At 38.4% G+C, this 247,805-nt stretch overlaps 1 protein-coding gene across 4 annotated transcripts; it reads right to left on the bottom strand.

The window, feature by feature from the left end:
• Nucleotides 1-11,059: 11,059 nt before the first annotated feature.
• PTPRO (protein tyrosine phosphatase receptor type O) lies at nucleotides 11,060-240,539 on the bottom strand. 4 transcript variants are annotated; one of them, XM_067695777.1, is made up of 28 exons: nucleotides 240,002-240,132; nucleotides 166,994-167,163; nucleotides 121,545-121,818; nucleotides 107,334-107,492; nucleotides 105,224-105,376; nucleotides 103,148-103,591; nucleotides 101,000-101,161; nucleotides 96,751-96,947; nucleotides 84,739-84,859; nucleotides 84,210-84,403; nucleotides 83,153-83,264; nucleotides 79,507-79,658; nucleotides 78,219-78,339; nucleotides 60,914-61,053; nucleotides 58,275-58,407; nucleotides 56,216-56,336; nucleotides 51,546-51,614; nucleotides 48,845-48,928; nucleotides 43,486-43,521; nucleotides 40,236-40,317; nucleotides 30,045-30,135; nucleotides 27,875-27,951; nucleotides 26,913-27,047; nucleotides 26,561-26,683; nucleotides 21,722-21,876; nucleotides 19,463-19,598; nucleotides 13,432-13,552; nucleotides 11,060-12,377 (listed from the first exon to the last, which is right to left on the bottom strand). In XM_067695777.1, exons 3-27 carry the CDS (start codon nucleotides 121,744-121,746, stop codon nucleotides 13,448-13,450), a joined length of 3,504 nt encoding a protein of 1,167 aa, XP_067551878.1. In that variant the 5' UTR covers nucleotides 121,747-121,818; nucleotides 166,994-167,163; nucleotides 240,002-240,132; the 3' UTR covers nucleotides 11,060-12,377; nucleotides 13,432-13,447. The 4 variants fall into 4 exon arrangements, with proteins under 4 accessions (XP_067551878.1, XP_067551875.1, XP_067551879.1 ...); XM_067695774.1 differs by lacking the exon at nucleotides 166,994-167,163 and having other exon boundaries at nucleotides 240,002-240,538; XM_067695778.1 differs by lacking the exons at nucleotides 166,994-167,163; nucleotides 240,002-240,132 and adding an exon at nucleotides 139,811-140,202.
• Nucleotides 240,540-247,805: the final 7,266 nt, after the last annotated feature.

Below are 247,805 nucleotides of genomic sequence, written 5' to 3'. Positions count from 1 at the left end.
ACCTTTAAATATTATTGTCGTTTGTTTGGGGTTGCTATTAAATTACTTGGTAAGAGTTTGATCTTGCCTTTAAGCTTTGTTTGGTGAAACCAGAGCAATATTTACATTATAACTAACTTTATCTCACTGTTGTAGCAAAACCCTTCTGGTTCCTCAACCTATTGTTCCATGAATTATGTTTTCCACTGTAGCAGGTGGTAATAAGGACTATTCCTGGTTCTGCATGAGCTCTGAGAACTGTTCCTCTAACGCTTTCAGGTGGTTCTTTCCTCAGGCTTGAGCAGTTTTCTCATAGGCATGCAATGATCCATCCTCAGCTTAGGACTCTATGGGGACCCTATGCATATCTCCAGAGCTCTCTCTTCATGCAGCTTTCTCCTCTCTATTACTCTGTGCTGTAATTTTAGCTCCCTTGCCCTTGCCACACTTTAAGCTTTGTCTCCTCAACTCAAGGGGTCTGCTGAACTCCACATGGGTTCTCCCTCCCTGCACTGAAGCTTGAAAGCAATCCCTAGGCAGAAAGCTGGAACAGTTGTAGGGTTTTCTGCATTTTTTTCATCTTTCATTGACCAGTGTTCAATATCTTGAAAACTGTTCACATATGTGTGTGAATACATATGTGTGTGAAGCACATATTATTTCAGGCTGGAGGGTAAATCCAGTCCCTCTGACTCCATCTTGGCTCAGACTTGGAGTCACCTTGCTTTTCAAAGTATATATATATTTTTTACTGTATATAGAAATCTAGGTTACTACTTTTTATTCTAGAGCTTTAAAAATGTCATTCCATTGATTTTTGGCTTATATTGTTCCTGAAGATAAGTCAGTCATCATTCTTACTTTTTCCTCTGGCTGCTTTTAAAATTCTTTTCTGTATCTTTCATCTTCAGCAGGTTGATTATAAAATTGATGAAGGTGGTTTTCTTGGTGTTTATTCTATGTGGGGGTCAGCGAGTTTCTGGATTTTTAAGTCAGTGTTTTCCTATTATTAGAAGCGCTTTTTCCTTACAATATTTTTTTCTGCTTTTTTTTTTTCTTTTCTTCTCTTCAGACTTCTATTACATGTATGTTAGGTCAGGTATCTTACTATACCCCAAAGATCCCTGATTCTCTGTTAATATTTTAAAAATCCATCTCTTCCCTATTCTTCAGATTAGAAATTTATGTCAATATGTATTCAGCTTCACCAACTCTTTTTTTCCCCACTGTGATCTGTCTTCTAGTATGTGTTGGGTCAATCCAGTGAATTTTCTTTTCAGTTATTGTATTTTGTCAGTTCTAGAATTTACACTTAGTTCTTTTATATAGCTTCCATTTCTCTGCTGAGACTTTCTGTCTGCTCACTCACTAGAAGAATATTTCCCTTTAATTCTTTGAGCAACTTTCCTTTTTTCCCATAACAAAGAAAGGCTGCTTTATAATCTACCTGCTAAACCCAACATTTGGGCCATCTCAGGCTCAGTTTCTATTGATTGCTTTTTTCTCCCCCACTATGGGTCCTATTTTCCTATTTCTTTGCATGTGTAGTAGTTTTTTATTATATATACTTGACACTGTAAATGACATGTTTTAGATATTTTAGAATATGTTATCTTCCTTGGAAGAATGTTTATTCTTATTCCGGCAATCAGCTGTATATTGGCTGATCACTTTGAGCTTGTATAGCTTTGGTTTTATGCTTTGCTAGGATGAATTATGGCAAGTTCAGTGTGTTTTACAAGATCTTCTAACTTGATGGGACTCTATCTACAAACTATCTCTTCTCTGAAAATCTTGTCAGGACTTGATTTCAGGCTTTGCCTGTAGCTATCAAGAGTAGTTTTCAGGGCTTCCCTGGTGGCGCAGTGGTTGAGAGTCCACCTGCCAATGCAGGGGACACGGGTTCGTGCCCCGGTCCAGGAAGATCCCACATGCCACGGAGCGGCTGGGCCTGTGAGCCATGGCCGCTGAGCCTGCGCGTCCAGAGCCTGTGCTCCGCAAAGGGAGAGGCCACAACAGTGAGAGGCCCATGTACCACAAAAAAAAAAAAAAAGTTTTCACAGTGGAGTCCTTAATTCTAAGGCATGCCCTTTTTGGGGGGATGAATTCACAGGATATTTTACATCTCAGCTGGATACCCAAGGAGTTAAACAGCTCTCTTCACTTTTCCTGGGCTGAACCTCTGACGTCTCCCAGCGCAGCGACCTTTCTCAACCTTGCAGTGGCCACTCTGGTAAGCATTGGGTGATGTTGCCTTGTGTGAACTGGGTGGGTTCACTTACAGATTTCTGCAGCCATTCTCTGCACAAATGCTTCCACTCTGGTTCCCCTTTTCAGAATTTCCAGCTGCTTCCAGTGCCCTGAACTCTGATCTATGCCTCCTCAGCTCATCAGGGCTAACTTATTCCTTTTGGATCTTAGTGGCTGCACTGCCTTTGGGGAATTGTCCTCAAATCAAGAGCTAGTAAGTTTCCTTATCCCAGGGATTGTAGGCTTGTACTGCTTGTAAAAGATAACTAGTAGGGCTTCCCTGGTGGCGCAGTGGTTGAGAGTCCGCCTGCCGATGCAGGGGACACGGGTTCGTGCCCCGGTCCGGGAAGATCCCACGTGCCACGGAGGGGCTGGGCCCGTGGGCCATGGCCGCTGAGCCTGCGCGTCCGGAGCCTGTGCTCCGCAATGGGAGAGGCCACAGCAGTTAGAGGCCCGCGTACCGCAAAAAAAAAAAAAAAAAAAAAAAAAAAGATAACCAGTAAATTGTATCTCTTTCCCTCCCCTGCCCTTAAGAGGCACTGGGTCATGGGAAGCTAATGTGAGAGATACTCTAATCACTTAAAACTATTCCTTTCCTACTTTTCTCTAAAAAAGATTATAGGAAAGTTTGAGATTCATTTGTTTTCTACAATTAAATTTATAGAGGCTGAGTTGCTGCTGGGTGGATATCTCACTAGGCTTGTTCTGCTCTCTTTCTTCTCAGTGCTTACATGGAACTATATCAGAAAGTTGTACAGACCCAATAAAGGGATTTTTGTAAAGACTGGTTGTTTCTGGGTAGGAAAAGACAATATTCGTTCAGTAAACGTTTTGTAAGTGTCTGCTTTAAGAACTGGATGTTCAGAGAGCATCCTAGATATAGCCTCTGCCATCAGAGAACATACAGTCTAAAGAACTGTTTGCTTCTTGCTGTATTTATCCCTGGTGCTAGTCTTATTGGTCTCCTGGGGCAAAATTACACCCTAAAACCACCTAAAATGAGTGCTGACTTCCCAGAGGCTGTGATTTTATACTTGTGACATTTAGTTTTTCCCAAAGGCACGCTTTTAAGTTAGTCCGCTCAGAGATCTTTGTAAGGGTTGTGTCAAGGGCTCCTGGGAATGAATTAGGAGGGGAAGGCAGTTACCATTTTACCACCCTTCTCTTGGAGCTTCTTCTCCTTATTTTAAACAAAACATAACATGCTCAAAAAAGCTGTGGTTGCTCTAGGCAATACCCAGATAAGCGTTCTACTTCCAGCAGTTCTGGGACCCCAACAGGAATTTTAGTATGTACTCCCATCTTCCCCCCCAACCCAACCCATTCTCTTTCCACCATCTTGGTTAGTCAGTTCCTTCTTTTCTGCAGGCCTCCCCAGGACCGACTCCCACACTGCGTCACGGGCTCACACCACGTCACAGCCTCCTTTCCTGGCCTCTTTGTTCCTTTCTGTTTGCATGTTTAGGACAGAAAAGAAGCGGGAGAAGCCAGTGCTCTGAACTCAGTTTTATAAGAAATCCTCCATTTTTTTGATGGTGAGATACCCAGGTACCAGGAAAAACATATCTTCTAGTACCCAAATGTTCAGGTTTATTATATCACATTTGTGAAAGAAAGGCTATCAAATTAAAAGCTAGTAAAATTCTGATAAGATAAAAGGAATTACTAAGAACCATACTCTTAGATTCTAAACTAAATTGGGATAAGATATATCTATCAGGTGCTCCAAGGGAAGTGAGGTCCGGAATCTAGATTTCTGTATCAGTGGGGATATTTTAACAGCTGAGATGCTTCCTGAAGGGCTTTAGGCATATTACATTTAGTTTGGTGCTGGGACCAATTGGGCAATGAACCAGGGCTCCTGCCAGGCCCAGATGGTCCTGGTCCAGGCTGATTGCTTGGGCTCTTTCCTTCCTGACTGTGATTCCAGGCACTTGGCCCAATTCCCACTGCTTTTCTGGGCTGCCCCACCTGCCCTACCTTGAAGAGGTCAGTCTTATCCCTCGAGCGTGGCCATGGAGTAGGAGATAATGTCTCCAGCTTCAATCATTTCTGTTATCCCCCCAGATGAACACATGATCTCTTTCAGATAATGGAAAATCTGGGAGTAACACACACACACACACACACACAAATGGTGAATAATATCTACAGGTCTTCCAGAGCTTGTCCTATTTTATGGTTTCTTACTCTGAGCTGCTATCATATGCTAAGGGCTTCTTCCCTCCCATCTATTCTTAAAGAAAGGAAAGCAGGAACTGAACTCATATGTGCTGAAAACTTTCACCTATATTCCCCACTTTATAGATGAGGAAATTGAAACTCAGATATAAGTTAAGTAGCTTGTCACACAGTAAGTGGAACGACTGAAATTTGGACTAACTCTGCAACTTCTGTATATCCTGCAAATCATCTTTTCTCTCGGATATCATAGGTCAGTATATAAAATTTTTTTAAGCAGAAATAGCATTTTTTAAACTATGAAATTTTATATAGTATCCCACCATATGAAAGAGGTAAAAGCAGTTTCTCTCGTTGAAGCTGCAGAGAGGAGGCCTGGAGCCTCATTTGGAAATCACTGGTCCAGAGCCCACAGAGTCCCTCCTCCATGAAGACCCTCGCTGGTGAACAGGAAGCCGATCATTCCATGGCAACAATTAGACCAGGTTTGCCTTTCGTGGGGACGCTTAGGCTCAGAGATAGTAGGGTGACTTCTCAAGGGCACAGGGCTGCTAGGTGGCAGAGCACCGTGACTCGCAAGTCTATACTGTGGCAATCACGTCACTCTGCTTCCCCAAACCACCAGGCACCGACAGCAAGGAGCTGTCAGCGCAGCCCTGCGGAGGAAGCTCTTCTTATGCCCAGTGGCGAACAAAGCAGCTGGTTCACGGGGGCATCCAGTGGTGTTCACAAGTGGTACCTGCCCAGGTGTACTTACATATTGCAGTTTGTACAAATTGACTTGTTGGTTTCAGAAGAAGTAGCCAGCTTTTCAGACAGAGTGTTAGTGCAACAGACTTGCACAGATTGCTTGCACTATTGCAGAGGTTTTCACTGGATGTGAACCAGGCCCTGGCATTGCTTTGCTGGGAAACCCGCTAGTGTGGGTTTTGTGATGCACTTGGTAGCAGAGAACCAAAGTGGAAAGCCAGGTGTGGGCAGTGCAGGGCTCTGATCTAGAGGGTCAGCTCCTGTTTGGCACCATAGGCCTATGGCATGAGGGTCCTCCTTGGGTCACAGGCTGCACCTCTTTTATATCCCAAGGTCCGTGACTGTTGGGGGTAGAATGGGAGGGGGTGGTTCAGGTGTCACCCTGGGGAAACTGAGCCAGCCCAGCACAGGCACCGGCCTCAGATGCTCTTATCAAATGTATTCAAGAATCCCAAGATGGCCCTTGGAGATGGTGAGAGGTGTGCTTGTCCTGAAGAGCCATGTAATATACTAAGTTATTCGAGGAATTGTTTTCAGCCCCTCACACATTATCTTCTTTATTTTTTGAAGCCCTGTGAGAAAGCTACCATCACTATGTCCATTTCACAGATGAGGCCACTGAGTCACACTCAGGGGCAGAGTCTCAGTTGAATTTCTCTCCACCCACACAGTCCCTTGTTCTAAACCATTCCATCTGCTGTACGGCTGGGCCCTGTGCTGTCCTGCTTCCCAAGTTCATTGGTTAAGGGAGGATGTGATTCGGGTGATTTTGAACATGAAAGAACCCTTCCAAGACGATTTTGTTATTTGTGTTTGTAAAGGCAGCAGTGGTTGCAGTTAACTTTTCCTGCTGAAACAGCGCTGTGGATGTTTTGGCGTTCTCAGAACTGAACAAAAGTATGTCGTATCAGCTGGCTTTGAACTCCTTTCCACTGCCCTGGACTCACCATGACACGCAGGCTCAGAATCTCCCCACACACCAAGCCTCGTGGCCTCCTGCACGTTTGAGCTTTCATTGATGTGGAACTACTCCGGGGCCTATTTTTCACTGAAACCCAGGACTCAGGTTCAGAGTCAGTAGCCTCACATGTGGTTCAAAAATCTGAGTGGGTTTCCTGAGTTATGGTCTTGTTACGGGGTTTGGAAAAAAAAAGAGAGAGAGAGAGAGAGAAGGAGAGATCTAACTTGGAGGAAAACCACTTCTGGAGAAGAGTACATGTATTTCCATAGCAAAGTTTATTTATTAAAAGAATCCATCATGATTCTGCGGCCTCTTCCTGAGCCCGTATTTGCCCTGTGGGTTACCCTCTCTCTGTTCTGTCTCATCTTTAACCTGTCTCCTGGGAATTTCCCTGGGTAGTCACACACCACTGCCCTGAAAAACTCCCACCGTTACTGAGATGGAACATGGTTGTAAAGGTTATCCTCGGGCTGCCATATTAGTTAAGGGTACGTCGACTGCCTTAGCCGACGATGCTAGCATCTCATGACGACGCGATAGAAATGTGTTACTGGATCACATCCTGGGCCATTGCAGGCAGGGGTTTCTCCTCCAGGTGGCAACTCAGGGACCCAGCCCCCTTCCGTCTTTCTGGCGCCACCGTCTCTATCTGGAGATGATAGGTAGGTAGAGGAGGGGGGAGGGAGGGAGAAGTAGGGAAGGTTGCTCCTGGCAGCTTTTCAGGGCCTAGGGGCCAGGGAGTACAGTCTACCCCTTCTCCCTCCCGGTGAACAGAACTGACTGCATGTGCCTGGGCAATGTAGCCCCAATACGCATGCTTACACTTGCAGTGACAGTAAACCTGCTTGATTCTGCCGAAAAACACACGCACAGGAGCTGTCTGTGGAGGCCTGGGAGTCAACCAAGAAGAAAAGCTTCAGAAGGTAGGTTCAGAGGTTTGGTTACCCCCATGGGCCCCGCTCACTGACGCCGTGGGTGTTTCATGAATGCTCGCTGCCAGGGGTGAGTGTACAGCATTAGTATTCTTTAATGTGGCTCAGCAGTCTTCAATACTTGAACATGGCTGTATAGTCTTCCTTGACCCTTCCAGAAAGAAATCACCTGTCCTCTTGGTACTGCATTGGCTGCTTTATGTATTTCTATCACATCATCTGTACCACTCTATTGCCCTTAGTTTCCATTCTAATATCCCTTATTAGAATGTAAACTCCTCTAAGCAGAGACCTTGTCTCATCTATCTTCATAGCCCCAGCCGCTTCCACGGTGCCTGACATGGGATGTTGAGTCAACAAATGATTTTCTTTGAGGGCTAGAAATTTACTGTTTCTCAAATGGAAAGTTTTAAAAGTCAACCTCTGTCAAGGCAGCCCTTGTCAGTGCCACAGTGCCTGCCCTTTTACCAAAATGGGAAAGTTGATTTGGACTTCAAGCCTCTATCCATGAGAGGTATAGAGCCATACGTCGGTCCAAGAATGTGAGGGGCTCTCGCGGGCTCTGAAGATCACCCCTTTGCTGGTTTCAACCATGGGTAGGAGTGGAGGGAGGGCCCAGGGGCTCCAGGGCGTCTCATCTCATTTACCTGCCTTAATCCTATCAGCCTCACCTCCACCTGCTGTCTGCCTGGAGACATTGGGACTTACCCTTGTGTTCCTAGGGCCCAGACCAGTTCCTGGTCCATAGCATTTTTGCTCAGTAAGCATTTGGTGAATGAATGAACATTTGACTAAAGTTAGAAACTTCTAATCATTGAGAATCACGCATATAGCAGACAGCTTGGGACCTGGGTGGAAATCAGAAGAACTGGATTTTACTTCTCACTTTGGCTTTGAACACCTGTGATATTTTGATTTGTCCCTAGAGCTCCTAAATATATATTTAGAACTCCTAAAACCCTTGGAATTTCCCAAGTGATAAGAGCAGTAAAGGTGTCTGGGTATTTAGAACAAAACCCTTTCAACCACACCTGAGCTTATGTAAATGAGAAAACTTTTGGAAAGCACCGAAGCATGGGGGCTGGTTGGAGGTTAGAACTTTCAATCCCATCCCCATCCTTAAAGTTAGTAAGTTCCTTAGATGTGTAACCAAGAGAAGAAAGTGCTTTCTGAGGAATGAAGTGATGGGCTGCCCTGGAGGTGACAATTCCGGAAGCTCACTGGAAGTGTTCCGTAGAAAAGAGTTAGCCATTTGCCAGGGACGGAGAGTCTTTTTGAGTAGGAGAGAAGGCTAGCTTGCTGATTCTCATCGAGAAGGGAGGACCATGTCAGGGTCTGTGGTGCCTGATGAGTAACAAAAACTATGAGAACTTGGTGTTTCTGTTCTTAAGCCATTGGGGAAAAAGGTGTGTACCACTATTACTGGTGTGACTGCAGAAGGTTGACCACATTTGAGCTATGCAAGTGAAAACTGTTGAAAAAGACTTGTCTAATGCTTTCTTAGTCCTTCCAACAACAACCAGACTCTGATTCCATAACAGAGTTTTACAAGTTAGCCTGTGGTACCATTTGTGTCTCTGGTGCCTGGTGTATTGCAAGTGGTCGAAAAATCTTTCCTCGATTGATTGCTTTATTCACTCAGCGGATTAGATGAACGTATATTTGTTGAATGAATGACTGGATGAACCAGGGACTCGTCCTTGACCCCAAGCTTAGAGCCCCACTTGCCCCAGGTCTTGTGATTATGGCCTTTGTTTTCCACAAGGTCGTATGGGTTCAGGTGACCCTGCCCCGAACAGTTTGTTCGTGTCCCTCATAATACAACTTCCAGAACTAAACATGATCCTCCATCTTTAACTGAGTGACCCACCAGGATCAGGCCTTGTGATAAGCATCAATTGAAACTGAAAACTCGTGCTGCTGTGGAAGGCCAAGAGTCAGAGAGATCATGGCTCAAGTTTCCTTCAAATGCACCCAAAAGAGGCTTTAAAAACCAAAGAAGTTTGTGTGTGTTAGGTTTTGTTGCTTTCTAACTCCTGTGGCCAAAGTGGTTGTTCTGTTCAGTCCTGGGCATGGCCTCTGAGCTCTGAGCCTGGGCCAGGCCCCAGGCTAGTGATCAGTGAGCTAGGAAATGCGCCAGCTAATTTGAAGCACATCACATCAGGCATTTCCTGAGGTGGAAAGGAAGGCCTCCTTGCTAGAAAGCAGGGAGGATTTTGGCTCCTAGAGATTGGATTCAGTAACTTTACTCCCTTGGCTAACGGCCAATCCCCTAGCAAGTAGCTCTCATAAGGTCTGCAAAAGACTCAGTTCCAAAGCCTCCAGCCCCTGCTTTACACGTTGACACCACAGCCTTCTTGGAGAGATGTATCCCTTTCCGGGGTCAGGGACAGCTTTTAGAAAAGAGGAGCGATTATAGAATCTGATTAAAGATTTTATAAGAATTGAAAAAAAAAAACCTTACTAATTTTTCTAATTTTAAATTTGGGGGGCAGTGTTGACTTTGTAGTGGAAAATTGTCAACCCCGAATTAGAACACTGTCCCCCCGAAAAGGTTGCCATCCATCCCTTTCCTTCCTTTTCAAGTTAAATAAAGCCATATAATGAATGTATAGGTATGGATGTATTAGTGTTAGATATTAAATGTATAAATTAGAGTCTAACGGTAGTTTCTCAATTAACTTCAGAAATTGGCTTTTGCAGCCAAGGAATTTGATCTCAGCAGCGCTCAAAGTGAAATATTCTGTTATTCCGAAATCTTCAGCTCTTTCTGTGCACCACGTAGGCTACTGTGAATGCCTGTGCTAGTGCCTCTATGTTCAGTGCACTGTAGCACTTCACAGATGATTACAAGTAACACTGTAATTAAAACACAGAGGCCCTAGCTGCCTCCTGTCTGAATTCTTAGAGTTGAATCCTGGAGTGAAAATTAAGCTGGTTTGAGGGGCCCCTAGGGTACGTGAAAGAATAAAATACAAAACACCTTTGTGTGAATTAGCAGATCTGATACCCTTTACACCTGTGAGATATGGTGCTTTTAGTAGGTAATTCTACAGTTCATCAACGGAGACTTAGGACAGATACATCTCAAAGTCATCTATTGGGATTGAAACCCAAGTCTTCAGACAGATAGATGCTTTTCCCATCATAAACTGTACACTTCAGGAGCACCGGTGTACCAGTGATGTACAGAGTGACGGCTGTGGAGACCCCTGAAGGAAGGATCTGGTTAAGTGCCCGGTGTGACTTTTCTGTCATCTAAACTCTGAGGCTTCCGTCTAACTCTGGATACTTCATCTTCTCTTTTGGGAAAACTGATCTGGGACTATTTGATTCCTACCTGGAAGGGGTGCTCAAGAAAATCATAAAATATTTACAAAGTGCTTTAAGTTTCAGGGAAGTAAAGTTCCAGTCTGTGAACATGGGAAATGCACCTGCACCAGCAGGTGTCTTATCAGCTCACCCAACGTTGCTTACTTCACTCCTGACCTGTCTGTGTGCGAAAACCTAAGGAAGTCACACATACACTTGCTACTTTTCTTTAGCCACATGTACTCCTGGGAATGGAGTGGTACATTATTAACATGTCCAAGAAGGGACTTAAAGGGGTGGGAGTGAGAAGAGAAGGTGGCAGCAGGGAGGTGAGAAGGGGAGGAAGAGGTGGGGGCGAGTCAAAGCTGACAACACCCAGGGAGTCCAAGCTGTTAACCTGTGGGGTCTGGACAGCCTCTGCCGTTCCTCCCCCCTCCCCACGAGGAGAACCTGAGACTCCCTGCCTGGCCAGGTCTTGCAAAGAACTGTGCCAGGCTCCGCTGTGGCCAGGCCTTGGTGACAAGAGACAGTGGGGTGCAGAGCTGTTCACTTGGCATCCTTTACCTTTACAAAGGTCACTGATAAAATGTGAAACTGCGTGCATGGCTTCATGGAGATGCGCAGGAAAGCGGGGATCCAGGGCGAGGGGCGGATGCACAGAGAGGGGGACACAGCCTCCTGAAACACACACAGGAAGGCTCAGGACAGCCAACTGCTCCAGCGAAGCAGCAAGCTTGTGTTTACTTTCAACTCAAAATGTTTTCCTTTGTATATCCGTCACCTCTTCATTCTCAGGAAGCGACACAAAGTAACAGGCTTCAGGATGCCATCTGTGTCCATTCTGACAGTGTTCATGTCACAAGACACAATTATGTACTGCAGTTATACAAAATGCAAAGAATAGGTTGCTGCTAGTTACACAGGTTAAAATGAAACTGACAACCACGAAGAAAACAAAACAGAAAGTTATCTCTGTCAGAATCCATAGAGGGGCTTGACAATATTACCCCCCCCAAAATGTAGGCAAGTCATTGTCCTAGCATGCTGCAGTTCATTGCCACAACTTCATAAATTCCCAGCTCTTTGGGGGAAGGAAAGTGCGTGTTCACAGCCTACAGTTCGCAAAGAAATAGCTTTTACGTGTATGCAGGTCAACAGAAAGAGGAACGCAAACTCTAGGCACCAAGATTGCTCAGACAGCAGTGGAGTCTAAAGAGTGAGACTTCAAAGTCTTCTGAACCAGATCTAGTTTGTTGAAAAGGAACCTGGACAGTGACATTAGTCCAAGAGGGCCAAGGAAGAAACACTGAACCGTTAATAAGAAAAAAACATCAAGAACTAGAACAATTAAGACTTAAATAGTTTTTCTACTCTACTTTGAAGCTGAATTACAGCTCTTCATATTTGGAAAAGATACGCAGTTGATCTGTGGGAAGAACCTTTCTCTCTCCCCCGATCCACCCTCCCCATTCCTGATCCAGTAAGCTTATGTTGGATTATAGATAGCACTGGTTCAATTTCCTTGAAGTAGAATTGCCATTTTTTCATGTGTGGGCATGCCTCTTTTTAACAGTGAGGTATAATTTGACACCAACTATGCCTGATCCTTCTTGGGTTACGAGCTTGATCAATAGTGCGGGCAGAAAACAGTTCAACGTTCTGATAAAATCACACACGTACAAAAATTATTGCACTTAAAAACAACAGCAAAAAACTCAGCCCAACCAGCAAAGGGCCAGCGAAACTCTTCAGAAGTGTTGTGCTTCCTGCCCTTTGCAGAGCGTCTGGACCTTTCTGGTGTCCGGTTGAATTTGGTCCATTATTGAATGTCCAGAAGTGAGAGTCCGAAAGACACTGTAGGCTCTTTAAGGCTAAGTCTTCCCGCTGCTTCTATGAGATAAATTATCTTGGCCACGTACTGCAAAGCAGGGCTCTTTTTAGCAAATGGCTAGTAGAGCCCCTCCAAAAAACTCTTGGAAGCAAGGGAGGATGGGTTCACATCATGTCCTGTCCTGTAAATGAGAGACAGAGGAAGACGGTAAGCAGCCTGGGAGAGCAAAGCCCCTCATCAACAGCTCTGTGGCTGGAAGTACAGCGACCGCCTCCTGATTCCATCACTAGCTCTCATTACACTCAACCCCACAGCCCACGTGGACGTGGGCTTATCTGTGCATCTTTCTCTGTGCAAGTCCTCCTTTCTGTGGCTCTGTCTTTCCCTCTACCTGCAAATTTGTCTCTGTCTGTCTTTCCTTATTCTTTATCTTTCCTGCCTCCTTGTGCTTTCTGTCTGTCTTTGTTGATGAATGTAATGGTCTGATGCTAACCCTATCCTGGTACTCACTAGTCCGTATCCTACCATACTTCTTCCTCAAGGCACCCTTGTCCTCTCTCTCCCTGTGAGTGATCCCTCCAACCTTAATATATTCATACACATTCTATGCTCTGTTAACTGAGTTGAGTTAGAAGATTACTTGTTACTTTAGCCAAGATTACTTACACCTCCGAAATCTGATGTCCTAGTTAAAACGTGAGCACAAGGCATTGACTGTGTTACGACTTTTTTTCACGATGCTCTCAAGTAAGTACTCGCATAATAGATGAGATCAAGGCATTTGAAAACTCCGCTAACCTAAGACTATTGTCAATATTGTTTTTCTTCTTTGGGGTGTCTACTTTAGCTCATGTCTTCTTTGTAGCCCCTTGTGTGGCCCTTGTAGTCAGTAAAATGTTTGCATAAAGTATCTAGGTAAATAGCATTGGATGGTAATATCCTGATATTGCAGGCACAGATCCAACATCAGAATAATTTAAGGTTCAGGGTGGAGGGAATGGAGGGCAAATCTTCATGAGTTGCTGAAGCTCTTGCATGCCACACCCACCAACCTAGGCCCAGTGAAGCTCAAAGATCTGCTACGGTATTTGTCTCTCCCTATGACCACCTCCCTGTGACCACCTCTGTGGGGTCAGAGTCAGCACAGATAGCCACTGCTGCCTTTGTCGTATCCCATAATGCCCTCTCCCATTGTGCTAAGACAGGGTGCCCATGATGGGTTCTTCTCCACTTACTGGTCTAGATTCTGAACTAAGACTTGCTGACATTCTCATAGATGACGTCACTGATGCAGAACTGCTGCTTCTTCTTCATCCACATCAGTTGCACACACTGATGGATAAAAATGTACTGCTCCTGGAGCAAAAGACAAAGACAGGTTTTAGAGCAAGATATCTTTGTGCAAAAATATAATATTTTAATACTATGGCAGTATTAAATGCTATGATGTGATGCCAAGGGAAACATTCTTCATTATTTATGAGACAATTTTTTTAACATCTTTATTGGAGTATAATTGCTTTACAATGGTGTGTTAGTTGCTGCTTTATCACAAAGTGAATCAGCTATACACATACATATATCCCCATATCCCCTCCCTCTTGCGTCTCCCTCCCCCCCCATCCCACCCCTCTAGGTGGACACAGGGCACCGAGCTGATCGCCCTGTGCTATGTGGCTGCTTCCCACTAGCTATCTATTTTACATTTGGTAGTGTATATATGTCCATGCCACTCTCTCACTTCATCCCAGCTTACCCTTCCCCCTCCCCGTGTCCTCAAGTCCATTCTCTACGTCTGCGTCTTTATTCCTGTCCTGTCCCTAGGTTCATAGAACCAGTTTTTTTTTTTAAGATTCCATATAAATGACACAATTTTATAACTAGAAAATCCAAGAGAATCAACTGTAGAAATAGTTTGATTAAAAATAGGGCTTAGAGTATCACTACTTAACGCTAAAGGCAATGAATATTCAAACAATAAATCATGGGGCTATTTGAAAAAAAAAGTAGCACATCACCTCATAATACACTGAAATAAATTCCAGGAAGTTTAATGAATTAAGCCATAAAAACATAAAGGAAAATATAGGTTAATTTTTCTCTGATTACTTTAAGGAAGGACTTTAAACTTTAAACAATGAAATAAGTTACAAATAAAAATGTCAAACTACTGTATATAAAAAGCAGTAAAAAGAATAAAATAAAGGGCAAACCAGAAACTGAGAGGGAATATTTTCTAGAATTATGACAAATGTTGATACCTTCGTCTTTGTTTAAAATTCATCCACATCAGTAACATGCACACTTAAAGTGACAAATAAATAAAATAAACGGACCACTAGACCAAATATTCCTGGAAAGCAGGGACCGTGTCTTTTTATTCCTAATACCCAGCACTTAGTTTGTGCTTATTAAATGTTTAAGTAAACTGAGAAAATATTAAACCATATGCAAAAAATGGCCAAGTAATAAGAAATTGTAAATTGAAACAATTTTTTTATATATAAAGTAAGCAAACCTAAAGGAAAAAAATAATATTCAGTGATGATTGAGTTGGTTGAAGCAATCATTTTTACCTACAGTTGGTGGAGGTACAATTAATAAAATGCTAATAAATGGCATTGTGGACAGATAAAAGTAAGAAAGGAAAGAATCCAATTTAATGTCCTATAAAAAGGAGAATGTTTTAAGTAAGCAACAGCATATCTAAAATGAAACAGTATGGGACTTCCCTGGTGGCCCAGGGGTTGGGAGTCCGCCTGCCAGTGCAGGGGACACGGGTTCGAGCCCTGGTCCGGGAGGATCCAGCATGCGGCGGAGCAACTGGGCCCGTGTGCCACAACTACTGAGCCTGTGCTCTGGAGCCCACGAGCCACAGCTGCTGGGCCTGCGTGCCGCGGCTACTGAGGCCCACGCGCCTGGAGTCTGTGCTCTGCAGCAGGGGAAGACGCTGCAGTGAGAAGCCCGTGCACCACGATGAAGACCCAACACAGCCAAAAATAAATAAATAAAATAAGTTAAAAATATAAATAAAAGAAAAATAAATAAATAAAATGAAACAGTATTCAGTCTCTAAAATGAGTTATAGAGTTTTAGGCAATTTGGGATGATACAGGTAGCAAAATATTAAGTGAAAAATCAGAATGTAAAATTAGCATATGTGTATAGGGCATATGAGCACAATTGTGTGAACATTATACTTGAATGAAGGCCGAGATGAGGTACGCCAAAATATGGAGAGTAGCTGTCTTTATGCCATGAAGTCAAGGTCATTTCTCCTTTTTCCTTATTTGCCGGAGTTTCTAAGTAATATCATTAAAAATAACCTTTAAATAAGAACCAGTTAAGATAACCACAGGATTTCAAGGACCTTTTGTATGACAACTTCATACAAAGGATAAAATTAAATACTTCAAACTTCCCTGGACTCACATGTATTTTTCAACAAAATTTGGGGAAAATACATTCCCTTAAATTGTGACAACATCACATCAGTAACTGAGCTTCCCTTTCTTGTTATGACACATCCCTCCATTGCTTCTGATGTTGAGTCAAGCACAGAGCATCGATAAGGACAGAGACTGCCTGGTTTCTCAACCCATACCTACGCAGTGGCCAAACTTTGTGTCTAAATAAATAAGTAAATAAAGTAGCTAGGCCACAGGAAAAGTAAATAAAAGACTATTTACAGACGCATCTCTGAGAGTTCCTGAGAAATCAGGAGGCTGCCGATAAGGAGAAGCAGCTGCTCAAAGCAAGGCCTGACCTCCAGGGAAAGCCTATTAGAGGAAAATTAAAGAAAACCTTTGATAAAAATAGAAAAGCGCCCAGGAGAGGCGAAGGCCATCCACATGTGGCACTTCACAATTTCAAAGCACGTATCTTGATGATATCGGTTCACCTGAAGTATACTTTACAACAAACAACTAATGAACGTTGTCCTTCACGTTTTACAGATGAAGTATGGGAGCTTTTTAAAAATACATATTTTTATTGTTTAACTTTTTTTTTTTTTTTTTGTGGTACGTGGGCCTCTCACTGCCGTGGCCTCTCCCATTGCAGAGCACAGGCTCCGGACGCGCAGGCTCAGCGGCCATGGCTCACGGGCCCAGCCGCTCTGCAGCATGTGGCATCTTCCCGGACCGGGGCACGAACCCATGCCCCCAGCGTCGGCAGGCGGACTCTCAACCACTGCGCCACCAGGGAAGTCCTATTATTTAATTTTTTAAAAATTGAAGTATAGTCGATTTACAACGTTGTGTTAGTTTCAGGTGTACAGCAAAGTGATTCAGTTATACATACATCTATGTCTATTTCTTTTTTTAGATCCTTTTCCTTATAGGTTATTACAAAATACTGAGTCTAGTTCCCTGTGCTATTCAGTAGGTCTTTGTTTGTTATTTTATATATAGTAGGGTGTATCTGTTCATCGGAATGGGAGATTCGAGAGGTGAAGTGAGTTGTACAGTGGTCAGGGTTGGTCCCGGGCCTATTTCGGGGTCTGGCCTGACTACCCTACTCTCTGACTACCCCTTGCTCCTCTTGTGCAGGGGTCCACACGGCGTGCCTGGTCAGCTGAGAAAGGGGGAAAGGGTTCATCAAAATACGGCCCATGCGGCATGTTGCAGGGACCTGAAACATGCATCTGAGGATATGGTCAAATTAATCAGTGACTTCTGCTGTTTGTAGAGGGGGTGGGGTACTAGAATCAAGGCAATGGGCCGTCAAGAGGGCATAGGAAAATGAAAAACGAGCACGGGAGGTAACCTGTACACAACACACTGTGGTTTCTGTATATACATCGACTCCGCTGGAGAATCATTCTGGCCTCTTGAAAACCATTAGTGTCAAAGGAGTGCTCTGGGATGATGAAGAAAAATAATTTTTTACTCTGCTCTTTATTATTAGCATCAGTAAACTAGGAGGCAGCAGGACTGGGGCGTGAATGAGCTCAAGGAGGATGCTAAGGAAATCCTAACATTCAAGTTACAGGTTGAACTATGAAGAGCAGAGGAATGAGGAAAAACAGAGGTAAATCATTGGACGAGTGGTTCCAGACACAATTGACAAAACCGACATAAATAAATAACTTGAACCAGAGAGGATCGCTGCAAAATCCTGAGGGAACTCAAGAGTGAACTGGAACAGTTGGGAAAAATAAGTGACCCGTGGTGGCCTCTGCCTCTTCTGCTGACTTTGAATTTTCCCACGAGAGTTCAGGGAAGGGATATCGTACTTAAAAAAGACTGTTTCCCTGGAGATGTCAACCTAAAATACTACCATAAACAAAGAAGCAATCAAAATGTGAGGAAAGGAAGTTACAGAGAAAACCCAACTTTTTCTCAGCTTTACAGAAAGGCACATGGTGGTGGCCCTGGTGTCCTGGGATTACCACACATGAAGAAAGATAATGGCACTGAAAATTGGATAGAGGGTCTACCATGTGAAGGTAGACTTTTGAAAAAGGGATTAGGATTCTGTTGTTGGAAAGTTGAAAGCCAACAGGCTGTAATCACAGTCTATAAAATTATAAAAGGTATGCATTAAGTCAGTGGGGGCAGACAGTTCATCAAATCCAAAATACTTAAAATAAGGAGTGGCCCTTTGAAGCTTGGAGATCAATATACATAATAGAGAGTTTTAATCACATAGGGGGATATAGATTTATGGAAGTGAAAGCCAAAAATATGGACAGATTCATAACGCAGGTATTTTTTGTTCGTTTTTTTGCGGTACGCAGGCCTCTCACTGTTGTGGCCTCTCCCGTTGCGGAGCACAGGCTCCGGACGCGCAGGCCCAACAGCCATGGCTCACGGGCCTAGCCGCTCCGCAGCATGTGGGATCCTCCCGGACCGGGGCAAGAACCTGTGTCGCCTGCATCGGCAGGCGGACTCTCAACCACTGTGCCACCAGGGAATCCCCATAACACACTATTTAATCACTAGGTAGTTGGGCTTGTCTGGGAAACCAGGACATTTTAAACTTATGATAATAGGATAATGTCTATGTCTCCACAGTAGTAAATTAGAAGGTAGCAGGACTGGAATGTGAGTGATCTCAAGGAAGTGAGCACACTCATAGATGTCTTGCTTCCTAATCATCCCTGAGCCAACTGAATGTGAATGAGCTACTCTTTCCAAAGTGCTATGATCTTGCTAGAGCTCAGAAATGAACAGATTGGAACGTCTGTGCCAAGCCTTGGTCAGACAGGATGGGGAGGCAGGAGGAAAAGTAAAAAGGGTGGGAAAGGGGAACCCGGAAGCATTGAGACGGCAGCCCGGACTGTGGACTTTTGCGTTATACTGACATCTAGTGGTGTTTGTTGGGAAAAACGTGAGGAAGATTAAGGCAGGTTTTAATCCCTTGGGAACTGAGTCAGAGGTCAGGGCCAGGCTGGGTTCCAGTCCATAAGTGTTCCTCCCGCACACACTCCTCGAGAAAAAGGATTAGTGTTCGCCTGAAGCTAAGAAGTTGCGAGTACGGCTGGGTGACTAGGATTACGAAGAAACTATTGTGCTTAGGTTTGTGAACGCACACTGGTGCACACCCACTGCTGCTCTGAGGCAGCGTGATGCCGTCTGTCTGCGGCTGCCACTCCAGCCTGAGTGCATTTTAAGGCTTTGCGGTGGAGAGTACCTGGGAGAAGAGGAGAAAGGGAAGCACGTAACGCTGGTGAATATTTCTGGGGATGCCTCTGTGTTGTTACAATGACGATTCCATTCATTTAGCTCAAGGGATTGGCAGTGCTGGTAGATGAGAGGCTGGAAATCCTTAAAATTGTAAGGATTTTATTTCATCACAAAGCACAAAGTCAACCCATATTATCATCAAAAGTGAATTGAGCCATATGAACGGCAAACTAATGACAAACTTATTGAGTCAAATCTAGCATTTTATATAGAAATTAAATCACATCGGTTTTAAAGTCTCCACTTGGTGGCATTTCCCCAGATGGCTGTCACCCTCACCGAACTCTCAGTCTGTTCAAAGAGCTTTTATTCCATTATAGATACACCCATGTGCTCTGGGTTACTGAAGAGCCTGTAACACCAATAAAAGTGCGGGCACAGTACACCAAATGGATTTCTAGAGACTAATATCTGTTTCTTTTATACCTTGGAGCAGTTTGAATGTGCACAATAAGAAACTGGGAACGGCAGATGCAAAAAAAAAAAATCAAGACAATGGTTTTGACATATGCCATTGAATAATGGGAAGTTTTTCAGTCAAGGGCAAATTTAAAAATACCTGTGATTATGTTCCTACCTCGGTCTGTACCATAGACATCCGGTATGACCGCATTTCTGACACCAGCCCTAGGATGTCCACAAACTCATGATCCCGAATGTGCTGCAAGAGCCTGTCCAGGGCAATGAATGTTCCTGTCCGACCGACTCCAGCACTGAAAAAGAGGTTCCGACAGCACATCACTTAGCGCTTCTACACCGTTGGAAACAAATTGGCGATGAAAAAAGACCAAAACCAAAAACCAAAAACACACCAAAACTACATGTAGCATCATTGAAAAAAAAGACTAAACTGACAATATTTCCCCCTTAACTGTTGTTTGAGTATGCAGCTGTGGTTGATGTGTCTCCTAACATCACAGTTCTACCACTGCTACCTCTCTTAGAGAGCTGTGGGTCTGCCTTGGCCACACCTGCCCATCCCGCCCCCCAGGGTTTCTGTTCCTTAGGAAAGTAAGGATTCCATGTGGAGCCTCCTGGACAGTCAGGTCTGGCCCCCCAGGGAGCTGATAAACGTAAACAATTCCAGTCTTCCGAGTAGCCTCAGAGTTAAGCCCTCACACCCAGCTAGAAAGTTTAGTTGAGATGTCCACACCCTAGTTCTAGGGCTGGGGCCTTGGTAATTTGTGCGTCTTCAGCCCTAGGTCAAGTTCATTGTCTCAGACCTTCCTTAAAGTGCATCCGCCCTGCTAGTGGGTGCTAGTCTGCTTCATTCTCCCAGATAGTTGCCTCAAAATCAGATTTAATATTTGGACCCAGTCTCTCCCAGTCCCCAAATCCCAGGGCTCAGAGCATAGAGGGAAGTGGAGTGATATGGGCTGACCTATTCTCCATCACAGTCCCCAGGGTTACAGCTAAAGTCAGCCGTCCTTTTCCTCCAATCACTCACAGACTGAAGTGAACTCCGGATTATGAGGGAATATGAGGAAATAGAAATCAAAACCAATTTACATGTGGGATTTGCTGGGAGAGAAATCCAACAGGAAAAACCATGAGTTCAGAGCCATGGTTTGCTTCTTCTACCAGACAGTTCTTCCCTCTTAGGACTTATCTTCTCAGATAAAACGTTCTGTGTCTGGGTGAACACTTGCAAAGTCACATCCAGAACTATACCTGCTACCCTGCTACGTGCGTGAAAGGAGTCCATGTGTTTGACCCCAGGGTCGAGCAGCTTTATTTTCTGCTCTTGGAAAGAACCATTTTGAGATGAGATAATTTCATCTGGTGAAGCAAAACTTTTGACCTGGGAATGACTGGCAGCAAGGGTAGTCTCCCTAATCAGAACCTTGGTAGTTTCTTTCCAGGGAGACACATTCTCTCTCTCTCTCTCTCTCTCTCTCTCTCTATCTCACACACACACACACACAGACACACACACACACACACACACACACCCTTAGCCATTCTAGTTCACAGACCAAGGTACTAGATCCAGGATTATTGGCTGCCAAGGCCTCCTCTGACAGCTTTATTCCGCTTCTACTGCTGATACACAACAGGAGTGCATTTACATCCCCGGCTCTTCTGAGGCTGCATAAACACGTCACAACGACATTACGTCACACTGCTGTTTGTTTTTTTTTTTTGACACTGCTGGGTTTTGATGGAACTTTGTTCACATGGTAGGAAAGAAAGCTTAAATTCAAAGATAACTCTTTCTGTAAGGGATTAGCGTGGTCCTTGATTTTTGATAATGCAGTAGATCATATAGCCCCTTTTGTCTGCACCATCTGGAAATTTAGAGGTAATCTGGAAGGGAAACCTAGCAAATATGTTTATCTTCATGAGCTGAATGTTTTTATTTCACCTTTCCTTCAACTTGCGTTTTATGTCTATTTACATTACTCTGGGTTGTGATGGGCTAGTTTTAATTTGACTTTGTATTTGGCTCTGTTATAAACCCCACAGAATCCTTGGTAGGATAGGGCACCATCACCTGGTGCTTAAAAGCCTGGCCTTTGGAGACCGGTGCGTCTAGATTTGAATACTAACTCCTTCATTTTCTGGGTGCGTGAACTTTTGTGACTCCCTTAATCTTTCTACTCCTTAGGTTTTTTTTTTTTTTTAATCTGATAATGGCAATAATATTATTAATCTCATATACTACAGGATATAAATAGCTGTATTATAAGTAAATCATGTATCTAATAAGACTTCAGTTAATCGTACATTTAAAAAAATCATAATTCATTTAACTGTTCATTCAGTCCGATCAGTGGTTTAATGGGGGGCAACTTCCTCCATGATTTCTAACCGACAAGGCATTTGATGAGGTTACCTGCAGTGCACGATCATGGGGCCTTTGCTCTTGGTCGCTTGCCGTCGGACCATGTGTACGAACTGCAGGATGCTTTCTGCAGCATTGGCCGTGGGCACCCCGTGATCAGGCCACGCAGTGTAGTTAAAATGCATCACATCCTGCATCTCGTCAGCCTGTAGGAGAAAAACAAGTGTTAACCTCTCAGTCCCCCGTCAGGATGGCTCAGGCCTCGGAAGCAGCTCACAAGCGACGGTAAAGCCACATTTCACTCCTGGTCAGTAGATCTCCCTTTCCAGCTCTCAGCATTGTGTCTGGCACAAAGCAGGCCCTGAAAAAAAAATACTAATTGTATAAAGCTTCAGATAGTAGGATAAATAGGCTAATCTATGCCTCTGTAGCGATAAGAGCTCAAGCAGATCAGGGTTTGCATCCCGGCTCTGCCATTTAGAAGTTACATCAGCTCTGGGCGATGAATTAAATACTGAAAGATTCTGTTGGTGACCCGCTTGGGTCCACTGGGCCAGGCTGTTGCACCCCCTTTCCCTGATGCTGCTAATAGCATCTAGCTGCACCCCACTCTTCACAGGCGTCTCCCACTGAAGGGAGCTACCTTGCTGGGAAGTGCCTAAGAGATGGCGTTCTCAGGCTGAGGGCAGCCTGCAGCTAATGAGTGATCGATACTGGGGCACAAAAAGTCAAGATGGGACAACTCTCCTGTCCTATCCTGCTTCCTTTGTTCCTGGACAGATTTTACCCAACATTACACTTTCAAAAAATCCCCTATATAACAATCCGTGTCTTGGGATCGGATGCTAGGGGAAGACGAAGACAAACTCGCTGAATACCAGTGTTCTCTCATTCGAAAATGGTCTCATGATATCTTTAACAAGGGTTGTTGCGGAGACTAAGTGTGATTGTGTTTGTGAAGGGTGGTATCTGTTAGATATCCTCATCACTACTACAGCATAATTACTACCACTTGGCTGTCATCCAGCTCAGTGCATTTCAATGGGTGGTTCTGGGAATCCCAGTAAATGGGTATGTTTTGTATATTTTCCCATTCATATGAACCCGTGTACCAAATATATTGTTGTTCCCTCTGACCTGCGTAAATATCAGCTAGGATGTGCGTCCTCCAAGATTTACTTCTTTAAGTCCCTACTAATTGATAAGCATAAAGTTTTGCTATCAACTATCAGAAATATTCCAAATCCAAGCCTCACAAAGATCTAATGCATCCCTCACCCCTCAAATTTGCTAAGACCCTAGAATCCACTCAGGAGATAGAATACTATATCATACTTTGGAAGAATTTGGTCTGGCTATGAGTTTGGAGTTAAAGTTTAGGTTTTCAGGTATTAGAGAGAAATGAATTTCAAAGTGTCACTGGTCTTGGGTGAGGTCGAAATTAGAAATATAAATAAATGTATAAATACAAATATAATAATATTTGTATAAATATAAATGTCAGCACTTCAACTAGACCCACTGTCTCCTTGGCCTAAGGCCACATGTCCCCAGCCATACGCAATGTCTCTCTCTATGAGCGAGTTCAAGGGCTTTGTCTTCGACACGTGGAACATGAAATCTACAAAGATGCTGGCCAACCTCACTGCTGTCCTCAGGAAGTATGGCAAGAAAGTAACTCAAGCATAATAAATTGTGCAGAATGAATGAATTACTCAACACCCGGAGGATTTAAGGATACTCTATCCCCAGATAACTTTGGTTGCCCAGAAAAATCACGAAAATGCTCGCTCTTTCCAAATGAGGATCACAGGCTGAGCACAAGACTCATACATTGTAGGATATGTGTGTTTTGATAAAAGAAATGTTTACATATTGAAGTACGGGAAACCATTCTGGGTTATACATGAGTTAACTTGAATTTTATGCTAACCAGAATGGCCTGTTTGTGGCCTATCAAACATACATTGTACACTTGCTTTAATTATTAAAGAAAAGGGCGCATTGGCCGGAAGTAAAGAATGTCCATGTTGAGAATAAAGATAAATGCCCCTCTTCCTGGGATGCCCATGCTGGTCCTCCTTCCGTGGTAAGAATCCCTTCCCAGGTGTCAAAGCCATACTGGCTTGCTGTGTGTGTGCTGATCTGGGTTTTCTTTGAAATCTTGAAGGAATGTATCCCTGACTTGTTTAATATTCTTTGTTCTGACAAGATAGAAAACTGTGCTGAAAATCATACTTCTCTAGGGCAGTTCTTGAGAGTTACCTGAGAGGCTGTCTTCAAGGCTATAGTCCTCAGTTTGGTTCAAATAAATATTCCTATTGTAGATTGTTTACTGGTTATTTTCATTGACAGAATATATACATATACACGCATACATACATATATATACCTATATATATAACTATATTAGAATACATATATTCTAAAATGTATCTGAAAATGTATCCAGCTAAAATATGCAAGGTGGTTCAAAAATAAGAAGGCTTTAAATTGTGATTAGTCTCTCTGCAGCTGCAGGGCAGAGGTCTTGTATCAGATGGGTGATTCCTGTCAGCTGAATAGCGAGGCACAAGTAATGGGAACAAACAGGTTTTTCCTGGTTTTTAGTCTCCAGTTCTTACTCATTTCATGCCAAGTTTCAAGTACTGGAAAGTGACAAATTTTGCGTTATAGTCATTTTCCTCCTTTCCTATTAAATGAGAAAACCCTGCTGGTTACATCTTACTTAACCATTCCAACATTTCTCATACTCTGATTTCCTCACTTGTGTAATTTTATCTGGTTGTACTCTGAAAATTTCCACATATCAACATGGAGGGAATAAAGAAGTATATAAGCAAAAAATGAAAAAAATAGAAAAAGGTATTCATCGGCACAGCACAATGTTCTTTGGTAATTTAACCTTCATTGCAGGAGCTTAAAATTTAGATTCAACTTGTTTATGGCCAAAAGGGGGCGCTCTGGGATCAGATGCTTGCAACTACTGTATAAAAACCAGAAACGTCTACTATTCAGCGTTTTTATTCCTATGTTTCAAGCCCTTCACGTGGTTGTCATTGAAAAGTTATTATTTAAGACCAAGGACAAGGACATAGTATTGATCACACAGTGATCGATGTCACTTCTCCCAGTCAAGGGAACAGACCTTATTTTTGCTTTGCAACTTTTTTCTCCCAGATGCAAAACCTAGGGAAAGATTTACTCTGTATTTGTATAGCAGTTTATACCGGCTTCCTGGGTAAAATATCCAAGAAAGAAAGGAGAGTTCACATGGAATTGAGATTGTCAAACATTTTCTCTGATGGCTAAGTCTGTTGATGTTTTCTAAGTGATTTATTATTTTTGAAAACATTCATTCATTCACTGATTTATTAATGCCATGAAGACTTATTAAGTGGCTAAGGGTTAGGATTACAAGGATTATTAAAACAGGATACTTGAGTCCATTACAGTACATGGGGTGGGGGGAGATGGGAAGGCAGACATGAAATGAGAGAATTATAACCATGTATGGTGCACAGTGATGGAGTGATATATATGAAACTAGAGCAGGAGAGGAAAGGGAGAAAGGTCTTTTGAGACTAGGGAAGGCTTGATAAAGGAGCTAACACTTGAGCTGAAATTCTGAGTAGGAGTGTGCTTGAGGAACAGGAGGAGATGGGCATTTCAGAGAGGTGGAACAGCCTGGAGCAGTCTGTTAACAGTTACACTGGGATTTGCCTAAATTCTCAATGTAGCAAAAGCCATTGTTAACTAGTAGTGGTTAAGAAGTGATTTGCTTCTTGTAAATATCAATAAATGGCGAGTTAATGAGTGCTTGGGTTGCACTGATAATGAACGATCCTTGTTTCCATTGCCTATGTTAAGGTCATCAAGCATTTTCTGTAAAGGGCAGATAGTAAATATTTTAGATTTTGTGGATCATACAGTCTCTGTGGCAACTATTCAAGCTTGATGTAGCATAGAAAGAGTCATAGGAAATCAGTAAACAAATCTGTGGCTATGTTTCAATAAAATGCTATTTATGGGCATTGAAATTGGAATTTTTTAATGTCCATATAATATTTCATGTGAAATATTATTCTTCTTTTAATTTTTTCCAGCTTTTACAAAGGTAAAATTCATTCTTAGCTCATGGACTTCACGAAGCAGGGTCTTTTGTTCATCCTCTGATCTACACTGTGAGAAAATGTTGTTTCTAAGCAGAGAAGCACATTTTAATGAGGACTTTAGTATTAAGTTTGTCCTCAACAGAGACCATGTTTAGGGGAGAATACTAGTAAAACTTAGCCTGCCTGTCAGCAGAGATGTAGCAGTCCTTACAGGAAAAAATAGACTTTTCTGACATTCTAACAATCAGAATTCAATAGCATTTCAAAAGAGCTAGGAAACCATGATTACTAAGGTCCAGAAGTAGCTTAGAGATAATAAAAACCAAACTACAAAAAAGTAAGGGACAAAGCCCAACAAAGCGAAATAAAACCCAAACCACTACATCTAAAACTAAATTTTAATTTATAATGCAGGTGCTTGTATATCCTAAATATACCCATATATGGTTAATGTAAGTATGACAACACTTCTCTCCTCAGCCACGCCTGGTGAGCAGTGGGTCACCGTGTCTTCTATGACCCTGGCTGAAATCTGAGATGGAACGGTGTAGCCTTCTGATTCCATCTCCTCGGGCTCTCCAGGATAAGTATTTAATCCACACCATTCTCGAGGAGTTAGGAAACAAGCACATTACACTTGGGATTTTCCTCTTGGAGGAAGCCATGTTGACAAGTCTGAGGTGCTCATGGTCTCCCATGAAGGGGGATTGGTCTCCTGACCCTGGGGCTTCCCTCAGCATGGGAACAGCTCCGGAACCCACACTCTGTGACTTACATAGTTGATCCGGAAGTGTCTACAGGCCCAGGCATCCTGCCCTTCTTCTGAGATCATCTCCACTGTGATGTCTCCATAAGCTATGGGTTCTTCCGTGAATGGCCAGTAATGGTCACATTTCACCTGAGGGGACAATAGCACAACCTTTTAAAACAAACAGGCTAGGGAGGAAATAGTCTGTACTCATTTAGGGAAAGCGAATGACTTGCCTCTGAAGCATTGTATAGGATTATTGTGAGGATGAAGAATGAAGCAAGTGGAATGGTTTCCAATAGACAGTAGGCATTTAATCCATGGCAGTGGCTGGTACAGGCTTCGCTGCTAAGTGGGGCTGACCCCACTAGGCACTTACCCGCCTTTTCTCATTACACTGAGTGAGCATGACAATAATCTGAGACTTCTGTTGTAGGACCATCTTCCAAAAGTCATTTCTGGTTTCAGGCAGAGGCCCCTGTGTGGCAACATACTCCTGGGGTGAGTTGTATCCCTGGAAGGTAAGTGACAAAGTTGTCACCTAAGGAGCTACAGTCAACACCAAATGCCGTTTCACACAAATGAGAAAAAACTGAAAATTTACTGGGATTAAAATGGCAAGGGATCATGCATGTATGAAATGTTTTCTCCTTTTTTCATCAAGGAGGCAGTCATAGTAGCTGACTGTATAAATCCATACGATTGGACACATTCTGGGGAGGGGGGAGCCTAGAAATCACACCCACACGTCTTTACAATAACAACCACTGTCTTTACAGATACATTTTAAAAGCACAGGTGCTCAGGTGGAGCCCTTTGAGTTTGGTTGCTGACACTGACATTTAAGCACAAGAAAGATGATCTTTAGTATAATGATCTACTTTCAATTTCACTAATCTTTTTCAGAGAAATTTGTATATTACTAGTCTCTGGGCTTCTTTTTTTCCCTATTCTTTTTTTTTTTTTTTTCGGTACGTGGGCCTCTCACTGCTGTGGCCTCTCCCGTTGCGGAGCACAGGCTCCGGACGCGCAGGCTCAGCGGCCATGGCTCACGGGCCCAGCCGCTCCGCGGCATGTGGGATCTTCCCGGCCGGGGCACGAACCCGCGTCCCCTGCATCGGCAGGCGGACTCTCAACCACTGCGCCACCAGGGAAGCCCTTTTTCCCTATTCTTTATTCTAAAATGGAATAATGGAAACTGTTCTTTAGAGTTGGAGTGCTTAGTGGAGAATGGCTCTCTATTGAACTGTTTGACACATCCCTGAAACCCTAATAGTCTTCCTCTGGCTGGGTTAGAATTTGGATGCCTGATTTTTAAAATTTTTAATTTTGATTACTTACAGGAATGTAGTTGGCATTGATGTAGTCTGCACCTTCCTCGTCATTCATGGAGATTAATCTCACTCGGCTAAAGTCATCTGTAAAGCATAAGGAGAAAAATATTAAAGTCAGAGTGGAAGGGTGCAGCCACTATGAAGAACAGTATGGAGGTTCCTTAAGAACTGAAAATAGAGTTACCATATGGTCCTGCAATCCCATTCCTGGGCATATATCCAGAAAAATGAAAACTCTAATTCAAAAAGATACACGCACCCCAATGTTCACGGCAGCACTATTTACAGTAGCCAAGACATGGAAGCAACCTAAGTGTCCATCAACATAAGAATGGATAAAGAAGATGTGGTATATGTACACAATGGAATATCACTCAGCCATAAAAAAGAATGAAATAATGCCATTTGTAGTAACACGGATGGACCCAGAGATTATTTTACTAAGTGAAGTAAGTCAGACAAAGACAAATATCATGTGATATCACTTATATGTAGAATCTAAAAAAAAAAAAAGATACAAATGAACTTGTTTACAAAACAGAAACAGACTCACAAAAAGAAAACAAACTTATGGTTACCAAAGGGGAAATGGGTGGGGAGGGATAAATTAGGAGTTCGGGATTAACAGATATAAAACAAAACAAATGAACCAGAAAAAAAAAAAATCAGAGCGGAAGGAAGACTTGTCAGGACAATTCTGTACCCAATAGCTGTACTCAGTGCCAAGTCAAATCGGTCAGTGATAGGCTAGGTAGATAAAATTTATTTTAGCTCAATATTTTAGCCTATCTCAATCTTAGCTTCTGGTTTAAATAAATATATAAACATCTCCCCACCAATATTTCCTCCCCTCAGCCCTCCTGTCCTTGAAAGAGTGGTCTCCAGGTTTTTGGGGGATCGTGGAGAATATGTACAGGAACTTAAATATTTGGTAGGTTGCGTGGAAGGCCATAGAATGTAGCCTAAACACAAGATTTCCATTTCACTCAGGGACATCCAGAGAATTCACTACTTTGGGGAAGCCTTGAGAAGAGAAGATGGAGTTGATGGTCTTTTTGTAAACGGACTTCACATGAAAAAAGTAAATCCTGAAATGTGTATGTAATGATAATACTATTTAATTTTGTCAAGAACCTTTTTAAAGGAGGGAGTTCTTTTTCTAGAGCTTTGCACTTTTCCCTTCTTTCCCAGCTCCCCCTAGAGTGTAGCAGAGAGGAAAGTTAAATCTATATTGGAAGGTATTTTAATTGTCCTGTAAGTACTTTATATTACTTTTTCTTTGTTGCTTTTTTAAAAAAAAATGTATTGGAGTATAGTTGATTTACAGTGTTGTGTTAGTTTCTGCTGTACAGCAAAGTGAACCAGTTATACATATACATATATTCACTCTTTTTTTTTAGATTCTTTTCCCATATAGGCCATTACAGAGTACTGAGTAGAGTTCCCTGTGCTATACCATAGGTCCCTATTAGTTATCTATTTTATATATAGTAGCGTGTATATGTCAGTCTCAATCTCCCAATTTATCCCTCCCCCTCTTATCCCTTGGTAACCACAAGTTTGTTTTCTACATCTGTGACTCTATTTCTGTTTTGTAAATAAGTTCATTTGTACCCTATTTTTTAGATTCCACATGTAAGTGATATCATATGATATTTGTCTTTCTGTGTCTGACTTACTTCACTCAGTATGACAAGTTCTAGGTCCATTCGTGTCACTGCAAATGGCATTATTTTGTTCTTTGAATGTTGCTTTTATTACAAGATGCTAAGGAATGGCAGAATTTGCCAGAAGTAAGAGGAGAGGTTTTTTTCACACCTTGCCTCCCTTTCCATTTGCCTCCTTCCATTGTCAATGAATTGACTGAAAATAGATTATGAGCACAGATTATCTTGCCCCTAATTTGGCGAATACTTTTTGATCTCCAAAAAGCCAAATGGTCGGTCTTTTCTGTTCAGATACAATTTATTTAAAAGCATAATTAATAAATTTTCCTCCATATGACAGGATCTAATGACATCAAACACCAATGTGATCAATGCAATCACAGAGATGGCTTTGAAGATAACAGACCGTTACTGGGTCTGGCCAGAGGTCCCTGAAACTGATTACTCTTCAGTAACAGCCCTTCAGCCTTTGGAAGACATGAGTAGGATCGGCATTATTGACAATCTTACATGGTAGGATGTTTGTGTAGCGATTTTTACATCGGTTCAGTGGAAGGTCTGCAGCGAAGTGTGGAATATCCAGTCCAATCAACTTCAACTCCTGTAAATGACAGAGAATAGATTTGAGATTCCCATACATGGTATGGATTGCATTCTTGTTCACATCGGTTTATTGCTCATACTGGATTATTCTTCACTTCCTGCCTCTAATAGAATGATCACAATTATCACACCCCCTTTGCTTTACGCTGTCACAGTGGCTCCCTTTTGGGGCAGAGCGTACTTCTCCATCCTACTGTTGCCACCTTGCTTTTGGCCAGTGACGTTGGGTAGAACTCACGTCCAATCAGAAGCTTTAAATGTGTTTGCTCAGCCTGGTTTGCTCTCTTGTGCTTCTGCCGTCTGCTTGCAAAGAACATGCCCAGGAAAGCTACTGGTCCCAGAATGAGAAGACACATGGAACAGACCTGACTCTGACCCACAGCCTGAAGTAGAATGATCTCCTCTGTCCCACAGAGCCACAAGTGAGAAAAATAAGTGTTGTAGGTCACTGAGGTTTTGAGGTCGTTTCCTATATAGCATTATTGCAGTAATAGCTGACTGATGTAATACATGAAGACCTTGGATAGCTAAGTGATCACTTGGAGAAGGTAAGAATTATGTGCAGTACACTCAGGAGTATGGAGAATTTGAAAACAGAAGTAGGTTTCAGATTTTTGGAGGTACAAGGTAACTGAAATGTATGCAGTTTGCATAAATATTTCCTATTCTATGAGGAATTGTAGGTATTTCTCCTGAAGGCGATGAGCTTTTGAGAAGGTAGAAAAGGAGAGAGTGAGGAACAAGAAGTAGGGCACATTCTCCACGTTACAAGATATAGGATTGACAGTCACTAAAATCTGGTAATAAACCCCCAAAATAAGGATGACGCAGTAGTGGGTAGGCAAACCCTTCCATGAAAATAGGAACATCCAAGTATCTGTTTGTGTGTATCATTACTCATAAATTCTATTATCAGAAGGTGCACCGATAAAGCAATTTTTATATAAACAGACAACAAAGATACTTCAGAAAATCTATGTTACTGGAAAAGGGGGTTTCTAAGCTTCTATGACATGTGTCTGATAGGAAATAGGGGTTGGAGTCAAGCCACCTGGATTTCTCCGGGGGCATCAATTATTCTGTGGTCTACGTAAATGGTGCTCCCTGGAATTGTGCAGCGCATGACCAATGCAGCAAATCCCATACAAATCCGAGGGCAATATTAGTAAACGGTCTGTCTAACCATCTAGGAATGGGGTTACATATATAGTATGCATTTTTCTGTAAGACTATTAAGTGAACAAGTAGAGACACCACTTGCTGGAAATTTAATTTACGTGTATGGGATGCTATTCTTCATGATTCCTCCCAATTATTACCTTAAAGAATCATAAGCTGGAGGAATACTTCTCTGGGGGAAGAATTTTGGAAAGTCTTTGAAAGAGTTTTGAAGGGAGTTGGAAACATTTGATGATGTTTTGAGAGATTGAGCAGGGAATTTTTTTGGTGTGTGTGCGTTCAGTGTCTTGATTCAAGTGCCCGTGCAAAGCAAATGTTGTAGACACCCAGTTCTTGGGATGTCTGCTACGTCCACATAGAAGTTCTTTGGTAGTTTAGCGTGTGTGTGTTTAATGGCATTGGAATGCAAGCTGCAGTCAACATGGATGAACTGATCTAATTGTCCAGATTTCTCTCTTCCTTTGATTTCTCATCACTGTTGGCTATCCAAGCTCACAAAATTGCGAGCTCTTGGCCCAAGTCGAAGTCAATCTTAAGAGAGGCATGGACATATATACACTACCAAACGTAAGGTAGTAGTGGGAAGCAGCCGCATAGCACAGGGATATCAGCTCGGTGCTTTGTGACCACCTAGAGGGGTGGGATAAGGAGGGTGGGAGGGAGAGAGATGCAAGAGGGAAGAGATATGGGAACATATGTATATGTATAACTGAGTCACTTTGTTATAAACAGAAACTAACACACCACTGTAAAGCAATTATACCCCAATAAAGATGTTAAAAAAAAAAAAAGACCAACTATGCTGACTTTGATCTTCAGTTTACAAATTTAGAAGTTTTTTTTCATCTCGGGCAAAACCCTTGCTTGCCAAATGCCCTTAAACAGAAGCTTGTCATTTTTCCTTTATAACTGTTTTTTCCATTTTAAAGGGTTGTCAAAGACTGATTATATTATTCTTATAAGAAACAAAATTTATTTTTAGCAAACTTCAACCAAATCAGTGTTATTTTTAGGTTAGCTCCTCTTGGCAGCTATAAGTGTACTTAAATGATGCTTCCATTGCTTAAAATATTTTGGAAATCTACCTCCTTCGGGGAGTGTCTTTATAGATAGTTTGTCAAAACATCTGGCTTATTTTGGTGGACCGCTTATAAACTGCAGGGTCTTGAAAAAGTATCTCAACTCTCGTTAACATCAGTTTAATTATCTGTAAGATAAGGCTAATAATTTTTCCATACCTCACTGGTATATAGTGACTATCAAATGGAATGATTAAACTCAATAAATATTAATGCAGCACTATTGATCGTGATTGTGAAATGCTTCCATTATGATTCTTTGTTTGTTTAGCTTTGCCTGACTCCATAATTTCTCCCTCCTTTGCCATTTGTGCTAACTGAACAACTCTCCCCCAGTAAAGCCCCACTTTGAGGACAGACGGATAAGCCACAGGAAAAGCCCTCCGGTACCAAAAGAAACTGTGGAAACAGATTGAGGCTGAGAGCTGGAGCACATATGGAAGCTGACTAACTGATAGGACTTTAATTGTGTGTTGCCTCCCTGCTGTAAATGCCCTAAGTTGCTAAGAGTGACTTAATTGGCTGAATACTGTAAATGTAAATTGCCAAAGTTAAATTGTAGCAAAGCAGGAATGGCACGTATACACAAAATGCCTTGCAATCTTTTGTAATTCAGCCTGTCACTAAGTGGAAAATCAAATACTAAGTTTCCAGCCCAGTAGCTTTGCAGTTATTTTTTTTCCAACCACATGGAAACTCCAGAGGCTTCAGTCTTCATGAAGGCGAAGTATGAGGTGATGGCCTGAAACCAACGTAAGTCATTTTTGAATTTTGTTTTGCCAGTTTTTTTTCTAATATAACTTATCATTGTGGGGTTTTTTCTAGGTTACATAGTCATCCATAGTGTTGAATGATGATCCCTCCAAAGATATGTCCATGTCGGAACCCCCAGAACCTGTGAATGTGATCTTATTAGGAAAAAAGAGTCTTTGCAGGTGTAATTAAGAATCATAAGATCATCCTGTATTATCTGGGTGGCCTCTAAGTCTAATGACAAGTGTCCTTATAAACGAGAGAAGAGGAGAAGCCATATGAGGATGAGGCATTGATTAGAGCTGCACAGCTATAAGCCAAAGACGCCCAGGGCCACCAGAGAGGCAAAGAAGGATTCTCCCCTAGAGCCTTCAAAGGGGGAACATGGCCTTGCGAACGCTTTAATTTTGGACATCTGGCCTCTAGAATTGTGCGAGAGTACAATTCTGTTGTTTTAAGTCACCAAGATTATGGTAATTTGTTGTGGCAGTGCCCTAGGAAACCGATACAGTCACTGAAGCCAATGGCAGTACGTGTTGTGTTGGCTGTGTCTGAAGCATACGGTCTTGAAAAGTGGGGCACAAACGCACGCACTGTATGCCTGGGTTGCCATAGCAACATACCTTAGGCTGGGTGGATGAAACAGAAATTTATTCCTCATAGTTCTGGAAGCTAGGACATCCAAGAATCAGGTACTGGCAAGGTAGGTTTCATTATGAGGCTTCTCTTGGTTTGTAGATGGCCACCGTATTACTGTGTGCTCAGATGATCTCTTCTTTGTGTGTACGTGGTGGGGTTGGGGAGAAGAGAAAGCAAGGTCTCTAGTGTCTTTTCTTATAAGGGCACTAATTTCATCATGAGGGCCCTATCCTCATGACCTCATCTAACCCTAACCACTTCCCAAAGACCCCATCTCCAATTATACCATCACACTGGGGCTTGGACTTCAACATATGAATTTGGGAAGGTGGGGTATACCTTCATTCCGTAACATGTACCACATCTTCTCGGAAGAGCACAAGCTGTATTCTGGCTTTAGAGTCTGTAACAATGTCAACAGGTGATAAGCATTTGTTGTTTACTTTCGGATGAGGTTGGACATTAGAATCAGATGAGGTAGATGACTAGACTACAGGACAAGTCAGGAGAAACAATGTGACCTGTGTTGTGGCCAGTGAAAGGTCCAATGGGATAGGACAATGGCTGGTTACTTTTCAGGTAAACACAAAGGGAGAAGAAAGGATTTAGAGCAAGGTATTTAGTGATGTTCTGTATTAGTTCCCTAGGGCTGTCATGACAAAGTGCCACAAACTGGGTGGCTTAACACAGGGGTCCCCAACCCCTGGGCCACGGACCGGTACCAGACCACGGCCTGCTAGGAACCGGGCCGCACAGCAGGAAGTGAGCGGCGGGCCAGCGAGCGAGCAAAGCTTCATCTGCCGCTCCCCGTCGCTCCCATTACTGCCTGAACCATCCCCACCCCCACTCCCACCCCCAGGCCGTGGAAAAATTGTCTTCCACGAAACTGGTCCCTGGTGCCAAAAAGGTTGGGGACTGCTGGCTTAACAGGAATTTATCATCTTATAATAATGAAGGCTTGAAATCCGAAATCAAGGTGTCAGCAGGGACATATGCCCTCTGTAACCTACAGGGGCACACCTCTTCCTAGCTTCTGATGGTTTGTTGGCAATCTTTGGTTTTCCTTCACTTGCAGGTGCATGACTCCAATCTCTGCCTTTGTCATCACATGGGATTTTCTCTCTTTGTCTCTGTGTCTTCACGTGGCTATCTTTTCATAAGACCCTAGACATATTGGATTAAGAGCCCACCCAACTCCAGGATGACCTCATCTTAATTACATCTGCAATGTCTCTATTTCCAAATAAGTTCACATTCTGGGGAACTACGCAATTAGGGCTCCGACACCTATAACAGGTACTCTGAAGGAAGAATGGGAAACTTGGACACCTGATGTAATACTGGGTAAGAAGGATGTCAACCTCAGGACCGTCTAGCAATAGCTAGTAGGGCCCTGGGCTCCAGGATGGGTAACGTTCCAATCACTAGACAAATTACTAGTACAGGCACTTGGAAACAGAGACCAAACCTTAGGCAATGAGGAATGAGAGCAGAGGAAACTCAGGTCTGGGAAAAAAGTAAGACCCCTTCTGTAAGAACTGCTGTAGAGCGTATGAGTTGACTTATTTCAGCAATGCTGCAGGTAGATCTCCAGGGAACTGGACTGAAACGCAAATAAAAACAGCTACAGTGACTTCCCTAGTGGTGCAGTGTTAAGAATCTGCCTGCCAATGCAGGGGACACAGGTTCGATCCCTGGTCTGGGAAGATCCCGCATGCCACGGGACAGCTAAGCCCGTGAGCCACAACTCCTGAGCCCACATGCCACAACTACTGAAGCCCTCATGCCTAGAACCCATGTTCCACAACAAAAGAAGGCACTGCAATGAGAAGCCCACGCACTGCAGCGAAGAGTAACCCCCGCTCCCCGCAACTAGGGAAAGCCCGTGCACAGCAATGAAGACCTAACGCAGCCAAGAAAAGAATAAATAAATAAATAGTTAAGGTTTAAAATAAAAATAAAAACAGCTACAAATGGGAGCTACTACCAGAAATCAAAGATCATCTCCTATGAACTATGTGGCAAGTGATATAGTTTTGTTCTAACCTATGCAGCCACATCTCCAAACAAAGGTAGTGAGGGCTTTCCTAGCATCCTGATCAAACACAAAGTACAGAAATTAATGGCAAAATTAACGATATGTGCTATGTCTTATGGGATCTGAGATTCCAAGCTCTAAATTCTGGCTTTTTGAAACGTTCTCAACATGAGACAATAGAAATGAGAAATTGAATCTAATCCCCGAGTCCCAAACCTCCTTAAGAAAAGATGTATATTTTCATCAGAAGGATAATCAATCTTTCCAACAGATCTGAAATCAGATACAGAGTGAAAAAGGAATTTATTCAGTGAATGCAAATTAGCAACTCGTGGAGCTTCATGTATGACTGGTACTGGTAATACATGTAAATCCAGACAGTTTCAATTTGCATGATGTTTATAAATGACATAATGTCTCAATATGAGTGTGATCTTTCCATGTCAGTGTCAACATGAATACAGGTATTAAGCATTAATAGAAACAGAACAAATAACTATCCGATACTGAATTTAGCTAGCCCAATTGATTCAGCCATCTCTATACCCTCTTGGGGTCCCATTAGAGCAAGAAACATTTTTTTTTTCTTAAGCCTCCATTAATTATCAAGTTCAGGAAAATTTGAGGGCTGCCACGTGAAAGGTTTGACATTCACCCTGAAGTCAGGTATGAAAGCACAATGGGTCTTTGAAAATAGATGGGGTTACTCTGACACTGAACCTGAGGATGTGCGGTTGGGTGGAGTTGGAGGTTGGCAATTCCTGGGAGGCTGTCAAATGAAAAAGGAAGTGAGTCAGACCACTAGGTCACTGCTTAAGCAAATGTTAGTCCAAAACCTACAGTCTGAGCCTGTGATTTAAAACAGACTTCTGGAGAGTAATTTGTATTTTCTCACCAGAGCAGAGATACAACATCAGGATTGGCACCAAATAAATTACATATTTGACCAATGATGTTCTAAGAACAAAGGGATATGAAAAAATATCCTTAAAATAAACAAAAATTACTAAACATGTCTTCAGGTCATGGAGTGATGGCTGATTTCATGAGTCAACTTGGCTACTCATAGCGCCAAGTTGCTTGGTCAAACATCAGTCTAGATGTTGGATGAAGGTATTTTTTTAGCTGTAATTAACATTTAAACCAGTAGACTTGAGAAAGCAGATTACCTTCCATAATGTGAGTGGACCTCATCACTCAGTTGAAGGCCTTAAAAGACTGAGGTCTCCTGAGGAGGAAGGAATTCTACTTCCAGATTGCCTTTGGACTTGAGTGGCAACATCAGCTCGTCCCTGGGTACCCTATAGATTTCAGACTTGCCAGCTGCCACAGCTGTGTGAGCCAATTCCTTCAAATAAATCTCTCCATCTATCTATCTATCTATCTATCTATCTATCTATCAGCTTCTATCTTCTATTGTATTATCATATATAGGATCTTCATATTATAAAATATAATTATATAATAATCATATAATATAATTATATAATGATATAATTAACATATATTATATATGTGTATATATATGTATAAATGTGTGTGTGTGTGTGTGTATATATATATATATATATATATATAAAATGTATATGTCTCCTAACGGTTCTGTTTCTCTAGAGAACCCTGACTAATATGTAAGAATTATAAATGTAACCTTGTCCCCAATTTAGTCCAGTGTCTCTCCATGGAATACCACTGGCTTGGGACAATTCTTTATTGTGTGAGACTGTCCCACTCATTGCAGAACACTTAACATTGCTGTCCCTTTCCCTGTTAAATACTACTCCCAAGCCATTAGGATGACCACACACCCCCAAACTCCCCCTAGGGCACTGCCTGGTACAGGTCTAGCTGAGAACCACTTTGTGTTCAACTTACCCATTCTAGAGATGAAGAAACTGAGGTGATGAGAAACTGATTTTTTCCTATATTAATTAGTGGCAAAGCAGTAGTGAGGATCCAGGTTTTTGGACTCTCAGTTTGGTACATTCCTATCTGCGTTATAAATCCTATGAAATAAGCTTGCATGTGTTCATTTATACCTTGAATATATAGAAGCCCTCAGCATATTGTAAACTGAATATTTAGTCATAAAATTGACCATTCAACTTTTCACATTTTTGAAGCAGCTGAAGCTCAGATCTAATCACTTATTGCGTGGTCCTCTCTTTGGGTATAATGCTCTTGGTTTCTGGTTTATCCACATGGTACCAATAAGAACTGTCCTTTTCTTCCGTAATTCTGCCCTCCCAGGCTGCAGACAGTGTGAGCAGACATCATTAGCCATGCCAGCCAATCAGAATCCTCCCCTGTTATTTTTTAAACTACAAACAAGAAAGACAGTCAAGGACTCCCTTTGGCAGCCATAGGTGTGATACTCCGAGGCTGATTGCGGTCGCATTTTCCACTATGAGAAAGAGGTTGGTTTGCAGCCAAAGAAAGTGAGGCCAAGACAAAGAGAGAAGTAGAAATGAGAAATAAAAAGAGGGGGTCTCTTCAGGTGTGTGGCCCCTGATTCCAGCCATTCCTGAGACTGAGCTGCTTCCCTGCTCTCCTCCTGGTTTAGCTATTCAACCTTTCCTTTGCTTATATGAGATACCTTAGTTATCCTTTGAACAAACTCCCTTCTTCTTTGGTCTAAACTAGTTTGAATTGTATTTCTGTCATTCACAACTGAAAAAAATATTTTCTTTTTACCAGAAAACGATTCACTGAATTTCTTTTTATAATGATGCAATTCAGAAGCACAGTAATAGTTACACTGGGGTTTGATGACATGAACTGGGGGTACTCTTAATCCTTCCAGGAGAGGCAGTGATCCTGGCTGTTCCACCAAGGTCATATCATCTGGTAGGAATTAAGAGACTGTGGCTGGGCTTCCCTGGTAGCGCAGTGGTTGAGAGTCCGCCTGCTGATGCAGGGGACACAGGTTCGTGCCCCGGTCCGGGAAGATCCCACGTGCCGTGGAGCGGCTGGGCCCGTGAGCCATGGCCGCTGAGCCTGCGCGTCCGGAGCCTGTGCTCCGCAACGGGAAAGGCCACAGCAGTGAGAGGCCCGCGTACCGCAAAAAAAAAAAAAAAAAAAAGGTAAAAAATAGAAGGTGTAACTACAATATAATTTTTATCAGAATTATCTAGATATTTATTTTCTTCTGAGTTTGGGCTTATGTTTTCTTATAAAAAGCGTCCTCCTTTCGTTGGTATACTCTTCTGAAATGCCATCCTCACCATAGATCTCCATTTCAAATTGAGTTTCTGTTCTTCGAGCTATAGCATTTGGTGTAGCATTTATAACTTCTCATGCACCTGCGTACAATGGATGACTGAGCCAGGCTTTATGTGGCATTTCTCATGACACAGGTGATAGTTTGGGGGCTTTGCATTTGATAATGTATAAGATCCTTCTCATCCTTAAATGCCCTGTTAGAATGGATATCCGTACCAGGATTCCTGCTGATTCTTGCAGAACAAAGCTGTCCTTGGCTGATGTGAGGAAAGAAGAAATGAATATGGATAATGAGGAGAGAGCAGCTACATTCTACCACCTGGTGTCTCACAGGAAAAGCAGCTAAGCGGCTTTAAAAAAAAATGACATAATTTAGAAAAGTCACTTTATCTTTCCCTTCTCCCTGGTCTCCTTGAGCCTTGCTGGAAGCCTGAAGAATGGGAAGCTATCCAGACTGTGTTCTGAGCTGTGAAATGTGTGGGAAGAAAACCTGAGGACCAGTTATATCCCTCACACTACTGAGATCCTAGACCCTTTTCCATCTACTCTGACACATGTTCTCGGAATCAAAGAAATATGTGTGCTTCAGAAAAAGATGTTGCCAATTTTATTCCTCTTTTACCCAAAGCATGTGTAATTCTCTTTCTCCAGTTTCTCCGAGAAAAGAAAACAAAACCTCACAAAGACATGTGCAGTAGAATGCCAAGAGTCCTACAGCAAAAGAGACACCAGGCTCTTATATGCTCAGGAGACAAAGGGGTCCAATTCATCCATCATCCACCCTTACTGTGTCCTAAGTGGCATGAGAAACACACTAAAAATCCCCTGAAAGAGAAATTGTTCCAGGTCTCAATCCTCAGCTTGCTTTCTCCCTGCACTTTCCATCCCCCTGGTTTTCAATGTTACCATTGAAAACTTCTCCTGTTACCATGTTTGTTCTCCCCAGCACCCCCAGTACCTGCATCTCTTCTCTTCTTTCTTTCATTCGTGCCACCCAAACCCTGACTTCCTAACTAAGGGTTGACATCCTGGCTCTGAACCAGCACATTAGGTACCCCCAAGCCCAGTTACCATCCGGTCCATTATGAACCACACCACCAGCACTGCCTAGTGAGGAGGGGAATGACACTGGTACAAGGCTGCCAATTCCCCTGCCCACAGAGGGTAGGAAAAACTTTACTCACTCACCTCAAATTGAAGAGAAAATTTATAGTCAGAGTCTTTGGCCATATCCTTGATGTAGGCGTCAAAGTCATCCAGTTGCACTGGGCTTTGTCAAATACAAAGAAAGGTATGTTTTAAAAATCCTGTTGATAGGTGTCATATAGCATTTAACACCATACTTCTCAAACATGAACAATTTTCTTGCAATTTTTCTTCTTACTTCTCAGAGGTTAGCACTGTTTGTTTTTTGGTTAAAGTTACCAGTCGCTAATATATTATAATTAAAAAGAGAGCCCTATATATTAAACTTCCTTGAGGATAGGAGAAACCTCTAGATTTTTAATTGGCTTTTACTTTAGCAGTAAAATATTACATATACACACACTCATACACTCACAGATATATGTGTTGTTTCTAGAAAACTCCAGTTTATGGAAAAAAACAAAGGATTAGTCTGAAGACCTGTTCGAATTATAGTTTTACTTTATTTACCTAACTCTTCTGAGACTTAACATGCTCATCTATGAAAAATCAGAGTGATACCTACATCACAAGGTTGACACACAGTATGTTACAGATTACAGAAACACGGAAGTTTAAACAGCTTTACAAGTGTAAGGAATTGTGCTGCACTGCAGTGTCCTGGCAGGAAACATTTCTCCAGGGAGCTCTCAGAGCGCTCTCTCTCTCTCTCTCTCTCTCCCTCTCTCTCTCTCAGAGTTGTGTTCAGAGTCTTGCATAGCAAAATGGTTCAGGACAATCAAGTAACACATCTGAGTTTATGTTTCTGTATCAGTAGCAGAAGTGCTCACCTTCTTCCTTGTTTTTTGTTTTTTTTTGAATAAGAATTCGGTTTTATTTCCTGTGGTTTTCTCTAGCTACTTATCTCTTCTAGAGCCTACCCGTGCCAACCTGTTCCCTGAGCTTCTTCAGGATGCCGCACTGTCACCTAACCCAAGCCTTTCCACCTTGACAGGGTCCACAGAGTTGACCTTTCCCTTCATCTTGCTGCAAATTACTCCGCTTATATCATCTATCTGTGGTCTTATGCCCTATTAGCAAATACAAAGTATATGATAGATATTTGTTCAAAGTTGTCGATTAGCTAACCTGATAGATTATGTTAAGATTTTAGTTGATTTTTGAGGGTATTATACCTCCCAGATAATACATTCAAATTTTAATGGTTTTACTTAATAATGATAACATGAATGCCTTGTACCCTTAAGACACCCTAAATACTCTTATGCGTCATCTTGCTGGGTTGATGGTTAAGGTAGACATGGACAACATTAGCCCCACACTCCAGATGGAACTCCACAGAGAGCCCAGGCTGAGACAGTCAAATGAGTAGTTCAAGATCTCAGGGCTACTAAGCTGGAGGACCCTGGGTAGAAGCAGGAGAAGGACTCCTGGTTAAAAGCTTTTCCATTCAACTTTGCCACCCTTCCAGAAGAAACAGCTAAACGGGGGCGGGGTGGGGCGATCCTTCCCTGCTGTCTTGGCAGTGCGTTGACCTTAAAGTTGGACTTGATGATGCTGGTTCTCATCTCATTAAGAGGAAAATGGGGTTAGAAAAAACAAAAGCAGGATGGAGAGGGGAAAGAGAGTCAGAGGAAGGACCCAGGAAGTAGAAGAATGAACATCAGGGAGAGGAGGAGAATGGTAAGGAGAAGAGAAAGAAAACTGGGAAGGAGCAGAGATCTATCAGTGGGACAAAGGTTTAGAGGGAGAGGAGGTGAGGAAAGGAGGGGCGAGGTAAGGGCTTACTGTGGTAAGGGGCGAGGGTAAGGGGTAAGGGGCAAGGGGCAAGGAGAGCCAAGGAGCACGGTGGTGGCAGTGGGGGGGCATTTGGAGTGAAAGAGAAAAGGTAAAGAGAAAGTAAATGGAAAGATGGGAGGGGTCCCTCAAAAACGGCTTGTAGAAGCTTATCCACTGCTTGATACCCAGATCCACTGCCATTTCTCCATCGTAGGTCTACTTCACAGACAAAGTTTACCATTCTCTACTTTTATCAATAACAATACGCTAGAAACTGGAAAAAAAAAAAAGGTTTGTAGAGAAGGAGGGAGGATGAGAAGGAAAATGAGAAGAGGGAAGGCGGAAGCTGGTTTGACTCGAGGTTTTGGCTTGTGGGCAGGTTCCACCATGTCTACGCTCCACTCAAACTTTGGTCCACATCCTGCTTCTTCTCTCTGCTTGGGTCTTGGGCTCCCTTTTGGTCCCAAGACCGTGTCCTCTAACTGCTCTAGTCTATGCCTCTGTACTTCACTTAACAACCCACTAATAATTTTGGGCAAGAAAGTCTTTCCGTTTCTGTCAAATCATTCCTTTGGGCTGACAGCACCTCTCCTCTGCTTTGGCTGGTCTCGTCTCTCCTGCATCACTTGATATATGCCAATAGAATCCGTACTGATTTGAAGTAGATTTAGGAAAAAATTATTCTGTCACCTATATGTGCCAAAATATTATATGTCACTCAAAGCTGAAGAGAAATCTTTTGCATCAATTTTTCTCTTGTGTTATGTATTCCATTAGCACAGATACCATAGATTTGGCTGGGACCCCTAACTGCCTCCTTAATGAATTCACCAATATTCTATCCCAGGCAAGTATCAAGAATGAACTCTATTTATAGGAATGATCCACTCTTTATATGAAGAGTTTTTAACTAAAGGCCTGGAGGTGATACTCTAATTAGGCTTTTGAAATCAACTGACTGTTCATTTTCACCCATCAGAATTATAACTCTTATGACGTAACAGTTCAGTAGATAAGTGAAACCACAGGTTAGCTAAAGTAATTATCCTTTTCTGTTTATTATAAAGATTTCCTGAGACAGCATTTATCCAAGTATTTGTTACAACATCAAACAGAGTAACAGCCTTTCCCTGCAATAAGCACGAAATTTGAAGATACAAAATGTCAAAGGTTTTTGTACTACTTCGATGTAGCTAAACATTAGATTCCTTATAGGTTTAGAATAGTAGACTTCCTTCTGCAAGACTTATAATTCCTAACAACCCATTCCTTTTCAGATTTCACGTGGTGAGAATTTTCCTTATTCCTGACATGGTTTCTCTTGGTACACTTTCTTGGTGGTCACTGCCATCCATATGTGTAAACACACCTACGCATAATAGCTTAGCTATTTTAATATGCATTTGCCTCTTTCTTAAGCATCCCTTCTATTTAAAGACAGCAAACTTTTCAGTTTGGAAAGTGAAGATCATTATAAAGAATATTTTTAAATGAAATAGTAAGAAAAACTTACTTAGTCAGTTTCCTCTTTTTTAAACCATTTTTACTCCTGTGAATTAAGAAAAGAGAGGCAAATTTATCTGGACAAAAGAACTGATTAACAAAATGATTAAACTTGAAGAACTTTAAATAATTACATCAGGCACTGCCATTTTATTTAATTTTTATTAAACATACCTCATGTTTGTTTAATTACTTCCCCTTAAATGAGAAGATAATGATAAAAATTCCAGATTCATGTTTTAAAACTCTGTTAGATTTCTGGGCCATACCTACACTTTATGTTCTAGATTTGCCAAAAAGCTGAATTCTAGAAATATAATTTCTTGCTCCTGGTGATTAAGTTGCTGAAGTGCTTTGTAAATATATAAAGTATTTCCTGTCTAAATACTCCAGATTCTACAGGCAAAAGGAAAGAATCGGGGAATAAAGGTGAGAACTGGTGGAGGGAGGATGGACATAATGCTTTTTAAATTAAGGAATAAAATAACCTTTTCGGACATTTTCATCGGGAATGTGAATTTGTGCTATCAGTGTTGTCACGTGTCATGTATTCTATTACGGCGTTGTTCTTACTCAGTTTTGAACTAGTTTTTCAGCTATCTGAGGAACTATACCTATTACCTGCTTGTTCTGAATTCATTGCTAGTCTGCTAGCTCAGACACATGTAATACTAACGTATGTTTCAGTTTATTATATTTTTAGGGTTTTTATTAAAAGGGGAACTATTTTCTACCAACACGTAAGATAACTGACCTAAGTTAGCTAATGCTAAGATAGTATCTGCTGAAGGGCTTCATTATTGTGTTTAGATTGTCTTATATAAATGATATTGATACATGATTGAGTGTGACAATTTTTATAAGTAATTTTCAAAGGTCTTGAAATAGTGACGGAAGCACCCAGACTTTCAGAACATAAACAATCGATAGTAAATAGCCAGGTGTGATCTGAGTACTCTTATGTGCCAAAATATTTATTTATATTGAAAATTAGGAATGCTTGGGTAGCCGCATTTCTGGAAAGCCTTTAGCGGAACGAAGCACTACTTCCTTCGGGCTTTCATAGCACTTGGTTCATGAGTATTTCTTACGTGGTCTGACCATCAGCTGTATATGTGCTCCTTGCTAGACTGTCCTTTGTCCCCCAGAGCTGAGCACAGTTAATGGAACACTAGCAGGTGGCCAATAAATGCTTATTTAATTGAATTGAAACAACACATCTTTGTTATGTCATCCTCACAATTTTTTCTAATGATGCAATTAAGGATTTGATATTAGACTTGGGCTCCTGAGGGATCCCACTGGGGAAATGGCACTTGTGGGTGGAGAGGAAGTAATGCAGCAAAGGAAATATCCATAAAGGCAAGTGGTGTACCTGGTTTTCCTTTTCTAGTTTCAGATAGTTTTTCTTTCTTCTCAATTCTGAGTGAAGACAGTACATTTTAATAGTTCTTGTCCTATTTTTTCTCCCTCATCCTCTCTTGGTTTTCCATACTTGGGATTTAGAGGTAATAGACATTCTAGTTTTACTTCACCTCTCCCTCATCCCCCCAAAAGACCACTGTCATGGTGTGCTTCTTGAATAATTCTTTTACTCTGCTCTTGTGATGCTAATTTAGTTAACGTTAGGAATCCTACATTTACTTCGCATAGTAGGAGCCCATTACTTTAGTGCTTGATGAAAACATAATGTTAGCATAATAAGGAACAGTTCTGATAATGTCAGGAGGCTGCCAACATATTTTGTGATTCAGAGTGAAATTAAAAAAAGAAAAACACAAAACCTTTCCAAATGCAAACAGACTCTAAGGGAAACTGGGAAGAAACAAATATATGTGGTAGGGTGACACTGAATACATTCAGTGCTGAAATATTAAGTCACTACTATTCCACAGCTGTGTGGAAACCTGATTCATGGAAGAGAGGCAGTATTTTTTTTTTTTTTTTAGAGGCAGTATTTTTTTCTTTCAGTCTCATTCACTAATTGAATGAACCTTAAATATAATATGAAATTCTACCACATGTTTTGTATGACCTCTTGTTTTAAGTGTATGTCTTCATGATTTGTGTACAACTTTCATTGTTCTGATTAGATTTTGCTGAATTCCTGAAGATTCCAAAGGGTTCTTGTATCTTAAGGCTGTGGTACAAGACAGGACTGAATTATGAGACTCCACAGCAACACTGATAGAATTTTCCTGCATTTTCAATTGCCGTGCTGATCCTAAGACTCAAATCAAGGGATAATTCACTTTTAAACATGTAAATTCAGGTTTTGCTAGCAATTTTCACTTTAGCACTTTATGGAAAGAGCTCGTGTGTGTGCATGCCACAGTGACCATTTTGGGTGATGTTGAAGACATCATCTTATCATTGTGAAAGATTTTCTGAATAACCGATAACACCCATCCAACATACAGTATATATGCATACAGGATGATGTGCTTCTTTTATCTTTCCTCTTTCCCTTATACTAGATTAGGTTCAAAACCCTAATGACGTCAAGAAGTTAAGATGCATTCTTTATAAGCTCTTCATGGTTATGACCATCTTGGAAAGCCCGCCAGAATGAAATTCATTCCAAAGAGGAAAACGAGGCAATGGCAGAGACATGGGGTTCACAGTGGTTAAAAACAAACAGAAACTAAAACCAAAAACCATAAAGTCAAAAACTTTAAATGACCACAAATTCCTAAGCATTACTTACTCTTTCATGAGCTAAACAAAAATCATCCCCGCATCTTAAAAAAGGTCTTCAGAGTTATGTCATTCTCTGAATTGAACATACAACAACAAGAGTAAAGCTGAGCCGTTTAAACTAAATATTGCATCATGCTTAAAATGCCAACTGCTGAGGATTTAGAACAGACAGATGGATGTGAATAGGGCATGAGGTGACCATGAGAGCAAAAAAAGAGAGTAACAACACTGAATCCAGATAGAGCTGGTCCAATTGAGATGGTTTTCTTTGAACAGGAAATACAATCTGAGATCAATAAAGTCAGAAATCCTGGCAGAATACAATCTGGGGACTAAGCCAATGGGGCACGTAGGCTCTACACCGGTTCTGCCACCACCTGGGAAAAGGTTTGAGCAACCTATGAGGGAGAGAGTCTCTGGATTTCCACACAACCATCAGAGGCATCAGGTGGATTTTAGACAATCAACAGGAACATATCTTTCCAAGAAGTTGATAGTTTAGAGACAAAGCCGGGCAGTGTTAAGAAAAGAGAGTGTGGCTCTGTTTCTTGGGGTGGTTGTTAACGGGTGGGTGAAATATGAAGACAAACACATCTAGAGGAGGATTTTAAAAGACTGTATAGAAATGAAAACAGGGGAGAATACCCACAACTTATTAGATGTAGAGAAAAGTAGCAAAGAGTAGGGAATTCGGGTGAATTTGTGAGCGTGCTGAGTTGGACTTGAAGGATCAGGGACCATGAATTTTACCTCTTTTATTTCTGGCAGAGCGCAAGTCTAGGGCTGAAAACAGTTTATGTTCGGTATCTTTTCATTGGTTAATATGTGTGTAGTTTACGAAAAGTGTAGAAAGCCTGGGGCTCTATGTTTTCCCTTCTCTTCTCCCCTGGAGAAAACCATTTTCAGCCTCAGGACCATTCTTCTAAAGACTACTGCAGGGCTTCTTTTCCCCCCTAACTTAGGTCTCATGTTATTTGATCAGTACTATAAATAGCAGACCTTGAAGGAGTTGCTAGAATTCCAAACTATATGTTCATCAGGGGGACCTATTAAGAAAGACATGCAAACAAGCATAGGCCTGCCTGATATAAGCTTAAAACAAACTATGGAAAATGAGAAAGAGAATTAAGTAGGGAAAGGAATAGAACATTACATGCGTCTTTCTTTTGTTTTAATTGAAATCTGTAGAGGGTACGCTAACAGTACTGGCTCCAAGTATTCTAATGATAGGCAGAATACTTGAGGATGATCAGTAGATGTTAAGTTCAAAGTAAATGTATATTTTGAAAGTCAAGATGGAATTGATGTGTATCATGTGATGTTAAGTACTTAAAATATTGGTTGACCATGGGGAAGTCCTATACTGGAGACTTGTTATTAAGAATCAACTTAGAATAATGGTGAAGGGGTCCTCGTCCTCATCATCCAGTACATTCTTCGGAATTTGTTGCTTATACATCAGTGTCTACCATATTTCAAAAGTTTTTCACCTAGCTCTCTTTTAAAGAAAATACAGATTGCGGTATTAACAATCTCCACTGTGAGAAAGTTCTTTTTTTATTCTTTTCCCACTGCAACTCAAATTCTAACTTTGCCCACTGTATTTATTCTGTCTCGGAGAAGCCAAAGAATGTTTGATCAATTGTCTTTTTGAATAGCTAACTCTCCGGATTGCTTTAAATCTTGAACTCCGCCCCCAACCCTCCATGAACTTTTTTTTTCCCCAGTCCATGAACTACTTTTATTGCTTTTATCTGAGTCCTTCTCAAATTGTCCAGGTTTCTGGATCTGTCTGTACATAATTTAGTACCTAAACATCATGGACTAACATTAAGGATAATGATTTTTTTTTCCCTCTGGGAAACTGCTACCTTTATACTTATGGCTCAGAAAAAGAAACAGCCCTTCTAGATAGTTTAGTCTCAGAACTGAAAATCATTATTATTGTATATTATAAAAACTGAAAAGGATACTCTTTGAGATTTGATTATTAAAATGATTTAAAAGTCAAGAAAATAAGAATTTATAGGAGGCTGCTTTTTAGAAAGGAAAGAATAGATTTCAGAGACACTTGGGTTTAGAACCTGAATTTTCTATATAGTCATATGATGTTAAGATAGTTAGTCTCCTTATACCTCTATTTCCACATCTGTAAAATGGTGCTGATAACAATCTCTGCAGAGGTGTGTGGACAATTAAATGAGAAGATTATACTAAGAGGCTTGCACACAGTCAGTTGTTTAATATTCGCTGAGTGAGCATTATTATAAAACCACGAAGGCCCCAAATACATAGTATTCTGGGTTTCTTTACCTGATTACATTTTTTCCTTCTTGGAAATAGGGAGCTAATCAATGGAAATGGTGAGAAAAATGAAAGGCATCATTTGTAAAGATGAGAGGCCATGGACTGACTCAATGAAGAAACAAATAACTTAGCAATAAATGGAAGAAAAGCTTGTCAAGAACATCACAAGAAGAACATTCAGTTGGGAAAACATTATAGTTAGCATCTTGGTACCATTAGCTGCTTTAATCCATTTCAATACATAATTAATAATTTTACATGCTTCAAACACATAAAATCATTAAAAAGGATTTTCCCTTTGGTTTACTTCCTGAAAGCTAACTTTTAAAGACTTTGTAAACAGTAAAAAAAAAATCACTTACCAAGGATTAATATAAAATGCCAAAAGATAATCAGTCCAAAGACATGAGGGTAGCAGGGTTAAGAAAGCAAATATACTCCTACGCCTGCGAGCATTAATAGATAACAGATGTAAAGATGAAAAAGTGGCAAGAGTTAGTAATACAAACTGTGAACAGTAAATTACCTACTGGGATCAATTAAAATGACAAGCACGTTAATGACAATTAAATATTCCATTCTCTGAAATTTTAACGTGAGGCCTTAAGTGCTATAATATTGCCAAAATCAGTTTTATTCACATCTTATTGTAATCAGACATATTTCTTTCAACTTGGTTTGTGTCAATTAGCCTGCTATTCGGTGATTACGTTTCGCATTCAGTTAAATTCGGCTCTGAAATGCCTCATCCGTTATCTCGAGTCTTATTCTTGGGTATTACCCTTGCGATGCTTAAGCCTATTTTAAGAAATCTAACATTTGATAGCTAACAGCAGCTTGTGTATGGAATACAAATGGTTAGTTAGTGTATACTGATTTTGGTAAACAAGCTTTCAGGACACATTCTTATAAAACTGCACTGTTAGGTGCGACTTTCTATATTATTTTAAGTATAAATTAATACATCACTTCCAAAAAATAATCCTTAAAACAGAGGTATGGTATGACACCCACATATCATTCATTTAAAATAAGTAGCTCATCAGCTGTCTAGTTTCTAATCTTTTTTTTTTTTTTTTTTTTTGCGGTACGTGGGCCTCTCACTGTTGTGGCCTCTCCCGTTGCGGAGCACAGGCTCCGGACGCGCAGGCTCAGCGGCCATGGCTCACGGGCCTAGCCGCTCCGCGGCATGTGGGATCCTCCCGGACCGGGGCACGAACCCGTGTCCCCTGCATCGGCAGGCAGACTCTCAACCACTGCGCCACCAGGGAAGCCCCTAGTTTCTAATCTAGGGGAGTGGGAGCAAAATTACTTAGCTTCACATTAACACTAATGCAGACTTAATTTTAAATGCCTGGTTTGAATCAAATTTCAGATATTTAGACCAATTTTAAAATAGAACATCTATTAATGCAGGTTTAAAAATAGGCTATGGTTGTATCTATAGTTATTCTGAGAGTTAGGGGAAAAATGATGTCACCTTGTCACTTCAGTTATTACAAATATCCCCTGAGATATGTCTTCTCAGTTAACGAGAAAATGCCAGTGTTGGCAAAACTGTCTTTGCCCAGAGCTGCAAGAGAATTTTCTTAATTTTATAGAAATGTCCTGAAATGAATTCTCTTTTGCCTCAGTTCTCCCATAAATGTTCTCTCATAAATTCCGTAAATTGTGACCAGTTGTGTAGTCAGTCAATACGTAGGTCTCCTGAGTCACAGGTATAATGGGATCAGTTCCTAGATGGGCCCCTCGTCACTGCGCTATGACTGGGCCTTTCTTAAGGGTAGGCCAGGCAAGAAACAAACATCAGTGAGTCAGCCTCTTAATCTTGGAAAAGGTGTTAATTACATTTGAACAAACCTAGAAATGTTTTCTAACTTTTTACCAGCAAGAGTTTATGGGTTTCTCTTCACAGTTGAATTAATCAGATTTGAATAGCAAAATTTGAAGAGCAAAATTAATCAGATTTGAATAGCAAAAAAAATTTGAATAGCAAAATGGAATTTTGTTCTGGTTGAACTTTTCGACTAGTACAACATATTTTCTGGTTAAAGAGAATCCTATTTCACCTAGATTTTTCACCTAGAGTGGATCTCAACTAGTGTCCCACTTAGGGAAGTAGAATTTACAGTTTAAATAAGGCCATTCCTCCCTCATTAATTCCGCGGCTAAAATTTCCTGTCTCTACATATTTATTTCTGTCAGAGTAACCATTTGGGGGGAGTTAGGAAAACAGAAAAAAAAATCACTTACTGAGGATTAACATGAAATGTATATATTTAAATGTGCTTTGCATGGTTGCTTGTGAAAGAAACAAACTGGATCACGTAAGCAGTGCTGGCTTCATATTAAGTGGTTAGTTAATCAGCAATTTTGTTGGGTATTAATTGCTCTGTATATTAATTAATATATTAATATATATGTTAATTCCCATGGATCGCTGTTAGGTATAACATCAACAAATTCAATCTCTTGACAATGCTTTCTTAATTCTCAGAATATATCCTCCCTCCTTAATACTCAAGCATAAAGAAACATGAGGCTATGTTTCTCAGGGAACTTTCTTAGCTTTGATATTTACCTGCCTGTAAGTGTAAGACCTGAGAGCCCTGGGCTGTATACTTCTGCTTGATTTTTTAACAGAATGGGTAGCTCATATCCCCAGGCACTGAAATGTGAGTTTTAAATAGAGACGCTGCTCTGTCTCCCACTGCTTCCCTGGAGTCTCCCCTCCTGCCTTCAACCACACTTGTTCCACGAGGCTCCTGTATTATTAACCCTTCTTCAGCCCAGTTGTGGGCAACTTGTACAACTGCATCAGTCCTTTGTGTAATATAGTGAATACCCAGCAGACTACCTCATTTTCTCTCCTTCTTACATGAATTAAACGTATATATACTAATATGCTCTGTGAAGTAGATGTCACCTTGAAGTCTACTATCACCGAAATTATGAAAGAATAATCAGGCAAAACCTTCTATCGCCCAAAGATAGTACAATCAAATTGAGAGCACACATAGCATAGGTAAGCCATCTAGAGACTTGTTCTGAAACAATACTCACCAGTTGTATGGAAGCTTTCCATCCCGCTCTAAGGATGCAAAATTGACAAAAGTCCCTGCTCCACACTCCCTGTTGGAAAGGAACCACAAGATCAAGGTTAGTGCTTCACAGAGCACTCTTTACCTTGACATGAGAGCCTTTAATGGCTAATCATCACAGCATTAAATTTTAAAAAAGCTAATATAAGTTGCATGTATTCTTCTTTCCGATACAATGCAATATAGAAAAATAAAACAATTTTTCACAAGGGCGCACACACCCAAATCAAGTTATTTGAAGCCAGAAGGATTCAGTTCACAACACTTACCAAAGGGCGCTCATGATGCTAACATAAATCGTTCAACTATGTGGGGTAGAATATTTTTTACAAAGCCTTCAATAGTAAGGTATAGAAACTCTCCTAGATAGACTAAGGGTTTTCCATTTTTAGCAAATATTTTTTGTTTTTATAGCATTTTGATTTCCTCTCTGTAATGATAGTGGATCAAACTGGATTGTTTTCTTCCTTCAAAAATTTCCCCTCATGTTGTGATGCCCATACTATTCATCACTTGAGAGGAAAAGAGTGATACGTACTGAAATAGATTGGCTTTCGCAGAGTCAGTAGAAAATACTGTTAGTTTTTTTTCCCAGAAGTGGAGGAAAAAGGTCAATACAATTCTCATGCTTTCTCCACCTTTTGTTTAATATCATGCATAAATAGCATAGCTCACTGGGGTGCATACCTCTCATTTTTTCCCTCTATATGAAATTGATGGACTTATTCAGAATTGAAGCAGAGATTTTGACATTGGCATAATGTGCTAATTACTTCAGTTATCTGCCTGTTCTAACTTGAGTGTTCTAAGGATAACTTTCTTCCTTGAAAAATACACTAACAGGGACTTCCCTGGTGGCGCAGTGGTTAAGAATCCGCCTGCCAATGCAGGGGACACGGGTTAGATCTCTGGTCCGGGAAGATCCCACATGCCGCGGAGCAACTAAGCCCGTGCACCACAACTACTGAGCCTGAGCTCTAGAGCTTGCGAACCACGACTACTGAAGCCCGCGCACCTAGAGCCCGTGCTCCGCAACAAGAGAAGCCACCACAATGAGAAGCCCGCACACCGCAACAAAGAGTAGCCCCTGCTCGCCGCAACTAGAGAAAGCCCGCGCGCAGCAACGAAGACCCAAAGCAGCCAAATATAAATAAATAAATAAATTTATTAAAACACAAAAAGACACTAACATTTCATTATTTTGTGCTGCATGTATTATAAACTAGATATCAATTAATTTTCCTGCGTCAGTTTCCTGTATATGGCATTTATTTTACTCTACCTCAAGGCTTCGTAATCTAGGGTCCGAGGATAGAATTTAGGGCTCTATGAACATATGTGGGAAAAAAAGTACATCTTTATTTTCACAACTTGTAACTGAAATTTAACAATTATTTCAATTATTAAAGTAGGCAACAAGCCCCGATAACATCATCAGCACTTGTGAGATTTGCTAATAGAAACGGAAGATATTTTTCTACAATAGACCTGCTGCAGATGTTGAAATATTGTTCATCGTCATCACTCTGATGAAATTATGAGATTGCTTAGATATTCTACTAAATATTGTTATCTAATGTGTTAATAAAGAAGCATATAACACATTTGTTTTCCGAATACTTTGATTACCATATTTTCATATAATTAATTTCTTTTTTAATCCTATGTGTTTTATGTTATGCACTGAGAAAGAAAGCATTATCCTTGGAAGAAATCTACAGGCTTCGTTAGACTGCCAGAGAGACTCATGCCCAAAAAATGTTAAGAATCTCTGCTCTAATGAGCAGCTGGCTGAGGTAGAATCACTTCTCCTAAATATTTTGCTGTATGCGTCACAAGGATGTTCCTGCAATAATGCCATCACAAATACCACTACTTCCATTTCTACTCTGTTACCACTCCTTCCACTATTACTATTATGAGCTAACATGTATTGCATGCTTCCTATGACACTATGCTGTTACTGCAGTATTGCTCCTAACCGTCCACTAATGTGGGGTTGTTATCATTTTTTTTTTTTTTTTTTTGCGGTACGCGGGCCTCTCACTGTGTGGCCTCTCCCGTTGCGGAGCACAGGCTCCGGACGCGCAGGCTCAGCGGCCATGGCTCACGGGCCCAGCCGCTCCGCGGCATGTGGGATCTTCCCGGACCGGGGCACGAACCCGTGTCCGCTGCATCGGCAGGCGGACTCTCAACCACTGCGCCACCAGGGAAGCCCTCATTTCTTTTTGATAAATGTTCTTTCCCTTGCTTCCAGGCTACCACAATCTTAGTCTTCCCTCCACTCCACTGGATGCCTTGTCAGTCTTTCTTTTTTTGCCATTATCTTTTAGTTTCTCTCTGAAAATGCTAATATTAGATGGCGCTGATGGTCTCTTCTCTAATATACGCTTAATTCCCAGGCTTCATCCAGTCTACAGCTTTAATACCATTTGTATGCTAAGAACTCCCAAATGTATATCTTCAATCCAGACTTCTTTCCTGAACATCAGACTTTTATGTTCATCTGCCTACTCCACACCTGCACTTGCAGTCACCTCCAACTTAACATTTCTAAAACTGGGGTCGTGATGTTCCCCCAACTCTGAAATCCTCACCTAGAACCCTATGTCAGTTGATAACTCCATCCTTTCTGTTGGTAGGACCGAAAAGCTTGGCGTCATCCTTGACTCTTAATCATTTCCATTCCAAGCTCAATTTGCGAGCAAATCCTGTTAGTAAACTCCTCTATTTTCAAAATATATCCAGAAGAGGATCATTTCTTCTTAACTCCATTGCCACTACTCTGGATTGAACCAATATCACCTCTTGCCTGGATTAGCTGGCTCCCCCAGTTAATATACTCGCTTTTGCCTTTGCCTCAATACAGACTCTTTTCTACATGAAAGTCAAAATGAAAATGTTAAAATAGAAGTCATATCTTCTGCCCCAAATTTTGCAATGGCTGCCCTCTGCTCAGAATGAAAGTCAAAGTCCTGATAATGGCTTATGAAGCCCTATAGGACCTTACATCATCTCCCGCTATCCTTCCCTTCATTTCCTCTGCTTTAGCTACGCGAACCTCTTCCTTGAACCTGCTAGTCGTGCTTCTGCCTCAGGGCCTTTGCTCTGGCTGTTCCCTCTACTGGGCACACGCCTCCTCCAGATAATACATGACTAACTTCCTCACGTCCTTCAAGTCTTTTCTTAAATGTCACCATTTCAGTGAGGCCTACCTGCCTTCCAGGGCTCCTCTCATCCCCTTCATGCCTGAATGCTAATCTCCTTACTCTATTGTTTTTTTCTTATCATCTGCTAATACACCACAGCATCTTCTTACTTTCATCTTTATTATTTCTTGTCTACCTCCTCAACGAGCATACAAGCTCTACGAAGGCAGAGATTTTTGTCTGTTTTTGATGCAGCCCATATCCCAAGCATGCAGGGGAGTCTGACACAGAGCAGGTATCCATTAATATTTGTTAAATTAATGAATGAAGTTTCAGCGAACTGCACATGGTTGTGTTGGTTGTCAATTAGGATTTGACCCCAAGGAGTGTAATTTCAGAGCTTTATATTCTAGCCTCAGCGCTGTACCACCGCCCTCCCTATCCTCCTAAGATTTGTTCAAACACTAGCACTCAAGAAGCTTGATTTTTATATTCAGAACTAATCCCTTTTCTCGACTTTCATGGTATCCCATTTTTACCTCCTTTCTGCTACAGGTCAGTTTATACCTTTAAATATATTTATTCATGTATTTCCAGCTAGGTGCTAACTTCCTAGTGGACAACTTGGATTTCTGATTTTTCTTTGATTGTGCTATCTAAGGCAGTGATTGACTCATTATCAGATGGATAAGTTTATTTATGAATAACTAAATGATAGAACTCTGAGAAAGGACAAGGATGTTAATTGACAATTCAGCAGGCTAGCATCGGGCAAATACAAATTTTATACAGATTTTCCAAACCCAGTAACACTCAACTAGGCAATAGTTTTGTTTTTTTTTTTAAGAGAATTGATGGATTGTTTTGATAATATAGAGGATCACAGAAAGTACTTGCAAATGTGCTCTGATAAGAAGCGCATCAGTGGTCAAAGAAAATAGGGAATCAACAAAATCATAAATCAAAAGACTTTCCTAACTGCAAGCAAAACGAAACTGCCTGCAGCCCTGGGTAGGAGCTAATGGTGGGACTTGAAGGGACCTAATCATAAACTCTAAAAATATTTTCTTCCTAAACAGCTTCAACAGAACTAATGAGGGAAGGGATTATTTTTCTTTCTTGTGGTCTCCATATATATTAACTCCTTTCATTAATTGTACTGAGTAGGCATAGATCTTTCTTTTACACCAAAGTATATTTGGAAGTATCCAAATATAATGAATGAATCCCAATGTATGGGCTACTTAAAATGACAAGATTGATAGTAAGAGGTCTGACTTTGTGTAAACAAACAATCTTTTGCTTTACTATTTCAATGGTAATGTTCTCTAAAATAATATTGAAAAGTCTATTTAGAAAACACAAAACAGAAACTGAAAGCAAACTCACGGCTGTACAATTTAGGTCTGCAAAAGCCACACGTGTATGAGAAACAAAAATATTTTAAAGGCTGTGGGTGAAAGATGAGCAAAACACAACTTACCTTGCCATCTGCAGATGCTTTTTCCTAAGAATGATAAGGGTAATAAGCAGTAATCCAATCAACAGTGTGCTAAGGATGGCCAGCACGGAGATGACCACCACGTTGGGATTCATCTCTGTAACTAAAGAGAAAAGCCATACATGTTCATTGTAGCTTCCATGACATGGAAACTAACAGGACCATTCATTGTTTCTCATCTGACCTTAAGACTAACAAACTTATGATGATAACATCAACAGCAACAATGATGTTTCTCCAAGCCAGCAATGGCCTCTTCCCGGTCAACTCTTAACTAGTAAAGTAGATTGACAAATAGTGTTTGGGTGGCTGGAAGAATTGAGTCCATTTCAAAGGCCCATATTCAGGATGTTCTTATCAAAGGAAACTGTGAAATGTAAAGCATGCCTCTGCCATGGTTTGGGTTCACTTGAAAAAAATATCTAGAAGTCATTATCACGTATTATCACTGTTGAACATTTTCCAAAGCTTAGAGAGGGGGAGGCTCTTATCTTATGCCCATGACTTTAAAGTCAGAAAGCACAGCTGTATATTTCCCTCACAACTAATAATGTATATGAAAAAGGCATTAGCAAGCTGCCATCTGCTGCAGCACTTAACACATCGCTAGCACTAGGCATTCTGATGATCTGTAACCATATGTTTCGAGGTGTTTCCATCTGCACAGCTCAAGAGATTAAACTTATTAATAAGTTGCAGGGTCCTTAAGAACAGGGGTTGCTCTCATATACTAGGTCTTCTATGATCCATCTTCAATGGTACTTACACATTGCCTACTTCACACAGCATCTGGAAGACCAAGATGTTAAAGGTGGGAATGTATATCAAATATTTTTATAAAACTCTTAAAAGTGGACCAGAGGAAAAGAGGAGATACCATCCTCTGCATTGGTCACAAAGTCACAGAACTGGCTGGCCTGTGCAATCTCTAAGGCTTTTGGTATTTTCCACATTCCATTTGGGCCAGCCTGGCTCCAGTTTATGGGTAGAAGTACTTGAACAGAAAGAACATTAGACTCATGGTCAGAAGAGACTGTTCAAGTTCGCTTGACTATTACCTGCCATTTGGGGAAGCTATTTTACCAGTCTCTTCTGGCCTTATTTTCCTCACTTGCAAGTACGTTTAATAATATCACCTGTTTCACTGGACTGCTGTACAGATGACAAGGAATCATGAACATTAAAGTATTTTTAGAAAATGTAAAAGGATGTCAAAATGAGAGACCATTAATATACTTTTCAGGTCTATTTTTGCCCTCACTTCTGAAAAAGCAAAAACTAAAAACAGAAAATAAAAAAGTCTATTCTAGTGGTCACTGGATGTAGTGGCAAAACATATTAATGCTATGTAAATGAAAACGAACCAGTAAAGGGATAATGTGATGGTAAGAGTGGTTTTATTACAGGCAGCTTCAGAGAGGGTCTCAGATTACAGAATTAGACTCAAGCAGGGAAGTAAAACAAATAATGTAACTCAGAAAAAAGAATAAGGAAATAGCATTATTCTGGACTTTTCATTAATATCTAATTTCCGCAATTATACTTTCTGCTTGATTGGAAATTTTTCTGCTTTGACCCAGTACTTTAGGTTCACCATTATTTGATCAGTGACAGCTAAAGGTCAAGGCTAGAATAGGTGCACCTGACCTGATTAGGGTACTGTGGGTACCACTGAAGAGGATGATGGGGGACGATGAAATTGATGATAACAACATTTAGACAGCATGTGCTAGAGCTTTATGTACTTTATTTCTAAGCCTGAAAACAACTCAACAAGGTACATATTATTATTCCAGTTTTACAGATGAAGAAACAAAGGTTCAGAGATAGTAAATATTTTTTCCTAAATCACATAACTAATAAGTGCAGTTAGGGATTGGAATTAAAGTCTCCCTGAAGTCAAAGCTTGGAATTTTTCAATGAAAGCTGAGTTTTATTTTTCAAAAAAGATGGATTATATATATTTAAAAAGAAAACGTAAGGAAAATCTGGAAAGATATAATTTCCAAAGACACCAGAGTCCACTAATGCCTGTAATTACCCATTGTTGAGACGGCTATGAATGTAGGGACACTGGGGCTGTCATGACTAAAGCTGGTGACACTACAGTTGTAGGCAGTGGCAGGAAGGAGGCTGGAGATGGTCACGACATGAGAAGAAACAGAAATCGGTTCCTGGAGATGCAGAAAACAAGATAAATGTTATGTTATCTTCATCTATTTTGGTTTTTAAATTATCAGTATTTTTCATAGTTGAGTAGGTAACGTGTGTGCACAGAGTAAAAAATTTAAAAAACCAAAAAGGAAGCAGTGAAAAATATTTCCTTCTTTCTGTACTTCCCATCTACCCAATTCTCTTCCATGGAAGCAGCCATTGTTGTCAGGTAGGTTAGTTTTCTTCCCATCTGTATTTTATGGATGTATAAACATGAAAGAATATAGTTAAAAATGTAAGTGCTAACATAGTTTACGCATCATTCTGCTTATTTTTTATCTTGTTTCTCAGTACATTTTGGCACTCTTTCCATATTAGCACAGATAAAGCTATTTCATTTTAGGGGTTGCATAGAAATCCAGTGAAAGAACATACTTTATTTAACCAGTCCCCTATTAATAAATATTGAAGCAGTGTCTGATTTGTTGCTATTATTAACAATGCAACAATGAATATAACTTCACAATTATGGGAACATATGTATATGTACACACACTCATTTAATATATGTATGTATATATACACATATGCATTCATATACACAAAACCTGTGTGCATATGTGTGTGTATGTATGTATGAATATACATACATATACAACCACTCATATTCCTAGAAGTTGAATTGCTGGCTCAAAAAGTTATATATTTTTAATTTTGTAAGCTATTGACAAATTATCTTCCATAGACATTTTCCAAGGGACCCACCTACCATCAGTGTGTGACAATGCCTGTTTCCTTACATCTGTCCCTACACAACAAATTTGCAAACTTTTTGAGCTTTTCTAATCTTATTAGTGGAAGTTGTACCTCATTATAGTTTTATTTTGCATTTCTTTCACCATGAGTGAGCTTGATCATATTTTTCTACGTTTAAGAACATTTTGTGTTTATTTTCTATGAAATATTTGTTTTGGTTTGTTGGTCTTTATCTTTTTCATTTGTAGTAGATCTTTGCATATTAAGAACACTATCCCCTTTGTCTGCATCCTCGGCTTTTAAATAGCATCCACCAAAGGCATAAAGACTTTGTTTTCTCCAAAGCATTTAATATTAACTTATTCTCGAGTAGAAGAAGCTGTTAATTTGGTGCGCCAATGGCCAGACACTGATAAGTACAACTGCACAGTATAAAAACATGAGGCAGCATAATACTGTTTTGCAAAACAAGGATCTGAAAACAACTCTGCCTAAAGAGGTGAGAGCCATGAGCACAGATTTCCCACTGCCATCTCTTTCATGATCCCGTAAAAGAATGATTCTAAGGAAAGATTTTTGCTAACAGGACTCGGTTGTAGTAACCATTGTTTTCTTAAAGGGAGGCATTACTGTAGTTGCAGAGAAGAAAATTCACTACTGGCACAGTAGCTATTTTCCAAAAGGATTCTTAGGATAGAAAAAAGATTCAGCTGTTCAGTACAGATCAAAAAGAGATACATTTGCAGAACAGACTATCAAAAGGGGAAAGAAATCAAAGCAAATTATCTTAACACTCATATGAAAAGATTCGTACTCCCAGAAATCCTTTTTTCTTTTCAATCTCATGAACTGCATTATTTAAAAAACATCAATTATTCATGTTCATAGTATTAGTCTTTGCACTGTATTTTGTGACGTCCCTCACAAATTTGCCCTTTTCCTTCCACGTCTGGCTGTAACATAGTTTTTTCGTTACCCACCCCCCCAGGTCCACTTCTCTCCTTCCATTCAATTTAACCCCGTGAAAAACTCAGTATTCATCATATCTGCTATTTGTGATTCTAAAGCTTTAACGATCACCTCTCTCAGCGTTCACTTTCCCTAACAAAATCGTCCTCCTTACTAACTTCTTTTAAATTCTCTTGGTAGTATGGATCTCTCTTCTGGCACTTATATTTTATTTTAATTATTTCTACTCAAGTGAAATATCCACAATTAAATGAAAAACATTTTTTGAAGGCAAGTATTGATTCTGTGATTTGTGTCCCATACAATGCCTTTCTCATAAGCAGCAATTAGTTCATATTTGTTAAATTATGTTTTATATGGCAGTGTCTTTATCCCTTCCATCAGTTTAATGGCCAATAGGAAAACGCCTCAATTTAACCTCAATATGACCTGGAGTGGCTAAGAACTGGGGACAAACGCAAGAGGGAGGAGATATGGGGACATATATATATGTATAGCTGATTCACTTTGTTATACAGCAGAAACTAACACGCCATTGTAAAGCAATTATACTCCAATAAAGATGTTAAAAAAACAAGATAAATACAAAGATGGAAATAAACTTTGTGATTTGGCAAGTTGGTTATGACAGGTTTTGGGCTTGCTCTAAGAATAATTTTAAATTTCTATCACTGAAAACCAAAAGTGTACATGAAACTTTTCATTTTATATCATTCAAAGAAAGAGGAGTTTTTCACTTTGCTTGGATAATGAGCCTTAATCAACATTAACTCAGAAAAGGAAAATCCGAGCATACAGTACCTGGAGTTTTATATCCTGACTGGAGCCAACTTGTTGACAGAAGACTTCGAAGAAATCAGCTACTCCCTCTTCCACCCACAGCAAAGTCACCGAGGTCTGGGTTTTATTCACCGCAAAGAGTGATTTTGGAGGAGCTGGTTCTGAGCAAAGATAAGTTAAAAAAAATTAATTTAATATAAAATATTCTTCCTTCCTTCATTAATCAAAAGAAAAAATAGGCAAAAAATTCCAAATATGGGTAGTTAAGAGCACCATAAAGAGTGTATATGGCTTTCAAAATATGTCCTTTTACAAAGACGGTCATCTAACTTGCAAGGCAGAATATTTTGCATCTTTTATTTTATACTTCTCTTTTTGTAACACTTCTGTTTTCTACTTCAGCTTTATTATAGACATAATCTATTAATAGTTTTTGTGTCATCTACACTGGAGTTAGCACTGCCCATATGATACCGAATTTTCTGGGTGAGAAACAAAAATCTGTACTGAAAAGACTGAGAAAAACGAAAGTGGTGTGCTCCCTTCTTATGGGGAGATTCAGTCTGGTGCTGAGCCAAAAACCTGCCTTCCTTTCTCGGGAGACTATTGGGAATAATTTAGCCAGAGGAATGGCTTCTTGAAAATTTAGTCAAAATTAAGAGGGGTAAAGCTAAAGAGATAATATGATTTTTAAGGAAGAGGATTGATGGAAGAAGACTGGATGGTTGATAAAATGTTAGAGGACTGATTTCTTTATCTTATTCTTTTAGACATTTAATTTTGATCAATAAATTAATCCGTTAGTTAAGTAAACCATTCTATCTCTGCCCTTTCGTATGCCTTTCCAATAACTGAGTCACTGGACTTGTAGGCTTGATACCAATGCCTGTCTGTTCCCCAGTTCTAGGAGGTGGTCTGCTGTCTTGTTCCCAGTTGCTGAACCTCTCCTGGTCCCCTCCTTGCCTCCGTGTCTTTGGGCATTGCCCTTCCCTCAAGTTCCTCCAGTACACAAAGTGCTATGCCTGAATCGAAGTTCTTAAGCCAGGGTCCCTCTTACCTGCTGTCAGATCTCCTTGACATTGCTTGTTTGGACAAACATCTTGCTGTCAGGTTCACATAATAGCATACTCTGCCCATCAGCATGTCCCTGACAGACAGCTCTCCACACTGTTTGCTTGTTACTTGGATTTCTTTTCATTATCTGCCTCACCCTTCCAAGTCTGTTCTACAGCTCCTGGTGTTTAGCAAAAAAGCCCTAGAAGCCATTTCACTCTTCTGACAAGTGATATGTCTTTGTGGGGGGAAGGTCTGGACCTTCTTTCTGGCATATCATCATCATGTCCAGAACCAAGAATTTTGTCAGAATCTTTCTTGACGTGATCTATTGCAGTAACCTAAACTTGTGTCCAACTGAAAAAGAAGCATTTTCCTTTCCAGAGGCAACCTGACAAAGTTGGGCACAAGAGTTGAAGGAGGAAATAAATGAGTTGGTCTTGGGCAAGTATAACTCACAATAGATGTCAGGACCCCTTTCTCATTTGCAATGAATTGTTCATTCCTCTAGACATTGTATCGTCTCGCTTGCCCTATGATGAAGACTGTTGATGAGACACAGAAGTCTACTTCCACTTCTTACATCCTTCATAATTGTCACTGCTAATAGCATTATGAGTCAGAGACTAAGTCCTCCAGTGATTCTGACTCCTGCAGAACTTGGATCTTTGGAAGCAAGTGTGAGGTTGTCTGAGGCAGAGATAGATGATCTGTTAGGCTGAGCCTGGGCTATGTCTCTTTAAAAGATACACACTGTGGAACTGCTCCTCGGAGTGAGTTTCTTGGACTGTGATTAGAATCCCTAGGACATCTATATATTTTTTCCTGATGGGTAGATAAAATCAGTTTAGTTATCTGATATGAACATTGCCCAGATCCTAATTTCTGGATCCAACTTTTTACATATTGATTTCTCATCACCTATCATCTGTTCTTACTCAAGTATCTCACTATTAACCTCAACTCCATAAGGTTAAAATGGAATGTGGAGTCCTTGCCTTTCCTCAAATCGGTTCTGCTTTCCACCTGCCCCTGATTCTGTCCTAAGCAGCATCATTATTTCAGTGGTCTAAGATGACAATTTTGAAGCTCTCCTCTTGCTTCTCAGTCTCAGATTGCATTATCTTTTAATACTTCCTTTCATCTCTTCCTTTTATTTATTCATTTTATTGTACATCCAGGCTTTTGCCGTCACACGTAGCATTCATTACAACAGCCCCTTATTCCCTTTCCCTGCCTCTTACTTGATTCTTTCTTCGTTTTGCCAGCGATGGTTTAAAAGGTCTTATAACACCACTTTGCTCCAGTTAGATCCTATCTGTGCAATGATCTATTGTGATCAATGTCTATGGTGTCAAATCCAAATATGCCAAGTGTTAAATATTCTACGTACACTGGCCACTTGCTACTCATTGCCACCATCTCCCCCGCACAGACATGCTGTCCCGTAAAGCCAGTCTTCCCACTGACAATCACACAGGTATTACTCTATCTCAACTCATGTATTTCCCCTCAGTGTACTCTTTCTTCTCTTCTGATCATCTTAAAGAAAAAGTCTTACCTTCTCCTTGAAGCTTATCTGATGACTGTCTCTTGACAGTCTCTATCCCTTCTCTGTCTGTCTGTCTCTATCCCTTCTCTGACCTTCTATTGCCCTTAACTATTTCCTGTGCGACCTATGTGAGTGAAGTCCTGATTCCACTGGGTCCTATTAGATTCTTTAAGAATGGCAGCCATGTGTTATAAATTATTTCATCTTTATTTTGAACTAGCCAAGTGTCGGGACTCAATGAATGTTATCTATTGACAGACTTAAAACATAAGTCAAGATTCATTAAACAGAGGTGTTAGGATTCAAGCATCAGGTAAGACCAGACAGGCACTGAGTTTTTATATTCTCTGCCTTTTTATAGTGATTATGTTTGTAAAAAGTCATCAGCTCTCAGTGGCAGGGTCAAGGACTGTTGTGAATTAGAAGTTTTCTCAGTGGCCCAAGAAATATGATTTAGATAATGGAGTAGGGATTTCTTTGAGTCTGGCTGAGAATGTGGACCTAGGTGAGAAGTAGATCCTCAGGAAAATCTCCAAAGGATCTGGGACCTCAAACAGCCATGTAACATTTTTTTTCCCTCAGGTGGTATATGAGGCAATAGATTATTCCAAGATCACTATACCCATTATCTCTGCATTCTTTTCTGAAAGATCTAATGTGTTTCAGTTCTGCATTGTGAATACAGACTCACAACTCATTCAGTTGTTAATGAGTAACATTCACAAATCACCTGCTTGAAGACTTATGATCTTTGGATAGGTATATTTTCCTAGATATATTAGGGAGAATTTCCACACTACTATTCCAAAGAAAATAAAGTTATCACAATATTTCATAAGTGGAGGTGTAATTAGACTGGGAGGGGCTTATAATTAAATTTCACTACTCAAGACATCATCTGCCCCAGGGAATGTATTAAAATATTGGAATTATATTGTGCAACACAGTAGCTACTAGCCACATGTGGCTAGTCTTGAAATGTGGCTAGTCTGAATTGAGAGGTGCTGCATGAGTAAAATACAGATTAGATTTCAAAGACTTTAGTATGAAGAAAGAATAAAAATATCTCATTAATATTTCTTTACATTGATTACACGTTGGAATGGTACTACTTTGGATTTACTGGGTTAAATAAAGTATATTAAACTCAACTTCACCTATTTCTTTCTACTATTTTGTAATGCAACTACTAGAAAATTTAAAATTACATTTGTGGCTCTCACCATATTTGAATTGTATAGTACTGGGTTAGAACATTTCTTCCTGTTTGGTAGAGAAGTCTGGAAATTCTTGGCAGAAACTGGTCAGAGGGGTTCCCCTTCTGCTGTCTATCTCTTCTCATGAGAAGGCAAGGTCAGCTCAGCCTCATAGCTTAGGATGGCTTAGAGGTTCATGTTCTGCATCCTTAGAAACAAGACTAAAAGTGGTGAATGGCTAAATATTGTTTAGACAATTTCATATGGTGGGGAATACATTGACACACAAAAGCCTCTTGAGTGGTCTGTGTCTCTGTTATGGCCTGAATTGTGTTCCCTAAAATTCATGTGTGGAAGCCCTAAACCCCAGCACCTCAGAATGTGACTGTGATTGGAGATAGAGCCTTTCAAGAGGTGATTATGTTAAAATGAAGCTATCAGGGTGGGCCGTAATCCAATCTGGCTGGTGTCCTTGTCAGAAGAGGATGTTTAAGCATACAAAGAGGCACCAGGAATGAATGGGTTCAGACAAAGGACCATGTGAGGACACAGCTAGAAGGTGGCCATCTGCAAGCCAGCGAGAGAGGCCTCAGAAGAAACCAAACCTGCCAACACCTTGATCTTGGACTTCCAGCCTCCAGAAATGTGAGAAAATATACTTCGGCTGTTTAAGCCCCACGGCCTGTGGTATTTTGTTTTGGCAGCCCTAGCAAACTAATATGGTCTCTTACTGCTCAAAATATCAAATTCCATGTAGTTCATAAAGGAGAGAGACATGAAGCCTTTTTAAATTTTGTTAAATGAGCCTTAATTTAATGTATACAAAACACTTTATATAATATAAAGAGTCATGTACGTATTAGTTACAGAACAGCTTCTGATTATCATTTTCTATCTCCCTAAATGACATTTTACATTTCTTCAAAATTCCCCCTGCTTCATAATGTCAGATGTCCTTTTGTTTAAAATAATTTCAGAATCCATGATATTTGATATGAGAACCTATGGATTTGAAGAAAGGAGATAGACATACTATTTTGACAAAATGGGATATAGATACAGGGTTGTTTGCCTTTAAATATGCTAATCATTGCAAGTGTTATACTCAACTATTTGGTCCTCTCCTTCTCTTCTCTCCCCCTCAGTGCCCCTCCTACTTGTGTTGGGGATCCAACCTAATTTTATAAGAAAATCAAGTACTATGCATAGAACGTGGACTGAATGGAAAGCTGTAACGCTATCTCTACCATTTAATTTAGGATGGATTATGAGAAGCTCACGGTGCTGCCCAGGATCTCCGGGAAGTGAAGGTGACATTGGGTGAAGTGTGAGCGAGTATTTGATTCACATTCTCTGCTCTGGCAGCAAAGCTCTTCCTTTCCCTGGGAATTCCAAAGGGAGTCAGGTGTAATATTCAGCCTTGGAGCAGAACGGAATGTATTTAATGCCTAAAATCCATCTTTCTCTGACAGTTATTACATTGTTTCTTATTTTAATGTGACCCATTAGTTTAGCTGGTGATAGAATTATGTTAATGAGGCTAAGGTTAAATCCATAAAAGCTTACTGGTTTTATTCCATTTGTATTTCATACCTTTAAACTTGGTAAGTCGTTTTACAAATGTGTGACATTGATGATAAGGAGAATTCAATAGAAAAACATTGTAAAAAATGATTGACATGGCAAAATCTATTTTTAATCCTCAGCCTGACTGACAGCAATTTGTTAGTATCCTTTTCATACACAAAAGCTGGTCTTTAACATCTGTATTAGAGTAAGTCTTTTAAATCGATTTTTATTTTCCTCATCTCAAGCCACAGAACGTATATTCAACTTGGCCAAAGAAAACATCTGTGACTTAAGCAGTGTAAGCTGCATAAATTACCTTCAACTTGGTCAAAAACAGCATCTGCAGAAAAGCACTCTTTGAAAAGAAAAAAAAACCCAGAAACCCTAAGGGTGAGTTAAGATTGATATGCCATGAAATTAAGAAGAGGAAAATGTATATTAAACAACAGTCACCTTCATTAGGTCTGAAGTTTATTAGGCCTATTCTCTTACCGACTTTGGGAGATTCTTTTCCTCCGTACACTTAATAAGTAATTAGAACATTTAAAATAACACTGGGGAATATAAAAATATTCAGGCAAATACTTAGCAATAAATTACAATTAGGCCCTTTTCATATACAGAACATAGAAATTTCTTAGGAATTAGAAATACCTGTCATTTTCATTACATTTTAAAGAAATTCTTTATAGCTTAATGATTGCAAGTGTAATATCCTTTTCTGCGAATCATTGGGTAAGTTATGGTACTACCAGCTCAAGTAATTTCTGAAGATTAGTAGAATTTTTCAGAGAAATCTCTCTTTGAACTTAGTTTAAAACAAAATATCTGGGGGCTTCCCTGGTGGCGCAGTGGTTGAGAGTCCGCCTGCCGATGCTAGGGGACACGGGTTCATGCCCCGGTCCAGGAAGATCCCACATGCTGCGGAGCGGCTGGGCCCGTGAGCCATGGCCGCTGAGCCTGTGCGTCCGGAGCCTGTGCTCCGCAACAGGAGAGGCCACAACAGTGAGAGGTCCGAGTACCGCAAAACAAACAAACAAAAAAACCCAAAATATCTGACTTCCTCCTTTGTTGGTTCCAGGAATATGTGTCTTTGTTTGGCGTTTTTATTAGTTAGGACTTAGATATTGCACAATTCTTAGAAAAAGTAGCTACTCTTACTGTATCATCAGCCTTGTTGCCTTTACTCTGAACTCAGTTATGAACTAAATCCTAAAACTGGAAGAAACATTAAAGATCATTTAGTCCAGACCCTCATTTTGTAGAAAAGGCAGCTGAAATTCAGAGGGCCTGGGTCATCTTTCTAAGGTGACACAATTTGACTGTGAAGGCAAGTACCTCTAGGTAAGGGTCCCCTTCCTGCACCCAGCTTCCTCCCTAAACATATGAGCATTTTCCATATAACTGGGGACCATGAGGTCTTCTGGAAAGTTCCTTTGCCCAGAAGACCAACTTTTCCAGAGTGGGCACTTGCTTGAGTATTTAAATCAGAGGCAGACATCATGATCATTGCCATATTAGTCCAACATCCAGATTCTCTAAATATATCCAAGGGCAACAAGCAAAACATGCAAGTCACTTTACGGTGGGCGGGAGAAACGATTTTAGGGAAGTGCTGAAATTGTGTGGCATGGCCATGGGCAGTTGGCAAATTGCAGTGACACTCAGAAAACCACTGCAGTGAGAAATGGGGGAGACATATATTGAGGACAGGTATCGGTTAGTCTTGGCCCCAGGAATGGAGCCATGGAACAGTGACATGCCTGGCAGCCTAACCCAGAAAAAAATGCTTGCATGGGGCTGCTGGCCATCAGGAATGTATAAGAATAGTAGCACAGCAGTTACGATCCTCTGCAGACCTAAGGAAATTGCATGTGTTTATAAGAGGTCAACGGATGAGAACTTTCACAAGCTTCCATCATCAATCCCTCCTACTCATACACCCCCTTAATGCCCATAGACTCTGTCATTTATCGTCTTACTACAGATCCACCCACCCTAAGGCCACCCCCTCCAATGGCACCCTTGGTCCCATCTCCTTTGGCCCATTTAAGGACCAACAAATCTCACTTCTCACCCCAACAAATCTCACCTCTAACTATCCTGCATCATCAATTTCCCCTGCTCTGTTGAATCATTCTGATTAAGCTCAATGGCAAACTGTTTCCACCCACTTAAAGGCAAGGAAAAACAAAACAAAATACAAACTTGGATCCTTTTATCCTCAGCTACTGCCCATTTTCTCACCTTTTTACAGTCTTACCTCCGCAAAAGTTTAATTCCAGCTGTCTTCAGTTTTTCTGCTTTTGTTATCTTTTTTTCCTCACTCACCACTCCACCCAAATGCCTTCTCCGCAAATCACCAATGACTTCTGGGTTGCTAAGATCAGTGATCAATTCTGATTTGTCATCTAACTTATCAACAAACTTGACATGTTGATCACTGTCTATTCACTCAGGTAAGTACTTTCTTTGCTTGGCTCTTAGGACATCAGATTTTTTTTTTTTTTTTTTTGCGGTACGTGGGCCTCTCACTGTTGTGGCCTCTCCCGTTGCGGAGCACAGGCTCCGGACGCACAGGTCCAGCGGCCATTGGCTCACGGGCCCAGCTGCTCCGCGGCATGTGGGATCCTCCCGGACCGGGGCACAAACCCACGTCCCCTGCATTGGCAGGTGGACTCTCAACCACTGCGCCACCAGGGAAGCCCTAGGACATCACATTTTATGTGCTTCTTCTTACTTTACTGACCACTTTTTCTCAGGCTCCTTTGCTGGTTTTCCCTCACCACTTCCACTCTTAAAAGTTGGGGTGCCTAGGGCTTAGTTCTTGGGTAGCATTCTTTTTTCATTACTTGTTCCCTGATAACCTCATCAAGTCTGTTTTCTGTCTACCCTCCTATTTATATTTCCAGTGCTGAAATCCCCAGAACCCAAGCTCCTTTCTCCAACTGCCTACTCAGTAACTGTTCTTTATTGTTTAATAGGCAACTTCAAATGTTGACATATCCCAAACCGAACTTCTGACCTTTCCCCCCAAACCTGCCTCCCCCATAATCTTCCTCAACTCAATAAATTGCACCTTTGTCCTTCCAATTTCTCAGACCCCAGAACTTGTCATTTCCCTAGACCTCTTTCATTCATTCATAGACAACACCTAAATCTATCAGTAGATTCTCTCAGCCCCACCTTCCAAATAAACTTTGAATCTGATCACTTTTCATCACGCTGGTGGAAGCAAGTATAAGCTTGTATCTGGATAGACGCTACAGCCTCCTAACCCTAAGGAGGAGGGTGATCATGTAAGTTATCAAAAGTGTCCAGTTGGAATCCTTTTGGGAGGAAAGGGATTGCTAAAGAAGATGACTAGCTTTTACCTGATCCATAACAGACCTAAACTGGTACCTGAAGCAACTGGGATGAAAGGTCATCTTATCTAACTGGTCTCCTGCTTTTACCCTCACCCATGTGATCCCTGGAACTGGTCAGGTCATGTTACTCCTCTGCTTGAACCATCCAGGGGAACGTCATCTCTCTCTGGTTAAACCCTGCACGATTTGTTCCCTTGCTACCTTTCTGCCTTCTAAGTTACTCTTCTTTGTCTCTATTCCACGTCAGTGACACTGCCTTCTCAACTTTTCCTTGAACTTTCCAAGCGCAGCGCTGCTTCTTGAACTTTGCATCTGTGGTTCCTTCTGCCTACAGACTCTCCTCCCAGCTACCTGCTCGGCATCTGCAGCTCCCTCAGGATTTGGCTGAAATAGCACCTTCACAGTGAAGCTTCCTCTATCCCCATCCCTACAAAAACTGCATCCCCACCTGCACCACAGAACTCTTCCTGCTTCATTTTTCTCCATAACACTTATCACCATTTGGCATCCTTATATTTATGCTTGTCTCTTTTTCTCCACTAGAAGGAGGATAGAAATTTCTGTCAGCTTTGTTCATTTCTGTATCCTCAGCACCTAGATTAGTGGGAAGCACATAATAAATGTTAAATAAAGATTTGTTGACTGATAGGATAAGTTAATTTTTAAAAACTATAGTACCTTGGTTATTTTATTATCTTCTTTCTAATTGACTGGTGGTATATATATGTTGTACTTGGTAAATTTTTGCCAGCCATCACAGTCATATTATTACCCAAATTAATAGAATACCTGCGTAAAGTGTGTTTATATATATATAAATTATGTTAAATGTAAATATATATAAATAAAGGATATACACACTTTCTTTCCTTTATCATTTCCTCCCTCTCTTCAATCCATTCATTCGTTCATCTTCCTTTCCTCTCTCTGTGCTACATTGACACAAATTTATTCACCTTCTTATTGAACTCATTTTTGTTTGTTTGTTTTGGTGGTGGGTAAGGGGAATAACAAGTTAGTCACTTACCGGGAGAGGATTCAAGGAAAGGGATGGGTGGCTAGGGAGAGGAACTTTAGACTTCAGTTTGCCATGACACAACACTTAACTCAGTTCGTACCAAAAATGAGAAGTGCATATATCCAAGTAACTATTTCCCAAAATTGTACACTCAATGACTTCAACATAAGAATTAAACAAATTTTCTCAACTGACAGAGAGACCAGGAAGGGCGGTACCTTGTAATGGCTGGGCTTTTATATAGTCAGAAATTACATTTCATCAAAATGGATATAATTATTTGAAAGCTACTAAAATTTGATGTGTGAGTGTGCATGAGAGAGAGAGAGAGAGAGAGAGTTAGAGAAGAGAGCAGATTCTAATATCCCCCCAATTCCTAACATCTGTATCTATCGTCAAATTATGTTTTAAAGATTTCTCATCTATATAAAAACTTTCATGGCGGAGATTAAGGAAATCAAGGCAATTTCACAATGCTCAAATTCCCAAACAGGAACAGAAAGCCACAGGAATGGGTGTGAGGCTCCTTCCTGCTCTGTTACATGCGTTCATAGAAAAATGAAGTTTTTAGAAAAAAAATACACCCCAAATCCAGGAAGACATAAGCCAGCAGACGGATTAAAAAGTACTGTTTCTAGATCCAGGCTCAACAGATTTCTCTAGGTTTCAACTTGCCCAAATGAGGACATTGCACTAAATTATCTCCAAATCTCTCCCAGAACTAAAGTTATCCGAGTCCTTATCTTGAACCTGCCTGAGCAGGTTGGTGGTCAGGATAAAAGAGACCTTTGACAACAGTGGTGTACACATTCTGTTTTTCGCCTTTCTCTGACTTTATTGGCTGTTCCTTCCATGTCTCTCTTGCTAACTCCTCTCCCTCTGCTCAGTCTCTAAATGCTAGAGTGGTTCTTCTTGGCTAGACCCAGGGCTCCTCTCCTCGGTTTCTACTTAGTACTTGATGATCTTATCCAGACACCCCCAAATTTATGTTTCCAGCCTAGAATTCTCCCCTGATCTCCAGACACATATATCAACAGTCTCTTTACTTGAAAACTGCACTTGGATGTCCTTTTGATTTTTTATGTCTGAGGAAGAATCCTTGACTCTCAGCTTTCCTCCAGTTTCCTCCTCTTCTAGTTTTTCTAGTCCTTTCAATCTCAGTTTTTGTACCACCCACCACCCTAGTTGCTCAAGAGCAAAGCCTAAGAGACATTCTTAATTTCTCTTTCTCTCATTTGCTGTTTCACCCCATCAGAAAATTCTGGGGACACAACCTCCAAAACAGCTCCTGAATTCTGCCCAGTTTTCTCCATCTCCATTATTACCATTTCAGTCAAAGTTACCATCATTTCCCACAGCACTTATTTTAATTAGAATGCTGTTTTTAAGGCTATTGATAAATAATCCCTTAATTGGTCTCCCTACCTTTATTGTTCACCCCCAAATCCTTTCTCCCTTGAGCAACTGGAAGGCTTATTTTAAATATGTCAGATTATTTATGCTAAATTCTCTAAATGGCTTCAAATGTGCAATTTCAAAATAAAATCTCAACTCCATGCCTCGCAAGTCCCATATAATCTGACTTCTCCTGTTCTTTCTGCCTACGTGCTCTTCCTCAACCTTTTCACGGATGATCCTTGCTATTCAGATCTCTTCTCGTTGCTTACTCAGAGAAAGCTTTTACTTCAAAGCCATCTGCATCCTACTCCCCTATTTTAATGCTCTGTAAAGCACTTATGACCATCTCTCCCTTCACTAGATCGTAAGCTCCTTGTGAACAGAAAATGAACGTAACTTTTTGGGTTTATTATGATAAGAAGTCTGGCATCTGAGCAGTGCTTAGAAGTTTCTCAGCATATATTTGTTAAATAAATTAATGAATGGATATTCTATTACCATAGATCTATTTTATGAATCTCATTCTTATTTCTTTCTCATTCTTGATTCTTTTCCTCACTCCTTCGTCGCCCCCCCCTTTTTTTTTTCTTTTTAGGTTGGAAAACTGATTGTACGATGCAAGCTTATCAAATCCTCCTAAAGTTTCTCCAGAGTTCCAGGTAGATTCACCAAGACTAGCAGTTACAACTGGTTGCTCGTTGAAGCCGCAGTTGTATGCAGACCAACAAGCTCTTGTAAGATGACAAGTCTTAGTGCAGATTTGATTGACATTTGTGTTAACTGCCAAAGTGAGCTGTCATCACGTACCACCATAGTACCATGAAACTGCTGGCAGCCTAAGATTCTTAATGGGATGACTGGCTCAAAGCCTTGCAAACGGCACCACTAATGGCACATATCTTCTCTGGGTGTCTGTTGATGACATAATAATTGAAAAATTTTGGCAACTGTTTTAAGAGCTTTCTACCCTTGTACATGCCATCTTGGATTAATTTATGTTGTTCTGGATTTCTGGCTTCTTTCTCCAGATGTAGATCCTGTCCTCCATGACAGCAAGTAGAGCCATTCCAAAGAGATCTCTGTACAGAGAAATTAAACTCAGGGTTGGTTCAACAGTGTTGCTCCTAGGTTAAAGATGGCATTCTGATTTAAACAAGCACTGAAAATCTGGGTGCCAAAGCTATATTTTTCTGTAAAGTAGAATTAATTTGACTTTTATGTATACTAACTGAATGCTGTATAGAAACATAAAAATGGCAAGAGTGAATGTTTTGTGAAAAAAATTGCAGTTCAGTTATTACTAAAGCAAAATGTTTCACTTCTCTGAAAGCTGAAACTTGTTTTGGTTAAATATTAACTGTAATACTAATTTCAGCTTCGAGGTCTATAGTTTCAATTCCATTCAACAAATATCTATTAAGCATCTACAGCAGACAAGGTAGTGTGTGCTATAGAAAATTGAAAGAGCTTATAAAACACAATAATGTCATTAGTAGGATGGAAAATAGACCTTTAGACAAATGGATAAAGAGTAGGGTTATTTCATTTTAAGGGGAAAAAAAAGGGCTAAGGACAGGCACATTATATAAAGATTGTCTTGCTTTCAGAGAGGAACAGCATAGAGGTAATAATATTCTGTCTGATATTAAGATACCAACATGGAAAAGCTTATCAATTCTAAAGGTAATGATTCACTAGAAATAATTGCTGCGGGAACGTGTCTTCTCTATTTGAAAAGTTCAAAGGAACTTTAAAAAAAATATATTTATTTTTATTTTATTTCTTTTATTGGCTGCGCTGGGTTTGTTGCGTGCGGGCTTTCTCTAGTTGCGGCGAGCAGGGCTACTCTTCGTTGCGGTGCATGGGCTTCTCATTGCGGTGGCTTCTCTTGTTGCAGAGCACGGGCTCTAGGCATGCAACCTGTGGGCTCAGCAGTTGTAGCTCTCGGGCTCTAGAGTATAGGCTCAGTAGTTGTGGTGCACGGGCTTAGTTGCTCTGCAGCATGTGGGATCTTCCCAGACCAGGGCTCGAACCTGCATCCCCTGCATTGGCAGGCGGATTCTTAACTACTGCACCACCAGGGAAGCTCTCAAAGGAACTTCCTAAACTGGTTTAGGCAGTCCTGTCTGTTAATGGGGAGACATGGGGACTCAAAACCTCATGATAAGTTTGGGAAATTATGACAGTTTTCTTACTCACATTCCTATTTGTTTGAGTGTAATTGTCCCAGTTCATGACTTTAACCCATATTCCTGAGGCTTCACGGATCATCCATAATGTCACATAAAAATGACAGTAAAACACACAATAGGCCACTGAATACTACTTTGGTAAGACCACTTCTGAACTTGTACTTTAAGGGAGACCAACAAACCAGATAAGTTGGAGAAAGCATCTAGAAACCCGAGAAACACTCATGGTTGCTTCTGCTCATAAAGCTTGGGAAAAGAAAGTCTTGGGCAACACAGGCATGATCTTCAAGTAATTCCAGTTACCTGGAAACCAGTTTTGAACTAACATTCATACAGAGAACAAAATCACAGTTGGAATGGTTGGAATCAGGTGATTTTTTTGTCTTAATAAATAGATCGTGCAATGTTGGAAGCTGGTGATCTCCACATTCCTGGAATTCAAGTATAGACTGCTAGGGAAAAGCAGATTGTGTGCAGTGCATGAAAGAACTCTACTCATGATTCTCAGTAGGAGTAGTACCGCCCCCTTGAGGGTGCTTGGAAATTTGCAGAAATGTTTTTAATAGTCACAATGGAGGAAGTTAACCATACTTCGGTGGGCAGGGCTCAGAAATACTAGATGTCCTGCAAAAATCAAGAAAGTTCCAAAGAGAAAAATTGTCCCATGTCCCACGTTCCACATGAATTTATAACTTTGCATCAGAATAAATCCACTATAAATATAAGTACAAGTACTTTATCATGCAATTAATATTGGAAAAAAATTTAATGTTATGTAAAATAATTTTGAAGAAAGTTGCCATGAAGAAGGACACAAATGGAATTAAGATGTTATTTAAAAACTATTCAACATCATACACAAAAATAAACTCAAAATGGATCAAAGACCTAAATGTAAGGCTGGACACTATAAAACTCTTAGAGGAAAACATAGGCAGAACACTCTTTCACATAAATCACAGCAATATCTTTTTTTAGTCCACTTCCTAGAGTAATTTAAAAAAACAAAACAAAAATAAACAAATGGGATCTAATTAAACTTAAAAGCTTTTGCACAGTAAAGGAAACCATAAACAAAATGGAAAGACAACCCACAGAATGAGGGAAAATATTTGCAAATGAAGCGACCCACAGGGATTAATCTCTAAAATATACAAACAGCTCATGCAGCTCAATATCAAAAAAAAAAAACAACCCAATCCAAAAATGGGCAGAAGATCTAAACAGACACTTCTCTAAAGAAGACATACAGATGGCCAAAAAGCACATGAAAAGATGCTCAACATCACTAATTATCAGAAAAACGCAAATCAAAACTGCAATGAAGTATCACCTCACACCAGTTAGAATGGGCATCATCAAAAAGTCTAAAAACAATAAATACTGGAGAGGGTGTGGAGAAAAAGAAACACTCCTACACTGTTGGTGGGAATGTAAATTGGTGTAGCCACTATGGAGAGCAGTATGGAGGTTCCTTAAAAAACTAAAATAGAGCTACCATGTGATCCAGCAATTCCACTCCTGGGTATATATCAGAGAAAACCATAATTCAAAATGATACATGCACCCCAATGTTCATTGCAGCACTGTTTACAATGGCTAAGACATGGAAGCAACCTAAATGTCCATTGACAGAGGAATGGATAAAGAAGGTGTGGTACATATATACAGTGGAATACTACTCAGCTGTAATGTCAAACAAAATAATGTCTTTTGCAATAACATGGATGGATCTAGAGATTATCATACTAAGAGAAATAAGTCAGACAGAGAAAGACAAATATCATATGATATCACTTATATGTGGAATCTAATTTTAAAAAATGATATAAATGAACTTATTTACAAAACAGAAACAGACTCACAGATTTTGAAAACAAACTTATGGTTACCAGAGGGAAACATGGAGGGGGGAGGGATAAATTAGGAGCTTGGAATTAACATACACATGCTACTATATATAAAATAGATAACCAACAAGGACCTACTGTATAGCACAGGGAACACTACTAAATATTCTGTAATAACCTATATGGGAAAAGAATCTGAAAAGGAATGAATATATGTATACGTATAACCGAATCACTTTGCTGTACACCTGAAACTAAAACAACATTGTAAATAAACTATACTCCAATAAAACTTTTTTAAAAATGTTATTAAAAAAACCTACTCAATAATTCACTTTTTCTGCCCATAGTGTCTATTTAGTACATCATGCATTTTCAATTACCAAATTAATTCTAAAGGATTTCAGTGCAAGAGTTTAGTTTTTACTGTGCCAAATAAGAGACAAAAAAGATTTAAGACTTTGTGTCTTATGCATTGAATTATAGAGAAATGCAACTAGTGGATATACTAAGAAAAGATTGTTTTGTTTGGTTCTGGATTTTCCAAGTTTTCTAAAGGTACATCGCTGTCAGCGCTGCTGCTCCTGGTATTTAAGCTGCTAATAAAACACCCTGGATTGTTCTTTACTTATAGCTGCACATATGAACATGTGTAATAACAGAAACGATTTGAAACATGTACAGACAGACACAGAATATAAATTAGCAGATATCTGAAACTGTGATGTCAGTAAGTTGAACTAAATGTTTTGAATTTATTTTTATTGCCCTATACATTTATTTTTTATTGAATTATAATAGACACACAACATTGTATTAGTTTCAGGTGTACAACATAATGATTCAATATTTGTATGGATCATGAAATGATTTCATGATGTCTAGTTATGTATATATTTAAAATTTTCAACTATAAAAATGATGAGATCTCTGCTGTGAAAATTACATATTGAACTGCATTTATTTTGGGGTTATCATTCTCAAACTGATACTGCCCCAAGAGTATCAGTTTGAGAATGATAACCCCAACTTTTTGCCCATCTGTCCTCTTTTGCCTGCAGCTGATTATAGGATATTACTTCTGAGGTCCCTTTAAGTACCTGAAACTATTTACTTTAATACATGGTAGATTGTTGAATGTAGGAGATGTGTTTTGTGTCATATAGTGTCATTCCAAGTTGTTTTTCATAATATAAATAATTATTTTGACACTACACAATAAGTTCCAGCTCATTTGCCATAATATCAGTTTCCTCATTTTCCCTCATCCACGGCTTATTATTTTTCTCAGCATGTTATCTTTACTTTAACTAAGGTTATTTCCCTCTTTCTTTCATCACAGGCAAATTTGTCTAGTCTCTTAGTACTTATCCTAACTCTAGGTTTTATTCTAGGGTCCACCTGTACTTTTATATGCTTTATTTTTAATTATTTAAATAATTTATTTCTAATTAATAGTAATAAATTAATTAATACAGATTTATTCATTTCTTTATTTTTATACTTCCTGTATGGAAGAACTACTGATCCTGTTACTTCTTGCAAACCCACATTTATTCGTTTTCCTTGTATGTAGTCATCAGGTAGTCCCATTATGACTTTTAGAATAGCTAAAATCTGTACCTGAACATATACATAGGGAATCCATATTATTTTTTATAAATTATTTTTCTTTTATTTTGATTTTGAATTAGAGTTAGGATTTATATCAAATTTAAAAAATCAACATGTGGATTATTTTATCTATGACTTTCAATGTAAGATATTAATGAGGGCATTGCATAATATTTATATAAAAGGGGAATGGTGTCTGATAGGGTTGAGAACACGGCACTAGATAACATCTAAGGTCCATCCATCTCTAAAATTCTAAGACCTGTTGGTTCCTCTAGCCTTACTATGAATGATGAACACTCTTGTCTCCAGCACAGTAAACACTGCACTCACAGAAATTTATAAGTTGAATGTACTCTTTTGATAGTATTAAGTCTCTTTTGTACTTATAAAAGACAGCAAACCATTTTTTTTTCTATTTCACTGAGTTGCGAAGACCATGTTAAACCAAGAGATACACACACTAGTTCTCCCAGCATGATTATTTTCACACACACACCTGTGTACTTTTCTTACCTAGCTTGACGAGGTGGAGCATGGAGGTATTACTTCCTCTTTCAGTGCAAGCAGTTACGGAGATATTGTAGATATCTCCCGGAGGCAGGCTGAGAATTGTGGTCATGACATTGCGCGTTACCTGCAAGATCATCAGAATGGAGGGTTTAAGCTTCTAACGGCCTTGAACTAGAATACCATTCCAAACAACTACAGGGCTATCACAGATGTTCCCTCTCTGTTCTGTGCTGCAATCTACAGTTGATTAAGCCTTACGAATATATTATTTCCTCTGAACATGATATAAATTTCTCAGCTGAGCCAAATGCAAAGTAGCCCTAAATAGGCACAATACATAAAGGGACATTTTTGTGATTAATCCCTTTGTTTGGAATGGGTACTACTCTGACTTTTTTCCCCTCATATTCACAGCAAATTTTAGAAAAAGCAATTGCTTGGTTTTACTAATAGGAACATTGTTCAGCCTTAGCTGAGAAGCTCAAAAGAAACCTAACCATGTCTATGGACACCTGCTTTCTTAACTTAAGACTATATTTCCCAGTTTCTTCTATAACTAGTGGGGACCATGTGACCCCATTGCAACCATGGGTAAGAGGAGGTACCATGGGCAACTTATAGTTTTGTTCACACCCTGTATGCGCTGGGCCTTTGTGTCCTCTCTTTTCCCCTTCCTGTGGGCTGGAATATGGCTGCAAAGATGAGGAAGTTTTGCCTGTGCAGATGAGGACTACACATATTGGCAGATGCGGCAGCAAAATAGAAAGAATCTGGACCCCTGGATGATCCCTCACAGCAGAGGTGCCCTGTTAGTGCTGGGTACTATGAGAGAGACATAGGTGTTGATATTCTTTAATCTACAGCCTTAAAAAAATATATTATTACAGTCATTTAGTTGGTACCCTAAATACTATAACAAAAAGCTTAATAAACCAGGAGAAAAGAAATTTGCATTTCCAACACATCCGTATATTTAGGTGTTGGGGATATATGGAGAAAATAATGAAATAACTATGGTTTTCTTGAAAATGTTTAGTATCCTGAAGAAAAAGCGCGGTCATAACTTTAAACACAGGTGAAATCAATAATCAATAGATACAATGATTACTACTCACTACTAAAGATTTAAAGCTAAGCTCTGTGAAAGAAGGAATTTAATTTTTGTTCACTATCCTGTCTCCAGAACCCAAAACAGTGCCACTTGGCACACGAATATTTTTTTGATGTCTCAATAAATGTTTGCTTCATGGTTTTCAACAGATGCCCAATACTGGGAATCAAAGATACATACACTCTTTTTAATTTTCTTCTTTCCTTCTGCAACAACCATCCAGTGGAGCATTCTAGAATGCGAGAGGTCAGTCGTGTCATCCCCGTATGTCCAACTGATATATAACAGACTGTTGAAATATTCCACAGAAGTGATTTCTGGAGCAACTGGGGCTATGAGGGAGGAAAGAACTACACTTTAGTATAAGAGACTATGAATACTTAAAGTACTTATCAACAGAGCATGAAATCCCATATAGAGTTAATTTAGAGAATTAAAATTCACACCTCATGATGGTCCTAGGGACTCTTGGACCTGTCGATAATATAGTGAAGTTTGGTGGTATGAGGTGGGCACTTGTTTTGTGGGACACTGCCTTGTATGGCTCAGACCCAAGACAGCCAGATCTATACCTGAGGAGAGCAAGGTTTTTTATATAAATTTCATTTACAAGATTCCAAAAATGTTCACATGTTTGGGTCAAATTTGGGGTTAATTTATTGTTGGCTCAATAAATTAATATTATTAGGCACTGGTGAACTTATTTTCCAAGCAGTACTAGAAACTCGGGTCCTGTAAACATAAATCTTTTTTATTGTGGCAGCAAAGAAGTTTACGGGAATAAACAACAGTAGGATCAATGAGTAGAGGAACAGAAAAATAAATATTATGTCCATAAGATAACAAGACAATGGCATTGACAGTGTCTAGCGCAGTGCTTCGCGGAAGGTAGGATCTAAATAAAAGTTGCTGAAGCAAGTATTAAGGGAGGGAAGGAAGAGATTTTTAACTTTAAAAAGCTAAATTCTCCCTGACACTGAGTTTATGAATTTATTTTATAACTTTACATGTTTAAATTAAAAAAAATTCTGATAGGGGAGGAGAGTTCATCACAAGCTCTAAAATACATAAGCTTTGAAAGCACACTTTAATTATTTTTTAAAGTAACTGATAATTCTGAAGATTTTAACAAATACACAGTTGAATTTACATTCCATGTGATGTTGGTTTGAAGATAGTCAAGTGTCCTATTCCAAGATACAGTCCCAAACCAACCAACGTTTGGAGGAGAATTTCTACAAATCAAAAAGACTTATTTTCCTTAACATGCACTAATACGTATAACAGACATTCATAACTATCTATGCTTTCAGATACAATTATTCACTAAAGAGATGTGTAATAGTAAAAAACATATTTCTGTTTCATGCTAAGTATAAGTAGCATTTCTATATGTTTGACAATAAAATCTTGAAATATCAACATGTCTATAATAAGTAGCACAAACCCATATCATATTGCAGAAAATTTGAATAAAGGAAAATAACCCTGGTTTCTTTATAGCCTTATAACATATTTTTATATAATTCACTATATACAAGAACCTATATGTATATTTCTTCAAAGAATATTTTCTCAAGTTCTAATTTGAGTGAACATATTTAAAATTGCAAACATATTTAAAATTGCAAAGCTCACAGGTATGAAGTCTTCACATGTTTATACTCCATGTTGTTGATTTCAAATCCAGCATATTGCTGAAAGGCCACCAGATGTCACTATTTGTTTATTAAACATTATTTGGTACACTAGCATAATTAGGAACTTGACTTGCAGACAAACTGCCTAACAAAGATAAGAGACTTGAGGTTCTAATAAATCGCACCTTATTCAAGTATTTTATTCCTATTCCCACACAACTTGGCAATTTGGATTACAATTGGAAAACGTACAAAAGTAAAGTATGAGGTCTTTATTTGCTTTAAAACTGAAATGAGGGAAGAAAGCCCCCCCTGGCCAAAAGCTAAAATTTCAACTAGTTTTAGATACAGGTATAAAAATAAAACTCAGCTACCATATGTATTTTAGTAATGATTTAGATTACATAATTTAATTCTCACACTACCCTATGAGGTATTATTATGCCCATTTTATAGATGTGAGAATTGAGACCATCTGTGTCAATACACTTAGATAACACTGTGGATCCCCAGTGTCAGCATGACTTAGTGGTTGGTCCCAGGAAAAAATAAGAAATTCCCAAAGATCAATTTATTGGAGACAATAGACTTCTCACCTAGGCAAGTAGCTTGCTTATTAACCATAGTTTACATATCCAGACTCGCTTTGTCCACCTAACTCTTATCTCATGACCTTTGCCCATTCCCAGGTAGTTCCCAACTTAGAAAGGCACACCTAAACCATTTGAGTCCAGAACTCCAAATCCTATTAATCTCAATAAAGTTAAGTGTATGAATTACTGATACAATGAAGTTTAATTATAATTAAGTATGTGATTATGAATATAGTCAAAAAGGCTAACACAGGACTTGTCAAATAATTGGTATTTTCTCTTTTTATGGTAGTCTTTCACTTCTCTACTTTAATATTACTATTAACATCTGGAACAAAGGAAGCTCTTGACATTGGCCAGTAAACAACAGTCATGAACTATGTAAGTTGATTGTGTAAGAATTCACATGATTAATTTCTTTCCATTGTTTTTTTAATGGATAAATCTCAACAGGGTAAAGCTAGAAGTCCAGTGAGTAAATTATTTTGACAAAATTATTCTTCACCTAAACAATATCTTTCTCTTTTCTTTTCTCAATATAATTTTTTTTTTTTTTTTCGGTACGCGGGCTCTCACTGTTGTGGCCTCTCCCGTTGCGGAGCACAGGCTCCGGACGCGCAGGCTCAGCGGCCATGGCTCACGGGCCCAGCCGCTCCGCGGCATGTGGGATCTTCCCAGACCGGGGCACGAACCCATGTCCCCTGCATCGGCAGGCAGACTCTCAACCACTGCGCCACCAGGGAAGCCCATCAATATAAATTTAATTATGGCTTTGCAGAACCATCAAAAGTTCTTGAAAAAATCTTAGTTCAGACAATAAGGGTTACTGTTTCTCGGATGAATTTCCTCTTCTTGTTGTTACCTCTGCCCACCTCTGCTGTCTCTGCCATATGATAGTGACCTACATAATCTTAGGCTCTGAGGATCCAACACTAACAGTTTTGTGAGTACTTAAACTTTGTGCCATGTATTTTGCTAAGTAGCTTTTTTAATTGGGAAGTAACAATAGATAATAATAGCAGATTATAGATACTATTATCATCCCTATTTTTCACGTGAAAAAAACTGAGGCTTAGAAGAATTAACTTGCTGGAGTTTACAGGTGGAAGGTGGCTAACGTGTGACCCACACACCCAAGTTTATGTGTCTCCAGGTCTGTTTCAATTCCTGCAGTGGACAGTACTGCAGTCAGCCTGTGACTTTGAAAATGGCTTAATTAATAAGGAAATGGAGGCACTCTACCAAATACAATTATCAAAATGGATAAAATCATTTGAGTGTGGTGTAAAGCTGAAAGCTCTGCCTGCCACATCTCGAGTCTAATCAATTCTGAACAGGGGTGCATAAATCCAGGGCAGTGGCTCAGGATAAAAAGAAATTAAGGACAGTAACTCAGGATATAAATTATATTTTAATTTCTAAAGGCTATTATTTAAACAAATAATAAATTTTCAGAATCAAGTATATCATCTTCTGTGAAATTGATACTCAGTTGGTCCTGGGTGAATGACTAGCAATTTCTGGAGATGGGTCCCCTCAGAACTTCCTCAAAATAGTGATCTCTCCTCATGGGACCATTTCCCACACACTCACCTGTTATGAAGCTTATGGTGGAACTGTCACAGCAGCTCAGTTCCGGGTCTCCCCATGTTACCATGGTAACTCGAAAGTTGTAGTACCATGCTGGCAACAGATGAGCTATCCTCTGAAAAAAGCAAGAAGACAAAAGACTAAGAGGGAAAATCATATTTTTGGAATACATTTATGTACTTCTCTCAGGCTATGAAAAACTAATTTTTAATTTCCTTTTGCCTTTTTGTATTTCCTATTTCCCATTAAAAATATTCTTTTTGGAATGAGATAACGTGTAAATAAAATGATGTACCACAATATAATATATTTAAAAAAGTGATCAAAAGATATAGAGTCAAATACGTTCAGTATTGGTTTCCTTTTGCAGTTTCCTAAGTTATATTACACAAGTGAATTAGTATTTATTTGTACGTCACTGTATGTACATGGCCTCCGATTTCTAAGGCAAATAACCTTTCACAACTTTATATTCTCCCAGCATGGACCATAAAGATGCATCCATATTGGGTGGCAATCACCAGAGTTGTCAACTGGGTAGAGGACAATTGTGTAATTTGTATGTGACCTGTAGCTGACCTGCACTTTTAAAATTATTCTAGTCTCAGAAAGAGCAATCTTTTCCTGCTCTCTTGAAGAACATCCTCTAAGGGCCTGACATTATTGGTATTTAACTGATGTTTCAATGTCAAGAAGAGCCATCATTAGAGTTGTGCAGTGTCAACTAATTATTGAATGACTAGAGGAAATCTGTGTTTTCTTCCTCAGGAGCAGAGAGAAACAATAAGCACTTGGTAGGTCTACTAAAATGTGAATTAGCAAATACACTCAATTAAGAGTGAAAGCTAGTTTCACACAATTCTCTCTCTCTCTTTCTCAAAAAACAACAAAAAAATTAAAAGCAAAAACAACCCAAACCTTGCAAGTAGCAAGCTACCTGTGTGTATTTACAAAACGGTCTAATTTACATAACACATAATAATCTTTTCAGACACATTTGGTACATGAAAGCATGTCTGTTGACACAGGAAAATGTGACAGCTGGTTAAGGAAAGATTACCACGGATGCAGTCAAGGAGACAGTCGCTGCTATTTCATAGTAAGTTGTCCATTCTGATGTCATTGTTGTAGGGTTGAAATAAAACATTTCAACCACATATTTTCTGAACACTCCTAAATAAGGTCTGGTCCAGCTCAAAACCACTGCTGTAGGACCCAAGGGATAGAGCATTAAATCCTTTATTCCAGTGGGAACTAAGAAGGGAGGGGAGTGAAAAAAGAAAGTCAAGAAGGAATGTTTAATATCTTAGCAATAGCTTCACACTGCTACCTAATAACTAGGTTTTTCACTCTTCTGATACAATCACTAAAAACTAAAAATATTTGCCTGAGATTTTCTTTTTCCCAAGTAATGGATGCTAAGGATGGCTTCCAGGTATACAATTGTAATCATTAATTACTCTGAAGGTTGAATATTGGGTGAACAAGTATGGACCTCCCATAAATGATGATAATGACTTGAGCTTAGAAATTGCACCCCTCCAAATAGTACTCTGATAAAGGTATTATTCTTGTGGCTGGCAACTTACCAATAGCAAATGTCACAGGGTCTGAAGGTGGTCCAATCAAAGGGCCTTTTCTTAGGTACATCACAACCTGGTACTGGGCACCAGGAACCAGATTTTCAATAATAGATTTGCTTGAGTTCACCTTCAAACCAAACATCCAATAAGATTTATTTAGAGCTGGGCTTTCAGAATGTGACACAGAGGCTAACATCGTTTTCAGGGACACTTTGTGAAATCACAAATGCCTCTGAAATCCAGAAGCCTTTACTTATGCTGAGGAAGGTCAAATTTCAAAATTAGGATGATATATAGTTTATATGAGCACTGGAGGAAACCCGGAACATTCAAATTCTAAGGCTAGATTTAATAAGCCCCGTGAACTGCTTTATACCCATCAATGTCAATTGTAACTATGTACACTAGAAACACATCAACCTCTAACCATAATCAAATCAGGAATAACATAAGGATAGTCTGACATCCTAAATTGTAGTGTCAGCTGATTACATGCAAAGATCAGTGCAGGAATGTCTTTAGTCTCTCATCACTTAGAAGCATATAATATTTAATTATAGTGATGGAAATTACCTCAGAGATTATCTAGTCCAAATCTCTCATTTAACAGATCAAGAAAGTGAAGCTAGAGAATAGCCAAGATCACATATCTAGATCAGTGTTGGGACTGGAAGCCTAGCATTTTGTCCTCTACTCCATGATACAGGCCAAGCAGCAAGATACAGCAGTAAGCACTTTGCAAGGCTACTGTGACAACCTGCCAAGAATGAATCAGGAAGAAACAGATAATCTGAACAGACTGATTACTAGTAGTGAAATTGAATTTGTAATTAAAAAAAACACAACTCCTAGCAAACAAAAGCGCAGGACTGGATGGTTTCACAGGGGAATTCCACCAAACATTATAAAGAAAAGCTAATTCCGGGAGTCAAGATGGCATACTAGGAGGATGTGGAATTCACGTATCCTCACAACTAGGGCACTAACCAGGCATCAGTGGGGGACCATGGACACCTAAGGGGACAGGAGGAACGCCCAGCAACCGGCTTGCAGGATCTTGGTTCCCAGGCCGGAGGTTGGACCCAAGTTCCTGTGGTGGGAGCTCTGAGTCCAAACTGCTGGACCAAAAGGAGAACCTCAGAGTCCAGGGAATATCAATCGGAGTGAGACCTCCCGGAGGTCCTCATCTCAGCACCAAGACCCAGCTCTATCCAGCTGCCTGCAAACTCCAGTGCTGGACGTCTCAGGCCAAACAACCAGTAAGACAGGAATACAGCACCACACATCAAAAAAAAAAAAAAAAAAAAAGAAGAAGAAGAAAAAAAGAAAAGAAACAACAAAAAAATTTGTTACAGACAAAGGATCAAGGTAAAAACCTACAAGACCAAAAAAAAAAAAAAAAAGAAGATGAAATAGGTAAGCTACCTGAAAAAGAATTCAGAGTAATGATAGTAAAGATGATCCAAAATCTCAGAAACAGAATGGAGAAAATACAAGAAACATTTAAAAAGGATCTAGAAGAACTAAAGAGCAAACAAACAGTGATGAACAGCACAATAACTGAAATTAAAAATACTCTAGAAAGAATCAATCGCAGAATAACTGAGGCAGAAGAACAGATGAGTGAGCTGGAAGAAAAAATGGTGGAAATAACTGCCAGGGAGCAGAATAAAGAAAAAAGAATGAAAAGAATTGAGGACAGTCAGAGAGACCTCTGGGACAACCTTAAACACACCAACATTTTTGAATTATAAGGGTCCCAGAAGAAGAAGAGAAAAAAAGGGTCTTAGAAAATATTTGAATAGATTATAGTGGAAAACTTCCCTAATATGGGAAAGGAAATAGTCAATCAAGTCCAGGAAGCACAGAGAGTACCATACAGGATAAACCCAAAGAGAAACACTGAAACACATATGAATCAAACTATCAAAAATTAAAAACAAAGAAAAAATATTGAAAGCAGCAAGGGAAAAGCAACAAATAATATACAAGGGAATCCCCATAAGGTTAACAACTGATTTTTCAGCAGAAACTCTGCAAGCCAGAAGGGAGTCGCAGGACATATTTAAAGTGATGAAAGAGAAAAACCTACAACCAAGATTACTCTACCCAGCAAGGATCTCATTCAGATTCGACAGAGAAATTAAAAATCTTTACAAATATGCAAAAGTTAAGAGAATTCAGCACCACCAAACCAGCTTTACAACAAATGCTAAAGGAACTTCTCTAGGCAGGAAACACAAGAGAAGAAAAAGACCTACAATAACAAACAAAACAATTAAGAAAATAGTAATAGGAACATACATATCGATAATTACCTTAAATGTAAATGGATTAAAAGCTCCAACCAAAAGACATAGACTGGATGAATAGATACAAAAGCAAGACCTGTACATATGCTGTCTACAAGAGACCCTCTTCAGACCTAGGGACATATACAGACTGAAAGTAAGGGGATGGAAAAAGATATTCCGTGCAAATGGAAATCAAAAGAAAGCTGGAGTGGCAATTCTCATATCAGACAAAATAGACTTTAAAATAAAGGCTATTACAAGAGACAAAGAAGGACACCACATAATGATCGTGGGATAAATCCAAGAAGAAGATATAACAATTGTAAATATTTATGCACCCAACACAGGAACACCTCAATACATAAGGCAAATGCTAACAGCCATAATATGGGCAATCGACAGTAAGACAATCATAGTAGGGGACTTTAACACCCCACTTTCACCAATGGACAGATCATCCAAAATGAAAGTAAATAAGGAAACACAACCTTTAAATGACACATTAAACAAGGTGGACTTAATTGATATTTATAGGACATTCCATCCAAAAACAACAGAATACACTTTCTTGTCAAGTGCTCATGGAACATTCTCCAAGATAGGCCATATCTTGGGTCACAAATCAAGTCTTGGTAAATTTAAGAAAATTGAAATCGTATCAAGTATCTTTTCTGACCACAACACTATGGTTGTGTTACAGGAAACAAACTGTAAAAAATACAAACATGGAGGCTAAACAATACACTACTAACTAACCAACAGATCACTGAAGAAATAAAAAAATACCTAGAAACAGATGACAATGACCCAAAACCTATGGGAAGCAGCAAAAGCAGTTCTAAGAGGGAAGTATATAGCAATACAATCATACCTCAAGAAACAACTCAAATAAACAACCTAACCTTAGACCTAAAGCAATTAGAGAAAGAAGAACAAAAAAAACTCCAAAGTTAGCAGAAGGAAAGAAATCATAAAGATCAGATCAGAAATAAATGTAAAGGAAATGAAAGAAACAATAGCAAAGATCAATAAAACTAAAAGCTGGTTCTTTGAGAGGATAAGCAAAATTGATAAACCATTAGCCAGACTCATCCAGAAAAAAGGAAGAAGGCTCAAATGAACAGAATTAGAAATGAAAAAGGAGAAGTAACAACTGACACGGCAGAAATACAAAGGATCATGAGAGATTACTACAAGTTACTATATGCCAATAAAATGGACAACCTGGAAGAAATGGACAAATTCTTAGAAAAGCACAACCTTCCGAGACTGAACCAGGAAGAAATAGAAAATATAAACAGACCAATCACAAACAATGAAATTGAAACTGTGATTAAAAATCTTCCAACAAACAAAATCCCAGGACCAGATGGCTTCACAGGGGATTCTATCAAACATTTAGAGAAGAGCTAACACCTCTCCTTCTCAAACTCTTCCAAAATATAGCAGAGGGAGGAACACTCCCAAACTCATGCTACGAGGCCACCATCACCCTGATACCAAAACCAGACAAAGATGTCACAAAAAAAGAAAACTACAGGCCAATATCTCTGATGAACATAGATGCAAAAGTCCTGAACAAAACACTAGTAAACAGAATCCAACAGCCCATTAAACAGATCATACACCATGTTCAAGTGGAGTTTATCCCAGGAATGCAAGGATTCTTCATTATATGCAAATCAATCAATGTGATTCACCATATTAACAAATTGAAGGATAAAAACCATATGATCATCTCAATAGATGTAGAAGAAGCTTTTGTCAAATTTCAACATCCATTTATGATAAACACTCTCCAGAAAGTAGGCATAGAGGGAACCTACCTCAACATAATAAAGACCATATATGACAAACCCACAGCCAACATCGTCCTCAATGGTGAAAAACTGAAACCATTTCCACTAAGATCAGGAACAAGACAAGGTTGCCCACTCTCACCACTATTATTCAACATAGTTTAGGAAGTTTTAGCCACAGCAATCAGAGAAGAAAAAGAAATAAAGGAATCCAAATTGGAAAAGTAGAAATAAAACTGTCACTGTTTGCAGATGGCATGATACTATACATAGAGAATCCTATAGATGCTACCAGAAAACTACTAGATCTAATCAATGAATTTGGCAGAGTAGCAGGATACAAAATTAATGCATAGAAATCTCTTGCATTCCTATACACTAATGAAGAAAAATCTGAAAGAGAAATTAAGGAAGCATTCCCATTTACCATTGCAACCAAAAGAATAAAATACTTAGGAATAAACCTACCTAAGGAGACAAAAGACCTGTATGCAGAAAACTATAAGACACTGATGAAAGAAATTAAAGATGATACAAACAAATGGAGAGATATACTATGTTCTTGGATTGGAAGAATCAACATTGTGAAAATAACTGTACTACCTAAAGCAATCTACAGATTCAATGCAATCCCTATCAAACTACCAATGGCATTTTTCACAGAACTGGAACAAAAAATTGCACAATTTGTATGGAAACACAAAAGACCCCTAATAGCCAAAACAATCTTGAGAAAGAAAAATGCAGCTGGAGGAATCAGACTCCCTGACTTCAGACTATACTACAAAGCTACAATAATCACGACAGTATGGTACTGCCACAAAAACAGAAATATAGATCAATGGAACAGGATAGAAAGCCCAGAGATAAACTCACACACATATGGTCACCTTGTCTTTGATAAAGGAGGCAAGAGTATACAATGGAGAAAAGACAGCCTCTTCAATAAGTGGTACTGGGAAAACTGGAATAAAAGAAGGAAATTAAACACTCCCTAACATCATACACAAAAATAAACTCAAAATGGATTAAAGGCCTAAATGTAAGGCCAGACACTATAAAACTCTTAGAGGAAAGCATAGGCAGAACACTCTATGACATAAATCACCGCACGATCCTTTTTGATCCACCTCCTAGACAAACGGAAATAAAAACAAAAATAAACAAATGGGATCTAATGAAACTTAAAAGCTTTTCCACAGCAAAGGAAACCATAAAAAAGACGAAAAGACAACCCTCAGATTGGGAGAAAATATTTGCAAACAAAGCAACTGACAAAGGATTAATCTCCAAAATTTACAAGCAGCTCATGCAGCTCAATATCACAAAAACAAACAACCCAATCAAAAAATGGGCAGGAGATCTAAATAGACATTTCTCCAAAGAAGATATACAGATTGCCAACAAACACATGAAAGGATGCTCAACATCACTAATCATTAGAGAAATGCAAATCAAAACTACAATGAGGTATCACCTCACATTGGTCATAATGACCATCATCAAAAAATCTACAAACAATAAATGCTGGAGAGGGCGTGGAGAAAAGGGAACCCTCTTGCACTGTTGGTGGGAATGTAAATTGGTACAGCCTCTATGGGGAACAGTATGGAGGTTCCTCAAAAAACTAAAAATAGAACTACCATATGACCCAGCAATCCCACTACTGGGCATATATCCTGAGAAAACCATAATTCAAAAAGAGTCATGTATCACAATGTTCATTGCAGCTGTATTTAAAATAGCCAGGACATGGGAGCAACCTAAGTGTCCATCAATAGATGAATGGATAAAGAAGATGTGGCACATATATACAATGGAATATTACTCAGCCATAAAAAGAAATGAAATTGAGTTATTTGTAGTGAGGTGGGTGGACCTAGAGTCTGTCATACAGAGTGAAGTAAGTCAGAAAGAGAAAAACAAATACCCTACGCTAACACATATATATGGAATCTTAAAAAAAAATTGTTCTGAAGAACCTAGGGGCAGGACAGGAATAAAGACACAGACGTAGAGAATGGACTTGAGGACATGGGGAGGGGGAAGTGTAAGCTGGGACAAAGTGAGGGAGTGGCTTGGACTTATATATACTACTGAATATAAAACAGATAGCTAGTGGGAAGCAGCTGCATAGCACAGGGAGATCAGCTTGGTGCTTTGTGACCACCTAGAGGGGTGGGATAGGGAGGGTGGGAGGGAGACGCAAGAGGGAGGAGATATGGGCATATACATATATATATGTATAGCTGATTCACTTTGTTATAAAGCAGAAACTAACACATCATTGTAAAGCAATTATACCCCAATAAAAATGTTAAAAAAATATTGAATCACTATGCTATATAGCTGAAAGTAATATAATACTGTGAATCTATTATACTTCAATAAAAAAAGGTAATAGCAGTTAGCACTTTGCAAGGCTACTGTGACCCAATAAAATAATGTTGTAGAGAACATCTCTCATTTAGATGAGCTCTTCTACTGTTCCTTTTTAAAAAATCTTCTAGCTATGGAAAAAATACCATATAGAGAAAAGCAGTGTGAACAGACAGATGAGTAAAATGTATTTATTAATATTGAATGTTGGCATGCATAAGAATTGATGTTTAACTAATAGGTTAAGAAATGTGCTCTTTTGCCCGTTAGTGCCTCTGATATTTTAGACAGTTTTGCTTAGTGGAACCAACACAGGCTCTCTATTAGACTGCCTGAGGTCAAATCCTGACTTCACACCTTGTAAGCATGGGAATTTATTTGTAATTTTTAATCTCTTTATAATTCTTACCTTGACTTCCTCATTGATAAACTATAGGTAACATACCTAGTAGAGTGTTAGATCCTTAAACTAGAGTATCAATAAAGTTAACTCTTACTACTCATTAACTTTTTGGCATCTCGAGTACCTAAAATTGTAAAATTGCTACAGAAAGGAGCATGAATCAATGAAGAAGAATATTGTTGACAACTTACCTATGCTGTAAGTTTTTTGTGTCTCATCATGAGTTTAAGAATAAACATAGTTATGTTTATGTGATATAAATGTTATATAAAACATTTTACATAAAACATATATATAAACATATATATAAAACATATATATATAACATGTTATATAAAACTATAAAAACATAGTTATGGTTATATGATATAAATGTTAAACTTTTTCAATACTAAACAATGATTCTACACAGTAGAAATTGTATAATTTGAACTGGTACAACTTGTTCTACATGTAAGTAAGGAAACAGCACACCAAAGTTTCTTTTCCAATAACTTGATCAAAATAAGATTAAACTGAGTTAATAAATGAGCATTTCCACCTTTTCTTTCCTATTTACACTCATGTCAGTATTTCTTGCCCACGTTCTAGAATTTTGATTCTCCTGGAAGCCATCTAAACAGAGTTTGACATCTCATCTAATAGAGCACTTCCTGAAGAGACAAACTACGCATAAGAACACATGTTTTGCAGAGCCAGCAGTACTGTTTTATCTCTTTAGAATGTATTTTTAAGTAATAAAACTAATAATGATCATTGTAAAAATTGCTCACACCATAGAAGAGCAAATGAAGTCAATTGGAAGTCTTTCTGTCCTCCTCTCACCATTTCCCACTTCTTGGCAGGCAATCTTCTAAGCCCTCCTTGATACATATATACACAAATAATATGATATTGAACCATATAGGTATTATATTATCGACATTACTCCAAACTTTTCTTTTAAACTTCACAAACATTGTAGACATGTGAACATACCTGCAAATCGAACCTTGCTCATTAATCACTCATTTAGAATATTTAGAATAACACAGAGTGTAGATTGTTTCAGGATGAGGTTAAAGTTTCTTTGGTTTGATAATATTTTAGGCAGTTGTTGATTTTAATTATTCAAATGACTTCCTGGAATCATAACCACTTAAATATACTCTCATAATAAGTTCATCTTAGGAAAATTACACTGCCTTTAAAAAAAATAAGAACCAGCAATGTGTATATATATTACACTACTAAAAACATGAGAAGGCAAATGATATTGCACAAGACCTTGGTGACAAATTATAAACTAATTTCCCCCTAAGTTTTGAATATTTGCTGAGCTACCTATATCACTTCTATTCCTTCATACCTTTTTATTTATCCTGGACTTATTTAGAGGTGGACTGGAGGTGGGAAGGGGAAATGCTCCTGTATGCTACTTACTAAATAACATGTGCTTTATTCTCTAGAAAATTACTCCACACTCCTCCCCTCATTTTCACCCCATCTTTGCAATCCAATATTTTCTCTCTCTCATTTCTGACTGGCTTAATCTCCATTCCAGAGAATCGGTTCAGCCTAATATACCTCCAGCTAGGCACCAGTCCTATCCCTCCTCAGCTGAAGAAATAGAAGGAAAGATGTACCACAGAACACAGGAAATATTTGATAGACTGTTAAATAACGAGGTTAAACCAGATGACGGTGAGAGTTCCTTTCAGTCTGAAATGGTCTTATTTCTATACTAGGCGATCCTCTTTCCATTAGCCCTTTCTGTACATTCATTACAGTTACTCTGCTTTCTACAGAGAACCTCTAGAACCTCTATATCTTCTTGCCTTGATACAAAAAGTATTCAGTTAGGTTTGCATAATAATAAAAGTTAGCAATCTGGTGCACATTACTATGTTCCAGACATTGCATTAAGCATCAAGTCCTTTTATCTTTGTTACAACTCTATGAGGTAGGTTATGCTTCTCCTTACATTACAGATTAAGACGCTAAGATTTATAAAGAAAGGGACTCAGAGCTGGAAGCTGTTAAAATCAGGTCTGAAACCCAAGTCTGTTTAATTCTAGAGTCTATGCGTTTAGTCAGTACTCTTGACTCTATCAAGATGAGCGGTGAGGGCGACCTTCCCCTAGTATATCACCTGCAATCCGCCAGAAGCAACACTCGCCTGGAAGTCAGATCACTTGAGCTGGGGTCTCAGCTCTGATACTAATCAGTTGTGTGACTTTGGGCAGGTCTTTTAAATATTCGGCCTCTTGGCTCTATCATTTCCTCTTTCGTAAAGCTAATAGATCGATTGGTCTTTCTTTCTGATTTAGTCACTTAGTTATTATACATTCCTATAAACTGTCACCGAACTTTTATGGACCAAGCAGATCACATATAAAAATAAATGCATATCCATATATTACATGATGCTTTTAATTCTGAAGTTCACGACTGTGTGTGAGACTTTGGAGAAAATGCCAGAAGCACACTTACTTCAAAGAATTGACTGGGTCCTTCATATAAAACATTGGGCACTGGCTTTACGTTTAACATATCAACGTAGATTTATTAATGAATAGCACTACAATGGTTGTTAGAAGGGTTACATCACAAAACTCCCTTCTCCACGAACATTTGCTTATAAACTCACACACAAAACAGAAACCAGACAGGAAGAACATATATATAATGAGGACAAATTCAAATTAAGGGGTACCAATGTACCTACATGGAAGGCCAGACTCTAAGCTTCATGAAGTCAAGGTTCAAATCAAATTTGTTCTTATTTCTAGCATCTCACACAGGACTCGCTATAGAACACAGAAATCAATCAAGCTGTGGGAAGGATCAGGGGCAATAGCGGCCAATCTCATGAACAATCTAGGTAATCGGTACAGCAATGATCCTGTGGTACAGGTGATGAGATGATGGTAGAGGAAAAGTAAGGAGAATGAAAGTATAAGGGAGTGAAACATTGTGATTAATTATTCATCTGTGTTTGGCTTTGGAATCACTCTTCTTTTTGAGCTGCGTTTTGAATTTTTTGTTTAACATAGCACTGTACCACTGACTGTAGAACTAAAGAAACGTTATTATTTTTTTCTTTCTGGATAATGCTTGCTTCAAGAAATAACCTAAGTCAGACCAATCCTGGCGAGAATGTCTTCTGGATTCCTTTGATTAATGGGTACATGGATCTAGGCCAATTTTTGAGATTTTTGCACTGATGTTTCCTTCTTTGAAAATGTGTGTGTGTGTGCGTGTGTGTGTAATGATGATGATGTAATAATAACACAATCTTCTTGCAGTAATTGAGATAACGCCTAGCACTAGTGGTCTAGTTTCCACCCTCCACTTCAAATACTGGCCTCCTTGCCTATAATCCTTAACAGCTTCATGTCTACATTTCAAGAAGCCATTGTCAAAGTGTACTTAGGGGCTTCCCTGGTGGCGCAGCGGTTGAGAGTCCGCCTGCCGGTACAGGGGACACGGGTTCGCGCTCCCGGTTCAGGAAGATCCCACATGCCGCAGAGCGGCTGGGCCCGTGAGCCATGGCCGCTGAGCCTGCGCGTCCGGAGCCTGTGCTCCGCAATGGGAGAGGCCACAACAGTGAGAGGCCCGCGTACCGCAAAAAAAAAAAAAAAAAAAGTGCACTTAGACCAGCCTTTTCTGGTTCATTTATAATTTACAATATCTATTTATACTTTTAGCCTTTGGCTTCTATGTTAACATACGTAACTTACACATTAGGTGGGACAAGAAAAACCACACCTGAGAGCAGTCAAGTTCTAGGTCATGTCCTGCAGGCAGGACACATTTTCTATTAATGCAGAGTCAGCCATGCTGCATACCTTCAGGGAAGGAAGCTAATAAGCTTCTCAGTGAGCTGTGATTACTATCTGAACTGTTTAGCATATTTACTCATTAATTCAAGCCGAGAGATAGCCTCACCTTCAAGTTGGGCTTATCTCAGCCCTCTAAGGCTTTCAAGAGCTCCAAAGGCCGTGATTCCTGAATTCATCTTATTAATTAAAAATTTTTCACCCTTTGAATTACGCTAAATGCCTAATTTTCATGGGATAAATGGAAACACTCTAAATAGCTTTCACACAGCAAACATCTTTTTTGACTGCGTATTATATTTCCACTGTACTCCACACAAATTGAAAGTTTAATTTTTTTCCTTTAGGCAAGAAAATACTGTGTTTGTAAGACACCAAGAATCAGTACCTTTGATCTTATGAAAAGAATAAATCCAGGTTTTAGGAAAACAGGACTGGGCTCCAGGATTCCTGTGGGTATTTCGGGCATCTGAGAGCAAAGTCTGCTCTGGGACCCAGGCTGGTGGTTTCATTCAGGACTGAAGATCGGGCGTGGTGTTCATTCCATAGCCACGCCCAGAACTACTGATTCCCATGTGTTTCCACTTGCCCCTCCCACCCCCCCTACCCCCTCCTTGTGCTCAGCTAACGCCTATTTATCCTTCAAAACTCTTCAGTTATGATTAGTGAGGGGGTAGTTTTCACTTTATGTACTTCAAATTTTTGAACTATTTTTTCAGTGAGCATGCCTTATTTTACAGTTAAAATAACAAGAAACAATGGGAAAAAAATAAAACAAGCAAATAAAACCTCCCCCAAACCTTCTGCTTCGTTATCTCCTCCCCTGGGGGAAGTTCTGAGCAGTTTCCAAATCCTCTTGCCCCAATCCATATTTATTCATGCCCTTCTTTCTGCGAGCTCATATGGCCTCTCGATCATTTCCTCTTAGCCTAGGACTTATTTTATACTCTGCAGTAATTATATGTTCACTTACCATTGTTCTCACTAGATTATAAACTCAGCCAAAGCAAGACGTGTAAGAATTGTCTAGATCCTCACCATCTATCCCAGTACCCGGCACATCGTAGATGTGCAGTATATTCTCTTGAATGAGGAATTAAGTAAAAGGAAGATGGTAGTTCTAAGAGGGAAAAGGAAGGCGACTGTGATCGAAGAGCCTCGCGCATTGATTTCCTAGCTCCTCCCCCACTCTTGGTAACACTGCCGGGAACGCACCTGGGAGACCTCAGCACAGCTTTTTGCCATTGGCGGCCCCCTTGCATCCCCCGCGAGGCTGGGCTGCAGGAGGTGAGTGAGCCAGTCTGCCCTTCCAATTCCTTTACCTGAGTACAGTACTGCTTTTCTAGCCTCTGGCTCTCCTTTTGTTTCTGGCAGGTGAGTGACACCACAGACACGATGGTGCTGTTGTAGTTTTCTTGGGAAGACGTCCAGGACATCAAGGCAGTGGTTGAGCTTAGAACGTGGACACTCACATGCTGGGGCTTCTCAGTGAGTTCTTCGATCCACTCTCCTGAAGGACCTGGACATCAAATCAGACGCTGAGCTGGTTGAGGTACAAGATTTTAGTTCTAAAAATCGTGTTGTTTCCCTTTTGTCCTTACAGAGATACTCCAAGTAATACTGGCAGCCAGGCTGGTAGGTCTTTAACATTCTCTGCTTAGCTACAGTCTCCACTGGGTGACCTCCCCTTTGACCTAAGCAACATCCTGGCAGCAGCCACCAAACCAGTTCTACTGAGAGACAGAAGCTCCACTTCAGTTGTTACGTGCCTCTGAGATTATTCTGGTAAATTCTTCACCAGAGAGAATTTACTTCTCTTTTAACAAACAGTATGTGTGGCAGTGTGGCATTTCATGAGTATTTATAATTCCTTTGCTGTTAGGATCTTCAGTCTCTAGAAATAATTATGTTGAGATTCAAATTAGCCTCTACTACAATCATGGGAAAATTTTTAATTTGGTGACAGCAGGATCAAAGAGGCAGGGTGTGACTACCTTAGAGAAGAAACAGGCAACAGACGGGCTCAATTATAGAAGCTGGCGGAAACCTGGCTGATAATTTGAGGACACGGTGGGCTCCTCATTATAAAATATCTTCCTGAAAGTGCCCACCATTAGCTTTGTTCTCTTAAATTTCCAAAGTGGTTATTAGCACAGTGCCTGACACATCATGAGGACCCAAGAAATGTTAAGGTGATTATTATCTCCTGAAAGGCATTGTTAAAATGCAAATGTGCAACTTCTTTTATTTGCTTAGTGTACATTTCTCAGTTCCCTCATGGGAAGCTGTATTCCTGAGCCCGGGAGAGGGGAAGGAAAAAGCGGCTCTGTTGGGAAGGGCAGTCCCAGGCTCATGGTTAATTGGGTAAGGGAAAAAACAACAATAAAAATGATAATAATAATGATGATGGCAAAGAGTGGTAGGACTCCCTGCGTGCCAGGCTCTGTTTTAAGTTTATATGTGTTTACATATTTTAATCCTTTAATTTTCTTAACTAACCTACGAGATAAGTACTAGATTGATTTCACTTTCAGATGAGGAAATCGAGGCAGAGATAGCACAAGTAGAGCTGGAATTCATGCATAGGAAGTCTGGTTCCAAAATCCATGCTCTTAACCCCTGCATAAAACTTCCTGGATCACTATGAAAGAGTGAAAAGCATGGGTCTGGAGATAGGAAAGTTGGCCCCAAACTCAGTTTTGCTCATTATTAGCAATGCAAGCTTGGGCAAATGACTTAACTACTCTGAATCTCAGTCATTGCATCTGTCAAATGGACAAATCATAGAATGTTAGGATTGAAAAGGACTTTAGATTTTCAATGCTTTGTTTTACTGATGAGGAAACTGGAGGCCAGAGATGTGAATGAACTTCCCAATGTCACAGAGCTAGTAATGTTTGGGAACCAACCTAGAACTCCTGTCTCCTGGGTTGGGGCTCTGTGATAACTTATCATGATACTCTCTGATTAGTCTACTTCACAGGACTGTCGATGGGATCAAATGAGATTATAATGTGTTAGAGAACTATCTAAATGTGAAGTGTTATTACTGTTATGATGATTACTGGGGTAGTGGGGGCATAGAGAGAGAAGATGGGGGAAGGCAAAATGAATTCACTCACTTAATGTCTTTACATTAGGACTGACCCGATAATCAACCCAAGATAATAGGTCACTGCAGGCTCCATGGAAATGGACTTTGCTCTTAAATATTTCTAGAATCTAATTCTTCTTCTGACACCAATTTGCTAAACTTTCTGTGACTCAGTATTTTTTTTCAAGTGACAAATGGGGATAAGAGAAATATTCCCTTCATGAGGCTATTGGGAGACTAATGTAAATTTCTACCTTAATTTTTATCTCTGAGTAAAACCTTCAAAGCTACACAAATTCAGTATCCTTTTATTTATTTATTTATTTATTTATTTGCGGTACGCGGGCCTCTCACTGCTGTGGCCTCTCCCCGCTGTGGCCTCTCCCGTTGCGGAGCACAGGCTCCGGATATGCGCAGGCTCAGCGGCCATGGCTCACGGGCCCAGCCGCTCCGCGGCACGTGGGATCTTCCTGGACCGGGCCGTGAACCCGTGTCCCCTGCATCGGCAGGTGGACTCTCAACCACTGCGCCACCAGGGAAGCCCCCAGTATCCTTTTAAAATCAAAGGCATATACAGAGTACACCTGAATAACTCATTACCGCAGAACATCATATCTGAAGCTCTAAAAAGATTTTTATTGGCAGAGAAATAGCAAAATTTCTAGTGCCCTATATTTTCCTAGATGAACATTAATATGCATCTTTTTGAAATAATCATATGTTTGAGCAATTCTGACACATTCTCAGCAGCTCTGGTCAACTGGATACTCTAGGAAGAGGGCAGAATGCTTGACACTGGAAAATGGTTCAATAAATATTTGTCGAATGTGCAACAGAATTAACAAAGAAGCAAAGAGTTTAACCCCAGCCCAGGGTTTTGTAATTTGGTATGAGAAGCAGAATGTACACAAATAAAATACATCTAGAAAAATACCACACTCAGAGAAGCTCTGTATTTTGTCTTGTGCACTATGATACATAGTAGAAATTCAGAGAAGGGAAGAGCTAATGGCCAGAAGAGTTGTGGGAGTTTTCCTGTAACTTGCAGTGGATCTCTGCTGGCAGACAAGGAAATCTCTGGGTTAATGAAACATATTTAGCCTCATGGGAAGAACTGGATACTAAACTTTGCTCTCATTCTCAAGTGATGTCACGTCAAAGATTGCCCATAACTGAAAGACATGCAAGGCAATCACAGATATTTTTTCTGCACGTTCAGTGGATATTTCAAGGCTTTTCACCAGTGGTGACATTTTTGGTTTCTTAAGTAAAATTGTTGTATGGGATATTTTCAACATTTTTAAGCTGCTAAGTAAACTGATCTCGGGCTTCCCTGGTGGCGCAGTGGTTGAGGGTCTGCCTGCTAATGCAGGGAACGCGGGTTCGAGCCCTGGTCTGGGAGGATCCCACATGCCGCGGAGCAACTAGGCCCGTGAGCCACAACTACTGAGCCTGCGCGTCTGGAGCCTGTGCTCCACAACAAAAGAGGCCGCGATAGTGAGAAGCCCACGCACCGCGATGAGGAGTGGCCCCCACTTGCTGCAACTAGAGAAAGCCCTCGCACAGAAACAAAGACCCAACACAGCCATAAATAAATTTTAAAAAAAAGGGCAAAATTCCTTAAAAAGCAAACAAACAAAAATACTGATCTCTTCTCTCTGCCCCCCTCCTCCTTCCGCTGTCCATCTTTTTGAGGATCATCTGATGAAAGGTGGTAATTTGCTTTTGAAGGAGGAGATAGAGTATGGTGACCCTCCTTCTCGGAACTCAGTTTTTATCCATTCCCTTCTGGTTCTTCTTTCTGCTGGTCAGAGGCACATTTAACTCCTGATAAGCTAGGAAACTGGTTTTTGGCCTCTAAACTTCTGGTAAGCATAGTCAGATTAGCAAAAAACATTACAGACATACACTATTTGTGTAGCTTTTAGAGGCTAGTTATTGCTCTGCTATTATCCCTGATGGAATTGGTAGAAGATGCCCTAATACTTGTTATTAGAGTATTCATGATGCTCTAGCTCAGTCTTGTGCTAACTTTTGGAGACCACCTAGGTCTCACTACACCTCAATCTCTCTTTCTTTCGAGCTCCATAAGCTCAATACTCTAATGAGACTTTTCACACAGAAAAACAATATAATTTTCATTATGGTCTCGAACAAAAGTCCTCTTTCCCAAACTATGTGTCCACGTCCTTGGAAACTTCGTTATCACTAGTGTGGAAGGTCAGTTTAATACATGTTCAATTACCACAATAATTTTAAAATAGCCTCAAGTTAAATCCCTGGGTAGGTTTGCTACTATGAAACATACATATATTTTCCTGCTGTCAAAACCTCACAGATCCGGGCCTCTCACGATGTTGAAGAATTCTCAGGGTCTCTAAGGTTTGATGCATAATCGATGCCTGAGCATCATGAATCTCACCAGTTCCACTTTTCTAGCTCCTCTGTAAGTGCAAAATAATCTTTTTGGTACTTACTGATATAAAAACTGAGTGATTTTGCTGACTCGCTGTTTCGAATTTCACAAGATCCTGAGGAACTGAAGGTTGTAACAGATAACTTATATTTCCCAGGCTCCTTCAGTTCTGCAACAAATTCGTGGGCCTCTTCGTCCACTGTCAAATATTCAGTAAAGTTTTCTAAATCATGGATAAAAAAGAGAATATATATGAATTGATATCTGGAACAGCCTTGGCTATAGAAGTCAATTAATTTAAAAAAAGTATTTTTTAAAATTTTTCCTCCTTCCTTTTGTCAAGTTGAATTATACCTCAAAAATTACTATTAAAAAAGGTGACTAGGGCTTCCCTGGTGGCACAGTGTTTGAGAGTCCGCCTGCCGACGCAGGGGACACGGGTTCGTGCCCAGGTCCGGGGAGATCCCGTGAGCCATGACCGCTGAGCCTGCGCGTCCGGAGCCTGTGCTCCACAACGGGAGAGGCCACAACAATGAGAGGCCCGCGTACCCACCCCCCCCCAAAAAAAATGGTGACTAAGAGTTCAAGTTATTTTTTATAATAGTTTTAAATAACCAAATTAAAATATGGTGCACTAATCAATAAAACTAGGGATGGATATATACTGCATTCTTACATACTGTCAACCAATAAAGCTATATACACAAAATAGAAGTATAATGTTAGGAAAAAATAGCAATAGTCAGTGTTCTCATTTGGATATAAAGGATTAAAAAAACAGTAACAAATGTTGTCTAAGTTCTTTGTGGTAGCATTAAATATCCATAAGTGTCTTAAAATATATTGAATTATCTCTATTTAGAAATAATCCTCTGGATACATTTTTCTGACACTTGTAATATTTTTGCTTCATTGATTTGCTTTCAGAAATTTTAAAAGTAAAAATGATTTTTGCATTGCTTCAAAGTCCACCTCCTGCTGCTTATTCATTTGAAGTTGTTATCATTTGGTGACACAACACACCACATAGCACAACACACCACAGTCAGATAAAAGCATGAATGAACCTTCATGGAAATAGGCATTACAAAAAATTATGAATTATAAGACCCTATTTTCCATAGAATATATTGAGGAATAGAAAAATAAAAGATAGATTAAGGGAACTTTTTTTAATACAGATAATTTCAGGCAAATGTTAAGAATTTTGACTCAAATAATTGGAAATGACAAAGGATTTCAATGTTATATAATATTTGGGTATGGTTGATTGCTCTCTACTCGAGTAGAGAGGAATTCACAGGTCTTGTATTTCATTCTATCGAATAAAATGGGGGCAAACAATACGTCATATATAAGACTACATGATTTGAATACCTTATCCTATAAATAAGGCTGTCAATTTAACCTCACATTTTGGCACCTTGATAACTTTTGCTCCCCAGACTACTAGACTGGAAAGCATAAAACAAAACAAACAACAAATAACTATGAAAACCTACCAAACAACAATTCACATATGACTCATGATCCAAATTTACTGAATGCTGTGGCCCTGCTTTTCATAAATTAGTGGGTTAAATATAAAGAATAACTCTCAGTTGCTAAGTGAATACAATATACAATATAGTAGCTAGAGTGGAAATACCAGTTGCTGTGTATTTTCTATTCTACTACCAGCTTCTCTTTGGGAAAATGTGAGTGGTGCTGGTTTCAGGGGGCACCGGCTAAGGGGAATAAGAGTAGCTTGATAAGCAGGATACAGGTCTGATACTCTTGGGAAAGTAGCCAGGTTGTGAGCAAGATTGTTTTGCTGCGTGCTTCACAAATTTGGGTACTGGAAAACAGAATATTTCTCCAGGATATTTTGTAATTTGTTATGGTTAGAACCTTAATTCAAAATCTTTCCAAATATAAAGTTTCCTCAGTTGCCTGGGGTACGTGAAATGTCAGGTAATGAAATGTATACAGTTGCCTGTACTTGCAATGTATGAACTACCCAAACCGGATTCTGACCCAATCTGTTCATTTTTGTTTTCTGGTTTCCGTCTGCATTGGATACTCAATTAAATTCTTCCTTTTCTTTACCATCTTTCTTTAGATATTAACTGTCTACCATCAGTCTTTCTTTCTAAATGTAATCTTTAAAAGCTTCAATTTCCTTTCCTTTGCACCATTACTTATTTCCTCTGATTTCCTATTACTTTACCTTCTCTTTCCATGTGGATATGGAACCCATCAAATGCAGTGGGTGGTTTTGGTGGTAACCAACTCAGTATCATTTGGACAGGGAAAAAAGAGAAAGAGCTGGTCGTCGATTTCTCAGTCTCACTGAGTGTATTGTTATTTTCGTATTCCATGGGAAGAACACTGACAAATTCATCTTCACTTTCAGGAGTCGCAGATGCACTGTCCCACCAATATGGTTGGGATGTGGTTTCATAGTCACTGATGTTAAAATCAGGCCAACCAGAAGAAATGTTGCCAGAGGGAATTTCAGCAGTGTCATCAGTAAAATGGAAGAGTTTGTCTTTTCCCATTGTATCTTGTGATCTCATGAACGATTCCTCTGGGAAACTGCCACTCTGTTCTTCCCAGTTGTTTTTGTTCAAGTTTACTATACGAACTGAGATATTTTGAGGAGGATAGGGGACTGTAAGAGAGAGAATTATCATTTTCAAGTATTTTTAACTATTATAATGAATACTTAATCTATTAATGAGTCAAACATACAAGCAGATTTAGAAAGTAAAGTTTAATTTTACTTTTACTGTATAGATAATTTACATCAAGAACAAATGTGGTTTCAAGTACATACATCTAAGATTTTGTACACAGTGTGCACACATTAGCTTATCACCAGTCACACTACAAATATTGATACATTAATTCATGATACTATGCTTGTCCAAGTGGTAATTTAACCACTTCCAAAGTAGAGTTACATACATATTTTTCAGCTTATCACAATCTCTTTTTTTCAAAACTGAGTCTCTGTCACTAGATCTTTCTTACAAAAAAAGCAACTATAGTGTTTTTATAGCTATCAAGATAAAAATACTCCCTATGACATAGTTGCACTTAGGAGAGATAAATGTCTGAATTGCCTTCAGAAACAATAACATGCATGTTGGAAATATGGCTTCACTCCTCATCTCTCTTGAATAGAAACTATGCACACAAAATTAGTTTATGAACTATGGAATCATACTTTTGTAGTGGTAGAAAATTATGAAGGCACACTGCATGGTCTCTACCTGCAAAAGATTGTACGCATCCTGCAGATAGCAGCTCAACTCTCACCTCTTCTATGAACTTCTAATAAAATTAATCTCTCCCTCCTTTGTGCTGTTACATAAGTTTGTACCTCTTTAATAATATTTATTATTGCATTCTGCCTTGTATGAGTGCCAGTAGTACCTCTACCATTTTTAAGAACAGGGAACCATCGCACCAGACTTTGTCTTCATCTCTTCCAGTACTTTACACAACTCCCAGGTGAAAGATGCTCAATTAGTTTCTTTACTTGAATAATAAAAACTACAAGTAGAATCTTAGATGTTGATGTGAGGTGAATAAAATTTAGCTGAAATATTTTCTTTGCTTTGACCTAATTAATGAGAATTCAGATTTTTCAACACATCTTAGAATTTCAGAATGGCAGGGTCTCAGAGGTGATCTATTACAACACATTCCCAGTGTTTGTATGAATTGTGTCTCCTGCATTCCTACTGAATACTTAAGGACATTAGGCATGAAAAATATCAGTCATATTGGTATTGGCAATGGGTATTTAGTATGTGTATATTTATATTACCCATCCATTCTTCCATCTACCTACCATCTATCCATCCATCCATCCATCCATCCTATGATTGTGCTTCATATTAGTGATGCTACTAAAATTAATAATCTGATAATCTGTAGTAGAACCTCCCACATCTGTTCTTCTGTCATATGAGTATTTTGTCAGGTTATAGAATAAATGATGTGCACTTGATCCAGTTAAATTACTTAATTATAACTTTTGGTAGTATCACACAATTTTTTTAATTCAAAGATTATAAATCTATGATTTCATTGACATATTTAAAATTTTTCAAATTGAATATTTTGTTCAATTCCTTTTACGTTGATAGAAAATTTGTTTTAAGTTACTAAAATACATATTTATTTTCTTTCTTAGCTCTGGAACAGAATTTTCCTTAGAATGATAGAAAGTATATATATAACAACATATAATTTAATTATTTTTTCACTAAATTTGATTCTTTGGAAGACTTACCAGTTCTGTGCTGTTTGGGTTCATGACTGACACCGCTGTACTCCACAAGAGTGCTTTTATTAAAAGTTGCCTCAGATACCAGCTGAAAGGTGATATTACTATAACATATTCCTGGCAGCCAGTGATTAAATACTGTTTTTCCCTTAAAGAAATCTGAGAAGAAAAAAACAATTATATTAAAATTTCAGTTTCCTAAATGCCACACACTTCTAGAAAGTTCTGAACAATTATGACTATCCATAAAATAATATTTCCTGCAACTCCTGGCATGGTCAGTAATAAAAAATTGATATAAGGCTAGAGATGAAAATTTAGATTGTTTTGGACACAAACTGAAAGGCTTTTTTCTGCAAGAATTGGATACAATTGGAATTAAAATTTTATTATAAGAACATTTGGTGTATTAAGTGGAGAAGATAACATATAGAAATTGTAGAGATTAAGTTTCTGCTAGCCATTTACTTTAAGATAAAAACCCAAGGTATTTTGCCAATTTACGACTTAGGAAAAAATAATTTTACAAGAAATGTTTTCACTAGTCTCACTTGTAGAATATAGCCTATTTAAAAAATAAAAGTTTGTCTGTCATTTGGTGGATAGGACCTGCTTGAAAAAAGAAGAAAATAAAAAATTTGAATTTTATTTGGAAAACATTTTTTTTGAAAAATAATAATAAATTTAAAAATCCAATCCAAGTTAGAAATGAGAGAAACAAAAAGTACCATTTATTGAATGAAAAACCAAAAATAATTTTAAATTAATTAAATTTAAAAAGAGAGCATATTAATTAACTTATTTTTAAACTCATGGCATTTAGCTCAACAAAAGTTTCAGTGACTACTTTTCAATTATTTCTGAACTTATATTTGCATGTGATCAAAAAGCAAATAAGGTCCCAATTATTAATTTGCAGATAATCTGTTTTCATTGATAATAAAGAATGCAGTAATTTATGGAGTCTATTTATGTTTATTTGATTTTTTTTTAAGTTTAAAAACCCTGTAAATTCACTGCATATATTTTAAACAATGTCTCATTTAAAAAAATCCATGGAAGATTCAGGAGTTTGTAAAAGCAGCAAGTCAAATTGAGATATTTCATGCCCTATCTGGTTGAGTACCTGTCCTCTACTTAGTTTCCAGTTACAACTAGTCAAATTTTTTTTTTTCTTTTTTTTCGGTATGCGGGCCTCTCACTGTTGTGGCCTCTCCCGTTGCGGAGCACAGGCTCTGGACGCACAGGCTCAGCGGCCATGGCTCACGGGCCTAGCCGCTCCGCGGCAAGTGGGATCTTCCCGGACCAGGGCACGAACTCGTGTCCCCTGCATCGGCAGGCGGACTCTCAACCACTGCGCCACCAGGGAAGCCCACAACTAGTCAAATTTGAGACCATCATCTACACTCTCTGCAGATAAATATTATGGTGCTGGGTCCTAAGAATATTTACGTTTCCCTGGTTCAGTCCCCAAAGGCCCTCCCTCCTTCTCTCCCTATCCCTCTCCCTCTTGACCTGCCTCTGCCCCTGAAAAGTTGAGTTCTTTCGAAATTATTAATTCCCCTAGGCTCTCCTCTCTCTCAAGATCCCATCAAGCCAGTAAAAATAGTGAAACCAATTTTTGTATATTAATGCAATCATTTAGCTAGTCATACAGATAAATATATACAAAGGACCTAAAAAGCATTGTCTTTTGCATTTGAGAATAATCTTGGACCATCTCCAAGTGAAACTTTGTGAAAGGCACCTCTCTAGTTTCCCAGTTCTAGAAGTGCCCTAACACACTCAGAAAGAAATGGTTAAGTGAGGTGCTTCTAAATTTAAGTTTGAATTTGTTTCCTGTACCAGACATGCAGGAATAATATTTCGCAAGAATAACATGTGAGTCGCAATAATTTGAGTTTTTCTTATGCTTACGCATGACACATGACTCTAAAGAACCAGACATTCTAAGACTCCTCATAACAATATTTTCACGCATCAGTAACTATTTTTATTGGTTCATTTATGACCAAATAGTGAATTATAAGACCTCTTCAGAGCAAGAGCAAGACCATTTGGCAAAAGTCATGTAAAAGTAATAGTCATCATTTTTCATCTTCCTTTTGCCTCTTACCTTTATATAACATTGTCCGGAAGTCTTTACCTTCCCAGTAGCTTATGTTTACTCTTGTGAAAACGTTATATTTTTCTGGATAATGAATTTCAAACAGGACTCCTGTTTCAGGAGAAGGTTTATAGTCATATATTGAAACACTGGTTACGGGAAGAGGTTCTGCAGAAGGAAAGTTAATGGAGAAAGAGGAATTAAGGAAAGAGCAAAAGGCCATTATCAATACTTGGAAGGGCCAAGGATTACACCTATTAGAATTTTACACATATTTTTATTATCTGTAAGACACTAAACTCCTCAGTACTCCTGAGTTGAGTGTTCTCCTTAGCAGTAATTAATGATGCATATTTTAAATAGTGATTTCTGCCTTTCAAAGAACTTTCATATTCATTTTTCCATTTGCCTTTTGCAACAACCCTGAGATCTAGGAAGAGCAAATATTAATATCATCATTCAACATAAAAAAATAATGATAACTCAGACTTTAAATTACTTGTCAAAGGTAATTTAACAAGGACATGACAGAGTCTGTATCTCCAGATTCCTAGTTCATTTTTCTTTTCCCCAAGCCAAGAAAATTTGACATTAATAATAGACCAGTAGCAGAAAATACATTTTGGCTCTAACCAAAGATAAATGTTTCAATAATCAGTTATTTCTTTGTGTGAACTTAGCACTTTTTTTATGTCAAGTATAACATTGCCAACCATCCTATGTTGTGAGGATTATAGTTTATGATGTTTATCAAACTATTCTTTGTACAGAAATTTTAAAATGTTTATTTCTATTTTGCATGAGTTGTTAATTCATCACAAAACTTTGTAAATACTCATTTTTTTAATAACTGTGATTGATGTATGTCTGCATCTCCTCCACATCCCACCCTTCAGCCAAAGTCTTGTAAAGTGCCGGAGGCCCCTCACCCTTCAGTAGGAACTAATGGATAAGTTTTACTTGCATTCATTTCGTTCAAGAAAATATTTTAAATAATTTGGCTTGGAGTCAACTCTTCTATTATAGAAAAATTGATTTTAATTCAAAATTTTAGAATTGAGAGGATTCTTGGACATCTATAGCCTAAATGAAATATCCTTAGTTTAAATTTTATACTTTGAAAATTTCAGTTCCAATAACATAAGAAACCAAAACTGACTTAGTTCATTCAGCAAATAATTACCTACTTTGTCTCAATCTGTAGCTAAATATCTTTCATTTTGTTCTTCAGTATCTCAACCTATTTTTGCTTTTGACTGATGAGATCCAGGGAAGACTGAAAATACATGTTAAAATTCTTAATTTTTTCCTGGAATTTTCTCATAAACCAAGCCTATCTATAAAACCAAAAACCAAGCCAACATCTATAAAAAAGTTGGAAGGCCTTCAGATTGCAACATATATTGGGATCATGTCCCTGTAGACTATGTGCAATGTTCTCTGGTTAGAATGTTTCTATTTTAGCTTTGTCTCATCCTTGGTTTTCCTACTTAGAGGGAGAACAGAGTGAACTCACTTAAGTGTCATGTAAAGAAACCAGCAAACCAAGCCCTGAAGTCGCTGAGTATTTCTCTTTGATTAATCCCAAAGAAGCCTTGAACCATTTGAAGATCTTTCTTCCAACTCAGTCTAATTACTAACCCAGGGAGTCTACACAATCCACTTATTGACTCTGGATATGAGAAACAAAATGAAAGCTAACAGCAAACTGCAGCCACAGAGCCATAACTCTTCCACTGCTGCAGCCCAGTTTCACATCCTCACCAGGGGTCTGTCTACTGGAAAGAGAAGTTAGAGTTTCACTCAATCTTTCATGCCCTGAGTTAGGAAGTCTGCACATCAAAGCCATAGTCAAACTTTGAAATTCAAGAGATACAGGAGGATTAGAGCATAGATATTTTATTTTGTGATTTTTCTGTTAGCTGTGCCAACAACTTAAATTTTAAACTAAGAGAATTTTTAAAATGCCTACTTACATGTTTGCTTCCTGTATTTCCCTCAGCTTCAACATATATAACCCAGGTCAGCTGTAAATTCTAAAGTCCATGCACAGGCATTTTTGAGGTATATTCAATACAAGAATTACTGTTTTCTAGAACTCAAATGCATTCTCTAGAAATATTTTACCATCTCTCCAGTTACTTCCCTCATTGTTTTTCTTTTTGAAAAATTAAGGGATGTGGCATAAACCAGAGCTGTAATTACTCATGTGTTTTTCAGTGATGACAAGGTAAAATCTTGATCTAATTCATTACTCATTTCTCTGCCAACTATCCTGTTATACTTCCCTTTCTTGTTTCAGGAACCAGGTGAGACTGGACAGAGAAATATAGTTGTTTAAAAATAGAAATCATTTATTATCTTCATTTATTAGTTTTTTGTCTTTAGTTTTTCCTTTTTAGTTAAAAAAATTAATCATTACAAAATATAGTTGAAACTCCCCCGTATAACTTACCTTGATCCCATTTGCCTCCCATAATTTGGCCAGAGGTAAATTATTACTCTGAATATGGTGTTTCTCTTTCCATGCACGTTTTTCACTTTTATATTTGTAAGTGTCCAATATTCATATGGACTATTACTTCACATACTTTAAAATGTCATGTTGATGGTATCATATTGTACGTATGATTCTGCAGCTTACTTTTTGTTACCTAACATCGTTTTTGAGATTTGTCCATCTTGGTGTATCTCTAGAAAATTTAGCATCCATTTTACAACTATACAAACAATATAATTTGTTTTTTTTTTGTTGTTGTTATATAGGTTGTTTTCAGTCACTCACTTTTGCAAATAATGCTGCAATAAATGTTTTGGGACATGTTTCCTTAGGTTGGAAGTCCTGGATAGTAGAGTACGCACATCTTCAACTGTTTGTGATATTGTGAAAATGTTTTCTAACTTGATGTCAATTATCTATCAGTTGTGTGTGATAGTTCTTGTTTCTCCATATTCTTTTTCCAACACTTGCTTGTATCAGTCTTTTTATTTATTTTTAATTAATTTATTTAATTTAATTTATTTTTTTGGCTGTGTTGGGTCTTCATTGCTGCACGTGGGCTTTCTCTAGGTGCGGTGAGTGGGGGCTACTCTTCACTGTGGTGCGTGGGCTTCTCATTGTGGTGACTTCTTTTGTTGCAGAGTGCAGGCTCTAGGCCTGTGGGCTTCAGTAGTTGTGGCACGTGGGCTCAGTAGTTGTGGCTCACGGGCTCTAGAGCGCAGGCTCAGTAGTTGTGGCACGTGGGCTTAGTTGCTCTGCAGCATGTGGAATCTTCCCAGACCAAGGCTCGAACCTGTGTCCCCTGCATTGGCAGGTGGATTCTTAACCACTGTGCCACCAGGGAAATTCAGTCTTTTTAATTTTTGTCACTCTGAAGCCTGTGAAATTTTGTCTCTTAATTTCCTGTTCAAGAAAATGATTGAATATCTTTTCATATGTTTATCTGTCATTCAGCTTCCCTTTTCTTAAAATCATTTGTTTGATACCCTTGCCTGTTTCATGGATTCTTTTTCCATATTTTCCTGCTAATTTCTAATGTAACCTTTGCCATATATCACTTCCCCATTGTCATTTTTTATTGTGTCCTGTGCCTTTCATCCGGATACATTTTTCTTCTTGCTGAAACATATAATTTAATAGTTATTTAAGTTAGAGTATGGGTGTTAAATTCTCCTAGGCTCTGTATACAAAAAATATTTCTTTATTCTTGATGTAGTTTAGCTGGGTATAGAATTCTGGGTAGTCTGATTTCCCCTCAGCACTTTGAGGATATTGCTCCATTGCCTTCCTGCACCAATTATTGCAGAAGAGAAAGCTTCTGTCAGTCTAATAGTTATTCCTTTGTGGATACTATGCTTTTTGTCCATTAGTATCTTCTAAACTTCTAATTTATTTTTATTTATGCTTGATCATCTGCAGTTTCACCATCACATATCTAGGTATGGTCTTAGTTTTTTTTTTTTTTTTTTTTTTTGCGTTATGCGGGCCTCTCACTCTTGTGGCCTCTCCCGTTGCGGAGCACGGGCTCCGGACGCGCAGGCTCAGCGGCCATGGCTCACGGGCCTAGCCGCTCCGCGGCATGTGGGATCTTCCCGGACCGGGACACGAACCTGTGTCCCCTGCATTGGCAGGCAGACTCTCAACCACTGCGCCACCAGGGAAGCCCTGGTCTTAGTTGTGAATTATCGTCTAGGTACTTGGAATGCTTTGTCAATCTGTGGATTCATGTCATTCTTCAAGTCTTGGAAATTCCCATAATGATTTCTTCAAATATAATGCCAATCATCCCCTCCATATGTTTCTTAATCTCTTAATCTCATTAGTTAGAATCTCTCCACCTCCATACCTGTGGTAGTATTGTCTCACTGTGCTAAATCATGGGACAATGACACAGTATCATCTTTCAATTTACTGACTTTATTTAATTTTTATTAGTACAGAATTTATCCCATCTATTGAAGTTTTTCAATTAATTAACATTAAATTTGATTAGTTAAATTAATTTTACCTAGTTTAACCAATTAAATTAAATGATTGTATTTTTTATTTTTAAAATTTATACTTATTCTATATGTTTCTGTTTTATTTTTGCCAATTTTTGTTTCATTATTCCTTAATTCTTTTTTTTTTTTAATTTTATTTATTTATTTATTTATTTATGGCTGTGCTGGGTCTTCGTTTCTGTGCCAGGGCTTTCTCTTGTTGCGGCTAGTGGGGGCCACTCCTCATTGCGGTGCGCATGCCTCTCACTATCGCGGCCTCTCTTGTTGCAGAGCACAGGCTCCAGACGCGCAGGCTCAGTAATTGTGGCTCACGGGGCTAGTTGCTCCGTGGCATGTGGGATCTTCCCAGACCAGGGCTTGAACCCGTGTCCCCTGCATTGGCAGGCAGATTCTCAACCACTGTGCCACCAGGGAAGCCCAATTCTTTTTTAATAGGTGTAATTCTTTCATTTATCACTTTGTATATCATAACATACTGTAAATTTTTGTTACATTGCTACATAAAATATAATATAAAATATTATAATAATTTTGATGCCTTTTTTAGCATAGATTTCTTTGTGTGTTCTAAAATATAAGCCCTAGGCCAAATTTTGTTTTCTCATTGCCCTATTTCTTGTTTTTTCCTCACTGCTTTGAGGCAGTTTAGCATCCTTTCAGCTCACCAGAATCTGCAGTCTAGAACCAGGGCATATAACATTATTTTGGGGTTCTTCATGTTGTGGATGGTATAGTGGTTTTCACAGATTCATTCTCTGAGTCAGAGGGTAACTAAGCTTGGTCCTTGATAGTAAGAATGTGTGTCCCTTGCCTGTATCCTTAGGCCTCCATATGTGCTTTTTTTTTCACAAGCAGGAAGAATCTTTACTCCAAGCAAAGAGTCTGGCTCTGGGCCATATCTAATGTAGAGCAACTCAAGCCTTCCCCCTCTACAGGGGCCCTGATTCAGTACTGTCTCCTTTCAGACCCAGAGCACAGGGGCCCCATGACTTCAGCCTACTTCCCTACTTTGAGTTTCTGATTAATGGAGACACCTATCTTATTTTTGAGCCTGGAAATATACTTCTGTTTTTCTTTTCACTTTTCGGTGGGAGCACAGAGTGTATGACAAAGCAGGACTTTACTGCATGATTTTTACTAAAAATCCTACCGTGAAGTTCCCATGTTTTCTTTTAATAAAAAACTTTAAAATGACATTTAATATCATTATTGTTTCCTCATTAGGCGTTCCATATAATAAAAACTGATGTTCAAATGGAAGAATATTTTCTGTTCCTTCGTTACCTTTGAACCATTCATACAGATCATAAATAAGAAGATTTTTAAAGTTCTGGATGTGGCTATCTTAGAAGATGAAAAAACAAAAGCAAATATGGAGCAAATACTGTTTCAAGAAAGCAGAGGTAGCCTTGTACTTACTAGTATCTGCTAAGTGCTAAGAGGTGCTTCTTTCTGAGATTGTTCTGTTTTGAGGAACTAAAACTAAAAAAGCTGTTGAGTCAGTAATCAGTATCCTTTGCTTTCAATGTGACCAACCTAAGAACATGTGTCTTCTGACATAGCCCTCTTGAGGGAGATGAACATGGGATTAGTCCCTCACTTCTGATGGCAGGAGTAGGGAAAAGGGACCACTCCAGGTCCCAGGCCAGAGCTCTTGTAATATGTATTGATGATAATTTGAGACCTGACCTGATGGTTCAGCTATATCCAAGCAGGCCACTGAGGTGAGCTGGCTGCAGCAGCCACCCATGGTCCAGGAGGATGGTTACCATTACACCCACTAACTTAGTTTGAGTCTCCATCATTTCTTTAGTAGGAGAGCAAAATTTGCCACCCCAAAATGTATCTCTTTGGCATGAGGAGTAACTTAGGCTGAGTATTTTTAAGAAAAAGAAGACTTAGGAAGAACACTTAATCTTCCCCATAACTGCCTAAAAGAATTTAGATAGAGGGCCTGTTCCTGGAATAGAGCTATCACCAGAGGTATTTGCACAGAAAATGGGCTGGAAGTGGCAGGGGAAACTCAGCAGGGCCTGGAGATCAGAGTCCACTCTGTGTCCCATTGTCTCTGTTCACCAAATGTTTACTTTTCCATCTCCAGGTCACTTGCCTTCCTCCCCTTTGTAGTCCCAAACCACCACCCCGACATCCTCTTTTGTCTTTAGCTGAAGATGGTCTTTAAGGTGAAGGTTTTGGCCAGTTTGATGAGTTATCAGTTTTCCTGGGTCTCTCCCATGTATACATGTTATTACATTTTAGTTATTGATTTTCTCTTGCTAATCTATCTCACATCAATTTAATTCTTAGGCCAGCCAGAAGAACCTAGAAGGGTAGAGGAAAATTCTTCCTCTATGATACTTTCCTGGAATAGTTAAATAGCTTTCTGAATTATTCTTCCTGCCTCCAATCTCATCTTAATTTTTCTTATTTACTTCTGCTCAAAACTTTTAAGCCTGCAGGCTACTTGATACTCTCACTTTTGTCGGAGTCTCTGACTTACACCTGTCACCTTCACCTCACTGACTTTTCCCCTCCTGATCTCTTTTGGTTCTCTTTTGCTCCCAACCCGTTGAGTAATTTTCCATTTAATGCCATCGGTATTAATTATATTTATTGATCTTATACCAGGTGCTACATACTTTGTTAAGGAGTTTATTTTAAAATGTTTTATTACAAAAAATTGATATTATTTAATAGCACCCTCTACCAAATCAGTAATCTATAGCCCGCAAACCAAATCTGGCCTGCCACATGTTTTTGTATGATTTATGAGCTAAGAATGGTATTTACAGTTTAAAATGGTTGATAAATATCGACAGAAGAATACTATTTCATGACATATGAAAATTATATGAAATTCAAATTCTGGTGTCTTTAAAGTTTCCTAAGAACACAGCCATGCTTATTTGTTTATATATCATCTATGGCCGCTTTTCTGCGGAAATAGTGGAGTTGAATGATTGCAACATAGATTATATGGTCCACAAAGCATAAAATATTTATTACCTAGGCCTTTACAGAAAAAGTTTGCTAACCTCTGGAATAGATATTAAATTAGAAAACTAAGAGAATGTAATAATCTGCCAACGTCTACATTATGGTTTCCAGTTTTCTTTGGCTCTAAAGTTCATGCTTTGATCCACTATTCAAAATATCTGTGTGATAATTTGTCCATTCCAATGCAGGATTCAGGATCCTGTGGCTTGTAGTTCTGTTACAAGAAGGAGATTTCCACAATCAAATCGTGTTATGTCATTTCTTTGCATAAGATGTGTCCTCATTCCTCAGCACTTAGAGGTTAAGGTCTAAACTCTTCTGTAAAGTATTCAAGGCTCCTCCCACATTTTCTAGCCACCTTTCCCTTTATTTTCTGGAATCACAGGTTCTTGCCACCTTCACTCTTGAGGTTCACGGGTGTGCCGTGCTATGCACATATGCCCCCATTCTTTTTACCTATGATTCCCTTTAACTCTGATTGTGACATCTTCCACTCTTTATTCACTTGGCAAGTTTTCAATAATTTTTAAATAATTGTTTCTTCTTCCCAGTGCTCCCTAAGAAGGCTGGGCAGTCTCTTACATAATTCTTTTACAGCACTTATATATTTGTCTTTTCCACTACTATATACAATCTCTGAGTGTGGGTATTTTATTTTTATTTCTCTGCCACCTAGGACATGGCGTAAAGAATGTAGGTAATACATAAAATAAAAACTCCTGCATTATTTTTATTATCATGGATGAATTTGTATGGAATATTATATTTGTAGAGTGTCCCCTTGTGTGTTCTGCCATGTTTACAGCCACTATCTCTAGGACTTTGCAAACACAGGAGACAGTAGTGTGTAAATAGCATTTCCCAAATTTCTAAGCAATTGTTTTCATGTATTATTTTATCTATTGAGAAACTACTCCTTCTCTCTAACGTGCACATTATATACTGAAGGTTCTCAATCAATTAAATATTAATCAGAAGTCAGAGCCTAAGGGTTATGAAACCCTTTTGAACTGGCCAAATGACTTGTTTGTGCTGCATTTATTCTTTGCCATGTTCCTCAGCTTTCTCTGAGAGCGCCAGACTCAGAACAACTGTAGAGAAATATCAAAGGACTGCCCCAGAGCCAATTGCTTTGTCATTGCTTATTTCATGAAGACAAAGATCTAACACAGAATAAATGACTGTAACAAATGTACCCTTTTAGCCTCAATGTGTCAACTCTGGGAGCAGATCCTACAAATGTTTCCTAAACTTCCAAGAAAAGCTTCCCCTTAGAAAAATAAAGATGGCAAAAATACATCATTAACTGATAAATAATGCTAATTTTAGAGCTCAAAGGTAATCTTAGTCATCATGTATTTTAATACTCTCTTTTTTAAAGAAGGAAGCTGAAACCCATCACCTCATGCCTAATGTCACAGAAATATTTGTGCATTAACCCTCAGTTTTTATAGTCCCAACCTATTATTGCTTTAAAAATCTGGGATGGTGTAATTGAGTATTTAAAAATAGAGTAGAGGGTGAGAGACAATAAACCATCATTAATCAATTTTTACTCTTTAGATATCAATGCAAATTTCCTCTTCTGCTTAAGCTGTAGAAAACTGCAAGCCAATGCTATCCTCCTGTTAGGGGAAACACTGACTAAAACCGCCCGCCCTGGCCAGGCACCATAGTAGCCGCTTGCATGAGTTATCTTAAACAGGAAGTCCTAGTAAGGAATGTGGAACTAACAAGCTACCACGAACGGAAGAATTCAGGGAAGGTCAAAAGGAGGGAGGGGATGCCAGTCCATATGTCCTACCAACCTCCCAGAATCCTCCTTGCTGGAATCCATCTTGGCTGAGCGATGCCAGGAAGGACCGTGAATCATCACCATAAAACCCGAGACTGCGAGCTACGTGGCAGAGCAGTTCTCCTGGGTTCCCTTACCCTTCTACCCTCCACCCAGGTGCCCCTTCCCAATCACATCTCTTGCTTTGTCAGCACATGAGTTTCCTCGGACAATTCATTTCCTAGTGTTAGACAAGAGCCCACTCTCAGGCCCTGGAAGGGGTCCCCCTTCCTGCAGCATCCCAACATCCCACAGTGAGAAGAAAAAGTCAAATAATCCATGAGACACAATTTTTCTTGTGTCTATCAGAGAAATAAGATTGCAAGGCAACCAAATGAACTAAATTCTAAAGACAAGCCCCTCTGGAGAAAAGGGACACATTAACTGTTTTACCTTTAGTAGGGCATGGCAGAAAGAAGGGGCACCATTAAAGCAGGAGAGAAGAAAGCAACTAAAATTTCCCTGATCCGGAAAGGTGGAGTGTGTTCTAAATAACAGTTTAGACTGCTCTGTCCAAGAAGGTAGTTGCCAGCCACCTGTGGCTATTTAAATTAAACTTAGAATGAATCAAAATTAAATAAAATTAAAAATGAGGGGCTACTGTACTGGACAATGCAGATATAGAACATTTCCATCATCCAAAAGTTCTGTCCAAAAGTATAGGACAGAGCTGGTTTAAAATGAGTGGGGCTCCCAGGCACAAGTGGAGCCCACTTCTCTCTAGCCCTTTACATGGGCCTCCATCAGGTGCTCAGGAGAAATACTGATGGCAAGAGAGCCACCCTCCTACCCTCCAGGGCACAGGGATGCCAGTGATAATTAGCACCATTAAGACATCAAGGAGAAAACTTAATTCCCTGGACTTTTTTAAAATACAAAGCAAAACGCTTAATGCCTTGGCAAGAGGTAGAAGTTCTTTCCCTCTCAGTTCTCTGGCAAAGGTCTTCCTCCTTCTGGGGGACAGGTAGAAGTAAAAGATGTATATTCCTGAGTCAAGGGCAGAAACAGCCTTGGACCCATGATCTTCACGCACTGATAGAAGGTAGAGTTCTGCTACTATGGGGAAGAGGCAGGAGACTCTCCAACCCAAGACCATCTACAGGTTTAAGGTAGACTTTGTCTGTGAGTGTATAGCAAGGGGTAGGAATGCTGAGAATGCCCCACTTAGCATCACAACATCTGCCTAAGCCTGAGGCTGAACGATGAGAACCAAAATCCTCCCCCATCCCCCCAAAAGTTAGCACTAGTAAAAAGTCCATTGGTAAGGGAGAGGCAAAATCATGGATCCCTTCTGTGGTGCATGTGTTCAGGACTTGCTGAACATTGAGGGTAGAACTGGAACACTGAGAAACACCTTCTGTCACTGCTGGCAACCTACCATTGACCAGAAGAATTTGAAGTCTGTGATGAACTGTAGGTTAATAGTACTTTAAACTGAGCTCAACTATTGACTAGAGTGACCCAACTCCTCACACGAACAGCCTAGCAATATGGAAGATTTAAGTTAAATTCAACAATATACTTAATTGCATTAAATATAAATGATCTAAGCTTGTACCATTTAAATTGGTAGCCACTAGCCACATGTGGCTGTTGAGCGCTTAAAATAAGGCTAGTGCCACTGAGACACTGAATTTTAAATTTTATTTATTTTAATTATATTTAAGAGTAAAAAATGTGTAAATTTGTATATCCTGATTATATACTTGAGAAATAAAACATTGCCTGCCTTATCAGTAAACAAAGGATGTCACAGTCATCAGCGATTACAGCCACTCCCCATGGTGAGCCCTGAGGAGATTCAGGATGTGAAAACAGAGGATACAGGCCCCAGATAGCTGAAGTGCGTATCAAAGGAATGATTTCAGTGAGCCCAGACCCTTGCATCTTCCCACACATAGAAAAACGTTAAATGCCTTAACTAGTTTTCTTTTATTAACAATAATCTTTTGTTCCTACTACCTGCCTTTTGTTGCAAAACTCCTGTATATCCTAGCTCCCCCCTCACCTCCTTGGAGCAGTTTTCTCAGGGTTACTTGAGACGCTCCTCCCGGGCTTGAAGTCCTCAGTAAGTCCACCGAAGAAAACATAACACTCAACTTTTAGGTTGTGCATATTTTTTTTAGTCGACATACTAAAACAATAATATTTTGAATGTAATGGGTTAAGTAAACTATGTTATTAAAATTAATTTCACCTTTTCAGAAAGTTTCTTAATGTGTCTAGCAGAAAATTTAATATTACATATGTGGTTAACATTCTATTTTTATTGGCTAGTTCTAGTCTAAACACTCCAATTAAAAGGCAGAGATTTTCAGATTGGGGAAAAAAGCAAGATCCAACTCTATGCTGTTTACAAGAAACCCATTTACATATAAAGATATAAGTAGGTTAAAATTAAAAAGATGAAACAGGTATACCATGAAAATACTTAACAAAAGAAAACTAAAATGTCTATATTAATATCAGCCAAGATAGACCTCAACACAAGGCATATTATTTGGTATAAAGGGTGACATTGTATATAGATAAAAAGGTCAGCTCATCAAAAAGACATGGTAAACCTAAAAGTATTGTATTTGCACCTAACAACATAACAACAGAACTTCGAACTAAAGCATAAGCTAAAAGAAGTGAAAGGAGAAATAGACAAATCCATTCCCTCTGTCAGTCATTGTTAGAACAAACTGACAGCAAATCATTAGGGTAGAGAAGACTTGAACAACCAACCTGACCTAATTGACATTTATTGAAACTTCACCCACCAAGTGCTCACAGAAAGCACAAGAGAGGCCATATTTGGGGCCATAAGGCAAATCTCAACAACTTTCTGGGCATTGAAATTGCACAGAGCATGTTCTCTGATCACAACGACAGTTACCTAGAAATCAATAAGGAGATCTCTGCAAAATCGTCAAAGTTTTGGACATTCAACAACACAATTCCTAGCCCACATATCAAAGGAGAAATCACAAAAGAAAACTGAAAACATGTTGAGTAGAACTTACTGCACATGCTAAAATATCAACAAGATATTCCAGAAACCTTTCACCATCTACTTACTTAACACATTTCTTTGTGAACCATTAACTAAAGGGCCGACTCCTCCAGCTTTGATCCAGAGTGGCTGAGTGCCTGCTAATGAGTGTTGGGTCAGCAAGTCACTAGTTTTATTTTGCTCTGTGTCTTAGCCTTTTTTTCCTGGTTCCGTTACTTGCTCAGCTAAATTGAATTAATATTTACTGATCACCATTTAAGCATAAGGGTCATGCTAGGTCATGCTTATGAAATTATGAAGATAAGTAAGGCAGAGCTTCTGATTCCAAGTGTTATATTATAGGCATTATACGCCTAGAACTGCTGCCTGGTTCTATTAGCTCCTAATTCGCCATTTCTGGAGCTTGTTTAAGACAGCATTTTACCAGGCAAGTCCTTCCTTTAATTCAGCTCGGTCCTAGATTTGTTCATTATATGTATAAACCTTGAAGGTCTTGAGTCTGTGCCATTCCTAGTTTTTAGAACTCAGTATGGATCCTGGAACTCTGCCAAGGGAAACTTTAATTAATTTTTGACAGACATGTTAAAAATATGTCCTCTAGCTTGATTCTGAGTTCTTGCTTCTTGGTGTTTCTCTTTCCTTTTATCCCAACAGAAAATAGCACTATGTCCTTTTCCTTAATTGTGGCCAGAAAGATCACATATAGATGGCAATTAAAAGATTGCCGCAGTGGTTGAGAGTCCGCCTGCCGATGCAGGGGACACGGGTTCGTGCCCCGGTCCGGGAAGATCCCACATGCTGCGGAGCAGCTGGGCCTGTGAGCCAAGGCCGCTGAGCCTGCGCGTCCGGAGCCTGTGCTCAGCAACGGGAGAGGCCACAACAACAACAACAAAAGATTGCAACCACTGGAACAAAGAGCAAAAAGAACTTTGCTGAGACATTGCATTGCTCTAGTGATAAACTCTACCATCTTATAGATAACAGTTTTTCTTCCATACATCAACATGTATAGTAGAGCCGAATTTTACTTTGAGATTATGTATTAAAGGCAGAGAGAAAAATGAAAATCATATGTAGTTAAAACCACTCCTAAAAAATTTCTAATATCAGCATGACCTCTTAAGACATGTGCTGCTAAAGGTTAAAATGTTAATGACTTTTTTTTTCTTGGCATTATTCTTGGGCAGTGGAAGCCTAGGCTAGTTTGAGGGTGAGGTGAGGAATAGCAACTGGTAAATAACGATATCCTTTACTCTCAACTAAAAATATGTAATTTTGATTTTTTTTTGCGGTACGCGGGCCTCTCACTGTCGTGGCCTCTCCCGTTGTGGAGCACAGGCTCCGGACGCGCAGGCTCAGTGGCCATGGCTCACGGGCCCAGCCGCTCCGCGGCATGTGAGATCTTCCCAGACCGGGGCACGAACCCATGTCCCCTGCATCGGCAGGCGGACTCTCAACCACTGCGCCACCAGCGAAGCCCGTAATTTTGATTTTGAGCCAGCTAAATATTAGCATAAATTCAATGCCTCAAAAAGCAATTTGCTTAATATGAGAATGTGTTCTAGAAAAAAAACTTAGTTATAATCATACTATTAAATTATATAGCAGCAAATTACATCGTCCCATCATGAATCTAAAATTGTCATTCAATCTCAAAATAGGTTGACTTTTTTTGGTTTAAACACATTTGGATTAACAAAAGCTTACAGTAAAACGTGATCCAGCTTCAGCAAGGGACTGTATTCTTAAGGTAAAGCAGAACTTTGAATCTTGTCACTTGATTTCAAGGCAATTGATCTTGCCATTCTGGGCTCTGTTTTCATGAGAACCCCCAGGGGAATACACCCAACAAAGAGACACAGAGAACAATATTGCACACGATGCTTACTTGTTAACACAGTGACTGATCGTGATGGCTTGGTAACCACATTTCCATTTACCACTACCAGAGTGATGACATAATACAGGCCGTGATAACTGGCCTGAAAGATAACGGGAGGAGGCAAAGTACTGTTGAATTCCTCAAATTCGAAGAAGTAATTTTTTGATTCACCAGTTATCTTCACCACATACACGGATGATGGACTCATGACATCTGAAGCTTCTAAAGAGACAGCGATGCTATTATCATCTCGGACAGTTACATGGAATGTTGTAGCATTCTGTTTAAGGAAAGAGAGAAAAAGGAAATGAGGTCAAATTTCAGATTATTTTGCAATAAAATTATACTGACATAATTTCCCCCAAACTTGTGTGTGATAAGCATTGCTTTGTGAAATAGAGTTGCATAGGTATTTTAGCGTAGGAGGAAAAGCAGAACGAGGGAGATTAACCCTACTGTGGCAATTGATCTTCTCAGGATTTTTTACTTTTAGCGTTCTTCTTGATTGAAAAGCTGCTTCCGGTTCATGGGTTGTGCCATGTAATAAACACAAAATAAACACCATGGAAATGCATAATTATAAATGAATGAAAATCATCTTGGCACTCGACTTCCAGAGAAGTCCTATGGAAGGACTTCGTTTCACCTATGTTGCAGAAGCTGTATGGTTTGAAGAAGCACTATTTTACTTTGGAGGGAGTAGTCCTGCCATAGTCCTAGGAAAATTCTAGAAGAATGTTTCAAGGGAGTGATTTCCTCTCTGATGTCTCACCTGTCAGTTCTGGAAACTAAAATAGTCAGGGCTGAGAAACCTGTGATAATCCTCATTAAAGGTTAGCCAGTCCTTAATATGAGAAACTAAGATGCTCTTTGAGGAAAGGACCAGGCTCAGGAACCGTGGGCGTTGATGGAAAAATCAGCAGTTAGTGGACTGAAAACTTTGCTCCGAGTCTCCAGATAAAGGCTCATGAACAGTATTTGAAAAGTCATTTGTGTAGTTGGTTTGAATATTCCTTCCTGATTTTTTCCCACACACCACAGGCAGAATCCACCCTCTTCTGTTCTCTGGCCTTGACACGACTCATAGACTTTCTAACACTTGCCGTTCTGTTTTTAATTTACCTTCTGGGAATGTAGTGTCCAGGACAAGTTATTTCATTGTTCTGAGCCTCAGGTTTCTTTTCTACAAAAGTGGGACAGGAAAATTGCTGAAACTTGTCAAGGACTTACAAGGATCCAGGTACCAAGCTAGGCAGGCTATAAACACGATCATCTCATGTGATATTCAGAGTTATCTCACGAGGTAGATATTATTATTTCCATCTCAGTTTGTCACTGTGCAAACTGAGAGCCAGAAAGATTAAGTCACTTGCTCCAGGTCACACATGTAGGTTGGACTTTTAACCACCGTACACAAGTACCAAGACTGAGCTCCACTGTTGTTCTACATGTCTTTGCCTTGTCCTCTTGACTTATTTTCCTAACAGCGAGTCTGACAGACAGGATATAGCTGATAACTGTTTGTTAAATGAATGAAAGGATTGCCGATTGCATTAATTATATGTGATCATTCTCCTCTTAGGATTAATCTACTTATTGATTTTGGTACCTCACATATTGTCAGCAACCAAATCAGGTGTGCAACGCATCAATCCTTTAAAAGTTACTGTATAGACCTAAAAACATACTGACTTTTTTTTCTTCTTATTTCATTTTGTAAGAAGTCTGGTTTTTAAAGGTCCTAGGACCTATAAAGACTATCTGGCCATTAAGAGAAGTTTAATTCTATGTTAACATTTAGTAGACGTAATTGTGTTCACGCTATTCCTATCACACTAGACTGTAAGTCCTCTAGGCAGAGACTGCATCTTATTTCTAGCTGTGTCTCCAGCTCCAGGACCAATGCCTGGCATATGCCAGGTGGTTTGTGATCTGGGCAGGCCTGGGAAGATTTATGTAACCCGGGATTGTCAGTACAGATTGACTCTTTAAATGTCCTTTATCCACATTTGTCTCTCATCCTCAGATACATGGGCAGATTTCTAAAACAGAGTTCTGTACTTTGGGGACCAAACATAAAATGTGACCCATTCTCCATTGCCAGCGATCAGGTGGAACGTAAGGCTAAACCAAGTGTTGAGTATCCAATAGCACTGAAATCTGGTTTCTATTCATTATTGATTATAGAAGTTGATTCACTAACTCAGAAAAGAATACGTTTACAGGCATCAGAGACACAATTACTAAGAATTTTTTGCTCTATGTTTTAACAGCCAATAAACTGGAAGTGTTTATGATAATGAAAAGAGGGAAAAATAAACTCAATTTCGTAAAGTCTTTAAGAAATCTATGTCTCATGTGCCATGATGCCGTGTAGACAGTTAAAGCCTCCAGGAAAAGGAACTGATCTTCCAAATGCGAACAACAGCTTTGGGGATGATTGTATCAGCCATTAAAATAAGCATTGGCCCATGTGTTCCCAGGTTGCCAAAAATAAATCAGGGTGGGCTAATCAGATTCAGTCAGTGGCACTAATGAGGATAAGGCAGCAGGTTAAGTGCAGTCTAGGCAGCGAGCCTAAAAGAAATGTCATCTACGTTATTTTTTTCTTCTCTGTCCCCTTCACTTCAGCTTTTCCTAGAATCTACATTCAGGAGAAAATTCTGAATGTATGTTGCAGGCATGTCATCCCTGCTGAGAAGCAGAGCAAAAAGGAAGTATTAAAAGTAATCAAAATGGATCTGGTAAACTTAGGTAAGGCCAATGCTGATTTATTTGGTGGATAGAAAACTATTTAAAACTTTTTCTGAGACTGGTAAAGGTATTGCTCAACTCTGCAGTCAAAATATTTTCACTGAAATGTCCTTTGCATAACGAAGTTTAATACAGAAATTTCTCTGGTCCAACACCCTCATTTCACGCTTGAGAGGACAATGGTGCAAATGTCACACAGCTAATTGATGTCAGAATAAGGTCTAGGATCCACACGTTCTGATGCCCCTTGGTATTTCTCTTTCCTGAACTAGAGGTAAGTTGCTTGAGACAGAAGAAGGGGCCTAGGGGTTTGGCTTCAGCAAGGAAGCGGGAGCCCAGGAGCCTGTCACCTGTTCTAAAGCCAGTCCTGGGACAGAAAAGCTATTGGAGACAGAGTGGACAGCATTAAAGAGGAGAAAAATGCAGGATGAGTCCCTGGGATGTGGGTCGAGGAAGAGAACTAGCCACAGATACATACTGAATAAATCCCAATTTATAGCTTAAATTGTTTAAGTCGGACTTCCAAAATTTGCAGCCAAAGGTCCTGGTTGATACAAGAAAATTGTTCAGTGTTATAGACATGTAGAGAAGATAGCAATTCATTCTGCTTCTGCAGATGGATATGAGGGAAGGTTTCAGGGTAGCAGGGTAGAAGGGATGCTTGAAAGGTACTCAGGAGTTTCCCAGGGAAACAAAAGTGAGAAAAGTCATCTGGAGAAGTAGGAAGAGACTCCAGGTTGCTCTGGAGTGGGTAGACAGTGCTAGGATGCTCAGAGGAGAGAGCAAATAGCCCAGTGCAAGTTATGCCTTATTAAGGAATCTGGATATTTTTAGGCCAAAAGGAATCATGCACTGTTTGAATGCAGAAAAGTGGAATGATTAGACAGATCACAGTTTAGAAAGGCCAATATAGTTAGAAGGATGGGCCTAGTGTAGTTAGGAATTGGCTGACTGAGCCCATCTAAGGTCAGCAGACAGTAAGGATGTTGTAACAGTTCACATAAGACCTGACCAGAGTTCAAACAAGAGCTGGCTGCCCCAGATCTGCCCGTGTGACCTGCCGGTGTGACATGCTTCTAGAACATTATCAGTGCTTCAGCTGGCAAACCAATCAATGATTAGTATTATTAGAGAGGGCATGTTAGAGGGAACACTTAGAAAACTCTGCTGTGCTAAGGTTACCACATAAGAAGCGATGGGATGCTCAGTTCTTTTAGATAGTAGTATTAATGGTCTGGTGCTTATATAGCACTTAATGGCCATAATTCTCTGCAGACGTTATGTAATTCATCCACTTAGCCTCCTGTCCAGCTCCTGGGAAACCTTTTCCAGCAAGACAGTCTGTCCTTTCAGTTCCTTCAGGAAGATTAAAGTCCCAGAGCAGCCCTGATACTTTCTTTCTTTCAGAAACTGTCAGAGCAGAATTTGGATGTGGATTTCAAAGACTAAGGATGGCCTCCCCCAATCTCCCATTATTTATTCTATCATTCTTCAGAAAATTTTGAACAACCAGCGTGTATCAGGAATGGTGCAGGACATTGGGGATATATTCTATTTGGGAGTAAAGAGAAAGCCAGGCCTTGTGTGACTCTGTCCTTCCTAGAATTGCGTCTGACCCATAATCACAGCAATGATAATGATTTCAATGATGACAATATTATGAAAAAGAACATCAACTTCCATCATGCTTATTGCATGGTGCCAGAAACTGCTCTGAAGCTCGTACAGCAGGTTCTTGAAAGCTGCTTGCCGAGTGAATGTGCTTACCAGCTGCTGTGTGCTGCCAGACGTCTTTATGTGGGTCTTACATGTACCTTTGCAGGTGGAGTATGTCAGTTCTCTCTTAGTGCCTGAGTCCACATTCACGGCAACACTGCCTTTCATGTTTTACATGCTCAGATACATCCATTTCTGTCTTTACGATTTCATGAGACAGAGCCCTCATCTCTTTTGCCTCTTACTTGGTAAAGGGGTCCAAAACTCAAATGTCTGGCAGGTAATATAAATGTGTGAAACAGTCAAGTTTAAGAGGATTGAATGATGGATTAGTTAGCAAATGGGAGGGTACAGGCATTGTCTAAAAGCATCATTAAAATCTGGCCAAAGAAAACACATTTGTTTGTCTCTAGGCGAACATAAAATAAAGGGTATACTGGATTTTGGGACTGTGGATAAAGATGTACCTTCTAAGATAATGTAATATGATGGAAGTCAATGGAATATGGTTTCAAGAAGAAAGTGGGGGTCAGTGGTGTCACATGTTGGTAAGAAATGAAAGGCAAGGATTGAAGAAAAGTCATTAGACTTGGCCATCAAAAAGTTAATAGTAACATCTTTAAGAGCACGTCCTTTACTAGTATAAAATAATGAGAGCACAAGGCAACTTTTAAGGAGTTAAAGAGTAACACAAGCTACATACCCATAGAGCGGTTAAAATTAAAAAGACAACAAATACAAAGTATTGAAACAATTTAGAGCAAGTGGCATTTTCATTCACTGCTGGTGGTAGTGTAAATTAGCTTAAGCATTTTGGAAAACTGGCAATATCTACTGAAGCTGAATATTTACATAACACATGACCCAGCAATTCTAGTTCTAGATATAGGCTCAGCAGAAATGAATGTGTATGTGCTCCAAAAAACATGTCGAAGAATGTTCACATTAGCTTTGTTTTGGGGTCATAATAGATTCATGGGCATTGATTATATTGTAAATAGTTTAGTTACAAACAAATAAAAGGTGCCACACCAAAAAAACCCCCCAAAAAACCACATTTGCAGGCCAGTCTCAGCCCGTAGGTTACTGGGTTCAGCCCTTGAATTTGTTGCATTTGCCATTTCCTTGATTAAATAGATTATCTTTGCACCTTCAGCTTTCAATCTTACTCTGCTCTGCACAACCAAAGTGCAGAATGATAAGGCAATTTTTACCCATGAAGCATTAATTTAAAATAAATACTAATAATATTTCCTTAGCAAGTTGCCGTGTGTGTGCATAAGTGTGTGTAAAATAGCATTTTGTTATATATATTAATGCAGTAATTATTTCCCGACTGTCACTATGGACCTGGGCTAGAAGCTCTGTGGAGCTCTTAATTTTGGAGATCAAAGAAAACAAACTTGAGGAAAGAACTCAACCTGGCATTTTTAAAGTGGAAAGACACTTAGGCTGAGGAGATATGCCAAGATTTTATGTGATATGTAGGATAATAACAATAGCCACATATCACATTTTATATTTTATAGAATGTTTTAAAATACATTTTTTCATTTCATCCTCAGAACCTCCCATTAAGTTATTATCTCACTTCACAGATGAAAACACTGAGGCACAAAGGTAGCCCAAATGCTACCTTTCATACCTGTCCTTAATTGGTGGTGAACTCTCTCAGCACAAACTATGATTTATTCCTCTAATTATGCTTGAGAGATGCTCAAAAAGTGTGATATCATGAAAAAAAGCAGTTTCGGAGATAAAAAGAAACTTTGGAGGTAGGCCAACGTGGGTTCAAATCTCACTTGAGTGATAGTCTCTCATTTTAATTCTTTGAGCCTCCTTTGCTTCAGGTAAATTATGGAAAAGCTAAAACCTATTATGACCAGGTTTTGGGGGGAGGGAAATGAGATTATATGTGTACATTACCCAGTTGAGTACATGATATTTAGTAGAACCTCCAAAAACAATAGCTAATTATTGCTACAGTATTTATGACCTATTTTTCTCCTTGATTCTCTTTGGGACATGTACATTTTAGAAGATGTATCATTTTAGGACACTAACACCATGGTTCATAAATGGTTCCATAACCACTCTGACTTTCAGTCTACTTATTCAATAATCAATATTACCCTTTTTTGTGGCCTCATGAAAGAATTTCTTTTTCTATTATTACACCTGTGTGAGACAGCCTGAGCTAACCTGCTTGACTGAAGGTTACCATGGGAACAGTTTCTGGGACCTACTATGGTGACGAGTTTAGAGACCTGTGAAGCTGCCTGGTTGATGATAGACTCGGGAGGAGGTGGGTCCGCCATCCAGAAAGCCATCACATACATCTGTTCTTGACAGTCCAATGATCAGGCAAGTTCTGAAAATGCGTGACATTCTTCTGGCTTAATATGTTATGAAAAATAGGGGTCTCTGACAGGTCAATTCTGTGAAACAAGTGTTATTTTCAATAACAAGTGTTACTTCAACATGCAATACTGACAAACATTATTTTGCCTGAATTTTTAAATTCTCTACCCTGCTTCTTTATCCCTAACAGTATTGATAGTTTTTAAGTGGTTTTACCTCAGAAAGATGCTTGTAAAAATGTAGCTGTCCCACTTATAGAAAGATAATGTGAAAGATAAAGGCGCTAATCAGTTATTTTAGAATTGATGAGTTCAGTTGAATTTCCCCACAGGCAGGAAGTGTCTCTCCAACTGTGATACCAGTTAATTAAATCCTGAGGATAGTTAACAAAGAGTGCCTTCTGCTTAGAAACACATAGTTCACAGCCTATTTAGGTGCGATCCTTGTGACCTTTTGTAAGCACTGCCCTTTAACCCCCCTCCTCCTTGAGTTAGCATTGTCAACAACAGAACTTTCAGATCTTTAAAGCAAATTGTTTCCTGTTTCCTGTATCCTCCACCATCACTGGGATTTTATGATTTTCCTGGAGGACTGATCCCTCCATGCCGGATAAATTAAAGCCCAGAAGTCAAGGGAGATGAAGTGCTGTACTTTACACACATGCTTTGCTCAATGTGTACTTTCATGTAGTTTTAAAAAAATTGGTGGCACAGTGGTTAAGAATCCACCTGGCAATGGAGGGGCACGGGTTCAAGCCCTGGTCCGGGAAGATCCCACAGGCCACAGAGCAAATAAGCCCGTGCGCCACAACTACTGAAGCCCACGTGCCACAACTACTGAAGCCCGTGTACCTAGAGCCCATGCTCTGCAACAAGAGAAGCCACCGCAATGAGAATCCCGCGCACCACAAGGAAGAGCAGCCCCCGCTCACCGCAACTAGAGAAAACCCGCGCTCAGCAACGAAGACCCAACGCAGCCAAAAATAAATAAATTAAATAAATAAATTTTTAAAAAATTAAAAGAAATTTTTTTAAAAATTGAGTGCCTGCTGTATGCTTGGTGCTGAAGATATGATGGTGAAGAAAAGAAATTTGGTCCTGGTTCCAGTGGTGCTTGGAGTCTACAACAGAAGAGAAGAAATATACCATTTTAAATAAGTACAAGTGAAAGAGGCATTGTACAGAAGTGAATGATGATAAAAGAGGACCTAGCAACAGGATCTAACCTAGAGTACGAGTCTATACAGGTAAGTACAGGCTACAGTAAGAGATGGCCTGCTGAAGATTTAGAGAAAAAATATGATGTGTGAAGAACAGTGTATATGAAGATTTGGGGGCTGGAGAAAGCACAATGCATTTGAGAAACCAGGATATCAGAATGGTCAATAGTGGAAACTAGATCATAGGATACTTTCTAAGTCCTTCTAAAAAAGGTGAGGCTTGGGCTTCCCTGGTGGCGCAGTTGTTGGGAGTCCGCCTGCCGATGCAGGGGACGCGGGTTCGTGCCCCGGTCCGGGAGGATCCCACATGCCGCGGAGTGGCTGGGCCCGTGAGCCATGGCCGCTGAGCCTACGCTCCGCAGCGGGAGAGGCCACAGCGGTGAGAGGCCCGTGTACCACAAAAAAAAAAAAAAAAAAAAAAGTTGAGGCTTATTGCTCAAGGCAATGGGAAGCCACTTACAGCTTATTAAGCAGGGGAGTGAAACAGATTTGCATTCTGCAATAGAAGCAAAACATTTATTATGTTAACTGCTGGCTCCCAAATTCCTATTAGGGGAACTTTTAATGAAAAAATACTTGATAACGAACCACTTGGGATAAAAGGACACACTCTAAAGGTATGAGCAGAGGAATCTAGGCAAATGAACAAAAACAAACAAAAAAAGACTAGTATACTAGTCTAGACTAGACTACTAGACTAGAATACTAGTCAAATACTAGTCAAACTAGTATTCAAGTTACAAAGAAAAGAATGGCCTTATTCCAGAAAGTAAGGGAGAGAGATAAGAGAGGAGGGGCTGGGAAAAAAAACATGGAGAGAGCTTCCCTGGTGGCGCAGCGGATGAGAGTCTGCCTGCCGATGCAGGGGACGTGGGTTCGTGCCCCGGTCCGGGAAGATCCCACATGCTGCGGAGCAGCTAGGCCCGTGAGCCATGGCCGCTGAGCCTGCGCGTCCGGAGCCTGTGCTCCGCAACGGGAGAGGCCACAACAGTGAGAGGCCCACGTACCGCAAAAAAAAAAAAAAAAAAAAAAAAACATGGAGAGAAGAGCCAGCATGATGGTGTGATATTGGGATACAGGAGGGGCAATCAGCTAACAGAAATATGCAGATGATGAGGAGGTCAAAGAGCATTTTAGAACTGGGAAAGCCTAATGTTTCACTTGAAGTTAGCATTTTGAATACTAAACATTTCTCCATCTCCCCAAACCCCAATCTTTACTAATGTTTGTGACATTCACATGTGTTTTGTGTGAGTGGCTCATTAGTGTGACTTGATGAAGGGGCTGAGTTTCACATCCATGTGTTAGGACACAGAAATGGTCATCATAGAAGTTGGTGGATGCCTGAGGGAAGAGGAAATTGTGAGAATGAAAACCTCCTCCAAACTGACAAAAATCCCAAGGGGATTTGAACACTGGAAATGGGAAAGGATTTCAAGCCAATTTCATTTAGGTCTCAGGGTGGGTAGGAGGGTCCTTCTGGTTACAGTACAGAGAGCTGGTTGGTAAGGACAGGCAGATGTAGGGTGTGATGGTAGTGTTCTAGGAGAGAAATGATGGCAGCTAGGAAGAGCATGATGTCAGGAGAAATGCAGAACTTTTGTTCTACAAAAGTAGAGCAAAAATAGAAATGCAGAACTTAGTGACTTGAAATCTGATTGGTTGTAGGTTGCTTGTGGGGTTGATTTTACACACAAACACATTACCATTATCATATATGAAAACGACTGCAGGCAAGCAGAGATTAGCAGGGTGGGATGAAGGTGATGTGTATAATTAGTTCAGTTCAGTTTGATACACAACGAGTATAAGATGCATGTGGGATATCCAAGTGCAAATGCCAAGTGGCTGATGAGCTATATGCATCCAGAATTCAGAGGAGAGGTCTGGATCTAATACTTGGAAGAGATCGCAGGAGAGATGGTAGCTGAAGCCCTGGGAATTGAGGAGATGCGGCAGCGTGGTAACACAACTACTACTATGAACAGTGCTTGCTTTTATTAAGAATCTACTTTGTGTTAAGAACTTTTTAGGCATTACTTTGCTTAATCCTTTTAACAACCCTCTAAGATAGGTATTATTATTTGCATTTTCCCAGTTTGTAATTGAGCCTCAGAAAGCTTCAGTAATATGGCCTAAGGTCACATGCTTTTATGTGGTGGGCTTGAGAGTTAAATCCATGTTTCTCTGATTTCAAAGTCTGTCCAATAACCATGACACTCCACTTCAAGTTTGTGCCACAGACTGCCTTTTACTTCATTCCTCTGCAACCATGTGGCATGAACATCACTTCAAGATCACTCATCTTTATTACATGGAGTGGGCGGTTACAGGACATTCAGGTGTAGTGGAAAGAATAGTGACTTAAATAGAGCTCAACATGGATACCAGTTCCATTACATACGGACTACCCCGTAGAGACCTCAGGGAACCTTAGTAACCTTGTCTAGAAAATGGGAAAAGAATGCCTATCTTACAATGTTGTCGTGATTAAAACGAAAAAAACGGAATTAAGATACTTGCCATATTTTATGTCTTGCACATACTAAACGCTTAATTTTTTTTTTCTTTTTTTGCGGTACGCGGGCTTCTCACTGCTGTGGCCTCTCCCGTTGCGGAGCACAGGCTCAGCGGCCATGGCTCACGGGCCCAGCCACTCCGCGGCACGTGGGATCCTCCCAGACCGGGGCAAGAACCCGCGTCCCCTGCATCGGCAGGGGCACTCTCAACCACTGTGCCACCAGGGAATCCCTAAGCGCTTAATTTTGATGGTTTAAAAAATGGCAATTACACTTAATGAATCTGGCTAGGGAAGCTCTTGTTAGCTGCATTGCAAAGCTTTCTGAATACCATTAGAAACTGAATAGATAATAAAAGAAATTTAAGTTTTCACTTGTGTAAGAACCCTCAACATCATAATAAAACTCTAAAATGATAATCATGCAATTTTTCAACGTGTATTTTTCAGGAACAGTGGTAGCTCAGATTTGCTGTTACTTGAACTAGTTATAGATATAATTCAATTAGAAATATTATTTTTTCTTGTCATAGTAAAATAGCTTCTAAACAAGCCTAACTCTCTCTTATTTCTCCTTTCTTCAAAATACTGAATTATTAAGAGTAAGAGAATTACAAAATTACAGTCTTGAAGAAACAATAGGATTATGAAGAGTAAGGAGCATATAATTTAGGGTAAAAAGTTGTCTTATTAGATTGTTGAACAAAGGCAAGTTATATAGCCTCTCTGAGACAGTTTTCTCATCTGTAAAATGGGGTTACTACTTCCTTTATACTTTTGTGATGACCATATTGGATAATGTTTGTAAATTACCTGGCACAGCTGAGTGCATTCTGAATGCCCAATAAACAGCACAGTTCTGGTCATGTGAATGTTCTGGGTTTAAAACCTTGGGGAAAAATACCACTGAGCTTATTATTCACTAGCCAATAAAACCCAGATTCTTTAGGGTGACCCTTAAAGCCTTTCATAATCTGTCCCTAATTTACCATCTCATCTGATCTGTCACTATTTCTCTGTCAAGAACTCCATGAACCTCACAGACTAGTCAAACTCCCCATTCCATTTGCCTAGGGGCTTTCTTGCCTCTTTTGTCCTATTGATGTATTCCTTCTGCCCGAAATATCCCTTCCCTCACTTCGAATATCCAATTCTGACACTGTATCTCTATCAAATACCACCTTCTTTGAGACATCTTTGTGACCACCTCAGACAGAATCAGTCTCTTCCTGTAATCCACAGCCCTCTATCTAAATCTCTCCCAGAACACATCACTCTGTACGTGGGATCATACGAGTCTAGTAACAGGCAGAATGCCCTTACAGTAGGAAGTGGAAATAATTTCAAAAGGCTCTTTTATCAAGATCCTGCTCTCCTCACTTTAAGTATTCATAACATCTACTTAAACCATTTGAGGTTAACATTTTACATATTCATCTTCATTTCACAATGTTAACTTTAAATTGTCACCATTTCTTACTTTCCACTGCGTGAATACTGTTCAGCCAGCACTGATGCTATGTTGAATTACAAGAAGGCTGGAACAACAATCTGATATTTATGTTTTATAAATGAAGCTCAAAAATATCTTTGTCTTTGGGAACAGCTGTAAAGAGACAGTATGCAATTTACCGCACCAAATGAAAGCATTCCATTCTTTGGGAAAGGATGGCATTTCTATAAATCATGCTGTGGTATTTGGTGAGGAAATATCATTACTTTTACTTGACATACTGAACTTGTTGTTAATTGGCATTTCATCATTAAAGAGTTTCTTATTGCCCTGTACAAGATGTAATTTAAAAGGTGAAAAACAGAAATGCTTGAAATAATTTTAAAAGGTGGTTTTTACCATTAGGACATTTTGATGGTACAGAATCTAATGGTAAACGTGAATTTTTTTAAATAGGATTCTGTACAGAAATGTTTAAACCTCTTTCTGTATCTTTTCTTACTATTTTAGTTTCTGTTCTTAAAGGCAGCAGCTATTATCGGTGGCCCGATACAAGTACCTCACGCCAATCTCCATAAATCTACACAATTTATGTTAAACAAAAGATCTTTAGTTACACAGCTTTTATTTGGTTCATAATAAAGTCTTAATAAAGTCGTAGCATGCAATACTTCTACAGGCCATGGCTGAATGTGAAATCCATATGATTTTTTAAAAATTAATATCATGCGCTTTAAGTTCTGAAACACACCTTTCCTTTCTTGAACACCCTGAAATATAATACTTATAATCAATAGTAATTTTCCATTTGCTAACTACTCTATTTCTATTTCCTCTTCCTTGAATAATATTCCACTTCTCCCTTCTTCTCTATCTCTTTTTTTCCCCATTTTTTTCTCCCTTCATATTACTGCTCATGGTCTGTCTTGTGCTGTGTTTGGTTAGTTCTGTGTATAAATTTCCTGTAGATTTTAAGCTCTTAAAGACAGAGAATCGGACCTCACTTATTATCTATCACAGAATCTAACAGAGTACTTTGCTATTTGGAACTTAATAAATATTTATAAGCTGAAATCCATCCATTTATCCATTCATCCACCTATCTTATTTTTACTGAGCCTTTAACAACATATTCTTACTGTCTCTTCAGCCTATTCTTCTGTGTCAGATTATTTCTTATTACAGCTCAGTTTCTGTATTATTATGGCAAAGTCATATTACCGTATTTTAGAAATAAAAGAATACTTGGCCAAACTAAGAAAGCTATTAAGGAGAGAGGCAAGGAAGTAAGTGGTGAGAAAGCAGGAATTAGACACAGAGGTAAGACTAAAGGAATATAAAGAAAGAATGGGTGAGAGATAATGAAGAAAAGGTGTAAACTGGGAATAAGTAATAATGAACAATAACACAGTGGCAGAATAAGACTGACATTTTGTATGTTTGCTGGTCATGACTCTATCTGTGTTATTATTTAATATCTGATAGAGAAAAAAATCAAACTAAAGTTTGGTTAATAGCTCAATTGTTTCCTTATCTACCTTCCACTTTGTTTTTTTTCTCCTATGACTGTGTTATAATTTGTTTCTGACTTGCAGACAATATATTTTTAAAGACTCATGGATGCATCATTAATAAATCATATGTTGCTATGGAAACTAATAGAGATTTAATCATCTAACTGCCCATGCAGAGGCCGCCCATCCACTTGGCTAAGATGGTGCCACAGAGATTCAAATATTGGATGAGAGATTGGACTTCCAGACCACTTTCAATTCATAACTTCAAAGAGTTATGAATTAATAAAAGCTGAACCTATGAGTAATTTCTAAGAATATTAAGAGATGCATGCCAGATTTCCTTTTAGGTCATAAGTATCCAGGATCTGTTTTCTTCAAAATGATAATCTCTTTCAAGCCTTTTCCATTAGCTTAAGCTTCAAGGGAACAAATCATGAACATTTACTGGAAGAATTTAATAATACTTTGTGATAATTCAATACTGTATTTTCCAAATACATTGCTCCGTAATTTACAATGAATATGATTAATTATATATATTTAGTACATAACAGTATGATTTTCTGTTTCATTGGAATAAGGAAAACCACTAACTTGATGCATTTATTTAGGTGAATGCATCTACTTCTTTGTGTATTCCCTTTAGCATTCAGAGTGACAAAGAGATTTTTACTTACCAGGTAATTACAATTAAGCCTGTACTAACTGCTGTAATTAAAGAGAGAAAAGAATAGTAACAGTAGTAATAGCTAGCATATATTAAATACCTAATATATGCCAGAGTTTGTTCTAGGCATTTTAGATTAATTATGCCTAATCCTTAAAGCAATATTTAGAGTTTACTATTATTAGTTTATCAATAACTAGGAAGCAGAGGATGGAATTCAAATAATAATTTGTAATGCTTACTTGGTGTTGGTTACAAGAGCACGATTATGAGCAAGGGAGACTTGTTCAGCCCTCACAAAGATTAATTCTAAATGAGCATCAAATATTATGATGAGATGCACAATGTACTCTGATAGCAAGAACACCTTACCTAGTGATGATGAAGTTGATGCTTGAAAGATTATCAGGAGTCAGTGGCCAACAGGCTGGAGTGTAGGGGATGTTTCAGGCAAGAGGGGCTGGGAGCAGCAGTGTGTTTAGGGACAGAGGACAGCACAGCACCTTCAAGGAACAGGAAGGGACTTGCAGGTCATGTCCAGGTGTTTGGGACCGTTGAAGTGTTCTAAGCATCAGAAGGCCATGATTAGAGAACAAAAGAACTAGCAGTGGTATGGAGCTCGGTTGGGGAGAGGGCAAAAATGAAGCAAGAGATCAATTAGAAGGCTATGGCAATAAGCAAGACTTATCTGGACTTGGCAGTGGAGAAAGAGACTAGGGTGGCAATGAGAAATCTATTAAGGAAGTATCAGTAAAGTCCCAACTAGCTGTCAGAGTACGAAGGAGCCTTGGAGATTATGTTGTCCAAACTCCTTAATACAGATGAGGAAACCCAAGGCCGGGAAGTGGGAAGGGGCCTGCCCAGGGGTAACTACCCGGTTAGAGGAAGACTCCTATTGAATACAGATCTTCTTGAATCCACTCCAGTGATATTTCCATGATGATATTTTGTCCTCCCAAACCTACCAAATCAATTAATTTTTTTCCCATTTCTACGATAAGAAATAAAGCTTCCTTAAGTGGACTTTCTGTGGAGATACAAGGCAAAGTTGGCTCTTAGATGAGTGGGCAGAGTGGAGGCAATTGTTGTATACAAGTGATTACTTTCCAAGGGGAAATGGAGACTGCCTGCAGAGTTTATCATTTTTTGATAACAAACGAACAAATTAAAAACAAAAAATTGAGAATTTTTTCACTGCATTTAGTCACAAACATACCAAAAATTATTATATCGTGAGAGAAATAGCTTCAATGAATATAGTGCTTTGGTAGGGCTTCTCAAAATTAAAAGGCGTATGAATTCAGATGGTCTGGGATGGACCCCAAGCGTCTGTATTTCTAATAAGCTCCCAGGTGGTAGGAATGCTCTTCGTTCATAGAACACACTTTCAGTAGCAAAGCCTTACTTTTCAAAGTTTTTACTCGCAGGTTGCAGGCATGAATGGGTTAATCAGCAAGGTCCCGAGCCATGTAGGATAAGCCGAGAGTCTAAGCAAGTCAGTGCCTCTAACCAGGAGGCATTTGCAATGTGAAAACAGGTGACCCAGTGGATAAGATAATTTGCTGATAAACCATTGTGAAGCCGTCTTCAGAAGAGGTGGCTTTTACCACTGGGGTAACACAAAGATGAGGCTCAGAGGCTTAATATGAACCAGGAGAAGCGCTAGCCATACGCTACCACAGTTGACACATCTGCTTGACAGCCTGGGTGTCCCCCTGGGAGCACTGAACTCTGCATTAGGTACCTGAGTTGAAATCCTGTTACTTAGCTTTATGATCTAGGTTAACCTACTAAAGATTACGGGCCTTGGTTTCACTCAATTTTATTTTTAAGCTTCAGTTTTTGTCAACTTTATGTTTAGAATAACTCAGAGATGATAATGACGTAATACGCCCGGAAATTGTATGTTGCACAGTAGGTGTTCAAAAGAATTGAAGGAATGTGCGTTTGAAAATTGCGTGGGTGAATCGTTCAAGCCTTGGATCTAAATATTCTTTTTCTCACCCCAGGACTGCAAAATTCATGAAGCAACTTTCATATCAGGCAGTTAAATGTGATTCTTTTCGCATGGAAATGGTCTGTGAAAGAGTTAGAAAAGAGTGTTGCATCTGTATATTTCTGGGTTTGTACGGGTTGTGTCACATCAGATTTAAATCTAGAAAGAGCAACAGGCAGAGGTGATGAACTCCATGTAGCAAAGGTAGAAAGCTTGGACTTTAAGAATGAAATTGAACAATTATAGACAAAAAGACAAAATTTGTGCACTTGATATAACATCAAGTTTTCTGTAAAGCAGTCACATCATTATGGCCAGATAATCACAGGATGAAACTGAGACGGCAAAGGCAGGAGAGAATCTTAATTACCTTGGGGAAAAAGCTCAGCTACATCTGGCTGAGGGTTTCCAACACCCAGGAGAGACAAAACTAATAAATAAACTACAGTATAAAACTCCTGCATTGTCAGGGCTGCTGCTTAGTAATTCACTGTAATTCAATATGTAATTAGAGGAAATTTCCTGAATGCAGAATACTGTCATGCAGCATTGCTCAGAGAATTTGCAAAAACAGCAGGGGACATAAGACATGGACACAGATATACAACATTGGGAAGAAGACATGATCAATAAGAGCGGGGAACAAAAGGAGAGATAATATTCAGGTGGGGCAATCAAAGAATGTTTCACATAGGAAGTGGTATTTCCTTGAATCATAAGTCATTAAATTCAAAATTTAAAGGGATCTTGGAAATAATGAGTCTGATCCCTTGGGCTAGTGAAAATGGTGAGGAAAATTTGTTAGAGGTAGACTGTATTGAGTACAGAACCCGATTAAGTTCAAAAGTTTTACTCAGTGGTAGCACGTGGCACATGAGAAGAAGCAATGAGAGACAAGGAAAAAGGCTAGATTAAAGCAAATGAAGAAAAGTCTTGGATGCCAGGCTAAGAATTTGAACACTGTGAGCAGGAAACCATTCAACAAGTGTTTTATAGAACCTACTGTATAAGGCCTTCCTCTAAGCCCAGACAGGTTATGTCAATTCCCTATTCTTTGCCACCCTTTTATAATCAGTGCATTTTGCTAGACAGGGGAAAATAGAATAGGCAAAACTATAACCCTGGATGGATTCTTTTAAATAAGATTCCATATTACTCAGCTATAAAAAAAAATGAAATGATGCCATTTGCGGCTACATGGATGGACCTAGAGATTATCATACTAAGTAATTCAGAAAGAGAAAGACAAATACCATATGATATCGCTTACATATGGAATCTAAAATATGACACAAATGACATTACGAAACGGAAACAGACTCACAGACATAGAGAACAGACTTGTGGTTGCCAAGGGAAGGAAGTGGGGGGCGGGGGGGGGCGGCAGAGGGTTGGATTGGAAGTTTGGGATTAGCAGATGCAAACTATTATATATAGGATGGATAAACAACAAGGTCCTACTGTATAGCACAGGGAACTATATTCAATATCTTGTAATAAATCATAATGGAAAAGAACATGAAAAAGAATATATGTGTATGTATAACTGAATCACTTTGTTGTACAGCAGAAATTAACACAACATTGTATATCAACTATACTTCAATTAAAAAAAATAAGATTCCATAAGGAAAATTCCTAGTATTAGAAAAAACATCCTATTTTAAACATGAACTGTAACCAATTTACATTGGGATGTACTAAGCAGAGGAAGTGCATATGTATGTAATGCTTGGCATTTCATTATCTTATAGGCTAAAGAAATGAACTATACATCATACGTTTCAGATTAGTTCCACATTGCTATAATATTGCTGCAGATTTGTGACTCTGTTGTTATAGTCACCACAAGTAAACACAATTTAGATTTTTTGAAAACTGAAATCATGATCTCAATGAAAACAGAAGTAATGTTTACTCAACTGGAATTATACTTCAAAATGAAATAAATATTTTCTGAGAAGACATATGAAATCCACAATTTCTCTTTTATCAGTGACAATCCTTTTGAAATGAACATGGCATAAGACACTGAATCCTTAGTTTCAAAAGAACCAGCAATCCAACCTACCTATATTGTTCTTTTTTGTTTGAAGGGAATAAGATGCAACCCACTTATGTTGCCGGCAGTTTAGCTCTCAAAAACTGCGTCCTGGGTCCTTTATTTGTATGTGGCAAATAACAGTTACGAGGCATAGGTTTGTGACTAATTCAAGAATCAGCTTTTGGATGCATCCATCAGGAATTCTACCAGGAATTCATTAGCTGGCTTTACGTTTAGTAATTCCTTCCTCACGGAGCGCGTTATCTTATTCCTAGAGCTAATTTTGTGTCAGCGCTGCCTTGGTCATCCAAACCTTTGCCATCTTTCTTGATCAAGTGAGATCAGAGAAGGCTGGTGGTAAAACAGTTAAACTCATAAATGTGGCAGCATTCAAAGCCAAGGTGGCAGAGTCCTGCTGAGTCTGATATCTTGCTTTTCACTCACATTGCTTTGCCTTTTTATTCTCTGTACATGGGCTGGAATTGAGCAATAAGACGCTGCTGTGATTCTTTTTCTTTTCAGATTTACTTATGCACAGTTTTGGAACTGAATATTCATTCTTTGACATTGACATTTACACTTTCTCCTGCCTTTCCCCCCAGACATCCATTGGCAAAGAGAAAAGCATGGCCATTGGTTGTTATCCTGTTTCACTTGCTGTAAGAGTTGCGTGGTAGGAGTCAACCATGCATCCATATGGCTGGTTCTCTAACTGAAACCTTATTTTTTCCAGGCAGCCCTCTGCTGGGGGGCTTGATGATTCATATGCTGTATGTAGGCTGCAAGAAGCAAATACCAAAGGAGTCACTGGAGGTTGGGCCACTCGCTGTGAGCCAACATGCCAGGAAGGGGGGTGGCACAAATGATGCATGGTAATTATCCCAAGCATGAGTAATGTAGGATCCTTGCAGGTGTTGCTTTTTTTTTTTTTTTTTTTTTGTCTTCTGGCGATAACAAGAAAAGAGGGAAGTAAAACTTGGCCTGCTCTTTACAAGTTTGCTTACACAGGAGAGTCTTTCTTAAACACTCCTTGCTGGAGCAAGGAGACGGATCTTGGTGACACCTAAAGGTATCTATTCCTACTTTGCCTTTGAGCTCCAGGTAAATAAGAGAAGGCTGTCTGATTCTCCCATTATTTTAGCTGTTTCAGCAGCTACTGCTCTGTGGGGCCTCTAGCCCCCATCTCTTTGGAGGGGACTAGAAGGTTTTAAAAAGCATGTTTTTCTCACTATGCTTCTTCTAACAATTCCCTTTACCCTGACCCGGAGACTTTAATGACAGAGGTGTGGGCATATTAGTAAAATTTAAACCTCAAGTAACATAAAATGTATATGGTTTCAAATACAAAACCCAAAAGTTTAAGAAAAAAGTTTGGGATTATTTATTCCTTTACAAGTTGAACCCTAGAATAATCTACTGAGGAAGTAGGCTCTGTTATGCATGGTTCTAAATAGATTAATGCCATATTAATGAGGCATTAGAGTCCTAAGTGATTCACTATTTTAAAAACCTATGCATTTAGCACTTTTTATTAATATGCTACAAATTCTACTTTGCAAATGTCCATTTCATAAATGCCCTCTGTCCCAGAAGAAATAAATTTATCTAAGTGGGATTTGGCAGACGTGTTTCCGTTGAGCTGTTTCTGTCCCTCCTGTTTTGACATTTGGCTGAGTTTTGTTCCAGACCTGTCAAAGGCCTACCCTAGGGAGATAAGGATTAATTAATTGAAGATAACTTACAGTGCAGGAACCAAGCAGAAATTTGCAGAACTTGTTCGTGTCAGTTCAGATTGGAGCATTTTAGTGGAGCATTTTTTTTTTCTGAATGGAGATACCAAGATATATTTTGTAAAATAGATAAGAGTAAAGATTATCCATTGGTTATGGGCACATAATTAATTGTTCGTTAGAAAAGGGGGGAGGAAATCTTAGCTATAACTTGATTTAATGTTAGGTTAATACATGTGAAATTTATGATATTTAACAAAATACGTCTTTGAAACTGGATGCTTTGAAAATAAAAACCAAATAACGTCAGCCCTTCCACTTCCATACAATAAATGCTTCTTGGATACCTACATTTTTTTTCCCATTCTAAGGCTGTATACTTTATTTATGTGGGCTCTAAACCAGCCACTTACCAAAGCACATAGAGACACAGTGATAGACCGTGAATTGAAATACAAAAATACTGAGTGAACGATCAACTTAAAAATAATAATTAATTTCCATGAGTCCCATTATTTTCATAAAGGAAATATATAATCATGGTATAAAAATTAAGGATATACAGGAAAGAAAATGTTAACAACAAAGGGAAAAAAATCCCTCATAAATCCATCACCCAGAGGTAACCACTGTCATATTTCCTGACTCTTTCACCATGTTACTATTCTTTAATAAAAATGGGATTATGCTTCTTTATAACATGCTTTTACAAATTAGCATGCGGGAAAGTCTCTGCACATCAATAAGCATTCTCTGCTTTTATGTAAGTGACTGTATAGTATTCCACTTTGGGGCGCTTGAAACTTTATAGGGTTTGCCAACTTCACAGCCCATAAGGAGGCAAGAAGTCCTATGCTCCTCAGTAATTACTAATCAAAGGTTAGTCTGTGGGACAATGCCAGTGTAATAACTATTTATTAATCATCTGGGACAAAGTAGGCCCATCAGTTAAGGGTAAGCATAGAAATCATTTATCACAATTTGTTACAGAATGTAACAATAATAAAAAACAAACTGGAGCTTGTATTTTATATATCTGCTTTAACTTAATTTAACTTTTCATACATTTGTTTTTGATGGATGTATTGGTCCATGTGGATTGGGGGAAGGGAACTTGTTCCTTTAACGTAGATAGTTCAAAGGTGAAACCAATTTTGCTAGATGCACTAGAACTTCTCAGCGTGGAATCACAGTCTGAGCCAATGGCTGGCTAATAAGAATGTTTTTAATAATATAGCCACTAAAATTTGGGGGAGAATGGGTTAGTATTTTGGAAAGCACGTGCTCTGCTCTCCATGGTACTGAACCATTCATTTATCACTAGAGCCTGGTTATTTCTTCTAACTTTGGATAGCTGATTACTCTGTACTAACTTTTCTCAGATATTTAGCATCAGGAGAAAGAAGAAAAAGTGGTGATATAGTGTGGGAAATATAGAGAAAGAGAAAAATTGATAGAGGTAAAGAGGCATTTTAGAAGGAGATTGCCAAGGAGAAAGGAGATGTTTTATGAATTTATTTACTAAAAACTACTGTCAATCTTAGCCAAAATGCTAAAAGATCAACATATTTATATCCCATGTGTTGCAAAGCTGCATCAGGATTGACAGTAATAAATAAATTATTTTTGAAAGAATGACAAATTACTAAGCAAGTGGAGACTGCATGACTCATATGTTATGTCAGTTACACAAAAATTTTTATGGGGTTTCTTTGCTTTAGTTTTCAAGATAGGTGAAAACTGTGTTTTGTAAAAATATCCTAAATCAAACAGAACCATGCCTTATAAATCATTATTTGAATGACTAATTTCACATACTTTTGGAAAGTATGTCATAATCTTGATAGTTACAATTACTTTTATCCTCTGATAGGTGGGAAGTTCTATTATCCCATCTCAGCTTCCTGCCCACTTATTATGATTATGGGAGATGTTCCGTATATGATAGTGACTGAATAATCTGATCAGATCATCTATGCTTATACAAGTTAAGTTAGAGAGAAATTAGGGACATTGGTATCTTCAGGAGCTATGCCAACAGAGACACTTGAGAGAAGTATGAGAGCAGGAGCTGTGTCCTGTAGCACAGCTGCTAAAGCTTCTTTGCCGTAACTCCTATTATTTTGAAATTGGCCGTGTCTGTGGTTCTTACAACCTAAAGGGACAAAATTATAGATATAATTTATTTAATCAAACTCCTACTTTCATGTATTTAAGTTGTTTCACATTTTTTGCTATAATTAGTGATACACTGAACATCCCTATAGCTAAATCTTTGCACGCATTCAAAAGCTCTTTTAAATGTCAAAGAATTTCTCAGACACTCACCTGATTGAAATTTTAGTGGTTGTTGAGAGAAATCAACTCAGTTTGGTCAGTTTGTCAAAAGGTTACTATAAATTGCGTGTTTTATTAATCATAGTAGCACCTATAAAAATTGGAAAAAATTCCCATGCATCATGCGTGAGTCATACTTTTCACGTTTTCTGAGAACAGTGCTTGATATTCAAATGGATTTGCAGGCCCCTGGCACAAGCATTAGATTTTCCCCTTTTCCAGGAAATACTGATCTTTGCTACTTTACTATTCACCTTGAGAGAAAATAAAACACCTGCCCTCAGTTTCTTTATCTTTCCTTATATGAGAGACATGCCACCCAAATTAAATTACTTTTTTGCTTGTGGATCAAAACCAAAAGGTTAAATGGAGACCCACATGTATTTTGAAATTTGATGTCAAATGAGAAATGAATGTGTTTGAATATAAGATATTTCATCTGAGTCTATATCTGCTTTCATTTGATAAAGCAGTAATTTGAAAATGGTTTGAAGTCTCTTGTAGTTGTGCAAATTTAATAAGATTTGTAATAGAAATAATGGAAATAATTCTGTAAGGGACATTTTACTGGACTACTCATTTTCAAATATGCAATTTTTGTGCATACTGGGTAAAAAGGACCTGTGACCAAGCACACAAAGGAAATTCAATGGCTGCCCTGTGACCCAGAGACCAAGTATATATTCAGCAAATGGGCAGAGAGCTTTGGATAAGATACAGGGTAACATTTTGTCCTGAAAAAAGAAAAACTAAGCTGCTGCGCTGAAGATCACAATGAACATTAATTTAGACAAACTAAAGATGCTTCAGTTGTCAGGGAATATTAACTAAGATTGCCATATGGTAAAATGCAGCATATGTATGGAGAGAGATGAGGCATGTTCCTCTAGGATGCGAATGCAGGTTTAAAAGAAATTTTTTTTTTTTTTTTTTTTTTTTGCGGTACGCGGGCCTCTCACTGCTGTGGCTTCCCCCGTTGTGGAGCACAGGCTCCGGACGCGCAGGCTCAGCGGCCATGGCTCACGGGCCCAGCCGCTCCGCGGCATGTGGGATCTTCTCGGACTGGGGCACGAACCCGTGTCCCCTGCATCGGCAGGCGGACTCTCAACAACTGTGCCACCAGGGAAGCCCTAAAAGAAATTTTTAAAAATTGAAATATAGTTGATTTATAATATTGTGTTAGTTTCAGGTGTACAGCAAAGTGATTCAGTTTTCTTTTCAGATTATATTCAATTATAAGTTATTATAAGATATTGAATATAATTCCCTGTGCTATACAGTAAAACAAATTATTAAATATTAGTAACTAGTTTTTGAAATAATATATGATCCTTTTTGTTATAATTCCAAAACCTGGCACAAAGTTTTTCTAATATTAATATTTTTTTCTAAACTAAAAAGCCAAATACAAGAGTAAATAATCCCTTTGAAAAATATCTGAAATTTTTAAATTTGCTTTTATAGTTGCATGCATATAAAACCTATTTCATTGAACTACAATAATGATTAGAACCATTAAATTGATAATTGCTTCTTAAAATAACCATAAGTCCCTTGTAGTTTGGCAGTCAGATTGCTCACCCAGTAAAATATTTTAATTACAAAAAGAGATAATTTCACCCAGCACCTTATTGTAAGAGCTTTGAAGAACTGAAATGAGAGAAAAATGAAATACTTCATGCTATTTTGGGTGGAGAGAAATGATTAAGTGGATGGCTTTCCAAAAAGTACAATTTTTGAAGGCACATTCTTCCAATGTGAGTAAAATAATGAATGAATCCCATCTGAGAGGATGAGGGATGCCAGTCAATGTACTCCTCTCTCAAACCCAACTCCATTCTTTTGGAAACTAAAGAAAGCCTCATTTGGCCACAATTCTGGTTTTTAGAGTCTAATATTGTGATATCCTGCAGTGTCCCTGAGGGCAATACCCACTTTTTTTTTTTTTTTTTTTTTATCAAGGACCAACTATGGACTCCTGGACCAAGTATCCGGGGCAACTCACCCTAGGACTGGAAACGGTAAGTAACCATTTTGTCCCTTGAGTGACTGGAAGTTCACAAATTGAATAAACATTTTTTAATTGAGGTTAACATCAAAGTGTTGGGTACAGTTTTAAGAAACTAATGACTCTACCATTTGCATATATTCTATGGAAGTGCTAGTCTCAACAAAGCTTAATCTTTACTAGGATCATTTGAGAGTTTGGCTTCAGAGTGGCCCAGATATTAATGCACAGCACACATATCACTGACTTGAAGAGGTACTTGTTACAGCTTATCCTCGCAGTAACGTTTCAGACCCCTTTTATAGCCTGAAATTTCACTTTCTGTCCTTATCTTCTTTGACTCCGCTATAGAACCCGACTCTGTTTAGTGCTCTTGAGGGCTCCCTGATGGGCTTCTATCTCACCACAAACTCCTCACATAGCCTCTACCTGCCCAGCCCCTCCTCAGTCTCTTTGCCTCCCTCTGCCATCCTCCTTCTGCCAGTTTTTTATATTCATGTCCTAGATTCTTTTTTTTTGGCTGCATCTTTGGCTTGTGGGATTTTAGTTCCCCGACCAGGGATTGAACCCAAGCCCTCGGCAGTGAAAGAACAGACTTCTAACCAATGGACCACCAAAAATTCCCCCATGTCCTAGATTCTTATTTTTTCTCCTCTCTACTGTTTTTGCTGGTGATCTCATCCAGGGTTGTGGTTTAGTTACCAACCATCTGTGCTGAAAACTCTCAAATCTGTTTCTCTAGCCTTGGTATTTCCTCTGAGCTCCAGACCTGTGTATTTAACTGCCTTCTTGAAATACCTACTTGAATGTCTGAAAGACACTTCAAACTCAAGGTTTTTAAAACAAACTAAACCTTGCTCCTAAACCTAACCTTTATTTGGTGTTCCCCTGTTTCAGAAGATGGTCCTCCATCCATCCTTTGCATAATCTGGAAATGTAACATGGGAGTCACCTCCAACTTCTCTCTCACCCTCACTCTCTCTTGTCATATCAAAATTATCAAGTCCTATTCTTTTTAGCTCCAATTCCACCTGCATTTCCCTCTCTCTTAGATGCCTGGATGTCTGGAGTACTGAAATTTCTGTATTTACTTCTTATACCCTTTCAGTTTTTCTCTACATTGCATTCTGACAGTCTTTTCAATATATAAAACTGGTCATGTTGCTCTCTGCCTCAAGCCCTCCTATATTGTTTTGTTGCTGTTATTTTTAAGTAAAAATTTTTTTAAAAGGTTGTTTTCCATTTACAGTTATTACAAAGTATTGGCTATGTTCCCCGTGTTGTACAAAACATCCTTGAGCCTATCTTACACCCAATAGTCTGTATCTCCCATTTACCCAACCTTACATTGCCCCCCCCACTAGTAACCGCTAGTTTGTTCTCTGTATCATTGAGTCTGTTTCTTTTTTGTTATGTTCACTAGTTTGTTGTATATTTTAGATTCCACATAAAAGTGATACCATACAGAAAGTCTTTCTCTGTCTGACTTAGTTCACTTAGCATAATACCCTCCAAGTCCATCTATGTTGCTGCAAATGGCAAAATTTCATTCTTTTTTATGACTGAGTAGTATTCCATTGTATATATATATACCACATCTTCTGCTTTGACAATTGTGAAGATGTCCAACTTTTCTACCTCCACCTGCTTGCATAACAAAGGAAGGTCAGGATGCCCAGAACTTATTCCGGAGACCTCAAGTTTCAGGGAGAGGACTATCGCAAAAACAGACTTTTACAACTATTGAGAAGACCACTGTTGTTACTATTGACAAGCCCAATCCTTCATTTATAAACATGAAAGTATGTAAATAAGAATGGGCAACCAAAGGTCATCAGACCTTGTTTTTGAGAAAATCAACACTCTCATGTCAAAGGAGAATGCTGATCAAACAGAACTAACTGTAGAGGAACCCAAGATAATGCAACAACAGAAAAGAACTTAAATATGGAATTTAAGAAAAAAAATGTCATGAAGAACCTAGGGGTAAGACAGGAATAAAGACACAGACACACTGGAGAATGGACTTGAGGATATGGGGAGGGGGAAGGGTGAGCTGTGACAAAGCAAGAGAGAGGCATGGACATATATACACTACCAAACGTAAGGTAGATAGCTAGTGGGAAGCAGCCGCATAGCACAGGGAGATCAGCTCGGTGCTTTGTGATCGCCTGGAGGGGTGGGAGAGGGAGGGTGGGAGGGAGGGAGACGCAAGAGGGAAGAGATATGGGAACATATGTATATATATAACTGATTCATTTTGTTGTAAAGCAGAAACTAACACACCATTGTAAAGCAATTATACTCCAATAAAGATGTTAAAAATAAATAAATAAATTATTCTTCATTAAAAAAAAGAAAAGAACTTAAAAAGTCATAGAGCAATGACAAATTGAGATAGAGATCAAGAAAAATTCCTATAAATTAAAACCATGGTTGTTAAAATTTAAAAATTTAACAAAAGGTATAAATAATAAAATTAATTTGGCTGAAGAGTCTTCCCAAACATGTCATAAAAGACAAAAATATAAAAACTTACTAAGTAAGTTATGAGAAATAGAGGATAGATCAGGATTTCCAGTATCAGTCTTTCCAGAAAACAACAATGGAGAGAATAAAGGAGAAAATAAAACCCACAATTTTTATTCCTGTTCTGTCATGTGAGCATCTAAGAGCCGAAGGCAGATAACCAAATTAAGAACAGCTTGCCTAGGGGATAAAGGTGGCACAATATTCAATATACACAATGATTTCAAGAATCAGTTCTGACCTAGTACAAAGTGTCAAAGGAATAATAAAAAAATATTTCTCTGAGCTGCAAGAAAGACTATAGTTTAAAAAGGCCCACTAACTGTTAAATTAATAAAGTAATAATAACAATAATAATAACAACAACTGTAAATAGCCTGTAAGGATTGTCAGATTTAGCAAATAACAATACATACAATTGAGACATAATTTTTATTCATTGTATATCTGAAATTAAATTTAAGGGTATCTGGTATTTTGTCTAGCCACCCTAACTCCAAATCTATGTACATTTAGATGAAATTGAGAAGAAATCTTTGAACTCCAAGGATGAAGACAATTCTATAAATGAACAAGGAAAGGAGTGGAGAACCATAACATGTGACCACAGTGGAATGACTCTTATATTGGCATCAAGCTTCTTCTCTGAAGAAGCTAACACCTATCCTTCTCAAACTCTTCCAAAATATAGCAGAGGGAGGAACACTCCCAAACTCATTCTATGAGGCCACCATCACCCTGATACCAAAACCAGACAAAGATGTCACAGAAAAAGAAAACTACAGGCCAATATCACTGATGAACATAGATGCAAAAATCCTCAACAAAATACTAGCAAACAGAATCCAACAGCACATTAAAAGGATCATACACCGTGATCAAGTGGGGTTTATCCCAGATGCAAGGATCCTTCAATATACGCAAATCAATCAATGTGATACACCATATTAACAAATTGAAGGATAAAAACCATATGATCATCTCAATAGATACAGAAAAAGCTTTCGACAAACTTCAACACCCATTTATGATAAAAACTCTCCAGAAAGTAGGCATAGAGGGAACTTACAACATAGTAAAGGCCATATATGACAAACCCACAGCCAACATTGTTCTCAATGGTGAAAAACTGAAACCATTTCCACTAAGATCAGGACCAAGACAAGATTGCCCACTCTCACCACTATTATTCAACATAATTTTGGAAGTTTTAGTCACAGAAATCAGAGAAGAAGAAGAAATAAAAGGAATCCAAATTGGAAAAGAAGAAGTGAAACTGTCACTGTTTGCAGATGACATGATACTATACATAGAGAATCCTATAGATGCTACCAGAAAACTACTAGAACTAATCAATGAATTTGGTAAAGCAGCATGGTACAAAATTAATGTACAGAAATCTCTTGCATTCCTATACAATAATGATGAAAAATCTGAAAGAGAAATTAAGGAAACACTCCCATTTACTATGCCAACAAAAAGAATAAAATGCCTAGGAATAAGCCTACCAAAGGAGACAAAAGACCTGTATGCAGAAAACTATAAGACACTGATGAAAGAAATTAAAGATGATACAAAGAGATGGAGAGATATACCATGTTCTTAGATTGGAAGAATCAACATTGGGAAAATGACTATACTACCCAAAGCAATCTACAGATTCAGTGCAATCCCTATCAAACTACCAATGGCATTTTCCACAGAACTAGAACAAAAAATTTCACAATTTGTATGGAAACACAAAAGACCCCGAATAACCAAAGCAATCTTTAGAAAGAAAAACTGAGCTGGCAGAATCAGGCTCCCAGACTTCAGACTATACTACAAAGCTACAGTAATCAGGACAGTATGGTACTGGCACAAAAAAAGAAATATAGATCAATGGAACAAGATAGAAAGCCAGAGGTAATCCCATGTACATATGGTCACCTTATCTTTGATAAAGGAGGCAAGAATATACAATGGAGAAAAGACGTCTTCTTTAATAAGTGGTGTTGGGAAAACTGGACAGCTACATGTAAAAAAATGAAATTAGAACACTCTGTAACACCATACACGCAAAAAAACTCAAAATGGATTAGAGACCTAAATGTAAGACCAGACACTATAAACCTCTTAGAGGAAAACCTAGGCAGAATACTCTATGACATAAATCACAGCAAGGTCTTTTTTGACCCACCTCCTAGAGAATTAGAAATAAAAACAAAAATAAACAAATGGGACCTAATGAAACTTAAAACTTTTGCATAGCAAAGGAAACCATAAACAAGACAAAAAGGCAACCCTCAGAATGGGAGAAAAGATTTGCAAACAAAGCAACTGACAAAGGATTAATCTCCAAAATATACAAGCAGCTCATGCAGCCCAATATCAAAAAAATAAACAACCCAATCCAAACATGGGCAGGAGACCTAAATAGACATTTCTCCAAAGAAGATATACAGATTGCCAACAAACTCATAAAAGGATGCTCAACATCACTAATCATTAGAAAAATTCAAATCAAAATTACAATGAGGTATCACCTCACACCAGTCAGAATGGCCATCATCAAAAAATGTACAAACAATAAATGCTAGAGAGGGTGTGGAGAAAAGGAACCCTCTTGCACTGTTGGTGGGAATGTAAATTGATACAGCCACTATGGAGAACAGTATGGAGGCTCCTTAAAATACTAAAAATAGAGCTACCATATGACCCAGCAATCCCACACTGGGCATATACCCTGAGAAAACCATAATTCAAAAAGAGTCATGTACCACAATGTTCATTGCAAGACAATTTACAATAGCCAGGACATGGAAGCCACCTAAGTGTCCATCAACAGATGAATGGATAAAGAAGATGTGGCACATATATATACAATGGAATATTACTCAGCCATAAAAAGAAATGAAATTGAATTATTTTTAGTGAGGTGGATGGACCTAGAGTCTGTCATAAAGAGTGAAGTAAGTCAGAAAGAGAAAAACAAATACCATTTGCTAACACATATATATGGAATCTACAAAGAAAAAAATTTGTTCTGAAGGAATAAAGATGCAGACGTAGAGAATGGACTTGAGGATGGGGAAAGGGGAAGGGTAAGCTGGAAAGAAATGAGAGCGTGGCATGGACATATATACACTACCAAATGTAAAATAGATAGCTAGTGGGAAGGAGCTACATATCACAGGGAGATCAGTTTGGTGCTTTGTGACCACCTAGAGGGCTGGGATAGGGAGGGTGGGAGGCAGACTCAAGAGGGAGGGGTTATGTGGATATATGTATATATATAGCTGATTCACTTTGCTATACAGCAGAAACTAACAGAACATTGTAAAGCAATTATACTCCAATAAAGATGTTAAAAATATAAAAATAAATAAAATATAAAATATCATGTGTTCTCTGTAAATAAATAAGAATATATTTCACTGAAAAGGTAATGCATATGCTACCTTTCATTTTCTTACAGTATTTATTTAAGACTCTTCAGTTACAACTTAAAATGCCAGAAAAATGCTGATAATTAGAAATGCTGTCCAGCAAGTCAGAGGTTCTTCTCCTTGTAGGTTGCCTGTCCTATCAGCCTGTCATATTTTAAAAGGCTAATGAATTCCCTTTTGATGAGCAGACTCTTCTCACACTTGTGGGCTTAAAGTCTCAGCTGGAGGAAGGGTAAAAGCAGGTACAGGATGGAACTACAGTAAGTTATCCCTAGCAGCATCTCTCATATCAGTGTTCCTGGCATTAAGTCTGAGTCACCTAAATGACATAGAGAAGTAATTGGGATACTGATAGGCAGAAGCAATGGATGTCAGTGAACCTATGATTATCCTATTTCTTGCCATATCAGCATGATATTAAAAGCCAAGAAGCAACTCTTAAAACCAAATAAACCTGAGCTGTTATTGAAGAAATGTAAAAACAAAACAACTTCTGCATCCCCCAAATTATCTGATAGATCTGAATGAATCAAAATGGTTGCATTTACCTTAAGGCTTAAGCAGTTAGTAAAGTTGAGTTTATGGACAAAATAGTCAATGATTCCCAATTATTCAAAAATATTTAAGTGCACTGAGCTATTTATTTCACACTTTGGTCCAATATTGGTTTAATTATAACACATCTCAGTTTACACTTCTACAAGAAATAAACTATACAATGATAAGTCTTAGTAGATATTTGCTCAAAAGCAAGGACCCAAATACTTGGTACCTCTCTATGCTCTTTCATTTCTGCTTGCAAACCAGACAAAAATCTGATTAAGGATATGTTTTTCCCAACCCAGCTCATTGTTTCAGAGGACCTAAAGGCACTTACTATTGAGAGACTAAGTCAGGGGGTAAAAAAGTGAGGATATAAAGGAGATTTTAAAGCTATGTACAAAAAAGAACTTTGAATGTGGTTATTGGCGCGTAGAATTGGAAGAAAATAGATTAAAACCTCTATCAAGTATTTTAGAGAATTTCGTTGGCAAAGAAACCATGAACCTTGATTTAATTGAATGTTTAAAAGTAAAATAACCTGGCTTTGTCTGGAAGTGGATCACAAAGGCTATACAGTCTCCAAGGAGGATAATAGGAAGATGCGGCCAAGGTGCAAGGAAAAAACTTGCCAGAATTGACCTGGGGCCAATAAAAAAATGAACAAGGAAAAAAAAAAAAGAAAAAAGAAATAAGCTATAATTAAATACAGAGAATATTTCCAATTACAAGCTAATTCACGTTTTACCAGTTTATTTCTTACATCTTAGTATTTTGCAAAGCATACATTTCAAAGATAATTAATGGTCTAATTTTACAAGATCAATAAATTATAAAAACTCTAAGAAACCTCAGAAAGCATCTAGTTCAGCTACCTTACTTTACTTTTTTAATTTTTTAAGTTTGATATTGGAGCATAGCTGATGAACAATGTTGTGTTATTTCAGGTGTATAGCAAAGTGATTCAGTTATACATATACATGTATATCTATGTTTTTTCCAATTCTTTTCCCATTTAGGTTATTACAGAATATTGAGCAGCATTCCCTGTGCTATACAATAGGTCCTTGTAAACAAATGGGACCTAATTAAACTCAAAAGCTTTTGCACAGCAAAGGAAACCATAAACAAAATGAAAAGACAACCCACAGAATGAGAGAAAATATTTGCAAATGATGCGACTGACAAGGGATTAGTCTTCAAAATTTATAAACAGCTCATACAGCTCAATAATCAATAAAACCAATAACCCAATCAGAAAATGGTCAGAAGACTTAAACAGACATTTCTCCAAAGAAGACATACAGATGGCCAAGAGGCATATGAAAAGATGCTCAACACTGCTATTAGATAAATGTAAATCAAAATTACAATGACCTATCACCTCACTCAAATCAGGGCGGCCATCATCAAAAAATCTACAAACAATAAATGCTGGAGAGGGTGTGGAGAAAAGGGAACCCTCCTGCACTGTTGGTGGGAATGTAAATTGGTACAGCCATTATGGAGAAGAGTATAGAGCTTCCTTAGGAAACTAAAAATAGAGCTACCATATGATCCCGCAATCCCACTCATGGGCATATATCTGGAGAAGAACATGGTTCAGCCACCTTACTTTATACAAGAGGAATTGGAGGCCCCGGGAAGGTAAGGGATTTTCTCAAAGTTCACAGCAGTTAGTTCGGGGTAGGTCAGGAGCTAAGCTTCCTTCCCTACTGGGGGAGGGGAGGGGAGGGGCAATTTCCATTTACTGACAAGGGATTCTTAAGCACTGCGACACCAGGGAAGCCCTCGACTACCATCTTTAATCCATATTTTCTGCTAAAGCAGCAGCATGCTTTGTGCTGTCTTTGATTAATCACTACACACTTACCTTCTTTTAAATATTTTATGTCTTATTGCCCAGTCTCTCATTTACTATAGCAAACGTTGATTACGTCTTGTGTTATTTACATGACCAGGAAATATGTGAAGAATGTAGCAATTAGCCACTAATGAGATGAGCCCCCAAACCTGGACCCACATCCCCAGGCTGTCACTTTGCAGCTGTGTGGTTTAGGCAAGTCACCTAATCTCTCTAAGCCCTGATTTCCTTCCTGAAAAGAGGAGAATTCTATTTGGAGGGGTGGAAACAATGTATTTAGGCTGAACCTTTTTTCCATGACCATTTCTCAGGTTAAAAACATCAAATATTGGCAAAGTTATTTGGTTCAACCCAATATAAAAAATATTTGGCACATAATAGGCACTCAGTTATAGATAACATAATTATTATAATTCTCTTTCAAGCTATTTTTTGCTTAGCAACTCTGTGGCAAAGGAAGTACCTTAAAGGGAATCATTCTTTTTTTTTTTTTTTTCTTTTCTTAAGTGGAAAGCTTTACATTTATTTAATTGCTCTCTTATAACTAGATTTTAACATTAATAGACAAAATTAAAAATTTATTTTTAATCATGAATCAGGTGTGGTCCTAAGAATGTCATGTATTCTCAACAGGGTAATGAGGTAGGTGCTAATACTGTCCCACTTTGAAAATGAAGAGCTGTAGTACAGGGTGATTTGCCCAAGGTCACAGAGCTAGTAAAGGTCAAGCTAGAACCGGATCCTAGGCAATCTGATGTTTGAGCTTCGTACATTCTTTTGTGTCACACTACTTGTCACACAGTCTTAAAAATAGGAGTCACTTAGTATTGATAAATAATATCATACCTTATTGGGAATGGGGTAGAGATACAGACTCCAGGATAAACACTCTGACACCATGATGACAGAGAATCACACACTTTTATTTCTTTGCTTCTTTCCCACCTGGCCCAGGCAATGAAATAACAACCTGCCCACAAATTAAACCTTGCTATTCATAGGTTTCTGAGTCATCTCTCTAGGACCATAGTGTTTGGTCCTTACTGCCAATCAGGCACTAATTGTACTATATTGTATCTTTTAATGGAGGGGCCAATGTCCAATATGTAACTGACTCAATTGGCTTGTTGAACGGATGCTTTGAATGCACACTTATTAATCTTGATAAATTCTGTGCAATGTTGGATTACTTCTTTTTTCTCTGAACACGAAAACAGAAACAAAAACAAAACAAACCACAATAGATTTCACTTTTGCTTGTGCCCTCATGCACATGGTGCCTACTTAAATGATATGCTCTCAAAGGGCATTAAATAAATGTGGTGCACCAAGTAATTTTATTACCATAGTCTGTTTTTATTCTTTTGATATTTATTTATTTGGTTGCCCTGGGTCTTAGTTGCAGCAGGTGGGCTCCTTAGTTGCGACTCGTGGGCTCCTTAGCTGAGGCACATGTGCTCCTTAGTTGTGGCTCCAGGGCTCCTTAGTTGCAGCAGGTGGGCTCCTTAGTTGTGGCAGGCAAACTCTTAGTTGCGGCATGCATGTGGGATCTAGTTCCCTGACAAGGGATCGAACCTCGGCCCCCTGCATTGGGAGTGTGGAGTCTTATCCACTGCACCACTAGGGAAGTCCCCCTGTAGTCTGTTTATTAATTAGAAAAAAATTCCCATAAATCAAATTCTGAGATCACTACTCTTTATCCTGTAGTTTGGTTGGCTTGAAATTCTCCTGACCTGATAGAAAAAGTGCTTTAGCTTTAGCTTCAGTGAAGTATTCGGAAACATTTTTCATGTGTAATGAAATACTTATTTCCAGGGATCTTGAAAAAGGAGAGAAGCGCTCTGAATTGCTTCATCCTCTGGCATGTACTCTTTTCCAACACTTTTATAGATGTTATTTTTAATGGGGAGCTTTATGGCCACCTTGACCTTTCTCCAAAACTGAGTCTGAAAAATTAGATCAGTCAGTTAGCCCCCCTCTTATCATTACGGGAACATCTTAAAATGATAAATGAACTAATGGGCACAAACGAAGGGAAAGGAAGCTTTGCTCAATGAGAACATGAATGTCTGCTAAAAATCATAGCTCAGCTCTGCCTATTTGGTCTGTGTTTCAAACTCATCTTTGTTCTTTCAAAATTGCATCTCTTTCGATCTTTGGTGTACTTTAACTTGAAAGTCTAACTGGTTAAATATGCATTAGTCATGCTCTAAATTTTACATTGTAGAAAATGTGTCATCTGCCATACAAGATCTTACTCCTAAAGCTTTCAAAACTATTACAGTTGTCTACTTCTCTTACAATATTGTGTCTGCGTGCATGTACAGTGTGATTGGTCCCTACAATCACTTCTGCTGAAGGCCCTTTAAGGAAGACCAACTATATTTACACCTCAAGAAACTCATAATCCAAGCCAGAAAAGAGGAAAACAACAACAGCAGGAATTGAGTTAGGTGGTTTATTTGTTCAGCAGACATTCTTTGAAGTCCGTCTCTGTACTAGGTCCCAGGAATCCAGCAGTGAATACGCATTGAAAATGATACAGTTTATGGAGAAATTATTCTATATGAGCAATTAATTTGTGTTATTGTGTGAAGAGCTTGGAATGATTAAGCATGTTCACATTGCTGTGAATACAGAAACCTTCTGCGTGTAATCTCTGCCCGTGCCACTCAGAGTTCTTGTCCATGACGAGGACCACGGGCTCGTACTTGGATGGAAATCAACACACTGCTGTCTTCATTGAAAAAGTCTTGCACAGAAAAAATAGTAGCTGAAATTAAGAGTGTGCCTAGGGATGCAGGCAATTCATAGGCTGGCACAAGCTCCTGAGGTCATCCTGCACATTCTACCAAGGGCCTTATCTGGCTGCAGACCAGTAAGAAACAATCTGCAGGTGGGCAACAGTCTTCTGACCTCAGTTTGGCAGGCATTGCTCTAGACTGCATTCCCACCTTGCTGAGAGTTACCCACTGTGAACTCAGTCCACAGAAGCCGTGATCTGAGAGCATGCTTAAGGAAAGATTAAATCCTAGTGTTAAAGGCCCCAAAGAATCCTAGTTCAGAGTAGACTTTGGAGGGAGCACAGACACAAAAGAGAATTTCGAACAGACCCATGTTCCTGTCCTTCAGTTACATTCCTCTCATCACTCTGGTTAAGACCCTACCATCAGCTCCTTTGTGAGAAGGAATTGGAGTGTGATCAATACTTACTACGCCCTCGTTAGAGTAGCTTCTCAAACATAATGTGCGTACAGATCTCCTGGGGACCTTGTTAAGAATTCGATTTTCGTTTAGTCAGTCTGGGCAGGCCCTAGTTTCTACAGTTTTAACAAGCTTCCAGACAATTCGAATGCTGCCGGATACTGGGTCACGTTGAGTCCGTGAGGCTTGGTGTTTGTGGTATTTACAGTTCACTGCATATATTATTACAGCAAACTGGGTCAGTCATTCTCAATATATTCTTTTTCTGTTTTAATGAAGACATGAATGAAAGATCCTCTAACTATTATATTCGGGGTTATTAAAAACTCATTAAGTAATATGTGTAGAATTCACTCATTTTTCTCTTGATATCTATACTTGCACAGGTATTATTAACTAATTTTTTAACCTTGTGCTGGGTTCCTTTGGATATGGTTGGACTGTGTAGGAATAAAGGACCTGACCATTCCCATAAATTTGTTCAGATATTTCCGTAAAGCACCTAAGTATAGAGTCCCATGGCTCTCGGAAGGTACAGATAGGGATACAGTAAATAAGAAATAGAGAATCTTTCAACTATATATATATATATATATATATATATATATAAAACTATATCTATCTGTATAAGTATGTATAGACAGAAACTTAACATAAAATTTATATCCCAGTCACTTTCCCACTTCTCCTCATATGGTATATTGATTTTTCTATTACTATTGTCTTTGGCCAACCACTGACACAAGGGCACATTCATAAAGGTAATGAAGAGAAAGCCAGAGAATGCAGGTGTTGCTGTTTACAACTTAGAGAAACTACCACTTCCACTTAGTCACAGAGACTAGCATGTCAAGTTGCCAAGAAAAAAGAAAGTGGCAAAACCACTACCAGGATATACAGAAACTGCTCACTTCCTAACAGAGGGCTGGCAATAAAGAGCCTGGGAAATTGGATTCACCGAAAAGAGCTGAGATTTAGTTCCACCATTAATAATGGCAAGTGGGAAACATTAAGGACACTTGAGACTCATGGCTCATCCATTCATTCATTGTGACAAGGACACGGCATTGGCAAAGCTTCCAAAGTCTTGAATCTGTGCCTTTTAGTATTGTTCAGTAAAATGTGTTCAGGGAATGTGAGCTAGACGCTGTACGATGCAGGAAATACAGAGATGATTAAGAAATAGTCCTTGGCCTCAAGTGGTCCACTGCTTACGGGACTGGTGGAAAAACAAATTAGAGGTTAAAATATATGATAAAATGCTATTTGTCCCATGTCTGAGTTATATAATCCTTGAACTTTTGTTCTGATTCTGATTATAATAAAGCTCTTTATATCATGTGATTGACACGTTGATATAATTTTCTTTTTCTATAGCAAAGAGGAAACTTCTGCTGTCTTCTTCATGGCAGCCTTTTAATAATTGAGGTGTCTGTCATAATTATATTTCGATGCTTCTTCAAACTAACACTTATTTCCTTTTCCAAAGAATAATAGAAAGACATATAGTTAATTCTTAGCACATTATTTTGCTTATATAATCAATAGAATGTATCATACATTCGTTACATCTAACAAAAACCCTGGCTTATAGAAGAGAAAGTGGAAAGAAAGAAAAAGGAACCGCTGGGGACAATTTGAACAGCAAATTTCTCCTACCTTTTCCTGAGCAAGCTGATGATTATCTGGGAGGCTGCAAAGAGGCCATTTAGGGCATTTTGCCTTTGGGCAGCTGGTTGGGGCAGCAAGGAAAACAATTTAGATTATTTATGGATTTTCCAAAATCTGAGTGTTTTCCTGTGAAGTGGGCACGGCAGCTGTTTCTGCATCCTGCCTGTTCTTTCGTAGCCTCTCCATCTGAGCTATGCCAGCTTGTCACTATTTTTCTTATTAGTATTTCTCATGAATGAAACGAGATTCCACACCATCTTGGTGGAGTTATCTTTTTTTTTTTTTTTTTTTTGCGGTACGTGGGCCTCTCACTGCTGTGGCCTCTCCCGTTGCGGAGCACAGGCTCCGGACGCGCAGGCTCAGCGGCCATGGCTCACGGACCCAGCCGCTCCGCGGCACGTGGGATCTTCCCGGACCAGGGCACGAACCCGTGTCCCCTGCATCGGCAGGCGGACTCTCAACCACTGCGCCACCAGGGAAGCCCTGGAGTTAGCTTTTGAGCTTGTCTTTGAAGAAATTAACGCGCAATAATGGCCTCACACTCTCCATGGTAACATTATAGGCTTAAAAAATAATTGGATAGATTTAGACTAATTTAACATAGAAAATCAAGTACAGATTCAAGAATGGTACTTTTCTAAATGGCTATATTAGATGACTAAATTTCCTTTTTCAAGAAAAAATAATCACATCCATTTCCTCCTTTTCTTTTGTGCTTTTAAAAATAAAACGTTAGCTGACACTCTCCTTCTCTTACAGGTGTTCAGATAATTGAATTTCTGATCAAGGTAATGGTGAGGAAAAGAATCCCTCCTAAAAGGTAATTTACGATTATGATTGAAGCAGCTAAATAAATTAGAATTTGAAATAAATGCTGTCAAAAGTGTGAATCAGATCATTAGAAGGCTACTTCACAGGAAGGGCACAGCTCCAACAGAATAAGCATAAGTGCTCAGTTTACCAGGATAAAATAAAGCAGTTTCTTGCAGAGGACTGACTTAAGAAAAGAGAGAATAGAGAAGAAAAGAAAAGGAGATGTTTTATACCAATGTATCTAGCTAGATTCTTTTTTTTTAATTTTTATTTTATATTAGAGTATCATTAACAATGTTGTTTCAGGTTTATAGCAAAGTGATTCAGTTATACATATACAAGTATCTGTTCTTTTTCAGATTCTTTGCCTATTTAGGTTATTACAGACTACTGAGCAGAGTTCCCTGTGCTATACAGTAGGTCCTTGTTGGTTATCTATTTTAAATATAGCAGTGTGTACATGTCAATCTTTGCTGAGAACCTGCTAGACAGGAGACACTGTGCTGGGGGTTTGCCTGCTTTTAGAATGCTTTGCTAACCCAACGTGTGGCCTACAGCAGGGGTCCCCAATCCCCAGGCTGCGGACAGGTGCCTGGTCAGCAGCCTGTTAGGAACCTGGCGCACAGCAGGAGGTTGAGTGGCAGGCGAGTGAGCGAAGCTTCATCTGCAGCTCGCTCCCTGTCGCTCGAATTACCGCCTGAACCGTGCCACCCCACGCCCGGACCCCGGTCCGTGGAAAAATTGTCTTCCACGAAACCGGTCCCTGGTGCCAAAAAGGTTTGGGGACCGCTGGCCTACAGAACAGCACTGTTTGTATCTTTTGGGAGCTTGTGATAAATGTTTAATATGTTTAATAAAATGTTTAATAAGATTCCTAAATCTTACAAATATCATTCATATGTAAAGGGAGGCAACCACCTCTAATGCAAACAGGAGACCAACGTTTCCTAAACGTATGTCAGGATGTGTTCAGTTACTTCTGGGAATCGGTATTTTCACAAGGGACCCAGGAGATTCTTATGATTAAACAAGTCTGGTAAACATTGATCTAGATAAATAACTGTACAAAACCCGATGGGGTAGAGATCAATTGTTTCTCTTCTAATTACTGTGCAATTTATGTTTTGTCCTTATTAGATAAATGGGAATACTTATTAGGCATACTGACACAAACTTTAATTTTCAACGTGTTACTTGATGCAAGTCAGTCGTTTTAAAGTTTCTCTTTAGATATGGAACACTTTGCTCAAAAGAAATATTTTTCCCACTTAAAAAATCCTTTAATTATTTAAAATCTTTAAGAAAAAGGTGATGATTTAAAAATCGATCAGTATATTTTTAGTCAAAGCATAGAGTCATCCGCTATAAAAATCATACCTAATTAACTGTAATGAGAACATCTATTCGCTGGCCTGTATTTTTCTGTAAGTACAGAAAGGGAGATTTTATTTTGTTTTGGCTTAAAGCAACACACATTTACTGTCTTAGAGTTCTGAAGGTCAGAGATTAAGTCAGTTTCACTGGGCCAGCATCAAGGTGTTCGTGGGGCCGTACTTCTTCTGGAGGCTCTAGGGAACACCTGTTTCTTGGCCTATTCCAGCTTCTAGAGCTGCATTCCATGCATCCCTGGCTGGAGGCCCTTTCCTCCATCTTCAAAGCCATGTTGCGTCAGCTGTCACATTACCTTCTTCCTTTGTTCTGCAGTCAAATCTCTCTGTCTCCTTATAAGGACACTAGATCACCAGATTATTATAAAGGGATGTAACTCAGAACAGCCAGATGGAAGAGATGCAGAGGAAAAGGTATGGAGAAGGCGTATGGAGTGTTCTTGCTGTGTCCGAGTGTGACTTTCTCCCCAAATTTCCACGTGTTCACCAACCTGGAGGTTCTACTTAAGATGTATTATAAAAGGTAATACCGTTCCCAGTAATGAATGGTGAGCACTTGAAGGTAAATCTTTCAGGAGAATATAAAGATAGTCAAACATACATTTATAAGAAGATACAAAATAAACACTATTCAAAACAATTACTTAGGTTTGTTTATTAAGCTGCTTTCCTATAATGACTTAACTAGTGATAAATAAGATGACAAAAAAAAATAGAATTTACAGGAATATTAATTAAGGGTTTTCTTCATCCCCAAAGCAGCAGCAGCTAAACTTATATCTTAACAGCAGAAAAAAAAACCCAACATTTTTGGTGATTTACCCAATGACCCCATGATAGCCTTTCTTACAGTAACACATTTTATTTTGCAGCATTTTAACAGCCAGATTTTAGAAATGTTAATAGAAAAAGCCTTACTGCTCTTGAAATGTATGTAAGATGTTATAGCTGACATTGTACCTTGGTTTAAGGACATACAAAATATTGAAAAAAATCTAATTTCTAAAAACTGGTTTTTAAAAGGAACAGTATCCCTTAGGGCAGGAAATAATAACACCATGTGTCTTAAAATAGTGTAAGGCGTCTTTCAGATGTTATCCTCACCAGAAAATCTGGCATTTCCAGATTTAAGTTTCATAGTTTCAGCCATATGTGAGTGACCCCAAAGACATTCTGCAATTTTGCTGACATGTAGGAGGTCTGAGCCCGGTGAGTGAAGACAATAAACAGGTCTTGATCTTGGCAGAATATGCCACGTGCCCCTCTCATGGAGGCTTGATGGTTCTCTCTTTTCTTATTCAGTGATAATTATTTAGATTATTTTTAGACCGCTTGAAGCATGCAGCTTGGCCAATATAACGGATTTTCCCACGAATTGTGATAGGGCTAGGTTAAATAGAGTAACATGACCCCAAATCATGTTAAGTCTTTGTGGTAAATCTTAGGTTATGTGAGGATTAAGCTCTTTAAAAAAATTGAGTAACATGAAATCAGTTTCCAAGTAGATTGTATTCTGATTGCCTAATTTAAACATCATGGTAGTATTTAGTGTGGTCCTTTAAACTTTCTATCTTAAATATCAAAAGTGTCCATTATACCCCAATATAAAATAAAAATTAAATTAAAAAAAAGCGTCCACCGAACTCTTAGATCACGGTTGAATGTGGTCAAGTGTCATGTTAAGACTTTAGAATGGTAGTGAGTTGCACATATTAGAACATTCTGTATCAATACACAGTCACTGGTGATTATGCTGAGATCCTAGAACCCCACTACTTTGCTCTCAGCTTCTCCACAGATAATTCTCACCGTTTCTGTTCCCTTTCCAAGGGTAAGCCATAAGCCCAGGAGAAGCAAGAAAAGTAGATTATTTAAAGAAGTTAAAAATAGGACTGCTTCCTCTGAAGCAAACCAGCTCGATCACCAGGAAAAAGCCCTGCACATAAGTCTCTATTTTATTTTTACATGAAACAATAGCTTACACTTTACATGTAGGCAGTGGAAGCCAATATTCAGAAAAATTTAAGCAAATAACTAACTTGGACCATATATAGTTCTCTGAATATACCAATTAGGAGGTGATGGCATCAAAGATTTGAATAATTGCTTTAATTGACTCTGGAAGAAAAGATACAGTCTAAGATTTTTTTCTTACTTTTTTTTAACTAAGTAATTTTTCAAATTACTGAATGACCTAAAGGGCATTCATTATCTTTAAGATACAGTTTGAATATCATTTTTTGTAATCATCAGCTTCACATTTCTCATAGCAGTCTACTTCCTCAGACTTTAATTTAGTGAGCTAACATTTCCTCATTACCAAAAATATTGCATAATTGTCCATGTAATTCCTTTAGGAAGTTAATTGCATAGCATCCTGATCTCAGCTTGGAAAATTAGCTGTCAGGGTCACATAATTTCTTCTTGCCAAGATTTAAACCACTATCCTTCCAATTTTACTGTCAGATATGAGGAGCTATATTAGATGTGGAAATCAATAATAAATCACTCCTTCAATAAGGAACCTGTGGTTTCCTGATTAGGAACGATTCTAAATTTCACTCTCCTGACTACAGTATTCTCTATCACAATGCTTACATTTCTATTAGGATGCAATCATATTTTTACAGTTGGCAGGACTTTCTATTAGCTGATGATGACAAGCAGATTGGAATCTAATTTATAGACTAAACTATTTACATAGAATAACTTAAATTTGTCTTTGCAATTATACCTGGAAATTATCAATGAAATCCATTTTCACCAGAAGTATATGTAACTTAATATAGAATATGTAGGATTATATTTAACTTCTACTTGGTTTTCTAGCATGTTTTCATGCTTCTTTCATTTTCAATTCTTTTTCTTTTGGTAAAAAGAATCTAAAAATACCTGTCCTTACAAGCTATAAAGCAGTGATTTACACAGAATCATTTTTGTATGTTTGGGTCATGAAAACACATTGACTACTTACAGAAAATCCATAAACCCATATGATATAAATAGTAACTAGTACATATTATTATTATTTTGATAATTTTAGTTTAATTAATAGACACTGATACCTGGTGTTTACATTGGCAATGAAAGTCAGCAAGCATGATTACCTTAAAGAATCTCTAATAATGCAATGTTATTTATGAACCTCCCTTGTTAACTATTTCAAAAGCATCAGCATTACCCTTCCCCTCCCACCCCCTGACCCCGGCACCACTGCACCATCCACCTCTGCCCCAGCAACCTCTTCCCTTGCCCCCGGGATATCCCATCAGCCAGCCCTTCACACTCATTGTACCCAATACCTGGCCTTCTTCCTTTCTTCCCTTTTCAAGATTCATCCTTCTTACTCCCTCCCAGAGTCGGTCCCCTTCATAGCTCTTCCAGCTCTCTGGTTTTCCCTCAAAGTACTAGCCCAGCTCACACCCCCATTAGCTATACTTGCCATCCCTTAAATAATAATCAAATGCTAAATACTCACAATGCTAAATTTGATTATCATTCTCTAAGTCCAAAACTTCTATACAAATAGAGCACAACAGGAGCCACCATATTGAATGCATATTCGTTTTAAAATACTCTGAATCATAGGGAAGAAAAAAAAACTCCATTATTAGGTTAGGATTCTGAGACTCAGAGTAATCTGCCATGGCTACACATTAAGAAAATGAATGACACAAACTTGATTCAAATTCAAGACCGTCAGTCTTTGCATACTTTGTTCTTTCCCTCTGCCACACTGATTTCCAGTGGTAATGTATGCAACAATAATCCCATTGATATAATTATGCACCTGTGAAGAAAAACAAATTGGTCCTGGATGTTAACTATTTTGTGCCAATTCTGATTAACATTTGCTCTCACATCAAACAAAGACCAAAGATCCTGTTGCATGTAGGGAACTATTTTCGTTATGAATGTTTCACTGATTTGATACTTCCAGTGTCAGTTTCATGCAATCTTTTACTTCTTTATCTTACATCTGTAAATCTTTTTTCCCATTCTTTTTTCTATCTGTCTGTCTGTCTCTTTTTTTCCCATTATCCTGTACTCAGTAACTCTTTGGTATACCTTATTCAGGCAGGCATCATTCCCATGAGGCTCTCTATTCTACTACATTTCCCTCAGCTTGTTGAGTCTGGTGGTCCCTACACTGAGAGTAAGAGGGAGAGGAACAGAACCTTATAAGCTGATGGAAGGATACTTCCCATGGATTGTTACTACAATAAACATTACTTTTACACTCTTGTCTACTGCTTATAAGAAGTACTGATGTTGCATTGACAAATGAAAGCAAATACTCTTTGGCTCGTGCAGTTTCCCAACTCTAAGTGTGAGAGAAAAAGTCCTGCATGTTTCGCAGCAGAGGCAACCGACACGCCATGGGTCTATGTAAATTGGCCATACCTCTGAGCCCTTTGTTGTCAGGCCCCTTATAGTTGGAACATCTTGGGGAAAGTAATTTGGCGCAGTGAGAGACAAGGCCAGGCTTTGAAATCAGCTGCAGTGTTTTGACACAGGTGTGATATTTACTGGCTGACTTCCACCAGATCCTTTTTATCTTCAGTAGATTCCGAGGACTGTCTGACTTAGATCACCAAAGTGAGTTATTATTATAAAATTCTATTTAAAAATAATAACTCTAAGAGGTTAATATAGAAATTCCATTTATTCATGAAAGTAAGGAAGTGGAAATATAATTGAATTATCCTCAACTTTTATTGAGAGTCAACTAGTCACAGGGCACTCTGTTAGGTGGGTCCTAGAGATACAAAGTGGCATTATTTATTATCTGTTATTTCTTAAGGTTTACAATCTATCTGGGGAGATTGGACAAACATAAGTACAAAGTAGCATATGCCAAAAGACATATGACAAATACAGAGAAGTGTTTAGAATAGGTAATGATCACAAAGGGTTAAATTTTCAGGGAAGATTTTCTAAAGGGAACTAGGACTTAAATTCAACCTTGAAGAAAAAGTAGACTTAATATATTATAAATAATAGCAAGTACAATTTATTGGATGATTATGTGTCAAATTTAGTTCTTTATAAATATCTAATGCTCTTGACAACTCAAGCAGATTGATATTAGTATTGCCATTTTACAGGAAAAAAAAAACTGGGGCTAAGGGAAATTACAGTAAGCTATGTCACCTTTAAAGTGGAAAATAAGGTGCATTTTCTTTTATTTCCACACCTCAGAGATAACATTTGTGAAAATAATCTATGTAGGAAATTTGACTTTCATCAAACTTGAAAAACTTTTTCAAATAACCTAAAGAGAGAATGGAACCTCACATGACTGACCTACTCTGCACAGCTATGGCCATTTTTATCAAACGTAGGATGTCACTGATCTTATTTTGGGAGAGATACTTGATAATACAGACACTTGATGATTCTAGCAGAGATCAATAATGACTAACATTAAAAATACCCCCCCCCAACATAGAGGGACATTCAGGCATATATCCAAAGGCAGTAAATATTCAAATGGTTAATATAAAATATGTATTCTTTCTTGGAACAAGAGTATCTCAGTCCTAGAGACCAAAATTAAATAATGATAAGGGATAATACTTAAGAAAATAATCTTAAGCTACAGTCTGGGATTTTAAAGAAATCAAATCAACCCTTTGGATGAAATCCCGCATCCCATCCCATCCACGCCTACTCTCTCATCATTTAATTTCCTTACCTTGAAGAAGCAGTCAACTTTGAAATTGCTAGGAAGGCAAACTGAATGAGCCTGATAAATAAATAGATGGTTTCAAGTCTTCTACACAAAGATCACAGAAAAATTTGAAGGAATCGATATGCTTTTCCTTTCTAGTTTTCATTTTCTCCTTCTCCGAAATCCTATGAGGTCTAATTTTCATATTTGATGAACATAATAAAGAGGAAGAGAAAGTAAAGATGTTTGGAGTTATGGTAAGAGAAAGTTAAAAATCACAGTTGTAATTGCAGGATTGGAAGTTGGTCATGGGTTGTAGTACAGAAGCTTATAATACGTACGGTATGCATATAGTTTTGTTCTTTCGTTGTTCTGCATTGGCACTCTAAGTAGATAGTAAGCTACCTGAAGAGGAGAAATAAATCTTCTACTTTTTCCGTTTCCCTCACAGAATCCAGAATTGCCCAAAGACTGATATTTTTGAGAGTGCCTTTTGTTTTTGTTTGTTTTTTTTTGCGGTACGCGGGCCTCTCACTGTTGTGGCCTCTCCTGTTGCGGAGCACAGGCTCCGGACGCGCGGGCTCAGCGGCCATGGCTCATGGGCCCAGCCGCTCCGCGGCACGTGGGATCTTCACGGACCAGGGCAAGAACCTGTGTTCCCTACATCGGCAGGCGGACTCTCAACCACTGCGCCACCAGGGAAGCCCTTGAGTGCCTTTTGGATTAGACACTGTACTAAATTCCAGGAATTCAATCAATACTTTCAGGTTGATTTGGTGATCAATTGAATTGAGAAAAGAAGCTGGTAACTCTGTGTTTATGTACATAATGAGTTTCCCTGAACCTTTAAATAAATTGGATTATGAATAGAGGGTCTAGACTGACACTTGTTCTTACATTTTTCTAAATAATGCTGAGTCCATAAAAGCACTAGATTGGTCAGAATATAATGTTATCCATAACTCAGAGATGAAGCTTATCTTAAGGTAAATGATGAGGGGAATAGAGCCTTCTTATTCCTGTGATCTAAAGCTCGGGAAAATCACTCAGCTTGTGACCAAATTAAACAGTGCAAATAACAAACGGCTGTAAAATCCTTTACGTACCCAAATCACTGACTATTTCCACATCTTTGTTTTAGTTTATTTTTTAATCGGGATAATACCATTTAGTCTCCAAGTCCACAGCACTTCAGTGACTAGTAAAAACAAAAATCAAGAAAAGCAAAATATTGTGCTGTGTCACTTTGTGTCGGTGCAAAATTCTTCTCTTTGTATGATTTTTTAGTCCTTATCCTTATGTCAAATGTAAACTGAGAGAAAGTTAACAAAATATTATAATAATTCTTCCTGAGCCTCAACATTTATGTGCCTTTGTGTGCACTCTCTATTAGTGCAATTATATCAGGACACAGCATTTATTTTTTTTACTGTGACCTGATTTCAAACCCTTGAGGAGACAGTCATAACTAAACTTAATCTAAGACCATGTCATTATTGCCTTTGTTTAACCAAGGAAGTTTACTGGAGGAAAAATGCATATAAAGCAGCTTAATCAGAAAACGAGCAAACAAAAGCCTGTATGTAATATGAAAAAATGAAGATTAAAAATCGGTACCTAAATCACTTTCAAAAATGACAATATTTTGGGCTTCCCTGGTGGCGCAGTGGCTAGGAATCTGCCTGCCAATGCAGGGGACACAGGTTTGAGCCCTGGTCGGGGAAGATCCCACATGCTGCAGAGCAACTGGGCCCGTGTGCCACAGCTACTGAGCCCGCGTGCCACAACTACTGAAGCCCGCACACCTAGAGCCTGTGCTCTACAAGTGAAGCCACCACAGTGAGAAGCCTGTGCACTGCAACGAAGAGTAGCCCCTGCTCGCTGCAACTAGAGAAAAGTCCACGTGCAGCAACAAAGACCCCACGCAGCCAAAAATAAAATAAATAAAAATAAATTAATTAAAAAAATTTTTTTTAAATGACAATATTTCAAGGTAGACAATGTACGTAAGACTATAAGAAGAATTGATGCTGATCAAAGTTTGCTCCTGGACTAAAGTTTCAGGGCTCATGATTGATTTGGCTGCTCCAGAAACATAAATTTCATTTAATGTTTCATGGTTCTTTATACCTTTTCTGGGCTTACAGAAACCACTTCCCGGCCATATATCCTTACATGTTTTGTGCAATTTCTTTGAACAATATCCATGTGCCATAACTGCATACACAGTTGCCAGCAGAAGATGGATTGTGTACATAATTTTGATAATCACAAATCAAACCATCCTCTGAGTTGGAAATAGTGAGTTATAGTTACAAGAATACTACAACGGACTCAGGTGACCCCTGAATCCTGTTTCCAGTGCACCACTAGCTTCTTATGCTATGGTAAGCAAAGGACAACTTGTTTGAACCACTGATTAAAATAATTAAATGACACAAGGAAAAATTAATTTACTGACTTTAATATCTTAATCTAAAATACAATTTCTTTTAGCAATTATACAGAAATATTTGGAACTTGTACTTGATCCCTCAGTGGGAGGTATCCTATTCACATCCTCTTTCATTTGTTTTTCACTGTATGTTATGTCTTGCTCTTTGGTTCTGCTCCATTGGTAAGACTGTTTAGTTCCACTAATCTTGGTAAAATGAAGCAGTTTATGATTAACTTATCTTCTAGTACAAAAAAAAGCTTGTGGTTCAAGATATATTATTTAGAATAATGATAACTAATTGACTTCCAATAAATTAAAAATGAGAGGGACTTACCTGGTGGTGCAGTGGTTAAGAATCTGCCTGCCAATGCAGGGGACACAGGCTCAAGCCCTGGTCCGGGAAGATCCCACATGCCCTGGAGCAACTAAGCCCGCGAGCCACAACTACTGAGCCCACACGCCACAACTACTGAAGCCTGCGTGCCTAGAGCCCATGCTCCACAACAAGAGAAGGCACTGCAGTGAGAAGCCCATGCACTGCAACGAAGAGTAGCCCCTGCTCACTGCAACTAGAGAAAGCCCACATGCAGCAATGAAGACACAATGCAGCCAAAAATAAATAAACAAAAATTATTTAAAAAAATGAGAAACAGTCACCTTAGAAAAATTCTTTTTCTTAAAGGGCAATGCTCTGTAGAGTCAAGTGAAAATAAAGATAATCTTGGAAAATGGTTTCTATTTTTACCCCAAGAAGAATACCATTGATTTTCTTCTCCCCACGTGGATTCTATATTATTAAACATTTTTGTCTACCTTATAGGTAATTAGGAAATAATTACCTTTTGTAACTTGTGTTAGCCAAAGATATATAGGACTATCAATTAGAGGGTCTGATTAGGATAAGATACCACTGCTACCATGCTAAGGTGATTAAAAAAATAAGCTAGCCCAAAGTTCGGAAATATAAAATTTCAGTTGGCCCACAGGGTCTTCAGGCAGGCAAATAAACAATTTCCATTAGAAACACCTGAACAGCCTTTCTCAAATTGAGATTCCCTGGATTCATTTATTTATTTATTTATTTACTTATTTACTTTAATAAGTAAATACAATGTTGTGTTAGTTTCAGATTATATATATATATATCTATATCTGTCTAACTGAATCACTTTGCTGTACACCTTTTTCAGATTCTTTTCCAGTATAGATTATTACAAGATACTGAATATAGTTCCCTGAGCTATACAGTAGGTTCTTGTTGTTTATCTGTTTTATATATAGTAGTGTGCAAATGTTAATCCTAAAGTCCTAATTTATTCCCCCCAGAGCCCTAGATCTTTTAATAGATGGCATCGTGATATATTCATGTGAATGTGACAATAAGGCAATCAGACTTACCTCTTCCCTTAAAGATATACACAGAAATGTAGATTTAGCTAACTATCTCCTGTCAAACACTGAGACATATTGTGTCTCTAAGTGTACAGAAGTCAGCTGACACGGAGAATGGAAAGAATGTGAATTTTGAGTTAGAGAGTTCTTATTAAACCTGAGTCATTTGTAAATTTTTTCTTTTTTTTAATACATATATCTATTCTTTTTCAAATTCTTTTCGTAATTAGGTTGTTACGTAATATTAAGCAGAGTTTCCTGTGCTATACGGCAGATCCTTGTTGGTTATCCATTTTATATATAGCAGTGTGTATATGTCAACCCCAAACTCCCTGACTATCCCTCCCCGCCGCCCTTCCCCACTGGTAACCATAAGTTCGTTGTCTTTTTTCTCTTAGTCTCAGTTTATTTACCTGTAAGATATGATTAATAACATCTACCTGAAAAACACTGACAACTTTCATATCAAAAAGAGAAAGTATTGGGTATAAAAAAATATAAAATATTGCAAGCCACATGTTTGTAATGGACAAAATGGTTAAGAGATCAATGTCTTGACTATATAAATAATGCTTACAAATTAATGCAATGGTTTCCCTGAACGAAAAGTAGGCAAAGAACATGAAATTTACCAGCAAAAATATATGTGCCCAATAAGCATATGAAAATATTCAATGCCATGAGTAATCAGAGACAAATAATAAATAATACATAAAACAATAACACGCCACTCTTCACTGTTGAAATTAGCAAAGACTTTTAGAAAGATAGTGCTGGAGACTAGCGAGGGATGCATTTTGTTATTCAGCCAATATTATTTATTGTACGGACCAAGCACTGTTTTAAGAAATGAGGATAAAAGGGAGAATAAGACAATGGGATCATAGTACTCGTGGACTTTATATTCTGGAGTGTGTGTGTGTGTGTGTGTGTGTGTGTGTGTGTTTGGTGTTTAGGGGAGTCAAACAATAATCTGGTAAATAAAATAAACAAAGTTTATAAACTGAGCTAAGTACCAGGAAGGAAATGAAGAGGGGACTCTGATAGAAAATAATGGTAGAGGGGACGTGGAGGTCAGGGAAAGCCCCTATTTAAAGGGTATATTAAGCTAAAATTGGAGAGATGAGAAGTAACTAGCTCTGTTAAGAACCTGAAAAAGTTTCCAGGCAGAGGAAACACCAAGCGCAAAGGTGTTGAATTATGAGAGGGCTGGGTGTGCTTTAAGAATTGTCAGAAAAGCCAATGGAGTTGGAGCATAGTGGCCCAAGGCAGTGTAGCAAGATGGGAAGGGACCAGGTAGGAAAAGACCATGTTGATCAGGGCCTTACAGATCATGGGAAGGGGTTTGAATTTTACTCTTAGTGTAATGTCAAACAGATACAAACTCTCAAACGAATAAGAAATCAAACGTTTACTATGCACATAGAATATAAAATAAAAATTTACCAATCAAATAGAAATAAAGCTACACAACTGATAAAATTTAAATTGTCAACATTGATATAACGTGGCAGATGATCTTTGCTGACCCTGCATTGCACCTGATGCCTGGATTTAGTACCAACTGTGACCGTGTATGTTCTTAGTAACACGTACTTATATTAACACCAATCTTATTTTAGTTATTTTGCAACTACTCTTTACTTACCTTATCATTTACGTTTCACTTTGCTTAAATCCTCTATTTTCCTATTGCATTCGATATATTAGCTAAAGTAGTACTGCTTGGTGTTAGTAAAACAGACTAACAGACATAGGATCTCAAAGAGATAATAGGATTCCCTGTTCATTGCAGATCTATTCACAATAGATAAGACGTGAAAATAATCTAAATGTCCAACGACAAATCAATGGATAAAAAAAAATGTGATATATTCCAACCTTGAAAAAGAAGGAAATTCTGCGATATGGAACAAGTATGGACCTTGAGGACATTATGCTGGGTGAAATAAGCCACAGAAAGACAAGTGCTGCTTGATTCCACTTATATGAGAAAACTGAAATGATGGCTACCATAGGCTGGAGGGAGGGTGAAACGGCACATTATTAATCAGTTAGGCATAAAGTTAAGTGAGATGAATAAGCTCTAGAGGTCTGCTGTACAATTTATACCTATAGTCAACAATAGGGTATTGTAAGAGTATAAATCTCATGTTATGTTCTTAATAAAATAAATATAATGCAAACAAACTAAAATCAGACATACAAGGAATGTCAGCATTTATCATCTTGATTATCTAGAATATTTACATGTATATATATTTATTTGTATGCATTTGAATCATTATCAAATAGAAATGGAACACTTAGGAAACTTTCAGGTCCCCAAGAGTATGTCCAAAGACCTCAGGTGGGAAGCACAGCTCTGAGGCATAGGACTGTGGATTATTCCTTCAAACAGGGTCTCATAATTGTCAGAATTCTGTAGTTAAAAATCCAACTAAGCAGAGGCAAAAAAATTTCATAAAATACCCTAAGTCTCAAGGAGAATTTCCTACTGGGTTTTCTTATTGCTCTGGCTAAACCTTCTAACTTAAGTCCCCAAAGCTCCTTTCATGTCCTAAATTAAAGACAGAATTCAGTCACACAAATACCAAATCCCCATCTGGGCACCGAAATAATCCTGACAATTCTTCCACTTACATTGAAATAAAATGCTAGGCCATTTCTGTGTTTAAGAAGCGTGACCCATAGTTAGGATTCAATGAAATGATGAGATACAATTTATACTCTAATGAATTTTAATTAATTTTTAATTAAATATAGAAAATTGAATGTTCAGGCAAAATACAAAATTATAGTTGGTAAGGAGAATAAAATGTGTAATAGAGCTTGCTTTGCAATCAACCCTGCAGAATGTGTCTAAGTCTGATTTGCAAGGCGGTGCAAAAAAAAATATGCGAACCAGTCTAATGAAATCCGACCTATGAAATATTTTATAGTTCATTTGAATAATCCCTTTAATATGTAGTGAATTTTTAGTTATCTGCCCGAAGGATATCTACTTTATATTTTGTGGATAGCAATTTTGTCATCCCTGGTTCCGTTTAATCAAACTATGAGTAGATGATGTGAGCTGAGGCAATGCATCCTCATTTTATCATTAGCCTAATCTATAGATACTACATATGCATGAGCACACATATTTCACAGAAAAATTCACACAGAGAAAGAGACCTAGCTCTTGCCTTTGTCACGACTACTTCTCATTGTGATTCAGTCATCTTTTCCTCAAAGATTTATTAACTTCTCTCTATTATACTCAATAGTGACATCTGCCCAAAACTTATGATTCTTCCCTTTGGCCCCTTGTAGTTGGATATGGCCAGGTGACTGATTTTAACCAGTGAGTTGTAAGTGGAAAATGTCTTGCGCAGCACTTCTGGGGTGGTGAAGTATTTCACTCTTGGTTAAAATCTTGTAGAGTCATTTACTCCTGGTTAAAATTCTGGAGAGCGTCCCCGGGTGTAATGACCAGCAGTATTTGAGGTGATGGCTATTCTACTGAGCTATGTCCCTGAATGACTGTGATGGGAAGATGGAAAGAGATTCCAGTCATATAAAATGATCAGAAAACAAACCTGTACTGCTTTAAGCCACTACAATTTCAGGGTCGTTTGTTTTCACATCATCACCCAGGCTGTTCTGATATAAACTATATGCAACACACTGTGCTTGCTGCTGACGATGCGTCAGTGAACTGACCACACAACGCTTGTATTTTAGTGAAGATACAGTTCCACGCGCTAGAATGGAAGCTACGTGAACATCGAGATTTCTGTATATTTTGTTCACAGCTGTATCTTAGGGCTAGAAAAGTACCGAGTGCTGCAAAGTAGATGCTCATCTGTGAGTAACTGTTGAACAAATGAAGGATAAAGTGAATGAGCTCATAAAATATTGATACTTTTCACTGTGGAAAAGTTCAGAGTGTGAAGACATTCCGTAATGATACAAGGTGCCCAGTCCACCTAAGGGAAGTAGAGGCAACATCTTCATCAGAGTGGCTTTTGAGAAGCAGGAATGAAGTAGGTGAGGGGCAGCAGACTGGGAAGGGAGAGCGTGTTCCAGGCAAATAGAATGGTGCGTGCAGAGCCGCTAACATGGAATGACACTGGCATGAAAGAGAAATGATGGTGATTTAGCTTAAGGACAGGGAGCAATCGGCACAGTGGTACGAGGTGTGGTGGGTGAAGCTTTTGGGGAACCTTGTGGCTCTTGTTAAGGATTGTAAGTTTTGGCTAAGAAAATGGGAGACAGCATTTGAAGGGATTGTTATATTCAGGTTGCTATGAGGAAAATAGACTGGAAGGATTTTTTAAAAACAGGAGTTTATGCAGCCTATCAGTTCAATTTATTGCTACCTCTAACTCAGAATTAAATAGTGATTTGGAGCGTAGCAATTTACCTCAACCTTCTGACTGATACTAAGCACGAACCTGTTACAGAGGAGGAACCTGCTGTATGCACAGTGCCCTCCCCGCTAACAAGACTTGGTATAAGACCTTAGTCTCATATGAAAAGGCAGTGCAGGGAGAATGCTCACAGAATGTTCTGGAAGACATTGTTCGTTTCCTTTTGAAGTCGCTTTTGTAGATCTTTGGAAGAGATTTCTTTCTAGTTTGACACTAAGAATAGATTTGCTTCACTTAAGAAATATTCTTTTTATATTTCGAGGACAGCTAAAATTTGAAACTGATCAAATTCCCTTTTCCTGTGGCTGTGTTTAGAAAAGCTCAGGACAAACGTGTGTCCCACTTGAAGGAACTGTATGGGACAGCATGTGTATAGATACTAAACTGTCTCCTTGGTATGATTCTGCCTTTGGTGTTGCTTTTTGTTCTTACCTACTTCTAATTTAGGTCATCCTACCATGTTTTCTATATTCATCCTAAGTCATCTTAAAGGTCTTTTGGTACTGAGTATGTAAAAACAAGCGCTTCTGAACCACTTCTTACCTCTAATCAGGTAAATAATAATCTTGGTATAAGAGCTAAACAACACATTTTTCTACGATATACCTTTTAAAAGACATGAAAAATAGGAGCCTGATTAATCTTAATATGTTAAGAAAGTCATTCATCGGTTACCTATAATGTGTCAGGTGCCATAGGTTCAAACGGTGAGTATAAACAGATATGGTGTGTGTCTTCATGAACTTCTAGTTTAGTGGGACAGACTATGGGCCTGTGAGAAACAGGATTGTATCGTATGAGTCTCCTGTACTGCATACTGTAGGATTTAGAGTTTGACCACCTGGGTTTGAGTCCCAGCTCCATCACTTACTGACTTGACCTTGGGCAAGTTATTTGACTTTTTTATACCTACTTTCCTCATGTGTAAAACAGGAATGCTAGTAGTACCTGCGTCCTAGGATTGTTGTAAGGATTAAATGAGTGAACGCACATAAAGAACTCAGAATACTGCCCGCCAGGCTTATATTATTGCTCGTTAGTATTATTACCTATAAAGAGAATTTGAGATGGAATAACGCTTCAAGTGTCCCTGTGAAAGACACAATGGGAAATCAAAGCTTCTTTTTTCTTACTTGCTTCTACATGAAGCACTATATGCTATTTAGAGTTATGAGATCATTGAGAGAGAAGAGACCTTGGGAATCACCTTGGACAATTTCCAACTAATTTAGAAATCTCTACCGCTTTCCTGATGGATGCCCATTCAGCCTCTTTGTTAGCATTTGCAGAAATTTGGAGCCTACTCCTGAAAAAGCCAATCCAATCCATTCCATTGTGCGGTAGCTCTAATGGTTAGAAAGCTTTTCTAGGGTTGAACAAAACTCAAATATTTTGGAGATTAATCCTTTGTCCGTTGCTTCATTTGCAAATATTTTCTCCCATTCTGAGGGTTGTCTTTTTGTCTTGTTTATGGTTTCCTTTGCTGTGAAAAAGATTTTAAGTTTAATTCGGTCCCATTTTTTAATTTTTGTTTTTATTTTCATTACTCTAGGAGGTGGGTCAAAACAGATTTTGCCGTGGTTTATGTCAAAGAGTGTTTTTCCTATGTTTTCCTCTAAGAGTTTTATAGTGTCTGGTCTTACATTTAGGTCTTTAATCCATTTGTAGTTTATTTTTGTGTATGGAGTTAGGTAATGTTTTAATTTCATTCTTTTACATGTAGTTGTCAAGTTTTCCCAGCACCACTTATTGAAGAGGCTGTCTTTTCTTCATGGTATGTTCTTGCCTCCTTTGTCATAAATTAGGTGACCATATGTGCATGGGTTTATCTCTGGGCTTTCTGTCCTGTACCATTGATCTATATTTCTGTTTTGGGGCCAGTAAATGGATAAAGAAGATATGGTACATATATACAATGGAATATTACTCAGCCATAAAAAGGAATAAAATTGGGTCATTTGTAGAGATGTGGATGGACCTAGAGTCTGTCATACAGAGTGAAGTAAGCCAGAAAGAGAAAAACAAATATCATATATTAACGCATATATGTGGAATCTAGAAAAATGGTACAGATGAACCTATTTGTAGGGCAAGAATAGAGATGTAGCCATAGAGAACGGACATGTGGACACGGGGGGGAAGGGGAGGGTGGGATGAACTGGGAGATTAGGTTTGACATAAATATACTACCATATGTAAAATAGATAGCTAGTGGGAACCTGCTATGTAGCACAGGGAGCTCAGCCCGGTGCTCTGTGATGATCTAGATAGGTGGGATGGGGGGGTGAGAGGGAGGTCCAAGAGGGAGGGAATATAGGTATACATATAGCTGATTCACTTCATTGTACAGCAGAAATTAACACAACATTGTAAAGCAATTTTACTCCAAAAATTATAATAAAGAAGAAGCAAGAAAGATTCCAAATAAGCAACCTAACTCTAAGCCTTATGGAACTAGAAAAAAAAGAACAAACTGAGCCAAAACTTGAAAGAAGAAAGGAAATAATAAAGATTAGACCAGAAATAAGTAAGCTAGAAAACAGAAAAACAATAGAAAAGATTAACCAAACTAAGAGTTGGTTCTTTGAAAAGATAAACAAAAGTGAAAAACCCTTAGCTAGACTAAGCAAGGAAAAAAGACAGGACCCAAATCAATAAAATTATAAGAGAAAAAGGAGACATTACAACAGGTATCACAGAAATACAAAGGGTCATAAGATGCTATTATGAACAACTATACACTAACAACCTAGACAAGCTAGAAGAAATGGGAACATTCTTAGAAACACACAACTTACTGAGACTGAATCAGGAAGAAATAGAACATTTGAATAGGCCAATTACTGGTGAGAAGGTTGAGACAGTAATAAAAAACTTCCAGTGAAGAAAAGCTCAGGGCCAGATGGCTTCACTGGTGAATTTTACCAAACATTTAAAGAAGAATTAACACCAATCCTTCTCAAACTTTCTCCAAAAATTGAAGAGGTGGGAACACTCCCAAACTCATTTTACGAGGCTAACATTATCCTGATACCAAAGCCAGAAAAGGACACTAGTAGAAAAGAAAACTACTAGTGATGAATATAAATGCAAAAGTTCACAATAAAATACTAGCAAGCTAAATTCAGGGGCATATTAAAGAATCATTCACCACAATCAAGTGGGATTTATCCCTGGGGTGGTTCAATATTTGCAAATCAATCAATGTGATACATCACATTAATAGAATGAAAGAAAATAATCATGTGATCACGATCATCTCAACTGACACAGAAAAAGCTCTTGACAAAATTCAGCATCCATTCGTGATAAAAACTCTTAACAAATTAGGCATAGAAGAAACATATCTCATCATAATAAAGACCATACATGACAAGTCCATGTTAATATACTCAATGGTGAAAGGTTGAAAGCTTTTCCTCTAAGATCAGGAACAAGACAAGGGTGCCCACTCTCACCATTCCTATTCATCATGGTACTGAAAGACTTACGTAGAGCAATCAGGCAAGAAAATAAAAGGTATCATCAAACTACTATATATAAAATAGATAAACAACAAGGTCCTACTCTATAGTACAGGGAACTACACTCAATATCTTGTAATAAACTATAATGGAAAAGAATCTGAAAAAGAATATATATATGTATATACATATATATATACACAAGGGAAAGTTATTCAGCCATAAAAAATTGAGGAAAGTTTACCATTTGTGACAACATGGGATGAAACTTGAAGGTATTATACTAAGTGAAATAAGTCAGACAGGGAAAGGCAAATACTGTGTGATCTCACTTATATGTGGAATCTCAATGAACAGACCAACCAACCAAACTTATAGAAAGAGAGATCAGATATGTGGTTACCAGTGGCAGAGGGTCGGGGGACAGAGAATTAGAGGAAGGTGGTCAAAGGTACAAATTTCCGGCTATAAGATAAATAAGTACTAGGGATGTAATGTACAACATGATAACTTTATTTTCTTTTTATTGTATCTTTGTGAGATGATGGATGCTTACTGAGCCTACTGCAATAATAGTTTCACAATATATGTAAATCAAACCTTCATGCTGTGTACCTTAAACTTATACAGTGATGTGTGTCAATTACTTCTCAATAAAACATAGTAATTTAGTAACATTTAAGGCTACAGTATTACTTATAATATCTAATTATATTTTAATAGATATAATTATATTATTTAGATATAATTATATATCTAATTATATAAAACTAATATCTTAGTTTTTCTCAAAACTAAGCATACATACCTAACTGAATTATTTTCCCACGGTTTAAAGGAAATTTTAAAATTGTAACTGAAGGCACAAGTGTGATTCAAATGAGTCCAATACCAATGATTAAACTTTAATTTGCACATGCAGACATACAAATATATACACCAGAATATATACCTTTATATATGTGAACCTGTGTATTTATGTGCAAATTCACACCTACATTTGTACATCCCACATCACATATATTCAGATACATTTCCATGAGAACACATCCAAAGAAGGACCCCACTTGTAAAAATAAATAAAGGAAATGAACTTCTATAGCATACAGTACCTTCCAGAAATAATATGCTACACACACACACACACACACACACACACACACACACACACACACGTATTGGTGATCTGTGTTCTCAATGGTAAAAAGGACTCATGAAGAATTAGACACCTGCTTCTGTTTATAACCTTATGTAGTCCCAAAGGCCTGATTACTTTGAAACAACCATGTGCTTGTCTTGGTTCATTGCTTAATCAATCTTTTCAGACACACCAGAATATCCCATTTTCCAATACAAGGGCTTTCATCATCAGTATATGTGATCTTTAATTCTACAGTGCTGTCATATATTAAGAGACAATAAAATGAAATAGGCTATTATCTCTTAAAAAGCACTTAATTCAAATTTGGACAGCTTCAATTTGGGCAAGGTAATTGTGGAATTATGCCTCCCTTTTCTCATGCTGCAGTCTAACATTTCATAATTTTGCAAATCTCCCTGCACTAAGCTACAAGCAATAAGAAAATAAAATTAAGATGTTGGTCATATACACTAATATGTATAAAATGGGTAACTAATAAGAACCTGCTGCATAAAAAAATAAATTAAATAAAATTAAAAAATTAAAAAAGATGCTGGTCATAAAATTAGCCAATATAAGAGACTAAAGATTTGATTCCAAGAGGGGGCTATGGGAAGATTTCTTATTATTCACATTAGTATTGGAAGAATAAAGGCATTTAGGGGAGAGAGGAAGCTTTGAGTTCTCTCCATCATCTGACTAAAACTCATTCATACTGTTTCAATACTAAATAAAAACAGCAACAGCCACTACTTTGCTCTGGTTCTTCCTCCCCTTCAAAGCATCATCCTGTCACTTTTTTTTTTTAAGGGCCAACTTATTAAAATAGTTGAAACTCATTGCCTAAATTTCCTCGGTTTCTCTATAATTCTCAGCCCCTTGCAATCTGACACTTGGCTCTGCAATTCTGCTTTAATTGTTCAAACAAAGGAAAAATGTCTTCCTATTTTCTATACCTATTGGCCTCATTTCATCCTAAATTCAGTTGTGATAGTCAGTTTTATTTCACATTGATTATCACTTCTCTCTTAAAATATTTTCCTCCCTACATTTGTTGATTATTGCTCTCACTTCATTCTCCTTTCTCATCCCTCTTTCTCTGTCTTTTATTGGGAGTTTTCCCTCTGCCTCCCTCTTCAATACTAGTATTACCAGAGATCTCATCTATTCTATTCTATGTGATTTCTTCCACTTCTGTGGTGTCCTCTCTGGGTGATAGAATTTGGGTTCAAGTTCATCTCAAATACATCTAATTGGAACATGGACACACCCTGCAGTTATTTCCCCAGACTCCTGAATGTATAATTTGGATAGCTATACCCTGTAGGTGGGAGAACCCTACCTGATTAGGGAGCACCAGCCTCTGTGGTAGGAAAGGCCAAGAAAAGTCCTTGAAATTTCATACCTCCTCACCACCTCCAGCAAAGACAGCAGTCAGAAATTGTACTTCATGCCAAAAAGAGCTTCAGACATTAATACCACCATTCAAATCCTAAGAATTGCAAAAGTAGAGATTCCTCTTATAATGTCATGGAATTAATGTCTGGTCTTTCAATAAACCAGATGTATCAGGGCATATGACAGTGAACTATCAAAACTTAATTAGTGGGCTTCCCTGGTGGTGCAGTGGTTGAGAGTCCGCCTGCTGATGCAGGGGACACGGGTTCGTGCCCCGGTCCGGGAAGATCCCACATGCCGCAGAGCGGCTGGGCCCGTGAGCCATGGCCGCTGAGCCTGCACGTCCGGAGCCTGTGCTCCGCAACGGGAGAGGCCACAGCAGTGAGAGGCCCACATACTGCAAAAAAAAAAAAAAAATTAATTAATTAGTGGTAATCCTAATTACCACATGCTGGAGATGGTACTTTGGGGGGAATAGATTGACTCAGCCTCTTATGTTCATACTTGGAAGCTTGTGGCTACTAGTGATTTGGTGGATGTGTTCTCCTCAACCCTCTTTGGTAATAGAAGTCAAAACAAGGTCACTTTTACATGGGAAGGACAGTATATCAATACATTTATTTTCTTGCCTCAGAGCTACACTAACTCGCCTGCTCTCTGTCACTGTATAGTCTGCAGCGACCTTGATCATTGTATGTGCTGCAACACCTCATGTTGGTTTACTATATTGCTGACATAAATACAATTGGACATGACTAGTAGTAATTGGCCAGTATTTTAGGAATAAAGACACAGACCTACTAGAGAACGGACTTGAGGATATGGGGAGGGAGAAGGGTGAGCTGTGACAAAGCGAGAGAGTGGCATGGACATATATACACTACCAAACGTAAGGTAGCTAGCTAGTGGGAAGCAGCCGCATAGCACAGGGAGATCAGCTCGGTGCTTTGTGATCGCCTGGAGGGGTGGGATAGGGAGGGTGGGAGGGAGGGAGACGCAAGAGGGAAGAGATATGGGAACATATGTATATGTATAACCGATTCACTTTGTTATAAAGCAGAAACTAACACACCATTGTAAAGCAATTATACCCCAATAAAGATGTTAAAAAAAAAAAAAAAAGTTGCCTGTGTACCAGAGGGCAAACCTCAGCAGAAAAAAGCTCATAGCAAAAACCCTAGGGCATTAGAGCAAGGCTATTCTTTCAGTAGCAGAGAATTTTGCAACATTTGAAAAACAATTCCTGGCATGATAGTGGATACTAGTAGAGGCTGAATGCCCAACCTTGGAACACCAGTTGACTATGGGACTAGAGCTATGTATTATCTAATCCACAAGTTTGGGCAGAAAGAGCAGTGATATACTATGAAAGTACCATTCAAGATTAAGCCTGAGAAGTTCTAAAAGACACAAGTAAATTACATAAACACGTGGTGAAACACCCAAGTCATGTGTGTGGTACCAACCCCTCTCCCACCACGCATAGCTCCTTATGATTAAATGACAGAGGGGACAACAATCGGGGCCTCATTCACGGATAAATTGGTGTGATTTGTTCACGTTAGCTTCACTGGATAATTGTTACAGGTTAGGTTCATTTAAGGGTAGCTCTAAAGGACATGGTGAAGGGAGTAACCCTTCAAAAATAACATTTGGAAGTTCCCTTTGCATGGAAGGAAAAGTGGACTGGACTTTGGGCTCCTGGGCAGAGTGAATGGTTTGGCTCTTCAGTCAGGACTCAGGAGAAAGACAATTAGAAGATAAGACACAATGAAATCTTAGGAAGATGCATGTGATTGGATCTACAGGCGTGGGCACAAGGTGTGCATTTGTTTTTGTCTTACGTTAAAGGCCACCAGGGAGCATTAACCTCAGAAGAGGCGCTCAATAACCTTCAAGTAGATGTCTGTGGATGTCAGTTAGCCTCTTTCTTTGGCAACCCCAGTGCTAGTAGAATATGACCATGAACAGAATGACCACAGGGATATAGTGGCAGGGATATAGCTCTGCAGGCTCAACAAGAGGTCTCTCTGTTATCTACCTACTGCCAACCAGTCAGGAACAGAGAGCAAAACGGAGTCCTCATTATGGCATCATTCCTCAAGGAAACTAGTCAGCCACTTGGTAGTAAATGGATTTTATCAAACTCAATCCCCCAAAAGGAGCAGAAGTTCATCCTTTTATGAATTGACACCTTCTCTGCGTATGGAGTTGCCTTCTCTGCCTCTAGGACTAGGACCAGCACTAATGTCATATTCCTGGGGCTTATATGATGTCTGATATATATTTTCATGGTTTCACACACTAAGTTTTCTCATTTTTATGATGCAGGAGATTGAAGAATGGGCACAAAAATATACAACTCACTTGTCTCACCATATATCTCATCACCTAGGAGCAGAATAATGGAATGGTCAGTTAGAGTCCCAGTGAGGGCACAAACTTAGTTATAAACTCTTTAGGCAGAGGTGCTATCCTCTAGGATGTCGTATATGCACTAAATCAGTGGCTCTAATATATGGCACTGTCTCCAGCAGCTAGAACATGTGGGTCCCAGAACCAAGGAGTAAGAGTAGGATTGGTTCATCTGACCATCCTTTACAGGGACTCACTTGTGGAACGGGTGCTCCCCATTGCCACAAACCTAAGTTCTGCAGGATTAGTGGCCTTGGTTTCTGGAAAGGGATTGCTTTTACCAGAGGACAGAGTGGAACTATATTCCTATTTTCCACTTTAACTTGAAACTATAGCTACCGCTTGGTCACTTGGGTTGCCCATTGCAGCAGTCAAGGTGGGGATTAGTAGGCTGGTGGCGGTAATTGTCTCTACTTTCTATGCGGTGCTAGGATTGGTGATACATAACGGGAACAGGAAGGAGTATGTGTGGAACTATAGTATTCATGAGGGGTAAATATTTGTGTTTCTGTGCCAAGGGATAATGTGAATGGGCAATTACAGCAAATATACCCTCAAATGAAAAGCAACTAAGGGCTCAGATCTCTCAAGTATGAAAATCAAGGTCATCTCAGCAACAAGAAACTTAAGCCAGTCAAAGTGTTGGCTAAGGTATAGGAAATGAATAGAATGAATAATAAAGAAGGGAGATGATGAATATCAATAACGACCTTGGTACTGGCTGCAAAAGTGGGGACTGGAGTTTGTTGCAATAAATCCTGGAAGTAAGTCTTCTCACAGATTAATGTTGATTACTACCTAGAACGGGACTCTGACAGATTGCACTTAATGCAGGGCATGGTGGATCTGAGTGGTGCAAGGGATGGGCTATATTGACCATTTCATATCCTCTCAGCCCGTCTCTTACCCCAACCACCTCTGTGCTGACTAGTTCCATTAAGTGCCTCAACAATCCTCACCCTGGTTCAGCCATACAGTACCTCATTTCACACCTAGACCAGGAACTCATTTCCTGCCATGAGACTGCTTGGCACGATGGTGTGGGATACCCATGGGACCATGTTTGGCCCTAACGTATGTACAACCAGTAGGGCATCACTTAAGTTCCAACCTTAAGTAACAGAGATGTGGATAAATGGATAAATGCTTCCTCCTATTGCCCCCAAGCCATCAATTCTGAAACATAAGGACCCCTAGAAGATTCTGTGTGACTGAACAATGGTTGCTCTTGTGGCATCTTACCCATAACACATCTTCAAATTGGTTTTTCTTCTTTCCCTGTTCAAAACCATTGCCCGTCAAGGTTGATCTCTAAGATTATACTCACAAATAAAATAAACTATCTTTGTATAAGCAGTGATCCCTGGCTTGCTTTGGAGGGAAACTGAGGTTAACACAGGACTTGAAAAAGTTTTTGAAGGAAACTTTTTTTTGGAGACTCTCTAGAAGTATGAAGTGAAGGGGCAGCTAGATCCTGTCTGCCACTTTCTCAAGCCTGGATATGCAACTGGTTGTGTCAATTGAAAACAAGCAGTGTTGAGAGGGGAGCTACTTGTTGGACTGGGGAGATTCACAGTTTACTTTCAGATGGTGTAACTGAATAGGGACTTCACCCAGAAATCTTTTGGCATTATAAGACTTGATTTAAGGTGAAAGGAAGGAATTGGATGATAGATAAAGCTGTGAGAAAGGATGAGCTTATCAGATTAAATAACAGCAAATTACTGAATGTGACAGCAATATTTGGGGAACATGGGTAGACCAAATATCTTCATTAATAAAATGAGCTCCCTGAACATGAAACTGAGTAAAAGTTGTCCTGAATGTCATTCTTTACTTTCACATTCACTGTACCATTTGCTCTGTGAATTCTTGTTACTCCCTGGAGGAAAAAAATACTGTCAAAATAGATCTTTCTTGAAGAAGACAGAAAAAAATAATAGGCCTTTTTTTATCTGCCAGTGAGAGCAAGGAAAGAATTCACACAGTTTTTCTAGGATGAAGACAAGAATGAACACCTTCTTGGGATTTCCTTTTTTAAAAAAGGGATAAAATATGTACTTATTAAACATGAAAATCTTGCAAGTTATAGCAACAATTTCAGAGAGTAAAATTTTTTAAGGAACTTTATTGTTAAAACCTTATGGGTGTGCTCACTGATAAAGACTTCTTTTTTAATTCCTCTGAAACTAATCAGAGCATTTTAGAGGAGCACATTAAAATTTCCACTAAATTTACATTAAAATTAGACAAGTTGTTATCTACACTACTAAAAAAAGCACATGGTGCATCTATTAATCACTGCTCAATGTTTAATATTAACACATGAACTTTTTCCAATTAAAGGGCTATTCAGCTCAGACACTAGTACCTTATCATTTTAGGTGTTTTATTATTCTTTTGGCATTTGTTAATGGCAGGACTCTCTGGCTATTACCAAAGATCTTTCAAATCTTATAATTTCTAAGCAGTTTAAAGTATGGGAAGAAAAGAAGCCTCAATGTCTTTTTAATTAAAAAACAGAATTTTATAATAAAACTGGCATGTGGGTGGGTGGATAGCTCTTCTATAGTATCTAAAAGAGATATAGAAATTTTATATATAATATTTGCTCTTGAATTTACATAATGTTTCCTTGAATTTGTTTTAAAAATTAAAACTTTCCAGGGTAATTTATATATTATTTTTTCACCCGATGGAAATTAGGGGACAAACCTGCACATTGCATTTTACAGTTAAAGAATAATTTGTACTTGCAAGGAAAAAATCCACTCTCTCTCTTAGTATTCCCTGAGGCCTTCTGTAATGGCCTGGCTAAAGGTAGGTCTATAATGAGCACTGTTTACAGCTAAGTGGATCTCTTTTTGCTTCCCTTGTAGAGTACCGCAATTCACATAAACCAAATTGTGGAATCAGGGGAATAACCAGTCCTATAGATGTACAGCTATAGTCTCTGGAAGGACCAGAAAAACCCTTGGAATTCTGGCATAACAATAATAACAGAGAAACCATTCTCAGACTAGTATCATCAGAAAGATATGCTTCTGAGTTTGAAAACCACTGTTTAAGATTGTTCTGGTTTGTTATGAAGTAAAATATTAGTGTTTCAGCATTATTTCTTTTATTTAAATAACTTGCATTATTGGCCTTTAATACATTTGCTAGTTCATTCATTCATTCAGTGGAGAAGTACAGTACCAGGTATATTCTAGACACACATATACACAGGTGGCATGACCCCTGCCAAAAGTGAATGTATGGTCAAGTGAGGGAGGCAGGCAGAGATAGGAATAAAATAATAATAATAATAAAATAATAATAAAGGAAAAAGCACCAGCTCTGCTGAGGACATCAGGAAGGGCTTCACTGAGGAAATAACACTTGAAGAAGAGGAGTAGGTATCACCAGGTGGGTAAGAACAATTTATGGGCACAGGAACAACATGAGGAAAGGCGGGAGGCTCTGGAGGAAGTGCACATGTGTGGGAAATGACAGCCCCTTCCCCCCACTTTTTATTACCAGCATGTAAAGAAGTTAGGATTTTTTCCTGGTGGCAATAACGTCATACTCTACAAGGAAAGCAACATTTTTTTCTTTAGGTTGCTCATGTTATTTTAGTTTTGAGACAGATATGGCTCACGAGAATTTTCATGGGTCATGTAATTTGAAAATAGAAAAGCTTTCTAACTGATACTTCGAGCGAATCTCCAATCTTCATCTGAGATAAATCTAATATCAGGTGTTACTAACACCTGGCAGCCAAAAATAAATGGCAAGGGTGGCATAGCTATTTATACGAGCAGTTTCCAGGGGAACTAAGAACCTCAGGTCTAGCTACTTGTCTGTTAGGGAGGAAGATGTGGACATATAGGCGAGTCTCTGACAAAGCCTGTTAAATACTGAGCACCCTTATCATGAGTGGAACTAAGCAATACAATCTTGTGTGTGGGTTCTACAATCCTGAAAAAATGTTACTATTATGTAGACTACTGACTATGAGACATGACTCTGAATTTAGAGGAATAGAGGGTTTTTTTTGCCTTTTTATGGAAAACCCATAATATAGAGTGCATCTTCAATCTAAGGTGTATATATATATACATACATACATATATATATATATATATATATATATATATATATAGGCTTAACCATATGAAATTGCCTGAATGCAGTTGTTTTTGACATGCAAATTGACAGTTTCATGTGGTTCAAAACAATACATACTCACACACACATAAGGTGATATATATCAATTATACATGCTTATCAGCTTATATAATCAGATTATCTCTCTTAATCTTTGTATATATACACAGAGACAGAGACAGAAACAGATGAGAAGCACTAAAAATTGGCCTGACTATTTATTGTGACAATATTTTTTTAAAGAATCAAATGTGTTTTAGAATAATAAAATCAGAATAATAATTATTAGGTATTTGTAACTCCTAATAAAATGATTATTCTATTTTAAGAATAGTGGAAGGAAGGTATGTTTATATGATGAAAAATACTCTATTTCAAAATTGACTCCTTATGTAAGTTTAATGAGGTATATATTGGACATTTCCCTTCTCACTCTATACTTTCTTTTAGGTTTCCCGTATCTGTGTTCCTTATGCTACCTTCTTTGTAACTTGTTCAGATCTATTTTATAATCTTTCTGTCAGTTGAATGTATTCTGCTACCCAGTTAATTTTAATATTATTCATTAAAATTTACCATCTATATGTTATTTTCATTCTTTTTCAAATATGCGTGGCTGATTTTAATACTCCCGTTTGTATTTTATTCCTACATTAATTTATTTAAATGTACCATCTATTTTTACTGTAAATTCTGAATCTTATTAGGCAAGTATCTGAAACATTTGATGACTTTGTCAGTTGTTTCTGTAGTCTTCAGCTTACACCAGCTAAGTTCCTTAGGTGTTTCTGTAACTTGAGTGTGTGCTCATATTTCTGAGTTCTGATAGGCTTGAGTAGAGGACATATTGATATTTCTCCAGGTTCTTGAGAGAGCCACAGAGGTAGATTCACCATAAACAAAATACTCCTTGCAGTTTTGGGGTCCTACAGTTAGTATGATACGTGGTTGCAAACTAAATAATTTAGCTTGTATTTACAAAATCTCAAGGAAGGATTTTTTTTTAAACTCAAAGGCTAAGACAAAAAAAAAGTATATATATTTGTATATATATTATATATGTATATATATTATATATGTGTATATATATTATATATGTATATAGTCTTTGTTGTCACTGCTGGTCAAGTTCTTTTATAGGTCACCCCCTTCCCCCTGCATGACCCTTGACCCTCCTTGCTCTCCAGAACAAAGTGTAGACCTTTCTGGATCTGGTTGTGTATGGCTTGGTCTCCAATCTGGCTCCCCACACTGCTGGCATCACATTCTAGAACACTGCACCCATAGTTGCCCTCAAGTTGTAAGGAAGCTTCAGCGTTATCCTTCTCCTTGGTCCTCTGCTCTTTCTTGTTCCTCAAGTCCAGGGATTTCTCTCTCTTTTCTTCAGCTCATCTATTCAAAATTACATTTTAATGTATTTTGTGCCTGGAGGATTCTAGGAACCTTAGTCAGCCATAATGCCCATAATAAAAGGATTTCAAAGTTGCAATTCGTATTTTCAGCCTATAAATTGTTGAATTTACTACATGAATGATTGCATGGAAATCAGCCATAGAAATTTCTGGTAAAAATAATTTAATCAAATGTATTCAGTTTAAAGTTATGAAACTATGTTTAGGCTCAAATAAATCTGTGTGGATACATTTGCTGGATCATATATGTATCAATTTAGTAGCACTATCTAAAATATTCATCTGAAAATTGACAAGGGAACAGTGCTTTCAGAGTTACAGTAATATTTTCTATTTTTTTCACAGGGCCTTTTTAAGGGAAGAAAATTTTGTTATATATGGGGAAAACTCAGAGTTGTTGGCACCCAGAGATATATTCATTGTAGCATTTACAAAACATGCAAATGTTTTGGATTACTCAAATTCTATATTATTTTAACATTTCAATGGATTTATTCTTTGTGATATGTGAGTGCTATGGACTAAATTGTGTCTCCTCAAATCTCATGTTGAAACCTTAACCTCCAATGTGACTGTATTTGGAGATAGGACTTTTAGGCAGTAATTGAGACTAAATGAGGTCATAAAGGTGGAGTTCTAATTCAATAGGATTGGTGGCCTTATAAGAAGAGAAAGAAAGAGATCTCTTTCTCTCTCTGCTATGTGAGGACATAGTGAAAAGGCAACTACTGATAACGTCAGGAAGACAGTGCTCACCCGAAACAGAACGCGACTTCTCAGCTTCCAGAACTGTGAGAAAATAAATTTCTGTTGTTTAAGCCACCCAGTTCATGGTATTTTGTTTTGTCAGCCCAAGGTGACTAATACAGTGAGCTGATCAACAAGAATTAGAGTACATATAAAGATTTATAAGGAAAGCCAAAAGTTGCAATGTCCTAAAAAATTTCTGATTTTTATGGTCCTTTTGAAGTGGTTATAATCAAGTCTTTGTATACTGCCTTTTTCCCAAGAACAGAACAATAACATATTCATTCAAAGGGCTTCCTATCTGTCACTTGAACTTGAATATACTGCCTAGTTTCTATTTGGAGACTTTGATTGGACAATGAATCAGACCCTTTGATGCCCTGTCTCATTCCTTCTTTGGGTCACCTGTCTCTGAGACCCCCTGCTGCTGCCACCACCAGCTCTGCATGGGTTCTAATGGACTTCATGATGGTCTGCTCTGACTTCCTCTTTGTACACAGCCTGTGCTTTTGGATTCTTTCCTCTGATGCCAGGGCTTTCCTGTTGGGGCTGAGTCATGTGATATCAGGGTCTGCTCAGAGCCCATGCACCCTTACTTGATAATGTGGGGAAGTTAATGTCCCTTGGGGTAAATCCTGGAGCTTTGGGAGATGGGAGCTAGCAGATAAATTCTCCTCTGTTCCTCTCCCCAAATGGGCCATGGTGAGATGCAATGATTCATCGAGCCTCTTGAAAGATTGTCAAAATATGTACAGTTTGCTTGGTACCAAGCAGTGGCAGGCTTCATAATCACACATATATTGTACTCACTTCTATGCTGTCTCCCCTTTTTCTTCCTCCTCCTTTCTTGAGATTGCCCTGTCTAATAAAAGGATAGCACATGAGTTTTCATCCAGGCTCTGTTTGCTTGAGAATCTGGGCTTAGAAAGATGGTTGTAGAAATAATAAGAAATATTTTTAGATTTTCCTAATTTATTTTGCTCAGTTAATCTTCCACAAAAGGCTATTATTAGCTGTAATAACTCCATTTTAAAGATGAGGGAATTTTAAACTCATAGTTTAAAAATCACCTAATGTTAGAAAGCCACAAAACGTTCATTAGATGTGGACAAATATTCTTCCAACTAAGAGTCTGAAGCTTAAACATAAACACTGCCTGAGAGATCTTTTCCATTTAGGGAAAGGAAAGGGAGAAGGGAATTAAAAGTTTTAAGTCTACTTTTGCCATTAGCAAAGGCAAGTGTGTCTGTTATCAAATTTTCTATGGGAATTTAGGGAAAGAGGAAGTATGTGGCAGTAAACACAGGGGAAAAAATGTGCCAATAAATATGACCATTTTCTATCATGAAGTATCAGCAGAGTTCATGAGAGGTTATTATTGCCTTCTTGTCTCTTCATTATTTGTAAAGCAAAAATTGATGTTTGAAACTGTCAGGGGATTAATGGTAAGAACAAATTGATACATAGCCTTAGAAAAATCACTTGACCACTGTTGCCTGAAAACATACAACATGATCACATTAATGGCTTTAGCACTAGTGCTAGGGATATAGAAAACAGCCATGGTGACAGGTTTTTTGTAGGGATTATGCTACTTAAATTGATCTGAGTAGGATATGAAGAGAAAAGCATTGTTAAGTTTAACATTAATGCTAAATAGCAAGAATTTATCTTAAATATCCTATCTATCCCATATTTAAAGAATAATGCAAATGGAATTGCAAAAATTAAAGTTTATAGTTTGTAAAGCAAATATAACTAAAATCTTGAAAGATCGTATTCTAAAAACATTTCGATTGCGTGAACTGGAAGAACACCCCATTCATCAATTGTAGCAACTAGATGACTTACTCTCGATCAAAGATGAATCTCATAAGAGCACAATATTCAGCCTATTCTGTCTTCTCTTTAGCTTATCATATTATTAGGATTTGATTATGCTTTATCTTCAAAACTACAAACTGGTCCTTCAATGATTATTCTGCCTTCTATAATATCATTCAGTATAGTGTGTCTGCACCTTTAAAATCTATTCAGAGGAGTGAAACCCTATCAAATATTACTGAATGACTTTTTTCCAGGACCAGTTGATTGAAACCCACTTAAATGAAATTCTCACCTATGTGAGCATAACTACTCTGGTCCAAACTTCTTTAGAATACAACTGAAAGGTCAAAAAACATGAGGTTTAAAACAAGAAAAAATTAGATTGTGTATTAGAGGTTACTTGTTTATATAGTTCTATTGGTAAATTTTATTTTTCTACCGTTTCTCTACTTAATCACCTCATCAAATTCCAGGCCAAACTGAGATAAAGAATTCTCTGGCCCTCTGGTCAAATTCCACCTTTAGATGAATTTCTCTAAACCAGTAAAAGGCAACATAATTTTAATTTTAATTGACATAACCAAGATCGCATTTAATTTTGCCAAATGTGCCTTTCAAAAATATGTATGAAGTACTGATTCTTTGTCTCCTTGTGTTTGTTCATTTCACTTTTCTGTCTCTACTTTTGTGTAGATTTCTCAATCTATCTCTTTTTATATCTCCTTGCCATATTTATTTATTTTCCTCCTCTATTGGCAAAAACATAAAACTTATGTACAAACTTTGATTTTTTGTGTTTATTTATTGAATTCCCTGTTTATAGTTTAGAAAACAGAACATGGCATTATTAATTTTCTCTTGAGCCTATGGCCCCTGATGGAAGGAAAGATGGGAAGTAACATTTATTAGGGATCTAAAATGTGCCATTATCTAATATATTCTCTCAAAATCCCTGTGAGGTATTATTTCCTCCATTTTCAGATGGAAAGACCAGATTTCCGAAAATTCAAGTAACTTGTCCAAAGTCATGTGATTAATAGATGTGAGGCTGGAGTTTGCTACTCACCACATTGTATAATGTTACTCTAAAAGAAAAATTTTTCCATGGAAGCAAGAAACTACATATAAACTGGTCCTCATTAACTTCTTTTTTTTTTTTTTTGCGGTACGCGGGCCTCTCACTGTTGTGGCCTCTCGCACTGCGGAGCACAGGCCCCGGAAGCGCAGGCTCAGTGGCCATGGCTCACGGGCCCAGCCACTCTGCGGCATGTGGGATCTTCCTGGACTGGGGCACGAACCCGTGTCCCCTGCATTGGCAGGCGGACTCTCAACCACTGTGCCACCAGGGAAGCCCCTAACTTCTTTTTAACAGCTGTTTTGAGATATAATTCACAGACATAAATTCATCCATTTAAAGTGTATAATTCAGTGGTTTTAATATATTAACAGAGGTCTGCAACCATCACCACAACCTAATTTTAGAATATTTTTATCACCCCTCCCCAAAAGCAACCCTATATACATTAGCAGTCATGCTTCATTTCCCCACCCTCTCAGATCCAGGCAACCAGTAATCTATTTTTGCTCTTCATAGATTTCCCTATTATACATGAAAGAAATCATATAATATGTGTTCTTTTGTGATTGATTTCTTTAAGTTAGCATATTTTCAAGGTTTATCTATATTGTAGCACGCATCAATAATTCATTCCTTTTTATTGTCATTGTCATTATTCCATGGTATGCGTATACCAAGTTATGTTTCTCCATTTATCTTGATGAAAATTTTGATTGGTTCCACTTTTTGACCATTTTGAATACTATGTTATGAACATTCTGTATATGTTTTTGTGTGAACATATATTTTGATTTCTCTTAGGCATATACCTATGAGTGTAATTTAACATGTTGAGGTACTGTCATATTGTTTTCCAAATGGCTATATTAGTTTACATTCCCACCAGTAATGTATGAGTGTTCCAAATTCTCCACATTATTGCCAACACTCATTATTGTTTGTCTTTTGATCATAACCATCCTAGTGGGTATGAATTAATATCTTATTATGATTTTGATTTGTATTTCTCTAATGACAATGGAATTTGAGCATCCTTTTATATGCCTATTAATAATTTTTATATCCTCTTTAGAGAAATGTCCATTCAAATTCTTTGTTCATTTTTAGTTGGGTTACTTGTTATTGAGTTGTTAAACATCCTTTACATATTCAGGATACAGGTCCTTTCATATGATTTGTAAATATTTTCTCTCCTTCTATAGTTTTTTCTTGTGAGGTCTTTGTCTGGTTTTGGTATCATACTACTACTGGCCTCAAGAATGAGTTAGAAAGTTCCTCCTCTTCTATTTTTTGGGTGTGTGTGTGTGTGTGTGTGTAAAGAGTATGTGTAAAATTGGTATTACTTCTTCTTTAAATGTTTGGTAAAATTCACCAAAACTTCTATTTATTTGGTAGAAGTACTTGGGCCTAGGATATTTTAATTACTAGAAGTTCTTAAATTACAAATTCAATCTCTTTTCTTATTATAGGTATGTTCAGATTTTCTATTTCTTCTTGAATCACTTTTGGTATTTTGTGTTTTTCTAAAAATTTGTCAATTTCATATAAGTTATCTAATTTGTGGCATGTAGTTATTTATAGTATTCCCTTATAATCCTTTTTATCCTAACACTGTAAAGTCAATAGTGATGTCTTCCTTTTTTTATTCCTGATTTTAGTAATTTGATTATTATTTCTTGATCAGTTTAGCAAAGTTTTGTTGATTTCCTCGATCAAAGAACCAACTTTGGCTTCATTGATTTTCTCTATTGTTTTTCTATTATTTATTTCATTTATTTATGCTCTAACTTTTTAAGTGATTTCCTTCCTTTGCTTGCTTTAGGTTTAGATTGCTCTTCTTTTTCCAGGTTTTTAAAAAGGAAGATTAGGCTACTGATTTAAGATTTTTCTTGTTTTTTAATATAGATGTTCACAGCTATAAATTTCCTGGTTAACACTATTTTAGCTGCATCCCACAAGTTTTAGTAAGTTGTGTTTTCACTTTCATTCATTTTAAAGCATTTAAAATTTTACTTGTCATTTTTTCTTTGAACCATTGATTATTCAGGCATGTGTTGTTTAATTTTCACATTTTTGTGATTCTTCAAATTTCCCTTTATTATTGATTTCTGATTTAATTCTACGGTGGTTGGAGAACATACTTTGATGATTTCAAATCTTTTACATTTACTGAGGTTTGTACAATGACCTAGCACATTGATTATCCTATAGAATATTCTATGTGCTCTTGAGAAGAATGTGTATTTTGCTATTGTTAGATGACGTATTCTATAGATGTTTGCTAGGTCTAGTTGGTTTATAGCGTTGTCCAAGTCTTCTATTTATTTGTTGATCTTCTGCTTAGGAATTCCATCCAGACTTGCTTTTGGTTACTGTTTGTATGGTATTTTTCTTTCATCGTTTAAACTTTCTATCTATTTATGGCTTTGAGTCTAAAGTGTCTTTCTTGTAGATGGAATATAGCTGTACCATTTATGAAATTTATTGTGTTAATAACTGCCTTTTTATGAGAGAGTTTAAGGTAGGATTTACATCTTCAATAATGCTAATTTTTCCCTACATTTTTTTACATCTTTGTTCCTGTATTCTTCCATTGTTACCTTCTTTTGTGTTAAGTAGATACTGTCTAGTGCACCATTTTAATTACTTTGCTATTTCTTTTACTGTAAAAATTTTCAAGTTATTTTCTTAGTGGTTGCCCCAAGACTATTTTTAACATCTTAATTTAAAACAATCTAGTTCAGATTAACAATAATTTAATAGTGTTTCAAAAAATTGTTCCAATATAGCTCTGTTCTCTACACTCTCTTTGTACTATTATTTTCATGCAAATTATGTCTTTATATAAGTCCACCAACACAGTTTTTATAGCTATTGCTTTATGTAGTTATCTTTTAAATCATATCGAAGTAAAAAAGATTTTCAAAAAATTAAATTTAAGCTGATTTTTATATTTACCTGTAGAGTTACATTTATGGATACTTTTTATCTCTTCGTGCAGATTTTAGTTACTGTCTAGTGCACTTTCATTTCAGTTTGAAAGACTCCTTTTAGTAAATCTTGTAGAGCTGGTAACAAATTCTCTCAGTTTTTGTTTACCTCAGAATATCTCAATTTCTCCCTCATGTTTGAAAGATAATTTTGCTGGATGTAGATTTCTTAGTTGACGATCTCTTTCATTTTGATTTTTCATCCCACTGTCTTCTGGCCTCCCTGGTTTCTGATGAGAAGCCAGCCATTAACCTTATGAGGATCTCCTATACTTGATGTGCTATTTTTCTCTTATCAATTTCAAGATTCTTTCTTTGTCTTTTGACAGTTTGTGTAGGTGTGGCTCTCCTTGACCTTACCTTACTCAGAGTTTTTTGAGCTTCTTGGATTTATAGATTGATGTTTTTCATTAAATTCGGGAAGTTTATGACTATAATTTTTGAAATATTTTCTCTGCCCTTTTCTCTCTCTTCTTTGCTTCTGGGAGCCCCATTGTGTAGATGTTGAGATGCTTGCTGATGTCCCACAGTTCCCTGAGACCCTGTTTATTCCCCCCCCCAACTCTTTATTTTCCATCTCTCAGACTGGGTAATCTCAGTTGACCTAGATTCAAGTTTACCAATTCTTTCTTCTAAAAGCTTAAATCTGCTGTAGATCCCCTCTAGTTAATTTTTTATTTCAGTTTTTGTACATTTCAACTCTAGAATTTCTATTTAGCTCTTTTAAATTTTTTGAAGTAATAAATTCTACCTCTTTAGTGATATACTTCATTTGGTGAAGCATCATTGTCATAATTTCCTTTAATATTTTAGACAGGAGTTCCTTTAGTTCTTTGAACACATTCATAATAGCTGATTTAAAGTCTTTGTTTAGTAAGTCTAAAATCTGAGTCCCATAGGGATAGTTTAAACTGATAACTTTTTCCCTGTGTTTGAGCAAGTCTCCTGTTGGAATCTGGATATTTCAGATTATGTAATACTGCAAATCTAGAATTCAGATCTCCTCCCCAGAGCTTGTTGTTGTTGGTTTTTGTTGTTGTTGTTGCTGCTGTTTTATTGTTTAGTGATTTCCTGGGACTAATTCTGCAAAGTCTGTATTTCCTAAAGTGGGTACTACTGAAGTCTCTGTTTGATGAGCTAAATGGTCAGTAAATGAGTGGTCAAATATTTTCTTAAATGGCCTGAACCAGTAAGCCTTCTACCCTTTGCCAAGGAAATTCATGTGTATTAGAAAACTCTAGTAGTATTCAGGCAATTTATAATACTGCCTTGGCCATCGCTTCCTGCTTGTACAGGGCCTCATCCAGAGATGAGAGTTTGGGGCATTCTTCGGTCTTTACTCAGCATGCACACAGCCCTACTTATGTGTATGACCATCTAAATTCTCAACAATACGTCAGAGCTTTTCAAAGACCCCTATGAACATCTCATTACCACGGCTTCCTTTTACATTTTGTCCAGTCTCTTGTTTGCCACAACTGTTAATGTAGGCCTCTATGATATTAAACAATTTCTGCTGATTGTTTTCAACAAATGACCTGGAGGTAGGGCTCTTGAGCTCTGAATCAGGTCAGATAATGACAATGACTTGTGAACAGAGATTTTTCCAGGAAGCTTTAAGACAAATCCATAATGATGATGCTTTGAGGATGAGACTATTTGAGGAGTTCCAAACTTGGTCTGCCTCCTCCATGGAGGCTGAAAACCAAGTCTGGTGGTTTTCAAGGCTACTTGAGAACTGGGGAGCAGGGGATGAATGTAGGTCAAGTTTAAAAGCCATAAATGTTGTTCTTACTGAGGTTCAGCAACTTTTCTTGAATAAACCCTTCTCAGATTGTTGCAAGGCTTTGGTTAATTTCTAGAGCTCTGAGAAAAATGATAATTTTTTCTGTTTTCATTCTTTTTTCTCAAGTCTAGGAGGCTCTGTTTTCATTCTTTTATAGAGTAGATTTGCAGAATTTCTCACTCTGATAAGTTCTCACCCAGAAGCTCCAATTCCCTTTATTGACTCTTATTTTTACCTTACTCCCTTTCCAGTATTTCAATGACCCAGTTTCTATATTGGAGAAGTTCTTTCCTATGGATATTAGTCTTACTGTGGAATTGTTCTGAGCCATTCCCAAACTAGGTAATAAATATACTGTGTTTAAATATTTCTAGAGCAATAGCATTAATAAATATCTGTACTAGTCAGCATATTTTCTAATGTATTCAGTATCCTCACTCCTTTTCTTCAATCGTTGTTCTTTGGCTTTGGGGAGTGGTAGAATCTTTGAAAAAATATAATGAATGGTATGAACTCTCACTCCCAATATACACACGTGAGTGAAAAAAATACACTTTTAAAAATGTGTTCATGGTCCTGAATCCCTAAGATGTCTCTGGAATACAGATTAAGAGTTTCTCTCTTAGCATTTTATGCTACATTTGTTTATAATCATTGTTCCTATATTTTCTACCATCTTTGTCTCTGAAAAAATTTATCATTTGTAGTAAACAAGAAAGATAAAATCAACATTTATTGAGTGCTGATTATATATCAGTCATCATGTAATATAAAATGGTTTGTGTATATTAGGTACCTAATAATTATATTTTGCATAAGTACTACTTTACCTATATTATTTCAGCCTCTCTGTTCCCTCAACTTTTGACAGATAAACATTGCTCTAAATAAAAAAACTAGAATAGTATGATAATACGTTACACTCAAGAAACAGCAGAGTGGGTGGAGGAAAAACAGATGAAAAAGTTCTGCTGATATTGAGAATAGATTCAAAATAAACTTTGGAAAACTTTAGAAATCTCTCAATTTCTACCAATCCTAGATCTGTCTCTCCAAAAGATTCTTCAGTATGAAACAATATAAAAGAACTGATGAAGATTGCTCTCAGGGGTCTCAAATGCGATGCCAATCTAAGGGCCCAAATTAATTTCTTCTCCTGTCCTATTGTGTGTCTCTCACAGGAAAATCTCTCACAAGTGACAACACTAGCCACCATGCTAGATTAATGGTCCAAGGCAGCAAAGCCTATGTTCAACTTTGTAACTACATAATTATGTTTGTTTCTACCAAACCCCTGTGCCCCCTTTACTTAGCACTTTAGATACGTATCTGAATATTGTAACAGCTTCCCATAGGTACTGCTGTTTCTTCTGTTTAATTTTTCCTCGTATTTTAACTAGATTCCATGTAAAACATCTGGGGACATTAATTACTGCCTGTCCTATAAACTTACACTCCAATTTGCCCCTGTGACAGTATTGTCATTAACTGACTCAGAACTAACTCTAATTAATCAACTGACAAATATAGATGGTCCACCTGCCTGAACCAGTTTTAGTCTGAAGCCAGCACAAAATAATATCCTAGGCAGCATTGCCTGTGAAAATTCTGGGCACTGGTAAGACAGCCTATTTATTTCTCAGGCTAAATTACAGAGGAAAACTGAGTGTTCTCATTATACTTCAAAATCAATATCTAGCTTATCTTTAGCGATTCGTTCAATTCACAAGTCAGAATCCCGGGTATCCTTCCCATGCCCATCCCCCCACCTCCAACAACTTATTAATGTTGGTGAGTTCTTGCGTGGTGCTGCTCTTGCATAAATACTTTTAAGTATTTAGCTTTAGTGTTTTGGCTGAATTCCAATCTGTGGAATTACACTGTCCTCTCTCTTAAAGAAAAATAAAATCCCACGAAATCATAGGGGTTTTAATCACAGAAGTTATTCTTTACTCCCTCTCTTAAGACAAACGAGAAACTATCAAATTAAACTTCTACGGCCACATAGCAGCTGTGGTCAACCAGAGGTACTGGGTTTTACAGTAGGTAGGAATCTCCTAACTGGTTCCATAACGGACTTTGGAATAGAAGGCATTATGCTTTTATGCCGATAAAAGGCATTATGGAACTTGAACGCTCTATTATTGTGCAAATGGCTCTTGCTACAGACAGCAAAGAGTAAAGATCTTCCATATTAAGCAATTATCTCAATTCTTAAATTGCATCCCAATGTGCTAAGAAGGCAGAAAACATTCTGAGCACATGTGAACGAGTGATACAGTAGGAATATATACCACCATTAATATAATACCACAAATACTTGGCATACAGAAGAATTCTTAAGGAACATCTAACGAACAGAATATCTTTTAGGGGAGCTCATAATTTAAGAATTTTGCAAAGTGAAACTACTTTAAAAGACAATTTTGTTTGGCAAAAAATAAAAATCCTACACATATATGGAATGAAATTACAAACACACACATACATACAATATATGGCTGATTTAGTGAATGCCTAAGGATTTTCATTGTCATGTAATCAGTGGCTAAAATCAAAATGTGAGCTTGAGATTTTGCTACTTATTTTAACATTAACTGACCTTGCTGGTTGTAAAGTGTTTCAACTGTCGCAAGATAGAAGCTTTCTTCTAACTATAATACTTGCTCATTGCAGAAAATTTGGAAAATCATGATCTCACCTACTTGAAGAAGCTAATATAAATAGTTTGGTGAAGATCTTTCCATATTATTATCTGCCTTATGGTAATTGCAGTTCATTTATTTTTTCATTTAGCAATACATCATGAACATTTTCCATGGTGCTGGTATCTTATGTAACATTAATGTTCTTGTTTGCTACGTATAAATATGCCTTAATTTATAATCTCTGCTTGTTGGAAATTTAGGTTGCTTAATTTTGTTAGTAATCTAAGTACTGTTGCAATGAACATTCTTCATATGTATCACTGCAGTCATCTTTGACAAAGGCTTTGTATCATCTTTCACTGACCCCTTAGGATAGACTTGTAAGTAGGATTACTGGGTTTAAAGCATTCATATTTGCAAGGCTTTGGATTTTTTTTTTTTTGCGGAACGCGGGCCTCTCACTGTTGTGGCCTCTCTCGCTTTGCGGAGCACAGGCTCCCGACGCGCAGGCTCAGCGGCCATGGCTCACGGGCCCAGCCGCTCCGCGGCATGTGGCATCTTCCCGGACCGGGCACGAACCCGTGTCCCCTGCATCGGCAGGCGGACTCTCAACCACTGCGCCACCAGGGAAGCCCTGGATTTTTTTTTTTTTTTTTAAAGAAAATGCTGGGGGTAGGAATTTATTAATTAATTTATTTATTTTTGCTGTGTTGGGTCTTCGTTTCTGTGCAAGGGCTTTCTCTAGTTGTGGCAAGCGAGGGCCACTCTTCATCGCGGTGCGCGGACCTCTCACTATCGGGGCCTCTTTTATTGTGGAGCACAGGCTCCAGAAGCGCAGGCTCAGTACTTGTGGCTCATGGGGGCTATTTGCTCCGCGGCATGTGGGATCCTCCCAGACCAGGGCTCGAACCCATGTCCCCTGCATTAGCAGGCAAATTCTCAACCACTGCGCCACCAGGGAAGCCCAAGGCTTTGGATTTTTAATGTCACTTGCTCTTGAGACGTTTATAGAAGTTTTCCTTTATCACTGCCAACAAAGAGAATTATGATAATTTTTGTGAAAAAAAGGCAAAGAAGGAATTTCTTTGTAAATTTTTATAGTATTCACTAATATTTTTCATGGCTCTTGGCCATTTTTACTTTCTGTTTTGGAGTCACTCATTAATTTCTTTGCCTATTTTTCTATTGAAATATTCATCTTTTGTATTGATGTGTAAAACTGCTTAATATATTAAGAGTATCAGAAATATAAAAAATTAGGACACCTGTCATGCATACATAGCAATTGTCCTTTTCCCTTAATTTTTCTTGGCTTTTAAATTTATTTATAATGAAATTTGACATACAGAGGTTTAAATTTGTATGCCTGTAGAATTATGCTTTGAGAAGTCTTCCACATGGTGTACCTAAATTACTACTCACATATTTTTGAAAATTATTTTACAGTTTTAATTTGAATTCAATTCTTTAATCATTTTGGAATTTGTTGTGGTATTAAAGATTTTTTTTCATCGAACTGGTTATGACAGACTTGAAGCTGCTATTCAGAGAGTTATTTACTATCTTTTTATTTATTTATTTATTTAACTCATTGATGGATTCTAACATAAAGGGGCTGAGATTTTAGAAATGCAGAGCAACAGGCAGGAAAACTTTCCAGATTTTCTTTAAAATATCATAAATGCTTATACTAGTTTTTGTGAAGATCTTAAATTTATACAAAGGCTTTGTCTATAAGAAGTTTACTCAAATTTTAACCTCTGTTAAAGTATGTCACACAATTGAAATAACATATATACTTATATTAATCTTTGAGGAGGAAATAAACAAATTTAAAATTTTTGATTGATTTTCCTCAAATGTCAGAATTTTCAGTCGTCAGGGTTTTCCAGGCTCTGTGTAGTTATTCTAGGTTATATTATGAATACATACTGAAGGAAACTTTAGAGGCTGGAAATCACTTTTACTTTCATTAGTAGCTCTGTTGCAACCAGTAAGCTAATGAGGAAAGAGACATGATCTAATATAATGCAGAGCTTAAAGTCTATGTTAGATATGAAATTTATAATCTAGTAATTCCAATTGAATATTTTAGTTAATTAACCCACCATGTATTTCAAATTTGGGAGGGCTTGCAGAGGAGGTAAAATTGGATGGATTCTTTAAATAAATCATAGGAATATTACTGAGAAGATTTCATATCTTTCTCGGTAGGTTTATACTAAGCTCTGCACCTCTGATTGTTAGTATATCTGTAAGAGCAGGTAAATGAGAAAGTTGAGGTTGAAGGCTTCAAGGTCAAGGAGAGAAAAAAATGACTACTTTCTTCACATTTTATACATTTTCAACTGAGAGTTGTTTTTAATTATAAGGTGTGTTGCCTTAATAACATTAACTCAAAGAAATCTTTCTTTCCTATTGTAGATTATGTGTTCGCTGAACCCTTCCAATGAGGGATTTCTTCTTTTAATTTTAGTTTTAGAAAACTATATTGACTGAAAGGCCAATTAAAACTTCTTTCAAAATCTATGGCGTCCTCTTCACCCCCCTTGGGTGGTTAGAGAATGAATGAAGCAGCACACTGGCAGACTAAACTCCTTCCATGTGACCGTCTTCCTTAGCGAGACAGAATCCGCCATCTCAGTGGTTCTCCACTGCAGGATTTCACAGCCCGCATGAGAGTTTCCCATGAAGAAGAATGTAATGTTGTTATCTCTGTCCTTCCTCACTCCTCACCCACCCCTGCCATAGTAGACATACTATATTATCAACCAAGGGACAACCTTCTTTCTCATCTCAGAAATATTCAATATACCAGACCCACTTAACTACTTCCGAGAATTAAATACGCAGCAATAAACAAGAATTATATGACTTATTCTCAGTGCTTAATCTAGTAGGACAGTTTGGGAGACACATTTAAAGAGAAACAAATAAGAGAAGCAGAAGGTCAACATTCTGGAGAAATTTACCTAGGAGATAAATCCAGGCTCATCAATAAATGTCATATTTATCTATTTATTCTTGATATTTATTCATTCATTTCCAACAACGCATTCATTCAACAATATTTTTTGAATTCTACTCTGGGCTATACATTATTCTAGGGGCTGAGGATGCAGTGGTTTCTAAAGCAGGCAAACCCCTTTCTACCTTGTAGAAATGAAGACAATCAATTAATATGACCAATAAATAGGTTACAAAGTGTTTCAGCGGCAAAAGTGCTAAGGAGGAAAGTAAAGCAAGGAATGGCGCTTGCAAACGATGAGGAGATGGTTAAATTAAACCGTTATATAAAGTGGCCAGTACAGATGTACTGAGAAGGTACATTTGAATAAACAGCCAAATATGGTAAGGGAGCAATACTGGGCAGAGAGGAGGTGCAAAGGGTACATTGCAGATAGAAGCGTCAGGGCAAAGCTCTGTGTGGAAGCATACACTTTGGCACTTCGGGGGAACAGCAAAAAGCTGTGGCTGGAACAGAGTGAGCCAAGTGTAGAGTAGAAGCACACGGGGTCAGAAAGGTAACAGGGGTCCTGAAGAAGGGTCATGATGGGCCTGGTAGCTCATTGTAAGCACTTGGCTTCTGAATGAGAACTGAAACTACTAAAGTATTTTATTGAGAAATGTTCAGATGACTGATCCATTGATTGATTAAATGAGTCAAGCAAGCAGTCTTTATTGTCTCCTCCATTACCCTTAGACCCAGAAAGGGAGGAAGGGCAGGCACTATTGCCCAGGCAGAGTAGAGTTACAGCTCTCTCCACTGAAGGCAGGGCTCAGAGCAGGGTGGGGTTGGAGCATGGTAGCTATATCCACAACAGCCCACCGGATCCAAGGAACACTCTGTCCACTTCATCTCATTCAAGATGAGATTGGGCATTGTAGGGTGTGAGGGGATGCAATGTGTCAAGCATAATTCAACATGTTTGACCTGAGCTACTGGGAGGATGGAATTGTCACCGACTGAAATGGGGAATACTACCAACGAACAGGCTTGGTGGGAGAGTTTGAGAAGCCCAGTCTGGGGCGTATTAAATCTGAGATGCCTATTAGACATCCGAGTGGAGATATTAAGTATACATGTGAATCTGGTGTTCCTAGGGAGACCCAGACCTGAGTTATTACCTTAGCATTCTGCAGACTGGTATTGTTAACCACAAGACCTATTCACTATTAACTAGGTTTGCTCATTATGGATTGCCAACAGAACTAATTGTGCTCAATTATAATGCAGTGGAATGGTTTATGGAAAGCCATTTAAAACTACTGTTGGACTCCCTTCCCCCAATAGCTTGGGATATTCCCCATAGAGTTTCAAAAGAAAAAAGATATTACCCCCAATGTGGGTCTAATAGTCAAATTGCTTTATTTACTATTTTTGAGACTGTTTTGCTGTATCCAAAATTTTGTTAATAACTATGTATGGTGACAGATGGTAACTAGACTTAACGGTGGTGATCTTTTCTCGGTACATTCAAATATCGAACTGTTTTGCTGTACACCTGAAACTAATATAAATGGTATATGTCAATTATACCTCAATGAATAAATAAAATAAAACAAAATTTTGCTCACATTATTCTGGAAATTCTTCCCTCTTCTTTCTATCCATCAGACTTCTACCAGTTTTTCAACTCTGTCCTTCTATGTAAGGTTTTCCTCAGTCATTGTAGACAGGTGGTTTGTACCATTTATTTAGTGCGTTGTTGCAGTGCTTGTTATTATCTTGCACTGTAATTCGATTCCTGCTTCCTAAATGTTTCTTTATAAGTTTTATTGTTGGAGGTATGATACCAAAGGCTGTGCATATCTGCATTCTTGAGGAGCGTAGAAAATTGCTTTCCTATAGTGGATGTTCCAAAAATATGTACTGACTTAATTTAGCTGGGATGAAGAAGTGAATCATCACAACTTCCTTCTCCTGCTTTCAGTAATAGTGTTTACCTTGTATGTATTCTAGAGTGGAGTTAATTTATTATCTCCTTCACTCAGTTTTGTCGCTAATGAATAACTTTTCATCTTTTCCTTGATCTCCTTAATTTTTTAATTGTAAAATCTTTCATTAATTTGAAATAAATGTTAGATACATACATAAATAAAATATTCAAATGGCACTACCTGAAACAAGTATGTACTTTAATACATTTGTTAGTTTATACCATCTCCTAATTAGCTTGTTGGTCACTGTGTGACCTTGCTTCCCTAAAATGATGATAATAATAAAGAACTAATTTCGGAATTTAAAACATGCTTTTTGAATTGCAGTAAATAAGACACAAGAAATAGTACAGAAGATGTTAGAAGGGACAGAAAGTCAGATTACTGTAAACAGCACAGGGATCCAACACAAACAGACATAGGAAAGACAGCATGAGTCTAATTCCTTTTAAATCTCACTCTGGGAACCCTGTTTCTTTTCGTTAACACTTCTCCCAACTTTGTCTCAAACTTTGACTCTGTTGAAAGCTTTCCATTTCCTTTCCCCAGAGGATAAAAATGAGCAATGACAGCATGACACACCCAATAGCCAAAAGCAGGATTTGGCGGCAGGATAAGTGCTTGCTATTTTCCATAGGGAGGGCTTTTTACTTTCTGGAGCAGCCATGGAAGCTTGAGCGAGTGGGAAGTACTAGTTAGCAAATGGAGCTTGCGTGGTTGCCTCTTATCTGGTGGCCCTTGGGCTCATGAGGATGAGCTTGAAGTGACCCTGACCGTCTAGGGATTTGCTCAGCTACTCCAAGCTATTCTGGGTTGTATCTAGTTTAGCTTAATGTATTTCCCTTAAAGGGTCTTTCCCTTTAATGTAAATGTATTATTTAGGTAAAACAACTTCTTATCTGCTCCCATTTACCTAAGATAAAATCTTGCTATTTTAGAAGATATATATTAAAATAGCTTTTCAGTTATTTTAAAACCATTCCCTCTTCCCTTTAAGCAAAAGGAAAACCACGTGGCAATGAGCAAATTTTTGAAACCCAGAGAACCTGAACACATTTCAAACAGTAACATACAGAAGTCTGAATTATTTTTACTTTTTGAAAACTAAGTTTGCTACACTTTTGTTTGAAACTCACGAACATAAACTGAATAGTCATGTGGATTGGCCACATTTCGGAGAAGGGGATCTTGGATGGAAGAAGGAGAAGAGACCAAGGCTTCCAGAATCTAAGGTTCCTCGAGACCACCATTGAATGGTCGTGTTCAGTGTAGAAAAAGCAGTAGAGTCAAAATGAGATTCTGGTTTCTTGGCAAAGACAGAAGTCGATGGTCAAAGCTGGAGAAGTGAGGCAGAGTGAGGACAAAGTTCACTTATAAAAAGGAAAATTAGTCAAGTCCAGAAGAAGAAAAGAATAGGTCAGAATGCAGTATTAAGAGATTTAGCAGGGCTTCCCTGGTGGCGCAGTGGTTGAGAGTCCGCCTGCCGATGCAGGGGACACGGGTTCGTGCCCCGGTCCGGGAAGATCCCACATGCCGCGGAGCGGCTGGGCCTGCGAGCCATGGCTGCTGAGCCTGCGCGTCCGGAGCCTGTGCTCTGCAACGGGAGAGGCCACAACAGTGAGAGGCCCGCGTACCGCAAAAAAAAAGAGATTTAGCAATCAACCCATTAAAAATGGCATTGTTTCTGGATTCCAGGCCAGAAACTCTAACTGTAATGAATTCTTATTAAAATAGCAAAATTTGGTTTATCAATTTCTTCGAAGGGCATGTTCATATTGTTCAATTAATGGGGCCAGTGATTCTAGGGTTCAAGTGTGTGGCTCAGCAATATCAATATGCCCTGCTGTTGCAGAACAAAATTATCCAGTCTTTTCTTATTCAGCCACATGTGTACGGATGCTGCAAAAATTCAAAGAAGGTTTGGGGGCAGGTACCTGGCATCGCTGCTAAGACTTAATAAGTCCTGCAAATCATCCCACCTCCTTCCCTGTCAAACAAGGATAACTCCCCTGTAAGTTTAATTACAGTCAGGAACTTAGATTGATGGGCTGGTGTGTGGAATGTGCTTCTCTCCTAACACAGGGGCTCCTTGTCACAGCGCTGCTTTGAGCTGCCATGATATAGTAATAGAAAACCCTGCAGTTACAATGAAATAGACAGAACATTGATAAATGAGGTTTTGGACTAAAGCATTTAGGAGCCCACAGAAATCAATTATGGTAAATACTTCCAGAAAACCCACTTGACACTCCTTTGAGGGTTTTTACTATAGTAATTTATTTGTAGAGTGAGAAGCTAGGAAAACAGTTTTGCTGTTTTGGTAAACATACTGGGGAATGTACCAATCCTGTGAAAATGAATATTCACAAAGGTACTAATGACCTCTCTCTTTTACATATGCTTAGAGGTTTATCTTATCTCCCTGCACGTGTGTCAAGTCGCACTCTTGATGCTCCAGAGTGAGGCCTCAACAATGTCTTATATGTCATATTCCCAGATCCTCTTGTGATTTTTATGTAGATCATATTTTTCCTTCTAAATTGTACAACGGTCAGTTGTGGTATTTGCCAGAATTATGAAAATGTAGATTTAACAAGTGAGGCATAAGTTAAATGGATAGTTCTCCACTATAATCTCATTTTTGCTGCACCTTGTATTACTGATTTATGTCTGTGTATATGTTAATATTTTCATGTGCATAAAATGCTGATGCCACCAAGTATCTATGAGGTTACAAATTCTGTCATAAAAGGAAGTCTTGGAGTTTTAGTAAAACTGGTAAAATGAACATCATGTCAGTGCAAATCCTTTAACCTCTGTTTAAAGAAACTTTAAATGAACACTGATGGCATTTGTTTGCAAAGAGCCTTAAGTCCACCTGAATTATTTTTTGTTGTGTCAAACTAAGGTTTCAAACCATGAATGCTTTTACTTACGTAGTATGAGTCACATTTTTTTTGTGTGAATCCTATCAAACCACTGACATATTTAGCTTCTTGTCAAATAAAGCTTCTAAATTTTGTGTTTTTTAATTCACTCTGCTGTTCTGCTGCTATCAAGTCACATCTTCCCAACCTTGTGTTTGCTCACTTGGTTTCTTGGACCCAAGTACAAGATCCTACATTTATCCTTGATAACTTTCATCTTGTTTTCAGCCTATAGCTCCAGCCTATCCCAATCTTTTTCGACTCAGATTCTGTCACCTAACATATTCATTATCTTTTAAATCTAGGCAAGTTGAAGGAGGTGTGTTTAATTTGTAGCCCAGCCAGTGTTACACAGCTGTTCTTTGAAAAATAGACCATGATTAAACACCATGTGGAGGAGAGGTAATTATTTTCTTTTGTCCCTGGAGAAGATAGTTTCAAAGTCTTGCAAAACTAAGATATTGAGGAAACTCAAGGAATTAATATTCCAAATATTTACTTTCATTCTATATTCACTTCAAACTTCTTTCCATACAGTAACTGAGCTCTGATTTATTTTGTTAAGAGAGTGCCAGTTTTCCTCTCTAGGCGTAATCAAGGTCGGCATAGAAATCAAATTTCCTCCATCTTGAATTTATAGCTTATTCCTTCTTGTAAGTTTCATTCCAATCACATTTTGCAAGGTGTCCCAATATTAGTTTGTATAATTAACTTTAGAAAGCTCAAGTAATAACGAAAAATATATAATGCTTTAAAATGTTTCAGGTGAAAACATTTTGATAAATAGGTTTAACTTTTTCAATTTGGAATTTGAAAATTCTGTACGCATTAGTCTATAATAATGAGAATACTTAACTCAGATTAACATTTTTATAAAGTATCATGTAATTTATTAATACCTGTTGAACACGCATGCCATAATTTCATTTATTTGGAGCTGGAATTTATATTATAGTTTAAGTCACTTCTAAATTAGGAGATTATTCTTTTTGGTGTATTGGTTCCTGTTTTACTGGACCTAGTTCCTAGTTCCCAATTCATTTACTAGTGAACTCTAGAACTTTATAAACTATATCATAGAAGAAAGGGCATGTGATAATAAGATACGTTAACCTGAGAAAATGCTCTGTAAATATCAAGTATTTTCTATTTGCTGTCTGCTTTGTAAAGGCCTGACCTATTCAAAGTAAATCTAATGTAAGAAAACACTTAGAGAAAATATATTTAGAAACATTTAAGAATAGATAAACTTTTATATACTGTAATTATACTGTATTTGTAAAATAAAATAAAAGTAAATGTGACCCTATTGTGCAAAACCTGGAATCTAGCTCTAATGCATAGGGCTGAGAATATTTCATATGGACTCAGTCCCTAAATCCATATCTACCGTCCAACCAGGGTTGCATTTCATTTTGCATTGTTTTCTCAGTAGTTACTGGTGGCTTTCACACTTCGGGGTGAATCAGGAGTCCACAGTGATTTTCAGGGATGTTTCAGAAGCTTGGGGAATAGAATGCAATGGCAGTGTGTGTGCCAGTAACAGCAACATGAAAAAGTTCTCATAAATGGGGTCCATGGGATAGCTTGTGCTTATAGGTTATGCTGTTCCAGAGGAGTTTGGTATAAAAACAGGAATAATGAAGGGAGAGTTATTCTCCTCCACACATAAGTTTGATTTCATGTTGAATATTAGGAGTGATATAGTATATTATGTAACACAGCATAACATCTACATGGTGTCAAATTTTCAAAGATTTTTTTTTTTAACATGTGTCAAACATCCACAATACTAACTCAATGTTTTAACTCATTCATTCATTTAGTCATTTGTGCTCTTCAGCAAAACCAGGTACATTGATACTTGATTCATTTATTTGACGGATCAGAATAACCTTTTATTCCCGTGGCAGATTCAAGGTTCCTGAGAACAACACTTTGTTAATGAACCTTGACCAAACAAGCCCCAATCTTCTGCTGTTTTGAGTTTCTGAAGCAAGTGATTCCTGAACTATTTATTAAATATTTATCACATATTCTGTTTTACTGGTATATATTTTTAGTGTGTAACTGAAGTTACAAGTTAAAATATATGTATATGACTAAATAGATTATAAACTGTTTAAATTCTAGTGGCTAATAGCATGTTAATGTTTTGTTGTCTTTCCTGCATACTACTTTGGGACTGTACTTGTGACAGGAAATTTTACAATTTTTATTTGTCACGTATATTCATTACGATTATACATTATTTGTGGTTTTTAAACAATGGATACAAAGTGTATCACTATATGCTTTGAAAATGTATCTTCTATGCTATAACCAGTGATCTTCAGTCATTGGCCTCAGATCACTCTTCCTGCATTTTTATATTTTTCTGAGCATGGACTGTTTGTCAGATACTATTCGAGGTGCAGAGAAGACAGCAGTGAGTCACACTGATAAGTTCCTTCCCTGATGAAACTCATATTCTAATGTAATTACAGAAGTAACTCAAACACTTCCAGCTTGTAAAATGTTTTAGAAAGGTTAGAAGCACAATGCTGGTGATTTTAGAAAGATGAAATAGATGGAAGGCCCACCTTTGACATGTGTGATCAGGAATAAGCTCTTGGAATATGCTGATTTTTAAACGGAGTGTTGAAAGATAAAGAAAAAAGAGCTTTAACCGCTTGAAGAGTTGAAGAATATTTCAGGCACAGGAAAGAGGAAGAACAAAGACTCTGAGGAAGAAAAATGGTTGAACTCTAGAAATTATTTAATGTTAGTAAGGTTGAAGCAAAGCCATGGGGGGCTGTCAAAGATGAGGTTAGCAAGTGGAAAAATAAACTCTCTGAGCTCACAAGAGAGTTCTGCAGTGACGCTAGGCACAGGGTGAACATGGAAGAAACCAAAAAACTCAGTTCCAGGAAGTCAACAAAAATAAATCAGAAAAACATGATAAAGAAATAAATCCATTTACAAGAGCAACTAAAACTTTTAAATATCTGCAAATAAATCTAGCATTCAAAATTCATGAAACAATAATGAAAGGCTTGAAAGAATGCCTGAGTACATGGAAAGATACACTTATGTTCATACATGGATGAGAATCAATTTTATTATAAAGATTAATTATGCCCCCATCTATCCATTAAATATTTACAAAACAGAAAGAGATTCATAGATGTAGAAAACAAACTGATGGTTACCAAGGGGGAAAGGAAGAGAAGGATAAATTGGGAGATTGGGATTGACATATACACACTACTATATATGAAATAGATAACTAATAAGAACCTACTGTACAGCACAGGAAACTCTACTCAATACTCTGTAATGACCTATATGGGAAAAGAATCTGAAAAAGAGTGGATATATGTATATGTATAACAGATTCACTTTGCTGTACAGCAGAAACTAACACAACATTGTAAATCAACTATACCCCAATAAAAATTAATTAAAAAATAAAAATAAATACTTTTTTTAAAAAAAGGCAAAAAAAAGTACAATTTTCCTCTAGTGGTCTCTGAGGTCATGTACTCTTTCAGAAACAGCAGGTTGGATCTTCTGGAAAATGCATGAGGTTCTTGTACCTCACTTATATCAAACTTACTTTGGAGAATAGCCCAGTTTCAACTCAGGTTTTATTTTATAGAATTAGACCAAATTCTGGGATGCACCTAAAGTTCAGTTTGAGTGCACAAATGTGTAAACTGTACATAGAAAATTTTGATCACACTCCATAAAATGTATGAGGAGGGAGTAAAGGAAAGTGATGTAAAAATGCCAAGGGCCTTTTGGAAGATGCATGTAAACCGAGCAGAAAATCTTTAGCAGATGTAACTAAAACTGAACAGAAGTTCTGGCAGTGACAAACTTTCCATGTTGGCTTGGGATTTGTACCTGCCACTGACAACTTCTGTTCACATTTTATCAGCAACATCTGTGACATGAACTAACAGGTAGAAGGTAGAGACAATGAAGTGAAGCAGAAAGCACATTAGATCAACAGATGGGGAACCTGAATTTTTGTTCTGTCTTTGCTTTAACTACTGGGAAAACTTGGACAAATCATTTAGCATTGAGCTCCTTTCATTTATGAAACTTGGGGATTAGAGATTCCCTAAGACTCCCAAAGCTTGACTGAGCAGAATTGACTGTCTGCGGCAGGAAGAAAGCCAGGTTCATGCTTTAAGGACTGTCTGAAATATTTGGAGACTTGGGGGAGCCAGTAGGTGTAGAGGCTAAGTCGAATAATTGTCTCCACCAAGATCAGAGAAGTTGGACTCAAGAATGGATGGATTGTGTTAACTGAAAGATTTCTATGACTGTTCACTTTCCTTTACACAGAGTCAACCCGCAAGGAACATCTGCTGACTTGAAAATATTTTCTTAATATTCATTTCTATTTCATTGAAACCATTCAGCGTACTGAAATGAATCAGTCAAGTCACTGCACACGCCACACGGGGAAGCGAGGACAGGATGAGTAGAAGAACCCCCTTGAGCACAAGCTGAAACAATCACCCCCAGCCATCAGCTGTTCACAGTTAGCAGTCAGAATACGTTGGCATGCAGTAATTAGAGGTGGAGAGGCACCATTTCAACTAACATGTTCTATTATTAGTGTATTTCAGTGGCAGAGCTGCTAAGAGAACAAAAGCAATAGCTTGTCTGCTTATAGTGAATTACTTGAGACAGCAGGACCTGTTTATACTCCACACTAGGCTGGTGTGCACACCACGTGCGCTGCACAAAACTGCTGTCACCAAGGTGACAGCCACCCTCACGGTGACCGCAGAAAGGGATAAACAGTAGAATGAAGGCAACAAGGAAGCTGAAAACAGCACTTATCCCAGCCTTGACCATGACTCCTGAAACCTCTCTAACCAAAACCACACCCTCTACCTGTCTAACGTTGTACAGAAAAAAGATAAGAATAAAAGACAACGGATGACTAAACAATAGTCTTAGAGGAAAGACATAAAAAAGAAAAATAACATTTTTGAGCAACCACAGTATTTAAGATTTAAACATGGCTTATCCTATTTCATCCTTAGAGAAGAATGAACTGGTTTTCAGAGAACTTTTAAATACTTTGCTCAGGGTTACAAAGAAGGTAAAACATATTGTTTGATGTAAAGCCTAGTGAACATTCTGCTATACCATCCAGCTAGTAAAGGGAGAAGAGAGAGGGGGAAGAAGAGAAGACTGTCTCAAAGAATGAAGTGCTGCTCCATTTCTAGTTAATGCTATTGAATAGGCATAAACTTTTAGAGGTGAATGAACTCCAGGGCCCAGGGATACCCATTTTTCCCTGTATGGGCATTAAAAAAAAATCACTGGAATCAAAAAAATCAGCAACTATGAAATATTGTTTCTTCATTATTAATAGAGCACCTTGGATCAAAATTAAAATTTGTAGTGACTTTGCATAGAATAGAGAGGAAAATTGGGAAAAATAATTTAATTCTTAAAGGTGCCTCTAGAAACTTCACATATTTGGAACATTTCTTTCTCCAAGACATGCGTGAAATATTCTGTGTAAAAATCAATATAACATATCTATTTCCCTATATGTGTTACATTGATTTCATTAAAATCTCCTTTGGCTGATTAGAATTCTGAATTTCAATTTTATTTTAGTCACTATTAACATCTATACAATTTTGACACCAAAAAAACAAAAAGCTACTTATTAATTCAATGAGTCTCTGAGCAACATTTTTTGCCTATAACAATATCAGGCAAGGCTCCAGTCACAGCTTACGCCTGTCATTTTCTGTAATTAAAAGTACACAGTCATATTTATGCATTCTGTCTCCTAGCAGCTGCACTTAGATTAACTGTGAACAAAGAAAACATTTTGACACAGTTAATTATATGGCAGTTCTCCTTTGCTAGCAAGTACCAGCTACCTCCTCAAATGAATAAAAGCACTTTTTTGTTATTTTTCTTTTATATAATAATATAAATAGCCATGGAAAACTTCAGTGTCCATTTACAAGGAGTTTTCAACGTAACACTTCAGTCTAATAAACATTAAACTATCTGGTAACTTTCAATGAAGAGGCATGATTTTCAGGTTTGAAAGATCTGTCCAAAATGTTCTTTTGTGGGGCAATATTTCAAGCGTTACTTTATTTTATTTTATTTTTTTAACTTCAGATGAAGAGAAAGATGAGAATAGGATTTAACTTCACTTTTGCAATCAATTAGAGATTACAAATAAATTTCTACATTCCTTGTCCTGGATGTGAAGGCAATGTTGGTTCTCGGGAAAAGTCTTAGCAGGTAATACATGTCCATACTGAAGTGTTTCCTTAATTGTGAGAACTAAAATTACCCAGCAAGCACTGGGCTGTTCCTGGGCAGAAAAGAGAGATTCACAGCCCAGTTATCTGCTTAAGACTGTGAATGAACATGGAAATCAGTGGGATGGGAGAGCACAGTTACAGTTTCTTACATGAAACCCAAACAACTATGACTAATGATGGAAAAGATCATTTCTGGTCACTATTTTCAGTCTTTCGAAAGGGAAGAGAGCTGGGAGTGAAGCAATGAGAACTGCAGAATGATACTCAACCCAACCTACAAAGAAAGGTCCATCTCGGGTGAGAGCCCTGTTAGGAGGCACAGAGAAATATCACCAATATGAATCATAGCTGCCTTCATTTCTAAATTCATTTCAGTCTGTGCTTCTCTCTTCCTTTCTCTCTCCCTTCAGCCTCCTTCCTCTAAATTTCTTTACTACTTAGACTTTCAAAAATCATAGAATTGAGAAGATCGTTTAGACTAAAGGGAAAGGTATGGGGGAAAATATGCAGCGTGGTGAAGTGGCTTGCTGGTAACTATATGCAGAGAGGATTTTGGTCTTTAGACACCCTTTATAAAGTTTGATTAAAATATACAACAACGTACTGAAATTTACTTAGTGGTTATGGGGAATGGACTTTGGAGTCAAACCTGTTTCCTCGGTTACTTCATATCTCTGAGCCTTGTTTTTTTCATTTGCAAAATGAGGGTCACCCTACTTGTCTCATAGACCTGTTGTGAGTATTCAGTAAGAAAACCTATACAAGGAACTTTAAATGGTTCCTCTTGTTATTACTCAGTAACAAATAAACACACACTTTGAAATAGAAGGAAAACGAGCTTTCCTTGTCACCCCTACAGTCGAATAAATGCTTGCGATTCTCTTAGATAGTGAAACTACTTAAACTTGAACAATTTTTAGCTTTATGATGTGTGTATGTGTGTGTGTGTGTTTGTGTGGTGAGGAGACTTCTATGTCTAGTGGAGGTTGTACCCTGCATATGAATAGGAGTATCAAGGTGAATGTCTGTAAACTGAGTTATCATGTGTGAGAAAACCTACATTGATAATGGTATCAGAAATCAGACCATGCTGAAAGCAGACTATTTCTTCAACAATCAGATTCCTCAGGAAGTAGATAGTAGATATATATTCCTAACACGTATATTTTCTGGTTGACTGACGGGAATCTACCACACAGAGAAACTATTAAGGTTCCCTGTGGATTCATCGCTACGCTAAGTAAAGATAACTAAATCTGGTTATGTAAACTCTTCTTCCAGTTCTTGTGCAGCAAAGCTGAATCACATTCCTCTAGAATGAATGAGCGAAGCAATACGACTGCACAATGGCAGAAGACACTTGCATTCCCACTGGACTTTCACACTTCTGAAAATCCCACCGCTTACTCCTGTATTCTTGGTGTTCGTTTCTCTGAAAATAGTAGCTTCTATAGCTACCAACCATGAAGAGTTCCTAACTTTCTCTAAAAATGGCACTCAAATAATTTGGGGAGCTTGATGTCGTAATAGCAGCTGGTCAAGTGGAATGAGCCCTGTAACACACTCTCCCTGTTGCCAGATTCATTACCAGGGCTACATGCTGAGCTCAGACCCCATCAAGGTGCCACACTGGGTGAAAGCCAAGACCCAAGACAACTGGATGCTTCTTAAAGCACTTCCACAGGGAGAGCCTCTGGCTCTCCCTGGGCCTCCTCTGGCTTCCTGTTTCCCTGTAGAGCAGAGACATGGAGACATGGTGTGCTTTGCATTTTCTTTTAACATATAGAGCATCCGCAGTAATTTGCAAATGACAAGTTTTGGTATGTTCAGAGCTGGTGAAATATGGTTGTTTGCATGGGATGGAAAAATATATTTGGGAAAGGAGAGAATCTCTTAAGTGAACAAAGTTTTTTATTCAATTTCTGTAGTTACAAGTTACAGAGACTCAAACCAGCTTAAGAATAAGAGGGATTTATTTTCTTTGTATTGTGGAAATCCAGTGAGGCATGGCTGGATCCAGGTACTCAAATGATATCATCAAATATGCGTTTTTTTCTTTAATATCTTTACTTTTCTTTTTGTTGGCTTCATTATGTGTCAAGATTTCTCTAAGTGGTAGAAAACTAGCCCAGAGAGCTAAATGTTTTTGTATTTTTCATCTCCTGATATCCGGAGAGTCTCAGTTTCCCTGTGCCCCTGTAAAATCTTTAAAATAGCATAACACGATTATCTCTCCTTGGTTCACGTGCCCACTTCTGCCAATTCTTGTGTCCAAGGGGACTGGATACCCTGATTGCCCAGCCTGACATATAACTTTATAATGGAGGCAGGAATCTTGCTGACAGTACCAACAGAATCACTGGGACTAGAGAAGGAACAATTCCTATAAGAAAGAATATAAGGTACATACTCATGACAGATTTCAAATATTTATTGGAATATGTCATTTGTAAATTAAATGCTGGACTTGAGAATTTAATTTACAAAAATTTACTTACAAAAATTTTGTAAATGTAATTTACTAAGATGGGTTCAAAAGTTGTTTCAAGATACCTTTGGCTTTTATTTCCAGGGTGACTCTGAAGCCAGACCATTAGTCTGTACCTTGGGGACTACAACACTTAGTGAAGCTATTTTGTCAAGTTTTTGAATCTAGACATTTGGAAGGTCACAGTTTTTCTTCTCTTCAAGGGACCCATTGCTGCCAGGAGTTTCTCAAGTTTCCCTTTCGTACCTCAAGGCCATGATGAGGGAAAAAGAAAAAAAGAAATCAAGAACTCTCCTCTAAAAGCTCATATGCTAAGGGATCCAGTACTGAAGTTGTCATAGTGAGCAAAAGAATGCCAAGCCTTGCAGATCCGTGGGCCAAGTTCTGTTCCAGCCACATGTCTGTAGCTTCCATTGATATCAATGGGAGTTGTGTGTGTGTGTGCGTGAACTGAGGACAGAAGTTGGCTGTGTATAAATAGCTCTGCAATCGTGAAAATCTCTTCTTGTGTGTCTGGTACAACAGAGGTAGTCTTTTGCAGTTAGTGGCTGCTTCTCCCTCTAATGAAGTCACCAGGCAGTTTCAAGAAATCCTGTATCAGAATATTTGAAGGCAATGATTTCACTTAAAAGATTTTGTTCAGGGAACAGGGAGCGGTATGGCCCTAAATTTCTCTCATTTTCCACTAGAAAACTCAAACCAGATTTAACAATTCTTTGCAAAACCGGCCTTCGCTGTTTTCTTGACTGAGCTGTCAGTCTGCTAATTAACAGATATGCAGCTAACTGGGGGATGGGGTGGGAAGTCCATATGTTCATGAAGGGGTTAAAATTTTATCTAGAGGAAAAAGCTTATATTCACGCTGGTTGGCAATGCAACAGAACCGCGTGGCATAGAGGGTCTTCCATGGGAACAGGGCTCTGACCCTGTCAGGCAGGACACACAGGTAGGATCCCAGGCCACTTGGTCATCTGCCATTCCGCCAGCAGCCCCAGTCTGGCAGTCAGCACACTGAGTTAGGCTGAGCCGTCTTCCAGCCTCAGATGAGAATTTCTTTTAGAGCAGAGTTATGGGTAGATTCATACATTATCCTTTAGAAACAGGAGATTTCTCCAAGATTTTCATATGAAATATTCTAGTCTATGAAAGTTACCTGTAGGTAGATGATTTTCAAATCCTTATCTTCAACCGATGTCCTAGTTCTGAGCTCACATCGAAGTGGCTTCTATACATCTCTACTTGGACGTCCCATTTATACCTTAAAGTCACCCAAAATGTAACTTTTACCTTGCCCCTGACTCAGAAAATTTCTTCTATGGACTGTTAGTTAACAGTGCCATCTTTAATCTAATAATTGCAGTCAGAAAACTGGTAGTAAACCCTAATTTCTGTTTTATTACCACATCTACTCTAAGTAGAGTCTAAGCCCTGTTGACTCTACCTATTACATTTCTCCATTCTCTCCCCTTACTTTTGTCCCCTGCTCCTGCCATGCAGAATGGACTAGATGTGCACGTTCTAACCCCATTAACACCTGAGCTGAGATCCCATTTTTGTTACCTCTTTGGGGAGCATATCTTTTTGGAGGGTGTGTCTGTCTAAGCTTAATTTCCTAATCTATGAAACGTAGATGACATCTACTTTACCAGGACTGAAGAATAGGGATTAAATTAGATTATATATGTAAAGTGTTGGTATAGCTGCTGGTACATAATAAAGTTCTGGCAAATGGTAGTGGGTAGGAAGCAGAGCCTTCATCCTTTCTTGCTAAGCATATCGCAGCAGTCTCCCTGCATACAGACTCGCCCCTTCTCTGTTCTTATTCTACACACTGCTGCTACAGTAAACTTTCTAAGATGCCCATCTTTTCACATTATACATCCAAAACCATTGTGTATGATAACTAAGTCACTTACCCATCTATTTACTGCATCTCAAACTGCACCCCTTCTTTGACTAATGTCTTACCAACAGGTGTACTATCCATTTATCCATCCAGCTGACTGGAAAAGTAGCATTTATCACTTAAAGGTCCATCGTAGAATTGTCTTCTCTTCTCTGAAACTTTCCGTAATCCCACTCCAAATAGAGCTGGCTCCTTCCTTAAAGCCATCACTGTTTTGTGAAGCATAAAACTTATATATTCCTATAATAGGTTTAATTACATTACATTGGCCTTGTCTGTCCATGAATCTGTTTTTCTGACCAGACCCTTCTGTGGTCTTCAAGAATCCTTGAAGAAGAGACTATGACTAAGACAGTATATTAATCATTGTTCTCCCCCAAGAGTTTAGTACAGTGCTGTATTAGTTTTCTATTGTTGCCATAACACATTTCTACAAATATAGCAACTTAAAACAACACACACTTATCAACTTACATTTCTATAGGTCAGAAATCTGGTATGTGTATCACTGGGCTAAAATCAAGGTGGTGGCAGGGCTTCCTTTCTGGATGTTCTAGGAGGAAATCTTTCTGCTCATCCAGGTTGCTGGCAGAATTGAATTCCTTGCAGTTGTAGGACAGAGGCTTTTATTTCTTTGCTGGCTGTCAGATTCCCAGATTCTAGAGTCTAGCTGCACACCTGGGCTTGTGCCTGACTCCCTTCTTCTTCAAAGTCAGCAATGGCAGATTCTCTCTGAGTGCATCCTGAGCTATACTTCTACCTCCTTCTTCCAATTTTGTGGATTCACGTGATTAGATGGATCCCAACTGGAATTCCAGGTTAATCTCAGTATTGTAGGGTCTTTAATCTTAATTACACTTGAAAAGTCTCCTTTGTTGTATAAGGTAACATATTTATAGATTCCAAGGTTAGGGTGTAGACATCTTTGAGGGACCATTATTCTGCCTCTTAAAAGAGGCATATATTTAAAAAAAATTTTATTGGAGTATAGTTGATTTACGTTGTGTTAGTTTCTGCTGTACAGCAAAGTGTATCAGTTATACATATACATATATCCACTCTTTTCTTAGATTCTTTTCCTATATAGTTCATTACAGAGTATGGAGAAGAGTTCCCTGTGCTGTAAAGTAGGTCCTTATTAGTTATCTATTTTATTTATAGTAGTGTGTATTTGTCAATCCCAGTCTCCCAATTTATCCCTCCCCCCCTTATCCCCTGATAACCATAAGTTTGTTTTCTACATCTGTGACTCTATTTCTGTTTTGTAGATAAATTTATTTGTACGCTTTCTTTTAGATTCCACATATAAGCAATGTCATATGATATTTGTCTTTCTCTGCCTGACTTATTTCACTCAGTATGACAATCTCTAGGTCCATCCACATGAGCCTAGCATATTTTAAGTGATCAGTAAATAGTGTGTTGAGTGACAAAATAAATGTATGCAGATGACAATAGTATTTAGGCCCTTGGTGTATATTAGGCAATTTTATAGGGCCATAGATAAATTAAACAATTTGATATTCTTGTCTTATTTATTTGCTATAACTTTTTAAACAAATTCTAGATATTATGTTTTCTAGATCTTTGCCCTTCATGGAATCATGCAAATGAATTATAACCAAATAGACCAAATGAATTTCTTTACAATCACTGATTTACCATAAATCATAAATGTTATTAGTAAAGTCTACGTAAAGCCATCAGGAGTCTCTTGCTCGTTCCTTCATGACTTATTACAGAGAGATTTATCATTTGTATGAAGTTACTACAAACTCATACTTTTATTCTAAAAGTATTAGAGTGTCTATATGTGCCAAGCTTTGTGAAATGTGGTAGATAAAGTGTGGTAAATAAAACACAGTCCCTCCCTTACAAGGCTTACAGAATAATTTAGAGACAGGTAATTAAGTAATTACACCCATAGGAAGTACAGATAGAAAAGAACAGATTTGGGGATACAAAGATAATAAAGGCATATTATACTCCAAGAAAAGCTTTTTCCTCTAAAAGTTAATATTACATCCTGGTCAGGAATACAAACATATTGACAAATATTGCCACTACAATGGAATTAAACCAATGGTAGACATATCTTCAAGTTACAGTGATGCATGAAGGAGGAAGAAATCTATCACATTTGGAATGTGCTTGGGATGGTTTCAAAGAAGAGGAGATCTTAAGTTGTGTCTTGAGGGATAAACAGGACTTTTCCAGATGGACATAGAGGAAGGGAATGGAGAAGAGCTCCAGGGAGCAGTGAAAAACTTAAATGCTTCTCCCAGTTCAGAAGGGGAGAGCGTCAGGAATGGTCTGTGGATAGAGGGTCATCTTAGCTGAGACGTGGAGGATGAATATGCACTTGTTGAGTTAAGGGGAGGATGTGGGAAAAAGGAATTTTCCAGGCAGAGAAAATGGTATATGCAAAAGCCTGGAAGATGGTAAGAATGAGTATCAATGTTGAGGAACTGAGAAAAGTTCAGAATGACCACAGCATAAAAAGTGAGGCTTGGGGAAGAAATGGTACTAGAGGAGTAGTCATAAACCAGGGAGGCTAAGTTTATGAAGGAGTGTGGATTTCCTCCAAAGAACCATGGAAAGCCATTTATGTGTTTTAAATAGGGAGAGGAGAGGACAGATTTTCATCTTGTTCAATTCCATTATCCTTTGGCTAACTGAATTAGTGGTAGTTCATTCCCCATGCTGGAATGAATCTATTCATACTACATCAAGACAGTCCTCTTTCACTCATCATCTTTTTTTTTTTCATTCATCACCTTATTTCTCCTTTTCTCCACATGGAAGAGAACATGCAGGATTCTTAGGAAAGATTGGCTGACGTTCTTCTAGTATACAAAATCACACCCGAGGGAAGCATTCAACTTGTCTGAGATCAATATCAGATTAGGGTGATCTGAGGATCCCTCAAGCTCTTTCTGTCTCTGGCAAGCTGTGGACAACTTCCTATGACTCTGCATCAGATAGAGAGAGAAGCAAACCTCCACACATAAAAATGATGCAGGTGTACTATTATCATATCCAAGTTGGGCATGCAATGGGAGAAATAAAATAATACATAAGACAGCACTTAGAAAACTTAAGCAAAAAGGAGATTTGAAATAAAATTCCTGGAGGCAAAGTTCTGTGTGATAGGGTTTGTCGTTAGTGGTAGTACATTTACGACAGCCAATTACTGCTAGATGAGAAGAAAAACTTAGCAGGGACTCAGCCTTGACATTCAGAACATGGATTTGAGGATATGGGCAGTTCATATGTTTGTTGGAGAATACAGAGACACTAAAGCCTAGAAGTCCCCAAAAGAAAAAGAATAAAGAAAAGGAAGCAAAACGTTAGAAGCTAAAATCCAATATATTAAAAAGAAAGATGCCCAGGCACCAGAGAAATAAGACTGATATATTTGTGCAAGTTTCTGATTCACACTTTGTTCTTAAAAACTAAATAGCTGGAGGAAGTTTTAAAACTTATGAGGGGATTCTAAACTGGAAAACAAAAAGACCCCTTTCCATGTCCTTGTCCTTCATGAATTCTCTAGGGCCTCCCTGATATTTATAAAAACAAAAGGAAGACAGAAGGACCTTGAGAGTCTCTTCGCAGGCAGTAACTTTTAAGTGTGTAGTTATTCTATAAAATAATTGACACAGGCAATTAAATTTTTTGTCACAAGATATAAACAAGCTGCATGCTGGATTCAGGAAGATATTTTCCCTCACACAAAGCTCAAAACCGTGTAGTTACTTTCTGACACTTTAATGTATATATTCCAATGATTTATATATGAGAAAAAAAGAAAGGAAGAAAGAAGAAAGGACTGTCTCTATATAAAGTGTAGTAGTAATAAAAGTATAGACCAGAGACTAGAGAGAGAGAGAGATGGGTTAAGAAGAGAAATTGTAGAAAGATAGGATGATGGGAGAATCACTTTAGTCCTCTGTGCCCTAGAATTGTTTAGCGCCCAGTGGAAATCATAACCAATTTCAACCTTGGGAAATGAAGTGGGCAATGATGAACCTTAAAGCCATGAGCTGTGGAATTCCTCCTGAGAAGGGACATTGTATCAAAGCATTCCAGGATTTATCATGAAGGTATGTTGCCATGGAAGTGAGAGGTTTGTATGTTAGGCCATCTGGTGAGATGCAACTTGTCAATCTCCCAGATGGTTTGTGAAAAGAGAGAGACTTGATATTGAACTGAGATCAGCATATGAAAAAAGCCATGAAATCACAAACTTAAAACACATTTTTTTCTATATAGTAGTTTGAAAATCTCATTAAGGAAATAATTATACGAATTTTATATGATCTGAAAGATCACATATAGAAGTTTTAATTTACAATATGCAACGACTTCAACAACACATACCACATTTGCTTTCACCTCTTTTAATAGGTGTTTTATTAATCTTAAGTTACTGACTTAGGAGGAAGAAATTGATATTATTTTCATTGATTTATTTGTATATATCCAAGTTTTATAAGACTTCTGCAGAAGGAGATCTAGTAGAATTTGGTAATCCTTTGGAAAAGCATGCTATAAAAATTCAGTGCCATGTTTGTGAAATACATCATATTACTTGAAGGTGATTTTCTCTTTGAACTTAAATTTCCAAACAAATGTATTTTAGAGCCATTTTATTATGCTCACTGATCATTCTGAAAATAATGTAATCAGCAAGTGTTACACTCACAGTATGACATAGTGTCCGTGTTCCCATAATTCTGGGGTTTTTAACATTAACAATGTTCAAAAGTGGAAGTTTTGGGCTTCCCTGGTGGCGCAGTGGTTGGGAGTCCGCCTGCCGATTCAGGGGACACGGATTCGTGCCCCGGTCCGGGAAGATCCCACATGCCGCGGAGCGGCTGGGCCCGTGAGCCATGGCCGCTGAGCCTGCGCGTCCGGAGCCTGTGCTCCGCAACGGGAGAGGCCACAGCAGTGAGAGGCCCGCGTACTGCAAAAAAAAAAAAAAAAAGTGGAAATTTTGAAATGGTGCAAATTTCGTATTATTATTTCCCTTTTTTCTTCCAAGACATCAAGCTTGGTCTCTATATTTACCGTCTATTTTTGTCAGGACATGATAAAGATTAGGCAGAGTCACATAAAAATTCTTTATGTTAGAATGTGTTCATAAAAACAGTAAAGCTTCTTTTTACAAATTAAATTGTGAATTGTAAAATGTCTACTTATTTCGGACATTTAATATAGAACACAAATACTTCTGAGATAGATAGAGCTTTTAGTAATTTTTAATATCTCAACTGAGAAATTTATAAATACCTGAGACAGAGTATCAAATATAAATAAACTTTGACCTTGTATCTACTTTTACATTCACTTAAGACATCAAACTTTTTAAAAGGTCACAGAATGCATTTAAAACAGGCTTTTCTCTTTCTTTGTAGTTATGTTGTCTTCATTTTTTTTTAATCCTCCAGCTTGCTACTAAGCACTTGATTATTTCACTGTTCACTAGTTTCTTCAACTCAACTGGAAAGTGGACAAGGTAAATAAGAGGAAGATCAAATCAGATAAGTAATTTTTGCTACTGTTAATGTGATGGGGATTCGGGGGAGGAGATCCAAGCTTCTGTCTAAATGGAAATCACACATGCTTGAAGAATTAGTGGGACAGGAATTCCGGAACTCCATTGGCTTACAGCTGATAAGCTCCGAGGGGAAAAACAAAACAAAACAAAAAACACATGCTTGACCCAGTAAGAAAGCCTTAGCTATCAAAGGGATGGAAATATTTTTCTTTTTTTAAAAAAAGTTTTATTGCAGTATAGTTGATTTCCAATGTTGTGTTAATTTCAGGTGTACAGCAAAGTGATTCAGCTATACATAGACATACATCCACTGTTTTTTAGATTCTTTTCCCATATTTTTGAGTGTGTCAGGGAAGGTGTTGGAGTTGGCAGGGGTAGTACCTGGTGGAGTTGGGGGGAGTCTAATAGAGAAAGGTAGGGCCTGGAAGGGCAGATGTGGTTCCTAGAAGAACTGGGGTTCCATAGTTAATGCCCCACTCTATAGTCTGAGAAATGCTGAGTGAGCACTTTGCACAAAGAAGGCAGATGCCTCATGAGCCTTTATAATTGGAGTTATTACTGTAGATATGAACCCATTTATACCACAGATGAGTGAAGCCCAAGGAGACAGTGCATGCTTAGCACAATATTTAGCATACAATTGTTGCTCTATAAATGTTCATTGAAAGAAAGAATGAATTATTGTTGAACATATATGAAAGATGATCAGTGATTGTGGACAGAAACACTGTATGAATAGAACGCTCAACAATATTATATCATGAAGTTAGGTGAAAAATTCCTTTTTTGGGGAGTGATCTGATCAGTAGATAAGAGGTAGAGCTGATGTGAAAACATTTTGCCATGAGACATAAACATTTAATAAATTTTATGTGATCAAGCCATGATTACAGGGGACCTAAAGTTAACTTGGGTATGGCAAACTTTACTTTCTAAGAAGAAAAAGAATGTATTGATATTAAAGTATTAATTATAGCCTTTCATGATACACCCTATACACATGGACAGTTACATATAAATGTGGGAAGGAAAAACACTCCTATACCAGAGCAAATGAAACAGGGGATGCAATTATTTTTTAATAAGAATATTTTACATTTAAATTGTGCTTTACAGTTTACAAAGTGCTTTCACAGATTATCTCATTTGGGCTGCACTGTAATCCCAGGAGGTGGAAGTGATTATGATTCTCATTTTTACAGAGAGGTGACATGACTAAGTGACTGTGGGCAAGTTATCTTTTCTTTATGTTGCCTTGTTTTATTGATAGCTCTCACATGTTTTTCATCAAATACTTGGTTTTCTCTAACCTGAGGCATATACTACATGTTGTTAAATAGCTATTAAAACTTAGAAAATATGCTCATTCAAAATTTCTTCACAGCCATCGTTTTGCTTCAAAGTGATAGAAATCTATATAGGCAATACACCTTTAATAATAGTATAGCACATTTTGTCATGAGCAGTTTGTTCCTTCAAAAATTATCATGAAACAGATTGAGAGCTAAATATGAAATGCTGAGCTCTCCAGTTAAAGCAGAAACATCATTTCATTCAGATCAGCTCTAGACAGATGAAGCAGAAGAAATGGCTGTACAATTATTCTATTTTTTTTCCAGTCATTGTAGTACACTACCCAGCTCAAGTTTCAGACAATTTATGGAGGGGATAGTATGCCATAGTTGGCTTGGCTAATAACTTTCTTAGCAGGACAGATTCTAGAGGGGTAGTAATCATATTCTGGGACCCTCCTTCTATAGAAGCATAGTCATTTTTATAGCGTTCATATACAGGGTTTAGTATCTCATGAACAAACGCAAAAATTTTTTAAAAGAAAAATAACATGCCCTTGGGCAAATGAAGTAAGTTCCTTAAAATTATGTTAACAGTTAATGTTGTTCTTCCATATCTTTTTTCAGATACTCTAGTAAGTTAAATAAAAAGTAGAGAAAAACAAACAAAACTCTTGTCTTTAGGTGTGCTTTTTCTTTGCAAAACTAATGTCACAGAACAGTCAGATATGTCATAATGGGCCTCTTGGGGAGGTAATTTTTTATTCAACTTGACGTGAAAGTTATGAGTAATTAATTATGTCTTCTGTTTATACTTCATCAGATAAGAGTATTAAACAGAAGAGCTGAGAGGAACACAGAACACGGCCATTAATCTATTTAATTTGCAAATCTAATGCAATCAAAAGGAAGACATTAGTGTTAAAATTGTTTTTGTCCAGGTGGTATCTTTCATGGAGGGAAAAGCCTGTCTGAGGTGTAAATGTCACATAAAGCAGCAAGTCACACAATTCCATGCAGGTTTTTAAAGCCAGGGCAAAAAATTCTCCCTCGTGCTTATAGCACTGACTCTGAAAGCTCTGGATGTACAAAAACTGAAACCCGGGCTCTCCACATCAGCACATTCCACTCCTTTCAGCTCTGTGCAATTATCTAACAAAGCTCAGACGCCACAGATCCATTAAACTGAAGAAGGTGATAAACAAAGGCATAAACCTGGCACTTGTGAATTTGCAGGAGTCCTCTGACAGTCAGCAGGCCTTGGTCTAGGAACATGTGACTCACAGACTGACAGAAAGGAGAAACTGCAGGAAAGATTTTGGATGACCAGGAATCCATTGTCTCCAAGGACTACCCCATACCCCACTTCTCTCCAGATGGCAGTCCCCACCAAGGACTTAGAAACCGATTCGGTCACCTGTGTCTCAGGATATTTCTAGAGGAAGAAGAAGAGGCAGAGGTTGTAAGCTAGTGAGTGGGGAAACAAAAGTCATGCCAGAGTTTTCACACAAAACAGTATGGGACAGTGTGCAAAGGTTTCTATGGTCAAACAAAGGTTTCGTTCTTAACTGCTTCGGTACCTCTCTGAAACTCAGTTTCCCCATTACTGAAGTAGTGATAACGATGCTCAGGGTTATATAAGAATGTCCTCTGAATGCAGCCATCCAATAAATGGTAATGATTATCAGTATCTTCACCATCATTCTCAGTAAGGCAGTGAGGTTTGGAAGAACTTCTGATTTGTGCCCAATATATTTACATTGGTTGTTTCCTTTGGGACATACCTTATATACAAATGTGGCACCATCGGTAATTCATCGATTGCTGAGTTGGCAGCCTGTTTATTTACATAACAGACGTTTAGATCTTTTATTTAGTTTTGGCTAGCAAAATGTAATTTTAACTCGTAGTTTTAAATAAAATATAAAACTGTAGAAGAAATTTTACAGGTATGGGGTAATATACATGTGAATAATAATTACTATAATGAACGTGGCAATTTTTATGTCACACATGGAGGATATAAATTTGAAAGTATGCTGACAGTTATGACTTGTCTCTGAAAAAAAATCCATTTATTTTCCATTTATCTTTAAGAGTGCCTACAGATTAATGCATAAACAACATGATCCAGGCGAGTTTAAGTCTAGGGACTAATTTACTGAACTACCCAAGCAACAGAGGATTATTTTATCTAAATTAAGACAGAGCACATGTATTTAGAATTAAGCATTTTGCATTTAACAGCAAATTCAGAATTATAAAAGCAATTAAAGCTAAAATGAGGTATGATCTTTTTTTTTTCCTGCACACCACTGCTGAGCTAAAGCTCATTTTAATGTTTGCCTTTGCAGCACTATTGAACAGAAGGTTGTGAACAGAAGTTCATGGCTGGGCAAAACCACCTTGCTTTCAGCTCGAATCCATTCTTCCTGCTTTTATTCAACCTTGTTAAACAGGACTTCAATTTTCTCACATTCCTACTCTTGTTCCCCTGTTTCTCCCATCTGGAGTGTTTTCTTTAACCTAGTCCGTCTATCTGAATTGCAACGGATGAGGTTCACATCAAAATTTGTCTTCCTTCGTGAAACCAGTGTTCCCTCAAGCCTAAGTGCGTTCTCCCTTATCTGAAGGGAAAGGCACTTGACTGAATAGAGTTTTCTGTCTCATTCCTTTGGAAGTTAGTATATAACTACTTCAGGCTTCTCTTACAATTAGGAAGTCGTATACATATAGCCCTTTTACAAGTAACATGTTTATGTTATTTTCCCTTACCTTACAGACTTCCTAAGGGCATAACTTTGTTTTACACTCTTAAAAATGATGAATACAGCACTTTCCTTATATGTCCAGTTTCATACATGTTTGAGGATTCACTGGTTGAAATACTTAAACATCTATTCACCTTCCCATATCCTCCATCCATCGCCCCTGTTTTACTCAAGCTGCCTAAACTCCTCTTATAACTTTCGAATTCATTCTAATTTATTTATATTATTTCCAGATATGTTATTTAATAATTGTTAAAAGAACGGAAGAATGACATTACTTCATCAATCAAAGTATTTTGTCCTAACTTCCCCAAATGGTAATTTCCACGACTCCATTTTTAACTGATTCTCTGAAGAGTTATGAAAATGTTAACATTGGTGGTATGGGAATGCCTTAATATCTGCTCCTTTCCAGAATTCAATAGATAAATCTCGTAAGAACATAGTTCAATAGGAAGTCTTTCTCATAATGAAATGCATTTGAGTTTGCAGCTAATAGTTTTATTGAGGTCCTTGTGTATTTTCCTGATTTTCTTTTTCACATTTGCTTAGATAGCCTTACTCTCCCTTGCAAGTATAATTATTGTCTTTCAGAGACTGTCCTCATCAGAAAGAGGCTATATCTGCCAGTTAGTCAGTTAAAATACTTAGCAAGGGCCAGGCACAAATAAAAGAGAGAGAAGAAGATAAAACAAACTAAATAAAGTTATTTTAACCTTTTTCTTTGAGAAAATTATAGATTTATAGGAGGTTGCAAAGAAATGTACAGGAAGGTCCCATGCACCTTTCACCCTGCCTCTTTCAATGTTGATATTTTGCATATCAAACAAGAAAATATCCCAAACAAGGAAATATCCAAAGTATGAAATTGACATCAGTCCAATCCGTAAAATTTACTGAGCTTCCACAAGTGACTATGCACTCATCTGTGTGTGTGTATGTGTAGATCTACACACTTAGATCACAAGTATAACTTCATGTGAGTACCACAACCATCAAGATACACAACTGTTCCATTATCACAAGTCTCCCTCATGCCACCCCTTCACAGACAGGTACACCTTCTCCTCTACCCCATGTAATCCTTCATCCTTGCTGACCACCCATTTGTTCTCCATCTCCATAATTTTGTTGTTTCTAGGCTATTTTATAAATGGAATTAGATAGTATGAAACGTTTTGAGATTGGCTTTTTTCACTCAGCAGAATTTTCTTGTGGTTCGTTCAAGTTGCTGTGTGTTTCAATAATTCATTCCTTTTTGTTGCTGAGGAGTAATATCACATGGTAGAGAAATACCACTGTTTGTTTAACCATTCACCTATTGAAGGGCATTTTGGTTATTTTCAGTGTTTGGTTAATACAAAGCTACTATAAACATTCCTGCACAAGCTTCAGTTTTTTGCTGAAGAGAATTACAATTCCTCTTACACAGCCAAATCATCTTGTTTAGAGCAGAAGTTTTCAGAGATGGGTGACATGGGTGAGGAGCTAGTGATTCCATACTGCATCAAATATGTTTGTTAGTATATTCAGGAAGGAGTAACCATCTGTCCTGGTTTTCCCAGAACAGGCCGATTTATGTCTGCTGTCCTGGCATAATGATTCCCTTCAGTCTTGGAAGTGCCGCAGTTGGTATGATAAATTATATAATCACTCTGATTCAGATTTATTTTTTTTACTGAAGATAAAAAATAGTTGATTAGAAGATGTAGAAGATATAGTTGATTTATAATGTTGTGTTAGTTTCAGGTGTACAAGATTCAGATTTCTTAAAGATTCCAAGCATTGCTATGCCTGCTTGGCTATGATAGAATTGCATTTTTGTAGATTGCTGTTTTGTAATCTCTCTGAGCATCAGTGGAGTGATTCTAGAGTATGAGAAATGAGATAGTGTTTGTGCAATGAAAGATAGTCTTGCTGAAGTCTCTACTTTTCTGCTGCCTCCTTTTCTGTTAGAAAACGTTCCTTCCTGTGTTTCAGTTTTATGGTTGGGGACAGCTTTCAGGCTCATGACTTAGCTCCTGTGTCTTAGCTCATGTCATAGCTCCACAACTGGAGAGGAAAGTACTCTTTCCTACTGTTGCCAGCTTGGAAGTAATTGCAGGGATGGATTCTGATAGGTTTGGCTTAGATCACATGCCAATCTCAAAGACAGTAGTCAGGTACAGTCCCCAAATGGGCTTAGCTTAGGTCAGGGTTCACCCCTTGACTGATCACTGTCCGGGGTATTAAGGTCAAGTAGGATCCTTTCCAACCATAAGGATTAAAAAGGAGTTTTCCTCAAAGGATGGCAGGTGTTGGAGAAGATGGCAGATTTGGCCATTGGAGGAATGGTGATCTGGGCAGTCACTCTAATTTCTGTCTTCAGTGAAGAGGCCGGCACACTAGCAAATGACACACAGCTGGAAAAGCACAGCCAAAATTCAGTCCTGTACTTTTTTGACTACAGAGCCTATAGTCTTAAGTTTTATTATGCATTATATTTAGCTGTGGAGAAATGGAAAATAAATGCCTGTCCATATAGCCTCTGAAGTTTTTCTATGTGACTAATTCTGAAGTAATCACACTAATGGGAAGCATACATGTAGGTGATGATCCCCAACATTTCATGGTCATAATCAATACCTATGATCACCCCTATGTCCTTCACTGGTAAAAGTACAATTGGGAATTGAATATAATTGAACCTCAGACCCCTGGCTTAATTCCTAAATTGAAAAGGACCGAAAATGCTCAGGTTCTGAAAAAATTATCATAGCACATTTAAGTGAAAAGAGCATGCTAAAATAGTGGGACAATTTGATACTATTTTTTTTTTTTACATACCCACTCCAGTATACAGACATAGGAAAAAAATTTGGAATGATATGTCCCCCAGATGGTAGTTATTTTAGAACTGAATATGTAGGAATGGCTACTTTCTTCCTTTTCTGCCTGTTGTATTTTATATATTTTCCACAGTGAACATGTATTAGTTTTCAAATTTTTAATCCATTATAAAATTCTTATGATTGGTGATGCATGCCAGATTCAGACTTACTTTGAGATTTCAAATTAAGAAATCCCTACTTCAGAACCACAAGAAACCACATGGTGAAAAGGCTAATTGGAGGCCTCAGCATAGCAACAAGAATTTTAATCGAAAGAGTCTCATTAGGTTTCCAATTAGCCTTCAAAAAATAAGTAAAAAGATGTGGCAACAGGAAAGAACCTGGAGCACCTCTAAAGGGGGGCCGACTTTCAGCAGATTTAACAGTTTTACCTAATTAAAAAGAAGCACATAAGCTAAGTTTTCAAGATTAAGTCCATAGTGCTTAATTCTAAGTTGTTGCAATCATTTTAGCACAGTTTTGATAATACCAGAACCTTCATATTAAAAATCCCAAGTACCTATCCATTTTGAATGAGACCTATAGTTATTTCTGCAAGACTAATTAAAAAGTATAATTTAGTTAGGGGAAACTGTAGAAGAAAGTCCCCATAATGATGCATAATAAACTTGGCCACATCCCATCACTATCTTTATATGTAAATAACACTATAATAACCTAGCTTTTTCTAAAATCCTTTAAGGAGGACCAAATGACTCACTGTTTAATAATACATTACAGACATTATACAATTCTCTTGGCTTTTTATTATTCACCTTATTAATCAACTTAACATTCAGAAACTTTAGAAATCAATTTTTCTTCCTAGATAACATCTAGGAATTTTAAGTACATCCAAGTAATAAGGTATTTCTTATGGTAACGCTGTTGGCCCTTATTGTAAAAATGATGGTTGTACTTTGTGGAATTTGTCAAGAACACTCTCATTTTTAGGATTACACTTTAGTTTTCAGCACAACATCAAAATAAATCGACATCCTAAAGCAATATTACAAGACTATCTATTTTCTGGACCACCAACTTGACTTAAATAGGAAATTCCTGGTTTATCTGAGACAAAGAATGATGTATGACAATTAGCCTAATTCTGATGCACCACACAGAGAGAGAAAGAGACTCATATAAATGTGTTCTTGGAGATTTCCAGAAATTTTGTTTTGATACTAAAAAAAGAAGATTGTTAAACTTAAAAATAATAATTTATTAATTGCAGAATTGTTAATATTATTTTTATACTCTTTAGGTGCACTTCTCCTTATACATTCATGGAGGGGAAAACCTCTTTTTAGCCATTTATGTGAGTGTACAAATAATCTGATCACAATTTTTCCTGTATTTTTGACTCTATAGGAGATACTGATTTATCAACAAACAAAAAGAAAATTAAAGTCATAGAGAAAAAAATTACAACTAACTCAAACTTCCACACTTTACCAATACAGTAATAGACTATGGGTATAAGTTAGTATATTACAAGACAGTGTAATACCTTTCAACTCTCTAGCGAAATAGTGTAAGTAATAGTACTTGTTCCATGCATACATTTTTGTATTCTAGTCATTTGAAAATCTTGACAGTCCAGATTTTTGGTGTATATATACTAACATTTTAATGACTACAACACTAATTTAATCAGCCTGTTTAACTGTCTGTCCATGTTTGGATAATAAAATATCTATTATCTAGTATTCAACTGAGTATGAAAATTATCATTTGTTTCTATATAAAATTACCTATTGGGATCTTAAACAAGAAAGCACATTCATTGTCTGAAATCCATTAAAAAAATTTCTGTGAGGTACCAATATGCATTTAAAAAAAGAAAAAATATCATTTTAAGGAATAAAGGGACTCATAAGTTTTAATGATTGAAGAAAAATAACAATGATCATCTGAGCTTCAGTCAGTCATGTGAGTTTCTGGAAATGCCTTCAGAGGTCTAGATCCAATCTGAGTATATTAATATACATTGTGAGGGAAAAATAAAGAAAAAACATTATGTAAAAAATTATTTTTATTTTTGATATTCTCAAATTGTAGAGCCAAAAAAGAACACATTTTTAGATTTGAAAAACCCCAAAACTACTTTGTTTACAAGTTAAAGTAAATTTTATGCACAATGAATAAAACAGAGAATAAGTGATCAAAAAAGCTGTTTTTACTTCATTACAGATGAGAATTTGCCACACAGGAGAACCCATTCATTGCTTGAGGACACACCATTTACCAGTGGTTGATTCTGACAATACAATAGCAAGAAAACAAAATGTGTGAGGAACCTTATCTTGATGTCTAAAAGACTTTATTTTCACTTGTGGTAATAAATCCTTTGCTACCTCCACAAGACCAATAGAACAGCATCTCGAGATTATCTCCCCGTTGCGACTACACTCTCTCCTTCAGCACTGCCTGCCCAATGGACCCTCTCTCCTAGTTCATCTCACTGTGCATCGTCTCTGTTCCCTGAACTTGCACGCTTGCAACCTGTTTTTCCTCTGTCTCGAGTCTGTCCCATAACTACCGTTTGACCTTTCTCACCCTATGTATTCATTCAATATTCATCCATTTATTCAACAAATATTTACTGAGCATCTACCCTGCGCCGGGCACTCTTCCAACAGCTGGGGATACAGCAGTGAGCAAAAAGGATAAAGACATTGCTTTCATGGAACCTACAAGCATTCCAATAGAGGAGTTAAGTAATAATAAAGAGCTAATATAATGCCATGTAGTGAGTGATACATTCTCTAAAGAAAATAAACCTGGGTAAAAGTGGTAAAATTTGAGTGATGGGTTGATTTTTAGATTGGCTGTTCAGGAAAGACATTTTAAGGAACCACCCTTTGAGCAGAGATTGGCACTCAGCCCCTTACCACGGTTCATCACAGAACACCTTTGGGAAGAATGAGAATCGTCTTCTACCCAACTGGCTATTGTGGCCATGAAAGAGAAGAAAGGACAGCAGCCAGAAATCTTGGACTGGTGTAAATAGCTTAAAGCAGTATGATGGAGGGTTGAGGACAGGACAGAGAGATGACAAGCTTCTCACATTTTATCTTTATAACCTGTCAAGTCTGTTGGCAAGCAGGTCTTCAGAACATGCAAGAAAGCAGGAGCAGTCACAACCTAGTGTCATACTAAAATGAAACAGAGATAGAAGTAATGTGTGAAAGATACAACCAGAAATAGTTCATCTCAACAGCAAACCAAACCAAACAACAAAATGACTGTCCAAAAGTGGAAGAGCCACCTCTCAGCTGATAGTAATTTCACCATTTATGACCAATTGGCAGTAATATTAGAGGCAAGATCTAAGTACCAGCTTAAGTATTGAACTAGACGATCTTTGAAAAGTATAGTTTTATGATTCAATGAAATACACTGAACAAAATATGTTGTTCTCTTAAGTCATATATTAAGACAATCATATTTAAAAATCGTGTTAAAATTAATTTTCTATCTTTTTAACAGTCAAAAGCCAAAGAAATTTTTGTATGTACAGTTACCAAACCCAGAGTTAGCGCAACCCATAAAATAAGGAAAATATACACATTTTTTTCTTCCAAGAGAGTTGAACATCAGTCCTTGAAAAGGAAGTTGGAAATTGTTGCACTCCTTCATGCAAATTCTTCAGATTCTGAGATTTAGACTATGATTGATCTTACTGGCATATTTCCCCTATCATTAAAGTTACTTTTCTCATTAAGGAAAGAGAGAGATAAAGAGAAGAAGTGTCTAGTGTACAAATATAGATATTGTTTCTTAAAGTGTATTCACTATTCCCATGAATCATTTTTAGAAAAAAATTCTGCACTCAAACTTGGGAAATGCCACACACTATATCTTCCTACTGGAAGCACAATGCATATTAACATAGGGAAGGTTCTAAGAAATCCTGGTACAAAAAATAATAATAAATGAATTAATACTAGTTTAAACAAAGTTAAACAGATTACTTCCCAAATTCATGTCAGCACAGAAGTGTTTATTTTTAATAATATCTGTTAACATTTTAAGTCTCTAATGTTCCATGGAGTACACTTGGGAAGATGCTGCTCTAGACACATTTTTAATTGTTCTTCTTTGACTTTTGCTTTGGGCTATTTTTACTGTCCTATTTCTTTCTTTCTCTTTTTCTTTTTGGACACAACACTTATTGAGTGCTTACTGTACTCTAGGCACTGTTTAAAATATGTTATGGTCATTATCTCACTTATTCCTGACAATCGTCCTCTGAGATAAACATAGCCAATCACCACAGGGACCCCAGAGAGGTGAAATAATTTCCCCCATATCCTGCTGTTGGTAAAAGGCACAGTCCAGAGAGCTGAGATTGAAATCAGGTCTCTCTGACCCAATGACGCCGATCCTTTTAACAAAAGGCCAGTTCTCAACTCTTCTGCTGCCAGAAGCATACCACCCCTGCCAAGCTCTGAGAGACCAACAGCCTACTTATTTCCCAATCCAAAGATTTTCCAGACTTTAGCTTATAGTACCTCTCCATTGCATTTGACGCAGTTTGCCAATCCCTCTCACCTGAAATTTCCTAGACCTCGGTTTTCCTTGATTCTTACACCTCTCTGGCTGTTCCTTCTTCATCTTCTAAGGGTCCTTAGTAAATGTTACTTGCTCCTCAGGCCCCACCCTGGCCCATTGCTCTTCTCTCCTTTGCCCTCTGCTGGGACATCCCCATTCACATCTCCAGGTCTGACCTCTCCCCTAGACATCAGACTCATATCTAAGTACCTGCTTTTTTTAGGCACTTCAAATTCAAAAGATCCTCCACCAACCTCATCATGTACTACAGCAGTGGAGGTCCCAGCAGGACACTCAGGGGAAATCTGTGGAGTTTAATCAAGAGACTGTTAATTAAGGTGGAGAGCAGGAGTAGTGATACTAAACAGGGATGACAAAGTACCCAGGGACGAACAGCAGCGAGAAGCTATTACCCTAAAGAGACCAGGGGAGGAAGCTGTTTCTGGAACTTGGCCAGAACTTGGCCTTGAAGGAGGAGCTGACTACAGGGTCGAAAGAGGGGATGAAGCCATTGACTAGCAGGGTCCAGCCAGCGTGGACTCCTACCAGTAATCTTCTGTTAGTGCCTCCTACTAGTCAAACTCACTGCTGGCCAAAGGGCAAGGGATCCTGAAGAAGCAGTCTTCACAGGGAAGCTCCCTGGCGCTGAGGGTGGAGAAGGAGGTAGACTGATCTGGAGGAGAATGGACACCACCAGCACACTTGGTATCTTTTTTTTTTTTTTTTTTGCGGTACGCGGACCTCTCACTGCTGTGGCCTCTCCCGTCGCGGAGCACAGGCTCCGGACGCGCAGGCTCAGCGGCCATGGCTCACGGGCCCAGCCGCTCCGCGGCATGTGGGATCTTCCCGGACCAGGGCACAAACCCGTGTCCCCTGCATCGGCAGGCGGACTCTCAACCACTGCGCCACCAGGGAAGCCCGAGCCCCTTTCAAATTTAATGTTCCTTGATTATGTATCGCGTAAGAGCAGAAATGGAAGGAAATATAAAGAGGAGGTTCAGAAAGAAAGAAGGATTCTGGCCAAGCCTGTGAGTTTAGGGAAACCTTCCAGTTCACTGCTAATGAGCACCGTTTCAGGGAAGGCAGAATCTAAACTCCTACGATGTCATATGCTACAACTTGCCTCTTTGTTGACAAAATACTGATGTCGAGTGAACTGATATAGGAAGCAATTTTCAAGGAGAGGTGTAGCAAAGATAGGATAGGTGAGAGAAGTTACATTGTTTTTGCTAAAATTATGGGAAGATGTATGAGAGGGAAAATCTAAATGAAGTAGTATTTATCTGGTGATTAAATAAATAAATAATACTCCAATAAATACTACTCGATTTACATTCACATGTGGGTAGAAGGCTTTGAGATTGGTAGCCTCCCAGTATACTTGATAACAGAGTTCTTTTGTTTCCTGTTTTTAGAAATAGAAATATACCATCAATATTGATATGAAAGTAGAAATTTTCATAACCAACATTGTGCTTATGAAACATCAATTATGCAGCTATTAGCTTCATAACATAAAGTGGATGATTTAAACAATTGGCGATGACTGATTAAATGTGCCCATCATTAAGTCATGGATAGGGAACAATGCACGAAGGCTTCCTTAGCCAGGCACCTTCAGGCTACCTCAATGAAACTGGTTATAGCCAATCTTACAGATTCAAAATTTCAGACTTTCCCACCACTTATGTCCAGCTGCTTGTTTCTGATTTGTGGAAAAGATAAAACTACAAATCAAGCCTCATATTTGAGTTTCTCTAACTTTATGGCTTTAAGGGATTTTCACTCTCATGTGGAGGATACTTCATACAGAGTATGAAGTCTGACATAATGAGAACTACAGAGATTTGGGGGGAGGGCTGGGGAAATGGTTTCTTTCTGACTTAGCACAGATAGACCTTTTTAGATTTTATCACTGATATTCAATCGACAACTTGTTATTTAATAATGGAATGTTATGTTTCTATCACCACCTGCATGTTAAGTCTGTTTTACTGACACTTATTCAGGACCTTGAATGCAAAAGCATCTCCAAATTATGGAAAGATTATACTATGAACCCAATTTACCATGTAATATACTATTTCCAAAATGTAAATGCATTACTCTATGTGCCCAGTTTACCACTCTGAACATCTCTTGTCAACTGTAACAAAATAAGTGAATGAAATAGCATGTGTGAAATACCTGGAAGACTGACTGGCACACGTGGTGGGTATTCAGTGTACCTATATGAAGGCTATATATATATATATATTTCTTTTGGTATACTTTATATCCATTTGACATAAAATATTGCATTTACATAAAATAAAGAGTAAAGACTTGCTTTACAAAATTACTTGTCTCATTACAATATTTACTAAAAGGCCAGCTTTATTAATGTATTTACTGTGTGATGCAGTTTATCATAATTGACACTAAACTGCAAATGTGCAGGAAAACACCTATTATGTAGAACAGGGTGAACATCTATTACAGTCTATGCCATTACTGACTGCAATTTCTCAGTCTGATATCAAGTTTTGATTAGAACTTTTGCTACAAATTTTTACATTTTTTATGGCACTCTACCCATACCCCCAAGCCCATCATTTGACCATTTCTGAAATTCTCACTCACTATGAAGAGTTCAAATAGAAACCTGAAGTAGTGCCAAAGGTTGGGTTTGGATCAGATGTCATATGTGTAAGTCCTAGCTGATACATAGTAAAATGTGTGGTTGTTCAATTTCTCACTTTGCATTCATGAAAAGTGTTGCATAGACATATTGTTATGACAGAATATGACACATAGAAAAATTAATAGAAAACTTCATAGTTTGTGTATGTTCATAAAACGTACACATTTGTGGTGTCTGCTTAAAGAGCAACCTCTTAGAGTGAAAATATATGACCAAGCTTATTATTTATCAGATTTTAAATAATATTATTGTTGATAGCTTCAGAAAACGTAAAAACATATTAAATACATTATTAGAATCGTATTTAGGCACTCTGCTGCTGGTTCTTCCGGAAACTATTTTTCCTATTTTCCATTAAGATAATGAACATATGGAATATTTAAAACTGATGCTGTTCTCAATCCGTTGGCTCTGTTCCACTATCTCCTTGTCAGACATTCCCGATTAAGGGTGCATATGAGCAAGAAGTGACTGATAAGAAGACATTTGCATCCTTTAATGTTTCGTCCATTTCTAAGGTAGATATCACTGTGGTGCTGAAAGGATAGCTCCCGGTCACCTGTCGACGTACTTGAGTTTGCTTTGCCGGAAAAAGGACTAATAACAGAACTAAAGTAGACACACGGAAAACACGAGTGATAGACAATTACTTCATGACATTTCTCCAAAGACATCTAGCTTAAATTTCTTTAAAAAAAATTATGCACCGTGTAGTTGTCAAACTAGGGGTATTTTGTTTTTGTTTTTAAGCAGTCCTTGTCTATTTTTCTCAGAGTTAAACCCTGAAGCAGGACATTCCAAAGAAGACACGAAAAAGTTAATTATACAGATGTCTGCCATTGAAATTTAGAGGTAGCATCCTCTGTAAATATAGCGGGGGAAAGTCTAGACTTTGTAAAGGGTATTCTCAGGTTGGAGATGAGGACTTGGGAAGGGGAGTCCTCTCCAGGCTCAAGCTGACATTCCTTAGTCAAAGAAAACCATGCACACGACCCAGCCCCGGCAGTCCATTTGAGGCTCGGCCCCCGGTGTATAATTCCAGCAGAAGGTAAATTAAGGCAAAGCCTCCGCTCATTCCGTTGGGGGAGGGAGAAAAGGTTAAGCAGCACCGGGGTGCAGTAGCGACCAGAAGGGAAAGTGATCTCATTTTGTCGGAGGAAGCACCATCCGACAAGCCCACCTTTGATGCGCATGCCGGCGGCGGTACAAGAGCACAAAGGGGGAAAGCCGGAGGCAGCAAACTTCCCTCTCCTTCCACCCCATCCCTGAAGCCCGCGGAGAACACGTAAACGCAAGGACAACAAAGCGTGCACCGGGGGCGCTGCCAGCAGCCCGGCCATCGCGACCCGGGGCGCGCCGCTCCCCCGCTACAGAGCGAGGGCGCCGGAGCGCGGGCTCAGGCAGGACCGCGGCGGCTGGGGGAGGGGGTACCCTACCTTGAGCAGCACAAAGAGCCAGAGCAGAGGCAGGAGGCGGCGGCCGCCGCGCGTCCTCGCGGGCAGGTGCCCCATCGCGGCGTGGACGGGGACACGGGGGAACGGTGGCGCCGGCTGGCTCCCCCGGCGGCTCACAATGGCGAACGGGGGCTGCAGCCTCAGACCTTGGGCGCCGAGGCTGCTCCCGGCGGGCGCATGCTGCCTGTGCAGTCCCCCCGCGCCAGCTCCCTTTCGCTTTCTGCTCCCTGGGTCCTCTAGGAACGTGCCAGGTGCTGCTGTTCTCTAACAGCTAAGGATGGAGAGGGTGCGGATTGGAGTGGGCGAGGCTCCGCTGCCGCCGCCGCGGCTGCCGCGCGGTGAGCGAGAGGCGGGGGCCCTGCGCCCAGCCTCCGCGGTCGTCTGGCAGCAGAGATACTCTCACTGTGGGCTGCGGACTCATAAAAGTGACAGCAGCTTCCCAAGCCCCACTCCAGGCTCCGCCCCAACCTCTTCCACAGTCCCTGGGACGCAGAGTTCTGTGGGGCTTCCCTGACTCCTCTTCAGCAACTCAGGAAACAAACACACCGGTCCCTTCCCAATCTTCCTACATCTGCTCTCAGCTAACACTTGGAGGGAAGTGGTGGTTGTGATTGTAGTGATGGAGTTCAGTGTGTGTGTGTGTGTGTGTGTGTGTGTGTGTGTGTGTGTGAGATGGGGAGGATACTCCCTCCCATTTCCACTCTCTTCATCCCATTTAAACACTCATTCTCTCTGTCCCACACTCATCCAGGAGGAAATAACACAAGTATATATTTTTTCTGCTTGAGGTCAGAAGTTTTGTAAATTTTAAGGGCTGTCCTTTGACACCTGAGTGGAATATAGAAGGAGGTTGGTTCACATTATATTACACACATTTATAAACACATAAACATTTATATACTTTTTAAAATGTTTAATTATTAAAGAAACTGTCAGACTTTCCCAGAGTGGTTATGCCATTTTACATTCCCACCGGCAAAGTATGAGTAGGGGGAGGGGAAAGAGTGGGTGTGTAATTTAAAAGTGGTAATGTTAGAGATCTTTGTGGTGATGAAACAGTTCTGTATCTTGAATGTGCTGGTGGTTACACAAATCTACCCAGATGATAAAATTGCACAGAAACATACACACACACGCACACGAGTGCATGTAAAACTGGTGAAATCTGAATAAGGTCTGTGAACAGTACCGAGGTCAGCTTCCTGGTTTTAATACCTACTGTAGTTCTGTAAGATGTTACCTCTGGAAGAAACTGGGGAAAGGTACATGGGGCCATTCTGTGCATTTTTTCTTATTGAGCTATAATTGACATATGACATTATATTAGTTTCAGATGTACAACATAACGATTCCATGTTTGTATGTACAGACGGCTGGTATGTGTATGTGTATCTGAGAAAGGTTTAGATTGAATATAGTTATACAAGTATATATGTGTGCTAAATTCTTATATGCATAAATCTAGAATAATGGTCTGAATTTATGTGAGAATATTGTCTCTGATGCCTTCCTTTAGAAACTTCTTTTGTTGTCACCTTCCTTTTCATATGCTCACTTTAGTGCCCTTACGTCCATTCTTCTCTTTCTCTTGAGAAAATATTAGTTGCTTCTCCAGCCCTCGAGGTCAGACTCATGGGCTATCTGAAAATTTTATTCTTGGGGCTACACTTGTAGGGCTTTGGTTTGGTATGTTTTCCTTTTATTTTGAAGCACCAGAAGGCAGCATTCTATTCCCACCCACACCCAAAAGTGGCACTAAAATTATCTTATGTCTAGAACAAAAAAGATGTTTCGGCCAGGGACAAAATCACACTCATAATTTGCCAACAATTCTTCTTTTGAATAGAGTTTGATTTTAAAGGGTATGTGTGTCCATGTTGTGGACTATGGATATATATGAAGATATACATATGTGTGTATATATATGCATGTGTGTGTAGATACATGGATATAGGCTTAACTGATGTGCGTAGGATATTAGAAATATAGCCTACTAATCATACATTCATCTTGTAAATGCAAAAAGAACTTTCACAGTGATGCACGTTTTTGTAATAATCATATTTTGCTATGTTGTCTTTCTATTTTTTTCCTTATCACTTATATCACAATTTGCTTAGCTCTTTATGCCCTCATAAATATGTACACATGGACCACTTTGGGGGAACAATAAAGCAATAAACAATAAGAGTAAGGCATTCCCCAGTAAAGTATTAGTTATTAACATTATTAATATTCCATTACACTGTATTCAATCACACTGTGATTAGGTGCCCTGAGGACTGAGGGTATTATTTCGTAATCACAGAAAATGTTCTCTCCAGAGAAAAGTATTTTACTTAGCCATTGCTGAATAAAATAGTTTCATTCTTTTTCTTTTTGTACTTAAAACAATAACAGGCTTGTGAGTCTGTCCAGGAGAGACACCCAAGAAGAATGTGAATGCTCTATCATCAGCTGTGTGGGGTTTTCAATTCATAGAGCCTGCTGTGTTTTTCTTTGAACTACTGGTTGGTTTCCCAGTGTAATACTTCCAAAGGATGGTGAATCTTATTTTGCTGTTTTCAAGATTCCAAATCAGCGAGAATGTCCATGGGCAACATAAAGTGCATATAGGAATGTATGCTTCAAAATGTTTGTTCTGATTTCATTATCACAACAACACTGCTTGGTAAAGAAGGCTGATATCATAATCGCCAACTGTTTCCCCTGTAATGCTGCATTTCCAGGAGAAATAATAGATGCGGATAAAAAAGAATCTCTTGCATGCCTTAAGACAGGCATGTAAAAATGAATTCTCACAAAATGAAATAAAGCTTTCTACTTCCTTAGGAAATAATAATAAGGTGGTTAATGAACAAGAAACTGGAAGATCTTTTTTTTTTTATCTGTTTTTCCTAAATAAGTAAAAAAGTACCCAGTACTATGTGTTCACATCTATCTCTTCTATACAAAGAGAAGCAATAGCAGCTACAGAGAAGGAGCTGTAATCCCTATGAGAGGTTTAATGAGTCAAATGGAACTCTTATCGTGCCCTTGCCAAGGAAGTTCAATTCTGTCCTCCAGGGACCAGCTCTAATGTAGTTCAGTGTGTTTAGTCCTGGCTTCCACTACTGAAATCGCCTACCAGGCTGTCAGCAGTTTCGGTGTTTCAGAGGCATATTTATGGGAGTTGCTCAATGGGAAATAGTTTACTTTTTATAGAATGAAGAAAAAACTCAAGCCATTGATCTCTGGAATATAATCCACTTAAAAAGCACAGTAACAGCCATGCATTTTATCATCCATATCTCACATATTACAATTGTTAAAACATAGGAACTGGGGGCTTCCCTGGTGGCGCGGTGGTTGAGAGTCCGCCTGCCGATGCAGGGGACACGGGTTCGTGCCCTGGTCCGGGAAGATCCCACATGCCGCGGAACGGCTGGGCCCGTGAGCCATGGTCGCTGAGCCTGCGCGTCCGGAGCCTGTGCTCCGCAACGGGAGAGGCCACAACAGTGAGAGGCCCGCGTACCGCAAAAAACAAAAAAAAAACGTAGGAGGTGTAGATTACATGTAATGACCAGGCAGCATTTTGATTTTCAATTCATCTGAGCATTTGTTTTCATTTTTCTCTTGATGAACACTGGTTTCTCGCCTAAAAGAGGTGTTGACAATTCATAAATTCTGTCTTTCAAAATGAGAATGATTGGCAGCCCTCAGGTGAATAGCATGTTCCAACTGCCAAGACTTATTATTCTTGCCACACTTGAAAAACAGTGAAATTCACTACAGAAAGACATTTTCGCGTTTATATGGAAACTGTTTTCCCATTGCCTCTTTTTTCTTCCTAAATAATTTCTATTAAGGGACCTATCTTTTTTTTACTTGACCCTTACATGGTTTTAAGAAAAATTAAATAAGAGTATTTTATTACAAGGTATAGGTTTCATGATACAAAATCATCCACTCAAAGGAATAAGAAAACATAGATTGAAAACATGAGCAGATATTTAACATAGGACACAAACTGAAGGCTATAGATGAGTGATCCTAAATTAGGAAGGCAGATGGTCATTTTTAGATACTATTCTTTCAATTATATTCTATGCTGTGTGTTGTTAACATTTTCTTTACTAGCCCTAAAATTAAAAAAATAAAATATATGAAACAGCTTTAAGTTATGCAGTTTTATTTTATATTTTTTATATGCATTGGCTAATGAACTTTTATAATAATTTTTTTCCGAGCACCCAGACATTGTTATCATATAACCATCTAACTTTTCTTCATAACTAGCCTTCTTTTTTTTTTTTTACATCTTCATTGGAGTATAATTGCTTTACAATGGTGTGTTAGTTTCTGCTTTATAACAAAGTGAATCAGTTATACATATACATATGTTCCCATATCTCTTCCCTCTTACGTATCCCTCCCTCCCACCCTCCCTATCCCACCCCTCTAGGTGGTCACAAACCACCTAGCTGATCTCCCTGTGCTATGCGACTGCTTCCCACTAGCTATCTATTTTACGTTTGGTAATAACTAGCCTTCTTGACTAATTATAATGTAAAGCATTAACATCTTGCGTGGGAGGATTCACTTTAGCTTGGCCAAAAGGCATGACTAAAACTTGAATATAATTTATAAATAAAACAAGACATACTGTTTGCTAAGTGGAAATAGTGTCTGCAGATCATTCCTTCTCTTCTTCCTTTACTTCAGTTCAAATTAAAAATGGAATACAGCATTTACTGTCTACTAGGTGACACACATAGTGTCTATATTTGTGTTATTAAAAAGTGGTTGCCAATATATAATTATGGAAAATTTGGTCATAGTGATTTCATAGAATCTATGAAAATATTAATCACATACTTTGCAAATGCACTGCCTTAACTGCTAAGGATTTTACCAAGAGGCACAATAATACTGCATATTGACAATCTTACTCCAGGTCAATTACACCAAATCAATTTTTCATGATAAAAATTACAGTTAATAATATTCTCAAATCTGTGAGAGATAGGGTGAAGATGACTATAGTCTAAAGACGAGTAGGGGATGCCACCGATAGATTGGTGTCATTATGTGTCTTAGCAGAAGGATCTAGAAGAAAAATTTTGGGGAAGGCACAAATGTTCTGGGGGAAATTTCAGTGCCTGAGGGAAGAATATTTTCCTCATAAAGGGACATGAATAAAAGGCATAATTTTGAAGCTGTACATTTCTAGATATGTTTATGTAGTGTGACTATCTGTAAAAGGAACAGTTTGGGAGAGGGAGTTGAATGTAGAGATTTCATCATTTTGTTTGGTAACTAGATACTGCAGAGAAAGTTACAAGGGTAAGCATTTAACATATGGGTAGAGGACGATTTGAATAAAATCCAGTCAGGGATCAATGTATGTCAAGCCTATGGTTAGTCTCTGTTAACTCACTGTCATACACTACAAGGGTCATTTCCAACCATTTCTACTCACTTCAGTCCTCCAATTCTCTGCCCTGCAGACCTTTTCAATTTCACCTTCTACCTTACAGAGAAAATAGAGGCCATAAAATGACAACATTTTTTGTCTTCCCTGACAGTAAACATAATCCCACCCATATCTGTTCCTATATCTCTTGTTTAAAAAAAAAGCAGCTCTCTCTCAATAACCACCTAAGTTTAATTCTACCACCGATTGTCTAGAACCCATTCTTTCCAGTCTTCCCCCCCTTCTTATTTTAAACCTCTTCCTTTTCATGTATTCCATCCCTTGGCTTTTTAACCACATTCATATCTTTAAAATTGAAGGAAAGAAAACCTTCACTGAATCATTCATGCTCTCAGCTGCTATCTTTTCTTTCTCTTGATGTTTCACCACTGCCCCTTCATGGCGATATTTTCCAAAGGGTTGCGTAGACTGTCTCCATTCTGTTTTTACCATCTGCTGACTCTTCAAACCACTCTGGTGTGGCTTCTACCCCTGTCATCTCACCAGCACTGCTCTCACTAAGAATCACTTTGCAGTATGTGCTATGTTGGCTTCTCCCGCCTTTCTGAAACACTCTCATCTCTGGCTTTCCATAACCCTGCACATTAATGGTTTTTCTTTGATATCTCTGGATGTTCTTTTGAAATCTCCCTGCTGGATCATTCTCTTTTTCCTGTACATTTAATGTTGCAATTTTCAAAGCCTAGCCCTAAACTCTACTGTTTTCCTCTCTATCTGTGCCCTAGCCAGTCTAATGTATGACTATGTTTCAATCCCCATCTATGCAGATGATCCAAAGAGTTATATCAGCAGTCTTCATACAACACTCTTTTGACCCATGCAGACCCATATTCCTTACTGCATGCTCAGAAGTCCTTTGGAATTTTTAAAACACCTTAAGCATTAAAAACTCTACAAGTAACAAATGCTGGAGAGGGTGTGGAGAAAAGGGAGCACTTCTACACTGCTGGTGGGAAGGTAAATTCTGCAGCCACTGTGGAAAACAGTATAGAGGTTCCTTTACCTTAAAAAACTAGGAAAAGAGTTGCCATATGATACAGCAATCCCACTCCTGGGCATATATCCAGAAGAGATGAAAACTCTAATTCGAAAAGATACATGCACCCTAATGTTCATAGCAACACTGTTTACAATAGCCAAGACATGGAAGCAACTTAAATGTCTATAGACAGATGAATAGATAAAGATGAGATGTATATATACAATGGAATACTACTTGGCCATAAAAAAGAAAGAAAGAATGCCATTTGCAGCAACATGGATGGAAAAACCTTTTCCCCCTCCATCAGGATGAAGGCAAATTGTCTACCTATCCATAAATCTGTATGATAGTATGAACAGTTTATAAAATAAATATCATAACCTAACTTAATAGAGCAATCTGAATATGTACATATAGATAAGTATCAAAATAAAAATGTCTACATGTATACATGCTTTACTAAACATTTTGTCAATAGAGTTTTCATTCTTTTTTGGCTTAGTATTTGTTTTGTCATTAGCTGGACCCTTGATTAGACAAAAGCTCTCACTCATTTATTCTCTTTTTCAAACAGTATTTATTAAGTGTCTACTATTTGTTCAGTATTTTTGGCTAGGTCCTGTGGTTATAAACATTGTTACTTTTATTATTTTTCTATTCCTTATTCTTGGAAAAACTCTCAGTTGGAATTTTTAGCAGAAACCAAGTGTGAATATTGTTATTTTTAGAGTGTTGAAAATAGATATGCAAAAATCAAATATACATGTATCTACTCTGTTTTACAACCACAGCAATATCGGCAAAATTTCATGTTCAGAAACTTTGATATAAAAATGATCTTTAAAAATCCCATTACTGATATATCTAAAGATTTTATAAAGTCAAATGAGCTCAATTACTTTGAGTATAAGAAGCCAATTAAATATTGGAGTCTTGGGGTCCTTTGGCAATGCCCTTGAAGAGCTGAAGGATGTCCTGGGAATCTCCTTGTTTTACTCCTGAAGCTACTAATTCTTGCAGGTCCCCATTGATCCATATCAACTAGTGTTGGGCTCTTGATCCTAAACTAAATACACTGGCCTATCTTTGATATCATGAATTCTTATTGCTTTCATTGGCTTAAATATAAAACCTCAGTGTTACTTAATAGTCACTTTTTAGATAACTGCAAGGTGAGGTAAACATGTTTTTAAAAGCTGCAGAAGATTTATTTCCAATTTCCAGACTTCCTGGGTCTCACAAATTAAGTGACCATGTTGACAATGACTTAGTGAAAAGTGATTTATTTGCATGGGTAACATATGTCTCTTCTGAATTTTCCTTATAAC

The sequence above is a fragment of the Pseudorca crassidens genome, chromosome 11 (assembly GCF_039906515.1).
Source record: "Pseudorca crassidens isolate mPseCra1 chromosome 11, mPseCra1.hap1, whole genome shotgun sequence".
NCBI lineage: Eukaryota > Metazoa > Chordata > Mammalia > Artiodactyla > Delphinidae > Pseudorca > Pseudorca crassidens.
The sequence above is the reverse complement of the archived record's forward strand: the minus strand, read 5'-3'. Positions and strand labels throughout refer to the sequence as shown.

What these genes read in the sequence shown, in the direction of transcription:
- PTPRO (XM_067695774.1), bottom strand. Translation starts at nt 240,076, where the DNA reads ATGGGGCACCTGCCCGCGAGGACGCGCGGCGGCCGCCGCCTCCTGCCT. An exon ending in GCATTTTATATTAATCCTTG is followed by an intron (nt 43,522 to 48,844) that starts GTAAGTGATTTT and finishes CTTAATTCACAG; the next exon opens with GAGTAAAAATGGTTTAAAAA. An exon ending in AGTGTAATGAGAAAAGGCGG is followed by an intron (nt 26,684 to 26,912) that starts GTAAGTGCCTAG and finishes TTGTCCCCTCAG; the next exon opens with GTGAAATGTGACCATTACTG.